The 280,439-nt window shown below is 38.8% G+C and overlaps 2 protein-coding genes across 2 annotated transcripts; both read left to right on the top strand.

Annotated features, from left to right (window-relative positions):
• Positions 1-42,135: 42,135 nt before the first annotated feature.
• LOC149289327 (uncharacterized) lies at positions 42,136-237,549 on the top strand. Its single transcript, XM_089490723.1, has 33 exons — positions 42,136-42,435; positions 44,391-44,460; positions 152,295-152,339; positions 154,445-154,452; positions 165,417-165,434; positions 172,767-172,793; positions 172,983-173,009; positions 179,283-179,342; positions 181,656-181,772; positions 182,527-182,562; positions 187,191-187,217; positions 189,704-189,748; positions 196,179-196,232; positions 196,502-196,528; positions 197,937-197,981; positions 200,327-200,359; positions 201,099-201,134; positions 203,038-203,082; positions 213,897-213,959; positions 215,321-215,389; positions 221,490-221,534; positions 222,345-222,422; positions 224,703-224,747; positions 226,244-226,288; positions 227,713-227,793; positions 228,095-228,157; positions 228,728-228,778; positions 229,353-229,379; positions 230,498-230,578; positions 231,610-231,645; positions 232,826-232,879; positions 236,573-236,626; positions 237,469-237,549. Exons 1-33 carry the CDS (start codon positions 42,136-42,138, stop codon positions 237,547-237,549), a joined length of 1,893 nt encoding a protein of 630 aa, XP_089346849.1.
• A 15,539-nt stretch (positions 237,550-253,088) lies between these two features.
• On the top strand, positions 253,089-267,598 carry LOC149289326 (ethanolamine-phosphate phospho-lyase-like). Its single transcript, XM_089490722.1, has 13 exons — positions 253,089-253,144; positions 256,335-256,453; positions 256,629-256,788; positions 257,422-257,496; positions 258,265-258,358; positions 258,795-258,911; positions 261,508-261,590; positions 262,009-262,234; positions 262,604-262,758; positions 263,481-263,570; positions 264,848-264,978; positions 267,273-267,340; positions 267,467-267,598. The coding sequence occupies exons 1-13, from the start codon at positions 253,089-253,091 to the stop codon at positions 267,596-267,598; spliced, it is 1,506 nt and encodes a 501-aa protein (XP_089346848.1).
• Positions 267,599-280,439: the final 12,841 nt, after the last annotated feature.

Raw genomic sequence — 280,439 nt, 5'->3', positions numbered from 1 at the left:
CCTAGAAACATCCTGGTAAAACCAGGATATGTGCCAGTTGTAAGGGATAAAGCTATCCTGCGTCAGGCTCCTCTAAAGGGGTAGCAAGTAAAAGCAGGACATGGAGTTCCCAGCAGAACCATTTGTAGTCTCTTTCAAGGTCCTACGCACACAGTTGCACACAAACGATGCTCTTAACAAGGTTGGTATATCATGCACTCCTTTGCCACCATTGGAAGGCATGACTGTGAGCTTTACTCTGCTCTGTTTATTTTGGAGCCCCAGATGAATGTGAAAGCTGTCCTGGTGATGGCTCGATTGACCGTGGCCAGGGGGGCCATGTCTGAGCCATATACTGAAGCACAGGAAGAATCTCGTTGCACAATATCAGAACTTTCCCCTTGATAGTAAGGCTTCTGAGGCTCCATTGTTCAATTCACTCCATTGTTCAATTCACTGTCCCTAAGATCTTGAAGTCTGTAGCAAAGGTGAACGGCATCGGCTCAGAAGAAAGGTTCCAATGTCTGAAGAGTATGGTCTCTGACTTTACTCAGCTGACCTTTGTGTCTGAAGCTTTACCAAAGTATTTACTTGGCCTACAGGTTTGATTGTGTTGGCGACCCCTGCCAAAAATCTGTCTTGAACTTTTGGATCTGTAGCTTTAGCAGAACAGAGGTACTAGTAGTTATTATGGCAGGAGTGACACCTGTGGTTGAGGAGATCAGATGAACAGTAGTATGAAGCATAGTCTTCCTCTTTGAGACTGCCAACGATAGACTAGTCTTTAAGCAAGCTGTGAATCAACCTGCAACAGCTTTGGACAGCTTCTAGCAAACCACACAGAGTCCTTAAGACAGCACATTAGGTGTGATGCTTGTTCAATGACACCCTCTGTGTGTTCCTAGAAACCTCCTCTCCACACAGCAAAGTCTGTGCAGAAGGATACTGCCATAACAAATGTAGGCTCCTCATCTACAAATCTCTCATCGCATGCACTGTGGGCAGTATATATATCTGCCTAGTCCCGTAGCATGCATGAATGTCCTTAAGTGGAGGCCTTCCTGGATGACCATCAATGCAATATCCTTGTGTCTATTAGTCAACCTGCTTGATGCCTTTAATACCCTTTGAATATATGTACTGAAAGAAGTGCTGTGTAAATTGTTGGTGCTGTATAAATGAAATATAACAATAATAATAAAATAATATATAAATGTAAAATTTTAATGCAGAAGATATCATTAAATTAATACACAACTGTAACCACTAGATGGTGGTATTGCTTTGCATGTAATAATACAGGTAAAGCCAATTTGAAACATTAAGGACAGTGGGGGCATGGCCACTAGACATGTGCAAATGGGCCAAAAATGATTTGGACCACTTTTTTTGTTAGTTTTTGACCCAAGAATATGCAAGACACGGAAGCGAAGATGCGAGACATGGGAGCAGAAGTGGTCGGCAGAGAAGGCAGAGACATTAAGAGAACATGAGAGAGTGGTAGTGAAAGGGCTTTGAATTTCTAATGAAAATTGCTGAGCAAGTCCTATGGATGCTGGGCAGTCCTGTGGATGCAATCTTCATACTGGGTCAAGTCTTATGTGTGCCATCTGGGTGCTGGGCAAGTCCTATGTGTGCAATATGGGTGCCAAGCCTGCGACCAGTTATCTATGTCTGCAACATAGGAGTCATCAAGGGCAGGGCCGGCCCGACAATGGAGCCGAGTGGGGCAACCGCTCCAGGTGGCACTTTTGAAGGGGCGGCACTTTGCGGCCCCAAGCCCTTCTTTTTTTTTTTTGTAAAGCGAAAGAGAGAGAAAGGGGCGCTGAGTGGTTTTCGCTTACCAAGCTGTCAGTACCCGCTCGGCGCCCCTCTCTCTCTCCTCTGCGGCGAGTCTCCCTGTTCGGTCTCGGTGCCGGCTTGTAATGCTGAGTGCCGGAATGAATTATTTTATTTATAGTGTGCTAATAGGCATTTCATTCCAGTACGCTAATTCAATCCAGGGCACAGAATGAAAGTTACAGTAAGTGCCGCAGACTTTCATCCACATTAGTTGCACAATAAGAGCAACATCGATACATGCAATAGGTGTGAAGACCCCCTTCCGAAAGAGATTGCAGCCTAAATGAATGCTGTAATGACAGTTCCAAAATAACTGTGTAAAAAATCTCTTGGAACTGAATGTTTTGTTGCTAGTGGTAAGACGCTGAACGGTAAGCAGTTCCTTGTATTTTTACGTTGTTTTTAAAGATGCAGCTGTCAGTAGACAGAAGTGTTCACACTCCAGCGACCTCACACACAGGGCCGGACTGGCCCACCGGGATACCGGGAAATTTCCCGGTGGGCCGGCAGATTCGTAGGCCGGGCTGCTGCCCGAAATCTAATCTAAACGGCCGGCGCTACTTCAATTCTTTTTTTATTAAAGTATTAAAGCAGTGCCGGCCGGCGGCATCAGCACTCAGCGGCCGTGTGCGATGGCCACCTACTGATGGGAGGAGCGTGAGGGGTGAAAGCTCCGCCCCCTCGCACTCAGACTGCTGGAGCACCGGATGTCCTGTCACTGACATCCTGTCCACATAGAAAACGGCGGCCTGCAGCTACCAGAGGACGGAGGCCAGGATGAAAAAGCCCCAAAGTGGAAGAAGTAGAAGGTAAATAATTTTTTTTTTTTTTTTAACAAACTGTATAATATTTTTTTATATAAAAGCCTTATACCCCCCCATATGCCACTCTGCCTCCCTGATATGCCTTATGCCCCTTATATGCCACTCTCCTTCCAGAAATGCCTTATACCCCTATATGCCACTCTGTTCCATGATATGCCTTTTAACCCCCTAAATGCCAGAGTGGCATATAGGGGTATAAGGCATTTCTGGAGTCAGAGTGGCATATAGGGGCTACAAGGCATTTCTGGAGGCAAAGTGGCATATAGGAGGTTAAAATGCATATCATGGGGCAGAGTGGCATATAGGAGGGTATAAGGCTTTTCTGGAGTGCCCCATGGTATGCCTTTTAACCCCCTATATGCCACTCTGCCTCTATAAATGCCTTTTAACCCCCTATATGGCAGAGTGGCATATAGGGGGTATAAGGCATTTCTGGAGGCAGAGGGGCATATAGGGAGTTAAAAGGGGGCAGAGTGGCAAGCCTGGGGCAGATGTCTGGCACTCCACCAGAATTGATCTGTGTTTGTTTTCTGGATGTACCCTGCAATACGAAAAGACATCAGATTCTACTAACTTAATCAGGTTCTATTAACTTAAGTAATTGAAAGCTCCTTGACATGGGGCTCTGTGCAAAAGAAAACAAAAAGGGGGTAGAAGGGGCTGATGGCAGGTTGGCAAATAAAAGGAAATAAAAACAAAAACAAAAAATGTCTCAATCTAAAAATTTTTGCAGTAGTAAATGTTTTGACTCCATTATGTGTAATATATTTCATTTATTAGGGCCTTTTAACAGTTTTGCTTTCTGGTATTTTAATACAAATAATATGATAAAAAGAATGTTTTATAGTTATTTGTACGGCAAATAGTGTCACTCGGGTATGTATAAGGGGTGCGTGTGGGTATAAGAGCTCAATCGCGAGATAAACTATATGGGGCTGCTCTCCAAATGTTTCCAGGGCTGCTTTTCAGTCCCAGTCCGGCCCTGCTCACACAGCCCCTAAACATTTGAAATTTGAGCATTTGACAAAATGTAGTGTACAAATATGCAGTGAAATAATAGATATCCATTCTAATTCCCTAGATGGATTTTTCTTTCAAATATTCATATCTGAGATGTAGAAAACAGCAATGTTCTCAAAATTTCCAAATACCAGTAGCTGGAACATAATCATACCAGAAAATATACATAGCCTTTTAATAGCTCAACAATAAACTTGTGGGTAGGGAGATCAAAATATTGCTTTGTTTAGTTCCTTATAATAGATTCATGCGGGAATTATGTATTGTAACTGCTACTGATCATATACATTTATGGATAGGCAACAAAATCATAGATTATTGTAAACAGACAAATGTTAAGCGCAGAAATTGATTTTATTGCCAATAGAGTATTTAGGTCATGATCAAAGGGTTATTTTTTGTTTTCTTTGTCACCTAACTTGGAGTTCTCACATTTTTTTATGCTAGGGATATCTTTTATAAAGACAATGGACCTCAAAGACCACCTACCTGTGTGTGCCTCTTAAATAAAATATAACCTAAAGATCAATTAAACCTTAAAACGGTATCCTAATACTTGTGATAAGTCCGCTTACTTGCAGAGGTACTTGAAGTATCCCACTAAATCAAGAATGTAAATTACATTACAATACATTGTAAGTACTTTAATATGAATTATTCAACCTGTGGGAAAAAAATAAGTACTTACCCTGTGGAGAAGTATGGTCACCGTTACTCACCACTTCTGGCTGCTTGAAGCAGGCAATCAGTGACAGGAATGTGGTCCCATTTTTGCACATGTCTGCAAGGGGTTTTAGTAGACCCATTGGCACTCTTTGCAAGCCAGCTCCAAACACGTCTCCAACAAGTATTTGCCACTGTTTAGACCCCACTTTCCACTAGTTTCAATGGGAACACTTTCCTTCCACTGATTGGCTGCCTCGGCATAAATAGTAATGCTCCCGTTGATTACATTTTAAGTACATTACTTCTACTGATTGACAGCTTAAGCAGCCAATCAGTGGCAAGAAATTTCAGGTAAGGATTTTTTTTGGGGGGGGTTGGATGAATAGATATTAACAGGTTAAAGCACTCACAAAGGGTTCGGGTTACTCACAGAGTACTTTAGTATGTATTCTTCTATAGTAGGACATTGTTTTTAGTATTTTTCTCAATTCTCTGTTTATTGCACGTTTGGTAAAATAAACACGGTACAAAATATCAGACACATAGGCACATTACCCAACCAAAGTGTAAATACAGCACAGGTAAAAACATCATACGAGCGAAATGTAGGTCCGGTAAGAAGCGCGCGGAGCAGCTACAGCAAATAAAGTGGGAGAAACAGTAACATTGTGGAAACCGCAATGTCACAGCGCTAGCCCATGAGGAACGACCACCAATAGAGACAGTACGGACGGGGCAGCATGAGGAAATAACCAGCACCGAAATTGGGTGCGTTAGAGCGAAACGGTCCTTACGGCGGAAAAACATGAGACATTGAGAGCTAATGAGTAAGAAACCAGGTACATCATGAGAACAAGGATATCCCCCCAGGGGGAGGGCAACCGAGTAGTAGCAAGGGTACTCAGTATGATGGCATCATAATAACTATGTGAAACAAAAAATATAAAAAAACGAACATAACAGAATAAAGCATGTCCGCCCCAGGGTCCAGCAGATGGCATTGCCATAGAATCGACGAGCCAGAGACCTTAACATTGAAGTGAATACAGAGAGATGTGAGAACAGAACCATCTCAAGGGTCAAATAACCAATAAGCTACGTACCCCACAAGCCTAAATGGAAACTGGCAAAGGGCGTTGCTCGAGAGATGTGACATAGGACCTCCAGTGAAACCATTTAAGTTCCACTTTATGACCAAAACTTCCATCTGGTAAATGAATTCGACCTGGTTGACTCAAGCCATAAAAGGGGGGGTTGGCTGATTTCCAGTGGCGGGGGAGGACCGTGTTAGCCGCATTGATCAGGTGGAATGTCAAGGACCGTTTGTAGCTAGTGAAGGAGGTGTGTGTGGTGGAGCAGAAAGGCCTCAGGAGAAGCCTCGAAGTCAGGATTGGCCACCTCTCGGATTGCTGCCGTCACAGAATCCCAGAAGGGTCTAATATCTGGGCAGGACCACCAGATATGCAACAGGGAGCCAGGATGAACACCGCACCTCCAGCAGGTAGGGGACACTTGAGGAGCAAACCTGTGAATGTCCAGGGGGACTCTGTACCATCTCGTGAGTATCTTGAAAGATGTCTCCTGCATCCGGCTAGACACTGAGCCCTTATGAATTACAGTAAGAATTTTGGACCAGTCTTCCAGGGCGAACGAGCACTCCAAATCTCTCTCCCAAAGGCTAAAATAATACGGCTTGGCCACCGGTTCCGGCGACATAAAGTGCGTATAATTTAGATAAGAGGTGGGGGGCAGCACCTCTCCAGTTGCGTAAGCGGTCTATCCATGTGCGGAAGGATCGCTAAAGAGAGCACAAAATGCCTAAGCTGATGGTATAGAAACTGGAGGGAAAAAGGATAGGGTCCCGGACCTAACAGGGACCCTAGGGGTTTTAAAGCCGTCCCACTAACCGCATGGCAGATCAGATAGGCTGCCTAATCAGATAGGGAAACGCAGGAAGGCTCTCCGGCATCTCCGAAAGAAAGACCTCGGAAGAGCAATGGGTAGCGTCTGAAAGAGGTAAAGGAATCTGGGTAAAAGATTCATCTTTATGACCCCCACCCTCCCAAACCAAGATATGTGGGGGTAAGCCCATTTACGTAAGTCCGATTCCAACATGGACAGTAAGGGCTCAAAATTAAGGACCCCGAAAAGAAAGGACCAAGACACCCAGTCAAACGCCTTCTCGGTGTCCATCGAGGCCACGACCATCGGAAGTCTACGAGACTGGGCATGGGCAATGATGTTGACTACTTTGATAGTATTATCCCTGGCCTCGTGCCCGGGAACGAACCCCACCTGGTCAGAATGTATAAGATGGGATAAAAAGGGTTGCAGACGGTTAGCTAAAATTTTGGAGAATAACTTCAAATCAACATTGATCAAGGAAATGGGGCGAAAACTACTGCACAAATCTAGATTCTTGTCAGGCTTAGGGATGACCACAATATGCGCGGTCAGAGCCTGCGGGGCAAACGGAGCGCCCTGGGCGACTGCATTAAAAAACGAGACCAAGTGGGGGCCAAGAATGGGGAGGAATTTTTTATAATACAAAATGGTGAAACCATCCGGACCAGGGCTTTTGCCAGCGGGAGAGGTTTTGACGGCCTCGGCAACCTCTGCTAGCGAAATCAGTTGGTCAAGCATAGCCCTGGCATCTGGTGGCAGAGTTTTGGTAATGAATTCTGAGCCAGAGAGGGGAGTCCCCGGGCACGGTAGGTTATATAAGGAGGTGTAGTATTGTCGAAAGCAATCAGCAATCTTGTCCGAGCGGAAATGGAGCCGATTGGCAGGGTCTCTAATACGGGATATAAAGCTCTGTGCCCTCAGCGCCCGAGCCAGGAGCCTGCCAGGTTTGTCGCCGAATTCGTAAAACTGGCGCCTCACCAAAAGATAATTACGTCTAGTTCTATCATCAAGGAGGGCTGCCAACCGCGTGCGGAGGGCCGATAGTTCCACTAGAGTAGAAGGAAGTAGGGTTAATTTGTGGCGAGCCTCCAGACGGGCTATTTGTTGCGTAAGGTCTGAAATAGTGGACTTTATCAGGTGACCGCGCATAACAGCCTTATGGGCTTCCATATAACCGGCAACGAAACGTCGGGGGTAACATTCTCCTCAAAATAATGTTTAATATCCGAGGACAGTTGGGATACATAATGGGGGTTGCTCAACAGGTTTTCATTAAGACGCCAATGCCAATTAGTCCTAGGGAGATCAGAGAGATAGAGCGTCATAAAGACCGGAGCGTGGTCACTAAGAGAAGCCACCCCAATTCTAGCAGAACGCAGGAGCGGCAGATGGAAATGCGAGAGAAAGAAAGTGTCAATGCGTGAGTATTTACCATGACTAGGGGAAAAATAGGTATAGTCCCTCTCATGTGGATGGAGGGCCCTCCACGCATCCATCAGCTGCTTTAATCGCAATTGGTGAATCACCTTGCGTATCATTGAAAAGGGAACATGAGAGCTCCCTGAGGAAGTATCAATTTTAGGGTCCAACACCATATTAAAGTCGCCCTCCTGGAAATCAGCCAGTTTGGATAGGATCGAGGAAACAAAGCGGGCTTGGTCACTATTGGGGGCATAGAGATTAGCCACAGTGATTTTGTGAGAGCCCACGTAGCCCTTAACAAATATAGCCCTACCCTCGTCATCCTTCCATGACTCCGAGGGGCGAAATTGTAAATTCTTATGTATGAGGATAGCTACCCCCTTGGTCCTGGAGGAGGGGGAGCTGGAAAGAAACGAGTGCGTGAAATACTTATTCAGAAGAGGGAATTCCCTGTTAGCAGAATAGTGCGTTTCTTGCACGAAGGCAATGTGTGTCTTAAAGGAGCGGAGAAATGCCAGGAGTTTAGAACGTTGCTGAGGTTTATTAAGGCCTCTAATATTCAAAGAGACCAGATTAAGAGACCTAGATGCCATTTAAAGAGGTAGAGGAGCCCTGTGGGGGTAGCTGCCGATACACTGGACCTCTGGGACATGCAAAAGAAATAATAAAACAGAATAACAAAAACCAGACTGTGTTTAGTGTGTGCAATTTGTGGTGGAAGAAAAGGGACAACATCCCTAGTAGCATTGCAGTAGCAATGTGCAGGGTGAGCACGGGGACTGAGAGCAGGCCCAAATCTACTGTCCAAGCGTAGACAGGAAGGCTCTGGGGGGGGTTGCCAAGGAGGGCAAAAAAGGGAACGAATGGAACGATCCCGAGACGGGAAAGTGAAGGGACAGAACAATATGTCCCCATCTACGGAACTAGAACGAAGCATAGGTGCCGCGTAGGGGAATGAAAATATGGAGGCCGACATAACGGCCAAGGAGGGTGAACACCCTGCGTGGTTGCAACATCAATATGGTGCAGGAAAAAGATGTGTATGGAGTGGCCAAAAGTAATACATAAGCGGGAGAGAGCCAGTCCACCGCCGACACGGCAGAAGGACCCGACCCACCGGGGGGCCCTAGTAGTACACGGGAAAATCATCAACAGTGCTGGAGCGCGTCAGGTGCGGTAGGTGTAGTGTAGTGTACGAGGAACGACGCGTGAACGACGAAATACCGGGCGACCGAGCGAATAACACAAAATACATAAAGAACGTAAAAAAAGTGCCGAAGTCCGAAAAGTTCTATAGACGTAGTCCATGCCACCGTGCCCACAAGGTGTGAGATACACGGGCGTAGAGACAGGAAAGGATACAGCACTCACTGTCGAAGCAGGCGAAGACCGTCGACAGCTAACCAGGAGGTAGGGCTCGTCGCAGGGACTCAGCGAAGTATGAGGAGTCGGAAACAAAGACTGTCTCTCAGGGGCATCCCTCTGCCTGTGCCACTGCGGTCGTTGCAATCCTCTTCCTGCGGTGCACCGGAGTCGTCCAGGACGTGGCAGGTTCGGTGAGATGCTTCGGGGCAGCAATAGAAAGTTCCCAGTCCGGAAGATTAATAACAGGTAGGTCAAGATGAGTGAGGAAAGACTCCAAATCGCTGTGGTGGCGGAGGGTAAGGACATCTTTGTCTCTCCGGGCGATGAGGACAAACGGGAAACCCCACTGGTAGGGTATTTTCGCTTCTCGTAACGCAGCTGTAATGGGTTTGAGAGCCCGGCGTTTCTGTAGAGTGATTGGGGAAAGATCCTGGAAGATCCTAATCTGTTCCCCCTCAAATTCCATGTCGCCCGAAAGACGACACGCTTTCAATACCGCCTCCTTAACAATGTATTCATGCAGGCAACATACCACGTCTATGGGCCTTGTCGAACTGGATCGGGGTGCCTTCATGTTGCTGGAGGAATTTGTTAAACAGGGCTTGCGAACGTCGGCAGCCGAAACTGATTCGGGTAGGCCTCTGATGCGCAAATTGTTGCGTCTTCCTCAGTTGTTTAAGTCCTCCAATTGTCTATGGAGAGCAGAAAAAAGTTCTGAGTGATCGCGGTGCATGTCCGACAAGGCATCAACAGCTTCACAAGTCTTGATTTGGTCTTCCTCCAGCATAGCAACACGGTCGCCTATATGCTGGACGTCTTGTTTAATCGAGGTAAGGTCAGCTCGAACCCCATGTAAGGCCTGATCCAGAGCGGCATCAATCACCGAGAACCAGGTCCGCTTTTGTAGGTAGCTGTTTCAGGGCTTCCTGCCAGGTAGGTGCCACTGCCGGGGGACCCGGCAACGGCGATTCCTGGTCCAGCGAGGTATCATCGGAGCATTCACTGGCCCGACTCGAGGGAGACGGCGCCATCTTGGACGCATGGCCTCGAGCATCAGAGTCCTGGGAGCCTCGAAAAAACTGCCGAACTGAGGGCACCTGGGGTTTCTCCTGCGTGCCGGAGTGTTTGGGAGTACCAGCAGAGCGGTTGGACTTCCCCATGATCGCGGCAAAGTAGTTTAAAAGTGTTTAGTTCCGAGACGGTGGACGGAGCTGCGGTCTTATGCAGCCATCTTGGATCGGCGTCGGCCCCGCCCCCCCTCTTTTTAGTATTTTTCATTGTTCTTTAGTCAAGGCAGTTAAATAATGCTTCCATTTCCATAAAAAAATGATTACCTTTTTTTATCAATGCTGATATCATCTCCATATGTAAAGCTAATGATATATTTTCCCTTCCGTGCTTTAAACTTAAATTGGATTCATCTACGCAGCTGTGAGATACAGTTTTAATTGGTGTCAGAGCCAGAAAGTCTGGCAGTTTCATTTGATTTGTGGGTAAGGAAATATCTTTGTCCATAATTCCAAGGATGAAGGTTTTTCCCTTGTCAGAATAAGTTTCATGTTAAAAATGTTAATTTAGCATTTAACGTTTTCCTAAAATACATTCTCTATGCTGCAATTATCTGAAGTATGTAAGTTCTGCGTCCGGAGACTTATATTAACAGCTATCGGTTCACGAGAATGTTTGTGACATGACATACGTGTTGTGTAAAGGCCTGTAGAGCCTGATGGAAGTAGATAATATCTGAGATTTGCGTTTCCTTTGAAATGGAGGCAATATTTTGAGTAGGGCTGTCTGCAAGGAAATGCTCTGTACGCAGTTTAGCCCATTACAATGGAAATATTTTTATATATTAAGGAGGCTAAAGATTGTGTATTTATGTCATGAAATTGAGTAATGGCATAACATTTCTTGACAAATTGTTGCTGTGTTGACATATTTATCTTGCAATGTGATGTGATTTGTGCTCAGGTCCTACCAAGTTTATATGCATGGAGGTTCATTTCTCAAACTTGTGATATGATGAAGCTTTGATGCATAAGAGCACCTAGATGTGAATCACAGTCCACGAAAGTCTAATTAGGGATTATTAACTAGGATTTAGAAAGCCTTGCCTACAATCCAAGTTTGGACTGCTCATTATTTTCATATATTATAATATAATTTATATAGAGCAAGTTCTTGTGTTACATAAGACTATAGATCACAATCCAAAGTATAGTAAATTGGTCCCTGTTCTTTAAACAGTTTCTTGGTTTAGGATTCTTTTACTTCAAATGTTAACTGTGTGTAACCAGAGATGTAGCTAGGTGGAGGGGGACTCCATCTCTGCGCCTGATTCCTGCCATAGCCCCGGTTTCAATTCTTGTCCCAACAGTGGTTAGAAGATGTAGCTCAGAGATCTAAGCCACCAGTGGAAAGAAGAGGCGTGTAGATGTAGAGTTGCTCCTAGTGTGACAGATCCCATCGTTTAGTGTCCTGCCACCAGCTAGTGTAAGAACGTAGCATGTGTCCATGTGTATCAAGCAGGTGGCTGGATTGATTTAAAGCCTTGGTATGGCTCTGACATGACAGATGTAAAAGTGAATAGTGAATAAAAACCACCAAAAAATATGGGTTTGAAAAGGTCCAGAGCCATTTTATTTAACACTCGCAGTAATTGTCCTGTAAAACCTGAAATAGTAAACATAAATGGGTTAACCAAGACAATTTCTACCAACATACTAAGGTAAGTATTACTGTATATACACACAGCAAAACCGCTTGCCAATTTATCCAGGTACTATGCCACACACCAATTTGAGGAAGAGACTTACCCAGATGCCCCAAACAAGACCTAAAGTTCCAAGCACCATATCCCACAAGGAACCTTCCACCAGTCCTTGGAAACCTGGCAAGCTACCCCCCACAACTGTGATAAACACAGTAACGCTCACCCAAAATTCAAGCACATAAGGGAAGGCTGGGACAAACAACACAGGCACGGTTATACAAAAGTGGCTCCCTAACCCTGTGACCACCAACTTTAAATAAACCGCCTCCAAAACCCACTCTAGCCCATTCTGGCCCCTGTCATTACTATAACTGGGTAAGTTCCCAAGTATGGTACTAAGCCAGTAACTATTAATATGGAAATATTTCTATTAAATTACTTTTATTTGTCAATGGATAGTTATGTTTCTGTGTGTTCCAGGTGACCAAAAACTTGTTCCACACAAAAGAATATCTTGGTGAACAACTATGCACAAAAAAATATACAGAAAGGAGAGTACAAAAGTACTAAAGTAATAATGACCAATAAGTACACAAAACAGTGCATACCCAACAAAAACCACATATGTAAGGCATAATTATTAGAGATTATGTCACACTATATTGCCATATATTGCTTAGCCCACCACCATGTGACTAACCGCAATCATACATGTGCAGGACAACACACACATACTAACCCAGCAGAATAGTTGGTCATATAGGTCATAGGCGCATATCACTACCATACCAAAACCTGGGAAGACCCCGACTGAGTGCGCTAATTATAGGCCTATTTCGCTTCTGAATACCGACACGAAACTCTATGCTAAGATTCTGGCTGAACGCTTGAACCGTTTATTACCAACCTTAATTCGAAATGATCAAGTAGGTTTCATCAGAGGCCCTCAGCCATCAGACAATACTCGGCAAATTGTTAATATCATACATCTCCCCTCCTCTCAGCGGCGACCCTGCCTCCTCCTTTTATTGGACGCCGAGAAGGCCTTTGATCGTCTTCACTGGGGCTTCTTATCAGCTAGTTTAACCTCCCAGACGCTTTCATCAGAGCAGTCGCCCGCCTCTATGTGCACCCGCATGCTAAAGTTCGTGTTGCTGAATTCCTTTCTAGACCTTTTCAGATATCTAATGGCACACGGCAGGGCTGTCCACTTTCTCTGCTGCTGTTCACATTAGCAATGGAACCCCTTGCGATAGCAATTCGCTCGAATGCGGATATCAGGTTTTGTTTGCCGTTCTATTGAAAGGAAAATTGCGTTGTACACCGATGACGTTCTGCTTACTGTCACGGACCCTGCAATGTCTCTGCCGTCCCTACATTCCGTCCTTGAAGATTTTAGCAACATCTCCTTCTATAAGATCAATTGGAGTAAATCCCAAGCGCTGAATTTGGGCTTTCCTGCGGATACGATTGAGCACCTGTCGTCTGCATTCCCATATGAATGGAGGTCTGATTACCTTACATATTTAGGTATTAGACTCACAAAATCTAGCCATAATTTAGCTACGACGAACTATCATCACATCTGGCAGTCAATTAAAGGGGATCTCATGCGCTGGTCCAAACTGGAGCTGTCATGGACTGGTAGGATTGCCTCGTTTAAAATGAACTCTCTGCCGATACTGCTCTATCTGTTCCGCACATTACCGGTGTCTGTTTCACCCGCTTTCTTAAGGGACATCCAGTCAAGGTTATCGTCTTATATTTGGGTGGATAAAAAGACGAGGCTATCTATTTGACTTCTGCAGCGCCCTAGGATGTTGGGGGGCCTCGGGGTTCCGGATGTTACGAAATACTATCTTGCTGCCATCCTCGCTCAAACTCTCCTGTTATTCTCGGACTCGGCACAAGTGGCCTGGGTGGATCTTGAAAATGTTTTTGTTTCTCCGTGGGAGATGAGAGACTTGCACTGGCTTCCAAAATCCGCTCGCCCAGCCCTTCCAAATCTCCTACCTACTACGAAATTATCATTCACATTGTGGGACAGACACCGCTCACTACTTGGTTTCCCTTCTATGCTACCTTCGTGTGCTCCTATCACGGCCCTGCGTTCCCTCCTACCCCACGTTTCTTTCGACTCTTGGAGAGAAGCTGGACTTCGATCTATTAGCCATCTCATCTCTACGGATCATGTCCACTCCTTTCAACACTTAAAGACTGCGTACTCTCTATCAACAAAGACTTTTTTAAATTCTTGAAACTCCGCAGCGCCATTCAAAAGCATTGGAAACCAGCTCCTCCTTCAACTCCTATGCCCCGGATTGTTAACTTGTGCGCCGCTGCCCCTGTGGTACCTCAAGCCATCTCCACTTGTTACCTGGCACTGTTAGATCGTAAAACGGATCTTAAACTTCCCTACATGCTAGCGTGGGAACGGGAGCTCAACTGCTCCTTTGAAGTTCAGGAATGGTATGCTGCCCTTGAAGCAATCAGAGGAGTATCGAAGAACGCCACTCATTTTGAGACGGACCGTAAAGTCCTTTTTCGCTGGTATTATGTCCCTTCCAAACTATCGAGGATTTTTCCATCTGCTTCTCCGCTATGTTGGAGGCTCTGTGGTCAAATAGGCACGATCGCCCATATTTGGTGGGAGTGTCCCCAGTTATTACATTTTTGGTCGGAAGTCTTCTCTCTTATCAATACATTACTTTCAGTCCCGATTTACAGGTCCGTTTCGGTCGCCCTCTTAGACATGCTCCCTCCCGACTTAGACGCTCCATGCCGTAAACTTCTGATTCACGTTTTATTGGGAGCTAAAAGCTGCATCGCTAGGATACGGAAAAACTCGATGCCTCCTTTATTACAGGAGGTCCTCTACTCTTTAGCTAGTACTCGTACATATGAACGCATGGCGCATTCGGCGCTGGGCATCTCACATATTTTTCAATCGACCTGGGACAGAAGGGATCAGTTTTACCTCGACACATTTCAAGGTCTCCCCTCTGGTTTCCTGCTTCCCAATATGCGTACTCCTTGGGGTCTGAGAGCCGTTCGTACGTTGTAATGTGTTTGTCTGCTCTTTCTTCTTACACTCCCCCCATTTTTTTTTTCTTTTTCTTTCTGAGCCCAACCCCCCCCTTCCTTACCAGAACACCTACTGTTCTTCTTTTGCACTGAGTGTGATTTGTGCTTCATTTATGTCAACGTAGGTACTGCTACCCCTTTATCTAATATGCCTGGTACGTTCTGTCAATTGATGTTGTCACTTGGTATGTTACCTCTGATTATTTCTGCGTACTTCATGTTCTTCTGCATGTTGGATTCGGCCTTACGTACCTATTCGTGTGTACGCGGTGCTGCTTTATGACACTGATGATTAAGCTTTGTATTCTTTTATCTCATCGTGTGTAATTCTGTTGTTTCAATAAAAATTCAAGTGGTAAAAAAAAAAAGAATAGTTGGTACAAATATATTATACACAGCATTGTATATACCGAGACCAGCACAATTAATTAAGCACTAAAAGATTAGCATTGGCTTAACGTCCAGGTCAAATATCTCACAGCATTACACTAAAGGATCCCAAAACATGAGCTGTGGGCTGTCACATACAGTTAATGCAACAAGCCAAACCTGGACAGACTGCCAGTTTTGTAAAGCTGCCAAATTGGCTTAATTTAGCTAATATTGCATTTTTCTGTGGAATAAGCAAATTGTACGCCCTGATCATGAAACAGACTGCATTCTATTCTACGCAATTGATGGTAGGGTAAAGTCTTTTTCCTTACACTAAATTGTTTTTCTGAAAATCTAATATGCGTTTTATTAAATGTCTATGATGTAGGTTATTCTGCAAGCCTATTCTCTGTTATTTCTAGATCGCCTGCATGATAATACCCCCGACTTCGTGAAGATTTTGCTTGTCTAGCAAATTCAAATTTGTAAACCAGAAATTGGAATAACAATACTTGAAAATTGTGCACTGCTCTATATAAGATACATTGAATATATCCAGACACAGATCACTATTTCTGAAAAGTACATGTATAGCTTGTTGGAGAGAAGAGAGAGGGGTGATGTAATAAAAACATTTAAATACCAAAATGATATAACAAAGATACAGAAGGGAGAAATGATAGAACAAGAAGCCATAGTCTAAAACTAGAGGGTCAGAGATTTAGACGTAATGTAAAAAAGTTTAATTTTCCTGAGTGGATGGTAAATAAATGGAACAGCCTCCTATCAGATGTGGCAGAGGCTTATATAGTGAGGGACAGTCATAGAAACGTAGAAAGTGACGGCAGATAAGAACCATTCTGCCCATCTCGTCTGCCCATCAAGTTATAGGGCTGGCCTGCATCTAAGACAAGACCGAGGAATAATTAAGGTCTGAGTCTCTTCGTCTCGGAATGATTCTTATCTCCCGTCAAATTCTATTAATCTATGTATGTTTACTACAAGGCCACTAGGGGGCGCTCCTGTGTCAACATTACTATGCATCAACACAATTTCCATCTGTGGATGACGCATGTAAACTAATATGCTATAATGGTACAGTATCTTTTTTTGCAAACAATAATATGTCACTTTTGCTTAATTGTTTCCCCAAGACAACTGAGCCTTGGCTGATGTGATCTCCATAAAAGATGATGTTGGATCTGAGTCCTGTGCTTCTGTCTACTAAATTATGAAACAAAATTAGTTACGAGTAATTGAAGACCGTTCAGTACAGTAGCTCCAAGAGGCAAGCAATCATTCACCCATTAAATTGAGGCATTCCTTCATGGGAAATGTAGAGTTTTTGTACTGGAGGAGATTGTCCGTGGCCTTGATCCAAGTCTGCTTGGCTAGATGACATGAGTTGAACTTTGCGTTAATGGTTAAGGATCTTTGTGGTGTCATTTCCTTTATTTTAATGAATAAGATTGCTCTTGTGGCTCAGTTTTGATTTTATTTCACAGCGAGTCCAGCAAACTAGATTTCCTGCTGGTTTTATACAGTATATTTCCATTAACTATTTCATATATGCTCATGAGCGGATAATTCTGCAGCATTTTAAGGTGTTCACAGTTTTTGGACTTGACAAAACTTTAGCTCTGTATGTCACTAAACTAAAATCTTTTTATAGAGATCTTTATAGCAATTCAATGTTTTCTTTTAGTTCCATCTACCTTTTTAATAGAGAGATAATAATGGGAGATGCCTGCAGGGATAAAATGTGTCAACCCAGACCTGAGTACATCTATTGATTCAGTCATTTCAGTCTAGAACATTTTTTTCCTTCCGATAATATGTCAATGTTTATTTCTAAAAAAGGCTCAGTACTGAGGTTGCAGAAGGGACCAGAGGCATCTTTAATGATAATGGGGCCCTGGACAACCTCCACCTCCAGATCAGTCGTAGCAGCTGCCGGCAGTCCACTATCATGATCACCCGGCCACCAGGCACACCAGAAGAATACCATAAAAATTACAGAGCATCTGTTGATGGGTAAAGACTAGAGCTGCCACCCATCATGAAATGTGCAATAAAGTTCCAAATTTAGGGAGTCTGTTTCGCTTCCCACATTTTCAGATGTCCCCATCACAACAATATATACACTGACTAAATGAAAGAAGAGGCAAGAGATATATGTGTATGTGTGTGCTGCACAGTACTCTCAGCCACAAAAATCACACTCTACCATTAACACCACCATCAGCCATACAAACCATACTCGACCATGCTCGCCACTCTTAGCCGCGCATATCATACTCAACCAAACACCACTCTTGGCCACACAAATCACAATCAGTCACAATCAGTCATACAGACCACTCACATCTACACACACACCTCTGAGTCACACAAACCACAAATCATATTCAGTGACATAGACACTACTCAGACACCCTTCTCAGCCTCAAAGATCCCAAAACTACACACTGTACATAGCCACACATATCACAATCCGCCACACAGATAAAATTCAGCCACACATATTTAACTCTTTGGGGTTTTTTTTTGTAGAAAATGTTTTAAATACAAAACATTATATTATACATACATACATGTATAAAAAGGATTGTAGAAATTTGGTACAAATTCACTCTCTCTGATGACCATCTGACCATCCAGATGGTATAAAGTAGAAAAAATGTCTATAATTTGCTCCCTCTCTTAGCTGCACTGGGCAGAACCATGGATATGCCATCATGTCCTGGTGCACAGAACTGGCTACCCACCAAAAGGAGCGGAGAGGTTACAAACTCACAAGGAAACCAATGTAAATTAGAGCGACCTTACATACTTTGAAGTGAAGAGTGTTTTTTGGAAGGTTGGGTGTTGCTCTTGGTCCCCCTATTTGAAGTCATACCTTGTTTGCAGATCTAAATTCGTTCTTGCCTTGAGGTTAAGAAGGTACTATTACTACTAGATCTCCAGCACAGATCTAGGTCATACCTAAGGATCTTACTTTGAGCTAAACTACCTTTTCCTTTTTTTGTGGCATTATTAACAACAATCTGACATATTCTGCAGAGCCATGGGTAAAGAAGTAGATGTGGACAACTGACTATGTGTTCTGACAACTGACTACTGGAATTTTCCTAATTTAAAATAAGCTATGGAGCTTTGGTTTGGGGATCATTGACCTTGTGATGTCACCAGTGTTTGATGGTTCTCCTTTTACACTAACTACTCCACGCTGGCCCTCACTATAATGAATAGAATACAATAATATTCATAAAGTTACCAAGCTAGACATTGTTCCAAAACCCCCTTTTGAGATGGCTGAGTAAGCAAAACCTCTCTTATAGTAATCTTAGTGTATTCCCCAAACAATAAAGAAATTTCAGTTCAGTGGCTATATTTGTAGGGAACTCTCGAATGTAGTCAGCAACATATGTTCAGAAGCACATATAAATGTGCAGTAAGGCAAAACTGGTCTACAGTTAAAGCTCAAGCTAAAGCTTTGTGCAAACTCTACCAGGGAAACACAGGGTAACCACTACCAATGTCTAGACATAGATAAGTTTCTCTGCTTCTAAAATCACTGCGTTGAGTTCCAAAAATTAGAAAACGAATTGCTTTATATTTGTCTAGGTAACATCTATTACTCCGCTGTCACTACACATTAAATTTAAGAGGAGATTATGGCATTGTTTACTACTACTACCAGAAAGACTTCAGATACCACTCAACGTGACATAATCTGGTTGCTGTTACCAGCTAGAGTGCAACAGAAGTTAGTTGTCATTCACACTTGGTTGAGCCAACCAGACAGATATATGGTTTATATCTTAATGTTTCCTGCTTATTTTTGTCTTCGCTTCCAGAGACACCTCTGGTTAATTTCTACATGTCCTTGCTTATTGTAGCTGACGCTTTCAGTTTATTTGTAGATTACCTTTGATTGGCTGCCACGAGGTAATGATGACTTTAGGGGGTCCTTTGGGTGTGTGCAGCAGTTACTTCTAAAAAGGGGGGATGAGCAGACTGGAGCTGATGAACTTTCAATTTTTTATCTAAGCATCTAGAAAATTGCCTTATAAGGTCACACTCTGGACAAACAGGCAAAATGTATAAGCGCAGTGTCATGCCACAACCGAGCTGAGAATAATTCACCTTTAAATTTACCCATAAGCCCCCCTTACTTTTTGTTTCTATAGGTCCAAACAGTTATGCATTACCTATTATGCCCTGTGTACCAATTGTATCATGCTGTAGAATATGATAAATAAACCAATAAGTAATAATTCAAGTCAACATAGGGTGTTTGGAGAGGACTACTCACATTTTTCCTTCAAGACCCTAAAAACACGTGTGTACAGTATATCTTACACTCATAATCTAGCAAGACACATTTTCTTGCTTGAGCCAATCGCAGAGGAAAAAAATGTATGCAAGATAGGATTTTACTGATGTCATCTCGACTTTAGATTTCTCGCGTAACTGTTTTGCTTGCAGGCACTTGCACTGGTATGATGTATATTTCAGCCTGTCAGTAAATAACATATTTTATCCTGGGTTTTTTTTTTAGAACACTTTTGGGGAAGCTATAACACCTATTTTTAGAAATGCAATGTGTTCTTTTATTAAGTGAGTGTTTGGCTTCACACTCTGAACTATAAGTGCTCTGTATATCCCCCTTATGGGAACATGCTACTAATACTTGTACAGTTTATATACTTAGTCTAATATAATACAGACTTTCTCTGGAAAATAAGTCCGAAAAATGACCACGCTCTGTTTCAAGTTTCAAAAAGTAATCTGCTGTCCGGAATATAGCTTTTAATCGAAAAGCTTTCGTATATGTCCATTACTAAGCCTTCATTTGCAGCCTGGAAGACCCTTCATCTTCAGCCTCCCCTAGTTGCATAGAGGCCAACGCTGCCTAGTTCGTCAAGAAAGGATAAACATTTAAAAGACAGATATATGTCTTATAGTAGTTACTTTTAAATATCGTTATTTTGCATCATTCGAAAACACACGTGCCTGTCCAAACTGATCATCAAAGTACAAATTTTGGATTAATGCCTAGAATTCTGTTGGAATTAGTTTAATTAAATATACATTTCGGTGTCTGCTACATGGGATTAAAAACATTAAAAGCTAGTAATTGTGTGTACTATGTCTATGCTTATGTTTAAACAGGTGTGAAAAGGGACATGTATATTTTTAAGTTGTCTGGCCCCAGACGTTCTGGTTTAGATCGAAATGCCATATCATTGTGTATGCCATTTGTTAGTATTGTGGGCATCTTTCAAAGAACTCTGTGGTTTGCTGCTTGGCTCCCATCCAAAATTAATGTAAATGTAGAATTCCCTACCTGAGGATTCAAAGCATGATGTTAGCTCTCCGTCCACATCGCTCAGTTCTATGATACTATTCTGGCTTTGTGGCTAGAGAATCTGATCACACATACCGTCACATGCGTCTTTGTAAACTATCTCACATCTCAGTTCATTATCCCTTCTGCACCTGCCCTGGAGCCCATTACTCACTTTTTGTACAGTGAAGAGATTACGGAACAGGTGCAAATTAAACACATTCGTGCGATCCTGACATTTTAATCACACTGGAGTTTTATTTAGATGTGCGTTCATCCCAGTTAGCAGTTCAGTTTCATTTTAAAAAAAAATGTTTTTGTATTATAATATTATCTAATAATCCATAATAACCCTAACAAAATGGCATGTGTTATAAATGAACAAACCCCCAAAACATGTCTCACAAACAGTGATCCAGCTCTGCTCTGGATAACCATTGTTGGGTAGCTGGTAGGAATTTCATTCTATTTCCCCAAACTGTGTTTTTATTTTTTAATGCAAGTTGGAGTTGATTTTGTATACGAACTTTCATGTATTGTAATGAAATTACAGTTCACAATTGAGTAATTTGAGTTAGGCTGATTCAATGGAAACCAGGAATTATTAGTATGTTATCTTCTTGCACATGCTCAGTAGCACTGAAGTCACAGAACAATCAGCCAATCACACAAATGCTAGCAAAAGACCAGCATGCAGATTGTATACATGTGATTGACTGCCGCAGCTCGCGTTGATTTTCACTTGACTACAATGGATGTGCTACTGAGCGTCTGCAAAAAGCATACCTTCCCGCTTTCAATGTAGGCAGCTGGATGAGGAGTCAAAGCAGAAAGTCTCGTATTTTAACTCCAATGGCTGAAGAGGGCCTGCACCAATGTGTGTAAGTGCCTTGCTAGCTTTTACGAAGGCAAGGTCAAATTTGCCTTTGGTAACACTGTAGCAAGTGTTACTTTAACAAGCGTTTAACAATAATTCCATTGTCTTGGGGGCAAAAGTGTATTTGTGTCCGGCACAACTAGGCACAACAGAACTGCCATCTGACTGGTACCTATGTGATCAGGATGTAGAGGCAGGTCTTCACCAGGGTGACCACATTTCCTAATTGCCATTCAAAGACTTTCTTACTTTGACACGTGCATTGCATTAAAGTTATTCATCCATCTTGGAAATTGTTAGCATCAGTTGTGTGATTCAGGTTGCAGACGCGTGATCCTATGGTTCTGATAGGACAACCAGTTTGTATCTGCCATTTCTGCCCCAAGCAGCTTGTCACTTGCCAATGCCATCATGGGCTACAAACAGCTTATCAGTGCCATCTTTACACCCATGCAGCCTTTCAGTGCCATCATTGTCCAAAAAAACAGCTTGCCTCTTCCATCTTTGTCCCCAAACAGCTTAACAGTGCCATCTTTGTCCCCAGCTTCCCAGTGCCATATTTGTCTCTAAACAGTGTCCCATCGTCAACTTTGTACCCAGTTTCCCATTGCTAACCTTGGCCTAAACAGTGTTTAGCAGAGTTACATAACATCATGTTACGTGACCCTGTGGTAGTAGTAAAGCTGCTCTCACTCTGTGCAAGCTGCATTGAAGAGAAGCTTCATGCAGGGTGAGTGAGTGAGTGAGTGAGTGTCTGGGTGTGTGTGGATATATGTGAGTGTCAGTGTGTGTGTAAGTGACTGTGTGTGTGTATGTATTAATGTGAGTGTCTTTGTGTTATTGTGTGTGTTAGTATGAGTGTCTGTGTCTCACTTGTCTCTCCCCTCCTGTCATTTTTCTCTATTCTGTCTTTTTCTCTTCCCTTCTTTCTTCTTTTCTCCCATTCCATCCATCTCCGTTTTATCTTCTTTCTTTATCTCATGTCCCCTTCTTTTTTTGCTTGTTTGTGTCTCTTTAATTTCATCCCATTTCTTCTTACTCTCATTCTCTTCACTTGTCCCTCTCTTCTTTCTTTTCTTTCTTTTCCATCTCATCTTCTTTATTTTTTGTAAGTATTTTTTTCTTTTACTGTCTCTTTTCTCTCCAATAAACAAAATGCATTTTTTGTTCTTAATTACAAAACCACTCTCTTGACCACACCCAACCACACCATGACCACACCCCTGACTGCACCCTGGTCACTTTCCTGGGAGCAACCCTTAAACAATGTCTATGAAATGGCTCAGTAAAGGTTGGCAACCCTACTCAGGATGGATCCCTTCCTAGCTCCTTCCAAAAAGGACTCCCAAATATATATATATTTTATCTCTGGCTTCTAAGTTCTGCATAGAATTGCCCTGCGCTGGCATAAAACTTAAAAGTACAGAACTAATGGACTGGTGCAAGTTATTAATTTGGACCTGGAAAATTGATGTGTTTCTGAGGTCCTCCTCCAGGCGTGATAGATGTAAAAAAAAAACAAAAAAAACACTCATGGTGGTCAGGTAGGGGCCATCAGCCACCGGCCAACTGGGTATGACCAGTCCATAGAATACATTTTCATGATCAGTAATGATCATTTACTGACATCTATGCATTTTTAAAATATTATATTGTCCATTTAAATTTCAAAGAAGCCACATTATTTTGTTGCAGACAGATAAATTGGAAATATGATGGTGTTATGCGTAAGATGAGTAACTTCTGTTGTCGATTAACAATACCTAGTAAATAAAGAATACATTACCACAGCTGCTGCCTTTGTATTGTGGTTTGAATTCCAACCACAAAACATTTGCATCAAGTCCATTAGATGTTGCATTCTGGAGTAAGTCCAGTTAATTCCATTTTTACAGCTCTAGTTTCCAAGAGCAGGCAAGATTTTGCAGTAGGAGACTGACAAGAGAGACAGGTGTATTAGCTCTGACATAGTGACAAGTTTGTAGGCTTAGTTATACTTTGACAGTGGCAATACAACAACTGGCAGCTAAAGGACTGTTTCAAAGAAAGACAAGTCACATGCTGGTGTAGCCATAATAGTTTCTAAGTGCTTCATGGGTGAAAAAGGTGAAATTTATTTAACCACTAGCATATGTGTCTGTCATTAAAATTATGTGCCAAAAGAACAACTTTTCCTGTTAAATGTTTCCTCTCTTACCCACTATTCCCTAGGATGTGTGTCTGTTTTTTTCTCTATCATTATAAACTGACCCCTCCCCTTATCCTCTCTTGTTACACACTCTCCATATCTCCATTACAAACTTTCCATACCTCCCATGATACCACCTTTTCCGTTGACCATGAACCAGCTTCATTGAGTGGGAACTGAAATGATGAGCGGGACACTGTCAATCAAGGGCAACAGTTGCACAATGAGCGGACAATGACCTAAAGGTCTATCCTTCCTGACCATTCCCATGTTCTCAACTTTTATATGCATAGAGGTGTGCAGAAATATACAATGGCAGACTGATCTAGTTTTGAGGCCCTAACTTAAAATGTTCTCTTTAAGTCATGAAGCAGTCATATTGGATTGTGTTAGGAACATCAGTAACTTTACCAACCAATCAGTTCTAGATGATTGATAGATCCTGACATACACTTAAGTGATGCTACACTATGGGCAGGCAGCAGATGACTTCCTATCAATCTGTTGACTGCATTTGAGTGACCTGGGATGTTTTTTTAGGTCATTTAATCATTTATGCTTATGTATTTGAACATATACTGTATTAATTATCTTTTTAAAAAGTTTGCTTCCTAGCAAAAGAGCAATATACATGGCATTTAATTATTGGGGTGAAAATTGAAGTTCAAAAACTAAACATAAGAGAGGTTATCATCACGCATCTTGGTAAAGACTGAAAAATAACTTAATGTGTTGCTTACAAAGAAGCTATTATAAAAATAATAAAGACAGTGTATGGAAACACAGACTGCCTTATTCAGAGAGGTGTTTAATGTTAGACAGACAAAAAATCATAAGTGCTAACTCAAAACAAAATAGCCCAGTGTATAGAAAAAAGAAATAAAACTTCTTTTAGTTCTAGCACTTAAAAGGCAAAATGGCACACGTCCACATAGGTACGTTTATAGAGGTCCAATTATACTGTATATTTTTTGCTGCGCTGTTGCTTTTTTAAAATGGAAATTAAGATTTATATTTGGAAAAAGAATAAATAAAGAGGTGATGTAATTATTTTAGGTTTTAATACCTCATATGTGGGTGGGCCAGATAGAGTGTGGTACAAACAAGACCAGACCTCCAGCCTGGTTCACTAAGCTTTTAGATAAATTGAAATGGACTAACACACATTCTTTAGGAGTCCTTCCAGATACCCGAAGATGGAAAAGGAGGATGCATTTTAGCCAGCTCAACTCCAGCTCACAATCCTCATGAATGGGTTCTTGAACCACACCAGCAGAGACACACTGGGCTCTATTAAATGGACCTGACTAGTCGAAGTCAGAAAATACAGAACACGCATTCTATACACAGTATGAAGGTAACAATTTAATGTCCCTGACTAAAAGTAAATGAACGCCAAAATGCATGTAAGCAATAAGTGGCCATATGACATAATCACACCACAAAGTGTGCCTTGAGAACGGCCTTAACCACCAATTAGATAAAATAAACATAAAAAAAATATGGAGTGTGCTATTGCCACAGTAAATTCTGATTACAGCCAATTGAGATGGAAAATTAACATCAGTCTTTCCAAATAACCTTTATAAACTCCTGCAAAACTGGACGTTGAGTTGAGTTAAGGAGTGGAGGATATGTAGTGAAAGTGAAAGTAAGACAGAGTGAGTTGACACCAGAGGTATTTGAGAGTGGTTATAGGAGGAGAGGGTTGCACAGTAAATTACACATAATACATCTTTGCACGTATCACCATACTTGGGAACTCTCCGGCTTGACCCAGAGAATGCCGGGTGAGCACTGCTTCTCCGGTTCTCCGGGTCAAGACCCGATTCCTCCGGGTCGTGGGAGCGGGGTCTTGACACGCCCTGTTTCCCCGCCCATTTTCCCTTTAAATGGGGGTGTTTCCCGCTGCTGTCAGCAGGAACGCCCCTAATGTCAGGGGGACCGCCCACTGACTTCAGCGGGACCACCCTCCGACGTCAGCGGGACCATCCAGAAGTTCCCAGGTGTGCATATCACAAACAATGCATCTATAAAAAAAAAACCAATTTTTTCGCTTAACATATTCTACATTTTAAACTGTAATTTGAACAGTGTTACTCGTGGTGTGATATGTATGTAGCACTGCATTTGACAGACATAATGAAAATGAGGTTTGAGCATGCTTAGTAATGCGTAAGTAGGGCAGGAATAGTGGTGTGGTTGATATCGTATGGTACAAAACGTGTCCACATTAAAAGAGTTAAACATCCTTGGTAAGGTTTATTTTTGGTTGACTGCACATGTGCAGTGTGTGGTTCCTGTATAGTGTCTACATTTAGTCTACACCTAGTCAGGTCTAGTGGAGGCTAGATAAAATATTTGATGGTCAACACTGACATTCTAACACTATACAGTAACACACACTAACACCATAAAATAACACATAAACACGATAGTATCATATGCTGACATACACTCTAATAACATGCATTTAAATACACACCAGAAGCACACTCTAAGACCATACACTAATACACATGCACACAGGGTCACTCCATCATACACTTATACATACATACTCAAACACTATACACTTACATATACATACACACATACATACATACTCAGTAAAGCTCCCCTTCTACTCCTCTCCCATTATCTGTGCAACTCAAAACAGCTCTCTCCCTGTCCTTCCCTCCTCACCTTCTAGAGCCAGAAATTTCCTGGTAGGCCACCTGCCATGGGGCAAGCAATTTCCCCCTGGCCACTTCAAAATTCTTTAAAAAAGGGCTTGCACATCTTGGAGGTGAAAGCGTGGTGGGGTCACATAACCCTCCAGTGAAAGGAGCAAGCAGCAGAAAGAAGCCTCTGGGAAGGTCGGGAGTCGAGAGACAGAGGGAGTATGTATGTATGCATGTTAGAGTGAATGTCTAAGTGTTAGTGTATATGTGTTAGCTTGAGTGTGTAAGTGTGTGTTAGCATGAGGAAGTGTGTGTTAGGGGGAGTTTGTGTTAGCATGATTGTGTATGTATAAGTGTGTCTGTTAGCATGAGGAAGTATGTGTTATCATGGGTGTGTATGCATAAGTTTGTCTGCTGAGTGTGTGTTAGAGGGATTGTGTGTAAACATGAGTGTATACAATATGTAAAAATGTGTAAGTTTGTTTTAGTGCACGAGTGTTTATGTAAATATGTGTGCCATAGGTGGTACGATATGTGCTGATAATGGTAGGGGATGGAAATGATGGTGGTGTGGGGTGGGAATTAATTATGATATGGGTGGGTATGATGATGGTCAGGGGAAGCTCTACACTTACACAAACATACACACACTCTAACAGAATACACTTTCACATACATGGATACACACACTTTAGCACCATACACTTACCCTTATATACTGTACGTACATCCACATACACCTACTCTCTGTTATCACCCATGCAGCTCTCACACTCAACCTTCCTCTTACATTTTTATCTCTAATTTCTTTAGGAGAGCTACAAGTGTATTTGCTGTGTTCATCTACTATGAAAGTTATTTCTGTGGTTTAAATAACTTTGTTTTCACATATGTGTCATATCACAATATTGGCACGTATTGGCATGCAATATGGGGCTGCTATTCAATTATTTCTGGGGCTGATATTCAATATTTTTTTTTCCCATTTAATGCATTTTTATTTGTTTTTAATCTTTAAAATGGATGATGTCATTTTACAACAGTGGCCATAACCATATTTATCTCTGGTGGCACTGATTTCTCTTAACTTTGCTAGGGATCCAGGCATCATTTACAAGTCCAGATCTTTATGTCTCTAGCAAGGCGCACAGTGCTAGAAGGTAGGTTGCCACTAATGCCCTCCCTCTACATCTCTATTAGACAACCGCTCCCCTTCCAGGCAACACACTGTCCAGCAGCTACTAACCCACCAAGCAACACATTATCCAGCAGCTGCTCATCCCCGTGCAACATACTATCCAGCTGCCGCTCACAATCCCTGGTGCAACCCACTATCCAGCAGCTGTTAACCCCTAATGCAACACACTATCCAGTAGCCACTCACTGCCACACAACACGCCATCCACCAACAGCTCACCCCTTGCACAACAACACACTACCCAACAGCTACTCACCGGCAATGCAACACACTATCCAGGAGCCTTTCACGCCCTCAAACAACACAGCATCCAACAACTGCTCCCCCAAACAACACAGCATGTACCATCCAAACAACACAGCTGCTCAACCCTTGCACTACACAATATCCAACAGCCACTCACCCCCATGCAACACACTATCCAGCAGACGCTCACACCCTGTACAACACACTATCCAGCAGATGCTCACACCCTGTACAACACACTATCCAGCAGATATTCACCCCCCGACACACACACCACAACACATTAATCAAAGAAAAGAGGAAGAGAGTCCTAAATAGGACTCACCAACATTGGGGTATGGTATTTCATTTGTGTCAAAAACAGCTATTAATTAAGAGTAAATTCTATGATTAAAATGTGTAGCCAAGAACAATAAAAATGCAAATCTTTCAAATGAACTAGGTCATTAATATTAAATATGTGGTTAAAATGCTGAAAATTAATTTCGCCTTTACCTGGAGCAACTCCTGTTAATGTGTCTCTAGAGACACAATTCACATGTCCCATTCTTCATAATAAATTCCCTCGAGCTATGTACAATCCTGCAAATAGATTTGGGACTGCAAATGTTTTGGCGACGAGCTAATGTCTCTTTGGAGACTGCTTCATGCCCTGGGAAAAATAAAATATCACCATATAAATTTACAGGTTAACTTGCATCGTGAGAAAAAGCTACTTCCTCCTTTCAAAGCTGCCTGAAAATATATTCACATATAAAGCATAATCTCCAGGTTAGCTATATTTACTACGTTATTTTTTTCAGGTGATTCTAGTAACAGCTGCAGCTACAGACCACTACTTTCTCATTGGACCACCTGAAAAAGTCTCGTCCCCCAAGTAAGTGTTTGAGCTGGCAAGGAGTGAGTAGCTTTTTTCTTACATGTGACCAATTAATTTTAAAGTACCTACAAAGTTAGATGCAATCTTCTTTTATAGGACTGTATGTAACACTAGGCTGTCACCTTAACCACCAGTAAGCAGGTACCACCTGTCCTGCAAGACTACGTACCTATCGAGATGCTCCAATCCCAACAAGGTAATTCCTAGCAACATAACTTTCTGAAACTCAAATGCATACAGTTCAGAGGACCCACTAATGGGGCCATGAGAAAACAAAAAGCACTTGGTTTGTTTCTGGCCACTTCTACTTCTTCCTTTGACACAGCCGCAATAATCTCAGTTAAGGTTTCAACTTCCAAAATATAAGGATTAGTAGGATCAGGAAAAGCTAAAACATGTGCAGTTTAAAGCTCCTTTTACAGAATACTTAGATTATCCTTACCCTGGAGCATTCCATACACAGACCTATATTCTATAATATTAGTAGAAAGTGTGTAATACTTGGGGGGGTAACACTTTGAGTGCAGGGCTTCGGGAAGCTTTTTCTCTGTTGGAGGCTGGGACAACGCTCATAGTTTTGCTTTTGTTAGATGACAATCTTATAAAGAGCTCATACTTTACCTACACAAAACCTTTATATTTTTCTTTTCCGGACAACTTAAATTATTTTGTAACCATACCCCATAAAATGTCACCAATCAAAATATCAAAACTAACAGAAACTTAATGTTTTTATTCTTTGGTCTTCACAATGGACCACTTCCACCACACACCACGACAGACACCAAATTCTCCTGGTCTTCTTTTATCTGTACTGTCTCCCATTTCTGAAATAACCACTTTTGATCACCACCTTCTAACCTCCAGCTTTGTCTTTACTCCACCTCAAAGGCCTTCACAAACCTACATGGCCTGCTACATCTGACTAATGCACTTCTACCTCTTTGTTCCATCTTCCTTTTGCCACAGTGTTGCCAAGGCACAGTACAACCATATGCTAGCCGTCATAGATGAGGTTGCTCCTTTTTTATACAACCCCCTACTCCTTCTACCCCAGTCATGGAGCTCCAAACAGACCAGGTACGTTCATAGGTGCTCCTGTACTGTTAAGCACCTGTGGAGGAAATTATGATTACCCAAAAACTTTTTAGACTGCAAATGGTTCCACACATCTGTTTACTTGATCCTATTCCCTCGCCTCTCCTATCTTCTCTTTCCAGGGTGATTACACCTATCCTAACTCATTGTCAGGACTCGGGTGATCAGGTCAGGTAGGAGCCCATGCGCAGGGGATACTTGGGGTTCAGTATGTAACCCACGGTGCATGATTATGCAAACAAAGACACCACAAACAGAAATCCAGGTAATGCAGTGTATTTCATGTATATAACAGAACCAGCAAATAGGGGTGATATAGTCTAAGCAAGTAACCGAACGTATGGCAAAATAAATACCGGTAATAAGTCTTTTGACAGGGAGCCCGCTTGGAAGGGCAGGGAAAGGCACACAGCCCACTTGGAAGGGCACAATAGCAGGGAGTCCACTTGGAAGGACACAATAGCAGGGAGTCCACTTGGAAGGACACAATAGCAGGGAGTCCACTTGGAAGGACACAATAGCAGGGAGTCCACTTGGAAGGACACAATAGCAGGGAGTCCACTTGGAAGGACACAATAGCAGGGAACCAGGAACGGTGCAGAGCCAAAGCAGGAAGGTCCATAGACTTCAATACAAAGGCCCTGACTGAAGGGCAGGGCAGGTTCATGAAGGCAGGGTAATCCAGGTAACAAGGCCCAGCTGGATGTAGACTAGGGCTCAACCCAGGTAACAAGGCACACCTGAGTTCTGAGTGCTCCAGAGGGCGGAGGGTGGCCACTAGTGGTCGCAGATGTAAACGCCACAGGTATAAAAAAGCCATGGTTCAGGCAGCGAAAAATTGGTTCCTGACACTCATCTCTTCAACCACTTTCCACTGGCATGTTCCTATTCTTCTTCTTAAATGCTCTCACCTGTCTGATTTTAAAGAAACCTTGCCACATCACTGACTCCCTCCTCCTGGCCTCTAAACTACAGTTGCCAAACCCGCTATTCTTCCTCTAACTTTCTGCTTGACCCTTTCCAATGCAGTTTGTGTCCATAACAGTCTACTAGTCAACCCTAAAGAAAATGTTTCTTCTCCTTACTTATCCTGTTAGATCTTCCTACAGCCTTTGACACTGTAGAACATCTACTTCTCCTTCAAAATCTTTATTCTTATGACATCTATGATAGACTTATGCATTCAGATTCATACATTGTTATTTTAACGAATTTTGGCAAATTCACGCATTTGTAGGGATCTCTGAAAAGGAGAAGGAGTGCTAAGCGAAAAATGAAAACGAAAGAGAAAGCTCCAAATTTTCATTGTAAATTTGTTCATTTGTTTGTAAGTTGTGCGTGTATTTTTGAATTTTTTGGTGTATAGGGTAGTCTAAGGCAAGTATTTTAGGTCGACGAGGAAACAAATGTCAGCTCTGCTGCACATCATGTGTGATGTGTTGAAATGAGAAAGTGATAGATTTTTGCAAAGCTGGAAGTTGGTGCTGCAGACAAATAAAGCATGATGACAGACAAAAAGCAGATCCAAAAGGTAGAACACGACAGTATAGAGCCAGGGATTATGCTAAAAGTAACAGTTCAGCGGACAAACTCACAACCAAAGGCTTATTTTAATCAGAGATCCCAAAACCTGAGTGACCACCAGAGGCTGTAAGTGCACATAGCAATAACTGGTATAAGGTCCGACAGAGTCCCATCATGCAGGGTGGAACAGTGACAGTCTCTCCTATGTGATATTTTGTCAGGCCTACTGTTGGCTATTTTGCTATTGGCTGGTTTGTGTCAGTTGACATTGTGTCAGTGATTGCATTGCCTTTCAGGGGAGGGTGAACAAGATTGTTGGGAATGGGAGTGTCGGTGGAGAAATTGTGGGGAGATGAAGTGAGTGTAGTATTGGCTGTTGAGAATATCAGTGTGGAAAGTGAATCTGCAGTAGGGGGAGCCTGCCATACTTCATTTCCTGGTACATAAGAGGTGATCATCAACTGACCACTTCCATGTTGATGACATCATCTTATTATGCTATCAGTATAGTATTTGTATTTGTATTGTATTTGTATTGTATTTTTTACAAATTGACATGTTAATATTGATTTTATTAATTTATATTCTTGTAACATAAACCAGAGATTAAAATGTAATGTGGAACCTCTCATTGTCTCAAAGCTGAGCAATACTAATTTCAACATGAGATGGCATGCAGGAGACAACATTTTCCACAATTCCAATAAATTCCAATAAGTTTTTTGGACTCCTAATGTAACAATTTTAACTGTGTTTAATTATTTCATTAAAAAAAGATTTTGACATTGTCTGCTTCTTACTACTCTGGAGACAGGATTTGGCAGATTATCACAGTGTATTATTCTCCAAAATATTCAGTTCCTATGTGGATTAGTACATTCATTTTGTTGCTAGATCTAATATAAGGACTTTTTACTTTATTGAGAAGGTGGTAAATATTTTTTTTTTGCTTTCAGATGTAGTATAAGGAAGTTTTACTTTACTTAGAGGATGGTAGATAAATGGAACAGCCTCCCATCGTGAGTGGTAGAGGCTAACACAGGAAAGGAAATGTAAACATGCGTGGGATAGCTTACTTCTTGACTGTCCTGCATTTCCATAAATGGGGGTAACAAGAAAGGGGGGATATAAGAGAAATATGAAAAGATAAAAGTGAATAAGAGAGATAAAGAAAAAGGGGTGTGTGTATTTTAAAAGTGCATGTATGTTAGGGCACATAACTGTTTACAAGGGTAAGTTTGTGGCTGCAAGGGCAAGTCTAAGCCAGTATGTTTGTGTGTAACGGCAAGCGTGAATGTGTATGGGTAGGTGTTTGTAAGTGCAGTGTACATGGGCAGTATATACAGTCGTGTATACAAATTCTATGGTTTTACATATCAGGGCATTATAACAGTCACCTTAGCAGGTACCTTTAGCGGAAAGAGACTTTCTCCTGGCAACCATACCAAACAAACCATACTTGTTCAGACTTTTTTGCTAATTGTACTGTCATGGCTTTTCCATTTTGGCTTTATTTTTATGGAATAAATAATGACATGGTATAATATGTCATGTGTTGTTCATCTGAGGTTGTAGTTACCTATTTTTTAGACCTGCTAAGGAACAGATGATTGTTATTATGTTATGATATGTAAATCCAAGAATTCAAAGAGGGTGTACTAAATTGTGTTGGGTGTTAGAATGAGTGCTTGTCATTGTACAGTGTGTCAGTGTGCAGGTTTTGGGTTTTTAGGGAGAGCAGCTTTAAAGGGGTGGATAGAGATAAAGCTACAGTTAAGTTAAGGGCATGCAAGAGAGTATGTATTTATGTATGTATGCTAGAATGAGAATGTATGCTTAAGTGTGTATGTTAAAATGAATGTGTAAGTGTATGTGAACATACATTTGTATGTGTACTTGTGTAGGCGTTTGGGCAGGCACACAGGCAGCTATTTGGGGACACTGACTAGCTGTTTTGGTCACAAAGATGGCACTGGCAAGCTGTTTGGTGAAAAAGCCGGCACTGCTGCTTGTGAAGTTGGGGGCTTTCTAGTTATGCCCCTGTTATATTTTATGAATTAATTAACATTATTGTTGAATATAGTATGAATATGAAGGGGGGTATGCTAAGGGAAGGGTATAGAAATGATGAGATTAGATGATGGTGAAATATTGGGGGATAATGATTGGGGATGGAAATGGTGATGGGGAGGAATGTGTTTTGAAAATGGTGGTTGGGTATTGAAATCAATTAAGATGTCGGGGTATGATGATGGTCAGGGGCAGCTCTACACTAACACATGCATACACCCAGCCACTCTAAAACCGTGCACTTAAACATACATGCACACAAAATCCATAACCATAATAATTATTAATGTCTGTTTTACATAACTTTGTTACAAACTATACAGGTGCTCTCTGAGTTGTATGATGGCTTGGGCCACATTGATATCACAAACTATGTGTTCTCATATGTACCTTAATAAGACTAATGTGTTTTTCAAATTTAATTTGAAATACAAGGTTTGTCGCTATTCCAAACACAATATGGGGCCAGTGTACTCAAAGATAGCAATATTAAAGATGGGGATGATATTTAATTATTTCGCTGGTTGGGCTGGTTTTCATTCCCACTCCGGCTCTGGTGCCATGACAGGTCCTGTGGGTGCCATGGCAGGTCCTGTGGGTGCCATGGCAGGTCCTGTGGGTGTGCAATACCAAGTAACTAGGTGCAGGGGCAAGTCCAGCAGGTGCAATGGCAAGTCATTTTGTGAACTTGGTTATATAATCTGCACCATAAAAACTAGGTTGAGCTAAATTATTCTAATTATGTGGGTTGGGCAGAGTGGGTAGAGCTTTGGGGCAGCAAAGTGTCTCTGGAATTAAGATCTGAGACTGACTTCCTCCTGGACCTGTCACTCTAGGTCTAGTCAGCCTAAGAAAAGATACGTCAATGCTTAGATGAGTCTTTAGAGAACACAGCTCCACCATATGTAGCATCATCTTATAGATTGAAAAAAAGCAATTTTGGTAAAGATGATGATGGCCTAATTAACTGAAAAAAGTATGAGCCACACCCAGGGCCGGCCCGACAATGGAGCCGAGTGGGGCAACCGCTCCAGGTGGCACTTTTTAAGGGGCGGCACTTTGCCGCCCCAAGCCCTTTTTTTTTTTTTTTAAGTGAAAGAGAGAGAAAGGGGCGCTGAGTGGTTTTCGCTTACCAAGCTGTCAGTACCCGCTCGGCGCCCCTCTCTCTCTCTTCTCTGCGGCGAGTCTTCCTGTTCGGTCTCGGTGCCGGCTTGTAATGCTGACTGCCGCAAGTACAAGGGGGGGGGGGGGCGGCAGGGACGGAGGGGGAGGAAGGGTAGATAAGGGGGGGGGCGGCATTTTAAAATTCGCCCCAGGCGGCATTTTGCCTTGGGCCGGCCCTGGCCCACACCACTATTCTTGTACTTGATTACTTGATGTACACACTGCAATAGTGTGGAAGTGAACATGACCCTTGTGATGCCATTTTTGTATAGATGGAAAACTTAAAGTAGTTTCAAATAATTGTGTCTTTTTTTTTGCAACATTAACATTAACAAGTGTATCTAGAATGAGATATAGCACCCTCATTTAAGTACCCTGCTCCCCTACTTTTCTTATCACTGTATAGTCTTAATCACTCACTAGGATCTTGACGTCCACTACTCCAACAGCTGCAGACTTACAGAAATTTCATTTTTCTGTGTGATGTCAGCTTACAACAGCTGCTTCTAAAATTGGGCAGCCCCTAATAACATATATTGAACAAAGGAATGTATATGCGGAAGTTATTTGGAGTGTTTGTGTAAAAGAAGGGTACATGTAATAGCAAAAAATGGTATGTTGCGCTGGCACAAGTTTGTTCTTTTGGATGATTTTAGAAATCAACCAGCAGGGGGAGCCCTGTTAACAGAAAAAAAATATATTTTCATACAACAAAAAACATAGGTACTTAGATCAGGAAAGGCTCAGATGTTGAAATACATATAGCTAGCTTTCTTTATTCATAGCAATGTATTTATTGCATTAAAGTGATGAAGATGACTTTAAGAGTATTAATGGAAATAAGGGAAACAAGTGTGTATGTTTTATATGTGCATATGATTACTGCATATGTTCATGGCTTATGGAAAGTAAGAGAGCTTAGCTGAAGATGGCGTATAGGCCACGGGTGGCTGTAGGTTTTTGGTGGCCATAAGCAAAAACATATAAGGGTGCCCCATCTGTTAATGACATAATGGACATAATAAGTGTATATAAACAAAGACTTTCAAAACTTTTGCTCTGAAGTTTGTTTTGCTAAACATGCATCACAATGAGTGTTCTATCTCCTATCCCCTCTATATAGTCTGTGGAGCCCCTTAGACCATTCTGGGCTATATGCGCCACATATGACAGCGCCATATCTCTGTTAGACTCCTCAGATTCTTGATGAGTCTAGCCATGCATCTGGTGACACCAAATAAAAGTATGTAGATTTAAACCACAGCCGAGTCTCTTGTTAGATAGCTGTCCCTAATTGTGGTCAGTTATTTATAACTTGTTACATTTACACTACGAATGCAAAATGACAAAAAAAGCTAAGAAATAGAAATTAAAATTCAAAACCAATACCTGCTGAACACTCACATAGATTTTTCTGCAATGTAAGTCTGGTAAAAAGCTACATACTGACAGTCTATCTTTATCTTAATTTGTAACGTGACTCTTTTCCTACTTTAACTCAATATTTTAAGTGAGCAAGACAACAAAGGGAGTCTATGAATACATCCATTATTTGCTCAATTTGATTTAGTTATGCAGCAATATACATCTACTTATTCTCTAAAGATATATGCTTTATATTCTATTACTCACAGTACAAATGGGATAATTCTGAGTAAAATCACATAAATATTTGTAAGCCTGAAAGGCTAAACTCAGTAAATGCTAAATCTGCTTTTTCTAAACTATGTCTTGTAACTATAGCATGCCATGCTTTGTATAGAAATAATGATTTTATTAATAGCGAAAAGATCTTACGTCACTCATGCTTCTATCTGGAAAAATAGAGAATAAAACAATGGATTTCTTTTTTGGAAGAATTTTTTTAACACAAATGTTTTTTTATATTCTTTACTGTTTTATATTATGACAATAGGCATACAGTACATGAGAGACACTGTCAGAAGTCTTGTCGTCAACATGCCACTTTAGGATTTCAATACATTAAATTTTAAAGACAATGTAACATTGTTATTACTATTATTCATATTTTGGTATAAATATAATAATTTAATGTAGTAATAATAATAATAATAATATAGGGAACTGTAGGAAATATACCACAAGGGAATATTTATACATGGCGCAAATGTTTTTAGAATGATAGTAATGCCAGCCCTGTATTTCCTATCTTCAATGGAAGGGAAAAGATAAACATTTTTTGCATGATGCCTGTGAGGTCCAAATGCATATAAACATTTTTTACAATCCGCATGTCTTTTAGGCAAACTCCATTGTCTACTATTTGTTGAACTGAAATGTATCTAATAGGTTTGAGACTTTAAAATGGTACTATGCACAGCCTATCTCACAAGCCTTAAATGTTTTGAAACAGTTATATAGCAGTAAACCATATCCCAAAAATGGATCTGGTTCCTCGAAGCTGTTTTAATGAGCATTCCATTGACTTGTCTCATTCTCTCATTTCCCTCTGACCTTTATAGGACAAAGGGACAGCCATGGGACTCTCGGAATGGCTATACTCTAGGAGGATTTCCCTTTTAGCCAGTGGCAAATGCAAATTTAACAAAAGGTGTTTTTTCACAGTAAGAAAAGGTTTTGTCCACACTAATATGTGTAAAAAGAGCAAAAAAATGCATTGCAGTAGAAGTGAAACAAGCAGGACATGCTTGAGGATTTCTCTCTTTTTTGCTCTGTAATTGCTCTTTATTTGTAATCTGTCATACCTGGACAATATCTCATACCCCCCCCTGAAGCTTAAAGTATACTGTATATGCAATTGGTCTATTGCTAATAAAAATAAAATTAATAATATAAATATAAGTTGCCTCTGACAGACAGTAACAACTACAAATATAACTGTTCCTTGCCTCAGCACTGACACTGAATTGATTAATGCCTTCCAGCCACATGGGGTTAATAATCTATGAAAGGAATTTATAAACTGGAAGGCATCAGCTGTTTACATATCATATGAGTCCATACAACTGCTATATATACAGGATCTTATTAATTAATGTCCACCTGCTCTATGACTCTGCTGGACAGTCTTATCATGAAGAGTTTTCAAAGTTAGCAGATATACCATGATGTTGGTACAAAAAGGAAATATTTTCAAAAATAAAGAAAATACAAAAGTTGCAGACTCAGCAGAAAGATATTGAATAGCACTACATTCAGATCAATGTAAGCCAGTAAGGAATTTGGCTTCATCCAAGCTGTCTTTGGCATTATGTGTCAGACTGATTTATAGCACCCTGGTCTAAAGTCGAGCCTGCAGAATCTCTGCCATCCCAGTCTGTTGCTATTCCCGTTTTTCATGAGCAATTTACTTGTTGTTTACCATGAAAGCATAGTTATCCTGGCATTAGTGATGTATTTTTTGTGTGATGATCAACAGGAACCCCACCTTTCTGCAAGGACCCCCCCATTCCTACTATCCTTCTGTATCTTTTTAATGTGGAGGGGGCTCCTCCATGTTAACTCGACTGGGTGGAAGCTGGAGCACTCCCTTAGGACCAAGGATCTTGTAGACGACCTGCTGCCCCTTCTAACTGTGCTGTCCCATTCCTAATCTAGATACTTCTATACCTGGCATATTGAAGGTTGTTAATACAAAGCTGCATGTGAGCAACATCTATTAACCTTTTATTAGGCCAACATTAATGCATTAATTACTATATATAGCTTTTACAAGGAATTACAAGACACAGATGACACTTTTGCCCACATTATTGGTTTCTAGTTTGGCTTCTTTGACATGGGCCATGAACATGTTCTCCTCAAATCAAAGTACATATCTCACCTAAGGTTGCAGTTGGCTTTGGACACTGATCATAAACGTGTGTGACAAAGAAAGACTTGGAATTATAAAGGGCATTTTACTACCATATTGTTTGCTGGAACAGTGCCTAAATGCTCAACTACTGTGCCCGGTAATATTTGTATCTGGAATAGGGGCCAAATCCTGAAGAGAAGAGAACACCTGGCAACCGTACATCCTCTGCATTGACAAAGCTGGTGTGACTAAAGTTCCATTTTCTTCACAGCCCATTGCTGTAATCATCTTCAGGAACAACTTTCTTCAGTCTTATGACTAAAATGAGTGTAAATGAACAATTAGAGTGTATCATCATTCTTTCTCTTTACAAAATTGAACTGAGCATCTATATTGGGGAAATAAACTTCTTATAACAAAATTTAGGCAACAAGTGTCACAAGTTCTTCCATGACATCTTTACTTTAAGATGATGAACAGTGGGAATATTTATCATTATATTTTCAGGGACGGCCATAGGTTTTCCCATACAGATGCCATCTTGACTTCGCTAATGACACAGAACCAAAGGCTACTAACTGAGCTATGGAGACACTGTTCCATGGATCACAGCGTTCACAGACAGCAGTCTAATTAAGCCTATGAAGCGTGGCCCCACAATACAGGATTGGTGACAGCTTATCCAAGAAAACTATTTTGCATTTTCTCGGTGACTGGCTTTCTAGATAAAATTATGATTGGCTCTCCTATACAAGAACATATTATGGGAACAACAAAAACACACAAAAAAAGAACCTGGTCGCTGCCTAGCCAATATTAAAAAAAATACAAAATCATAGTTATTGGATAAATAACATCATGTGTTAGTAAGAAGAATATTGTAATCACTTTTGGTAATAAAATCTGAATTGTAATGGCTCCATAGTATTAACTTTAATGACTGCACCCTTCCCATATAACGGAAAGGCTGTAATAACAAGTGTAAGCTTTGGTACTAAAGCCTGGCTAAGGATACTAAAAGGATTATTTACATAATTTTCCGAAAATGAAAATTATAAAAATGCCGTGAGCAAGGAAGCTTTTCTAATAGCAGCTGCATATTGAGGAATCATATTTGTCTAAAAAAAAATATTAAAAAATCCCAAATGAGTGCTAGACAAGTTCAGTGGATGAATTTCAGGTGAATGTGCAAGTTTTTTTTAATGCAGATTCTAATTGGATTAACAATATTATTCAGAAAATGTGTTTCTAAAGTAAACGTAAATACATATTGTCTCGTAAATACCATAGTCAGCTGCATAAATAACTTAATAGCTCACACGACAGCTTTGGTAAAGCCCCTCCATAACCACACCTGGTAGGTATTTGCATTAGGACATAAACTTGAAGCAGTACTGGTGGCCAGAACTAAGACCACCAGGGTTGCCAAGAGTTTTGTACTTGTAGGGGGCTCCTTGAAGTTTTTTTTCTTATGTTAGTAAGCAACTGCATGCAAGACATCAGTGTTGAATACTGAAGTTCTAGGACTGTAGAATACATAGGTCCTGCCCTAAATAAGCACTAGTGGCCACAGCAAAGCCACTTTCCTTCCACAGTGCTATAATACTATATAATACTGTATTAATTTAAAAGGATCATCTCTAGGTACAGTTTTCAGCAGCACTCCATTTTCCTGGGTCCCAGGGCATTTTACTGTATGCATATTAGTGGAGGAGCTCCTTAGTTATTGGAGTTACAAAATGGGTATTCTGGTGTGTTAAAGTCCGCCCCCTGCTCTCTCCTCTGAAACAGCGGGCATATCGCGGTATGCTTCTAGCCCGTGCATGGTAGAGCTTCCATTCTAGTTGATGGGAGCAGAGAGATTCACATTCATTCACAGCTTATTCATTGCTGCCTGACTGCCGTTTAGAGAGTTTAGTCACTATTGTAATAATGTATTAGTCTCAGGGTAACAAACCCCCAAATCCCCAAATGTCTTGTAGTTAGTTCAAATAAAATGTATTTTAATTAATGCATACATAATATCACAAATTAGCAGCATGTGTTCATTCTCTTCGCAATTTAACTCTTCATAGAAGCTGTTCTTCTGTATTACATGACATCCCATACCAAATCGGGGGGGGGGGGGGGGGGGCTGGTAAGGGTGGCAGGGTGGCAATTAACTCAATCTGTCACTCAGATTTCAAAACTTGCAGAGCATTGTGAGGTGGGTATGTGGGGGATGCAATGGAGCTGAAACAGCACACATCTTCATCAATTTTACAGCTACCTGGGGCAGTCAATAGAGATCAGAGGGTCTGCCATAACTTGCTCATGATCCCCACTGCCAAAAGCAGGACAGTGGGACAGCACCTGAAAATCAGGACTGTCCTGCAGAGAATGAAACAGTTAGGAGGTGTGGTATAGCAGGGTGTCCTACAAGAGTACATTTAACTTTTCCTCAAATAATATGATAAAAAAATAAAACAAATTAAAAATTCTTTATATAGCGCCTTCATATTCCACAGTGCTGTATTATGTGCAAAGGGTGAAGTGGCTTCTGCTGTAATAAGCTGACAATCTACTAGATGAATACAGTAGTAGCCCTTCCTAAAGTTGATGAACTGCAAATCTCATGACCCTCAGCACAGAATAATGGCACATCAGTAGCTGAAAATATACAGGTTTCATAAACTAATCTCCATCATAACAGTCTAATAAGCCATAACTAGCCAGGCAATAAGGCTCCCCCAGGGGTAACATTCCATGGGAGTGGGAGCTCTGCTGGTGGAGCATCAGTTCTGCTGATGTCCCCGGTCGGTGGCTGGTTTATTCTAATGAGGTTGGGGTGTCGGTGCCCCGGCTGGGGAGGCGCTATCTGCACACACTGGGCAATGCTCTCCGCTGCTGCAACTGACAGATCGGATATTTAAAGCACACGAGGGGGCAGGAAAACACACACTTCAACGGAGCTGCTGCTACAGACACGTTTCCAGCCTCTCTCCCTTTCACCGCCCGGGCTGTGTGTGCAATTCCATCCAAGGGGAAAGCAAGATTAAAGGACGGAGTTCAAGAGCAGAGAAAGTAAGAGCAACAAGTCCTTCTGAGTGCAGAGCCCAGCATTACAGAGACCAGGCAGGGTGGACTCCAGAACCAGCACATTGACCAGTCAGTCTGGAACTCAGAACCAGCACATTGACCAGTCAGTCTGGAACTCAGAACCAGCACATTGACCAGTCAGTCTGGAACTCAGAACCAGCACATTGACCAGTCTGGAACTCAGAACCAGCACATTGACCAGTCAGTTTGGAACTCAGAACCAGCACATTGACCAGTGAGGGTGGACTTCAGAACTAGCACATTGAACAGTCAGTCTGGAATTCAAAACCAGCACATTGACCAGTGAGGGTGGACTTCAGAACCAGCACATTGACCAGTGAGGGTGGACTTCAGAACCAGCACATTGACCAGTCAGTCTGGAATTCAAAACCAGCACATTGACCAGTGTGTGGACTTCAGAACCAGCACGTTGATCAGTCAGGGTGGTCCTCAGAACTAGCACATTGACCAGTGAGTCTGGAAGGCAGAACCAGCACATTGACCAGTGTGGACTTCCCAGCCAGCACATTGACCTGCCATTGTGGACTTCAGAACCAGCATATACACTGGACAGCAGAACCAGCACGATACACTATCTGCTCCGAATTCAGAATTAGAATGTTGCATACTGTTCTTTAAAACACATTTGACTAATTCACATTAGGTACAGGATACATTTTACATCTTTATTGTGCTGTACGATCTCTTCTTCAGGAGTCTGATATCACCAGGTGAATTATCCTGCTGGAGTCTATCAATAAACATTTGGATCTGCAAGAAGATAAAGGATTGATAACAAGAAAAGGAGAATAAGAACACAGACGAGATGTCGCCTAAAGAAGACAACAGGAGCGCGATGAACACCTTTCAGAAGTATGATGGGGACAGATCAAAAGATAGAGCCAGCTGCTGGAGCAGGACCTTGCCTAGCATGCTGGCCTTGGTGATGTCCACCTTATCTTTGGCATCTTGTCTGTATCTGAATGTGAAGAGCAGCGATTTACAGGGCAGGATGTGGGCTGTAGAGCATGCCAAGTCTGGAGATCTTCCTTACCATGTGCCAGGATTATCTGTGGACCAACTTAACTCTATCGTCCAGGAGAAAGTGGATCGTCTGCTGTCCCAGGTGTGAACAATGTGCCATTCTACAGTTAAATATCTATATATATTATATATATATTACTAATAATACTACTATTATATATTGAATAATAATTATTATTATATTGTATTATAATATTATTATATCATTATATTATATATTATTATAATAATAATTTATATATATTTCAGTATACCATGCAACCTTTCCATCTATCACATATTTAACCATTAAGACAGCTGGGGCAGTGGTCCGCTAATTTTAACTTTTTATAAATAATATATTGATAATTCATATTTCCACTTATGTATATAGAGCCTGCTTGCTCTGTTGTAGGTTGAATCTTTTATAATCCTCAGTCTTTTGCAGGTAGCCGGTTTATATTGCCAAAGGGTTTGAGGAACATTGAACTGTTACAGTGTGGTAGCACCCTACATGACAGTTTCATAAGGGATGATGGGCATTGTAGTGCCATAATGTGGATGCTGGCATGCTACAAAAAAAACAATGTCTCATTTGCCTGCTTGTTCCAATTTTTCCATCCAGTAAATAATGTCTGACCCCAAAGGGCACATCAGTAAAATTAGCGCTATGGGGCCATAAACTGGACACCTTAATCACCTAGCAGCAGATACTACTCTCAGTATCTAACACTTGGTCTGTTTACTCGTTAAACCCAAGTGATCATGTAACAGTTTTCTTTAAAAATATTAACTGGGAGGTAATAGGGTATTTAACACTGAAGGAGGCATGTGTGGAAGGGGCAATAGTTTATTTCTCTCTTCTGTCTATATTGTGTGTCATCTACTCCATGCACTGAACCAGGTATATGAATTAGTTTTTTTTATCGCCCTTCAGCTTTTACCCTAAAAAATAATTATCCTGCAATCCCTGATGTTCCTATTATTATTATTATTGGTTTGTTATTTTTATTATTATTTATTGTTTCATATAGCACCTTCGTATTCCGTAGTGGTCACTATACACAAATGTGTATATAATATATTATTTATTGAAGCGTATATAAGCAATATATATATATATATATAAATCACTGTGCCATTCTGGGGTCTTATGGCTCCTGAACACTCAAATTAATGTTCAGGAATTATATAACTGTTCACATACACAGAATTTTTTTTAAACCAAAATTAAAGAAAAATTTGTTTTTCCTTAGTTGAAAAGTGAAAAGAAAAAAAAAAAGATGTTTTATTGATAGTTTTAAGCCACGGATTGCCACATTAACAAATGAGTTTAGTGGTCATAGAATTCCCTAACCCTGTATATTAGAGATTATTATTAGAGATAATCTAGCATTTAGTAGAATGTTGCCATCTTGCATAGATCCCATGCTGAGTGCTTTGATAAGGGCATGATTTCCTATTGCTGTGTTTGTAGCATTAAAAATGTAGTGTGGAGGTCAGGGGTCCAGTGATGGTGGCTTAAGGCTGAGAAGCCTTTGGCTAATAGTGGGCAAAACAATACCTCCAAATGTATTATATTATATATATATATATATATATATATATATACACACTATATATATATATATATATATATAAATATACACTATATATATATATATATATATACACTAATATATATATATATATATATATATATATATATAGGATTCCTAGTAAATGTGGCACATGTCATTTGCACTACCACACTTCATTTCTTTCCATAATGTGGAACTCATTGAATTTTCACTGTTACTGTGTCTATTGCGAAGGCAGGAAAGGGTATTGAGCACTTTTTACACTAATATATCCCTTGTGGCTTTTTCGCCCTATCATGTTACCTTATACTTTCCTCCCAGAAGTATGGCTATGGGATTTTAACGTTTATGTATTGTTGTAGCCCCTGTCTGAAAATTTGTTCAGGTTGAACCTCTGTGAAATCCATCAAGCGGTAGTTTCATGCATTAAGTGCCTGACTGTCTGTCTTTCTGTCTTTCTTTTTGTTTTTTTAAACAGAGGTCATACGAACACATGGCAAAAATCCGAATCTCAAGAGATGCGCCGGCAGAATGCAACTGTCCAGCAGGTAAATTTCATCAGATGATTGACAGCTCTGCTCCCTTAGGGTCCTAAGAAGGCAAATACAGAATAGAACATAGCTGTTTGCGGGACCAAGCAAGGTCACGGCAGCAGATTGATATTTAGGCATGTACGATAGGGTGAGAATAAGTAGCACGTCACTATTTGTGACCTAGAAGTGTGAAGAAGACTTCCAGCAATGTCTATTCACAGCGAGGAGATACAGTTAGCATTACCTTAGCCGCTGCGCCTTGTGATTGAATTTGGTTTCTATCCATCGCGGAACACTTACATGATAAGAACGTGTCGAATAACCTGTATTTATCGTTTCTCTACATGCTGATCTGAGTATGATGTATGTAGCCCTGTTTGGGCCAGTGACTCGTGAAGCGCGTGCTAATACTTTTTGGACAGCCCTCGGTACTTAAACTCTCGTCTGTCCTGTCATCCCTTATTATTTGACGATTTGGCTTCAGTATTAAAGTAACAGTCTCAGCTCGGGTGTTATGATCCTGTGTATCAGTGTGGGTTATATATAAAAGCAGTGCAAAGTTTTTAAAAGTGGTCTTGTTACCATAGAAACCAGTGAAACGCTTAATACCGCATAAACAGGGCTGACTACTTTTCAAACTGTGGACCAGAATAATTTACTATAACTAATGTCCTAATGTCCTAGATTTTGCGGTTGCAGTTATATAGATGCAGAAGCTCTACTTATTATCTATAATCATGCAGATCTATAATAATTTTTTTCTTAAAGTGAGGACTCCTTGGTCTTGTCATAGATTCCAGAAGTCCATATGCCTATCCCATGCAAATTTTCTTTACTATTTTAGCCTCTACCGCTTCTGCTGGGAGGCCGTTCCACTTATCTCGTACATTCTCAGTAAATCAACACTTCATTACATTACATCTAAGCCGCCGATTCTCTAGTTTTTAGACTATAAGATCTCGTTCTCCTCCTTGTACCAAGCCTTCGGTAGGTATTAACCCCCTGGTATGCGCGTAATGTTCCAAGAGCTAAAGGAAAATGTCGGCATGTTCCCCGATCACCTTTGACAGAGGCAAGTACTCCATACACAGCAGCATTGTGCGGAAAGGATTGATGAATGACAGCCCAGGGTCCTTGTGTAAGATGAAAGGCTATGTTTAGAGCTGGAATTCCGGATTGGGTCTCTCTTCTCCTCCGAGTGCATGCGGCGGAGGGGCTGATTAGTGACAAACCCTGCTTGTATGACAGAGTACCGGCCCCGAGGAATGAAGCGCTCTGTGACAGTTGGCGCTCGGTGTACAATGCCCCAGGCCCTGCTCTTCCGTGCTGCCTCGCTGGGAAATGTAATACATTGTATTAGTGAGGCCGGATCAGTCCAACCTCGCTTTGGTAATTTCATACGTACTGACGCAGGGCTCTGGTATCTGAGTTATCTTCAATAATATGCTCTACGGCCCCTCTACTTGCTTGCTGCCATAGGGATTACGTTTTACCTGTTCTCTCCCATTATAATGGAATGATGCAGTGTCAGCATATCGTAAACGACAACTCTCAACACCCTTAGCCAACCAAAAACTGTATGAAGACAATAGATTCTAGATTGTGAGCTCGTTTGAGCAGGGCCAAATTGTATAGAGCTACTGAATATGATAGCACTATATTAAAGAATAAATAATAATAATAATAAATAATAGTGTATCACAGCTGGCATGTTAGAGGTTGGGTGTTATTATCCCTAACCATATTTAGTGTTGTTGGATACATCATATATACAAAAATATATAACTACAGTATAAGTGCTCGTGGTTAGATTGATTTGTGGCCAGGCTTATAGTAGATCAAGCTGATAATACGTGTATATTACCCCTGCGTGTGAATATGTATAGTGTATGGATGCTTTTCTGCCTTCCTGCCACTAGAGTTTAACATTACATCACATTACTGGGCTGCAAGAAAGGCAATTTTCCACCTGCATTAGGAGGCACGCTGATTTAATGCTGTTTTGCAAGCTCTAACCAGACAGGCGGGATGATTCGGGTCTTATACTATATAATGACGAGCTACTTTTGGGAAAATGCATGGGTTCATTCACCTATCTCTAGTAAACGGGCAATCACTGAAATTCCCATTGTTCTTGGCTGTTCCCTCCAGGATTTACATTTAGGAAGTAATTACCGCTGTTATAGAAAGGCAATTCCATGTATCCACACACCATTCTGTAAAGCAGTATATATCCTTACAGTTCTACGGAGCCATCTTTGGTTTAATATGATACAGTCCTGCTTATCTAATAAAGTCCTCTTCCTCTATAACATTCATGAGTCACAGGTCCCCTGGGCGATTAAGACTGAGGACTACAATTAAAATGTTTAGATCATCTTATTCTTGGTATATACAAGGGTGCCTTTATAATTATCTTGTTAACAAAGACATTTTAATATGTGATATATGTTAACATTCGACTAATTAATCAGTTGAAATGGTTCAAAAATACCGTAGTTGAAATCATCCGTACATTCCTCAATTGATTTGCCGATAACACTGATTTAATTCGGCATGTTAGTCTGCGAAAACGAATTGCCATGAGCTTATCATTTTTATTTTTTAATACAAACCATCTGCAAGGCACAGGGCTGCTGAGGGACTTTTTAGATTCAAGTATGTAAAATATGCTGGCTGCTGCTTTAAATGGCTCAGGGTTGAAATGCATAAAGACTGGTTTATGTTGCGTCTAATTCACTAGGAAGTCGAGTGATGAGTCAAGTTAACGATAAGCTCAAAGTGACCAAGATCGACGTCACTTACATGCCCCTCAACAATAAAGTCTGCATAACAATTCTATTCACGAATATGCAGCTTAAAGTTCTGTCCCCATTCATGTCAATGTTTCCCCAACAACTTGGGGCCACCGATGCAGGGGGGTATATATATATATATATATATATATATACATGCCTGTCCAATCAGCAGGCAGTTTAAAGTCTGTTGCCATCGGGCGCTGAATTAGCGTATTTCTTTTGCATCTGGTTTTTATTTTTAAGAGGCGAATAGATCTGAGACGGCACCCATGCAGTCATTTTCTCCACAGGTAAGAGCCTGATGTTGGAGCAATCACAAATTCTTCAAAAGAGTTTGAATGTGACTGCTCCAGCTACTAGAAGTACTTCTCTCCTTTCACTTCATATCCTTCTTCATCTGGCTTTCCATCATGTTCTGCAAAACATGTAAAAATAACCCATGATCTTTTAAGCCGCAGCACTCTTCTCTCTATGTCCATGCTTTCATTTGCCATGGCATCTCCATTCACCTCTTACATATGGCTTGATTATGCCTACCATTCACACAATTCACGCAATTAAAGGACCCTAATGACAGACATACGTGGCATTGATTGAGATGTGGAGATTTGGCTTTAGCCACCGTTGATGTGCATTGTAGGGCAATTCACGCTTGAGCCGTTAGCTATGGGTTCCATTTTATGTCAAGATGTTTTGGTTTTTGTCATGTACCATAAACACATAGCCAGAACCCAATTTTTACATCCACTAAGCCTTTTGCATGTCTCAGGAAAAGCACACTTGACAGTCTCCACGTTTATGAGCAAAGGTCCTAGCGTCTGAGAAAAAACGAGCCGGTGATATACACCCCGTCCAGGCCTACCACCTCCACAGAAAATATGGCTCCTTTTTGTGTACGAATACACAGCATGGAGATCTTTTTCTCTATGGGGGGGTATCCGACACAATATTTACTCTTTTTTTGTCTTCCATTAGCATGTTAACTCATCATAGATGTTAAAATCTCTGTAAAGAATACCAGTCCTCAAGTCAGAACTAAAATGTATTTTATTGAGTGATAAGCATTTTGAAGTATGGCAAACTGAAAAAGTTGGAAGTTTTGTATCTTAACAAATGAAGGAGCTGACTTTAGAGTTAGTGGTTTAGTGACTTTAGAGATTTGGCCACCCAGTCACCTATGGACCATAAGTGTGGAGTAAAATCCCTCAGACTGAGGGTCAAACCCTTAGGACTTTATCTGGTAGGCATAGCATGTTCTTAATACATGATAATGCTTAGCTGGCAGTAAGTATAGAATATTTTCGAATTCCTAGAAGGACTGTGTCTCTTTTTTGCAGAAACACTCTCTTCGTGTAGTTGGCCTGCAAATGTGTTTTCCCATTAACTGTGTGATGACCTAAACGTGTATCCTCACTTCCAGCTTATGTTCTATGGTATGAGCATTCATATCTTATCCCATCACATAGGACATGGGCTCAGGCATCGTGTCAGTATCATTGGGCTTCAGCCAAAAGCTTCTATGGGTCTTTGTGATGTCAGAATGTGGATTGATGGTTTTGTCTGGATTAGTTTTAAATAGGATTAGAACTAAAACGAGTGAAAAAAACATTGCACATGTGGATAGCGTTTACTTTAATGTACGCTTAAGGAAGCAAGAGGAATAAACAGAAGACGATTTTTAGACATGTTTCATAGCACAGATTAAAAGCACATCAGTGATCACCATAACTCTCCATGCATGTTGCCTGAAATCTCGGCATATTCACAGCACAGTGTAACGTGATGCAGTCATAGGAGATTATTCCCAAAGCTTGAGTTAGTGGTTAGACTGATGGCAAGTCCACTGAACTTAAAAGCTAAATTTACTCTGTAAAATATCCTGTGGACCTGGAACATTCTGGCCTCTGGACCTGCTCCCTGAGGTCAGTTAATGGAGTTAGTAGAGCGTGTCACAGCTGGCTGGATGGAATCTGGCTGTGATAGTGGAAATGTTCTGCTCCAGGCCTGACAACGGTGCAATGGCTGGTAGCCTTTATCCCTGTAATTGTTCCACGATATTACTATCTTTAACGTTAGGCTTGATGGAACACTGACAGGTTGCTCTATTAAAAGCATCTTCTAAGTTGCCGAAATGTCCAGAGCCTTTTCTAATAAAAAAAAAACCTAATAACCATAATTATTGAAGCAAAAAAGTGTGCTTCCCGTACAAAAAAAACCTGGTTTCCATCAAAAATCGCAATGTGACATAGAAATATAATCATCTAAAAGTAATGGCACTAGGTTACTAAGAGTGAATGGTAGCTTTATAGATATGACCAACGTCTACCACATTGCTGATTGAAATGACATACCTAGCAACATCTGGTAGACAGACACAAACCGTGAAACTCTTGTACTTCAGTAACAAGTAGCAAATCTAAGATGGTAAATTTTTATAACACCCCACTGCGGACCTAACGACATGGTACCTGCCTAGTAAGCCCCTCCACTAGTTGTAGATGATCACACATGAAACCTATTTATGGCTGAATAGCACCTGTAGATAACCTGAATAAGAAGACCATTTGGACAGAATCACATGATCTGTGCAGAATGTGCTCTGGAATTGTCATGAATATCTTTTGCCGCAGACAAAATACAAGTACTTCCTGAAAGGAAAGTATGTGAAAGTTGACATCACCTCTAGAAAAAAGGAAGTATTGAGGCGAGGGAGCCATTCAGGGACAGCTGTTTACTAGATCTGTGTATAGTTGGTGATTGTTTGTCAATTTCTCAATATATATATTGCATATGTTCTGTTTTACCTTCACTACTTGATTCATAAAGTCAGTCGCTTGATGTAGACAAGGTACCAGCCATCGTACAATCTACTCAGATGGGAAAGTCAAGATTTGCGACTTCAGACCTTATGTACGTGAGGTTCTTGGTTTGCAAGCGTCTGCCAGATGTTGCTATATGTTACGTCAAGCAGAAGCATGCTAGACAATGGTCACGGACATATATACAGAGCTAGCAGTCGCTTTTAGTAATCTACTGCCTTACCTTTAAATGACTTCGCTCCTTTATAGATGATATTTAATTGTTCGGAATAAAGCGATATTAATATTTATCTGTAAAATCTCAGATATATGCATTTATATAAAACTAAGGGTGTAGCAGGTAAAAAAAAACCACAACATTTTTATCCCTATATATCCTGCTTTGCTAAATAAAACATCCAGACCATTTTTGAAGGTACCACTTGAAAACCTGATAACACAACCTTCGTTGGTAAAAATTCCTTTCACAAAACATCCATACATGGCCCATGCGGGATCCAGACATTTAAAAAACTGTCAGGACCTAAATGGAAGGCATAATCGGGATTGCATTAGATTTAACAAAGTAGCATTGTGTGAAAAGACATTTCCCAATTAATTCTGCCCTGCATGCAAAGGTGTTACATAATGGAGCTACAGAGAGTAGTTGCAATGGACATTGTAATCCCGTTAATTGTTTTGTTGCCTGCTTAATTATCACTTAATAACATGCATTGTTTAACAAAGCAGAAGATCTATTTAACATTGTAAGAAAGAGTAATTAGCTGTAGTCCCGAATACATGTGGGCCATTTGTTATCTGCTGAGACGTTACATTTACCTAAATTTGACCCTACTTCTTGTCCGCCTTAAAACCATACGCGACCTTAACAGTCAATAATGATCTAGAGTAGGTATCGGAAAATACACAAATAATTATTTTCACGAAGCTGTGTGTTTTAGACACTAAACTATTGTAGGTATTTCCCATTTTTATATTATACATCATTATCGTTAGGTCTATCTGACACTGGTATGTCTGGACACAGCATGGATTTTGGATTTTATGTCGTATGTAAAGAACGCCATAATCCATTCTGGAGACTTCCAAGGTGAGTGCTGGGTAAATCATTGACAGCTAAACCAGGTTTCTAGCAAACCAGCCTTGAATTACACTGACCCTTGTAATGCAGAATGATGTTTTTTTTTATTTTTACCTGAAATAAAGTTGTTTACAGCACCGAAGACAGATAATCTGAATCATTTCCCAGGCTGCATTTCCCTCTTTGATTTTAACTAAAGTAGAGCAACAAATCTTCTGTGTTCTTCTATAAGCGACGTCAGTACATGTTGCATGTTTGGCAAGTCAGGTTACTTAGTATTATATATCCATTGTAATTGTGTTTTACTTTTTTCTTTCACTTTTTGTGATTGTGGTAATGACTATACGAGACTATACAGAAAATGTGGCAATGTCCTATCTAAATAGTTCTGTTATACCGTCTCAGTTAATAGGAGCGACATGTATGAACCAACCCTTACGCTGGCGTTTTCAATAACAATTTATTATTAAGTGCATTGACGGACATCTTGTACTTTACTGCATCATTCCCAAAAGAGCTTTAGTGCTTTCTGAAAGATGGAATTGGTCCGTCGGAGTTATAGGTCCTTCAATTATATTTCAAAGCACCTCATCATGCCTAGTTTTTAACGTAGGTTACTGGAGCAGGTGACTGGCCCAGGCTGAGAATATGTTTCCTAATGTATTGTCGTCTGGACTTGTGGCGGAAAATGTTTCATCTCTCTGAGGAGCCCGAGCTGCAGAGATGTAAGCATTTTCTCTTTAATGATTTCATTTGTCTGAGCTGATACCTGTTGTCAGAGTCAGCCAGGCAGCTATCCATTTAATCAAAGCATGGCACTAAGGAATCACCCTACTGAGGCCTATACTACTCACATCAATAAATACTCATATAGAGAAAGTGACAGAAGAAGAACTCAATTCCCCCTGTTTGGTTTGTAATTGTCACGCTAACTTACATTTAAAGGGACACTACAGACAAATGACAACATTATATGTGATTTTACACATATAAGATGTAAAGATATTTCAAATTAGAGAGGGGCAATGCAAACACAGACTAAATGCCTCCTTGTTAGCCTGTGATAATGAATGAAGTGAGAGTATGAATGATATGCATGTGGACATGTGAAATATTAAATTGTGATTTAAGCCAGGCCGAGACCCAGCCTGCAGAGTCACCATACAAGCCAAGCTGACTCCTCCTCCGCAAGGACCCAGTACTAGACAGAGAGGTAAAGGTCAGAGATGGTGGCCAACTTTGAGAACTGGCATAAGCCACCAGGAAGTTTGGAAATAAAAATAATCATGCGTCAAGTGTCCGTTTCATTTGAAGCTGACTCCTCCTCCGCAAGGACCCAGTACTAGACAGAGAGGTAAAGGTCAGAGATGGTGGCCAACTTTGAGAACTGGCATAAGCCACCAGGAAGTTTGGAAATAAAAATAATCATGCGCCAAGTGTCCGTTTCATTTGAAGAGGGACATTGATCATGTACAAGATGGGATACGTTTACATGAATGGTACCTTCAAACTTATTATCAACGCTTAGTTATCACAATTGCTAAGTGTTTATAGCTTCGTAGATGAGAATTATCAATCATTGTGATGCCATGCCAGAGCTAGCTGAGACCCTAAGAGTAAGACACTTAGAAACACATACTCGGGTTTCTCTTCTAGTGCAGATCAGAAAGATTAGAATCACAATGTTGATATTGTGTTTGATGGCAACACTGTACACCAACAATTTACCAATACATCTGTACTTGTCCCATTCAGAAAACGGGTACTTCCTGTATGTTAAAAACAATTAAGATATAAAGTGAAGAAGCACTTTAGATAGCTTAGATTAAAATTAAATACATAAATATATATTTTTTATAACTTGCAGCGGTGAAGCCTTTTCATCCCTAGTTATCCATACAATCTTAGATTTGTTTATTTTCTCCTTAAATTGTTAAGGTAAGTGAACCCTCTGATGTTTAGTGAGAAGCTGTTTGAAGTTTCATGACTCATAGTTTTGAAGAAAACCAGCTCTCTTCCCGTTATGTCATAGTCGTGAGCAGCTGGATTGCACATGCATGGTCAGTACAGGCTGCACTCCTTCAATGTTCTGCTCAACCTATTGTCTGTAGTCCATTCTCATAAGTCAAGCAGGTCCTTAAAGTCCCATTGAAAAATAAATATTTTTCTTTGAGCTTAAAATACAGTACCGCCTGTTGTTTGTTGTAAAGAAATTTGGATATTATTTCAATTTGTTCCAATAAACATCCTTTATCTGCAGACCTGGTCAGTGACATTTAAGACCATAATGTGATATTGTGGGTGGCTTTCCCCAACTCATCTCAAAAACCAAACTGAGATAATTTACAACGCCAATGCTGATGAAGGCCATTCTTCTAAAAGCTTTCATTAGAGTGTCCGGTCTGGACAGTTAACACTGAGCTTACCACAGGCACTATGATAAGGAGTCAGGGTGTTTGTCTAGAAGATAGAACTAAAATAACAGATCTAGAACAGCGCAAAAGTAGCTAATATGAAGATGTATGAAAATATTATATTATCTAAAAAACTGTAACCAATTTAAAACAGAAACAGTACAATAATTTTGAAAACTCATTTTAATGGGATACTTGTAAAAAAAACTTTGGAGGGAGTTCACCTTTTATTAGGGAGGTGCCTATCTATCTATCTAGCTAGCTATCTAGCTAGCTATCTATCACAATATGTCAAATATGTTAAACATCTGGCTTTCCAAATATGTCTTCTGATCAAAGCAAAACCTTTCTTTTGACTTTACTTGAAACACAGCGGAGTAACACAAAATCCTGTGTCCTCATCTGTAATATGTGGGTCACTTATCCCTCTATGTATCCCGTTTTGGATCTAAATGGCTGTGTCTTGGAACATGTTACTGAACATGTGAAATTTGTGCACATTTATGTGCAGTTACACTATATTGTAGAACAAATAAATGCAGTTTTTCCCAATATGAGCCATTGGTATGTTGAAAAGTAGGTAGTCTGAGAAAGCAACCTAAAGTGCAAAATACTTTCTAAAAAACTTCAAAAGAAGGGCCAGTGATATGTTGTAAACGTGTCTGGATTCGAGGATCATTTGTTCCACATTACCTATTGACAGACATTGCATTGTTTGCATATTAATTAACGAAACCTCAAAGATGATTAACAACTTAATCTGATTTGGGATTTGCTTTTTATTATCATATATTTATGTTTCTACAACATATTTACTTGAAAGCACCCTTCTTGTGACTTGAAAAATTGACAGCATTCTCCAGTTTTGGAGATACACTGTGACGATTTCTTGATTGCATACAAATGAGAGAAATCCTAAAATAATTACGACACTCCTGCCAGAGATATTAGATTTTAATTACTCTGGTTTTCTTTGTAAAGCTGCTTCAAAACTGAGTTAACCTCAAAAATGTCAATCACTTTAATTCTGTTTTTTAGGAAGCAGTTTCATAAAAAAAAAGGAATTCAGTTGTAAAAGCATATTCCATAAACTGTGCATAGTCTGTAAAGAAATAAATGTTAGTCTAACTGAGGGAATGTTTGTATCCGGTTGTTTTGTGAGCCCGAAGACATGCCGCATTGCGTTTAGGCAGTTTGTGTTAAGGTGCCATGTTCTCAGAGTTTTCGTGATATGTAAAATTTGTGAAGTGTCTGTCGAAAGAACGGCTTAGCATGTCACTCTTATCAACCACAGAGAACAGTAGAGTTATGAAGATGACTTGTAGACACTGTTATGCTAAATGTTAATCACCAGATGTAATGCGGACACTTACTAATAATAGACTTGACATGGAGGGTGAAGGGAACTCTAGTTATTCATTCTTGGGAATCTTAACTTCTTTATTAAAGAACACTTGTCTCTGTCAAACAGCAGATATCCCCTCAAATCATCTGGGGTTTTTTTTCTACATCTTTTGGCGCCTAAGTTGTCTCGTTGACAAGACTGTAGTGTTCTCTTAACTGTTACAAGAAGCCACAAAAGGGTTACTCATTTCTCTGTGTTTCATTGTGTTCAGACACACTAATCTTTTTGTTGGCTTATGGTTGGTCACCTCTGTGAAACCTCTATGAGAAAAGTGGTGTGAGAGGAACTTTTTGTGATAGACAACCCCCAGTTCAAAGCACGTTAAGTACTTGAAGGGAACCAAAGTGGACTGGGAGGAAGAACTCCTAGGAGGTCCTTTTCAGGGCAAATGGTCAGACAGCGTTCCCTTCACTTAAGGCCATTACACACAATAGGTCCAGCTCCTGCATCTTTTTTCTGTGTTGGTCGGCAATGCTGCTACATGATGGGAACACAAATACTTTTATTCACAGGCTCAGCAGGAAGGCATTTACTCTTCCCCTCTTCCTTTCATGGTTTGAGATGGTGGGAGGTTAAGGCAGCCTTTTTTTGTAAAGTGCACTCAACCCTTACGAAAAAATTACTGCAGTTTTTCTGAAGTAATACTGCAGTTTTTTGGACATGAAAAAACTGCAATACTGCACTTTTACTGCAGTATTACTGCACATTTACTGCATTTGTACTTCACTGTACTGCACCCTTTACTGCAGTTATTTTTGTACGGAAGTACAAATGCAATAAAGCTGCAGTACATTGAAGTACAACTGTAGGTTTGCAGTATAAAAAAAAGTGCAGTAAATGTGCAGTAAAAGTGCAGTACAGTGAAGTACAAATGCAGTAAAACTGCAGTAAATGTGCAGTAATACTGCAGTAAAAGTGCAGTATTGCAGTTTTTTCATGTCCAAAAAACTGCAGTATTACTTCAGAAAAACTGCAGTATTTTTTTTGTAAGGGAAGGTTTTAGTAAAACATCTATAGCTACATCAACTGCATCTTTGTAATCTTCTGGCCTTCTTCTACAGAAAATTACTTGAAAGATGATGAAGGTAGCTCAAAGTACATCTACCCAATTCACTTCAGAGATGTGTTCTGAGATGTACATTTAGCAATGAAGGCCTATTCAGAAATAGTTATCCGTGGACATTAGGTATATAATTAAATTACGAGCCGATTTTTGGAATCTCTCAAAGACAAACTTGAGTTTTTGTGAATATATATATATATATATATATATATATATATATAAATACACACCATGCTTTTGTGGTGTTGTCATTCTCGAAAAAGGAATGGTTATTTTCTTTTTCAGGAAACCCATAATTTGGAAACAGAATTGTATGCAATTATAGGTCATGATGATGCTGCTGTTACATCAAAACTTTCAGCAGTGCTATAAAGTGATGCTGTCACTTAATCAAAACGCACATCGTTATTGAATAACATCAGTAAATCAAAACCACTGTTTTGTTTTGAGATGATGCTGTCACTAAATCAAAACTGATGTCATGAGCTGATATTGTGTCTACATCAAACTTGACAGTATTATTTATATGCAGCAAAATAAACTATATTTATATTTCTAGTTTACAAGACCATGATGAGCGAATGGTGTCACTTTATCCAGATAGTGAACATCATAGTAAAGTAACACCATCTCCACACCCTGATATTATGTATAACGCATTCTGCAACAAAATTTGGACGATGACAAAAAATAAATCTGGGAACCAAAATGTGTCAAATTATGCCGTATAACCATGTATAAACGCTTGGCAGGGATATGAGTTGGCATATCTGTAACAAAAATATCAAGGCTGGTAATTCCATTTATATATTTTATTTTGCAGGAATTATAATTTTATATACTGCACTTAATTTCACACCACTTTCATAAAGCAACCCTACTGCTAAATAGGTATACCTGTATTAAATCAGCCAGTCAGTGGAAATATTGGCCAGACCATGGAGAAGGATGGCAGCTGCTGCCAAAGGGCTGCATCTTCTGTGTCATGGAAGGCATGACCCAAAAATGAATTCTATAGTTGGGGAGAGCAGGGACGTTAAAATGCCCTTTTGCGAACACAGTCATTTTCTATGATGGTTTTATTTAAAATGCTTATTTTCTATGAAGCAACCCAAAATTGCTGTTTATTATGGGACTAGCAGAACAGCTGAAAAATACTAACATTTTATGCGTGCTGCTATGTCCATCAGTGTCACCTCTAATTTGTTTTCCATGTCCAGCCATTTTAAGCAATGTTTTATCGGAAAGACGTTTCTGAAAACACCAGAGCAAGGCTTAGTACTCTTCCCCGCAGAAACGTTGACACGTCATCACCAGGGTATCACCTAAATTGCCTTAATGCCTTCCAGTTGAGCAATATATGAAACAGGACTTGTCTACTGGAGCAACTAGTGGGTTATATTTAAAGCAAACTGCGGCACCAAGGCATGCTATAGATGTGTATAAAATGCATATTTGTGCAGAATGCACAAACCTTTATGTAAAGGGGGAACTCCCACCAATTTTATTTTACTATAGAATGGCTCATTGTTAATCACCCTAGCTGACACTTTGACTTATAAAAGTCTATGGAGGAGCAGACTTCATCAGCATTGCCATAAAGAAATAGCTCAGTGTGGTGTTTAAGCAGGGAATGCCTTATACCTCCCTATATGCCACTCTGCCTCATAATATGCATTTTAACCCCCTAAATGCCAGAATGGGATATAGGGGTATAAGGCATTTCTGGAGGCAGAGTGGCACATAGGGGGTCAAAAGGCATACCATGGGGCACAGTGGCATATAGAGGGTTAAAAGGCATATCATGGGCCACAGTGCCATATTGGTGTGGCAAGCCTGGGGGCAGATGTGCGTAACTGGGGGACAGGTTGGAAAATACAAGGAAATAAAAACAAAATCAGGGTCGTCTTATAATCGAGCAAATATGGTATATAGTTGAATCTGAAGTTATCACGCAAGAATTATTAGTGAATAAGAAGAGTCACTCAGCCGACAGAGACAATGAATGCATATAGCAAAGAAAGCCTTTATAGCAAGAGTACCTAGAATGTGAATGTGATGGCAGATAAGAACCATTCAGCCAATCTGCGTGGTTTTCCTACTCTAATGACTCAAACCTCAGTCCTCGGTATTGTCGTATATTCAGGATAGCTTAATGCCTATACCGTACATGCTTACATTCTGTTTAACCTCTACCACTTCTGCTGGAAGGCTTTTCTGCTTCTCTACCAACCTCTCAGTGAAGTAAAAGTCAATTGTGAATATCATAGAGTTTTTCAAATTGTTATCTTACATCTCAAACACAGTGGAGTATTATTTCCAGTGGTTAACGAGCTGCGATTTCAAGCAAATAATGCTTATTATAATAATAAATGGGCATAAGATGTGTCTTCTGAGTTCCCACCATATGGGATAGTAGTCCGGAGATCTCATCATTTGTTATTTTAGACAAAAAGGGGTTGTGATGAGGTAGTATAGTGAATCTGACAGATATTTAGAGGATAAGTAGCAGATGTACCCTGTATAGTGCATTAGGTATTATGAACACAAGAATTCTTTGGTAGTGATGTCATTATTTTCTTTTCTGTACTTTATACAGTCACCGATGTTTCCTTTTAGTGCTTTGTCAAAACATCACCTGTTCAATAACCAGATCAGGAAACGTAGTATAGTATAATTAATAGTTTTAACTTGGGATGTATCAACTCTTGGAGGATTTCACTTCGAGGCTGGAGCGTGACTATTGTAAAATTACGTTAATTGCTTCAGATGCAAACTGGATTTTGGATTCACTTCGTCTTAAGTGCTGCTTGGAGACACCAAAGCTGCCTTTAGGTTTTTTTTTAGAGGAATTTTGAGAAATCAGCGCGTATTCTTCAAGTTGCAATCTCATTGAACTCCCAGCAACAGCACACATGAGAAATGTTACTTGACAGAAAGTAGTAGATACCTCGAGTAGACGTCCGGTGAAGGGAATTCTAGAATGCTGCCTATGCATGGCCACTCACTGGTGAGCATAAAAACCTAGAATGCGGCCTCACATAGCCCAAAGTCGGGTATATATATATATATATATATATATATATATACACACACAAAAGTTTAGAATTAGAAGTGTCCTTGTTTTTGAAAGAAACTGTGTCCATTAAAATAACATCAAATGGATCAGAAATACAGTCCACGTTGTTAATGTTGTAAATGACTGGAAATGGCTGATTTTAATGGAATATCTTCATAGCCGTACAGAAACCGTTTATCAGCAACCATTTAAATTTAAAAGACTAATTGATCATTAGAAAATTATTTTTCGATTTTGTTACACAGCTTGAAATCTCCATGAAAACAGCTACATGACCCCAAACATTTGTACGGTTGTATATTCTATCCCTATCTGGACTGGATAAAGGATAATTGTAGAAAATAGAAATACTAGAGGAAACGGACATGATTGGTTCTCACACTCAAAAATTAAATCAGCCAGACTGAAAAGCGGCTAATAATAGGGGAAACCACAATAGTATGATAGATGTTTCCATTTTACTATAATTATCTAGACAATATATTGTGTTTTTCTATTTACAGAGCTCCCATAGGTCCCAAATTACATTTTACGGTTTCATCTTTTTCTTTAGCCAGGTCCTTTAATTGAAAAATTCAATTTTGGGTAATAAGAAAGCCTCTAGCCCTAGGGTCAGGCAGGGACCATGGGAGATGGCAACACCATGGCCGCCAATGGTGAAAATTGATTATAGAGATACACAGAAACAGGCACAAGTAAAGCAAACATTTTTTTTCAGAAAGCAGAGTAATCCTGGATCATTTATATTACTTCTGATCTTTGTATTAAAATCAAGAATTATTAATAATACACCAATTGCATTAAGCACACGATCAGTGTATTACTGCTTACAACTAATTTTTCAGACTACTGGCTTATGAACTGTTTGCTTCAACAGGCACTAATAAAACAATTATTTGTGTTCTTCACTAAATTGCTAGTTTAATGACTTTGGCGACGGCATCCTAGGAGTCTTAGAAAAGTGTGTACTGGAGCTGAAGTGCTCCCAGTGCATTACCAGTTGCAGCAGGGTCCCTTGGCTTCAGTATGGAAGTCTGCTAGGCACGGCGTGGTGCTGAATTCAACAAGGTGGAAGGACTTAATTGTACATGTTTTGTATAGAACAATATGCTTTGTTACAAGGGAATTTTTTATTATTCAGATTTTATTAAATTAATATGACAAATAAACGCACAGCTGTTTCATTCTTACTATACAGAGACATGAACAATGTAGCATTGCAATGGAAAGCAAATCAATTACCTTGTTGAGAGATTTTCACCGAAAAGTTTGAAATGTCAGAAATATTCCACTGATTTTGTTTCCCATAAAATACAGCTGGTATATTTTTACATTGACTGCTTTAATACACGGTGAACATGTTTATTCATTAAAAAGCTATATGGGTTGGTATATAAATATACTGTTTCGAAATAATTGATCAATTTGATCAGTCTATCAAACCCCCAAGAGGTGGGAAAATGCTATAAGGAACCTGTAGGTGATGTATGACACTGACATGCACTTAATTAAATGTGTGACATATACAAGGATATTTTAAAGGGAAATGCAGCTAAAAACACCATGCTTTGGCCAACATTTACATTCAAAAAGTTGAGAAGTAGAAAGAAAACTTGATCTCTCACAAAACACAGAAGGGGTGCTTTACATGTCAACATTAGAGGTACATAATTAATGGTGTTGCAAACTAGTTACAATAAATACATTAAATTGCACTTTATCTCGTCTGATAACCGAGGGGAAGGTGCCTGCTCCCTCCATTTCTTCTAATTGTAATGGCGCTCCATGGGAGCAGCATTATATTGTATCTGTCGCTGAGGAGCCAGCTGCAACTGTCAGACCATGTACTTAGACAGCAGCCTAAACTGTCTCTTTATAGAGACTGTCAGGGTACCCTTCTAGCAACTGGCTAATGATCAAATCCCAGAATGGATCCCCTCTGTCGCCATAATAGATCCTACCAGTTAACAAGGAATCTGTCCGTTGTTGTCTCTGATCAGCAGAGGACGTTTAATTAGCCGTGTGCCTGTTTGAGATTTAATTCACTACAATATTAAAAACCCATATTTAAACAAAGCAAAGTTGTGTATGTGACGTTCATTCCCTCTTACATCTATGATCAAACGAACAAAGGGGATATTCAAGTCACAACGTTTCAATTGTTAATTTAGACAAACTAATGATTCAAGCCTTCGTTCAGGAATATAAAAAAAAAGACTTTTATGGTAATTGAATGCAAAAAAGGGCTCCAAGAAATAAAATGTCCCACTTCTGCTTTTTTTTTTTTTTTTTTTAAATTATACATGTTTTATTTATTTCCAACTTTTATTTCATGAGTGATTGATGTCTATGGTTCTGCTAGAGGTAGCTTTATTTGTGAGAGTTCTGGTCATATAATTATCTATGAATCTTCTGGGTTTTATGCAATGACAACAGCACGGTCCAAATAAATTATGTCTGAAATCCAGCCAATCTCAATAATGATCTGTGGTTGGTGAAAAATGTGAGCTCTCCTCTGATGCTGGAAATATTTGGCTTAGTTGTTTTCTGAAGCGTAAAACCAAACTTGCGATTGATGGATTGTGCAGACCAGTAAAGTAAGGGGTCTGGAGACACAGGTCTGCTTTGGGCAACGGGAGCCTCCAACAATCAACTAAAACAGATCACCAGGGTGAAGTGCAATAAAATCTAGAATTGGGTAACTCGATAAATGCCACATTGTTTTTTTTCAGATAACATTGATCAATAAAAAAGTCAAATTGCAACAAAAATGTCAGAAAAGTGGGAGTTCTTCGTGCTATTCATACCATCCACACATAATGTTATATGCACATTTTATAAAGATAAAGATTAAAAAGGTTACATACTTAACTCTAGGAGTAACATAGACACGAGTGTGCCCTATAGCTGCCCAAAGTACCATACATACATACATACATACATACATATATGTACAAGTGCTGGTTCTTCCTGCCTGCTGTTCTGGGTCAAGAGTCTCCAGCCTTTAATTTTATTTAAGATTAATTAACACTTTGGGACACTTCAAAAATGGGTTGCATTTTAGGGACTGAGCATATAATTTAAACATTTTTCTCATTTATAGCTTCATTTTTCCAGTGTATTCATTTTTGTGTTTCCAAGATTTAGTTGTTCTAAAATTGATACAAATACCATCCCCTCCAGCAGACACTGAGTTTGCCGATCTCCTACATAGCAGTATCCAGAGTGCTGTCAGTAGCTTGCAAGCTACCTGTTGAAGACCACTGGTCGAGGTGAATAATTTCAGAGGAATAAATCTAAACTTTGCTCCTTCGGTATTCAAACGTCTCACAAAAGACACAATGGTTGGGGTGAGCAGGATGCAGAATACTGCAGCATAATGAATCATTACTTGATGGCATTGACACAAAGGCAAGATTTGTGTTGGGTAATAATATAGTGCAGAAATATTGTGCCAAGGCAGTGTTGGATGAAATTGTGATAAATAAGAATAATATAAGGGAAAAAACAATAAAATTGCTTGCTGATTGATGGATGGTTTTGTATTTTAAGTCCCCTCGAGGGCTTTGCTCTCTGTAGTTGTAAATTGAAAGAACAGCTCTCATGGTAAATTACCTTTCCCATTAATATTAAGTTTTGAGACCAACGCCATGTCCAAGGGCATGGGACAAAAATTGACAGGAGTTCATATTCAGCATCATGCCCAGTATAAGCCCTAGCAGAACTAGTGTCATTGCAAGCACACAAGACAATTGTATTTAAATATCTTAATTTATCAATAAATGAGGAATGATTTTCTAAAACCAAAAGTGCCAGTTCACATAGTTTGCTTGAACAGTTCTATTGTATGCTGAGGAGCACATATACGTCTCTATTAGGGTTTCTTCAAAATGATCTGTCATCTTGGCAGGCCCCTATGAAATACCCATCATGGATTAAAGCAGCGTTTTAACATAGTATAACCCAATAAGCAATATATAACATATAGTAGGATTTATACATAAAAAGTTACCACTATAAGAGCCAGTCGAGTGTTTTTGCTGACGGGACGATTCCTTCAACTACACTGGTGGTAAGGCTAGTCTTCATAAAAGCACCATTAAGTTTTATGACTGCAACAAGAAGTTACTTACCACAAATGTCTTGAGTGTAGTACGGCAGCGGCAACATAATTTAACTTTAGTAATCGCCATCCAGATTCCAGTTGTACCCATTATTATGTTTTATTAGTCTTTCTGGTAACTCAATTTGAGGCGGTTAACTAAAGAATTCACCTAGTTTTGTAGTACATTTTGCTGATGACTTGGTATCAGATATGGTGGACTAGGTCTTTTAATGTCACCAAGTATGTGGCTATATAATGGAGGCTATGACCAGAGTTCTTCAAAAAGCAACCAGTCTTTGTGCACTTCTTGTCTAAACAATAATGCTTAATCCATATCCACAATTACTTTTTTAGACCAGGGCTAAAGCTCATTTAGAAAATGAAAATGAAGAATCTTTCCAACTTGTCGTTAGGCCTAATCATTTCCTGAAACGCATGTAAGAGCTTTTGAAGAGGCCTGTTTGGAATGAGTGTGTAGCAAAATTTTGTAATCATTCAAAGGAAATATTTTCACAGTCAGCAAAAGGGTCATTGTTACTTCTCAAGGTGAATAGGAATAGGAACTATTAGCAATAAACTTTACAAGTGAAGAAGTCATTAACTGGTACTTGTAAATCCAAAATAAAGAAAAATGAGTTTCTTTCTTAAGCAGAGGTTTTAATTCATGTTTAGAAACACCTATTTGCCAGTAAGAAAAAAACAATTGGTTATTTGGCTCAACAGGCAAACTGGCCAGGTACCTGGGTTGATTGAAAGATACGCAACAAAAAGCAGAGTACTCATTCGCAAAGCTGTATGTAGCAAAAAAAATATAAAAATATAAAACAGACAAGCAGAAGTGCTTTTCGTGACTACTGCTTCCATAAAAACATGCCAGACCGAGCTGCTTACTGGTGCACACTGCAAGGTTAATTGGGTCTCTATTGAATCAGTGTTCCTGTGGGTAATAAATTGCGATTCTAGCCATCCAGGAATGGTGAGCATTTTTGTTAAACACAATTACCCAGAGATATTTGTAGTAAAGCCTTTGTATTCATGATTCTGGTTTTCCAAGAATTGGACCAATGTTTCCATGCTTTTGTGACTGTTATTCGCACACATTTGTGGATTTGGGTAAGCAGAATTGTTTTTAGTTGGAAAATGCAGAATTTTCAATACCTTGCCACCTAATGCAGAACAGCCACTTCCATTTATGTATTGCTTAAAGATGTTTTCATTGTGTTCTCTCCTCTTATACTTTTAAGGAAGCCTCTAAGTAGGGTCCCATACCGTTGTGGGAGATTGCAGCAACACATACGATGTTACATATGAATTATGCTAATAACATCTGTTTTGAACCCCTGTCCACATCTCAAAGTTCTACAGGCATGGTCCGATCTGATTATCCCAATAAAGTAAATACCCATGGGTCCCATTTCCCATGCAGCCTCACCAATTAACAATGTACATAAAAGTACTTTGTAACCTGTAGTAGAAAAAAGGCACTTACTTTATACGTCTCCTGGAAGCTTACAAGCTGGAAAGAGGCAGATGTGCTGGGAGGATATGCAGAATTCACCATGTATTTGCAAAGGTGGGGAAAACCATAATTAAGGGGGGCATACCTATCATTTATTAAAGTGCAAATGATGGCTAGAGTGTCCCTTTAAGGACTGAATCAATTTCTGTGTAGTATATTGACTCTTTAATAAAAATGTCCTCGAATTTGATTATACGTGGACCCTTCTGGCTTGGTATTGAAATTAAAAATAAACCAGATGTGTTCCTTTTTTTGCTTATATCCAGGCAATGTGAAATGAAGTGGATGGATTTATTGGCGAGTTGGCGTAATCTGTTCTTAGATAGGATTCTAGTTGATCAGGTTAATGAGCTGGAATTGCATAGATCTGAGGGAAAGGAAATACTAATTAGAGTAAGTTTGGAATTGCTGATGATTGCCAACAGTCTCCTTCAGTTAAAGTTTTGTAAAAAATATGAGTTTTTACCAGTAAGTTTTGAAAGTATATAGATGTATTTAAGCTATGAAAAGGATTTGCTCCTATTCTGGACAAAACAAAGCAAAAAAACCCCCAAAAAACAAAAACCTGTCTGTTACATTGCTTCTATAGGGTTATTAATAACTGCAAATTGTTTTTCTTACTGGGGTGCTGGTAATCCAGGCCATCTTGGTGGCTCTGTGTGGCATGAGCCTGTATTCTTGGTGCTGTAATATGGAAGAAAATACTGAAATATATGCCAAAGGTCTGTCTTTCCCATCTGGTCCTCAAGAGTTGGCTGATGATGTTCAGTTATGATATCGTATCTCTGGACTTACTGTTAGCCATACTGCGGGGCCACCAGGGATGACTGGTGACTTGCAGCTTAGGAAGCGAGTCCAGCCAAGCAGCCCAGTCAAAACATTTTTAACACGTTCAATGGACATTACCCAAAGACTATACAAAAAGAAAAATTGTGTAAATACTGCCAAGACAGTTAGTTAGCTTTATGTAGAATTGCAAGTAAAAAATATTATGGTGGTGACCCAAGAGCCCAGAGGGCATTTGCCCAACTTGCCAGTCATTTTCTGAGGGACACACAAGGACTCACACAATGACAAATTACGGCTCTCTCATACTAGAACATCTGTGGTTGGTTCCATGGGTGCCTATCACAGAGTCTACAGCAAGGTGCAGAAAATGATGACGATGATACTTGTTTTTTTTTAAAGGTGATTTGTTTTTATTCCATGCACCATAAATGCAATATCCAAAAATTAAATCTCTCAGCATAATTCTGTAATATGTCTGCCAGGTAGTTTGTTTTAATCACTGAACAGCTTTTTTTTTTACATAACTCTTCACAGATGGAATCCTTTATCATCGTGTTATTAATTAAACAATTAAGATAAAACAAAGTTTTTTGTTAAAGCCAGCAAATAGATAAAACACAGACATAGGCCTGTTTCTAGTTACACAGGATATGGCCTGTAAGTAGAATAATGATCCAGATACCCCTCATATCCACAGAAGTGTTTTCAAACTATTTCTAGCCAAAATGTTTTAATATTAGAGTTTGTCATAACAAGAACTGTTTCCTGCCAATACCAATTACATTAAATTAAGACATTGAAGTACTCCCATTCCAGCTGCAAGTTCCAAATTGCGCAGAGTATTAGAATCAAATGGACATAAAACAAGACGGAGCTTATTTATAAAGATGCAATTTAGGTGCATGCAATTCAAGTTTGAAAAGTGGTTCTTATTACCATACCTGGAAACTTCCTGAGGTAGACCACCTGGAGCACTCCCTCCGCTTGTAGCTTCATGTAAGGATGGGGCTAGCTTAAAATTAGGGGTATGAGGAGGGGATGTGGGAGATAAAGTGGACTGGGTGTCGGTGCGGTCAAATGCACTTCACCAGTTTGAAGAAAAAGTAGGGTAACTTGGAGACAAAGGGGAAGGCGTTCTCAGCAGAACACCCAAGACTGTTTAGTATGCCAAAGAGTTCCTGCATTTATGTGCTTGATTTTTAGGGTTAAAAGTCAACCCGTAGACCTGTGTTCCAGGTATTGCTCAGGTGTGTCTAAGGTGTTTAAGGTGTTTTCATATGTTAATTATGCAACACACCTGAGTATTACCTAAATTCTGAACTGTTATGTGTGCCTTGATGAGAGGGTTGAGAAGTACTGTCTATGAAGGACTTTGCTGGTAGATTCAGGTCCTTTTGGAATGCTTCTTTAAGTTAAGTTTTGGAAACAATTGTGCATCAATGCTACCTGTTACTGCTTCAGCTTTTAATCATGATGTTGGAAATCAGTACAAATTTGGTTTTAATTTTTTGTTCTGTGCTTCCATTGAAACATTAGCACATAATCCTACTCATTACATATGCACTGTCTGTGCTCTTATATGGTTGTATATAATATTTTGATGAGGTAACATCTGTTGTGATGTACAAATTGAGCCGATGATCTCTTGTGGAAGAATTTCTGTTGGCTTTAAACTAGGTTGTATTATGGCCACCAGGCGACGAGCGGACATGTGACTTCCTGGAATTTGGTTTTTACATACTGGCAACTATATTGTTGCTATATCGGTCTCAGAGAAAATAGTTTCCTTTGTTGGTTTGTGAAACCTACCAGTGGACCAATGTTACTCTTTTATCCAAGTTATTGAGTTGCAGCCTTTTCAGATTCTTCATTTCTGAAGATGGTGCCTTTTGTAGTCCTGGAAGCTAATATAATGTCCAGCTCAATGCAGCTAAAATGATGCTTCGCTACAATGTATTTCAAGCATATAAAGACTTTAATCAGTTTAAGTCTTCTGCTGGCTGTTCCACCCATCTGTCACCCTCTGCAACTAGTCTGCTTTGTAAGTATTGTTTATTTAAAAATAATGAATGCTATCTTAATTGTTCCATAAAGAAAACCTGGTGTCTGGTTTAAGGATTTCTCCAAGAGGTCGATGCACCTAAAAACTCCCAGAAGAATTGTGAGCCCCTTGTATTTAGCACATATAGGGCCATATTTATAAAGAACAAGTACTAGTGCAGGAACATTCCTTTGGTGATTAGGAGTTTGCCCCTCTGTAGCTTTTTTTTAATATAGCCCTTGGAATCTTTATATATGGCATATATTTTTCTACCTACATAAATAAAGAAGTGCTGTAATTAAGTTACTGGCAGATGTTTTTAGTATCTCTGTGTCCAATCAAGGATTACAGAAATACAGACATAGAGCAATACCCAAGTGAATAGCCATGTTGTGGTATAGAGTGTCAGCATAATCTACTGCTGTCAGCCTTCATTACTCATTAGCCCAGGATGAAGCATGATTTTTCAGCTGGGGTTGAAGCTATCGCCTGTTAATTGCTTGACTCATACATTAATTCTTCTCGTTGCCAAATTAAACACCAGTTAGGGGACGGTCAGTATCTTAGTTGGTATTAAAGGCATGTTATCCTGTGTCCATCATGCAGATGTACAGTATGGATAATTCTCTCTAATGACTTTTCATCGCTTCAAGTAAAGGGAAATATATATGGGTGCTAACGAGTAAGATTTCACATGCTAAACCTAAAAATTTCAAATATAAGTAATATTAACACAAGACAAGACATTTTCCCAAAAAATCATGAAGCGATATGGGTTATTGGCCACTAGATTTAAAGTAGGGTGATAGGGAACAATGCCCCTGAATAATACCCCTGTCCAGTTACTTTAAATTCTATACCTATCCAACGTGGTCTTTGGCTTTAATGCCATAATATTTACCTACCATACGCAATATCTTTATATAAAATCCTCCCAGATATTACTCTTTATTAAAAATGTTACTAGAGCAACATATAGAGACTGAGACAAATTACATTTTAACGCATAGTTACGTGGCTAGAGTGGACAACTCATCCACAGAACACATCGCCATTACTTCACTACAGGCCTATAAATGTATACTAATTATAATAACAATGCGGCTTTGTATAAATCTGCTAGCCAAATTATAGATCAGATGGTAAGGCCTGTGACATAGCTAAATGTGTAAATAGTGATGATAAAGGTCATACACACTAGCCCAAAATGAAAGAGTGTTTTCCCTATTGTCAGTATTGTAATAAATGCATGCCCCCTGTGCCCTGGCATCCAGTTGTACATTTTCTACCATACTTTACTAAGCCTGTTTGATGAAATCTCTAGAGGACATTAGCCTCGCGTTTTTGTTTGTGGAGTTATAGTAATACTCCTACTGTATAATTTTTTATATTTCATGCTATTAGCTCAGCATTCCAAAACAGTTTCACAGTCTAGATGCAAAATACATAATTGGCAAAATGTTGTAGAGACCTGAAGAGACATTTCCCCAGTGTGTGAATGCAAAAAATTTTTGAAGGAGTAGTATTCACAAAACAAATTACAAACGTTCGTACAATCCGTTACCTACTTCTTTGTAAACAATAAGTGTTTTTTAGCATTGTGCAATCTTCGCACAAAGCTTTCATGTGTTCTGGAGAACATGTATGTGTTTAGACCCATAGCAAGGATGTGGGATTCCCTACATAGCACCAATGAAAGCGGCAAGTACTGCTGGCTTGGTGACATCAAAGGTCAGCGAATGTCTCAGGACCATGTGATATTATATGACCTGGTCCAAAATAAAGCAGAGGCTACAGCAGAAGACTCGGCCTCCAAACAAGAAAACAATGTGTGTAGTGCCTGTAGCGATTAAAGTTTCCTCCGTCTGGGATCTCCATTTTCCTATCATATTGTAAGTTACTCAACATTCCCTGGTATATTACTTGTGTGTGTTAAATTTCAAGGAAGTCTGAAATACATAGGGTCATGTAATGACAGATAGATAGATAGTTGGATAGATTGATAATGCACACCCATTCTATAAGCATCCTAAAATAAGGACTATTATACTGGCAAGCCTTTTGTATGGCTACTCCATCAGCCATCTTCTACTAGGCTACAAATGAGAACAACCACAATACTACAACCACAAGATGTCTAAAGGTAACCAGATCCAGAAGTAAGCTTTTACAATTATTGTAGCAGTTTTCCAGTTATTTTTGGGTAAGGTTTTGTGCTAGTGCCACAGCCCTCATGTTTAAAGCTAAATTTATAATATCATAGTGTACTTTTACCAGACAAAACCATTTTAAATCCTAAAAGATGGAAAAGTGACTCCCTTCTATTTGATGGTGGTTTCTCTGGTAGTTTCTTGTGGCAGAATGGCTACCATTAAAATATATTTCTGGGTGGCTCTGCGGAATAGGCCGGTTACATTCAAACTGGCTTAATTATACAGTTTGTCCAATATGCACAGTGACAGCTTTAAATGCTTTATGGGAATCTATCATTAGCTTTTTGTACCACATTTATGCCTGAAGACTAGGCTAAGCCATGTGGCTGCAGAACAGTTGCCCAGTGAAGAGAAGATTTTAGATTTAGGTTCTCACTCTATGTCTTGGATGCTTTGTTACTGGCAAGTAAATTGATGTGCTTTGAACAGCATATGCATTATATGTTTTACTCTTTTGGTTGTTTATACATTTGTTTCAATGCACAGAGATATGATAACTGTATTCATAATGTTGACACAGCTAGTATATTTCAGTTATATTTCGTGTTGGAAAAAGGAAAACGCCCTGGAAGTCTACGATAACTTGGTGGAATTCCTATAAACTATACATAATTCTGAATATTTTACATTCACACCAAATGGTTTCTTCCAATGAATTCATTCTGGTACCTGGTAAAATAAATGTTAATTCTTTGGATATTTTAACAGGTCAGTGGTAGCTTAGATTAGATTTTGAAATAGATGTATTTGTGACAAGTGCCATTGACATCACTAAACAATTTAGCAGTTTCTTCCAAGACACTTTGGCAGTTTTGTTTTATGAACTTGGCTGTTAGTTCATATTTTAAAATCAATCTTCTGAAACAGGGTACTGGATCTTGGCAAACTGATACATGCAATTCAGTGAGTAACTCACACCAGGAAATCTACCCTTTAAAAGTATACTAAATACTTCCATTTACTTTCAATGTCCCAGTTATCGAAAATGATTTTTTTCAATAGCTGTAATCAGGCTGGAAGTTCCAAGTCTCTCGAAAGTCCCTAGATCGGCAGATAAAGAACTCTGAACCTCGTTACATGAACTTCCTGCAAGTGTGTGCCTTAAACAAACAGAGCTGTCCCTACCTGGGCATATCAAAGCAAATCTTAGTTAAACTTCCCATAATTAATCATCGAGTTCTTTGTCTGTACATATTAAGCACAGATATTACTGTTTTAGACTCATGCATTGTTGTTGAGCATGGAGGAGAGGGTCTGCCGTATGCAAGGAGGAGACTCCTGCATGCAATAATCCTTCCACTCATATTATTGTTTGTGTATATATATGTTATATATGTTTGTGTATATATATGTTTGTGTGTATATGTGTTATGTCGTACACACACCTTGGGTCCTGGTTCTATACTGAAACATACTCTAAACATCCTTATTGGTTTTATATACATTTTATAATGTTTGTGTGGGAGTCACTTGAGCCAAGCATGAGTATGGACAGGCTACAGCTGGTGTCAATCATTAACCCCACCATTAGCGGATAATGCACTGGAAGCATGCACAGAAGATTTGGTGGTGCTGAAACTGGTTTAGATGTATACTGCTTCTCTGATATCGGAAAAATGCATGGTGCTTCCTTTGATTCAAGTATAACTTGTTTTACTATTTGGTAAAATATATAACTATTAATTGCAAGGTTAGTGAAGACTCTTATCAAGTCGCAGCCAAGCTCTGGTGACACACCATGGAAGGAGGTGAATCTGAACTGTACAAGAAAGCACAGATTCGTGTTGTTTCTTTGGATGATATATGAAATACAACCTTTTTAGTTTTTCTAAAAATGTGGACAGTGTATTCTTTCTGTTTATGTTATAAATATGAGGAACTGTGACAACATGTTTTCGACACAAAGATGATAGACCCTTGAGCATTGGTTTGATGAAGAATATGGACAATGAGCACACTGACCTTTTTGACCCACTTCTCATTCACTTCATCATTTGTGCATAAACTGTGTCCACTACGCTCTCTTTATAACATAATAAAGGGAAGTAGAGAGGGTTGATATATGGGTATGGTTGTCCTTAGATTATGTTTATCTGTACAGTACCTTGAGGGCTTTCCTCCCATTTAACAAGCATCAACTGGGTTAGCTAAATAAGACATTCCGGCAGATGAAGTAACAACCATGGAACAAAGTGACAAATAAAACAATGCTTTGGTTGTAGAGGACACATTTTTTTAGGATATCCGGGAGGACCAGATTCAAAGAGTTATAAGTCGGCGTTATAAAACAATAAAGAAATAATCAAGTATTCTGTGTGTTTATGAAGAAGCACTAGTTGCTTAGGGGCAGCAGAAACATCAAAGGTGGACTACATGACAGATGAGAGGCCAAGGAACCATGGGTTTATTATAGGCCTATTTTAAGAAGTGAAACACATTTGGGATAAGCAGACTCAGGAGAGTTTTTAAAACTGTGATAAATACTATGTTAATTAAAGGTGACATTTTTCTGAAACCGCCACTATTTCACAGCTCCCCACTTAATAGCCATTTGTAAAACAAAGAATAGGTTATTTAGTAGGTATAATGATATGTTTTGTTAAAATTTCAAAAATTATTCAGCCATTTAAAATTAAATAATAATATTAATAATAAAATCCCACTTGCATGACAAGTAAGAGAACATTCCAGCAGAGGATAGAGTGAAGGAGAGATGAGGAGAGAGAAAGGAGAGGAGAGGTAAAACAAAAAGGGAAGAGAGAGGGAAAGAGAGAAAAAAGGGAGAAATAAAGAGAGGGATAGTGAAAAAAAGGAAATGCAAAAAGTAGAAAAAAGACAGAAAAAGTGCATGTCATTTTAATCAGACACAATATTACAAATGTGATTTTTATTATAATCAGAGGAGATTTTGAGTTGGGTTAATCAAGCATTAGTTAATCAACAACTAATGCCAAAAAAACCATTAGAAGTTTAGGTTTACTACGTGAAATTATATATGAGTCTAGAAGGAAAGTGGAATTTCAGATGGTTTTCTCGTACCTTACATCTAAGAGTTCACCAAAGGTACTGTTGATGATGTAATGCGTAACCAAAATTAATTAAATCTGACATACCTTGCTGGAAGTTTATGCAAAACCCCCTCTACAGAATAACTCGTTCTCTCTTTGCAATGTATGTCACAAAGTATGCCAGTAATAATTATGGCGACGTGATATGCAGTATAAAACTGTACAGCCGGCTCCTGCAAGCTAGACAGCCTTTCCCTGCATAACACCAATCTATCCAATTAAAATGTATGAGGCTACCAAAGCTACTTTATATTAATCAGCAAATTCATAAAAAAACTGTCTTAATGTTGTGTTTTTCTAACACCGGCCTTGGGGCTGTTAAAGCTACTTTCTTCACATCTCATTACCTGTATGCACCGCAGCTACTTGAATGATTGCTCACTTCTTTCGCAGTGAACTTATAACGGTTACAGGGCTCGATTAGGCAGTATTTGCCGTTAAAATAATGAATCGATCCTTTATTGTTTTTATATTGCTTCTTTTTTTAACATTGGCAACTATGTTAAAATAAAAACTGGTATCCTAATTGTATTAATTATTCCGACTATCTAACTGGAAAGAACTGCCAATATTTTGAATTTCTATTATTTCTTGTGGCGTTGTTGACAGACAGTTCACTTATCCTATTAGGCACTTTATTTCATGAAAAAAACAGCTGAATCATGTGAGATAAATTCAGTTGCAAACATTAGGAATGCGATAAACTTGATCTCATTGCATCCCATTAAGGGAAATATAAAAATCTTTAATGCTCTAACAAATTCTAGGGAACTCATATACATAACTGGATTGTGGAATTGTAAAAAAGACATGCTTAGCTTCAAATAAAACGTAAAAGGGTGAGCATTCTAAAAAGGTATAGAATACATGTAATAAAAACATATTGGTAGTGGCTTCAGGAAAACACAGTTAAGTCTTGTTATTTACCTTTCACTACAACAACTACTACTACTACTAATAATAATAATAATACAATAATATATTCAATAATATATGTGTTAAAAGTCACTATTTGGATGCAAAAAAATCTTTTTTTGAGATCACAAAGTGGCCTTTACAAGCGCAGACTACTATATTGCTACATGTCACATATGCATACCTGGGAATTTCTGGGCTCTGGCTACCCGGAGCCTTCTTTTGTGGGACACAGCCAGGACTGCACACTGACGTCAGCGGGCGGTCCCGTGACGTTGGTGGGTGGTCCCGCTGACATCAGTGGGAGGTCCCCTTGACGTTGAGGCGTTCCCTCTGACATCAGTGAAAAATGGGCAGGGAGCGGGCGTGTCAAGTCCCCGCTCCCGCAACCCGGAGGATTCGGGTCTTGACCCAGAAAACCGGTGCTTCACCCGGCAATCTCCGGGTCAAACCCAGAGAGTTCCCAGGTATGCACATATGGAAGTATTAGGATTGCATCAGTCTCATTCTCAGCTAGAAACATTCTGAAAAATTGCACATTTAATAGCTGGACTGGATAAAATGTAGATGGGCACCCCTTCTGCCTTCTCCTCCAAGGTTACAAAAGACCTTTTTGATGACTGTGGCCTTTACTTTTAAGACGTGCTCTTTTTTCAAAAAAGCAACCCAACACATGAGAGCTAGAAACAACTGTGCTAGAGAAGTTATAATGTAAAGCTCTTTATACAGCACAGAGCTGCTCAGCTTGGTCATCATGGCCTATTATTCTCCAAGAAGAACCAACAAAGCGCAAGGGTGGCATGTTTATAGAGATACTGAGTGCACAACTGAAATAGACACTTTTTATGATATAAAAAAAGAACACTGTTGTTGTCTGATGACATCAGACACCTTTTATTTTTAACATAACAAACTATGAGGCTAAGATCTATATGCATTATATGCATGCTTACCCTGGTATAGGTGTTTTGTGATCCAAAGTAGTAAGTCTGGAATGTTGCCATGTTTAGCCGTGTTCACACTTCTGTAACACCACTGCTATTATCATTTGGTTATAAACTCTGGGTAATTTGGGAAAAGTTCAGTTTGACAAATCACTGAGAACACGGACATAGCGTAATTCCTGCCGCCACTTCCAGAAAAGTTTGTGTATTATAATATAAATACCGCATTGACCTTATAATAGCCAGTTTTCATTAGGCTACACTGAAAAATGTACAAAATAAACAGGCTACTTAACACTTTTTAAATGTGGGGTTTTTTTTACATTTTATTGTACATTTTGAAAAACGCCATTACAGGAGTGAAGATTGATTAGTGTGGGAATACAACCCTATCCATCATCTATATGCAGAAGTATGTTGTGTATGTTGTGTATGAAAGGTCTGGAATTATGTTTGCAATGGTACATTTAGCTAGAAAAGTTCTAAATTAGATGGAACAGCGGCTTTAAAGAGGTGTCTTTCAATTAAAGTGGATATTTTTGGTGCTTCAGTTCATTGCAGAAGTATATATATATTGTAGATACAGCTCTTATATCCACTATGTAGGGTCATGTCAATTAACTGATTGTAGCTAAGTAGGATTTTTTTCAATGAGTACAAATCATTTACTGAAAAATAATATCCACCAACAAGTAATGTCCTTCCGTATATACTAGATTATCCTACAAATTTAGCTGCTATAGTGTCCACAGAGCTATGGACAGATAAACGACTTTTTATTAGATACTTATAGATACCTGTGTCATTTTCACTTAGCTGGCCTAGCGCAGTAGAATTTGAACACTGTAAGTGCTTCCAGTATAGTATAATTTTTAATACCCGCTGTAATATATCGCCACGGCGGGTGGTAGCGGTATATATTGTCAACGAAAGCTTTGAGTTTATTCCCCGTGCTCTGTGTTTGGAAGGAGATGAAAAAGTTGATGAAAACTTAATGAAACTATAAGTTCTGCCAGAACATTTTTCTGGCTTTCAGTTCCGTCTACAAAAATGTCCGATCACTTTTAATACCAAACTATTTGGGGAATACTAAACATTGATGGAAAGTTTCATCAATGTGGCTTTGTTAATGAACATGATATAAGAGAAAACTGTTCAAATAACAGAGCTCCAATGAAACTGTTGTGATTAGGGCCAGGCTGGTGATGGCCAGACGGCCCTGGCACATCAGCGGATGACGTCAGTGCAGGCAACAGCTGGGTATGTGTGTCTGCACACTACCTTTTTCTGCTCACGTTGCGCGTGGACAGCGTATCCATCCACAAGCCACACACTGCAGTACCCAAGATTCCACTCCAGTATGTGATGATGTCCGTCCACGGCCCATCGAGCATTTGCCCAGTGTACCAGATGGCCAGCCTAGGCCTGGCTGTGATACAACAATACACTGGTGTGTGTGTGTTAATAACCATCAATATCAGGTGATACTATCTTTATACAATGCAAGTGTACTTATGGGCTAATATCTGATCTGGAGGCATCTGGTTTTATCTATATGCCACTAATATTTCAGATTATATATGGACAGCCGTTTAAACAAGCGATGACCGTCTCCCAACTGCTCTTGTTAGGCAGTGGTTTACAATGGTAGACAATGTGTTATAAACAATCACATATAGCTGTTGTGTTTCTAATAATCATCTTGAACTAAATACTGGTCAAGGGTGAACAGTCAACTCGTTCTTTGGCTTTATAGGCCTGGGTTTCAGGGTTGGGAAGCCTATTTTTGGTACCTAGGGCAATTAAATTCATGGTGACTGCACAGTTTATACCACTTTGTATCATTGCTTTTAATACATACCCCCAATATTTCATAATATAGTATTTACAAGGACATATGTAAATGTTTCCTGTGATTAGCAGAACGTCTCAAATGCAAATGCCTTCCCTATAATCATATTAACCATGTTTAATGCATTCTGCAAATGCACCATGTCGATGAACATCTTAAGCTGACGTGTTTTCACCCGTAACCAAATGCTGTAGATCCTGGTTATTCGTACTTTAACAGATTTTCCAAGGCAACTAATATATTAGCGATGCTTACGTGAACACGTTTTATGGATTTTTAATTGGGTATAAAGCATTTCTTTTTTTTCAGAGAGTACTGCACATTCACTGAAGTCATACTCTGTGACCATTCATTAATGTTTTAAGGAGAATATATTTGGGTTTCTTTAACTAATGTAAACAAAATGATATGTCTGCTTAATAAAACTTAAATATGTCTCTTAATTTCATACTTATTTTACCAGCATTACATCACATTTTGAATGTTACTTTCTTTTATAATGAAACAAGCTCTGCTTTTAGACTATTGTAGAATAACCATAAATCAATGTACATTCCATCCTGGTAATGTGTGAAACATCAGATATTCCAACATAATTTACCAAGAAGCAGCATGTCTTGTACACATTTCACAAGAGAATGAAATATTTGGTTCTAAATTAATTTTGGCTCAGTATATGTGAGTTTTTAATTAAAAACCACAGTATTTTAATGCTGAAGGGTTAATCCCACAAATGGGAAACACATACAGGACCACATAAATTTTTCAATTAGGCTTTCGCCTCCTAACTGCTGACAGCAAACAAGGTGAACGTTAGGACAGGGTCTTCCTTGAGAGCATCGTTACCAATTAATACATAGTAAAAACTACATTAAGTATTATATTTAGCAGAAGAAATGTGGCCCCTCCAGAGCTAGTATTCTCAAAAGCTATTTCATTTTGTCAGAATTATAGTTATTCCATGAAACAATGAGGCTTCAGGAACTGGAAATAAATGACTCCTGCCTTCTCCAGGGTGCTCGAGAAAAATATCTATCAAATCAACTTCAGCACACCTAAATAAACACACTGGATCTTGACCCATCTCATTCAACCTCTTCGTACTTTATGAGCAAAAACTCTAGAATCAATGCTACCAACAAATCATTGTTAGCAAATAAAGAGTTGGACCACTGTACAAGTAAATTACCTGGTTTCTCCTGAGGGATGTGCTGTCCTAAAAGCAGTTACAAAGCCAGGAATGTTTCATCACCTTCTGGCAATAACCATTTACTTTAGATGTGAGCTACCTGAATTCCCACAGATGCTGAATAAAGAGGTATTTTATACAAGCAGAACCATTAACGGGGGATGATTTTATTACAGAACCTGGCTTTCTTACTAACGCTCGTACACGCTGGGACTTGTGATTTTTTTTCTGTTTTTCTTTCACTGTTCCTTATAAGATATTATACTACAGTTCAGGCTGGCTTTAGTGCTGGCTGTAAGACCTGGTCCTAAGCAGAAAGACGAAAGGGAATAGGAGTAGTGAATGTCAGGCATCAGTTACTGGTTTTAGCGAAATTAACTGGCCAACACTCAACTGTCAGCTCCATAGGCCTTGTTTTGTTGGGGTCTTCCACAGACGTGGCTTGTAGGGCAACACGCATCAAGTATGTAATACTAATGATGATGAAACAATCAAGAGTACATTAACACTGCATAGGCACCAGTTCCATAACCAGGGATCTTGTCATCTGGGGCAAGGTTAGAGGTCATGCCACCCACTAATGTCACATTAATTTATCAAAGCAGAGGGAAACAAATAAAGGCTCTAGGACATTGCCTCCAGGTGGTTCAAGTGCACCACTTACCTTGTGGCACCAGGGGCAGCTGCTCATATTGCCTCAACCCTGATAGGCACAAACTTGCAACCCCCCAACAAAGAAAAACAAAAAATACACTCAGGGAAGAAGACATGCAATGTCTTCTGCAAAGAAGAGAAAAGTGCTAGGGATTGGGGATAGATTGTTATAATGGCCAGGGTATAGGTAGAATTGTGAAGAGCATCAACTAAGACCCTCCTAGAAGGCATGCAAAAATGAACGTTTTCGGAAAAATCTAATATATGCAATAATGATATTCTTTGCAGCATTTAGTAATCTAAATTCACTCTGCAACATACAAATATTTATTAGCTGTACATTAGTTTGGTAATGATGCTTGGAATTCTGTTTACCTTTAAATGTGTAGTTTATTCAGACAACTACAAATGTACTAATTACATTTATTTTAAAATGTTATTTTGTTGTAAATTAAGCTACAGTGGTCATATACATCATTGACTTTCTCATGATCATTTGTTTTTCATTCAGCGTAAAAAGGTTGGATTAAATCATTTTAATATCATTTTCTCATGTAATTAAGTGAAGTCCAGATCTTCAACTGTGGCAAGAAAGCCTGTTAATTGGTAAAGGCACAAAAACCAGACACTTTTAATCTGAATCAAGGAGCTGGGTGAATGAAACTTTATGCAGATGTAGTTAATACATTTTTTATTTAATTTTTACATTTGGTTGCCAGGTAATTTCATTAAATAGAAAACCAAAACACACTAATGCCATTGTGCCCTCTTCCATAACTTCCCAGGGTAATTTCATGTAAAATTAGATCATTGTAAATAAATTAGAAGAAAAACATACTTTCTTGAACTTGATGGTGCTTGCAAGCAATGCTTCCTTGTTGAAACAGTCTGTTAAGCGAGGTAAAAAAAAAAGACTTGGTTCTAACACGATTATTACAAGATTGTTCAAAAATAATTGTTGAAAAACTGTTAGAGGAGACAAAAAAATAATGCATTTTGTGTTAAAAGGTGCCTAATCACAGGAGATGCCATAACTCATTTAAATGACCATTTGAAATGCAATAGCCAGTGCTTTTAATGACCATATGTAGGACCTTCCGAGGGTAGTTTACCTGGAACGCTCCCTCATGTGGGGGAATGGCTTCATGGGGGGGGGGGGGTAGCTACATGTGAAGTCTGGGCTAGCCTCAGGCAACCTTAAGTGAGCTAGCAGTAGGAATGGAGGTAACACAGAGACAGAGACCTGAGAATCAGGTCACACTTGAAGAGTTCCGAGGTATTCCGATGACTGCCATCAGTCTTCCTCGCTCTCTACAGTCACATCAACTTTAAATCTGAACAGTACTGCAAAAAGTAGATAAAGGATATGTGTATATTAAGCGGTACTGCACAGCCGCTGCAGTGTGGTCTTTTGTTTCTTTAAACAAAGTTTAAGAAGCAGTTCTTCCAGGCTATGCAGGTCTGTTCAGTGCCAATACTAACTCATGAATTCAAACATACTGACTGACGGGTATGTGTATTTTGCCCTAATCCCTAACCTGGAAATCTGTTTCTCTAATGGGTCCTAAACTCTCAGGTTACAATTAAAGGCTAAGCATGGTTTGTAGTGACTTTTACAAGTGTGTTAGTAACTGTATACCAAAACATGCATTACAGCACATATGGTGCCGGATTGTCAGTAATCTAAGCAAAGAATACGTAATGCTATATGTTTTAGTATAATAGGTACAGAAGGCTTATGTGTTATGATGTTACCATTGCCAATCTATCAAGATTCTCTGCTACGCGTGTTTCTTGCCATTAAATATTACAGCTTATCATTATTATTTATATGCATAATAAAAGTGTATAAACACAATACTAAGATTATGCACTACAAAGAGTTAAAGGAAAATGCCCTGTACCTATTCACCCCCTCCTTAACAACCTTGTGAATGACGAAAAGAAACATGAATGAAGAAGAATGAAGAAGAAACAAGTGAATGAAGAATAAAAAAATGTAAGCAACTCCAGCCACACCGTTATTTTTATATGGCATGTCATCGCGCGTGGCTCTGTCACCGGTAAAGTTTGCAGCATCCTGAGTGCCTTGGATGTTGGCTCAGTTTGCCACTTAACTTTGTCTTCAGGAAGTTGTTAGGACATATGTTTCCAGAGACATTCCTCAGGATCCCCCTTAAGTGCTGGTGCTATCAGGGATATCTTACATTGAGTACGTTGAGATATTTGTGAATGACGCAGCCACCTGTGCTTGCCGTACGTAAAGAAATAAAAGCAGTTTGAACAACGAGTGCAGGAAGCACTGCAGTATACAGTAGGTTAGATCTAGGTACTAAGTGCATTGTGGATTCATGTTAACAGCGAGGTAATGTCACTTCTAGATTGCATACATGGTTGATCTCATACTCATGTGTTATAAGATTCAAAATTAAGCAACCTCTTTAGTGCCAACACTGGTAAAAGGGTTATTAAGCATTGGAGTTTCGTCCGAGTGTAGCGCAGCAATGTATCTTTTGCGCCGCCCTAGGCCTTTTGTAATGTATTACACAACATGATGTCACAAACATGGACTAGCCAAGTGACAAACCAGGCAAATGCCCGGTGAGGCGTTGGCCAACATTAGTCCATACACAGCCGATGTGCTGCTCCAGCGTGCAGTCACTGGCTGGATATGACTGGCTGCATGCCGCCGGCAGCACTTCATTGGTGGCCGCTGGCCTTAAAGTGCCAGATTTACTATTTTGCTCTATTCACTAAGAGCCGTTTTGACAGGAGAGATGTGGTTTTAGGTTCTTATAATGCATAGTTAAATCAGTGACATTTTTTTTAGCAATACAGGCCAGCTTAACCTTTGCTGCTGGAGAAACCTGCCAAAGTTGACTCTTTACCATGAATAGTGAAGCAGGTTTAATGAATAAATCCCTAAAATGTTGTATGGCATGCACCACATGCCAAGTTGCAGAAAAGCAAGGTAAAGGCATGGTATCCAGTTAACCAGCCTGTCTGTGAACTGCCTCAGGCATATTTCAGATGCAATAAAACAGAAGGCAGCGGCGGTGGTGGATAAATGAATGAACAGCCATGTCTCTTTAGACTCTCACTACAAATGTGCGAAGATGACCTCTGACTTACTCTTGGAACTCGCCTAGGATCCTGAAAGCCACCCACTTAATACAGTGTGTAGTATTATTTACATGAGTGTCACTAATATTCTGCAGGGAAGGTGCCAGCATTTCAAAGCTTCTGTGTTTTTTGTTTTTTTTCTTTGCCAGCTAATTGATGATATGATACGGGATGCTAGGGCTTGACGATATCAGATGGACAAACTGTGAGATACAAGGGCAGCTGGCAAGCTCAGTTCTAAATTTTCTATCTGGCAACTTCCGAAACAAGCAGAGGGCATACTTAAGAGCTTGGCACATAACCAAGGAGATGCGGTGATGTCTTCCAGCTAAGCCAGCGAGTAGAGGGAGGGTGAACAGGATGTTAGCCAGTGTCAATCAGGAGGTGTTGGATATCAAAGTAAAAGGATATGGAATTATTCTTTGTTATAGATGCAGTGTTTGGTTTAACAAAGGTGATTACTAAGAGACTTAAACTGTTGTCTTGTTTTAGCCCATCGCACAGTGATATAGGATATGATGAGATTTAATAATAATAATATAATCCTCATAAACTACTTATATCCTGCTCCACATAGGATGGAATTAAGGGGAACATTTTGGATATAAGTAAGGAGGAATGGAGAAAGCATGGATTTGGATGAAAACTGCGAAGGTGAAAACTAAAGAGTTAAATAAAAAGATGAAATCACAATGATTTATCTTAATTGTACCATGTATAATAGATTATTACCCCGTTTTTGGGGGTACATTTACACATTTTAATGTATACATTATAAATTGTATTATTTTTAGGCATGCAATATATAATAATAGAAATAACATTAAAATACATTTGCCTTATTCAGACACGCACGTGGAATTTAGGTTAATATTACGTCATTCAGATTTATTGGAGTTGCTTAGGGTGTAAGAATATGGTAACAATCATAGTATCGGTGTCAAATGTTTTAAAATATAATACTGCATCTATGCATTTGTTAGCAATTTGTCTAGTACAATGTATAAAACTTTCTTCCAGTTATTGGATGTGGCATCTCTCCATGCTCCAGATTCACTGATATATTATACAGTATACTTCTATAGATAGAAGGGATGCAAAAGAACACCACCTGCACATTTCTTGTAACATCTTTTTGGGGTTTTACATGTTTAATGGTATTATAAAGTTCTTCTTCGTTTTCTTGAGATATGGAAATAAAGAAAAGGATGATATAGCCGTTTTTAACTTCTCTGTGCAATTTCAATCTTTTGACTGCTGCAATTGAAATAAGTCATTCCGTTTCTAAGGTGAATGCTTAATGTTATTCTATCCCTTTAATATCATTTTAGTTATATCTGTGGGATTATTCGAATGATATCCCTTGATATAAAAAAAATCACTGAGCACAATAATTTGTTTTTCCCCTTTGGGCTCAAAATAATGTTTGATCTGGGTTAAAATGAAAGGCTTTGATTTTGCTACTTCAGTCATAGGTACCAAGTACAGTATCAAAATACAAAGGGCTAGTTTAGGTAAAAGCTTAATAGGTACAAACAACCAGAACAATGGTCAGAATGGTCAGGAGAAAATGTAATGAAATTCAATATTGTAAGCTTGCGAGCAGGGCTTTCTCCACCTAATGTATCGGTTTGTCTTAGTCTGTCAATTCTAGTCTTGTCATACCCTTTGAATATATTTATTGTAAGAAGCGCTTCGTAAATTGTTGGGCTATATAAATAAAAGATAATAATCTGACTTGGAGTCCCAAAGAATTATCACTTACTTCACCCGGAGACTTGGGGTCAAACCCAGGCCCTAGGTATGGTCTAAATCCAGGTATCGGCTGACATCCATGTATTTACACAGACACTATTAGGACATGTCCACTTGCTCACAATGCATTTCCCTTTCACCACAAGTCAGCAATTAACCTAATGTTGCTCTGCATGTGCCATCAGCATAGTGGCCTGATAGACAAGCTAGGATTTTGTTGATTTCACAGGGGATAGGGCATAATCAGTATGTTTAAATTTGAGGCACGACTGTCTCATAATGTTTACATAAATAAATTGGAGAAAATGGATGTTTACAATGCCTCACCGAACATAGTCATAAAATATTAACCCTTAAAAACTAGTCACAAAAGTTGAATGTAGTAACTAAGGTTTCCTCATTATCAGGGCCGGCCCAAGGCAAAATGCCGCCTGGGGCGAATTTTAAAATGCCGCCCCCCCCCTTATCTACCCTTCCTCTCCCTCCGTCCCTGCCGCCCCCCCCCCTTGTACTTGCCTCTCAGCAGTCCTGCGGCGAGTCTCCCTGTTCCGTCTCGGTGCCGGCTTGTAATGCTGAGCGCCGGAAATCTTCCGGCACTCAGCATTACAAGCCGGCACCGAGACCGAACAGGAAGACTCGCCGCAGAGGAGAGAGGGGCGCCGAGCGCCCCTTTCTCTCTCTTTCGCTTAAAAAAAAAAAAAAAAAAAAAAAGGGCTTGGGGCGCCCTTCAAAAGTGCCGCCTGGAGCGGTTGCCCCACTCGGCTCCATTGTCGGGCCGGCCCTGCTCATTATATACCCTTACACAAGCTGCCCTTCACTTAGAAGCACAATTAGCATTTAATCATTGTACAATATAAAGAAGACAGCTCCAGACTAGGTGACTATAAAAATGTCCCCATAGGGAGAAAATCTAGTAATTCAGGGACATTATCCTAACATTGGGAGTCCCCAAGTATAATAATGTTCTCTGGTTTTGAGCTTAAAGAGTATACATTATGTTAGATATATAAGTTGTAAAGTATAACATGGGTTGTTTACTTTTATGTCATAAATGATGACGCTGGGTTATTTGATTTCTTATCGGAGATCAGTTCAAAAGCATATAAAATGTATGACTTATTTTATCCAAGTATAAACTGATAACAGCAGCCCGGTCTTCAAAGCATATATGTCTTTGAAGTGCCTCCCTTCTCAGCTGCCCAAAAGTTAAATTAATATGCATCATAGACTATGTTTCAGGAATAGATACTGTCCCTGTGATGGCCCGCTGAGGTGAAGGAATCCTTATTTAGCACTGAGTTGCTACTCAAGAACGCTTTTATGTTGTTTTTGATGTTTTATATGTTGTTTGTGTCATATGTTGATTCTTAAAATCAATTTTCATTTTAGTGAAGATGATCTGTTGAGTTAAATAAATTGTCTTTTGGAGTTTTAGAACAGAATACTTTATGGTGTTCTTTTCTGAAAGCATGAACTGACACTTGCATGAGCCAGTGTGTATAATGCTGATGAACTCAGTACATTTTCAGTACAAATGTATCTGCAATAAAAATATAAATCATAGAAAGACACTTCCACTTAAATGAAAATGAGAAATGTCATACCATTTTCAAGGTGAGCTAGAAAGGCAACTTTAGAGATAGTGGAACGTTTCGCTCTACACTGTAATGTCTTTGCAAAGTTGGGCCATCAACGTCCTCAAAGAAAATGAACAGTGGCATACGCATTCAAGAGCATGGAGGTTTATTTAAGATGTGTCATTAAAACTACTGCTGATAAACAGGCTTCATAGCTTCCATAACTATGTAGTCCAACAACAACAAGTTACAATGTGTTTCTCAAATCTGACATCATTTTGAATCTAAAACTACTTAGGCTATATTTCGAATGGAACATAAATAATACAGGTAGTATCCTTTTAAAATGACTTTAGGATGACATACAAATAAAGGACCGGTAGTTACCAGTCATTTTAATGCATACACTTGATTACAGCAGAGAAATGAGCTGAGAAGACTTTGACCCATTTTATGAGATGTTGTAACCTTCGTAAAAAGTTTGTTTCCAGCACCTCTGTTCAAGCAATTACCTTGGTGGAAGATCCTAGTGCTGGAGACATGGAATGTGAACATTTACAATGGAAATCACAATGTTCATTCATAGCACTTCACTATTAAGAGGTTTATGTATATTGGAAACATGTGCACTGACTTTTTGGAGCAGAACGGCCCCAGATACTGAATACAGATCTGTATTTTAAACAGGCTTGCGGGGGCTTGTAGAAATATCCCCTGTGTGTGACCCAGTAAAACATGGTTTCTGTTTTTTCCCCTTGGCTCCTGGGGTCTATGATGACAGGTTGTGGGAAAATGTAAATAAAATCGGGTCCTTCTACACAACCCAACTCATTTAGCTCTTCAGAGGGAAGAAAGCAAGTCTGAGTTGTTTTTAACGTGTTTTGAAACCAAGAATCGTCTTGTCTGACACGGGAAAACAGGAAAAAGTGTAATATTTGTAAAGGGTCTAAAATGAGAAATGCAGGTGTTTTAGATAAAAAGGGTATTATATTAAACCTCTCTATTCTGAATATATCATATCATATCATATTATGTCATTTCTATGCATGATTACCATATTTATTGCATACAGGGACCAATGTAAATCCTAGACCCACTCCCTAATGGCATAAACGCATGAACCTAAAGTTTTCTTGGTCTAGGGACCTTGCTGATAACCTAAATGTCAACATTTTAAAAGAAAGCATAGTTAAGGAGATTCAAATTTACCTTTATATGTTTTTTTCTTGGAGTTGATTAACGATTTTAGAAATAGCCGTGTGGCGTGCCAACTTGTTTTACATCGAGAATGAGCTTGCAATGGTCATAAAGATGATGTATTATGAGGTACTGAAAAGCGCTTCATTAAAGTGCCAATAAACTTTAAAAATAACTACAAAAGAAGTCAGCTATTTTTGCAGTGCCCCCAAAAGTTCGAGAAAACAACTTGTACTTTACAAACTGGAAGCTGCCGTCTCAGGGCAGCTGGTTTGCCGACAGGTCACTCACAGTTCCTGTAGTGAGCAACATGTCTTTTACCAAGATTGGAGGGGGGCTTGACTACCATGGATGGTTTGTGAATTTAAAAAAAACAATCCTCAGTAACAGAAGATGGCTCTATGAGCACCCACCCATAGTCAAACATCTATAGAAAATGATATTAATCTTAGTAGGTACACCTAATGTTCTGAAAATTCCAGCTAGAGATAAATAAAAAAGGTTTATTGGCTAATTAAGAAATCATATATATATCTGGTCAGTGGCGCAACATTTTTTTAAACATTTTTGCAAAGGATCTTGTTGGTGTTAAATCAAAGCTAATTAAATGAACCCAGGAGGTGGGGAAATGTATGGCTTTGCTTTCTTGAGCAATGTGTAAGAAAGAAACCCCTTCCATCTCCATTGGCTCTTTTAGTTCCTCCATACTTTACCTATTCTCCATGGACAAAGACCTTGAGTGCTGTCTGTGTATACTAAGGCACATGTCCACGATGTCTACTATCCCCAGGTGGGAAAACAAGACCAAAAACTGGAACGGTATCTAGAGCCTTCTCACACACTGACCCAATTCAATCTAAGATAGCATATGAATATTTTTTCCGGTTTTAGTATGGGATGCACTTAATTATCCACTATATCACTATATTATTTTAATAAATTATGTTATCTTATATAATTTAATTATGTCTTTCAGTTTAAAATTGAACATAAACATTTGAAGAATGGCTTTCAGAGTTTTCCTTTATGACTGCTTAAAAGCAGTTTCATCTTTCAGTGTTTCGTAGCTGTTTGTAGATGTAAGGCAGGAAAGAGAGAGTACTAAACAGAGACGCTGGGGGTCTAATCAAGTCAGCTGTTAGAATGTGTCACCAGGTTAGATAACTAGGATTCTCATGCTTAGTTCTCTAAAGGCTATGGAGATTCCCACAGTTGTGTCCTTCCTACCATAGGACAAGGTCAAGTCTATAAGTCACTCTTATCATCTTAGGTATTAGAAGCTGTAGCAAGATTTGTAGCTTAATTTTCATTACAGTTATTGCTATATAATATTGAACACAGCTCCTCGAGGATGTGATTTAATCTTCCTTAGGTTCACAGTCATTACATTTACATAGTCATTACAATGAGACATTTTGAGGGACCTGTTTAATTTTAGAATATGCTATTGTAAACGACAACACGATCTTTGCTAACCAAGAGACTTTCTCTGGACATAAATGGCCAAAAATAAAAAAAGAATATTGCCTTGATTGAAGTTACAGGACAACTTGGTCCAGTCTTGTTGTTGATATCAGTTTGGTATTTGCAGCCTTAAAAATATCCCTTAGGTTATGTGATTATTAAATAAAATATCATATGCATAGATGTAATGGTTCCATGGACTGCTTCACCAATTTTTGCAAACAACAAGAAATTATTTTATCCTTTTGGCCAGAATTAAGACTGTTCAGGATGCTGAGATCTGCCAATTATAGCGGTGCTGGTGATGGCGATGCAGTGTTTACCCTGATAACAGCGAATGCTCAGAAGCTTAAAACAACTGACAATGTTTTCTTCCTGGCAATACAAAGTTTTCTTTGACAACAAATCCTTATAGTGACAGATATTTACACCAACAATATCCAATTACAGGTCGGGTTTCATATTTTTAAGAAGTGAACTGCTACTTGAATAGCAAAATGCTTGGGTAAGAGGCAAGGGTCATACAATAATGTAGCATTGGGTTTTTTAGTAAACTGCCTTCTTTAATTAGAGGTCACATAACAAGATGGGGTATATCTTGGCCCAGAATGCCAAATGCGAGAGCTCAGCAATGCAGTCAGCACTCATAAAGTGCTTCAAAGCTTGGCAAAAATGTGAGTTGAGATGCTCAGCCCTGTGTTGAAAGAGAAGGCTGTGCGGATTACTATGTAACTGACCTAGTCATCCTCAACTAAGTTAGAGGCGAGTGTATGAATTAGCATCCTACGTGCGAAAAGCACTCAATGGGCTTTCTTTTTTTCCTCCTCTGTCTTTCTGTCTTTGACAGTAATTGGCAATTTTTTTCTTTTTATTAGGCAACCAGCCAAGTGGGAAAGACATAGAAATATATGATCATGTCTTAGGCCTGACCTAGGGCAGCACCACAGCCCACCCCCTTAAATCTTACCTGAAACAGTGATTCTTTACGGAGATGACATCATATCCCAATGTTGCATCTCTGAAGGATGTATGATGTGAGGAAAGAGATACTAAACTATTTTCTTAATGACAGAGCTTATCATAAAAATTTCTCCCATAGATAGCTAAATGATAGCCCAGATCAAACATTTTAATTTAGCTTTAATTTGAACATGTGAGCTCAGTCGACATTGACATGATTGAGTAACCTGAAAGTTTCCACCAACGATGGACGGAAAATGGTGAAATTACTGAACGCTTGCCCCCTCACAAATTTTCAGAAGTTTAAAATGAGTCATTTCTTGCATTTTTCATAAAAACAAAAAAAAAACAGAAAGCCTTCTATATAAAACCCAGTGTCAAGGTATGCTCGCAGTGCTGCTAGCCAAACAGTTAAACACTGGTCATAGGAAGATAGATTGGTTTCTCTTAAATAAATATTATGAGAGGAATAGAAATGAGTTATAATTGGTAGATAAGTGTTTGAATGTTTAAAAAACACATGTGCATAAAAACAAAATAAGAAAAGCCCTTTCAATGAGAGCCATAATATGAGGTGATGGAATGAAGACATAAACACGGGTTCCGCACACACACAAATTGTGGCATCTCCGGCAGCTGCCTGATCTTCTCAGCGGGGTCTCCCTTTCATGGTGCCCCTGGGCATATGCCCTCATTGGCCACTGGATAAAAAGGGCCTGACTATAATCTACATGAGACACCAAACAACTGGCCTGGGTATCAAGTGAACGGCATAAGGCACTTGTGAGTGGAAATCGGACGGGAACGAGAGGAAGTTGCTAGTCAAGTGCTACACATATCAACATTGCAACTGCTGTTTGCACCTCTAGTGACAGTGACATAATAGAAGGGGCATGAATTGAGCCGATACAACAAAAAGCCGTACGGAGACAGAAATCAGCAGGGAGAGTTTTAAATTACATAATGGAAGTTTTTGTGAGTTCTAGTATTTCTAAGAAAACAGGATTTTTTAATTAAGCGGCATTCTCATTTAAGGCGTATATCTTCACCCTGTGAATACCAGGCTGGTGGGCATTTCATAGATGCTGTGAAGTGTTCCATTCCCCTCTTAGTGCTTAAAGGAAAGAAATATTTCAAAGTAACTCTCTTGGAGTGTGTTGTTTAAAGTAAACATGCAATGCATTGCTTTATATCTGGTATCTAGTATAATAGAAGCAATTAAGTAGTCAATCCAATAACAATAAAATGAGTCCACATTGCTGTATTGACATAATTGAAGCATACATTTCTCCAATGTTTGCCATGAGATGTTCTTATCATGTTATGTGTCCAACAAGAAACCTCTGAATGACATGAAAGGCACTCTGATGCTTCTTTCCTTAAACAACCAATTTTAGTTGAGTAAAGTTTGGAAGATCTTATGAAAAGCCAGGGTAAGACATACGTACTGTACATCCCATCCACACCGACTCTTGTTCTCGTCCACAGTACATTTGAAACTGAGAGGCCAGAAATATTTTAACCTGATTTGAAAATACATATATGCGTGAGTTTGATGATGGATTTAGTTTCTGAAGTCCCAATGAGTTGAAGCAAATGTTTGGGATCGTAACAACATATCAGAGGTCTCGGGTGACCATGGTAGAACTCGGATGAGACTGGGCTACATAGTTTAACCGTACAGGGCTTTGAAAGCATAAGGAGCGATCAACATCGTCCAAAACAGTTGTCGTGTCAGGTGCAGTTGGGGCCACTCAAGACAGGTTGTTTGGAAAGCCATCTCAAACATACTAAAGGCTGTCATTCCATTGCTAGCTTGGAGGAATTCCAAAATCATCAGGGCAGGACATTAATTTAGTAGGACACAGGTGGGTACTGTCAACTTCTAGTGGGTTTTCAACCATGTGAGGGCGAACTTCTAACTACTACAGACTGCTAACAAGGGTTTGACACGTGACATTCTTCCATTTGGGTGGCAGAAAACATTCTGCAGATACCAACCACCAACCTCCAATGTGTCTCATTCTAATCAATTTATATAGAGGCTAGGATAGGTGGGATTCATTCACAAAATGACTTTTATTTGTGATGACACAGCACAACACATAGTTTCTTGCCAGTGCGTTTATTTTTTAAACATTCTGACATTTGAAATTACTTTTTAAATAAAAAAAAAACAATTGCATGTCATTGTAAAGTAGAAATGTATCATTTTGAGTATAGACTTGTAAAAATTGTCTTTTCCCCCTTTGCAGTGAAATGTAAAAATGTAACAAAGCAAAAAAGATTAGCAGTAATGATTTTTAGATGAGGCTTTTAGAGGCTATTATTACTTCCTATGACAATGCTGATTTTGTAGAAGCACTGCTGAACAACATTGTTTTCAAGACTGAGCTCAGTCCTGCTAATGGTCAAATTATAAGGCTTTAGTAAGAAACAGATATTTTTCTTAATTTGTTTTTGGTACATAGAAAATTGTGTTATTCTTATGTGACTCAAATATTTTCTATTCTGTGAACTTAAGTAAAAAAAAATATATGCTTTTAGTGACAGACATTGTAGAGGAGGACACCTGGTTGTGATATGATTCCCAATGCCTTGAGCCATGTCTACCTGTAAAGTTCCAGTTCAATTTCTGGAATCTCTCTCTCCATATATATATTTACAGATAGCCAGTTAGCCACAGAAATGGGATTAGTGAATCGCCTATGCAGAATATTTATTAACATTCAAAAATGATCAATAGAAGAACAATGTGGAACATCGAATTAAATTTAATTTGACTTACGTTCAGTGAGCTGCTATTTCTTTGTGTCATTTTACAGGTGTGGCTATGGGCATTTTTTTTATATAACATGTTTTTGTAGATTATTTGGTAGCTTTATATATACATTTAATTTCTAAACACGTTTTCTTTGCTGCTTCTATATACATTATTGTGAACACAAGGAGTAGACGTACCGAGAAGTTCCTAAAAAAAGAGACATCAGGGAAGGAAAGAGGAATTAGGGTGCAAAAGTGGGACTGTCTTTCTTGAAGATTAGCATTTGGTAGGTATGATTATACTTTGGAATAGTTATTTTATTTACAGAATATAGTAAAAAAAAAACACACACACAAATTTATTCTCTAGCAAATATATGTTGGATTTTTAAAGATCTAAAATTATGCCAGTTTGCAACAAAAAAACTGTTTTTCCGCATGAGAAAATGGAATCTGCAGTATCATTATTAAACAAAGCTTCCCGGTATTTGGCACGTTAGACACTTAAAGTCTTAAATAATTCAGAAAATGTTTTTGTTGTGAGCTGAGGAACCAACTCATTAGCATGGATCCGGCCAGCCAAGCTGAATCAGTCATGTGAACAAAATTCATGAACTGCTAAGCTTGTCATCTTCTGTTAGCTCAAAAGATAAAAACCTGGCCTCAAACAGATCTAGACTAGGAAGCGTGCGGACAGTATTGATAGCAGATGGTACCCACTAGGTTTGGCCTAGGGCAAATACGCACAGAGGCAAATGTGTCTTTAGAAACTTGATGTCTACGTCCTCTCATTTGTGTGGACACGGGAGAGTTCATCTGTATTAAAATCTGTGCTAGGGTGACTGACTTCTTAAAGACATCCCGGACCTTTACGAAAGACTTAAAAGCCATGACAAACCTGCTCAGTAAACTATAGGTTAATAAAGCTTTTAGTGACATAATATTTAATGCAGGGCTGGCAACATAGCTTTTCAGCTTTTGTAGAGCTCTGACTTCCCTTCTCAGTTTGATTCAACAGCAGCTTGGAACATACAGCTAATAAAATACCTACATACTGATAAAAACCATGACTGCTATTGTTATTTTAATTCTAATAATTATTTCTCAGTTAATATCTCAGAATTTCCACGTTTTTCCATCCCGCAAATGAAGTCTTAATAGTTTTCTCAGACAAGGGTATACTTAGCTCCAATCAGGGTCAGTACTAGATCTTGTTCTGTCAGATCTTCAGCTATCTCAGATGCCTCCAAAGTACCTTAAACTTTTTCTGCCTGCCATCTTAGTATACGTGATTTATGTCCTTCTATTATTTAATTAAAAATGATCTGCTTCTGCCTAACAAGGTACAATACATGACATTGAGTTAGACGTGTGACATATGTCACCTGCATCCTGCAAAGTATATACTCTGTTGGGTTATCCAAGACTTCAAGGGTCTCTTGGCTTCAATGAGTGGTTCTTAATATGTACTGCATACAATTTTACATACACTATCTGTCCGTACAATTCTGCTGCTTGCTAGCAAGGGTGCAAATGTAATTTTGGTTTTCTGTAATGAATAAAACATCAGGAAAATGTATACAGAGTACTTGTTTAATTTCCTCCTCACCTGCTTTCCCGTCTCCAAAGAAATATGAAGTGCTGTCTCTAGGTTCTATGAAATTTATAGTCCAGAATTTTAATTGATGACACCCTTCCCCTGTTCTTTGAAAACAAAATAACCCTGTGTAAATGAACTTTTTATTTCCTATGGATTTATTTAACACTTTAACATATGCATTTCATTTACAGGTATTGAAGAGCAAATTAATGTCCAAGTAATTAAAATAAGTGAGACTCACTGAATAACCTTTTTTTTCTCCCTAGCCTTCGTAGTTTTGTGGCTGGAATAGTTTATAGAGGTGTTAGGCCCGAAACATGCTCCATTTAGATTTTATGTGAAAGGCTAATCACACACACCTATCTTTTTATGAAACGCACGTATTAAGTGTTGATGAGACTTTGCAGGTGAACACATCAGTGCAGTCAGACATTTTGGTGTCACTTAGAAGTAATTTATATTGCGCAGAGATGTGTTTTCCATAGCCCAAAAGGGGATGACTGGTCAGGGTCTACCGAGTTTCATCAGAAGTAATATACAGTATGGAGTAAAGTGGCAAGCCTTGAAATACATTAGCAGCACCTTGTACTGGTGCTCTTTGTGCCGGTTCTTATTAGCTATTATGATACAAGGGTTGTAGTGTGGCTGCCTCATTCCTAGCTACGAAGCTCTGTCTTGGGCACTCCACCAGACCCACTCAGAAAGTGTTCACTATATTCTTCATCACACTTCTTATGTCACGTATACATTTTATTTTGTCATTATAGCTTGTCATCTGGGTGTATTTCCTAAAAAAATCAAGTGGCCCGTCAAATTTAGAGTTAAATGGCCAACTTCAACTCGTATATTCGCTGATACGCAATCTGTGTGCAAGTACATGCAAGTGTGAGTACATGCAAGTCAAAGATTTCCACCAAGGAAGTCTTTATTGTAGGATTTTTTTTTCATGTTGAACACTTAACCCCCTCATTCAAGATCTTGGGATGGGTCTGTACCTCTGCAAAGTGTTAAGTTCACTTTAAACGCCCAACTCAAATAGGAGTGGTTTGGAAGTGAGGTGGCATAGATGGGTTCTATGCACCCCAAGGCTGTCATTTTACTTTTCTTAAATACCCTTTCTCCCCATTTCCATTAGGCATTGGGTAAGCATGGGATATGTTCCATACCTGTTATTTTATTATATTTTAACCACCCATCCTACTGGTGACATTATGGAAGGGAGGAGGGTACATGGTAAGCTCTGGGTTTATGTACACGATTTTAAAAAGATTGCAATTTTGATCTAGCTTGCCCTTCTCTTTTGTCTCTAGAGTTACTTTACTGCATTGCAGTGGTGTATATATCTTAAAGGAAAGTTTCTAAGTAATAGGATTGAATGCCAATAACATATTTTTTATAACAATCTGCTATAATGCGAGACTGAATGCCAGTGCCATACTTCTAGACGTATAGAATAGTGTATAAATATTTTCGTTATAAATTCCCTTAAAAGTTTAAGGGAACTGTACACCCAATGAAAAGGGCTCCTTCAAAAATGTAGACGTATACCATAAATGTTGGATTAGATGTCTGATTCATGGTATGTATAATCTAAATAAACATACTGCCCAATTTGTCAGTAAAGCCTTTTACTCAACGCTTTTGTAAACCAGAGCCAATAATAATTATTATTTTAAGCCAAGATTGTGCTCCCAAATTTGATAGAAGGTAAATTTAACGGCATTTGAAAATATTGCTTAGTCCTTTAGCGAAGAAAGCTAAAGTGTAATAAGTGCATGTAGTCATGCTGGCAATGAAATAATTTGTTACTAAGACATGCATTTACAAGCAAATATTTTAGTTTTTTTTAACATAAATAATTCTGAGTGAAGCTTGTGACAATTAATACCCCATTTGTGCCAAGTGAAACATATTTTCTCTTTGACAGGGATAGAGTTCATGCTACCGAATCCATTTAGAAAGGTTCAGATTGTTTTAAAGGTAGTATTTAGATAAGTTCTAGAACCTTCCTTGGAAGAGTTTTCCTGGCAAACAAGGTCATCTGTAATTAGATGAAGTTTAGCAAAACAAACTATGGAAGTATTTTACTAACATTTAGTCAGGTGGTTATAAATCTGTGAAAATAACCTGTCATCTGCCTTTCAAAAATCCTCTAAAATTATTTCGGTTTTAGAAGCAGTAATCTTAACCAAAAATATGTAGTGAAAAAAACACAATTGTTTTTTTTTTTAGATTTTTCTCATTTTCCCGAATGTTTCTCTAAGTTGAGATGTGGCATTGACCTTCAATTAAAAAAATAATGATTCTTGCTGCCTTTTACATTACTACTTAGACCTTGATAGGAATGGAAATTACTGATATATAAATTCAAATAAAATGAGCCTAAAATAGCTCACAGGGTGACCACCAGTAATGTCAACACTCTGGAAGTCTAGAAGTGACAGGAGAACAACTGAGTAGATGAAATCCTTATGTCCTATGCCACTCTTGGCTTGAGCAATGTGATGTTTCCATCTTGTTGTTGTATGTCTCCTGGTTGGCTATCGAGGTCAAACACAGACTGTGCCTCCGTCCATGTTTTTCATATAGTAGAAGCCTACCTGCAGCTGCATCCCCTACAAGCATACTTATGCGAATGATATGTATCCATACAATATGAACTTTTTTCTTCTAATAGTGTAACGTACCACTCTTCTGTCCAGTCTGTGCTTTGAAACAGTTATCTCAAACAATAGACAACCAAATCGAGCATGCTACAAAATAAAAGAGAGCATTTATTCCGTTAATTCCTTTTAATGTATCCCATAGTTCTGAAATCGTATTGCTCTGTTGCTCCGCTTCTAGGTCGAGCTAGCAACGTTTAGGCACATTATTTTATAGCAATATAGCAATGTGCATTTTTTTATTTGATCCTGTTTTAATAGAATGACTACTGTTTCAGTCTTATTTTAGATTGTGCTTCTAGCGCACAGCTGTAGCTTTCCTGTAGTTCCTCTATTGCTGTTTTCATTATCACTCCAGCCTGTAATAATGATTACTTCCTACATGACAAATTTACAGCTACTGATTGCATGGTTTCACACAATCAGTGGTTTTGTAAGCAGTTACCCTCTTGAGGTTTCTTCATTAGATGGATAAAAAGTCAAAAAGTAGCTTGAACGGAATGTTTACCTAACCAGCTTTTTCAATATGCAGCAATCTGTATTTTAACCTATGCCTATTAATTGATTCTTTTCCCTGCCCATTCTCATCGTACAGTGAGGTCATCGCCATCAACGTTTTCCCATTGTGAGTTTGCAATAAGTTTTGCTTCATTCTTTCGAATATTATATTTATAAGAGAGAAAACACAGCTTGCGTAGGTACACAGTACTAGAATGTAAATTTGCTTTTGTTCCTGTTACAATTCTATAAATTATGTGTGCCTGGCTTTAACTGGGACAGCAGGCAGCATAAACCCTATTGTTGGGACTACCCCAGCAAACTCAGCTATGTAATAAAAAAACAAGCATCAGTATGTATTTTTTTAACATTTATTTGTACCGTACTATCATGTAGATCTTAAAATACACGTAAAACGTAGCTGTAGTTAAGGGATCATTTTTTGGTGATATAAACCAGGGAAAGACCATTCTTCTATAAGTTGGCTATTGGCAAGCTCAGAAATAAAATACAGGTGTCAGGATCTTACCCCTGGCTGTCCCGCTATCTTCGTGGCATGATGAGGTTCTGTCTTGTTCCCTGCCTCCCTTAGTCTTCGCGCATCAGTGTATGTATCGGGCGTATTTTATGGTGCCTTGATGTGTCATTCTGGGCGGGTTGCAGTGTCTCACCATTGCGGTCATGTCTGGTGTTTCGCATCCAGAGAACTATTTTAACCGGAGGTAAAATTTGTATCTCCGTCTATTCAGCTCGACTTTTGTTTATTATTATTTTCTTTCTATAGCACCATCATATCCTGTAGCGCTGTATAATGGGTAAATAGGACATAACAAGCAGAGCATAACATAATAATTTTGACTTACAGAAATGAAAGGAGGGCTTATTGATTTACTGGTGTTATTGACCTCAGTGTAAGATACGTGAATGTAAATGAACCCTCAGTGCAGAACAGAATAGGAGCAGGAACCAACAAGAGCAAGAGGCCAACAGAACCACCAGACAGGCCTAGGTCAGATACCAGATGGCATACACCAAACACATAAATCAAAGTCGGGAACAAGGAAGGTCATGATTTTTTCTGTAGCTGCTCATTTTTTCTGGTGGCTTTGAAGCGCTGGAGGCATCTGACTGGGGGCTGTAGCATCAGAGGTCCCCACAATGCATTTCAGGAAAGCAGGTAAGTTAGAGGGACCTTAACCGATTGTGAGGAACCTGATTAGCAGCCCCTGTTATCGCACAAGGGGGGCAGCTGGCAGTTCAGATGACACTCAGATTTCTCTGTGACGTTTGATATTGTCACAACAGCCCCACAAAATGAACTCAATGAACATATAAACCTATAAAATTAAATCACGGCTACAAGCACTGCTTGAATAATACTACTAGAGCACAGTATATTTCTCGATTACCGAACCCATGTCTTGAGTTACACTATATATTTTCTTAAATGAATGAAAACACTGTGTAGTTTCTATTTAATAAAAAAAATTGTATTCCCATATTCTAACACAATGAATGTTATTGTAATTCCCGGTATCAAAGTTTGATCTGTTATGTTTGTGAACATATGGGAGATCTTGACCCTTCCTCGGTTCACAGACATAGCGAATTGCCCAGACTCTGAAAATATTTTCTCTCAGAGTATTTCTTTTATTTACAACTTCATTCGTACGTAAAGAATGCAGCAAAACAATAGGGCTTTTCTGTCCAGCCTTCGGAATGCCTATCTCATTAATTGCAATATTACTGGAGTGTTTACATTTCTATAGCCGAGTGATTGGCAGAACACCAAAATCACAACAAACCGTTAAACGATATTTAAATATATACTTCCTGTTCAAGATGAAATAACATACATCCCCTTGCATATATATATAAATATACATTGTTATCTCACATTCAGAAAACGCTGGGAAAATTATATAAAAGAGTGTAACTATGTTTATTCAAACACCTAATGCAGCAAAAGAGCCTCACATCCTCCGAATGTGAAGATGGTGCCAACATGTGACTATAGTGATTATACAAATAAGGCTTGTGTTGACACCATCATGAATATAAATATAATTAAAGTAAGGCTCTAAATGACTGCTAGTGGAATGCCTACTTTGGTATGATCAGGAGGAGAACTTCAGCCAGGCCATCAAAAGGTTTCTGTGGGACCGTTCATGGCCAACCTGTACATGTAAATTAAACTACTTCTGGTGGAAGTAATCGGGGTAGTCCAGCTCATGTGCACAAATAATTAATCAAATTCATTATTAAATCAAATATGCATATAACAAATCAAGTAATACTAAAAAAGAAATATAGTAGGCAAGAATTAGTCATTAATGTTTGATTTTGTTATACCTAACCTGATCCACACCCTTGAAGATTCACTGAAACACTTGCTTTTTTACGGGCCGTTGAGATGGATCTATGAACTGAATGAGGTGTTCTAACTTTTTTTTTTTTTAAGAAGTAATTTATTGAATTTTATAATATAAGAGAACAGAAAAAGAAACACATAACAGGTTTTCCATGAAAGCCAGAGCCAAAAGTAAAACATCGACATGGCATATACACACAGGTCAAAGCACAGAATCATGGAGTAAACATGGGCATAGCCAATCCTATAACAAACAAATGACAATGGGATGCCAAACACAGTATCATAGCGTATGCGAAACCGGGCATAAACTGAAAGGCCCGGAGTATACCAGACGCAGCTGGAACCAGAGCCAAGCTCAGCAGGAAAACGGAATCTCAGTAATATCCGAGGGAAGAAAGCAAGAAAGCAAGAGAAAGACAAGAGAGAAAGAGGTAGAAGAAGGTAAGGAGGGGAGAGGGAGGGGAGGGGGAGGGGAGGAGGCACAACAGCTCTCACAGCCAGGGCGCCACGGCGGTAGATGGGGCGAATTTCTCCAGCCACGGGTCCCACGTGAGGTAGAAAAGGTGAGAGGTGCCATGCAGATATGCGGTAATCTTTTCCAACTTAATAATGTCCCAGATTTTAGCGTCAATAGCCGGGATAGTAGGGGCACCTGACTTCCAAACCTTAGCGATGGACAAGCGAACCGCCGTACAGACACGAAAAATCAAACGTTGGGCCGATGAGGAGAGAGTGTCCAGCTGATAATTTCTGCAGAGAAGGGCCGTCCAGGGATCCGGGACCAAACAAACTCCAAGGGCTGCACTCAAGCAATCAAAGAAATGGGACCAGAGAGACAGGACCAGAGGGCAGGTCCACCAGGTGTGCATAAAGGACCCCTCCTCGTCACAACCGCGAAAACAAAGAGACGAGTGTGCCGGGAACATGCGATGAAGCCTGGAAGGGGTAAGGTGCCAACGTGAGAGGACTTTATAACAGTTCTCCTGAACCAGAGTACACGCCGTCACCTTCCAAACATTAACATAGATCTCGCCCCACTCCGTAGGATCAAGGGATTGCCCCAAATCCAGCTCCCAGCGCTGCGTGAACAGGGGAGGTAACGGGAATTTAATGTCCAGCATATGGCGATACAAACTAGAAATCACTCCTCTAGGTTTGTGCGGGAGGCGGACGAGCTGTTCGAAAAACGTCGGGTCACAAGTTGGATGGCGTCTAAGAAAGGCACGGACAAAATGGGAGAGTTGATGGAATCGAAAAAGTTCTGTAGCTGGGAGTCCATGGCGAGTAAGGAGGTGTTGATAGGAGCATGGTACATTGTGCATAAGCAGATCCCCCACCGTGACGACTCCCTTAGTGACCCACCATCGGAAGGGGTGAAGGTGACACCCAGCGGGAAAATCCGGGTTCTGAAAAAGCGGCGTCAATCGAGAGCTCGGGCTCGTAAGGCGCAGTCTAAGCCGCACACGATACCACAGGCGAAGAGAATGCAGTAGAGTGGGGCTAGCGGAAAGCAATGCCGTGTCGAGAGATGAATGCCACATAAGCCAGCCCAGATCAATCCCAGAGCAGAGGTCCGACTCCAGTTGGACCCAACGGGGAGGAGAGTGGACCACGGAGAAGGAAAGGAGCATCGCCAGCTGTGCAGCAACATAGTACTCATGGATCAGAGGAGCCGAGAGCCCACCCGCAGATTTTGATTTGTAAACAGTGGCCTTAGCGAGGCGACTCCTACGGCCCTGCCAGATAAATAAATCGATCGCCCTTTGAAGGCTATTGACGTCAGCTCTCCGGATAGGTAGTGAAATGGAACGGAATAAATAGAGAAGTCTGGGCAAAAGCGTCATCTTAACAGCGTAAATACGTCCCATGAAGGACAGGGCACAGGACGACCATGTCACCAGATCACGCTTCAGGCGCAAGAGGAGAGGGGGGTAGTTAGCAGCATACATCTGCGAGAGCGAGGGAGTTATATATATGCCAAGGGAACGGAGAGAAATCGGTTGCCACTTAAAATCAAAATGAAGAGATAAAAGCTTCACCACAGGAGCAGCCAGAGTAACATTCAAAGCCTCACACTTATCAGAATTAATTTTGTAACCGGACAGGTCCCCAAATCTCGTCAGGAGCTGGTACAGATTGGGCAGAGAAGTGAGAGGGGACGTCAGGGACAAAAGGACATCATCAGCAAATAAGCTAAGCTTATAAACCTTACCCCCTACCGGGATCCCCCTAATGTCAGGATGCAGACGAATAGCTTGGGCCAGGGGTTCGATGGCCAAAGCAAATAAAAGGGGCGATAAAGGACAACCTTGACGGGTGCCTCCAAGGATCTGAAAGGGCCGTGACCGAAAAGTACCGATGTCAACTACCGCAGAAGGGTGGGAGTAGAGGGCTTGCACTCCCCGCAGAAAGGCGCCAGCGAAACCGAAGGCCTGCATAGTGGACCACAGGTATCCCCAGTCCACCCTGTCGAAGGCCTTTTCGGCATCAAGGGACAGAAGCATTAACGGGGTGCCAGACCCACGGCACGAGTGGAGCAGGTTTAGCGTCCTGCGGATATTATCAGGGGCCTCCCGACCAGGGACAAAGCCCACCTGATCCGGGTGAACCAAGCTAGGGAGAAGGGCATTCAGCCGAAGGGCAAGGATTTTGGCAAAAAGTTTCAAATCGACATTAATAAGGGAAATTGGCCTATAGCTAGTGCAAAGGGAAGGATCCTTCCCTTCTTTAGGGATCATCACAATCTTGGCCCTCTGCATGTCCGGGGATGGTCGCCCCGTGCCCAGGAGGAAGGAGTTAAACAGGGACGTCATGTGAGGAAGGAGTGACGGTGCAAAGGACTTATAATATTTGGCCGTGAGACCATCAGGGCCCGGAGCTTTCGGATTTTTAAATAGCTTAAGAGCAGCCGAGACCTCATCCATGGCGATGGGCGTATTAATGGATTCAAGCTTCCCAGTGGAGAGGGAGGGAAGTTCACAGGAGGCCAAAAAGGTTTGAGTGGCGGACGAGAGAGATGGGGAGCCAGATGTCTTCTTACCATCATAGAGATATGAGTAATATTCCGCAAACCGATCAGCTATTACGGCTGGGTCGGAGGACAGGAAGCCTGCCCTAGTTTTAATAGCTCTTATAGTCCTGGAACAGGTAAGGTCCCGAAGTCTACGCGCCAACATGGTATCCGGCTTGTTCGCCTTTTCAAAGAACTTCTAGTTCGGAGGGTCGCTCGGATGGAGTCAGTAGTTAACAACAGATTCAGTTGGCCCTGGATGGCAACAATATCGCGAAGGAGACTGCGATCACCGGTACGCTTATGGGTTGCTTGTAAGGTAGTCAGCGAGGTCGTGAGGGCCGTAATCTGAGAGAGACGCTGTTTCCGCCGGGCGGACGCAAGCGCTATAAATTGTCCTCGAAGGACTGCTTTGTGAGCGTCCCAAACAGTGCCCAGGGAGACATCAGGGGTCAAATTGACTTGAAAGTAATCCGAGAGAGATTGTGAAATGGTCCCCCGCGTCTCAGGATCGAGGAGGAGGGCATCATTCAAACGCCAAAGGGGCCGCAGGTTAGGTGGGTGAAGAGCCGAAAGGGTGATGTCAATCATAGCATGGTCGGACCAGGAGATTTCATGAATGGAGGAGCTCAGAAGCGATGGGAGCAGGCGTTGATTCAGAAAAAAATAATCGAGTCTTGAGTACATTGCATGTGGATGAGAGTAAAAAGAGTAGTCTCTGTCAGAAGGGTGTAGAAGGCGCCACGCATCGAACAGTCCCATCGACTTGGTGAAACGTTGCAGAGGCTTAAAAAGATTCTTCGGACAGGTACGAGCGACTGACAGGGTGCGGTCTAAATACGGATCCATCACTGAGTTGCAGTCCCCACCAACAATAACGCTCCCTGGAGGCGCCGTCAGGAGCGAACGGGCCAGTTCATCGAAAAACAGAGGCGTCGGCGGGGTCGGGGCGTATTTATTCACGATCGTGACGGGTTGGTCATGAATCAAACAGTCCAGGCGGAGAAAGCGGCCCTCTGAGTCCGAGGATGAGCGAAGGGCTTGGAAGTGGAGACGTTTATGTATCAGGATGGACACCCCATTGTGTTTGTCCGGAGCGGCAGAGTGGAAATGCATGGGAAACCGTGGATCCCAGAATTTGGGAATGCTTGCTTTACGAAAATGAGTCTCTTGCAGAAGGACAATATCAGCTTTGGATCGAAGGTAGTGCCGAAGCGCCATCCTACGTTTCTGCGGAGAAAGCAGGCCCTTGACATTATGGGAGACAATCTTCAAGGTGGAAGAGGCCGGAGTCGCCATAGGGCCAGAGTAGGAGACAAACGAGGGGAGAAAACAGAAGGGTAAGAGAGAACAAGAGGAGAGGGAGGAAGTGAAAGGAAAAGAGAAGAGAAGAAGAGGGAAAGAAAAGACAAGAACACTGGAGGGACAGACCTCCAGGAGAAGTCAAAAAACAAATATAAAGATAATGGACGGAACCACCACGTCCACAATAGAACACCACAGGGGTTACTGGGCGGTGAGACGGACCAAGCCCACCCCCGGCAGCAAACATACAGTGCAGGAGAAATACCCCTTGGAAACTGGCACGAGAACAAAAAACAGGTATAAATGTCAGCGAGTGAGTGTAGTTCACAGGTATAAATGTCAGCGAGTGTGTTCATAAGCCGCGTCTGAAGCGCAAGAAAGAAAGAAAAAAGGAAAAAAGAAAAAAAAAAAAGAAAAAAAAACCCTGACTGTGTCGAGTGTGTGCATAATAAGGCGCGAACAAGTTAGCACAGTGCAACAGAAGGACAAATTACCCCCCGCACCATAGAGGGAAGCCGGAGACGAGGCTGGAATGGGGTAGGGGGGGAAGGGGGAAAGGGGGGAAGGGGGGGGGAAGGGGGAAAGGGGGGAAGGGGAGGGGAAGGGGGGGGCAAGGTGGGGGGATAGGGGAGGGGGGCAGATAGGGGAGGGGGGAGGAGCGGGAAGGAATACGGATGCTTTAGAAGGCGTACAACCCGAAGGGCAGAGTAGGTAACACTCGCAGGCGTATGAAGGGACCCAGAGATCCCGAAAGGAGCGTTCAGTACGGCCCCCGGACAGAGGAAGAACCCTCAAGAAACGCCGCAAACGTGGGCATCATATATGTATAAAATAATAATAAAAGAGAAAATGAAATGAACAAATCAATCTGTGTCCCCATGCGTCTTGTACCTTCTCACTAAAGTAAAACAAAAATCCAGAAACGCACGTATAAAAGGGAGAATACATGTGAATAAGGCCGCGCTACCCGGATGAGTAGGCGCCGAGGCCACGGAGAAGGCAATAGGAACATAAAGCAATAACAAAAACAAAGTCGACCGAAAAAACGCGCAAAATAATAGTCCAAAATAAAACCGGACGAAAAGAAGGCACTTATCTGTCCCGTGAGCAGAGCACAGAGACCGGCGTAACGGGAGCGGCCATGAGCACGGGAGACAAACTGCTGATAGCAAGAGTCACCAAAGGCAGCCCGCTCAGGTCGAGTCCGGAGACGGCGCAGGGTCGACCCCCGCCCGGGGCGATGATCCAGGGGAGGCTCGGCAAAGTGGAGATCTGTCGCGACGGCCCGGTTGAGGAAGAGTGTCACGAGACGGTAGGTCCAGGGACCGTGGAGCCCGCAGTCCCAGGCGCCGCAGGAATGACACGGCTCCATCCAAGCCGTGGAGCGTCAGGAGGGAGCCCCCGTCCTGAACAAGCAGCCTGAAGGGAAATCCCCAGCGATAGGAGATCCCCTTCTCGCGTAGAAGATCCGTCACCGGCTTCATGGCCCGTCGTTTGCGGAGAGTGGTCGGTGCGATATCGGCATACCAGACAGGAGTAATGCCGTCCATAGCGGGAGATGCATTCCGCGTGACCCGCAGGATAGCTTCCTTTGTGGTGAAGAAATGGCACTTCATAATAACATCCCGCGGGGGAGCACCGTTGCCCGGCCTCGGTCGCAGGGCTCTGTGGACCCTCTCGAGATGGAGTTCGGCCTCAGGTAAGTCCGGTAGCAATTGCCGAAGATATCGGTGAAAAAAAGATCGTAAGTCCACCACGGACTCCGGTACCTCTCGGACCCTCAAGTTGGAGCGCCGGGAGCGGTTATCGAGATCCTCCACCGCATCCTGAAGAGCCGCGCACGTGGCCTCCAGCCGCGCCATGTCGCCATCTCTAGCCCGATCAGCCACCTTAAGATCTTCCACTGCCTGTTCCAGGTGAACGGTTCTGGATGCCAAGGCTGAAAGATCCGCCGAGATCGCGGAGAGACCTGACTTGAGGTCGGATTGGAGTTCCTGCTTCACTGAGAGGATACAAGCCTTGAGATCGGCAATATCCCCCCGCGTACAGGGCCCCGCGTCGTCCGCTCCATCTAGGCCCTCACCACGTGGAGCGTCTTTCTTCTTGAAATAATCGGGCACCTCAGAGGTAAGACCCGGCTTGGCGCCTCGACGTGTGGACATCCCGCCGGCCGGCTGGAAAACGCCAGGTAAGTGTAGACAGTATGGCTATGAAAGCTAAAGGTGCCGGGGATGGAGCACGAGCTAACTCACAGTGCGTCCATCTTCACCAAGCGCCAGGCCACGCCCCCCCGCCAGGCCACGCCCCCCGAGGTGTTCTAACTTTGAATATAATGAGAAACCGAGCAGAGTTGCCTGGTTTCTCCATGAAGAACTTTGCTAATATTTTGCATTTGTGTATTGAATGTGTCTACACATATAGTACTGTATCCAGTCGTAGCTGGACATAAGGGTAAAAACTAAGCATTTTTTGTAGCAAAAGTGCCTTTTAGTGAACCTGATGGCTGCTGCTATACGAGATGGATGGCACACATTTGTTCTACTCTTGCCGACCATGACATACCAGCCTATAACCTTTGTATGAGGTTTACCGTGTGTTGTATGTATGTTACTATGGTGTGGTTGCCAGATAACATTCATGTTGTTTTCTCACCTTGATCCATAGCTTGTACACAGCCTTCCGTTATACTCACTATGTCCTCCTGAGACATAAGACTGTGTTTTGATTGTTTTTCTGTTTTTCGATGTAGCAAAATACATACATCCTGGTTGATAATCACATGGGCTTTTCTGTTTAAGATTATTTCTTTCTGGTATACACAGATTTTGTGCGTTTTAGCAATTATTTTTACATTGTATATTAATATTGCTTATTGCTTTGTCTTATATAAATCATAAACATGAAAAATTAACTAACGTCCAACTGGTCTGAAAAACAAAAATACTAATTTTAAGGGACACTGCAGTACAATCTCACGAACAAAGAATGCATATTATAGTAATTTCTAATAAAAATTTAAAAAAATGCTGTGATTTTTAGAGCTCCTTCCCTATCTGCATTTGGCACCAGTCGTACTTTTCTGCGCATGCCTCGGGGTCTAAGTAGATGTACTTTTTTTGTATGAATACGTTTTTATGGCTTACAAAATCCTATGTGGTAGATTTTCAGAAAACATGCCCTCATCAACCTCAATATTGTACCATGGCCAGATTCTTAAGAACAAAAAAAACTAATTTATCTTGTATACCTAGCATTTTACGTCAGAAAATAAAGACGTTTTTTGTAAGTCAGACGATATATTTCTTTCACCACGCATGGAAAAAAAGAAAATGAAGAGTAAATTTTTCCACATCCCCTTCGTTTTAGATATCTGCTTGCTCACATTCAACTGCAAACACACTTATCAAAATGACAATTCAAAATGTCAACGCAATCTAATCTTCCTTACGATGAACTTTGCTACAAGTAAGTGCAAATAATGTGTCCAATTCCTAAAGGCTGCCTTCACTGTATTGCAGACAGCCAGTGTTCTTGCCCTATGACTCTATTTTAAATCAGGGCACCCTGCATTGTGAAGACTTTATTGCCGAAAAAGTTTCACAGCCTGAGTCAGCATCTAGCAAAGCATTTATCAATGTCAAACTGAAATCATTGCTTAGGTTTTTAGGTTGTTTTTTTTCTGCAGGGAAACAAAACTTTTCTGTGGACTATGAAAGGTAGAACTGTACAAATGGACTAAGGCATGTTCACCTAAAACAGCAGTTCTCAACCTGTAGGTCGCGACCCCTTTGGTGGTCGAACGACCCTTTCACAGGGGTCGCCTGAGACCATCGGAAAACACATATTTCACAATATATGATTACATAATTTTATGGTTGGGGGTCACCACAACATGAGGAACTGTATTAAAGGGTCGCGGCATTAGGAAGGTTGAGAACCACTGACCTAAAAGATTACCGTTTGGGGGCCACAGTATGACAACGTTATTTCATACCATAATCTGCCTATACCATACTTATTCACAATATAAGTAGCATAAAAATGATTCTCTTGAAATATTCTTTGAGAAACAGAATATCAATGGAAAAACCCTAATAGCACAGCTCTAAGTAGGTGCCCATTACTAAAGGACTTGATAGAATATCTTCAAATCTTCACCTCGTGCGAACAATAAAAGAGAGTCATTCTTAAGTTTTCTTACAGTACATACTCCCAGTATTCAGTGTAGCCAGGAGTTGTTTGTCACCAAAATAGCCTGACCCTGTCCTTTAAAATGTGCCGCTTATAACCATGGGAAAAGTCTGTGCATTGAGCTATGGAAAGCAGAGGTTGTAGAAGACATCAATCTACCAAGCATTGCCTCCATTTGTGTCTGATAAAAACATGCAAGCAGCGATTACGAACTAATGCCATTGAAATTTTAGTGTCACCAAGAGGATGATGGGCAGTCATAAATCTTTGGTTAGATGTGTCTGGAAAAAGGCTATTTCTTCTATTGAATCTACGCTGTCTTATTATCCTTACACTATAATTTAACTTACTTTTTCATTTCGAAATGCCAGCATATTAGCATCTTGTAAAAGGTTTCCTAACTGCTGTGCTTAGAATGAGGACTCTAATACAAACCTTAAAATTACAGTTATAGCTTCGGATTGAAGTTTCACGGACCGATCGCATTTTAAAGTCTAACGTAATGTGTAGTTGCATTGCGTAGCTTTGTACAAATTGCTCCTACAAGCTTTCATCAGCACTGAACGCGGCACTACTGCTAAACTGCTTTCATAGTACATTTGCAGATCCATCACAACAATTAGTGAATGGGGTTTTAAAAGAAAAATAAATACAAGAAGATTTATTTCAGATGGTTTAAAGTTTCGTAAATCATTCCTATATTCTTAAAGTAAAGGCACACAATCAAATCATGTACAACATTTTTAAACATTTATTATCCATCCTCTACAGTGACAAGAAAAAGTAAATTAACCATTTGGAATTACCAGCATCTATGTATAAATTTGTCTTAAAATATAATAATATCTGCACCTAAGTTACAATAATGAACAAACCAATAACACAAAAATTATTGTATTGGTCTTGTCCATATTGAATACATGATTCAAACATTCACAGTGTGGGTTGGAAAGAGTATGTGAACCCCTAGGCTAACCACTTCAACAAAAGCTAATTTGAGTCAGGAGTTAGCAAACCTGGAGTCCAATCAATGAAACAGAATTGGAGGTGTGTTTTAGAGCTACTTTAACATAAAGAAACACTCAAACATTTTGAGTTTGCTATTCTCAAGAAGCAGCTGCTGATGTGAACCATACCTCACAAAAAATAAATCTCAGAAGACATGTGATCAAGAATTGTTGATTTGCATAAATATGGAGAGCTTACTTTGTGGTGTCCAGTCATGGACTCCAAGCCTCTTCATGTTCTGCATATGGTAGACTCATGGACTGAGATGCTAACCAGTTTCAAGCCTTTAGAGTTTACTGTGGGGTACATTTTACCTTCTGGAGCATGGGGTTGATAGACGGACATCACAGAGGAAGCCGCTACTCTATAATTTAACATCACTGCTCGCCTTGCACACTCCACAACGCAACTGGGAATATATTGTGTGGACTGAAACTAAGGTTGAATTGTTCAGGAAGAGCACACAACACTATGTATGAAGTCAAAAGAGCACCACATACACACTTGAAACCACCATTGTGAATGTTTAATAAAGAGATGAAACATTATTATTGTTTGCGTGTTATTAGATTAAGCAAATTGTGTTTGTCTATACTTGTGCTTTAGCTGTAGATCGTATCACATTTTATAAACAATTAATGCAGAAAAACAGGTAATTCCAAGTGGGTCCTAATATATTAGGCAAACTTTCAAACATAAGGCCATTGCACATATATATACAGTATTGGACCCATAATGTGACCACACCAGTGAATATGTATGGATCTTGTAAAATAATAAAAAAAGATATATAATTATCTATGTTATGTCCATTAAAATATTTGCAATCCCAGTATACCCGCTTCCCAAAGTGTTTCCCTGTGATTATTTTGTGATTGTTTCATCCAGTTAGAAGAGCTTTGCCATGTTTACATACAGATAGCAAGTGTTTTTTGTGTATACAGGGTTTGGCACTAGACAATACTCAGAGATCATTGTACTTCAAGCTTGGAGTAAGGAATGGACTGACAAGGACATGCCGTCATGGAGCTTTGCGTGAGAACGACAGGTGGCTTGTCAGCATAGCTGTAACATCATATGTAGGCATTTCAAAGCTTTGGTGACACAGACGCTGGCATTTTAGTTATTCTGGAGCCTTTGATACTAGTTCACTGCTAGGAATGGTATGACCCTCTTAAAACCAAATGTGTGTAATAATGTCGGCTACATTGGGACACTGCTCAGCTCAACCGCAATGTCTCCTCGCGGCTATGATACAGCTGTGTGGCTTCTCTGATTTCAAGATCACAGATCCAGGAACGCACATTGGGGATGTGATCCTACACTCTCAGAATCACAAGCTGGTAAACCATACGGGATAAGGACAGGAACGCATGGATTACCAGTATACACAATCACCTACTTGTATGACAAATGATACAGTTTTGCACAGAACTTAAATAGGTTCATAAAAGACACACACCAACCTTTAACATTGTTGATGTAGAACTGACCTGCAAATCACTGACCTGCAAATCACTGACCTGTTTTTATAATGTGTCCAACGCATACCGTCAATTACACAGTGTAACATGTTGAGGTGTAAGTTCCAAAACTTCCGCCTCCTGCAAAAAGGTATAAAACCTTTAAAACTTTATTTTTAATGAAAATTGTCTGTTCTGTGTGTTCAAACGTATCAACAAAAATGAGGGCGATCTCCGATGAAACTAACGAAAGCGCTTTGTAAAAGTGTCAGATATTCGTTCGGATTCCTTAGACTTGTTAACACGTAAAGTCATTTTTTAAGCAATTACAAGCCGTTTTAGTGCCATTACAAGCGGTTTTGGCGCTCCTTAATGAGGTAAGGTGGGAAGGACGGTGTATAGGAGAGTACATATCAATAACTGATAGGTAGGAGTAGCCAAAACATGGGGGTGGTCTGATTGATAGTTATGGCTGTGATTGATGGGTCCAACAACCTGTCGGAGTTTTTCCTTACTTTTTAACTCTGGCCAATCGGAATTTACAGGGGGGAGGGACAAGCATAGCTATAAAAGTGTTGTGGCGCCATTTTAACTTGTCAGTAGCAGCAGTTACACACTGATGGGAGTTGGAATGTGACACAGTGTCAGTGAGAGTTATCTTAGCAGAGGCTGAGATTATATACACATACGTAGATGTGTGTTGTGTTTAAATACTCTCTGGTTGTAAATGATCTTGCAAATGTGGTAGCTCCTCTCACAGGTCTCAGAAACGTTGTTATTTTAGCTTTGACTATATCAAAGATAATGTGGTAGAATGCGTAAATTTAAGCCGAGAGCCAGGAGTGATACATGAACAAACAAGAAAACATTTCAGGGTACGCAAGGGCTTAGTCTTACAAGACAAATGTTGTGCCAGGGAGGTCATGGCAGGTGGTGCACAATGAGTAGCCCCAGATACAGAAGCAGATACACACAGCACAAGGTGGAGAACCACAAGATAAAGGTTTCCAAAAGAAACCTTTGAAGTATATGACTCCGTTAATTGCCTGCTTATAAAACTAAGGGAAATTGTCCGGAAGAAGGTAGTATCATCAGATTCTCTGAGCTAGCCTTAGTATAATTCTGAAAGAGAACCACATTGCTGTTTATTTCCATATTTTTCTACTTTTAAATTGTGCCTATTTGTATTCCTAAAAATCCTTGAATGCAGTACCGTCTAATGAATCACATCGTATGTGGGTGGAAAACACCGTTTTAGGAGGAGCAAATACTAGTCTGTTTGAAGTGCCAAGATATAGACTTGCGTAGGGAGAAGAAAAAAGCTAATACTATATAGATGAGGTGGAACGGGAGACATGCTTGCCTCTGTACTCAAACACTCCCCACGGATAGAAATACATTTTATCTTCCACTGTCTTTGACTTTGATACAGATGATTTATAAAGTCTGAAAATATGACGGTAATTCACATGTTTACCCAGCTTTGAATTGATGTAATACAAATAATACTTTTCATTTTCAACAAAGCACACTCATATGCTGTTCTTTGGCTATCTATGGGCTTAATTGCGAGGCCAAAAATTTAAAGAAGCACCTGCTTATAAAGTATAGAACACATATGATCTTCGCTTTCCTAACGGATGTACAGCTCTTTTAAGCCCATAAACTTTTCTGAAGTTTATCCTTGGATAAAACAGACACTAACTGACTAATGTTGGAACCGTCTACAATAAACATAGCTACTCAAAGAATAACCATGCATCCTACAGAATGAGTTCTTAGACTATCCGCATTCTGTATCATGGTAAGGAGTCCAGCAGCAGGATGTGGGTTTACAGTAGCCCTGTGGTCATGTTACATTTTAAGAAGGGTATGTGAGGTTAATTCAATATTTCATATTACCGTATAATTCTTTTTGATGGTTAATTGTCCCTGAATAGATACATATACCAACATCTGCTCTTAAAAACAAAGTGTGCCTCTTGTGTGCTACCAACTCGGTAAGCTTATGGACTACCTTTAGCTTATGACCTACCTGTTGGAAGAAAAAAACATGAAGAACAGCGGCAAATCTTGAACTAAAGTAGGTAGAGCATAGAAGCCAGTATATTACCTGTATTGAACAAACACAATAGCATAATAGACAGGTCAGGCACAGCAGTAGAAGGTTGGAAAGAAGGGTAAAACAAAGACTGAATGCATCCTTCAACAGCTAGGCAGTCAACATATGCTGAAAAAGAGCCGTGACCCTGAACGTAGCCAAGAGTTATTAAAAACCAAACAAAATGCATTGTTTTCAATGGGTTTAGGGACCGCCCATTGTCCTTAAGGGGTTAAAAAACTACAGGTAGCATCTAAAGCTCAGTTCATGTATGAAGAACAAAGGTGAACATGCCCTGCTGAATTTAAAACTGAATGATAACTAATTGTCAGAATTATATTACCGTTCTCTATAATAAAGTGTCCTTAATAATCACCCTGTTGTTATAGATGGATCCTTGACCAGCTTTAGAAGTTCATTCCGAGAGTGAGGCATTGGGATCGTGGCTATTATGCTACTAAAGTAAATCATTTTCATAAAGGCGTAAAATATTTTTCTCCATAATATAAAAATGTTCATATACTTTCCCCCCTAGAATTTAGATGTTTATCTTCCAGAATGTGCAGGTTCTTTAATAATAATATATTTGCTGTTTCCCACTTCAACAAAGCTGAAATAATCATTCATACCAGCCAATACAATAAAAAAACAAAAACCTAGTTTGTGATAGAAATAGTATTGCTGATTTTGCATATTCATGCTGTTTGTATAACATAGTTCAACATCTTTAAGATCATTGATGTTTTTCTGTATAAAACATATATTATAGAATTTTACGAACCTAAATTAGACACTGACAGCTGGTTGGTGACATACATAAATTATTATGGGACTGTTTATAGCGTCATTCAGTGCGGGATTATACTGATGGACCGTGCAATAAATGTCAGACACACTAAAGTACACATCAGGAGCACTAATTAGACCTTAACTATGCAGACCCCGTAGTGTCCTTTCCCTGTCGCTCAGTTTAAATCCTCACAAATTGCAGATGAACAGTGGAGATTATTAACCCAGCTACACACTCCTTCTCCATGTTCTACAAATCGGCGATCTGAGCAGATCTACGTAGTGTCCCCCCATTTCATACACACGTCCACAGGTCACGAATAGTTTGAAAGGTATCTTGTGTAGTAAATATTTTCGAAAATAAACCCGCTACATTGTGATGGCCTATGATGAGGCCATTAACCCAGAGACAGGTGGGACATCTTGTTAAAAAACTAGAGTCATGATTGATGTTCATGTGCCATTTTGGCCTCTTTGTGTTTTAGTTTACATCTTGTTATCCCTACATACAACTCAAGGATCAACTCCATATGCACTTAGGAGTAAGCAGCTAGAAGTAATCAGCAAAGCTAGTTTGTGATGGTATCTGCCGCACATCTTGTTGTGTACGTGGCGTTCTACCTTAAACCACCCCGTCCACGTCTGAATGATGATGCCGCATTATCTTTGTTGATCCTGCAAACCGTCGGAGTATTAGATGAATTTCCGAATATGGGATTTTAAAAACTTTACTCAAACCACTTCTAGAGAGTAATGAGCCAGAACAGTCAAACCGCACCGCTATAAAAACAGCAAATGTTTTTTTTTTTTCCTAAGGCTGAGCACTTATTGTGTTTGGCCATTTATTATGATATATGCAGATTAGCTGACATTACACAGCGCTAGGCAGGCACTCTGATTACTTAGGCTCCCCATTATGGATGACGCAGTAAGTAAGAGCTAATTTGTGTGCTTTAAGTGCATTCCAGACCGCTTTCCAGTGCACTGCATGACTGCAATGTTTCATCCCTTAAACCTGATCGATGCTTTTTGTTGGCAATTACAATATATATATGAATATGGCTTGCAGTGGGGTAAAAACCACAAAAAGTGCAACTTACTTTGCACACATTTACTTGAGTTTATTTATTAAGGAAATCTGAAATCACAAATTTTTGGTTTGTTTACTTAAATGTATGGCGGTGGTGAAATGCAATTCATTGTTATGGCAAATATATTTCTTTGCTTTCATAGTTTTATTGTTTGGTCTACATTCTAGCTTTTGTTTAATCAAGGCACTTGATTTTATTTACTAAGAAAAGGAATAGCTCGTGAGTTGCAAGTATGTCTAATGTGCATGTACGTCAGTAAGAAAAGATTTTGTTTTCAAGTAGTAATAACACTTTTAAATATTTGGGCAATTCATTAATAATCACTTCTTAGATTTAATGTAATGCAGTTTTACTTTACTCAGAGGGTGGTCGATAAATGGAAGAGCCTCCAATCAGAAGTGGTAGATAATACAGAGAGGGAATTTAAACATGCATGGGATAAGCATAAAGCTCCCCTGAATCTAAGACAAGAGCAAGGACTGATTAAGGTCCGAGTCTTAAATCGGGAAAAATGGGCAGACTAGGTGGGTCAGATCTGCCATCTGTTTCTATGTTTCCTGGGCAATCCTTACCATTCTTACATTATAGGGGCAGGCCAGGGGCCGGATGGCATATTAATTGATCTTATATATTTCTTTTACTTTATTGTTTTCATTGGGTTATTAAGCATGGACATATGGTAATGCAGTGTCTGGGCTCCAGTGGATGTTTGAGTAACAAATATTACAAAATTGCAAATTTCTAATAAAATGTATTTATTTGAAATATTAACTCTCTCTCTCATTTGGTACTCTGTACTTGATACACGGTCCATATATTTATATAAAAATTATCTAATGCAAAAACATTTGTAAATGTCTTCACCGTGCACATAAAAAATGTAACCTATTACCATGGGTAGAAAAATAAAATTTCAAATGCTTTTGTGCTGCGGCGAGTCTTATTCACGGCTTCTTTTTTAATGATTTTGTTTTCTGCTGCACTTTAAGTACATGTCTCCCATAGTGTGTGAAGCGATTACAATACAAATGTAAAGCCATATGATGAAATACATAGATATAGGTTTTCCACTTGTCATGGAAAGTTTGGCATCTGTTGAAAAATGCAGTGCACACAGTTTGGTGGATCTTTCTCTTGCCATGTGTTTTAATTCTTTTTGTAATTAATTTCATGAAGGTTTTTGCCCTCAAATTTATTCTGCACTATTACACATGAGAACTTACTCATACTAACTTGGGCAATAAAAGCAGAAAACTTAATGAATAATAATAAAAGCATACAAGAGTTTCCATAACTTTACATTAATCCGCGTGGAAGGGATTGGCGTTCCGTTCTTTCTTATAGGTATTAATGTAGCTTCCTTTTCTTCAGAGGAGGAAAGGCAAAGAGAAATTGATTTCACAAACTACCATACCTCCCAATGATTATTATGGAGTTCTGTCCCCCTGTCCCAGGTGACCATACTGTCCTGTTTTGGTGGGCAGTAGGGAGCATGGGCTGGTTGAAGAAGTCCTCTTTCATAGGCCTAGGGTGGTGAAAAACCAAAGAAGGTCTGTGCTGTTGTAGTGCGGATCTCCATTAAAGCTTCCATGTGGCCTCCTTGTAATTCTAGCGTCACAAGGTGGCTATTCAGGTAAGCCAAGTGGTTGACCATGTCTTCTTCTCTGCTCACCTCTGGGGCTGCCTTAGAGCCTCTTGCTTCAACACCGATTTGGACACCTGAAGCATTGGAGAGTTATGAGCTACTGAAAACAGTACAGATAATTGATATAATTAACAGTTTTTCTCCTGGAAATGTTTTTTTTTTTTTTGTTTATTTAAGAATATATTTTCCCTTTAAATAATTTCAACGCAAAAACACTTGTAATTGGAAATGACCCAGTTGCAGAAATGAATTGTTTCAATCAAGGTGATTTTCCTTCTCATTAAAACGTGCCACATTTGCGCGTGCTTTGATAGCTGTTGAAATGCCTATAAGTTGAGCATTGCGATTATCCCTGCAGAACATGATGCGTGGGAAGGTCTCTGAATAAACAGCAAGCCTCATGAATTTTCCTCTAGTTCATTATTGTGATTACTTCTAAATTAAAGGTCATTGCCGCATAACTAGATTTGTTGTTTGTAATGGGAATTATAAACACTGGTTTGAAGAATGTTTTTCCTTGCAAATTTTACACACTTAGATGGATGTTCATTACAGCTTTGGATGTAGAATGTTAATGTTACATAAACAAGACCGTGTCACAGTGCGGATTTTAAGTACACTATATCACTGGTTAGTGTTCATAGTGAACTCTGTGTCTCCTTAAAGGACGCCGACATGAAAAAAAATCTTTTTCTTCTTGGTAAAAAAAAAGTCATCCATTTTTATTGTATAATTAAGGTCACTGTGTGCATTGGCTTCCTGTTTTAGTTAAAACTATATGTCGAGCTGGCCAGAAGCCACCTTAGTTTTTTGGCAGACAAGCAGTAAAGTTTTTATTTGCTCTGCATAAATACATGATAATAATAATAATAATAAAGACCATTCGTTGATGTTGAGGAAAGCACATTGTGTATATAAATATTCCCTGAAGCTTGGCATAGCTGTCTGGAAAGCATCCAAAAATGGACTCGAGTACAGATTTCATTTTTCTTACTTACTATTACAGGTTGTGTTACTGTAATGTTGTTGGAACGATCTAATAGTGGGATACAATGAGCATGTTGCTGGTTGTACAGATTGGGTGCCCCAAATTAATATTTCACAAATTATGAGAAAGTTGTGTGTGCCCTGGGCACATCAGTATTAATGTGAGAATTGTTGTTTATGCCGCTGTACACTATTGTTTTAATGATATTGGCTAATTGTGATACACACAACATATACACATTACATTCTGCCCTTCCAAATGGCTCAGGAATGGAATTTTCTTTGAAAAGTATGAATTATTTACACATTCCTTTGATCTGTATATTATTCTGCTTTACATTTAAAAGAAAAACTTGCCCTACAGGCGTTATTACCCAATACCTTGACTCCTACCTAGTGTTTTCCACCAAAATAATCAGAGATCTGTCAACTCTCTGGAAAATTGTTAGCAGATCTTAAATACAGAGTAAATTAAATAAAGCTTAGGTTAAAAAAAAGGAAAACAAAAGTGCCAAAAAAAGATAGGAATGGCCCAGGCACAATGGACAGAGAACTAAGTTCAGCAAATCAGAAGGAACATTTCATTTGTTGCCATTGTGATAGCCACACTAAACTAATTTCTAGCAGAATTGCTCTTATATATAACTCCTTTTGTTTTGGGGCTCTGTCTACTTACCGACGTAGAAGCTTTTAACCACTCAGGGCCTAGAAGTAGCATATATCGCACAGTTTACTATAACAGAATAGTTTGACTAAACAGATGACGTGTAATGGCATGTAACCTTGTTTCTGCTGCCAATGCCTTGCTCTTAATAAGGTGTAATCTGGCATCACCATTCATTTTTTAATTCATAAAGACGAGTGCTGGCTCCCAGCTTCCGTTCATGGCAAACGCACTTGACATGATATCATCAGGCCTTGTAAAATAAAGTTGGTGCTGTCATTGCGTGGATAAGCGTGAACTTAAGAGAAATGCAAGTCTTTCCTGAAGCGTAAATCAATGCAACTATCCGACGAGCTGACCGGTGCTACAGCACCAATTAAATGCTTGTTCTGTTGAAGCTAAATAGATTTGACTAGCAAAGCCTCTGAATAGCATTTAAGGAATAAAGGAAAAAAGAAGGAAGTCTTAATTGGCAAATTACTCCTTGTTATTTAGCTTGGCTTCCAAGTTGAAAATGACGATAATGAGGATCTTTGAGGGACGTGCCCTTGAGGGAAACCGGGAGGCTTTTTGTGTTCAATTACCCTTAATGTGAAGATATTCAAGGAACATATTGTAGCATTTAAGCCATCACTTTTTATTGCACAAATATTTTAATTTAATGGTGTTTAAATCTCACCCCACGGATGCTTATGTATTTAGAAACGTCTTGTTGAGCTATATGCTGCCAGCCCAAGCTGAATGGATTCTCTTGTTCGCTAACGTTCCTGCTGTTTGATTCACAACAGTGACAAAAATGTTATCCGTATTGTCCATTCAACACTCGCGCATAAATAATTATACTTATCCTCGTGGTAACGGACAGTTTTGGATAAGATTTACTATTTTGTGGTTGTGCAATGAATGAGATTAATGACACTAACAGCTATATAGCCTTCATTAACAGTACAAGGGTCTATGACACAGTGTACAGTGTAGCTTTAGGGCATTTGATGCCTGTTCTATAGGTACAGCATGACTCATACAGTATAGATAGATTACATGGTTACTCAATTACTTCCTTTTCTCTGCTAGAAAGTAGTTATGCATTATTTTGTTCCACACTACTGCTACCACTGAATGATGATAAAGCTACAAGTAGGAATGACCACGGAGAGACAGGAGGCCTCAGTTTGCCATATCATGACCCAGATTTATAGTTTATGTTTGGTTACATTGAGGTGGTAAACATAGTAGGCATATATATATATATATATATTTGCAAAATAATAATTTTCGAAAAAAATTCCATGCATTTCATGATCTTAAAATAATGCACTTTTTCTACTAAGTAACATCTTTAAATAGGTGGCTATGAAAAAATGTGACTTAAGAGACATATCTGAAAAAGACATATGATGTTCTATTTCACTACAAGAGTCTTTTTTTTAAGCTCTAACTGAATTTACTTTGCCAACAATCCTGATTTCTACAGTATGAAGCAAATTGATGTAACCAGTCATGTGTAAATTTGAGGTCATTGAAAGAATCCATGATAGAAGCAAACACCTTAGAGGCTTAACCTGTATCACATTAATTGACAACTTTGCACACTTGAGAGATGTTCTCTTTTAAAAATACAACAACAGAACTTAAAAGTGTTGTAACCCTTTGACAAAGTCAAAGGTTTTGTGATTTGTTCCAGAACGATCTCAACATATCATTTCTCTATTGCCTTATTTTGCGCACTGGAGATGTCATTCTTATACAGGAAAGGGCCTTCTCCAACCTGTTGCCACAAAGTTGGAACCATACTGCATGTGGTTGACTGATTATGTCCCTTTGCTGGAATTAAGGGGGCTCAGTCTGAGTCATGAAATATAGCGTAACCATTATTCCTTTTCCATCAGTCTTTACAGTCGGCACTAAGCAGTCAGGTAACTTTCCCCTTGAATGTTTCAAACCTAGTGTCATCCATTAGACCACCAGATGGTAAACCACAACTCAACATTCTAAAGCATGTGTTCCCACTGCTCCTTAATTTAAAGGCGAGCTTTACACCACTCTAGCCTTGTCTTTGAGTGCTTGAGATTACTTCTTTAGCTGACATTGCTTCCAAGGGCAGTTTGGATGACAGTAGTGTGACAGTAGAGTGTTCCAACTGCGAAACCGTTTTACAAGCTACACTTGGTGGTTTACTAAGTTTTTATGCCCTAAAGTTTTTCAGTTGAGCTGTTCCTAGATGTTTCTACATCACAATAACAGCACTTACAATCAAGCAGAGTAGCTTGAGTAGAGGACAGACATTTGACACACTGACAATGTTGAAAGCTTCTAAGATCTAGATTTTTAGTCATTCAAATGTCAATATTTGTCAATGGAGCTTGCATGGCCGGATGCTTGATTTTATACACCCACTGGCAATGTGGGTGGCTCAAATAGTCAAATCCACGAATTAGGGGAATCCATACATTTGGACACTGTATCCGAATTTTTGTATGAGGTATGATTGGGGCTTTATGGATCTTGTGTTATACTGACAAATCATTGACACTTGTTCCACAGATCTCTATTTTGTTGGACTATAATTTAAAAAATCCATTTAGAAGATTGTGGGAGCTGTAGCCAGCTCATACTTGAACATCAGCTGTGCATTTTTTACCTTTCAAATGTGAAATACAGTGATTTTCAAACTAATTATGTGATTTAAGTTATGGGGGGGTTCTCCCATAGCCACCACTAATATTTGTAGCTAGTTGATAAAACACATCACGTTGCTTTTGTAAAAGTTTAGAATGATTTATTCACTTTAAAATGCTTCTAAAGTAATTTTCACCCAAATTGAACCCATTTGTGTTGAAATTTGCATTGGAATTTGTAGGTACTGCTGCTCACAAAATCATTTCAGTGTTAGCTTTGAGATGGTAATGTGCTTGAATTTCTCTACATTGTAATTTGTTGTATCCAGATGACCTGTCTCTCTTTCTCTACTGTTACCAGTGCAGAATAAGTGGTACTGATGTATCCAGCCCTGTAATAGGAAGGCAATACTTAATCATCTAAAAAAAAAAAAAGAACCTGGGCAGATAAGCAAAAAATAATAATATAAATTTACCTTCGGAAGACGCTGCAGCTGTGCAACTTAAGAATACCTTCACCCCACAAACTCTGCGGGGTGTGTGCCAGTTTTGGTTGGTATAAGCAGCTAATCACTGGCAGGAAAGCACTGCTGTTAGAATGAATGGGAATGGTTTATGCACTTACATGAAAAAATCTATAGCACTATAACTGGCGGGCGGCGAGTGTCTGCGCATATGCACTGCTGAGCAGGAGGTACATCTGATGGAACACAACTCATGCCAGCAAAGAGCAAGGGAGCAAGGAAACAAGAATTGAAAAAATAGGTGAATTATAAGGTGACACAAGTTATCATGCTTATCATTGATCGTAGCCTTCTGCTCATTGAGAAAGAAAATGTTTCAGAAAGAGAATGTTTTAGTAAAAAAAAACAACCCATCAATGCATGTTGGCTACTCACTGTCTGAAAGGCCAAGCTGCAGAGGGATACTGATTATGTGCTACTGTCGGGCAGCTGTCATCACATTCCCAAATTAATTCTTTAAGGGAAAGGCATGAATAAAAAGCTAGGCTTGTTTTAGAAACGAGGGCAAAACACAATGTGAAAACCAGAGTGTTTTATTTTAACAAAACACCAGCACACAGCATAAATAATCAGAACCGCTAATGCATGCGGTGTGCAGGCATAATAATTCACATATGGTTCCTGCCTTCCTCTTGAATGCCTCGATCACAATTGTACCTTGAGATCAGTAGGCTGATGAACTATACTGCTTGTTTGTCTATGTAGACATCTTCATACGTGTGTTAAAGGAATTTAATTCACAGACAAATATAGGAAAGCCGGGGTATGCAAAGTGTCTGTAAAAGGAACCTGTTTTCCAAGATGAGGCTTATGGAAGTCATTTATGCTTATATGGCTGTTCAGGCCCAGGCTGGGACAAGAAATAGGCCCGGGCATTTAAGACTGAGCAGCCCATTTTTATTTATTTATTTATTGTTAAAGCCCACCCTTCATGTACCATCTTTGCATTTCCCCAAATCACTTAAACATTCATGATAGACACAATCACTTACAGTTACTCACTCATTCGCACAAATCATTAACACATATTCATTAATGCGGCCGCACACCCCTAAGGCCGGTCCTGGTGGGGGCTGCCCGGCCCCCTAGAGTGGCAGACCCGGTCGCAGTTGCTGCGGCTTTAAGGGGCAGGTCAGTCCGGTCCTGACTGGGCCTATTTTAAGGTAGGGGCCTGGAGCTGCAGCTCCATCAGCCCCTACGTCAATCCGGCCCTGGGCCGCCCGATGGCCAGTCCAGGCCTGTGGCTGTTAATAAATTGTCTGCCTCAAAGCTTTTTGCTGTTTACTCCTGCAAGAAAAGCAAGGTAGACAAAAGTTGCTTCAACCTGTTCTGCTCTATGTAGGCAAACAAATGTAACGTTCTGAACATGAAAAACGTTATCCCCACTAATGGAATATCAAGTGGGTGTCTATGTGGTATTTAGTGTAGAGGCATTTGTCTCCCCTTAAAAAGTTCTCTGAGGCCCTCCACTGTTCCACAACATCCCAAATTAAGCATAGCCCAGGGGGTAATTGTCCCCTGACCAATGACACCAGGTTGGCAAATTGCCATTTTAGGGCATTGCCATACCCGGTAACTTCCTAAGCTGTCTGACTCAGATCTCTCCTCTGCTTGCTCCATGAGGCAGAACTTGGTTGGGAGGGCAATTTGAGCCATTACTACATGAGAAACCCAGAGAGTCCTCATTATTGAGAACTACATTTTTAACTAGAGTCTAAAAGAGTTGCTGTTTCCCCAATTCCTAAGTTATGATGTTATTAGCAGGACTGGTGTAACTGATTTTATAACTGGCAGTCAGAACTAAATACTATATTCATTAATTATAGTGTTAACCTCCAGAATCCCATCACTCAGTGATGAGCATTGTATTACCGAGCCTTCAATAGACCAGGATCATTACACATCCCTACATCAGCAACACCTCTTCAGGACATAATATATAGTATATCATGGCTGTTCCTTATCAACTCAAAGAACAACTAACATGTGCATACATATATATTGCAAAAAAAAAAAAGAAAAATAATGGCAATTCCTAAAAATACCACCTAATCTGTGTAATTGATTATCATCAATCAAACCAACAAATGTTTCCAGAGACATGGACATTTTATCCCAGACATACATCAGTCTTCATTAGCAGTAAATTTGTTTTGTTCCAGGTGTTGGTTTGGTTAAATGTTTAACCATTTAGGTATCTCATACTTGGCTGACTTTTGTCGCATGGAACCCATGGCCAGGTGTGATAATAGAATAATGTCAAATTCCATGAAACATTTGCACATTTCAAATTGTTTGAATAATGTCCTGAGAAAGCATGATATTGGTTGTTTTAAGACATTAAGCAAAAAGACAAATGCAGAAATGTTAATAACACAAAATCCACATATGTAAATATATTTTTTTGGAAAACATTGTATTAAATGTGCCATAATATTACATTTGGGTATACATAACACAAGTGATAAATGAACAATTGGAATGCCTTCTCTTTTCTTTTGCATTTCCCCTTTTTTCTCTTGGTTTAAATATTTTTTCAGCAAATTAGTTTTACAAATCACTGTTTCACGTCTCAGCCTTTTACCTAGTGATTAACTCTGAGTGAGGGAAAGCCTTGTCCTAAGGGCAGTGTCAGTGGGGTCTGTTCACTGACTACCTAAGATAAGTGTGCCAAAGTGATACCTTGGATCCATCAACCTGCACTTTAATATGTCCTTGCCTGGTGGGTAAAGGAAGATATTTTTAATGGGCTGGGGCCAATACGGCATAAATCTTGTGTTTTATTGGCATTTTTTAGTTGTTTTGTGCACATGTGGGTTTTATATATGGATTCACAGTGGAGTTGGAGCCCTGAAGATGTTGGACAGACTGTGTGTTTTTGTTGAAACCAGTCCCTTCGAAGGGTCCTAGAAGATCTTGCCATCCTTTTGTTTTGGCCAGGGAGGGGGGGAAGAGGCTGCGAATCCTCATGTGAGGAAGATTGAGGTATCTGGTTTCCACTGTGGCTTAACCAGCAGAGCAGCACAGTGTCCAATGAAGAAACTCTAAAAAATGGTTCATCAGACTTGAGTTTCCAACATGTATTAGGGAATTATGGCAGGAACTGACAGCTGTATAGACTACCGATAGCACTTTGATGACTCTCTTAGAAAGTCTTGTGCCAAGTTAGTGAGAATTTGTTTTTTAGAAGTCAATTTTGGCAGAGTTAAAATCCACATATTTTGTGTACTAGGTAGCGACACACGGTACTTCCACTGCTTAGACTTTGCTAAAGACTTGTCCTGGTACTGCCCTAAATTCACTATTATCTGAACACGCTGGATTATCTGAATTATCTGTTCTGGAAATCTATGTCATATTAGGGAAGTAAAACCTGTTTTGCACATTTTCTCCTCAGTTGGAAAAACAATTCATAGCTGTCATTGACTGGAACAAAAGTTTTTCTCTTGTTTAAACAGATTACGTGTGTGCATTCTTATTAATATTTTTTTCTTGAGAGCAAGGCTTCCAGATAATGTTATTGTGGAGTGCTGCCGAGCTATATTTAAAGAGATTTATCATTTATTCACACCAAGACACGCAATGCTGCTTTGGACTAAAGTTTGTAACAAAACAAAATGTAAAATTGAAAACTTGGGTTTGATTAACATCAATTATGAAACTTATTTACAGCTCCAAATGTGATAATTGTCCGTATTCCCCAATCTAAACACACCAAATCAGGCTACCGAATTGAGCATCATGTTTATATAAAGTAACTGATTGTTCTTTCCTTAATGACTGTTTTTCCACTTTTCCAAATTGTTACCATTTTGTTTATTTTCAGGAAGTAATAGATGTGTTCACCCTCATTGGTGGAAAATTGCCATGACCAGCATAGATCAGTGAGGTTAAATACATTTGAACAGTAATATGTAAAAAGCAAGCTTTAAACTACATCAGTGGTGAGAGAAACACTCCAGCTGCAAATTATTCTAGTGTGGGGGGGGGGGGTAAAATAAAAAGCCATAAAATAACCTGGAAGTATTTTTTTTTTCTCTTACAAAATTTCCTCACTGCCAATTTTAGGGGAAATCTAGAGGAAAAAAACGCGCAGCCTCACAAATTTTGGCTGAAGCAAGTACAACGTGTGCTGTGTAAGAAGATTTGTTGCGATTTATTGAGTCAGGCACAAGTCATGCAAAACTATTTCCTTATTTCTCTTGTTAAATCAAGCAAGTAGATCGGATTAGGATGGTCTGGTTCAGATTATGAAGGTGGGGGTGTTCTGTTATATTGGCTTCTAGTTGTAATCCATAGTAATTTACATTGGTCACTGGATGCCTGTTCAGGATGTTAGTGGAGTACAAGTGGACTTCTACAATACATAAGTGGGCGTATTAACCTCACTGAGAATGGCAGTGATCAGCGAAACCTATAATGGAACAAAAGCTGTAGCTACTAGCCATGGCTATTTGTATGACTAGATAGACTTATTGAAAGAGACTTGTGCTCACATCCCACTTGCAGTGTATTCAAAAAAGTACTTCTTATCTGACATAAAAGCAGACATATTAACTTACGTGAAACCCCTTCTACTGAAATGTTGTGATTACCAGAAACCTTACTAAGTTCCCACCCTTTAAGTATTTTTTCATACACTCTGACATCTATCTTTATAACAGTTTTAGCTTGACATTTCGCACTGTACCTTAACGCCCATTTGCCACCTCACAGCTTCCATGCTTTTAGTCCACCATCACTTAACCTTACATAGCTTTTTATGTTGTAAAAGAAATTAGATACTTTTCAACATTGCTGGCCTTTTAACTCACCTACTCAGTTGGAATGAAATAGAAAAACACACCATGTGTGTAGATGATGTAAACAGCAGCTCAGCAGGGGCTGGAGTCGGACAGCAAGTAGGATATGAAGGAAGCACCTTGAAGGACCTTAATAGAAAATAATAAATAATCAGATGCAGAAATAGTCACCAACATTGCTCATGGGGGACATTTACTGTGGTCTGTGGTGGACAATTTAATGATGCCCTATGGACCTTCACCAACCTTGCCACGGATGCTGGTCTCCTTATACAGACACTTTGCCTATCCCAGATTAGAAGTGGTGATTTCACATAGGAAAGCCCTTACTATACTTTTGCTAGGTTTTATTGTAATGTACAGTGAGTTAATTGAGTAATGTTCATTTTTTAGCTCCAGTATAAACCAGAAGAGATCAAAACCAACCTTTATACTTATCCTAGATACTAGAAAGTTAGAACTGGCATGCCCTTTATCCTAGGGAAACTGTCTAGTGGAGATACTGAAACCATTTACTGATTTGGTATGATCATTTCCTTTTTAATATACACATTCCTAATATAAACACCTTTGTCTGTGTTCTGTTTGATACATCCAGAGCCATTTCTGAGCAAATGTCTACAGTAAGGCACAGAAGGAAGTGATAAATGCAAAGGGAAAAATTACTTTCCCCCCACAGAAAATGAGAAACAGTCCTTTTTCTGTCATGGTATGGAAACATTTAGTCTTATTTTGAGGAATATTACAAAATGCTCTTTCATATAGAAAGTGTTTATATTCCATCCATCTTTTCCCTCGTTATGTGTTTTTGTAGAGCTTTTATAGAGCAGAGACAAAAATCCCTCCAAAACCTGGTGTAGCAGCAAGAAAGTTAGCTACAACTGTTGAGTAGTTTTGCAATTGTTTTTCTTTTGTATGTTTGTGTGATGCATGGGGAGCTGGTGACAGACTTATAATACATGGCTGTTATGCTCTAATGTTTAGAGGTCATTTTAGCTGCTGTCAAAGCCGACTTTAGGAAGTGTTGGCCGGCAGCTTTGAGACTATATACATACACTTTCCCTCAAAGGCATGTATATACATTCTTCTCAGGATCCAAGGCCCCAGCCTATTTTATTTCTCACAGCACAATGGGTTTTGTTAGGTGACGGCATCTTTTAGGCTGTTAAAATGTCATGTAGTCTCCCCACTTTTCTGAATAAATGGAAAAGTTATAATTCTTATTACTTGGCAGGTAATGCTTTTTATTTGTTTGTACTTACTGTGTTTTTTCTTTTCCTGTACGTTCATTTCAGAAGCCGCAGTTTATTAATTAGAATGCCAGTATATCTGATTAAATCATCATTTGAAATGGAAAGCATTGTGAAGAAGGTTTACAACATTTAATTGGCTGTATTATTCTTAATGTAAAATGTATAAGAAGGAAAAAAGACTAAGCTATTTTCATATCCATAGTTGGAGATATTTTTTAAAATATTAAGACAGATATTTGTTGTAAATATTGTGTTTATATTTATATCATATCACTATGTAGATTTTATATTTCTATTATACCATAGTGCAGTTTTATTGTATGCAAGTGTGTGAATGCTCTAATTACATTACTTTGTCAGATTTAATTTTCTGATAATATATGTATGTGCTTGTTATTTTGCAGATTATTTCTCTGTTTTTTTGTTCTTTGTTGAAAATAAATAGGACATGGGTAAAAAAAAAATAAAAAAACACTTTCACCTCTTAACCTGATTGTGGTTTTAGCAGGTACAAATTATACAGGCGTTGATGAAGTATCTGCATTTGACTCCCATAAATGCTAAAATTGAACATAACTATTGGTAATAGATTAAAATGTGTTGACTGTAAGGCATTTTCTTTAACCTTTGTACCCTTTTATACATAGAGCAATGTCAACTTCTGGAGCCTCTGGTAGTGATTAAAGCTCGTCTTTTTTTCTTTTAAGAAAGAATATTGAAAGGGAGCCTTTGTAAACATGAAACACATCTGTCTTTAGAATTTTCTTGCAGGCTGTAAAATTCCATTGTTTCCAGGACCACTCAAGATGTGGCGGGTTTTATATAGTTTTTTCACAACAATGCTTTACAAAAAAGGCTCACAATGTGTCCCTTATGCCATCCGATATATCAGAGTAATGGCACTTCTATTAATATGCTGTTTAAACAGGATCTCACAGTGAGGTATGCAGGCTATTAGATGGGGACGGCATTAACGGCAGTTAACGTCCTATGTATCCGTCTGAAAACCAACAGGAAAGCGTGTGAAGCTATATTTTAGGCAGAACAAATACCCCCATTCTCCTAGAGACCCCCGAGGAGTCAGCAGCGGTTTACAGAGTTTTCTGTATTATTGGTCACTAATGTGCTAATAAATCCACAGTTTCCTACTTGGATCAGTAGGTGTTTTCATGGATTATATTAGCATAGTGAAAGAACAATAGGACCTAAACTAGTCACTATGAAACATCCATAGCTGCTGTTTAATATAAAATGAGACACCGTTTCGTATCTTTTCAATAATCTTAATCTAGAAAGTATGAAAAGTCAAGAGACTGAATGGACTTGTCATTGTTCTAACACAGAGCAGCCAAAGGGTGATCAGCATGCCAGAAATGGTTTCCCATTGACTACATATAGTTTGCAGATGTCCTTAGTACTTTGCATTTGTAGATTGTGGGACGTATTGTTATTTTTTAACACAGGGGCTTACTCACTAAACAGTAAGTTCTGGGTGAGCTCAGGTCAGATCAGATATTTCAGTTCATCAGCTTCCCTCTGAATTATGAAGGGCTTACATAGGCAAATTCCAGGTATTGCAGATTGTATCATTTAGGAACATAGTAATTTAGATTTAAAAAGGCACATATCCGTCAACATTGCTGTTGATCCAGAAGAAGGCAAAAAAAAAGCAATTGAAGCATTTCCAATAGCGCCCCAAAAATGAGAAACATTCTTTCTTGCCTCCAAAATGCCATTCTTTCTCATTGGATCAACAAGCTATAAGTAATCCTGTTCTTATTACCATTTATACCCCAGTATATAAAATAAATAAATAATACATCCCGTATTCTATTGAATTTGATGGCACAAATGTTTCACCTCACCTTATATACAAATCGTCAATGTACTGTGCAACTGAAAATGATGGCGCTACAATAATTTAGCGAATAATTCCCAAACTTAGGGCTGTTCCCTGAGTCCCATTTACTGCAAGACCATTCCCAGAACTTCAGTCAGGGAATGAAACCTGATGTACTCTCGGTTATTGCAGCTGTTCGGTCTCCGCTGCCCTTTTTAAGGTCACCCTTAACCCCCATCTAAACTTCAGTAGGAGCTGTGTGTCCCTGGGGAAATATTCAATCATTATAGGCTAATGAGAATATGAGGATGTGTTTGGCACAGAATTCTATCAAACCATTTATATCATCTAATTTAATTTTAAGTTGTAGCTTAACCTTTTAAATAATACTTTGGTGTCAAGAAAACCATGGAGAATTGCATGTAGAGAAATTGAAAAGATTTCTACAAAATCTCATCATGCATAATATATGATATCCCCTGCAGCTCAGGGCTTTGGTGATTGTAGAGAGCAGACAAAGCATATGTTTGCTTTGTGAACACGGACATAGTGTGGGATCAGGGGTCTGCATCCCCTGCTAGTCATCACGTTCCTTTGCGAATCCCTTCTGGCACAGGGAATGAAGGGTTTCAAGAAGCGGTCAGTCTTATGATGTCATAACCCTGCAATCCCTGGGCCTCATATGCTTACACATTATATATGTTTCTATACTTACTAAGTGCAATACCATGCTGTTATGTTGTAGCCCCCGACTCTCCATAATGGCAATAGCGGGCTTATAGTCATGGGGGTAGGAACCCCTAAAAATCTGGGGGGGGCAGCATTTCCCCCCATCAAATCCCCACTTTATCCCCATCTCTCAGACTAGGAGTCACACTCCTATCATACCCATGCAGCCAGTACATGCTGGTACAGGGTGGCTGTAAGTGATGTGCAGACCCCATATTGCTGGCAGCATCAATACACAAGGGGGGCAGCTAGCTAGGTTTCAGCATGTACTGGCTGACTTGGCATGATAGGAGTGTGATTGCTAACAGCAATCACAGTCCCATCATGCCTAGGTTCCAGCACTTACACATCCAACCAGTAAATGCTGGAACCTAGGCATGATGGGACTGTGATTGCTGTTAGCAATCACACTCCTATCATGCCAAGTCAGCCAGTACATGCTGGTACAGGGTGGCTGTAAGTGATGTGCAGACCCCATACTGCTGGCAGCTTCAATACACAAGGGGGGCAGCTAGCTAGGTTTCAGCATGTACTGGCTGACTTGGCATGATAGGAGTGTGATTGCTAACAGCAATCATAGTCCCATCATGCCTAGGTTCCAGCACTTACACATCCATGCTATCACACACACATTCATATACTCATTCCTTCACAGATTCATTCCCTCAATCACACATACTCATTCAAACATCCTCCCCACCCCCTTACCTGCACTGCAGCTCCTCGATGCTGCTCACAGACTTCAGCAGGGGGCGTGGCCTCCCTCTGCGTTCTCTGGTACTGCACAGAGGAAGCAGGATGTGATGCGATGTCACGTGAAATCTGCTGGGTTCCGCTTCCTCTGTGCGGTACAGAAGACCCTCCCACAGGTAAGTAGCAGGGCTCGAGGTGCGGACCTCTGCGGAAATCTGTTGCTCTGGCTGCCGATCTTACGCGGCATTTGCGGCGTTTCTATTGGGGGGGTTCCTACGGCCCTGGGGGGGATTTCTTCATTATCGGTCCCCCCCGCATGAGTTACTGGGGGGGATCTGTCCTCCCTGGTTCCTACGCCCATGCTTAGAGTAGCCTCTATGTCTGCTACCAGCCTACGTAGGAGCCACAACAACCACTGCCCCACTCTTGTTAGTTTACCCTTGCTTATTCTAATTGATTCCTCTGCTTGCATACAATTTAATATGATTGTGCCCTTGGAGACCCACATTTAGTTACCACAACTGGAAATTCGCTACTCTGATTAATATTATAAAAAGACTACATATTCGGAAGTGTTGTATCCTAAGAGAAATCTCAGGTAAAAACATAATATATTATTGTAGTAATAATAATTAATAGCATCCCTTATAACATTTCAAATGTCTTAAGGATTTGATTTTAGGGTGTATCGTTAGAGGTCTAACTAGACTAGGTGGTTTATTGCGAACTGTGTGACCCACTGATAATGTATTATTTATTATATGCATTTCTGCAAGGTTTTATGCTGAAGTTAAAGGTATTTTCCTTTGTTAATGAATACTTTTGGTCTAGCACTCTAGCTGGTCCTTTTGATTACATTGTCCTCTGATCTGCCCCGTGTTCCTAGACTTCTTCATACGATACATAGCATTGCCAATAGAGCAGGTGCTTCTGGTGTTATCACAGCCCTATTATTTATGGCATCCTTTTTGCTATTAATGTAAGACACCTGGAACTATAATACTAGTTATCTCTCTATCTGTAGGGCATTGAGAATTAATGTAGTTCAGCTCCAGGGCTCTTGCTTTGAAATATAAATTGGATCATTTGGCAAAGTCATCTTATTTACAAGAAATACTTAATATTTTATGAGCAGAGTTTTATGTGGACTATAATATCGAGCAATGGACGCCCATCAGATTATAAACTCTTTTATGGAGCATTTCCCCTTTTCTTATCTGCTCTCTGTTATCTTGAGTTGTAAATGCGTAGATCACCCGGTCCAGAAATAAAATAATACAGTATGTCGAGCACTGGCTGGATCCCTGCTAGCGGACCCAAATCCATTGGTTGTGCTTCGCTGTGACCCTTTCATGCCCACTACAGCCTCGTTTGGATCCTAATAAGAGGGCATAGATCCCCTTCACTTATGATTTGTTGCGTGGCAGTCTGTAGGAGAAGATGTAATATATATCCATGTGCATATTTATGATGTCTCCTGACCTAGCAGGCTTCCACAAGCCTTGATATGGAAGTCAATATGCTGGCACATGCCTATAACATAAAACTAAATTGTTTATAGGTAAATGTGTGTTAGGCATTATAGCTGTTGTGGTCTATAACTCCTATGATAGCTGAATCCAGATAGGAGAAGGTCAGGAGGATTGGTCCGACCCCTGTCCTTCAGGTGTTCTTCCAATATTATTGCAATTCTTGGTTCATTTTACACTCCCATGATGCTCGCCCAGTTGCAATGTACTGAGCTAAGCAGCCTCTCGGGTTAGATTCTTTTGAATATCACAAGTTTGGAATTCTCCAAAAATAATTTAAGATGGTAAACCATTGTAGAACAATGCAAATGAGTCCTGTTGAGGTGAGCGAGGCATGATTTTTAAACCCCCCCCCCCTGCTCCGCCACTCTATACATGCTTCTTTTCCAGACAGGTAGCTTGAAGACTTGTAAACCAGATATCAGAACGAGTTATTTCAAACTGCCATGTCTGCCCAAAGAACGCTTCAGTCCATAAATTGTGAGGTTCACAGGAAGCAAGTGAATACGCAAAGTGTTGTCTGGATTCACTGAAAAATTCACATCCACAACGTAGATGCGGTCTGAGCATTATCCAAAAAACATCTGTCTTCCAGCGGATGCCGGTGCCTCATAATTTCAAATAAACGCCATCCTCTTTGCTTTAAGAAATGCACTGAATTGTTTACATAGGGCAATCAGCATGGCTTATATTTCAATGACTACAAGGTTTCTCAAGCAGCAGTGGAAGGCCTTTCTTTTCAGTGTATAATATGTTTTGCTTTCAGAACTCGAATAGCACTGTGGTTTCAGTGGAGACTGGAAGGATAATCTTTCACGGTAGTCCTTGGCTTTTTCGGCACGTACAGTTGGGTTGATATCATAGATTATATAATCACGTTACAGAAGCATGCATAAATCCATAGGTCTCTGGGAATAAGTCATACCGAAGTCACTATATATAGATTGTAAGCTCTTAAGGGAACCACAGACGTCTCTGTCTATATTAACATTAGCCATATGTCAGCTATAAATGTATTTCAACTGCAAAACGCTGGTGACTCTGGGGTAACATACATAAAAAAGGAGTGAAAATATTTTAGAAAAATTAATAAAAAATTGATGATTTAATGTTTATAACCTTATTCATGATGTCAAGAATGTACGTCATAATATTATATTTGCGTGAGGACACTCCTAAATTTCATCACATTTTGGTGTCCTAAGAATTGATATGAAGTTATAGTGAAAGTATTTTTTGTACAAACGAAAGGGCATTCAACATTTTTTTCGGTTGAAGAAATAAAGCCATTATTTATTGATAAATACAGTCAATATTTAATCCAACCCTTGTAGCATTTATGTAACGCAATTATTGTGACGGTGTAAAACAATATATTTATTCTAAAAAAACAGAGGCAAGTTGATGGTTGAGAAAACTGGGTGGTATTCATGACATATACATCTTCTGGGTTAACAGTTGTTGGAACGCAGTAGGATCTTAAAAAGTAGTGACTGTTCAAAAAAAACAATGAGCATGAAGAGCAGTGTTGGCAGTTGTGTCGTATCAAAGCGCGAAGCTGGCGATTGGTAATTTTTTTGGATGATCAGATTATTGTTTTTTTTTTAAAGTTTTTATTTTTTTGGAACCATTGTAAAAAAATGGACTCATGCACCCTCTGAAGGCGCTCTGGGTTTTCTTCACATAAATCGTTACACATGCAAGGGCAGACAACAAATATCACAAATGATCTAACTGTAGAGTGTTAGAATATTCAATCAAAAATTGAAAATCTAATCAATTTCCATGTTGGGCCCTTGGCAGGGATTCCTGAAATCTCAAACCCAGTTCTATGACCCTGGCTTGCTGCATGTTTTAAAATACCTTCCCTATGCAATAAGATTTATAGAAGACTAAAGAACACTGCTGCACTAATTTCAGATTATTCTTTATTGTATATCAACCTTTCTCATCTGTAGGTGGTTTGAATTTACTTGGTTTTGGCCAAGTGAATATGGCCCGAGTCCAAGGCTTCTTTCCACAAGCCATTAGGAAGTTGCCATATCTAACAAGATATTTTTTTTTATATTTAAATCCATTTGGGATAAACTTTTATTTTTCTTTAATTTTAACCACATATAAAAATGTTCATGGGGCCTAAGAGTTTCATTGACAACCCCAAAGGAATCCCTTACCTCCACCACTATTAAAAGTAATTAAAATAGAGTACCGGTGCTTTTTTATGGTAATTAGGATTTTAACTAGCATTTCAGTTCAATTTGTGCACATGGTACTTTACTGCCCATATCTTAATGCATAGGAACTTCTAAATCCCACCAAAAGGCTCTAAATGTGCACGTAATTTACCAAAGGTCTGGGCACACAGCCAGTATTCACTAGACCTCAGACAATTGCACTTTATAGAAGAAAATATAAAAAAAAGAATAGTTTTTTTTTTATGTTTGACGTATTACTATATATTTTATTTATTGTAGTTTTTATTTTTGAATGCATCCAACAACATGTTCATTTATTAGCCAGTCTTTTTCTATTCATTGTGCACTTAATTTTAATTAAAAAACCTAGGTAATGGTTTACTAGATGAGTTTTCACTGCTGCTTTATCATTAAAAATCTAATAATATTTTAAAGTATCTCTTCTACAAATACCTATATAATGGACCTAGACTTTAATATTTTTTATTTTTACTGAACAGTAATGTGCAAATATACACATTATACGTATAAATCAGATATTAAAGCAAGTAATAAAATAGTCAAGGTAGGAAAATGAATAGCCAATAACTTAAATTTTATAAACTATATAAATATAGGTGTTAAGCACTACCTAAAGATTTACAAGTACCTCTGAAAAACATTATGATGGAGGCTGAAACAGTAACCCATACATTCAGCTTATGGTTAGTGCAGAATAATATTTCCTATTCATTTTGCTGGTATGATAGTTTGCCAAGAAACTGTGAGGAATGGATGTGTAAGGGATGGAAATGGAATTCCTTGTCTGTTGTCGTGGAACCTGGAGGTCTCTGGCTTGTTCTCAATGAGAACCTTGTAAAAATGAGCGGTGTTAAGGACAAGCAGGCATGATTTGGAGGGTGGAAAACTGGGATTTAAGATATTTTACTGTAAGAGTTGTAAATACCTAGAACAGCCTTCCAACCAAAGATTGGGGAACTCAATGGTTCCTTTTGTTGGGACACCAAAGGAAGCGTGATGGCACATTTGGGACAATTCAATCCCGGTAATCAGAATACCCATCTATGATCACACACACATATAATGCTATGATTACCGGGATTGATTTGTGTGTGTCATCATGCTTCCTTTGGTGTCCCATTGAGTCAAATCCGAATACACTGTAATATATTATAGAGATTACTTCCCTGTTGATTTTGTCCTGTTTTTCTTGCAAACTTATAGTTAACATGCCGTGATACCAAGAAACATTATTTTAAAGTTGTCTGGATGTTTTGGAAACCGCTGCAAGTTAAACACTGTTAAACATCTCTGAGCGGATGAAAGGATTTTTTTATATACATGTGTTTTTCTGTAAGTCACATTTTTCTTGTGAAATGTTCTCCGTAGTCTCTACTTCAGACTCCATTACCATCAACTATGTTTTTTTATTTACCTTGACTGTATTTACCTTTTATTCAAACTCTGGTTTCAAGAAGCATGTCTGAAGTCATTTACTAGTGAAATATAGTTTGGCACATTGCAGTGTCGGAATAAAAGCTAAACTACCTACAATTTAACGCTATAAATGCCACGATAACAATAAAAGGCAAGGATGAGACCAGCTGTGTTTATTTAGTAACCAAATTTATCAATGCATTGTTAAATAGGAGCAAAACTATTATTGTTTCAGAAGAAGGTAAAGGTCCCATTTGTAATTTCACAAACACTCCAGAAGTAGGTAACATTTTAAGAAGAATAACACTACTCAATAATATGCTGTGTTGAACTAATGTTCAGTAGTTGAAGGATATCTTGACTTCCATAGTACCTGCGTAACTTACATTGCAATGCAAAATAATTTAAGCATTGATACTCTTGAGTGTTTTTTTTTTGCTATTTAATGGATATTAATAACTTCTTTCTACTTTACTGCTAGAAGGCACCAAACACAATGATCTGTTTGGAGGATGAGTATGGCTGAAAAAAACCTATTTTAGCTGCTTCTGGTTGTTACACTGCCTGTGCCAAGTCTTTACGGTTATAAAACACTATAATGTGATGACTAGAACCTAACTTTATTGCATTTCTATATTTAACATTCCTTAGAACCCTTAACAGCTAATTTCCTCCATTGCACCTCTCTTGTTACATAGCTTATTACAGAAGATTTCCTTGGTTTAGTGTTCTTTCTATTGTTAATCCAAAGTGTGGATACAAACTCCATTTCCTGTGCTGTGACCGATACTCACACTGACCAATTTTCTCTGAAGGATATACTTTCTCGGTGCAGTCCTTGATTTTTTATTCTTTTACACTTTTAATTGGACATCCTTCCCTTGGGTTACTTCTCAGGGATGGCTGTAATCATGTGGGCACTCAACAAAAGTCTTGCTGGACCACCCCTATTTCTTATAACACACTGAAAGTTCCTCAAAGCTGTCTGTGGAATATATAACATATTGGAGGGCTTTTTAAATCTTGCCTAAAGAGTATTTTTTCATAGTGGATTAAGGTGGTAATTCACCTTCTTCGGCAAAACCATAGCGTAACTGTTGGCCCTGGAGGCCGGTGAGGTCCAATGTGGCTGCTTGGTTGGAAACGTTATTTATAAAAGTTGTCTTATCCCCAAGGCAACCAACTGAATGTTTCTGTTCCTTTGAACATTCTGTTGGTTCTAATCCTGATCACGTTTCAAACATTGTGCCCAAATCGATCTTTAGAAATGCGTATACTTTTTTTTTTTTTGTAGAAAAAGTATTGAAGTAGGTGGATAGATGGTAAGAGATGGGCAGTACATTTAGACTGCTGGCAATGATGTTCTTTTTCAGAATCCATTTTGCTTAGGGAAACATTTCACAAATTTAGGAACTATTAATATATCAATGAATTTTGACATGTATATATTTACGGTGCATAAGAAATAACAACAATAATAATCTATTAAGTGTTAATTCTTGGTCTTCCCAAGGAACAGGGAAGCACTGAATCTGGCAGGGATAGTAGTAAAAATGAAGTACTTATCTTGTAGAATAAGTCCCATGTACCACAACTCTTTGTAGCGATATAATCTAGCATGTCACTCTTATTTCTGAGTGAAATCCATTTTGTCACTATCTGATTCTCATTCATTTACCACACAGACACTGCGGTAGAATTAGTTTTACAGGTCTGAAAAAAATGCTTTATATATGTTTAGTTAAGCATTGAATGAAAGATAATACCAAAGCATGAACTGGGAAAAAATTATTGCATTACCATTCTATTTTAACTGGCTGTGTGAATAACTTTGAGATACACAGCTAGCTTTTTCTTTTATTCGTGTATGTGGTTATCATTTATCCAGAGCCAGTATACTGTAGGAAATACACTAAGCTAGAGTGTTTTGATGATCATAATGTTAGAGTGTGGCCAACCGAGGTGGACTGGTAAGGGAGGCAATGAGCATCCCCTTCTACATGCAGCATCACTAATTATTCCCCAATGTTCTGAACAGGGTTGGGCCCCTGGGTTTTTGACATCCCTTCCTGGGTTTCTAATATAGGAGAGGACCTTGTGACTATGCTCACCAGCTTTAAGGCCTAGTGGACCTGTGAAGGTTGCCTGCATGGTAATAGTATGGTGCACTCGGGAAATATTTGCGTGCTATGGACTATTCCTGGTTCCCTTTCCATGATCTCCATGCTTTGTATGTGCTACCCCAGTGTGTGTTATATTTGTTTGGAAATATGCGCGCCTGTTGTGTTAACGGACCACAACATTACTAAGCAATTAGGTTGGATATACCTCATAAGCCGGAGTACAAGTGCATTTGCTGTTACCTTGATTCTGCAACTCGGAAAACAGCAGTTTTTATAGTTATATTTGTACAGATATCCACAAAACGGGAAATAATAATTGAAAGCATCCCCGTTTATAATTACATATTTGATAGCTCGATCCTGGTTTGCCAGAAGCTTATATATTGTTTATATATACAATTTATATATTTTTCCATATGGTAAAAACTATAATAAAAATTAAACCCCTGTGAAATCACAGGCATAATATGGAATTACTGTATGTACCATATAATACCATTGTAACCTTTATACGCAGTTCTGTGCTCAGCATCTAGTTGTCCTAAAATACAGAATGGTTTTTTTTATATATATATATATTCAAATCTTATTGAATTTTCTGCAGGTTGAATATAATAACATGCATTGAACTGGCTTTTGTACAAAAGGATAATGAGAAAGAATAAAAAAGATAAACCAATCCCAAGCCATAGAAAAAATATAATTTAGTAGTAGAAGTATAGAAGTAGAAATATATATATATATGCATGGGGTACCATATTTAGGCAAATTATTATAAAAATTCAGATTTCCTTTGAGAGCTTCTAGCTGCCTGGTAACGTCTGGGATATTTCACCTAATTCCCTAAACTAATGTGTTTTTGGGGGTTATATTTCTACAAAGTGTAAAGTGAAATGGAAGTTAAGTCAGCATTCCTGCAGATCATTGCTTCCTGCGGTCTGGAGACATCTGAGACCAAAGGCTTTCTCCTTGACCTCTCTTTTAACAATGTCGGGTGGTTTCTTTGCGCCAATCATGCACTAGGTAGCCAGATGAATGATTATACAATAATGTTAGTGGTTCAGCTTGTGTCTCTGAAGTTTTTTTTTTTGTGCTAAAGCAATCTAGCAGTCTGAAGAGCATGAGAAATAATGGGATGCTTGATGCATGACTCTGTTAGGGCTTGACTATGCACCGTATTACAAATTAACCTGTTAGTAATATAGAATGTAGGATCAGCTTTGTTTTCTTTTTTCTTTTAGACAAATGCATTTTCTCATCTGTTGTTGGCTGTCTGCCGAGGTCAGCATTCTTAGATTGCAATACTCTGGGCTGAAGAAGCTACATTATTGCAGGGATCAAGACAGGATTCACTATACTTTAGATGAATCTCAACAGTCTGGAAACTAACAGCTTCCTTCTGGCAGTAATATTTCCTAAATTTGTGAAATATTTCCCTAAGCTAAATGTATTCTGAAAAAGGACATTATTGCCAGCAGTCTAAATACGGGATAAAAAAAGCTATTGAGAAAGTAAAAGAGGGTAAGCTTACCTACCAATGCACTGTTAATAAAACATGTAATACATGGATACAGAGTATGAAATTATTGGCTCTATCAGTTGCCCTAAGAAAGGATCTTAGAAGAAATATTTCTTCTTCTTGTACTAATGAATGAATTTAAAGTTAATGTAGGTCTTCTGGAGGGATGCATTATCACAATCAGTTCCTTTCGTGGGATCCTTAACGCTATACACAGTTAGAAATGAAGACTGAATACTTGGTGTGAGATGGTGGAAGAAGAGGTCTATAAACAGCCAAATATGATACTGGTTTAAGATACACAATCAGTTTCAGCTTTGTGGGGATTATGTATTAAAATACCTCCCAATACCTCCTTGTTTTTGCAGGACAGTCTCGGTTTTTGGGCACTTTCCCACTATCCATATAGCTGCACCACTGTCCTTTATTATTTTGTTGCTCCCCCATTAACTGTAGATCCTAGATTAACTTTCCATTGCTTACCATAGTGCATTGCTCAGTCTACTAACATAATCTACATACACCTACCACGAGTATACATTACAGACAATACCTATCATAGCTATATGGGGAAAGGGATTATGCCGTAACATATATATATTTCAGTATCTCATCCTTTATAACAATATTCTCCATTGCCACAACATTTCAAGTTTGTGAAAGAACCAACTTTCTTTAACCCAAAATATGGAAACTATATCAAAAATATTTTCAGTGTACCATTATATTACATTATGCTATTATTTCAACTCGGCTGCAAAGAAGCTTATTAATGGTTCATTAGTTTTTATCATTTCAGCTTAGTAATGATAGCCAAAAGTTTGCAGAGTAATGAATTCCATTAAAACTAAAAATGCGCCTTGATGGCAGAATCTTTATAAACAAAGTATTAACCATTAATTTGTTGATGAAAGCCATTGTAATGTCATTTTCTGAACATTCAATTTATAATTAAATTTGTGGTTTTGAATTGTTAAAGTAATTGTCGCACATCAAGATGATCCCATCAGTTACTTAAATAGATAATGTATCATTATTGGCTTGGATTTCCATTATAAGTACCAATCTCAGCAAAACTGTGAACATTACTGCATGTGGTATGGTAAAACCACAAAATATATTAGATATAATTACATTAACTGTGGGATATGCATACAGAGACTTACACTATATCATGCCATTACGGAATGTATATATTAAAAGCAATGGGGGCTGGCAAGGGAGAAAAGGGGCTCTTTGTCCCTTGGACTGCCCTTATACAAAGTTTTTGGACCGGTAACTTTTCTTTTTTGTGTGCTTTACTCTAGTTTCCTCTAGTATCAGGAGCAAGAATTAGCAAGATAGCATGCTTTGCAACACATTGCCAACAGTACTAAATTTGCCATGGCCAGTCCTGACAACCAGACTCATATCATATTGAATAAGACTACATATCATTTTGAAGATCATCCAGGTTTCAAATAATACTATGTAAAACACACATAACACTTTTCTTGTTATGTTTCTCATAGTACAGCCAGTGTCATGCTTTTCTTTGCATTTTACCTGTTACGTCTTCACGGTAATACCAGAAGGTAAAATGCTTTATGTCATTTGAGGTCTACTCGCCTCATTAGCTCCTAAGCTCTTAAGATAGTAAAGTTAGACCGTGATGAATTGTCCACAAAAAGCCAACAAAACAAATTAAAATATAGCTTTTAAGATGCTTTGACCCCTAGCCATAGCATGTTTGGGCCCCTATACTTGAATCATTATACTATTTGTATAACACAGGAGGTGCAGTGATCAAACCCAGTAATGCTTGTGTGGCACTCAGCAGGTAAGCCCATACCTCCCAACATTTCATCTGTCCAAAGCTGTTGTGGGGCAAGATCGAGGTGTGTCTGTGGGTATCTTTTGGGTATGTTTTGCGTAAGGCCTGCGGTACCCTTCCAGCCACCTAGTGATGCACAGCTGTAATGCGTTGCAAGGAGGTCACATAGTCACTGTGATAGAGATACAGCGCAGACCTCTATAGATTTTACAGCATGGTGGGCCAGTCAGAGCATCTCCCAAACCACCTTTCAATTCCCCCTGCCTAGAAGCCAAGAGCAGTGGGACAATGCAACCCTACAAGGTCTGTTTAGTCCTTATGCCAAGAAGACTCGTTAAGACTGTTCCTTCATACTACACAGTGAAGTAAGTGAGCTGAAACAACAACCTTTATGCAGACTCTTCCGCAAAACAGATCAGCCAGCCTCGGGTTGGCTAATTCTGATTCTAATGTACTCTGTTGTGAATTTGTGTTCAGGGCAAACATGATATGGTTCTGGTTATCATCTTCCTAAATGCAAGTGGTCCCCCAGCATTAGAAAAAGTGTCAATAAAAATGCGGAAATGGTATTCCCAAGCTGTACTTTAAGTTTCGTTCCTTCCGCATCCAACATTATGACAGTGCAGTGTGTCATGGAGATAAATGCCGTTCCCCAATGTTTCAGCCGAGTAACTGCGTGCTGTTGGGAAACACATCTCAAGTGATGGACACGTCTATATTTGTTCACCAGTATTAGCCACATGCTGGCACTGTCAATAATGTGAAACGGCTCAGCGTGATGGCAGAGCTGCCTGCAGGTGATAGCTAGCATCCTGCCACCCCATTACTCATCTGCAAATGACACATTGCTCTGTTTCGTGTCATGGCAGTACAATGCCTGGCATAGTTCTGTTCTGCTGTATCATTACACGCATGGTACTTATTCTGACAATGGGATTGCAGGGAAAGCATCTGAGTCGAAAAAAAACCTTTTTGTTGGGGGGCTAGTGCAAGAGTATGTCATTTAGTACAGTACGGTCATATATATATATATATATATATATATAGTTATATGTTTGTTATATGGCAGAATATAGCACATCATATATAAATGCTTGCAAATACAGGACTATATATATATATATATATATATCTTAATGAAAAGCTTTCATCACAAGTACATGCTGATTTGGCAACATTTGATTGCAATATATTCATTTTTGAGTAAGAAAACTATTAATCCTCTTCCAATTTTACTCGCTGTGGAAGAAAAAACAAAACACTTTTGTATCCAACAAGATAAATCAGTAAGATAGGAGAAAACATTAGCCAATGCCAGGAGATTTAAACCGACATATGCTGTTCGTTTACCATGTCAGGCTTCGTGCCAAACTACAGCTGGGCCGTTTTTATAACTTGGGATAGGGATCCTGGCATGCTGCTTTTGACACAGCCTTGATTATAGCAGAAGACACTGGCACAAGTCATGAGAAATTCAGTTTCCACTGACTGCTCTGCACTCTCCTTGCAAAGAATTAAAGCATATGATATGGAAGTAAATAAATCCAGAGACATCTGGGCCACAGATACTGACCTTGCCATTTAGACGTGTCCGCTTTTATCTCATGTGGGGAAAGAGCCTGGTTGAGAAGGAGTACTTGACAATATCCAGTTTTGAGAATGTCACATTGTAAGAGTGCAGTGTATTGAGAAACAGTCTACAAGGAAGAGTTGAGCTCCATTTGTCAAGATTTTTACAATTAGGCATTTTTCCCCTACATACGTGTGTGTGTATGTAAAGACTCATTAGTAGATCTAGATCATCGATAAAATACTGATTTCCTTTGCAGACAATCACATAATTTGATCAGTAAAAAAAATAAAAAATATATATATATATATATACACACACACACACACATACATATATGCACCTCACACTGCCTACAACCCTGGGTGGTAATGGAGTGTGGGACGTATCGATCCAACCGTAAAATAGCTAAGATCCTTGAAATTCATCTAGTGCAACATTTTGTGGAACAATGAACATGTGCAACCAACAGATCAATAGATTTAATAGAAACTATTTATAGACAGTAAAAAGCTAATGACAGGTTAGAGAATGCTTTTCTTTTATGAAGCCTTTCTTTATTGTTATTTTTTTAAATGCATTTGTTATGGCAATAGAAACATATTATTTTGCACTTTAATAAATGTTTATCTGTATCTAGAATCTTTTTTAAGAGGACATGAAATGACATTGGGCAACTTTTATTATTACTATTATTATTTTATATAGTACCATATTCCACAGTGCCAGGGGCATAACTAGAAACCACAGAGCCCTGGTGGGAAGATTGCCCCAGGGGCCCTTAACTTCAACAGCTGGTCTGTGCAATTATTGCCCCCAAACAACTTGTCTGTGCCATCTTTGCTCCTCCAACATACACTCTGGCACACATATGTAAATGCACTTACACACATTCATCTCACACACACACAATTATACAACCATGCTCACGCACACAATTACACATCCATGCTCACATACACACAAATACACATCCATGCTCACGCACACAATTACACATCCATGCTCACGCACACAATTACACATCCATGCTCACATACACACAAATACACATCCATGCTCACGCACACAATTACACATCCATGCTCACTCACACAATTACACATCCATGCTCACATACACACAAATACACATCCATGTTCACACACACACAATTACACACCCATGCTCACATACATACATATATACAAACACATATATATATACATCCCGCCCCCGCTTATCTCTCCAGTAGCTTTATCTCCAGCTGCCTGCACACTGTTATATATATATAATAACACTTTTTTAATATCTAAAATAAGGAGATTTTTATAAATGACTATTGTGCTTAGAAGTATGGATTTTCATTTTATGAGTCACACAGGGGGCACTTAAGTTAGGTGCAATGCAGTTGAAGTATAACTCCTGGTAATGTCAAAGGGAATCGTCATTAAGGGTTACTTAAGGGTATCTTAAACTTAATAACCTGTTCATTAGTTGAAGAGAGACCAATTTAAACTCCTGAAACATTTCAAATTCTTTACCACATAATGTGCCCTGCAACCTTGAAGACAATCATCTGCTCATAACTTTGGTTATCTTTGACCTAAAGGTAAATGAGGGAGTATATTTTATATCGTTCTTAGACAGGGGCAGCAAAGTTACTGCTGCAATTAAAGAGACATTTTTAGTAACTTTTTCAACTCTACTTGAATAAGCACTGCCCTTATTTCTATGAAAGTGTCAAAGGACAAATATCCAGCGTTACAACTGAAATGCAAATACCGGTATGTTTATAACCTGAATTAAAACGTGGATGTTTTATTCTACAAATAAAAGCAAAAATGAAAATGCCCTATACTAATCAACAACTCAATGTATTGCGTCTCCGGGTCAACACCTAAATCCTCCAGGTCGTGGGAGTGGGGTCTTCACACACCCCGCTCCCTATCCATTTGCCCTTCAAATTCCTGACATCAGTGGGAATGCCCCCGACGTCAGAGGGAACTCCCACAGACGTCAGCAGGACCACCCACCGACATCATGGGATCGCCCGCCGATGGTCCCGCTGACATCAGTGGGAAGCCCTGGCCCCGTCCCGCAAGGGAAGGCTCTGGGTAGCCAGAGTGAAGAAGTTCCCAGGTATGACTACAGGGGCCTACATTATGCCTATACTTAGACCCTGTTCTATATTCTAATATTTTGCCGTGATATTTAATCATTTCTGTTCTGATTTACAATAGTACACATCAAATCAACATACTTTAGTCTCTTTATAACACGCAATATGGATGTGCCCTATTCAGTTCTAGCTTTATCTCAGTTCCTCCATTAGAAACCTTGTAGAATTAAGCCTGCACACGAATATCCATTAAGGTTCTTCACTTGATGAAGGTTAAATGGTTATTGAGTTGTTTAAGAATTCCACTTGGTATTTTTTCCTTCAAGCTACAAATAACAAAGACTGAATATATTGAAAGAAAATTGTATGGTTCAAGCAAATATCACTTGTCTAGTTTAGAGCTGGATATAATGCAAATGGAAATCGTCTCAAGTCTAATCTGATCAGTGTAGGTGAAAGCAAAGGTCAATAAAACGTAATAAAACTTCTCTGTTTCCCATGGCGCTGATATTATGGAATAACAATATTATTTGTATTATCATTCAGTTTCAGAGTATTATTCAATTTCTTGGTACCGATTATTGTATCCCAAGGTGATGTCTGAGACAAAAGCCTACCAACAAATGAGGTATTGTTTTTTAAGACCTCTGTACTACATCTTGGAGGCCAGCATTTATCCCATCTTAATATAATATAATATAACAATGGAGATGGATTTATTAATCTAGTGCTTTAGATGTACTGGGAAAATGCACTTTTCTCTCTTATATATGGCACTTTGGAGTGGTTTGCACAATAGGTTTTAATAGCCAAAGGCTAGCCCTTACTTCTCACGTGTCTCCCTGAAGGAGGGTCAGTACCTCTTTAGGACCCAAATCTGTTCCTCTTTGCTCTGTTCCTCTTTGCTCCTCGGATGCCCCTTTTCTAGAAGTGCAGAATGTTTGCTGAGTAAGAGTGTGTTGAGTGTGTTCTACAGCCCTAAAGTTGCAATAATGCGTTTATTAACAGAAATTGTGTTTAGATTTTAAATTGTGTGAATAAAATGTGGACGTGTATCAGTTTGATGTTAATATTATCACAGGGTCTTGGGTCAGACTTGATTTGTGGCTTAAATAACACATACAGCTGGAGACTGAATATGGACTCTAATGGGCACCACAGACAATTCCAGTTTGATTATATTACATTGTAAATCTTTTTAATAGCATATCAACATACACCAAACATTTTGTTTGTCCATATTTGTGAGGGGGCAGAAGTTCTCGCAACATCAGGTAGTCACATAGTAGGTACAATAAAGCTCTGTGCTGCACAGACCTCCAGTGATTATACAGCTCCCAGAGCCAGTCAAGGATGATTGTTGGATCTCCCCAAATGGCTCATGGTCCCCACTGCCCACATGGGACAATGGGGCAGTGTCTAAAAATCTAGAGTAACCCGTTGAGAGGTATGTATTAACATGCAGTTTAGTGGCAGCATCCTCAGTCCCATCCTTGCATATGTCCCTTCCTTACTGTTTTTGATGCATTAGTCCTATTGTTTTTTTATTATTATTGGCAGCTGTAAACGGTTGAACATGTCCATGCCACACACTATCATAGAAAAAATGATTTCCACCTCCACTTAATCTCTTGGTGCACCTGTCACCAGGGTCCTCTTGATATGATATATTTGTTGTTTTAGAGCAACATCTGACAAGACTTTGAACCAAATACACTCAACTAAGGAAGGGTCTTATGTGTAAAGATATGAGAGGCATGTGTCGCTAAAGCAGATTATAGAGCGGGCAGGCTTTCTTGACTTGTAATGTGCCGCTCTTAATCTGCCAGTATTGCATTTCCTTCTCGCTCGCTCAATGCCGTCACAACTGAAATGCAAAACCTTGGAGGCCAATGAATACTTTCATCTGTCATCGTAATCACGAAGGCCTGACAGGGCTGTCGGAGGAGTTAAGTGTGCGGATCATCTCTCCGGGGCGGAAATGACACTTATACCAGTAGATTTCCTCTTCTCTGTTATTAATTTTATTCACACGTAGATCTGCCAGTATATTAGACACTGTGGCAACATAACATTAGGTTGACTACGTGAACAACACCATTGTGAGAATTTGTTTGATTAGAGTACACTGAAACACATACACAATGGGGTCCATAAAGAGTAGCTCTGTTCCAAAGTGGTACGCATTGTGCAGTCACTAAAGCAACCGGTATAACGTTCATCTAAATCCCTCTATAAACATAAATCTCAGGATAGATTATAGAGTACAGAGTATTTTATGAGGATCGCTCATGTTTACAGTTTTCAAAATAAGAATATGTATTCATTAAAACTACCTATAGATTGTATTTTTTTGTTTGCCACTCAGTATAACTTAAAAGTCCTCCTCATGGAGCTGCGATCGGTGTCTCTGGGTAGCAGAGTCACAAATCAGTTACCATTTCTAATGTCGTCTCCCTTCTCCTTACCTCATTCTTATAAAGGCTGAGTCAAACAACAACAATCAGCAACTTAACAGGATGGAGATCACAGGGAATAATAAATTAATATGACTGCCCCCACAGTGTGTGTATATTATATATTATATAATGTGCAGAATAAAATCATGCAGGAAAATATTAATGATAATGTTTCCAGGTAATTTTTAAGTAGCAAAGGACAAAATAAGATGTGTGTTGGAATACCTAGTTGAGTATATCTATCTATCTATCTATCTATCTATCTATCTATCTATCTATCTATCTAGCTATCTTTGTCCTTCAGTCTATCTATCTGTATGTCTGTCTGTTTCTATCATAATATATTCCTCTCTCTATATATATATTTTATATATATATATATATATATATATATATATTATATATTTTATCATTTATATTTTCATATACATATATATTACTGAGTGGCATTGCAGATAGTTTATACTAAACTAAAGGTTTAAATCAATTGAACTATTTCAAGTAAATGCATGTTAACTCATAAAGACATTTTCGCACTGCTTTAACTCACCACCGCTGATGTATGTACCTTTAAGGCACGTTTCCTGCTGTGTTTTAATGCATTGCAAGATGATTTATCGGCTAGTAGGTGCTACCGCTTGCACACAATGGAGTTTGAAAAGAACCAACTACTGTTTCATGTCTTTCAGGATGTGCTCAGCCTAATGTACAAAACAGAGATTATAAACTATCCTTTGGGGGGAAGAATTTTCTTTTCCCTTCTCCTTTTTTTTCACTTAACTCACTGAACATTTTGTTGTAAATTCATTCTGTGAATTTCAAAGACCAGCCCTTTACTCTGATGTAGGAAACCTATGTTGACAGATCAGCATAGTAAGTTTGAAAATGTGAGAGATTCGAGCATACGGACACAATTAGCGAGCTGATATCCTGAGTGATTAAGAACGGCGTGTTCGCTAAAGCAAGGCAAGGCTCGGTTATGTTTATTGCTGCTGTCTGTCTACCAACTCACTGTAGCAATGGCTCTGCGGTTGATTTGCACTACAATTCTCATCACGCTGTGCCAATACCTTGCTAAACATGATAGGCTTTGTAGCCCTTAACAGCTAATTCGATTTGTACATTCTGATCTATAAAATCTATGAGACTGCACATGATACATGTTGAAGCACATGTCTATATTGCTGGATGTTGCTTGTCTTACAACTAAACAATCACTGATCTTTAAAACACATTTGTCTTCAACCCACGTTCATCAGACATCCTCCCCTATCTGTCCAGTAGAATAAAACTACACCACCATCTGTCCAGTAGAATAAAACTACACCACTGTACGGTTATTGTCTTTAGCAGCAACTACCATGAAAATCCCACCAACTTGTCAGGTGGCCAACTCAAAGTATAACCAGAAGCTTTGAAAGTAGACATGGGGTAACATGACCCTCTTTGGCCTCATGTACACTCAAACATGATCCCCCAGTTCCATATCAAAAATCATTACATGTTAACCTTTAATCTGCCCTGGGCTTGGTATGACCTATAAGCATGCTTTGTACTGGCAGGACTTTCATCATGTAACCAGTGTTGATTTTGTTTGATCCCTAGATACTGACACCCCCACTGAGATTTGACTAGCTAACTAAGCCACGCCGACTTCTGACATTTTAACAATTTTGACTTTAAAAGCAAGGTGCATTCTATCATACCCACTGACATTGGTCTGATCTTTGACTTCTCTGATCTTACAAAAAATAATGTGGCTAAGTAATTTATTGGTCAGATCATGAATCTTTCCAGTTTACAGATGTCTGTGGCGTGTGTAGAGAAATACATATATATAAGTATCAAGCACCACAGGCAGCACCCCACCACACAGATTTCTAACAGAGACAGCTATATAAAATACATATTATTTGTTCATATCCAAGCCAGATAAAAACCTATTGTAAATAGCATCTCCTCCACAGGGTGTTCAGTTTTTACAGAAGGAGGTATTATCCCTTATTGTTATTTTATTTTTATTATTTTTTATAATTACTATGATAAATATTACTATTCTTGTGAACACAGAGCACATTCTATATATGCATTGATATATTTTTTATATAGCGCCAACAATTTATGCGGCGATTTTTACAGTACAAACATTCAAAGTTTATGACGCCAATACATTAGGTAAACAGATCCTCCTCCCAGGCTTATAATCGTATACATACCTATAGATAGAAAACAAGAATAGCTATACTGTCTATCGATATTTTACTCCCAGGATTCTGGATCTTTATTTTCAAAAGGTTTAATTCTATCAAATACATCCTTTCTTGATCATTTACCAAAGGGCCAGAGTCTGCATCACCATCAACCAACTGTGAGAGTGTTGTAGAAGTAAGTGAGTTGAGGGACAGCTAAGGAAGGCAAACACTGCTCCAGATGGGTACAACATAGACCTGTTTGCTTGAGTGAGAAGAAGAGATGGAGCCTTACAAACAAACCCACTGTGACATGAAGACTGATAATGTATTACAAACAATCCCCAGCATCTTGTAATGTGCTCCTGAAACAGCAGATTAATAGTGAACATCAGGAACTTTTTCTTTCGCACAGCCGTCCTTTTCTTTCCTTATTAGCCTGCAGTCTCACACTTGACATCTGGCAGAAAAATACACTTTTTCCTCTAGTGTTTAAAGCCCCTACATTTATTTGAAATACTTGTACGCAGAAAATAAAGTCTACTGCTTTTGATTATTCGTTTTATACACATGCCGTTTTACATCTTATATCTTGTACCTAATGACATTTTATTTTAATGTTACGTTTTTTTCAAACTATTTTTAAACTGTTCCTATCATATTTTCTGGCAATGCTAGTCGAACATTCTGGGGCAAAAAGTAAGCCATAGTATAAGGTAATTCCCTAGTTGTCCATAATATAACATGCAATCATCAATCTTTATTGAAACAGCCGATTCCCCTAGGGGTTCCTTTTTTCTTTAATATGGAAGCTTGAAAATTAAAGTAGACACCCAAAGAAGAAACTATTTTGTACTAAAATATAAGATTGTAATATGAGATGCCCAAGTCGAAATCCTTTTCCTAAGCGACACATTGAAAAAGAAGTGAAATGACATAAACTGTATTTATACTTTCGTTTCGTGATAATGATCTTTCTGCACATTGTTGGACTAGCACAGGTTTCCAGCGATGGAATCAATGAACAGTAACACAGTTGGTTAAAGTAAATTAAAGTTCATGTAAATTCTCCCAGCAGAGGTTAATTCGTGAAGGGGATTTAAACATGCATTATGCACGAGGCTATCCTCAATCTAAGACGAGACCCAGGAGTGACTAAGGTTTGAATCTTTATTTCAGGAATAACTGGGAGTAGATGAACGGAATGGTTCTCATCTGCCATCAAATTCTATGTACCTATAGTCATACCTGGAAACTCTGAAGACGAGAATCACAGCTGAGTACCAGGGCTCTAGGGCAACTCTTTATTTTATTGGAAAGCTCACATTTGAATGACGGGATAGACGATGGCAAGAATAAAAAAACAGAATAAGATCAAAACAGAATAAGATCAGTGTCATTCTATTTGGTTATTGTGTCCCAATTGAAATCACTGACAATATGGAAAAGCACATTCTCAGATATGTACATCATCTTTGCTGTATCTAACACATTATATCCCTCAATGCCTGAAGTGTAAGCTTATTGGCTGATCCTACTGCATGACAAGTTGACTCTGACATCACCGATGCCTAGAATGGATTCTGTCGGTGTCTCTACAAATACCCCTGCTGCAAGAGAGGGGCTTCGTCCACCAAGTGGTCCCAAACTGGGCGCCCACATCACCCAGCACACGAAGTACTGTGCAGATGCTATGCAGATACATAGCTAAATTACACTACAGCAACTAAGCAGCTAGTGGGGGCCCCTCGCCACCAGTGGCCCTGGGGTAATTGCCCTATTTGCTTCATTGTTAATCTGCCCCTGCCCATGGTATAGCGTTTGGGGGCAGATCTATTTTAAAGTTAGTGAATACTGAAAAGGGTAAAACATGGACAGAAATGTGCATAGAACAGGCAGCCCTTTAATGTAGTTTCATTTCTCATGGGTAGGTACATGGATACATTTTACAGTGCCTGCCTTGGAGCCCCATGAGACTAATTTGTCAATGTTCTGGTGACACAGTGACACTATGCCTTATAATCCTGGCGGTTCGCCAAGAAATACCAACACTACAATGAGCCATTGTCAAACCAGGCTGCCACTCAAACTTTTTTTTCCTTCGCCTTTTGCTCGACCTCTTTACATTTCTGTACAAATAGAAAAATGATAACTGAACAATTTGCAGCTAGCACATGTATGACATCTAAACGCATTAGGGAAATAACCAGCAAAATAGAATCCATTTTACTGAAAGAACAAAAAAACGCAAATAGCAGGCAGCTCCTGCAAGAAATCCTGACATTTTCAAGAACACTTGTGCATGTTGTCATTACGAAACAGTGTCAACATTGATGAGAGAGATCCTCAATTCAGCTGTCCTTTCGTGGGCTCACTGCTGCTTTTCTTCGAGAAGTAATCCTTTGATTGCCAGAGACAGACTTCATTAGCCCACACACAAACGCCAATTTTCTTTCTTTCGATGACATTTTAGGACCTTTGACAGTTTTTTTTTGTAGACTTAAGTTATATCTGCTCAGTTCCCTTAGATGCAAGCAGAAGTAGTCTAATCTTTTCAGCGGTGAATGCCAAAACTCCTAGTCTCCATCTATTCCAACCAGGTGCCCCGTTGTTCCTTTTCAATACATTTCTTCCTGCAGACTGTGATAAATGAATGTCAAAATGAAAGAGAAGTTAAAAAATACCATCAGTGAGATAAAAGGGAATGTAAAAGTCCTTTTCCCATAAAAAAATATTTCAAATTCTTATAAAAAAAGCATCATATATATACTCTTTCAATGTAATCATATTAGGCGCTACATATATTAATATATATATATGTATATAGAGTATTTATGCTTTATGTGAACTACTTTTTATTTTTAAAGGGGAAGATTTAAAGCATACCATTAAATAATAATGATAATAATGTAAAATTTAATGCAGCAATCTTAATATATTCCTTGTGTAGCAGCATTTTATTTTTTGCTATTTTTTAAGGGCACTCTACTCATTATCATTAATGATAGAGTATATTAATCACAATTGTGTTGGAGGACATGTATTGTAATACATGTATTGATATTTCAAAACAATATACCCCTTCCCTTCGCCTATCTACCCAAAAATGCCCTATACCTTTGTATTGGTATGTAAAACATGTATAGAGTTGCTAACCAATGAGAGCCACAACTTGCAACACCCATAGAACCCGTGACATACCAATTGTTTTTACAAAAATCTTGGAAAGCTGTACCTAGCCATATGATGCCAATTGGAAACCTATCACCTAAGCCATTGCCACTTTTGGATATCCCAGCTAATGCATGGAGGAGTAGAGTTGTCATCCCTGAATTTAAACTGTGAAATTACCTTTTAGCGCATACAAGTATTTAAACTTTGGGCCTTTTGGGAAATATTATACTGTCTTAAAGGGACACCCATGAACGGTAATTTCTGATCACATTTAATGCTCTGCTCAAATCTATTTGTAAAGTAGTATAAGTATATTGTTTTCACAATTTAGAATAAGTAAATTAGTCTTCTTCAGTCGTTATTGCTCTCAAGTACATTATACTCCTCCACCTCCTCTATATAGGTTATTCACCATGATTACTGCCTTGGGTGTTGTGCTGGTGGGACTAAGGCTTTTCTTGTGTGAGCGAGGAAATACATATTGTGCATAACAAGCTCTATAACAAGTTATATAATTCACACTTGTAATGTTTGTTGTGTTTATTGAAATCTCTTGTTGATGTGTACCATGCCATATTCAGGAAACCCAAGGAGTTTTGTAGCCTGCTATATCCGGTTCATAGAGTTTGAGGTTTCTAGGTTTTCTGTCTTTTTCCACGGCCAGACTTTAATAAATTATACTCATAGTTCCTAAGCAGACTTCAATCTGCATTTCATTCACAATGAATAATGCAATGAGTAATTGCTTGTCATTACCGCTAATAGGAGGTTCATGGAAGTAGCTCAGATATAATTTCCAAGGCTCCAGCTTTTAGAATTGCTACATTCGGAGGGGGGCGCTGATTTAAACTCATCCAAGGTCAATGCAGCAGTTAAGCCTCTGAGGAAGTAAAAAAAAAAAAGCCAATTAAAATACAATTTCATTCAGGTCTTCAGTGGGAAACAATCTAAATCTCAGGATGAAATGTGTGTTTTGTGTCTACACAGGCAAAAATAAATTAATGAAAAATTGTAATGAACAAAAAAACGGTTGCATGTTCTTTGTTAGCAAATGAATCACCTATGCGTAATGGCCAAAATAAACAGTTTATTGTTCTTTTCCTAGGACCTCCAGGACAACGAGGAAAAAGGGGCAGAAGAGGTGAACCTGGTAAGTCTTTCTTAATGATTTCTATATTTATCAACAGTTGAAAGGGAATCCATCACTTTATTTCATATAATGCAAATCTACATGCCAAATGTGCATAATCTGCATAAAAAATCCATAACGTGTATTGTCAGCATTGACGAATTTTTGTGTTGTTGGCTACTTTGGCAAAAATAAAACTTTGACATTAAATCCTGAATCAAAATCTTTAGAGGAAAATGTGTGTTGCCAAAGTTCTAATCCCTGACATCAATAAATTCTAATGTGTTAAATGTATTTTTTTGATGACCACTGTGGATTAAGTAGTAGTGTGAACATGTGGTTTTCCACTTTTAGTAACCCTCCTCAGAAAAACAGGGTTAGACTTTTACACTAGATTTCTTTTCTCCAAAATGGTTTGTTTCCAGCTTTTGAAGTCACGCCTGCCATTTGGTGAGAAATAAAGGTGTCATACAATATATCTCACAACTAATGCTGTACTGATGAAATACTAAGGTCTCCTGCTAACATCATTGAAAACACAGATCGGATGTTTCCAGTTGGCCAAACAACCTTGATTTTGATTGGCAAATCATTTCTTTCATTGCCATCTAGCGATGGGCCTTTTTGAAAGCATGTAGGGTGCGCTAATCAGTGCAAGGTGAGAGTATCATGTAACAAAATGTGACACTTTAATAGCTACTTTTTTATTATATTCATGGTGAGGCAGGTGATGAAAGGAAAGCTCCAGAGGGCTATGTGAAAACATTTCCAGAAAACTGGTAGAGACTGGAAAATTAATCTCACTCAAATTAAATCCAGACGTGGGACTTTCGCCAGGTCTGAAGGCGTTGTCCAAATAGGTCTACCATCTTCAAGAGATCCATGACAGAGGAGAGGATGTGTTTGAGTTAAGGCCCATATTCAGACTTTTCTCTCCCTCTTTTGTCGCTGTCTGTACTGGTAGTGAAGCTTATTGACCTTGCCTTCTGGTGGTCTTTGGCATTCTTGGACTTGCTGTGAATCCATGAAATGGGAATGTATTGCAGGATGTGATACACAGAGCATTCACAGCATGATCTAGAATAATAAGAATCTAATACCAGACTTTACCACACATGGAGACATGTGTTCACAAAATATGGGCCTCTCAGATAGTTTGGCCACTTTGATGCCTATTTACTCCTGATGTCCATAATATTGTATCATTATTTGATAAATTAAACATGAATGAGCGGTGACAAGTAAACTATACTTTAATTAGAAATAAAAACTGGTTGGTTGAAGTAAATAAGCATGACATGCATTAGACAAGCTAAAAAATCATTAAATGTTTACGTGGACATTTTGACTTATGTAGGTCTGTATATTCTCCCCTAGTTATTCCACTGACTTTCATCATAATCACTAAGGACTATGATGGATGCATTAGCATCAGTCAACATGATATTACCAGTTCTGCACAACTAAGTTTATCTTCTTACTTAGTTCCCATCTTTTAAGAGAAAGATGTAAATCGGAGGGAATAGGCCACTGCAAGGGATTAATTAATCATAAAACAATCAAGAATACTGTTGTAAGCAGAGCATGCAGAGGGGTGAACCAACTTTTGTTCATTGGGTTCAGTTTAGTTTCAGATTTTGAATTAGTTATTTTAAAAGTGCTTTTGAGTTTTCCACTTGAGTTGTCCTGATTACATTTGCAATGTGGTGCCCTGCTGGCTTATTTCATATGTCCTGTACTTTGCAATAAAGTGGTCTGGATGCTCAACAGAACTATATAGTGTTTTATATTATACATTGCATAGCCTGTATATTATGTCTACTTTTATTAACTACCAGCTTAGTACACACGTTTTGTATTGAAAAGTAAGTGAAACCTTTGTGGAAAAAATAAATTACAATGTTACAGGTTTGACTTTAGCCATTATTTTAATCTGTTTAAGCCTTTAGGCTTAAAACAAATGGATAAAAAAAATTCTAGGGCAAAATCCCTGCTTTTGTGTCATGTAAGGAATAAGTGTCATAAAACACATGATCAAAGAATGTTTTCTGGGAAGGGTTTTAGCATTTGATTTACTTTTGATTTTTGCCCTAACATTAATTTCTTTTTCTTTTGTCTTTTCACAGGACCCCCTGTAAGTATTTCAAACCTTTTCAGACTGGTTAAACTAAAAATATTTGAAGATGTGAAAATGATCACCTGTTTGACCTGTTAAAATCGTAAGTGACTTTGTACTGTGCCTTACCCGACTTTAATCAGCATCTATTGTCTGTACACTACACCACATGAGTATGATTAATTTAACCCTGGCACAATTTAAAACCACGGAGTGTTTTGTTTGATTCCAGGGTCTTAAAATCATAAGTATTTATGCCCATCCACATGCAAAGGGAAGTAGCCACAAGGTAGGCTTTGTGGTGAACTTTTCAATAACTGTCCCTTATGCAACCATTAGCTTTCACAAGCCTTTGCCATGGACACATATGGGTTTATTTCACTAAAGGCAGGTATTAAAGGAGGGTTCTGATTTTAACTCCAATGTGAAGGGCTTTGATGGCCCTGTATAATGCATAATGCAGTGGGTGAGGAGACTGAATAAATCCCACTGACTTGACGATGCACTATACACATACCTGAAAACGTTTAAGCTCTGGCTACCTGGGTGTAAATTGGCGGACCGGATGGCTTTGTGGGACACACACCCATTTAAGGGGGAAATAGGCAGGGAGCGGGGCGTGTCAGGACCCTGCTCCTGCGACCTGGCAGATTTGGGTTTTCGCCCAGAGAACCGGAGAAGTGGTGAAAAAACCCCAGAGAGTTCCCAGGTATGACTATACAGGCCCAACCAAGCTTTTCTTGCCACAGAAGCCTATTGCGGTTGAGACTTCATAATGTGTGGTGAAGTCAAGAAGTTGAAACCACAACTCTCATGCAAAGTCTCCTGAGAACTCTTCTGTAGTGGATAAACCCCCATTTCATATGTATAGCAATGGCTGAACATTTAAAAAGCTGAGAATTGACTATTGACCCTTAGTATCAAAGGTATGTCTGACCTTCTTGTCAACCTACTTCTGGCAGTCTAGGTTCTGTGATTCATTATGAAGGTAATGGGTTTTTTGGGATTCTTTTTCTACTAGCAAAGCACATGAAAAGGGAACACTTGATGGCTTTCACTGCTTGGAGATATAGTTTAAGAGCAGATAAAGAACCAAGCCTCCCTAACCTTTCACCACAGCACATGAATGTCCTCATATATTTACTCCCAACAGGGTGATGTGGTGATCTTTTGATTCCACCATTTACATCGCACTCTCCCCTCTTAATCCACCTAGTTCCTGGAATTAGAACATAAATCTTGATGTCAATTGAACTGGAGAGCTTTTTTTACCCCATTTAAGTTGTTAGAGTGATGTTGTCAATGACAGGCCATTTTGAGGATTTGAGTCTTATTCTTGGCTCTTTTTTCCAGGTTGAAATGGCAATTGTCATATTTCACACTAATTTTGTGGTACTTGACCCTCCAAATAGATGATTTTCCTCTCATATGTTATAATTGATATCTGGGGTTAGTTAGGATACTCTGTAAATAATCTACAAATAATATAGTATATATCAGTTAAAAGAAGCTAAAAACTGTTAAACCAACTAACTTGATCTTTCCCTACCATTTTAAATGGTTGGTAACATGGTTTCTTTTTGTTGTCATAAACTTCAACATCTTCAAAAGAAACATCAAAAGAAGTTGCAAAAAACACATCCATTTGAAACATGTTCACCTAAGCCAATGAAGCAAGCACTTCATAAACCAGTTTCAAAATAGTGCAGTTGTTTAAAAAAAATCCTGCATCTTAAGAAGGCACCTTTACTGGAGCTTCATGTATGCTACAATCACCTTTGAAATCTACAATTGGCCAATTACAGAGCCCTGGATATTTAATATGTTAGCTTCCTAGATATAGGCATGTATAATACTTGGAATTTCACTTGTACTATTATTGGTCCTGGAGCATTTGACACTAATAGCAAATGTGACTGAAAAGACATGTCAAAATCAGTGGGAATACAGCATGACTTGTTGTGACCCCCCCACCCTGTTTTAGTCGATCAAACATTTCAAAAACTAAAACAAGTCAAGATGCAGTGATGAGTTTACAATTTGATTGAATAAACAGAAGATGTTATTTATTATTATTATTATTATTATCCTTTATTTATATAGCGCCAACAGTTTACGCAGCGCTTAATACAATACATAAATTCAAGGGATATGACAAGACAAGAATTGACAGACAAAGACAAACCGATACATTAGGTGGAGAGAGCCCTGCTCGCAAGCTTACAATCTAGAGGGAAATGGGGTGACAAACATAAGGCATAGAGAAAGGGTGAGAGGTATTGTGGGGGTTGTATCGATGACAAGGAAGTTCTAGCAGCTAAGATGGTATGCTTCTCTGAAGAAGTGGGTTTTTAGATGTTTCTTGAAAGTTGGGAGGGAGGGAGAATGCTGAAGGTTCCTTGGGAGTAGATTCCAGAGATATTTGACATTTTGTGGTAGTTGATTAGTACTGTGATTATAAACCAGTGGAGATTTAATGGCCCAATCCATATCACTATGTTTAACAGAATTCTAAGCAGAAATAAATCACTTTATTTGTGACCTTTTCAAAGGTTAGAGGGAAGACTGACCTTATACCTCCCAATTTTGCAATGTACCCTTGTAATGAACTACCAAAAGTCAGGCCACCATTTTTTCACTCCGGGTCTCTATTTAGGGCTTAGACCACAACGTTGTTTCAGAACATCATGTTTATTCCCAAATACGTCCTCCACATTAAAAAGGTCTAGATCTCTTACCCCAGATCCACCCTTGTTAAAAAGTACAGCTTCCACTGGCCCTATGTTATAAGACCCTACATTGAAAGCAACCCATCAGTATTTAAGGAAAGTATGTGGCAGAGTACACCAGTATGGGACTGTGGGGTCCTTGAGCCACTCCAGAGGCTGGACCCCATTAAAATATACTGGCTGTACCCCTCTAATGGCAGTGATAACAAAAGTGCTCCATACAGTAGGAATGTCCCTACATATGGCTCTGTATACAGATCTACCATTTACAGTACATGTAGGTAAAGAAAGTGGTCTAATTAACACATATGGTTGCATATTGGTTCAAGTGTAAATGTTATAATGACTTCTGTCTTTCACCTGACATTGGTTATCAGGTCCATCTAAGTGGTCTACATCCTGTTGGGTTCAGTGTTGATGTGCTGGAATTCTGAAACCCTTTATGACCATGTTTTGCTAAAAAAATTAAGCCACAGTATAATTTTCTTGAAGATTTTACATTTATTTCTTCATCTAAGACAAGCAGTATATTTTCCCCATAAACAAGGGAGTACAACCAAACTCACTGTTTGAAGAGCCTCCATTTTGACAATCCTATATAAGAATAGCACTTTATTGTATGTAAAATAAATTGTTTGGGAAAATTGTGGTACTCCATAGAGCACATATTCTTCATGTTTTTTTAATTATCTCTATTTAAATTATGGTATGCAAATGTTTATTTTTCATGCATCAAGGAATGCATGTGCATTCACTGGAGTAGAAGGTAACCCAGTGTAGGTCTTAATCATTTTTAAATACAGATCATGCAGAGGTGTTAAAATGTGTCCTATGGGACCTCTAGTATAACAGGCTAAAGAGCTGTGCTTTAAAGTGAACATGTAAATGAAAAGGATTTATGAAACACCTGGCTGACTGCAGATTTAATCAATGTTTGCATGCCTGCTTACAGAACCGTCGAGATTTACATACACATTATTGGTAGTGAAGTTCTTATATTAATTTAAAAAAAATTTGTACACAACAAAAAATGTTGATAACATTAAGCAATAGAAGAAGTGGGGATATGCCCCTTGGGTTTCTCGTTGGGCCACTACCCAAAACAATGTGCGCCGGATCCGACACTTCCCCTTTAAGAAGGCCACAGCCAGGTCCTCCTCCCGGACAACGTGGGTGCAAGTGATGTCACCGACGCCAATTTATGGGCCTATAACCTCTGGTGAACCCAGAAATGCCATATAAAGGCATTTTGTCCACTCTCATGCTTGCCCTTGATTGCTGTAGCCATCATGTGTTTGTGTTCCAGTGATTGTTTGGTGTATTTGACCCAGCTTGTCCTTGCTCTTGCTTCTGACTCCTGTTCCTGTTTGGCTTGACTTGGCTAGACCTCCTTCTACAACTTGTTTTACGATTTTGGCTCAGTCGCCCTTGTTCTGGTTCTGTGGTTGTGGTCCAGTTTCTGATATTGGATTCTAGTCCTCATGTCATAAACGTTATAGTGCTTTAGCTCCCTTTTACCTGAGGCCAGAGTGTGTTGAGTAAGGCAATTTTTTAGAGGGCTATGTTACTTGGTCAGATGTTTTTTTTGCAGACGGGTTTTAGAAGACAAACCTCTTTCACAGAACTACTTTATATATATATATAAAAAATAAATATATATATATATATATATATAAAAAAGTGTTATCTAAAATTCAAAAGGTGCCAGGGACCCGTACAAGCATAGTGCCCTGGGCCAGCCTGGCCTTGTTGGTTCTAATTACTATAGACATTCAATCAAGCTGCATTATAAATCACTGGCATCTAATTGTCACTTATGTTGTTGCTGTAAATCACTTCCTAAAGGGAAAGTATCTAATCCATGTCCTAAAGTGCCATAATCCTAAAAGTTTCAGAATTTTTCTAATTCATAAGTAATCAAACAATAATATAAAATTTCAATGCCAAACTAAAATATAAATAAAATTAGGGCTGAAACAACGAATCGATAAAATCGATAATAATCGATAACGGAAATCGTTGTCGCCGATTTCCGTTATCGATTAATCGAGTGATCGATTAGTTGTTGGAGAACTTGGCTCGTTTTACCTCCTCCGCGAGCGTTTCCCGGCTTCTGCTACGCGCGCTGCAGTCTCCGCCTTCTTTGAGCTACGTGACGCGCTTCAATGTTGGCCTGCCGTTCGAATAAAGTTTTCAACTTCTTGAAGCTTGGAAGTGGAACGAGTCCATAGCTGAGGTAAGTGATTCTCTATGTGAGAGTGTCAGAGTGGGAGACTGGGTGCAGGGCTGGGTGTGAGTGGGGATGCAGGGCAGGGCAGAGTGTAAGTGTGGGTGCAGGGCAGAGTGGGGGTGGCGGTGCAGGGCAGAGTGGGGGTGCAGGGCAGAGTGGGGGTGGGGGTGCAGGGCAGAGTGTGGGTTCAGGGCAGAGTGGGAGACTGGGTTCAGGGCAGAGTGGGAGACTGGGTGCAGGGTGGGGGTGTGGGTGCAGGGCAGGGTGTGAGTGTGGGTGCAGGGCAGGGTGCAGAGCAGAGTGGGAGACTGGGTGCAGGGCAGGGTGTGAGTGTGGGTGCAGGGCAGGGTGTGAGTGTGGGTGCAGGGTGGGGGTGGAGGGCAGAGTTTGGGTGCAGGGCAGAGTGGGAGACTGGGTGCAAAGTGCTGGGTGCAGGGTGCAAAGTGCTGGGTGCAAAGTGTTGGGTGCTGGGTGCAAAGTGTTGGGTGCTGGGTGCAGGGTGCAAAGTGTTGGGTGCTGGGTGCAAAGTGCTGGGTGCAAAGTGTTGGGTGCAAAGTGCTGGGTGCTGGGTGCAAAGTGCTGGGTGCAGGGTGCAAAGTGCCGGGGCAAAGTGAGTGGTTTAGGTATTAAAACTAGTTTGATAAATATTGTGTTTGGGTTCTCGTAACAAAATAAGAATGTTAATGTAAATTTTAAGTTGTTTTTTAACATCCAGTTCATTACATTTTAAATAAACGAAAAGTTTGCATATTGGTTTTTTTTTTTGTTATCCGATTAATCGATAAATCGAAAAAATAATCGGCCAACTAATCGATTATTAAAATAATCATAAGTTGCAGCCCTACATAAAATAAAATTAACTAAATATATAAATAAATAATTCTGGATTAGCAACACATGTGATGTATTTAATGACTTTAAGGAATATTTCTATCAAGAAAATTATTAATTCATGAGAGTATTTAAAAGTCAGATTTTATAAGCTTTGGCTATGGATTTACAACTTGTTTTTGTAATGAAGAATACAGGGAGCAAACACACTTAGTTGTTCCATAACATGGTACAAGTGCATTTCCATTGAAAGTCTCTTTTTTAATGTGTTTATCATATGTAGGAGTAGACTCAGCATAAACAGGCGGACAGAACAATAACTTCCTTGTAGGGTTCCATAGTTGCATTTAGCTGTCTATTAAAGTTTATTAGACCGCATGGAAATTCCTGTAGAATGATTCTTGGAAAATAAAATCTTGAGAAGAGTATATTATAGGAGAACTCCAGACTTGACCTTACATATATTTATTGGCAGGCTGTGATAGTCAGAACCAGTGCTGGAGGCTTTTAAGATCATTTGAAGAGAGTCTACAAAGCATACAGTCCAGCGCCACATAGGTTTTATTCTTATAACCATGCTATGATTGCCTCCTGTAGGGTTAAATGTACATTTTAATCAAGCAATAAATAACATAGGATCAAACTAAATTATACCATGCATCTCTACCATCTTAGATGTAGACTATCTAATCCCATACTCTCTCCTATTTTGAGTGGTTGCAGGCACGAAGCCACAGACACCGTAATAATAATAGGTCATTATAACGGGATACTATTATTATTGTGCTTTGTGGAATTTTCTTAACAATAATATTAGTGGAGAGGTGTCGGTAAGAGAGCATCCCTCATCACCAGTGTTCAAATGTGCTACAGTTTAGGTTTTCAATATTTACTTGCGTTGACATAAGCAGTTTCTTCCATCACTAGCAGAGACGCAAACTAAAATCTGTGAGAATGTAAAAAGAACCAAGTCCAGGGAACCTCTGCTCCGAGGAATAAAACAACGATAAAATAAGTAGAACCATAGAAATATAGAAAGTGAAGACATATAAGAACCATTCAGCCCATCCAGTCTGCCCAACCTCTGAATACTTTCCTCAGTCTGTGGCTACGTAAGTACACACAATAGTTTTCGCTAGGTGTGAGTCTTCTCCTTTATTTCAATACGTAGTATGAAGGGCCGATCGTAGCCAGTTTTTTCCTACTAGAAGGCTGAGTTGGCCCATATAATATAGAATAGATTCCAGGTAGAGTACTTGAATGTGACCTTACCTGTACAGAACTGGATCATTTTTTTGTTGAAGGAGAAACATTCTACAGGGATGGAACTCTAAAATGAATAGTGAGAAGTACAAGTACAAATGTTCCAGCGTAGGTGATCCACTAACTTGCAAAGTCATGGTATAGTGAATAAACATTATATTGATCACTGTTATTCACTACAAAATAAACAGTCCTATGGTTTTTTTTTTAAATAAAATAATTTATTTTATGAACTGCCTTTAAGATATTTCAGGCTGCTTTTACTGAGCCAAGAAACTATCACAGGCCATTTAAAAAAAAAATAAAAAAAAAAATTCCGACAATAGAAACTACTGCATGATTTCAAAGCTAGCTGCTAACAATTTTAATCAAAAGGTTTTGAAGATGTTGAACAAATCAGCTGCCAGTTGGGATTTAAAATTAGATGCGCTGTGTGATTTACCAGTCATTTTTATATCATGGCTCTCAGGATACAACGTTCTCCCAGCTGTGTGAGACCATCAAAGTTTTTGACACATCTTGAACTAATTTCATATTTTCTTGTATTTTTTTACAGTTACGAAAAGATACTAGGAAATTAAGTATCATGGAAGAAATTAGTAGACACCTTACTTATAACAAGTAGTTTTGGGGCAAATTGAGGAATCAGCAGGAATATCCCTTTGGTGTCTATGGGGATTTTGCCCTTTTAGAACTCCCCAGTACCCTAGAATTATAAAAATACCCACAATTCCTCCTTCCAGTCTCAGCGGCAGATTCAGCTACAAGATTTTATACATGCAGTGGTGCCATCATCCCATCATTATCTGCATAATGCCAGGACATGAGATAATATCAATATTATGCATTTAACCTTAAGTGGGGAAATATGGGGAAGTGGGGCAATTTGTGTTTTAATCTTTTTCTTTTGTCTTCAGTTATGTTGCAAATATTAGACGTAAATAAAATATTAGGTGATACAATAGTAGCAAATATACTATGTATTACAGATATTATTTGTGTATGAAATGCTACTAGGCACATAATATAAAGCACTCAGTCTCTTCCAATGTGGAGTCACACTAAGTCTCATTGGAGTTCTAGTAAGAATTAAGCCCCCACTTATTGTTCCTTAATAAAGTGTAAGTCTTTTCCTCCTTTAGTTTTCATGCCTCTCAAGTTTCCCAGGGACAGTCCAGTTTTTGGGTACTATCCTACTGTCCTGGGAGCAATAGGGATGATGGGCTTCCTTTGATCTCCCCTGACCACCCCAGATTGCTGTAAAATCAATGGCAATCTGTGCTGTTGCAGAACAGATCTCCATTGCAGTTCCCTCATGGCCACCTTGCGATGCTCTGCAGCTCAGTCCGACAAGGCGGTTCTTTGTGTAAGGTGCTGGGCGATCCCATCCCGGCCTGGCCTTTGCTGATGTCAGTTCCACTCCCTCCTCTAGCTTCACTTCCTAACACAAGTGTGCCAATTCGGACACCTGAAGTGTTGGGAGTTGTGTGTTTTCTTTTAGCGTTTCTGTGTGTCAACGGGAAATGCCTATTAGATATAGAGGGAACCTTTGGGGGGTTTTCCCCAATGATCTCTAACTGGACACTGACAGATTCTTATAGCTTGGATGTAGCAGTGTCTACTGGTAGTCATCTATGGTGCCTGATCCCAGGAAGCTGCCAAAGCCCTCTACAACACATTTTAAACTGTGACTAGGATAATTTAAAAGACTTGATATAAGATCAGAAAGTAACATTTACTAAAATCAAAGCTGAGACGCAAAATGTATTTTAACCATTACATTATTTATAAAATAAAAAACCTGAGCATCATTCCCTCTTGGACTAGAACATTATAAATGTAGAATGTTTGTGCTGAAAGGCTTTCCATGCTACTATAGCAATTATAGACATATCTAATGTCTTCTCTTGCATGTTCAGCACCTGTCTAAGATATATTCTGTAATCTCTTGATTAAAAACATTAAAACCAGTCCATACAACACGCCAACCAATCACTTCTGACCTGTGATCCAGAAAAACATTCGCCAGTAAAGGCTCAGTAACACTTTGATCTTCAATAGCTTTAGATTACTTCAACTGTTTCTATATACCATTGATATATGCGACTTGGCTCCCTTTCTCTGTCTACTGTTAATACTCCAAGAAATTCCATTTATGTATCCTCTAACTTATATATTATGTACGTTGACCTAGGAATTCTATTTGCAGTTGTATGTCCAGAGCAATGATTTAAGAGTGTAAGCACGTGCAATAAATAAACTCGGAACTAGGATCTCTTATTCCCAAAACGTGGACAGCTTTGGTCTGTGCTAAGCAATTTGTCACTTTTTCCCATGGTCAGTCACACTGATTTCACAGACAATTCCTGTGTCGTACAAAATACAGTTATCAACCATGAGAGAGATAAATGCAAGGGGGGGGGTGATTCATGCTTTGGCATAATCTCTTTGATCAAGAAAGGTTTTTATTTTTTCAATATTTGAGAGAAAGAGGCAACTTCAAGAGGACCTGGTAAAGTGAAACAACGAGAAGAGCATACATATGTCTGTAATTGATACAATATGATAAAAGTTAATACAAATTACCTAAAAATACAATAACTCACAAGTTACCTTGGAAAGAATTGAATGTTGCCCTTAATATCTCTGAAAATCAATATAAAATTGTCCCCTCCCTTCCAAGGTAAATTGAGATATCACAATATAAAATATAAATTAAAAATAACTTCAAGTGATAAATAAAAAGACTGAATAACAAGAGCCTCTGCACAGACTGAGCTTTGGCTATACTGTAGAAAGACTGAGTCTTATATGCTCTGCAGAGACCTAATCGTGTGTGCTCTGTACAGACTGAGTTTCCTGTATAGTATAGCTTTAAGCTCATGTAGCGTGCCGACTACCACAGCATTGAATCTGCCTCTGGAGTGGCAGATCGGCTCACTGGGCATTTGCCAAATGGCCAGTCCATGCCTGTCTGTGTATATAAGATATATATATATATATATATATATATATATATATATATAAATACAGCCTCCTCTTATGCTCTACACAGCCCCAACATCCTATGTCTTCTATATATATATATATATATATATATATATACCCAGCCTCATGAATGTTCTGCATCTACTGTGCCTTTCATGTTTTTTTTGCTCCAGGAGAGAAAAGCCACATTTGGCAGATGTGCATTTACTAAACAATTACTAACAAGAAGTGAACGCATCCTCTTAAACCTCTGTTACTTTGGCAGGACTAGAAGCTCTACTTCTCCTACCAGCAAGAATTTTGTGGTGCAGTTCCCAGATAATGCATTCTGCCCAGTGACCTCTAATGGATGGTTTGCCCTTGAGGTCTTTATCTTTAGCTGTGTAACCATCTTCCTCACATCTCTAAATCCTTTCTAGTACACACACTACAGTCAGGACTATCACAGCAAACTGGGACTCTTGGCAGTATATATATATATATATATACTATCTACATATGTAGTCCACAATTTTATGTTGATCGAAATAGCATGGGGTAATATCTATTTGAAATCATCATTTTATGACAGGTGCCTACAGGTGTTCCTGCAAAATGAAATAATAATGCTGTAGTAATACTGTGATTTATAGTTATACTTTTTTATGGTTTTGAGCTGCTGGAGTAATGTGCAAATCTAATGTATAAAACATATAATGTACTATGACAATAGTTGCTTAAGAAACACAGAACCCCCTCCCCAAAAAAACTCTATCAGTTGTGTGTGTCTCTATTTTTATACATCTCACAATATTCTTGTAATCACTGATCGAACCTTATTAGAATCTCTAGTTGTTTTAGGCTTAAATGTATTTATTGTAAGAGCTGTGTAAATTATTGGTGCTATATAAATAAAATATAATAGAAATAATGTTCTTAATGTTATCTTTATTATTTTACAGGGACAGCCTGGACCTCAAGTAAGTAGGACGTTTCTTGTTTTGTGATGCACTGTTGACAAATTCATAATATTTTACTGGTTTTGATCACCTTAGTTCCAGTCTAGAGTGTCTTGGACACTACAATGTCAAACATTGCATGATACTCATATACTGAAATCACGGTTACCTTCATGACGTGTCCAGTGGCTCTTTGAATCATTTAGGATCCGCAATGCTTCTATTGACCAACAAAACTAGTCTTCATTTAGAATTACATCCTTGCTAATCATAATTATGTGTAACAAACCCAATGTGTAACAAACCAAACAACTCTGATATTTGGGTTTGTTACACATTGTTTCTGTGATACTGGTTCATCACATCACGGATGCCAAATGGCCAGTGAAGGAGTTCTTTTCAACCCCAAGTGTTGAAGGCAGCAAAAACCAACACTAAAGAGATTTCCAATTTTACCTCAAAAGGAGAAAAAACCCTTCCTGACTCCAAAATGTTATTTCTCGCTGGATCGTTAATTAATGAATCATGGCCTTAATAACTATTATATTGCCAAGGCTGTGTCCTTGTGTAAAGCTGTATATTAGGAGTACATGCAAACTCACTGATAGTTCAATGTCGCCAAAGGCTGGATTCACAACACCAGATGTTCAATTGGTTCTGGATGTAAATCAGAGAAAGTGGAATCTTTACTTAAAGTTGAAACCTTCTATCAGGCCAACATAGCAAAGGTGTCTTCTTCAAATGACTATCTTCCCTGACAAAGCTAGGCCCTGTGTACCACAAAGAATAGTAAAAGCTATGTATTTTGTCACACCTTAATTCCCTTCATATTTTTAATATATAAAAATGTTGGTTTATATATTTTGGGTGCATGAACATATTGTGCAATATTTTAGATATTCTGTCAAAAATATTCATGGCTACACAAGAAAACTTAATGCAGAAGCCAACACCTGTAGCTAACTTAGTTAAAAATAGTCCTTGTTTTCTGTTACTTTCCAGTGCTAATAATCCAGCAGTATTCCATTTTATATGTAGTTTGTTTGTACATTCTTCTTCTTTTTAGTTATCCATCTTCGGGTAAGAGTTTACATGTGGTATATTAATCATGTCCTCAATATCATAATAATCTTGTGTTGTCTGTGTTCTACTTAGAGCTGAAACTGCCCCTCATTTTTAAGTACACTTAAAATGGCTAAACATACTCTAAACATGACAGCAAGCACAGATTGCACTGTTTAGCTAATTTCTGCTTATCTTTCATACTGTAAATATGCTATCAGAGCTAAGGCTAAATCTAGTTTTTTGCTTATTTTCTTTCCTTTGTGACATCACATACATCTGGAAACTATAACCTAAGACTGGAGATCCTGTGCGTGGGGACAGAAACATATTTACAGTGTCCTGGTGAAAACCAGACACGTAAGAAGACTGAAGTGTGGCAAAACCATACCAAAACTGCTCCCATAAATGGCAATTTACTACTATTATTGTTGAACTACCATGTTTCCACTTGTGAATCACAGGAAACAATGGGAATCATGGAAGAGACATAGGGGTAGAGCAGAAACATTTCACTTGTTATGGTTCCTGAACCACTTTTACTATTCTTCACCAGAACTCCATTTGTACTTTATCCACACAAAACAAAGTAGCAGGTCACACTCAAGATGCTATGTATGTTCAGCAAAACCAACTCACAAAGGCAATCCACAAAAGAGTTAGAATAAATGTGTGTAAGTGTGTCCTGGGTCCAACAGTCCCACAATTGTGTACTCCATAGGTGTGCCTTAAATAGTGATACATTGTTTTCAAGGAAGGGACTTGTTACATAGGGGTCGGGGGGGGGGAGAGAATTTAAAAACATACGACCTATGTTCAGCCAAATTCAACAATTCTTAGAAAAATTCATCAAGGAGAGAAACATTTCCATTAACCAAGGCCTTGACAGCATATGCAAGCTCTGTCATACTTTATATCTATTCCAGAATCTCCCTCTTCAGATAAATATGAAGGAGCTGAGAAGCTCTGCAAAAGTCATACAAACACCACCTGAAAGAACAGAAACAAAAGATGGTTAGTTTTATTAACAGCAGAAAATACAATTTGACAGCAGAGAGGAACCAAATGGCCTATCTAATGTGAGATGGTAAAGAATATAGAGAACGGACAGACCTATTAAATCACAGGCATGTCTACACTTCAGCACTGTTCTCATGTGAAACATAGAACATCCCTAAACCAAACACACAAATGACAAATGTTGACACTAAAAGGGAAATTAAGCACAACAATTTGCTTGGGAATCACCAAAAACAGGAAAGCAGATGGTGTCCATATCACGTGTAGATCTTCAATGAGAGATTACTTTATTCACCATTGATTCTCTGTGGCTTGTGACTTGGCACCTAAATCCTATGTCCTGGTGTGACATTATAGAATTCCTAATTTTACATCTGTTAACCCAAAATATATGAATAATCACAAAACTGTGGCTCCAAGCAAGCTGCTAAGTACACAAGACATTGTTTTAAAGGACACGTTACTAAAAATAAATCAAAGCACATATTCTCTGTTTTTCTGTTTGTTTTTTTGTTTAAACATACTCATATGCAGTGTTACACATGATCCAGAGCAGACCTTTTGTAGCTTCTTTCCTTTTTTCTGATTTAACAAACTAATCAAAGTATTATTATAAAGATTTTACTATACAAAATTGTAATATTAAATGTCCATTGTTTACACAATGAACAAATGATCTATGGGTTTTTTTGGAGTATTAAGTTGCACTTGAACCAGAGATAGGGCAGTATAGGGGTAAAAAAAAAATATACTATGAATTCTTCTTCTTCACTAAGTGGAAATTCTGGATGTATACTGTACCCTATATACTGCAAAGCAATGGAATTATCAATGTGATCCGATGACACCCCACCAATATTAATAATAATGACTTTAAAGAACAAGTTCACTCCTGTATTTTGGAATAATACAGCCAATAGCATGTATGCCATGTTTGGCTAACGCTACCCCTATTGATTTGAATGAAAGTACAGCTCCCATTGACTTCAGTGTTATCATTACAGCCATATGCAGGAAATGTACTTAAGTATGCATCTTGGGTTCAACATAGGCAAAGAAACTGAGACAAAATTCTAACGCCAACAGTAAAGATGGAAAATGTGCTCCAATATGCATTAAAAACCATTTGATGACTAGATTGGTCCCAATCCAGATACAGGATACATGTGTCATTTTGCAGCAGTGGAGCAGTTTTATGAAATTGGTAACAAAAATGACTTTTAATTTACTAGATTAAACCGTCTACTTAGGGATTTATATGACAAACATACTTCAGTATGTTATGTATTATTAGATATTTAATATAGTGTTTTGCGATCATTTACCATCAACGTCCGTAAAGGTCAAAGTGTTTATTGTTTAACTTCTCAAGCACTTTGTATGTGTTACACTTCTACATATACACAGTAAAAAAAAATGGTTTATTGCTCTTTAGGATCAAAGCCAATAAAAGGTCATTGAACAATGTTTCAAATTCTATGGAAAACATTGTTATAAGAAGCATCTCCGTGGTGTTCTTTCAGATTGTGTTCTGGAACTCTTTGTGGCTGTAAGAACACACTATATTCACATGTCTCTGTTGAACAACGATGGGGTATGAGTTACATGTGTAATCCTGAGCGACAATAAAAGTCAATTTGTAGACTCCAACAGCCATTTCCTGTGGTACTCGCTGATCTCCAAAGGTATTAACACAGTTGTGCTACGTTTCCATTCATTTTACATGTGAAAAGAACAAGTTCTTAAACCGATGTATTGAATCGGCATTCTGATTCTTTTAGGAAACAATAAGCCCAAGTGAAATGCCTTTTTGTTTCTTTCTTTTGGTGCCTACTGTAATACTCCTCAGCCACTATATAGGACCATGTCTTAGCATGATGACAATCATTCTGTATTCAAGCAGTCATATTAGCTAAGACATGCCAATAAGAAAGAAAAGAAAACGAGAAATCAATGTCACCATTATCATTCCAATGTGGAATACAAAGAGATCATAAACTGTCTATTGCCAAGAATCACCCTAATGACAAAAATACTGAGACTTAAATCAGACCTTCATAGTTCCCAGATAGAAGCTTTAATTGTTTGTGTCCAACGCCAGTTTTTGAGAATCACAACTGGTGGAATCCTAAAATGGGCCAAAATCTTGCTTGACTTCAAAGATATTAACACAGTTGTGTTACGTTTCCGTTAATTTTCAATTTACGTCAAAGGAATAAGTTGTGTGTTAAGAACAGCTCTGATTCTGTTGGGGATCAGTAAAAGCCGAAGTGAAATGGCTTTTTGTGGATGGATTAGTGCTAGCTTATTGGTACTTACCTTAATACCCCCCAAATCAGACCCACAACAGGTGAAATCCTAAAATGGACCTGAAGATGCAGAATATGAATTGGTGAGGACCTGAGGCAACAGTCACTAGGAACCTTTCCAATATACACAGTACAGGGTATCTCAGTCAACAGCAGTATTCACCGTCAAAGCCCAGGTATGATGTAAGTTCACAGAGGTGGTGTGAAACTATCAAGTGTGCAGCTGTTTGCTGTATGAACACAACTTCATACATAAAATGTACCTTCTGACTGCCCTCTCTTATATTAATTTATTTATACAGCAACCACAGTGTATGCAGTGCTTTCTTGGCAGACTGTACTTATAATGTCTAACCAACCAGTGCTACAGAAAGAGTAGCTTCTTTTGGAATGGTCACACACCACAAAAGTTCATTCCATCTCCTCTTCTACATTGCACTAAACACAGTCCTAATTACTGTTTCCCAGTTCCTATGTTCCCCATGTCCTTTATTTTGCTACCTCATCTACCCTAACTCACTCTCATCACCTCACATTCCCCCCTTTACTTCCTCCCCATCAGCCCCCCCTCATTTATTTAACTCTCAAGCACTCCTAGTAATACAGATGAGAGACCTTGCTCTAAGGTGCCCTCTGAAGTGCAGAATGGATTGTAATAACAGCAGTTGGCCTGCAAGAGGATGAAGTCACCACCAGCAGTTGCTGCTAATGCATGTGTAGGGTCACCTGCATTGGCACTGTTTTAAGTTACTGTTTATTGGCAGTAATCTGTTCTGTCCAATCACCGTCAAAACTATTCCAGCCACCCTACTAGTGGCCATGTTTCAAGTAAATTAGTGTCATGCTTACTTGCCGCCACATCACTGCAGCGGCCAGGAGCTACCACCCGCACTGACAAAAGAGCAGAAGGTGCTGATCAATAGCAGTGCTGATCCATAAGCACCAGTATGGGGAGGAAGAAGATTGCACCATCCTCCCTCCTTTCCTGGGATCCACGTGCAAAAGGTGTGAAACAGGTACGGGTCTTAGATTTCCTTTCTTTTATACCTGGCATTACAATCAACATACGTTTAAAAATAGTTTTGAATGGATGTACACTAATGCTATTTAAACGTTTGCTGATTCACTACACAAATTCTTTAGATATGAGGAGACCTCATCTGAATACAGGGAGGCTCCATCTGAACTAGGAGATACGCCCTGCATGGTGACACCATCAGGAAAAACCCTGATAAGTATGTACCTAGGTCTTTCTGGAAAAGCACTGGGATTCAGTAATCAGCGTAATATTTATTTGAATACTTATTTTACTTACTGTCGGCAGAAACCTATAATATATTATGACTGTCAAGCAGAAGAGGACTACCAACTTTCATACTATGGCAAACACATCCAAAAAATAATAATTATAATAATTAACTTGGAAGACAGCCTGATTTATGTGCACCAATCAGGCCTCTGAATCACACGTGCATAGATAGCCTATAAGTAGTACATCCAATGAGTGTGTGAATAATGAGCTGCTCTCAGTAGACACCCTGGAAGCTATATGTGGAATGGCAATAAAACAAAATGAGTGTACCGAAATTCCACGGGTGATCCAAAGTAGCCCAAGGACAATAGTTCCAACGGCTTCCATTACTGTCTCCCCCGTTGTCTAGAGCTTTTTGTTTTTGCCCATATATCAGAGAAAAGCCAATTATCAGATGTCCCCTAGTCAAGCTGAGATTAAGAAAGGAATACTCCAGAAAATAAACAGGACAGTGCCCCCTACTAAATCTGTGCATCAGTACCTTACATTTTTTTTTAAATATGTGTATTTTAGAAATAATCATAAAGGGATGAGTGAAAATGCAGGAACAAGACAGGGAATGTGAGTGGGAGGTGGAGAGAACATCAAGATGAGAAACAGACAATGCAATTTTTTTTTGAGAAAAAGCTCTTCTGGCTTATGAAAAGGGATTCAGAGGGATCATTTTTGGTATTGGAGGCCAGGTGAACTAGCTTCATTTATCTGATATAAGCCAAAATAACTCAAAATACACAATGATATTCCAAAAACAGACAACATACAAAAAATTTCATTATACATCCATGGTAACCGCACTAACCATCTTCTAAGCTTATTTCTCATGATTGCCTTAGTGCCAGCATTGTGACATCTTGATAATATCGTTGGCAAGCACATATTGCCCAGGAAAGCTAGTTTCTGATCTTATAACTGTAGCAACCAATGGAATATTTCTTTCATGGATTGCTATGGTTCTAAAAATTATGTTTCAGAGCTGGTGTAAAAGCCCCATTGTTTATCCTTCCTACTATAAATCATCCATATATTGAAGGAATATGTCATAACTCAGACATATGAAATGTTTCTGCCCTACGTTGCTTTACCTCGTTTTCTTGATGTTTTTGTGATCCGATTATAAAATCAAATTAGGCGAGAGTTTGGGATTTTCTTATGCCTTCCATATGTCAAAGGAATTGTAAACTAAACTCGTAAGAAAGCAATCTACGCTCGGCACATAAAATAGTAAAAGAGTATTTTCATCTGCTCTAGTCTTCAAACTTTCCTATAGCGATGGCATGCATCCTTACATTCTTATGGTATGGGCAGTTAAGGTACAAGTAAAGGTTCTGTTGTGTTCTAAAATCACTGGTGAGCTTGCACTTTTTGCTTGTTCTAAGTTAGCGGGTTCTCTGTCCACATGTGTTTTAGAAGAGGACAAATGCAAACCGTGCATTCTGCTTGTAAGTAGTTATGTTCGGTATCTCTCTCTCTCAATAGATTCCAGACCTGGATCTCGTTGTGTGCTTGCTTGGGCTCATCTTGGGCTCTCCAAGCAACATCGCAAGCCCACCATGATTTTAATGATGGGTACATCAGCAAGTTTATATATATATATATAATATGCATTATGTATTCCACCCTATAAATAACAACTGTCGTTTTCATTTTTAGGGTCCTCCTGGTCCAAAGGGTGAAAAGGTCAGTAGCGTCACAATAAATATCAATCTTTTATGCTGACGGTTATTTCCAATCCATGCTGATGTTCAACTGGAGCATATCATGAATGCCTAATAAAGTTTGTTCTATGCAGTGAGACATTGTAAAAGAGTCGCAGGGTAGCTCAAGGAGTCCTTGTTAAAACTATCATCTTATCTTTCCCCTTTGCAGGGAGATCAAGGTGATCAGGGCCCTCGGGTAAGCACTTTCAAAACTGTTACGCTGCTAAACACAATAATTACAATTTTCTTTTAGTACTCTCTAGAACTAACACAGTAGCTCCGCTGTGTATTTATGTTAGATGGCTGCATTTTCTCTGCATGCTCCAGTCGCTAACTCAGCAGAATCGGTGTATTATACATCTGTTATGCTTATAACAAACTAACGCTTTGATTATTTCTAAACAATAAACCGGGTGGGGGGGGGGGATGCGGTTGTCGCATTCTGCTCTAAAAGGATGTATAGGTTCAATGATCAATAGCAATACCAACACCTAACTTGGACCCTTCTTTAACTTATGGACATCTTTAAAAAATACATTCTTTATAACTGCCCAGAGAGATCAGGAGTCCTCCATTGTAAGTGATAAAGCCCATAGTCCCAAGTGATTCAAAAACATCATGATTTTAGTGTTTCATGCCTCTTAAAGTCCCTTAAAGTGACCGGAAATGTAAAGTAGTGTGATTACAAAAGTACACCTTAGATGACATCATACATCTAAAGAGGAGATCTTGTCGCTTCTGTAGATGCTAATGTACTGCTGTGCCTTCCACCCCCTCCTGGCATATAATGGGTTAACAAGACCTCTTCCTTTCTGGCAACCCCCCCCCCCCCCAGGCCTGTCAAAAGAAAATAAATAAACGGAAGGCCCACTTTATAAATATTTTGGGATTTCGGCCTTAATTTAGCCACATTTTTAAACAATCAAGGCTTTAGTAGATAGGGACCACATGTGTGTTAATTACATGACTTAATTTGCAGAAACTCACCTAAACAAATGGTCAGCCTGCATTCCTTAAATATACCGGTATTTACTGCATATTATTACCAATCTGTTTTATACCTGTAGTGATTTCATCTTTTTTACAAAATCACTATGTTTATGTTATATCAGAAAAGAATGCCCCAAATCTACAAATAATATTCGTAGTTAACATGTAGTTAACATTGCGTAAATCTAATCAGCGTATTGCCTTGAAAGCTCAATTTAAATGTGGATTCAATGGATGGATTTGGTACAGCCCTGGTACAAGGCCATTTACGCATGAAAAATACTCTGGCTGTACCGGACCAGTGCTGTCCCGTTAGTTGGTGTGTTACGTACTGGGAAGCCCACTTTGATGGTTAATCCCCAGACAATGCATTGCTCAGTATGTGTTGTGTGTGTATTAACTCTGTGGTGCAATGTTAAAATTATGTGTTGTTTGTGTATAGATGTATGCTTTGTTTAATATTTATACCATAAGCGTGAACTTATATGGCTTACGTCATACAATCGTTTTCAGCTTTTGGAATACCAGGGGTTTTACACTGCTGTAGAAGAACACTTTGGACACAAAAAAAGTACAAAACTCTGCAGTGTAATGACTGGTATTATTTTAATAATATTTGTTTAATTGTAACGCGGCTTTACTATAGCAGCACTATAAGCCACACAGAGCATAACTATATGAATAAGAACAGTCCCATTGGCTTTATATTGGCGACCGAGATACCAAAACTGGCGGCACATAAAGAACCATTAATGAATGAACATTTATCATATAATTGTTTAATAGGGTCACCCGCACTTATGCCTCTCAATGATCGTGAAATGACAGATAGCACTGAATTAGAATCAAGTGCCTCTATGGAGCATATCTGTTCTTGGTTAAAAACACCTAGATGGCAGACGATTAATCAACCGCAGATATAATCTCGTCTAGCTGCTAAAAACGCCCAAACAACTGATTCTTTTATTAAGAGGGACTTAGGCAGCGTTGCTTCTACATACAAACATTTTTGTGCAATCTGCATACAAGCTCCATTAGCTGTAGCCAGGTGCTGGCTAAGCGTGATATGAGTGGTATTTCCTCTTGAGAGAGGGCTGCCCAGAAGCTAGAAAAACTATTATTGTATTTAGAATAATGCGCTCTGCATAATCAGCAAGTGCACCCTTATGGTATAAATAATATATGTGATGTCGTGAAGTGTAATGTGGATTTTAGTATTCACGCTGTGAAGGCAGTTGGGAATAATCCCCTCATTAGATACAAACTCAGCAGCAATATTCAAATCCAAATTGCATAGTGTGTGTATTATAATATGTTTGCATATCACTGATGAGTGTGTGTTTATTCCTACTAGTTCCTTTATTTTTAATATAGTAACTTTAATTTCTGTATGTCTGGTTTTCTACCACTACTATTTGCTTTCTGCCATTGATTTGGCTCCAGAGCTTTCCATCTATACATTCATGGATTAACTAGTTCTTTTCACAGTAATGCATACTGAGAGCACTTAACCGGAATATTCCAGTGATCGCCATGGTGACTGCACCACTTTTTAATACTTTGGACCAGAGTAAAAAAAATTAAATTATATATATATAATTAACTGCAAAACATGGATCACACCTCTATGGTTCGCTTTTTTATGCCACTGGTTGGCTGCTTAAAGTACCCAATCAGTGGCATGAAATTGCTCCCAATGTAGACACCCCCCAGATGACTTGCTGAGCCAGTGCTGGACCGATGGTAAGCATCCTCTACGGCAAGTGCCTGGGGGGCTTTTGAAAAATAGGCAAATGTTGCATTAAAGTGCATACGATGGAGTGTCCCTTTAATGAAGGCAATCATTTTCTTGATTCAAAGAGGCAGCTTGATCAACAATATCTATGATTAAATTCATTACATGTATATGTTTAAAGAATATTCACCCCATATCTCTCCATCATTTATTGGGGAGCGTACAGCAGTTTCCTAATCTTCCGATATGGTATCCCGGCTTGTGATTGCAAGCCAACAGCTGGCATTTCATTAGCTCAAGTGTCATGTTACTGCAATGAAAAGCCACCTAGGACATCACTTAGCATATTTCCAACATTCTTTTTCTCCTTGTGATGCCTAAAAGAAAAGTTTTCGAACAGCTGGATCTGCACAACCCCCCCCCCCAAAATTATCTAAAAATCTTCCTGTCTAAAATTTTTCATCCACCCTCCTCAAAAATGGAAATCACCCAGAGGTTTATTGAATTTACTTTGATTTTTATGATGTAATTATTTAAGCAGATATCTGTACTCTGCTAATATAGTTAAATTATCTTGGGCCAAAATCCATTTTCTTAACCTTATTTCTTCCTCGATTTTTATATGTGTATGAACAATGCATGGGATTTTTTGGGAAACAAATAATATCCAGTACAGAGACATTATTGGGGGTTATAACTGTGCCAGTGCCACATGTTCCACTATTTAAAGCCACGTGGCATTGGGCGGAATTAAATTATGGATTATTAACGGGCCAGTTGGAGATATCAGTGATCTCCCTTTTAACTGGCCCATTGGGCAATGGCGCTGATCGTCCAAGAGACGTCTTGAGTATAAGGATCTTTGTTTACTTTACTCTCTGCTGATCGGTGGTGGCCTCTCGATTAGTTTCCAGTAAATTTGCCCTTATGGCTGCTTTCTAAAAACTTACATTAAGTGACATTATTGTGATGTGTAGGGCTGTAAAAGACATTTATGAAAGAAAGAAAGAAAGAAAGAAAGAAGAAAAATAAGGATTTGGTTGCTAAAGAGGGACTGTCCCTTCTGAAAAGGGATATTGGAGAGGTATGTTTAGGGCTATAGTTGATTAAACCTGCCAAAAATCAAGTTAAATTTAAATTTGCTTGTGATAAACTGCTATGGGGGCGACACAAGTATGAAAATCAGTGGAACAAAAAAGGAATTCTATAAGAAGATTTTTCCGTAGTAGCCAATGAGAAACAGCATTTCTATGCTCTGCCTTCATTTAAAACTATTATACAGACACAAGGCACTGTCTTTTAGGATGTCTTGTTAAAGACATCAGCAGTCTTTTGATATGAATCACATATAATCTAAATATTTCAGAATAAAATGTTTCTGCCCAAAAGTGACAGATATTTACTACGCACAATGAGGCCAGACTTCAGCTCAAAGTTCACATTCCATTATCAATAATAAGTAGCGTGTAATTCAATTTGTATCTGCTGTTACTAATTTGATTTTCTACATCCATCTATTTAAAACAAAAAAGTTTCATCTGCTAAATTTATGTTGCACTGACCTTAAAACAGTCCATGTATTAATCAAGCGCTGCAGATAACCCTTCACCTTGTGTACATAAAGGCATGTGTTTTAAACTAGGAGCCTGCAATAATTCAAACAGCAGACATCTGCATAGGGATGATTTGTAACAGAAGCTGAAGGTGTGCGTCCGCCAGACCCTATGGAGTCTTCTACAGGGCACAGACGTTAGCATGGTTTATTTACCATTACATGGAGAAACTTGCCATTATTCCCCCATTATAATGTATAGTCAGTGAGATGGAATGTTATATCTCACCGAAGTTCATGGTTTAGTGAATATGCCCAATGTAATTTCAAACATAGAGATGCCTCTTATTTCTAGATTGGCCTTCAAAGGCAAGTTGTTTTGGTAATTTTTATTAAATGCCCAATGTTTTATTCAGTTTGATGTATAAACTATATGAGCAGTAGCTAAATTTAAAAGCAACTCATCTTTATGAATTTAAATGTTATGATATACGTATATGCAAGTGCCAGCTATTCCAAGTAATAAAATAAGGGGGACAGAGGGATTTAGGTCCCAAAAAAGCAGTAGGATAGTAAAGGAGACATTTCGGAGCTATTAGTAAGGATAAGGTATCTTATTTAATGAAAAATAAATGCAAAGGGATCCGATGTAAGACTATATCTATACATCCCCAGTGTTCTGGTTTTCATGTCCCCTGTAGCTGCCCCAATGAACTTCTTTTTGCGGAGAGTTGAGCGATATATGTAAATAAAATGAATATTGGGGTCCATTTTGCATGGACCCCAATGCATTTTACTGCATGCACACTGTTCTATGCAATGGTTTGTTATTTAAGCCTATGGGAGTTTAACTTGGATGAGTGGCTGCCAAACACATATATGCTGCGTTCTTAACCCAACCAATAGAATGCACTGAGAACATTCACAGATGGCCAACGCTATTGCCTGCTTGACATTTCTAAAGGAAATCCTGATTGATTTGCTCAAAGGGCAGTGATCCGCGAAATAAACATAATTTGCTACACATATCCCTGAACAAAATGTAGGCATTGACCTCTAAAAGTAAGTTCAGTGGTACTGGATGGCAAAACCTACATAACTAGTTGCTTCCTTGTCCTGAATTCCTAGTATCTTCTCCTCGCTCTCTTCTACTAAATATGAGGAACTTGGAGTGTTTCAGAGCTGACAAGTAAAGAGATTTTTATATGCAGAAATGTTAACTAACCTACCGGAAATTATGTGTCCTGACCTAGGCAGAGGTGGGCATGCAGGCTGTTGCACGGCACAAGCCAAGCCTGACTCCTCGTTTAACTGTGCCCATAGCCATCAGAAGGATAAGGAACGTGGATAGCTTGGGCTTATATTACTCCTCTCTTCATGAGTTGAGCCAAGCTTAGCTTTAACCAAAGATGGCTCACACTATACGGACCTACGGCAGCACTTCCAGTCCCTCCATTGCATTTACCATGTGGAAGAGGCAGGGGAGAGCATGCACATTTTGGCCCTGGGGGCAGGTAAAGCTAAGCCCCCGGCCCCTTGCCTCCTAGTAACTAAGGTACGCTAGCACACACACTCACGCTCTGACACGCACACTGATTTTAACACACGCTTTCACACATAGTTACATACATACATACTCTCTAACACACTCACATCTCACTCCATCACACCTAACTGCATCATACCTCGCATACTTCCATGGCCTGGACCTTTTGCTTATGGGTGCTCATATACTGGACTCCCACCCCTGTGAGTGTGCCAGTCAAAAGTCCAACCCGGACAGACCCTGTTCAAAGAATTTGGACGAGCTGGGGGGAATAAAACTGTTCTGCAAACCATCAATATCAAACTCTAATCTAGAATGTGGTGCTTTGCTGTATTTATTTGAATGTACTATTTAATTACACCATAAAACCAAAGAATGGAGAAGGAAGATACACAGCACAACCTCATTTCCTATTCAATCAAATCATTAAATCAAATCTCAAATGCATTCTAATTATTAAAAAGACAAACAAGTTTGCTAAACAAGAATCCGTTTACAGTACAGCATGCTGTCAATCATACTAACCCTGCTATTAACCTTAAATCAATAGCGTAAAGACACAATTTGTTGTCCCTGGTGCCCTGTATATTGTCTTTGTGGTGTCTGTGTTGGTCTGTTTTGGTGCTATGTTATGTTATGTCCCTAGGGTTTGCCAGGCTACCCCACAATGGCCGCTCTCCATAGTAATCAGATCCTCACCGTCAAGGTTTGTTAACGATGTACCTATATTAAGTCAGGGGTCCAGAAGCATGAGTGAAATCTACATGTGGCAATAAATCTAAAAACAATTTATTCCAATTTAGCAAACATCAACTATAATAATACATCAACTTTATCGTTTTCAAACTGCTGATGAAATTAACTATTAGTCACAAAATCACAATTATTTTCCAAAGCGCAATGTAGTATTTCACATGACTTAATGCTGGCTGGACACTGATTATACAGTACTACTGGTGCTTTGTCTTGGAAATCTGTCTACAAATGAAGAATATATATATCTTAGTTCTTTGTAAAATAAGCTCCGCTATCACCATTTATGTTATTTTCCATACATAATATTATGACAGACTTTATTAAAAAAGACCTCTCTTTGCAATACAGTTTCCTATCTTATAATATGCTGAATATATTCTTCAGTAAATAACAGATTTACTTGCCAAAGCCTATCAGTCAGTACTCTGCTTGTTGTTGTATATCTAATGCTTATGTCTTTATTTCTTTCTTTTGGGCCTTCTGATGTCTGTCCTTCAACTTTCTCATCTTTGACCTCCAACTTTTGACCTCATCTTACTGATCAGATGGTGTTTCCTAAGATCAATCATGGCTTTCTCTCTGCTGATCAGCAGCTCATAAAACGCCGCCTGATTAAGGTAGTGCTTAACATTTTAGGAGTCTTCATTTTCTCCTCCAAGATTTTTTGGTATGATTTGATAATTTTTGTAAATAAGAAAATCATTGAATTGTTTACATAAAATATTATTGATTTTCATATTAAAAGATAATTTATGTATTATCTTTATTATTATTATTAATATTATTATATTATTTTGTAGAAAAAGAGACAAGGAACATATCTATGCCTACAGGGATATATTCCTACTAAAAATAATATAATGTATACTATGGATTAGTGTGTTTTACCTTAAATTGTGTATGTTATTAACAGATATGATTTTAAATTTGGTGTTAATACACGCAATATAAGTGCAAGTTCACAGTAGTAGAAATACTCTACTGTGCTACAATGTAGGTAATTCTTTGCTTCCTAATTCTGCAAAATTTCAAACCTGTCCTATTCCATTCTTGCGCAATGCATGCTCAAACAAGTATTTTAAGCCAGAAAATATGTTATTATTCTGCAAGGATGATTTATTTTTCCATTTTTCTGCATTACATCTTGTTCTCCAAAATACTGTTACCAATATAGCTAAATATCGAAGTCAATAAAATTGACAAACTTGGTGTATTACATACTCAATATTCTGTTCCATCAAAATAAATCCAGATACTTAAAACACATATATAATACATATAAAAAGAGCTGTTTAAAATGTTGGTGCTATATAAATACGATATATAATAATTATATTAGTTTAAATCAGTTGATTTATTTTTATTCCAATTAACGGGAATTTAATTAACATAACGTTATGTTAATACAAGACTTTGTGCTTTGCATGATTTTACTTATGGAAACTTCCATAATTCTAGAAAGTCATTCTGAAATTGATATTTATATGATTGGGTAAGCCACCTTGAACTTCCTTGAATGTTCCATTGTCATAAAGCATTTTGAAGCAAGAACATGCATAAAATAATAATCTATATCTATCTAATAAGACAAATGCAATCAGTCAATCAGATTTAAAAAAAAACAAAACACATTTGTATAATAGAAAATGTGTTGGGTTCTCTGTCTTTGTTGGCACAGAAACCTATCCATTAACTTTACCAAGAGAGTGTAAAACCCATTATTACTTTGTTGAGCCTCAGATGGATAGGCTTTGGAATATAAGATTATTTTTTGTCATTCCCACCTATGAAAATACCACCATGTTTTTGATGCATTTTTTTCAACAATATGTAATGCCGATAAAATGGTACCTTATTAAAGATATGCTATACTTCTGGATTGCTGCAAATGGATAGTAAAGCCAGTCCTTGGTTTTTCTTGAGCACAGGGGTAACAATTCCATTCTCACACTAAAGTGGTGGACACATAGTGTTACCACATCAGCAGTACTATCTACACGTGATGCCCATATTGCTTTCTGTAATGCAATAATAATTGCAATCTCTCTATTTTATCAGTGGAGGTAACAAAACAGTATCTAAACGAAAATTTTAAAGCATAATTCATTTTCTCACCCATATTTTGATCCTCCAGAAGTTAAGCCCATTGCTAAACATTAGAGGCCTGGCATTGTTGTGGTACCTGTAAGGATTCCATATATTTGAACCCCCTCCACCTCCTCATGAACCCTTGTGACAGATTTTTTTTTTGCTCATTACCAAGGGTGATCAAGGACAAGCAGGACCACCTGGTCCACCAGGTCCTCCTGGCCCACCAGGGCCCAGAGGTCCTCCCGGCGATACTGGTAAAGATGGCCCAAGAGGACTATCAGGGATGCCAGTAAGTATACTTTGAAGAGTGATGAGGACTCTGGGGGAACCATGAAAAATTGCACATATGCGAGAGAGCTGACTACAGCCTTGCGTCCTTCAAGTTGCTGTGCTATGGAAAGCAAACAAACCTTTGCAGAGCTGCCATTTTTTTCAATTTTTAAGGAAACAACCTAACATTATCTGCTTTTGTATCACATGATGAGTGTTGAAGGTAAAAATATGAAGGAAATCAAATTTTATGTGAATAAAGGTTTCTTTGTAGGAGGTTTTAGGGCATTAAACAGTACTAGGAATAATGTTGCTTATTCATTTGATTATAAAAGAAATAAGTAGAGTAAGTAGAACAACACCTGTCATATTAATTGTGAAGAAAACGGTAAAATATTTATAGTGGCTGAGCACAAATATGTGAAATCCAAAATGTGGATAGCCATGAAAGGTCCAAAAGGACACAGATGGTAAGTTCTCCAAAGAAAGAGTAATCATTTGTGAACAGTAACTATATCAAAGAAACCCATTCACCATAGCACCTGAGGGGTTAATTGCTCCTTATTTAAGTCCCAGCACATGGCTTGTAGACCTCACAGGTAGCTTACTCCACTTTTTTAAAAGTGGAAATATGAAATTTATACAAACCTGCTGAACCCATAAAATGTCTGGAGAGAGACTTTGCCAATTCTCTCTGACCAGTAAATTAACTGTGTTAACATTTCACATAAAGCGAACATGTTACTAACTTTCTTTTTACTTTTGATATAAAGGGAGAGCCAGGAAAACCAGGCGAACAGGGCTTAATGGTAAGTTGTCTTTTAACGGTCTTTTTTGACAGAACATAAGGTATCTACAGAAAATATGGGGGAAAAAGGTAAGTATTAAGCCATTTTTTAAGATGGCTAATTTTCCAGCTAATCTTCGCAGTATATATATATATAAAGTATATATATATAAAGATAAACATACAGAAATACAACATACAGAAATATAACATACAGAAATATATATATATATATATATATATATAAAGATAAACATACAGAAATATATATATATATATATATATATATATATATAAAGATAAACATACAGAAAAAGAAAAACTTACATCCCAAACTTATACCCCTCCCAAAAACTGATTAGTGTTTTAATCCACCTCTTTTTCTTTATTTATAAATGCGTCTACATGTACAGTACTGTGCAACAGTGTGTTTTGGGCAGATGTGAAAAAGCTGTAAAGTAAAAACGCTTTATTTTTAAGAGAACAGAACAAAAATCTAAATCAAATCAATATATGGTGTGACCACCCTTTGCCTCCAAAACAACATCAATTATTCTAGGTACACTAGCACAAAGCCAGATTTCTAGGTATATAGTTAGGTGTATGATTAAAAATTACACCAACCAGGTGCTAATGATCAGCAATTTAATATGTTGGTTGAAACACAATAATTCACTGAAACAGAAACAGCTGTGTAAGAGGAATAAAACTGGATGAGGAGCAGCCGAACTCACTAAAAAGATGAGGTTGCTGAAGACAGATTAATGCCAAAAGTGATACACAATGTCAAGACTGGGCACAGCAACAAGAAACAATGTAGTTTTACTGCATCAACAAGGTCTCTCCCAGACAAAAATTTCAAAGCAGAAACCGATTTCCAGGTGTTCAGCGTTCTGCTCTTTTGAAGAAGCACAAAGAAACAGGCAATGTTGAGGACAGTAGATGCTGTGGTCGACCAAGGAAACTTAGTGCAGCAGATCATGCTTACTTCCCTTTGCAATCAGAAGATGTCCAGCGGTGTCATCAGCTCAGGACTGGCAAACATTGGGTCCCTGGCACATTCATCTACTGTCCAGAGAAGTCTTGTCAGAAGTGGTCTGCATGCAAGACTTCCGGCCTAAAAGCCATACCTCTGACGTGCAAACAATGCCAAGCGACGCAACAATTCATGAAAACACAGAATCTAGGGTGCAGAAAAATGGCAGCAGGTGCTCTAGACCGATCAGTCCAAATCTAAAATATTCGGTTGTAGCAGCAGGCAGTTTGTTCACTGAAGGGTTGGAAAGTGGTACAAGAATAAATGTTTACAGGCAACAGTAAAGCATGGTGGAGGTTCCTTTAACGTTTGTGGCTGCATTTCTGCAAATGAAGTTGAGGATTTTGTCAGAATTAATCAATTTGGAAAAGTACAGTTAGGTACCTATCCATCTTGCAATACAATCAGGGAGGTATCTGGTTGTCCCCAAATTTATCCTGCAGCATGACAGTGCCCCCAAACACAGCCAAAGTCATTAAAAACTTCATCTAAGTCAACTAAATCTTCCACGTAAAGAAGAACAAAGAGTCCTGGAAGTGATGGAATGGTCGAAAAGAGCCCTAATCTCAGCAGCTACTGAGGCTGCCTATATCCACTGAAGATGTTTGGAACAACCTACCTGCTGAGTTTATTAAAATACTGTGTACAGGTATACCTAGAAGAATTGATGCTGTTTTGAAGGCAATAGGTGGTCACACCAAATATTTATTTGATTTACATTTTTCTTCTGTTCATTCACTTTGCATTTTGTTAAATGATAAAAATTAAGTATTAACATGTCTATTTTGGGAATGTATTCTTACTCCACAGCATTTTTTCACACATGCATAAAACCTTTGCACAGTAGTATACATATACAGTAAATGTAAAAGCATATGTAAATAAAGGAAAAGAGGTGGATTAAAACATAGATCACTTTTATTTGGTGGGATATAAGAATCCTAAATTCGTTTTCAATATTTTTATATATAAATAAATATGTACATACAAATATAAATATAGGCCACAAAGGTTAGCTGAAATATTAGTCATCTTAAAATGTCTTAACCCCCTTTTTTATACAGAAAACTTTTAATGTGGTATATAAACCTAAAATGAGAGGATAATGTCATAACTGTTCATTGAAAAGAAAAATATGAATGGGCGGGGTACCTACTTCATGTTTGTAACAAAGAACTCTCATATAAGCTATAAGTATTTCGCATTATACTTTTCTGTCTGTCAAGTCTAGACAGTCCATAAGGGAAGGAATAACTACAGTATGTAGACTAGCACACAGAGCCAAGTCACCTGAAATTTCCCTCTGTTAATGTCTCCCTACCTTCACTGCAGAACGATTCCGTGTCCCAGTCTCCTTTCTTGCAACTCAGTGTTTTCTTTCTTCATCCACTTCTACTCAGTATCAGCTCCGTTGACCAGGCCTCCGGGAGTACTGCTGCAAAAGGGCGCACACCACGTGGACATACTCCCTCCTGTTCCAATCCGTGGGGCCTGGTCAATGGAGGTGATAACGGAGAGGAGCAGACAAAAAAAAGAAGACAGAAGAAGAAGAAGCAAGAGAAGAAGTGGAGCTGTGGGAAAGTAGACAGGGACACAGAAGCGGTCAGGGGAGAAGGTAGGAAGACATTGAGAGAGAGTGTGAGAGAGCATGAGAGACTGAGTGAGCAAGAGTGTGAAAGAGCATGAGTAAGAGTGCGTGAGAGCATGGGTGTTTTTACATTTTAACATGTGGGGGGTGGAAAATATAGGATCTGGGGACCAAATACTCTAGGTATGCCGCTGATTACAGATCAGGCATAATTTAGCTTACCCACTTATACATCTTCTTCCCTATAATGTTATTGCCCTTGTAATATTTGAATTTGGCTGCGATGCTCATTTGTTTACAGAGGTTGATAACCAAGCCAGTCTTTTAATTGTGTAAATTTGTAAATTATATAGACTTTAGAGGAAAGCATAAGGAATAATCTATCAGAAATTGTGAAACCAGATTTAGCTTTCTGTTCCATAAAATAAAATGTGTGCTTTTATTATTAAAAAGCCCTTCAGGCATTTTACTGGCATGGTGAAAAAAAAACCATAATTCTTGTTAATACTGTAGCTTATCCGAAGACTTGGTAGAGTGCCAAACTACTTTTACAAATCCTCATTCGTGTAACCATTTCACGTCACAGGGGTAAGCTTCTCTTGCAACACAACGGTTAATTTGCATTATTTTACAGTTACATTCATTGGGTTGCCTCAAACATCTCTACAATCCTTTGCCTAGTGCTTGTGGGGAGACAAACTGCCCTCTTTTTGGCATCCATGGCTTTTGGAGTTACCCCATACCCTATGTTCTGATGGGTTTTTTTTTGCACACTTTATCACATTTCCAAAGCAAGGTAGCTGCACTGAATTAGACCATAATGAACATATTGGTGTCTACCTCCATCACTTTGCTTGTGTAGGTGTGGATAATACTTGATAACATATACAGTGGATATAAAAAGTCTACCCGCCCCTGTTAAAATGCCAGATTCTTGTGATGTTAAAGAATGAGACAAGAGGGTGTGCACACTTATGCAACCAGGTTTTATTTGTTTTGTTTTTCCCCCTCAAAGATTTCAGGTCACATTACAGGTGGAAAAAGTTCTGACATGATTTATCTTTGTCTTATTCTTTAACATCACAAGAACCTAGCATTTTAACAGGGGTGTGTAGACTTTTTATATCCACTGTATTGTGTGATTTATTTCTGTGTTCTGATATAGTATAGTAATGTTTTCAGAGGTCTTAAGCTACTCCAAGATCTGGGCATTCCTTACAGACTTGCATATAACACTGGGGCTTCCACCCTCCACCAAAACCCCCAAACTTTTACATTTATTATTTTAATGGCTTTATTTATTGTGTGCTCTGCTTACGTTTTATAACTGCTGAACATTAAAACCCATCTTCTTGGCAGAAGGGTAGGTTTTCTAGCGTTTACTCAATAATGTATTTTCCTTGCTGTGCGAGTTAATATTATCAAACCTCAGCTCCCGCTGTACAAAAGGTTAAAAGCAGATAAATCTCAAAATATTGTCTTATTAAATAACTTTAAATAGTAAGAGTTGCACTACGCCGTTTTACAGGTCTGACACTTTTGCTTAACAGTTTCTTGTTCATTATACACATGGTTTGTATATAATTTAATAAAAGACATAGACCATGTATGTCCATGTATCGGTCAATGCTACCAGTAAGACCAAGGCTTGGCAAAACATTATTGTATTATTTGTCTGTTGGAGTAAAGTAAAGTGGCACTTTAAGGCAAGTATAGACTCAAGCGTTGGATATTGTATGATAATAGCAACACCCCTGACATCTAGGTTTTTAGACAATCAATAAAGCTGACAACATCAAAACCGCTGATACGTCATTTTTTATAAGCCTATCAAGTTCTCTAATCACATATATGTTAAACTTTATTTCTTTAGAAATGTACGTTTTAGTGTAGGCTCTTCTCTCAAGCTCTGTTACCTTGTTCTATTAATGTGTGAAGTATTAAAAATACTACTGTTGCATCGAAAATGGGACCTTTGATAATTTGTAATAAAAGTAGTTTAACTTTTTTTCTTTTGTCTTTACAGGGTCCAATGGGGCCTCCTGGACCAAAGGTATGGCAATGAAACAAAAATGCTGTAAAAGTCATTATTTCGGTTGCAGCCAAACTGCAAACAATGAAGGTGAACGGGAATGGCTACTGTAAACCACAATGAAGCTATTAGTTTAGTCTGTAGAGTGTACTTCCCCAGAATGCTGCTGTATAACGCGAGCCATAAGATTTCTAATTTCCTCCATTATGAAAAACGTAAGCGACTCAGAGCAGAATGTTTTCAGTCTGTCTGCTGAGCTAGAGGTTAAAAGGTTCTTCGAGTTTTCCACTGAGGCTACCGGCAAGGCAAACTTGAAACTTTTCAGCATTAAGATAACATTTTTAATTGAATGTGTAACTTTCAAGTACAGTAGCTCAGTGTAATTTTTACTTGTGTGTATGTGTGTGTGTGCGTGTATATCACTGATAAATGGTGGGTAGTTGCTTTGAGGTGGTCTGCCACTTTCTTCTTATATCTAAGGAAATGTGACATCACATTTTCCAACAGTGCTGTCTGTATTGCCTTTCATTATGTGTATTAACCATTTCACTCTCATTGAGGAAGCCCATTTAGTGTATGCCATAGATCTCATGTTGGTTTTTTTTAGGATATTTTTATGGTTCCTAGCCCTTAACTACCAAAAACCAGTGCCATGGCTTTTGGATCTCCCCAGGCAAAAATGTAAAAAAATATCAAGTTACCTGCTAGGCACGTGGCTCTACTTGTCCTCAAAGATGCTGCTTCTGTAGTAGTAGTCCTCTTCACATGACCATGCTGAGTGTCCACTTTCTGGAACAACACCTATCTGTGCCTGCTTTTGAGATACATGTTTTCCTCGCAAAAAAATTGGAATGAGACAAAAACTCCCCCCAAAATTGGGGCATTTGGAACAGCACCTTACATTAGGCTATGAAAATTTGTTATATAGAGATTACTATTTAGTTCAGCCCTCATAAATGTATTTTATCTAGTGAGTAAAACAAACCGATAGATAGATCCCTATATGCAATAATTAATACACAATAGTTGATGCCTATTGAAATGCACAGTAGTGCATTTTTAAAATATCCGAAAGAAAAAATAGATTTGACACTTCCATAACATTTTCACACTGCCGTATGCCGAAATGTGACTAAAAAGGTGAGAGGAACTTTAACTCCTGTCACCATGGCTGCAATTTATAGGCTACTTACAATGTGCTACTGTGGTATCGGCCTGCCAGACATGGTATTCCTGCCAACACTCCGGTAACTAACATCACATTATACATGTATCTCTTAATGTCGGTGACATAGGCTTAGGCTTTCAAATGCTTTCAAATTCTTCGCAAAATGAATGCATTTTTTGCTATAGCTTTTACAACCTTTTACAAAATATGTTTTATTACCAGGCTTGAAAATCTATCAGTAGTAAACAGTACACGCTTCTATTCCAGTGGTGTGAGCAAGTCTTTTCCAGCTATCTTTATGATTTAAGAGTATTATTCTTCATCCCCTGAAGATAAGAACCATAATAAATAGCATTGCTCATTTGGATGACACCCAACAATAACATATTGTGTATATTGTGGCAGAAGAAGCACGCCATATCTTTTAAATGTTTATAGCTTTAGAAGTGAAAGGCAAGTTAAACCCCACAATAACTGAAGATTAATTCTTAAAACTTCTAATAGGTGCTTCATCTCCCTTTTATATGTGTATGTATACTGTTGCAATCTTGTGATACATTAGCAACCTATTCTTAAAATGTAGAAAGGGAAAGAGAATGTCCCATCCGCTCCCACCAGCGAAGAATGCATTTCTTAAATATGCATTGCTTACCTGTGGGATAGAAGAAAATAAAACACACTAACCTACCACCCCCTATACTGTCTACAGTCAGTGTAAGTCTTGGTTACTTGAAGGAGCCAATTACCGACAGGAAAGCAATGCCATCAAAATCATTGGGAGTGCTTTCTGTGAATGCGTGTTGGAGGTCTCGTTTGAAACCCGAATGCTTCTCCTGAAAACTGAAAAAAGAGTGGCAATGGGAAAATGAATGTGATGATTCTCTCCCTGGAAAATAATGTTAATTTAAAGGTGACAGCTATTGTATGCATAGGATGACAAGATTGTCCCTTTTAAGAGATCAGCAATGTTGACATGCTAGTGGATTTCCACATGGCAGGATTTCTTTATAGAATTGGAATCTAAGGATGGAGATCACTTACTTCCCTAAGTCTACAACCTTACATGAAAGCACTAGTCAACCAGTAGCTTTCAACAAATGCATGACAGCGACCAGCAACTCATTAGATATCTATGGGCACAAAGACCACTGGTGACCCCTCCGGTGCTAAAAAAAATACTTAAAAAGTTATGTAAGCTACGCAGTTGGTTGGGCATGACAAAACAGGGCAAGAAATCATTGAACGTGGGTTGGTGGTGGGCTGAGGCTCTACAAATTAATTAGCTTCTTGATCCTTTGATGTGAGGTTGTTTATTTCATATTTGTTAACTTACTTTTAGGGTTCCACTGGTGTACCTGGGGTTCCAGGGCTAGACGGACAAAAGGTAAGAAGACTTTTTTATATTTTAAATGAATGGGATGCAGTTTTGATATATGATGTATATGTATGTATGTATATTTTTGTTATTTGAGACTCTTGCTATCTTTAGGCAGGCTGTATACTGCTTTGTATATCCACTCCACAAAGAAATCTATTTGTCATCAGTGTTTTATGACTTGTGTTGCCTTATTTTTTTAACTATGCATGAGATTTTGTAGAGCTGCAGACCTTATGTGAAGTCAGATAAAATGGAAACCAGATGTCTGCCTTTTTCATCAGCGGTGACTGAAAAGACATTTGTGTTGCTTTTAATATCTGTCAACTGAACATTCACTAAAATCCGACATCTCCTACAGTGCGTGCTGTTGGATGCCAAGTTTACTTCGGAACCTGATTCCACAAGCAATCCGCTCCCTTTAGTTACATGATGAGTAGGGACTAGGGAGCCGATTTCATGTTCGAAACCTAAGAACTAGCCAGGTTTAATGGCTGCTGCTTAACCACATGGGAATATCAAGCTAGGATTTAAAGAAGTCTTGCTAATCGATTAAACACAGTGGGAACATTTCTGGAAGTATTCTTTCAATTCTGTCAGTAGGTCCCAAAGTCACATGAAAGGGCTCATCAAAAGCCCTGCTCCGCAGCCACACGTCTAACCACCCTCATTTCAAATGTTGGGAAGGATGAAATAATGATATTTTCTTGTTCATTGCTTTACTTTTCACACTTTTCACCAAAATTCATCTTTATACATTAAATATGATTTTAGCTTGATTGGGAGCCCTTCCTTTCAGTGTAGGTGTACTGTCCATTAGCTAATCTCTTTTTGATATTATGTGATCAACCACATCTTATATTATAACGTGAATATTTATGAAGTGCTGCATTAAATAACTGTTATACATAATAAATATTCAGTTGATGAATTAGGCCTCCAAATACAATGATCATTACATTATCTTGCAGGTCTGTTCCCAAATCACCACGTAAAGCAGTCTTTTTAGTGAAGAATAGATGTAGACCTTGTATTTTCATCTTTAGTAAAGAAGACTAGTGAAGGTATTACAAGCATGGGATTTCATCCTTAAATGGCGACAAATGCTGGCAAATTAATGGACTGGCTGACTTATTTTACATTTAGAGCCATACGACCTTGACAGTGTTCAGTCCTGCCATATATGCCTCTGATCATAGACGGAGACACCAGCTATTACCTAGCTTTTTTTTGCACTTCTGTGTCTTAATGCATAATTGGGTAATCCTTAACTTTGTAGGGATCAAGTCGGTCAAGAACTCACCCTTTTTTTAATTTAGAAAATATTGGCCCCTATTCTGAATGTAAATATTGAATATCTCACCCCTGCACCACATAAAATTTGTGCAGGACATTTCAAATGATTGCTACCATTTGTTAAAAAAAAAGAAAAAAAGAAAAAAGTAAACTGTACAATATAGTATGCTGAAAGAATACTGCAGTTTTTGATTAAATAGGGACTGCTGCTTTAATACACATTAACGAAAGTCCCTGCAGTTTACAGTATAATCTGAAGTTTTATTGCCGGATTTATTCAAAGAGCATTATACGCTTGTATGAATGACGAGATAACATCCTACGCACTAATCACTGGGTCTGAAATGCTGTGCTCAGCAAAATATGTCAGGCCTGACATTCCGGTTAACTAATATGTAAGGTAATTAATTATAAAGCTTTCATCTACAGAAAAAGACCTTTCGCAAATTATTTACGCCAAATATGTCAGCACTATACGAATGATTTTGATATTCAAAAGCACATCCAATGGAACATTATAAAAGACACTTAGTTGAAACGAAGATTTAATCAGCATTCTAATAAAAGTTCAGTGTTACTGTTCAATATGTAGCCGGAAGACGAAGACAATTTGAATATTCCTGTTTAATTAGAATAAATAATTACACCATAGATGATCCGTACAGTATAATATTTGAATATTTTAGCTGTCATAGAGAAAACACATTTTGGGTTTCGTCGGATCTGGCTCGCCAAGCTGAAGGCTCACAGGCTCCCACTGCTGGTTCTGGGGCCAGAATATTGTGCAGCTTTCCCTCGTGTCAACACAGAATACGTGGGAGAGTTCATGGGAAATGATCAGCGTGATAATATAAAATAGTACAGATAATCAAGAGCCCCACTCTTTGTCCCCAGTGTACAGATTGCTTGTCTACGACTTGGTTTCTTACAGCTAATCATAATGTATATTACATTTCATGGTTCTCAAGATAACGGCATACATTATATTCATTCGGAGACCTCCTGGCCAGACAGTGTTTGCATTTTCCTAGCACTAGTATAAGATAAGGGGCACTAGTGTCAACTATTGTGGGATAGGGGGCATCTGACTGGTCACCCACTGGACATACTGTAATCCATCAGTGAATTGGTCCCATTCATGCATACTGTATGTATAGACAGTGCTAAGAATATGCAAGATTGAAATATGAATCTTGATTTTGTGTATGAGAATTTAACCCCTTAATGACAAAACCCGTCCATGTACGGGCTCAAAATGCATTGTTTTCAATGGGTTTAGGGACCGCCCATTGTCTTTAAGGGGTTAATCCTCAGATATCTGACTCACCATTTTTTGTGTTTTGTATTAAAAATGGTTACTTTATATTTTCCATTAATAGAGCTGCTTTTACACTGGATGTTTAACGCAATGAAATTACAGATCTTTTAATGGAGTATAACCTTTTCACCATTTTTTAGTCTGGGTTTCAGAATAATGTAGTTTTTCAATGTTCATTTTTTTGCTGTTTGACAGTTTAATAACAAAGCTCCGCGAACCAGTAAAGAACGATTATGTATATGAACATAAATAATTCTTTGTAGTTAAAATTCGACTAGATACACAATACTACTTTGAACAAAACAATACAAGCAGCTTCTAATATAGTACAAAGCAACATCATTGTTGGTGTTATAAAGATATACAACGGTGAGTTCTGCATAATACTAAAATCTGTTGGCATCAAAGAAAAATATGACAACTGTAGTGAATTATTTGTTGTTTGGTACAGCACCCGTCGTCTGTCATACTGTATTCTAGACGACTAGGCTGATGACTAAAGGCTCTGACTGTTTTCATGGATGCCCAACCCTGTTTTAAAGAGAAAATGTCACATTACAAGAATATAACCAAATCCAACACTGAAAACCTTGTATCACTTATCTTTTTATTATTTAAATTAACACGTATTCCGTTTTTTTCCCCCCGGATATGATATCCAATTTTCCTCGACATAAAATAGTAAGGGCATGACAAGGCCTCTCTTGTTTTAATAAAACCTCAAGTTTACTTATAATACAGTAAATCTGTATCCAGATATGTGCATATTTTTATTATTTTTACTCTTTTTTTTTAAATCTACTATCTGAGAATGTTCTTTGCTTAAATAAGAAAATAACTCCAGAGATCAGATTTTCTCTCGATCATTATTGCTTATGCTCAATATTCAGTAAATGTTTCAACAACCTACATGGGATTCCTTTACATAGTTAAAGGAATTCTAATTGAATCAGTTAAAATTTTAGCATGTTACCTTGTACACTTTGTATATTTTCCCTCTAATTCAAACATGTTGAATCGTTGAAGCAGTTTGTTCTTGCGTTCTGTGTATGTATGTATATTATATTATATTATTATTATTATATTATTATATTATATTATTATTATTATAATATAATTATTATTATATATATTATTATTACATTTATATATATATTTTATGTATAATATGTTATTATATTACTGCTACAAGGCAATATTTTATTGAACGGTAGAAGCAATCACTGAAATAAAATCCTTTATAATGTCTCTTGGCTAGCAGGCCAAGGAAAGTGAGTAGTACTTTTTTTTAAAAAAATATTGAATATTTTACAGAGGGGGTGAAGAGTGACCTAGCAGAGGCATGAATAAACGCCGTAGATCTTGTATCATACTACCACATGTGTTGCAAGTTCAACGTTAGGCTTTCCAGAACACTAGAGTCTTGTGTTTCATCTTCTGAGAATGAATCATTAGCAGCGTCTGAACAATATGACAAACTTTAATCATCAAGAAGCTGGGGGAAAATACAAGTCTGAGCTATCATTTGCAATGCTTTATTAAAAGTATATTCTCAGCCCTGAATAGCTGTAAATCCTCAGAAAAACACCTCATCTTTATCGGAATAATGACAAATGCATAATCAGGAGTTCAGCAACTATGTTAATGCCACCTTGGCTAATTATATAACTGCTGCAGAGTATAACATCTCTGCGTCATTCTACCCTCTTAAATCTAATGGTAGCATGATTTCATCTTCAGCTATTTACCGAGTAGATTGGAACGGAGTGTTAGAAACATGAGAAATCGATCTTTACAAAATGGCGGCCTTTTGTGCAGGAAATGTCTAGCAACGTAAATAGTAAAAAGTAGAAAATATGGTTCAGTCTTATTATACCAAACAAATGGTGTGTGGCCCAATTAATTCTTAATTAATTATTAATTCTTATAAATATATAAAGAATGTGGAATTTACATGCATGAATGTTTGGGTTGATACGTTGAATGCATTCATTCAAATAGATTTCTTCTATGAAGATGTATCTATGTCTTACGCTGGCCTAGCTCAGTCCTTTGCAGGAGAATCTCATTGGTGTTAATACATAATTCAGTCAGTAAAATGAAAGATTCATCTGACCTTAACTCATGGTTTAGTGAATAAACCCCAGTATATTGTAAACTCGAAACATTTGGTGAAAGTGTGGCAGTGAAATGAAATGCGGCCGACATAACGCAAACCCTAAGGTTATGGAATCAGGGAAAACAGTGTAACCAGCTGGTGTCCATTTTGTAAGTATAGTATCACCAGGTATACTGAGAGGTCCACTGAAAAATACCCTTGTAGCATTAGGACTAAAAGTGGAGCAAGGTATCAGAGGTTTTGAGTTGACCTAAAAAATAATTTGATTTCATGGATGATTTGCAAAATAAACCCCCAAAAACAATATGTCCAAGGACACCACGCAAAGGCAATGATTGGAACCAAATAGCATTCAGAAAAGTGCATTTCTGGGATCAGTGATGTTTTGTTCAAAAGGTAAAGACATACTACTCTCATAATTAGTGATTCCTTCCCTTTATTAGCTTAAAGGTGATGATGTTCCAATTAGTAAAAAAAGCAAAGGTGTGTGTATGTGTGGTAATCGTAGGCAAGAAATTTCTGAAGTAGTAAGTGAGTAAATGATCCCCTCCTCTTACTTCTTTCCACCCAATATTTTATGGTGAGAGCCAAGGGAATGTGGTGGGATCTTGGTGGTATCAGCTAACACAACATATCAGTATTTAAAACAACCCTGGGTCGGCGTAATAAATGTTGCTTCCACGCGATGGTTTACAGTTTCTGTATAAATGAAATTTCCCAGGCTTTGCTAATTAAAAGAAATACAATAACAGCATAAATGGGGGAGTCGTTATAAAAAGTAATGACAAATTGCGGATGTTTCATAAGACTATTTTCAAATGTTGATGTTTTATAGTATTGGAACCGTAGGTTTCCAGACACATTAGAATTCCTGACAATTATTCTAATAAAATTAACCAGTCTATAAAGCACTGTGTGATATGGGTTACTGTGGTATTTGTGTGACTGCCAGATTGTCAGCAGTTGCTGTGGAATTGCGAGTATTAAACCAAGTCATTCTCCAGCTGTGTTACTGCACTGCGGTAATAACTTATACCTAGATATAAGGAATCTGGGAATTTCTCAGCTCAAGAAAATAATAAAGTAATTGCCTTGCCAGAAAGGCGGATGTCCCTAGTATAAATTTTACCTTGCGGTACAATCTTGGTGATAAAAATTTGTTAGAAAGAAAATGTAATGTGTAGTCTCCAAACATTAAGAAATTCATCACTTCCTGTGCACAGGGGGGTCCTCTTCCTTAAACTTTGCGTCTTCTTTGCATGGAACACTTGATTATGGCGTTATATTCTGGTTTGTCTGTTTCAATAGAAATAGTCCTTATAATATTTAAGTCAAGACGTTGGGGTTTTTTTTAATCTAAGGGCCAAAATGCCCAAACTAAATGGGACATTTCTGCTGCTTTTTAGTAACTGTGTAGAAAGGAGTTTGTACATAGGCATAGTTTGTGGGGTCTTCTGTGCTAATTTTCACCAGGGTCACCGCAAGCTGGCAGTTGGGTTCATTTTACGGAAAACCAGACAAGGGCTATAGTTGATAGACCTAAGTGGACTTCCATGTACTTCACTAGAGTGTGCTCCATGTTGTTTTAGAAAAAAAAATTATCGAGTGATGGCACAGATATGTCAAAAGATATAATGCTCCAATGTTGAAAAACATCATGTGAGATGACTGAAAAATAAATGTAAATGTTCATGCTTTCATTTCAGGGAGATCAAGGAGAAGTTGGAGCCCCTGGTTTATATGGTGACCCTGGCATGAAGGTGAGGAGCAAGCTGTTCTAATGACTAAAATGCTGTGTGGTTTATTGTGCTGCATTCAGTGCTGTTTATACTAGCAATCTGTTTTCACATGACCTATAGTAACAATTAAAATATACGCTAAATGAGTGTGCTGGTTTGGTTTTTTAAACATGAAGGCTTCCTTAACAAGTAAATATATTTTTTTGAGTTTCCAACATTATCACTCACAATGGTTTTTTGTCCTAGACATGTAATGCAATGAGTCTGATTTTTTTCTTTGTTTTAATCAGGGTGAACCTGGAGAACACGGAGAGAAGGTTTGACTTTAATTTTACATATTTGGTTATTCAGAGATTAATATTTTGCAGAACTGCTCTGTAACAAAATTGTATGTTGTATGAATGATGTGGCATCTCCTGACAAAATAATATCAAAGATTGGGCTAACTTTAGGAGTTAAACAGTGAAGTGCAAAAGTATAATCAATAGTTGCATACCTGTTCCATCTAGACAGCCAGCGTTGTCTACTTTGGTAATTGCTTGCATATAACATGTTATGTTTTATACTGTAAAATATGGGTGCTCTTCCCGATATAGATGGTAATGTATCGGGATATTCTGAAAATGAATGTAACCACTCAACCAGAAACCAAAGTGTTTATATTTGGGACCTGATGTAGAACCCCTTCACCACTAGGCATGTGGACAGGCAGAGCAGCAATATTGTTCAAAAATGTTTGTTAGTCCAAGAGCAGATGGAACTTGGGTAACCTCACCCCATCCTTCCAATGGTACCCTTGCTCATAGCGGCTTGCGCAGTGGGAATTCATCTCTGATCACCTTTTTAAAATGATTATAAGCTAACACTTCATAATGCTGTATGCGTAGGATGCAAATAAGTAAGGAAAAAAACCTCCCCCATGCTTGCATTTCTAGTTTAATGGAAGTAACAGCTAACACCAGGTATATCAGTGGTGACAATAATAGTAAATGTATGAAACTAAGCAGCATGCAGGGGAAATACATATTTTAAAGAGGATTGAATATCATTATCAAAATGTCTTAGCAGTCATACCATTCACTTGAGATCAGTTGGTGGCTGGTTGCATAGGATACTTTTCTTATGCTTGTGACCTTTCATTAGCTCAGCCATGTGGTAACCACAACCGCAGTTACGGAACAATGGTTCCATTCTTAATATCTTCTGATAATTCATAAATCATGTTTGGACTGGAACTTAACTGTAATTCATATGTAAAGGAAATGTATGTATGGAATGGCTCTTGAAGATTACCGATTGATTGATTGCAGCTGAAAACAATAATAAAATTGAGAACACATCCAGCACGACAGTCATCAGAACTGGTTAATATCTTATTTTCATTTTGTGACTTCTAAAAAAAAACCGCTTAGAACATTGATCAGTGATACATGAGAAAACCTAATGTGCAACTTGGGAATAAAGAGTAAATTACTACTTTCCGTCTCTGTGGGAACCCTGTAGTTCACACTGCGGGATAATAGGGCAACGGATGACGAGATTAGTAGACATGGCTGCTGCTCTAGTAGGCTACGAGCAGCGGTGTGATGATCTGCAGGTGAAGAAACATTAAACTCTTTTACAAAGTGCTTTGCATTGCTGTTTTTCTTGATAATAGTAGAAGTGCAAATTGTTATTATCTGTGATATGCAATTATATTCACAAATATCCATGTTTACTCCTAAGGGTGATACTGGTGAAGGTGGCCCAAAAGGTGAACCAGGAAGCAAGGTAATATGCATTGGGTATATACTGAGTGTTCTCAGTTTTGGTGACTCATGCCAGGTAGCAGGAGTGTTACAAAAACTGTCTGCGTTGGTGGAGATGTCAAGAAATGAACTTACTAAATGTTAATTGGAGTGATCCACGACGTTCACTGTTAAGGCTGATATGGCGAGTTGCTGCTGAAAGCCGATCTTAATAGAAAATAGAACTACCCAACGGAACATAATTCATGAAAGTAGCAGCTCTGTCCATGGCAAAAGACAATATATTTTAGCAGAATTGGACACTAAATGTTAATTGATGTGTAACTGTTGGATCTGGCTTGCATGGCCCACAGAGAAACACGTGGCATTGCCGGCACAGGTCACACATCAACAAACCCACAATTTAAAGTTTTGGGGCCACAAGAGATTCATATATATGTCTTTGCAGGGAATAAAACCAATTGTAAAGGCAAATGCCCCATCATCATTGCAAGTGCCACACAGTCACTGGTCCTGTGGTTTTTGTTCATATAGATGGCTTTCTTTAGAAAGTGGAATTTTCCCTTATTTTTTTTCTAGTTTGTAGGTTGTAATTCTATTTTCCACAAATTAATCTTGAAAGTAATTAAGCAACACGCAGATTAGATTTTCCAACAGCCTGATTCCACACAACAGTTTCAAAGTTCAAACCATTATGTTTATAGAAGGGAAAAATGTGCAGCCTTGTCGAAGACATTTGTGGATAATCCTTGGTGTTTGTCATAAATCCACATAAAATAAGCAGAGCTGCCGCCAGTAAAGAATACTTTAACTTTTCCACTATCTGCAACACAGCCATTGTCCAGACACCAAATTATTTTTTCTAGATCAGATTTTTGCCTTATCGGAGCAGACCCTTTCTGTACATCTTAAACTTCAACACAAGCCACAGGAAGCATACACTCTTCAAAATTAACTCTTTATTGTCCCATGTTGTTGTTTCATCTAATCCTCCAGCCTGCCAACAATTTGTCCAGACTCTTGTGGCCAAAATATTATGATATGGCACGGAAATTAAAAAAATATTTAACACAGTCTACCCCTCCATCCCAGACCACAGCACCCATGACATCAACTTGTAAAACCTAAAGTCTGAGGATCAATGTATGTCTACAGTTGAATGAGAGGGACGGTAGTGAATTACAGTCGCACCTGCTGGACTAGCCACTGACATTTATTGGTAGAATGTGACAACTTTGTGTCCAACACACGTTACCCTGTAGCTCACATGCTCTCCAACTAGTTCCAACTTGGGGGTTATCTCTAACAGTGCAAGGGAGTTCTGCTAGTAATAGCAGAAGACTCCGCTATGTTTTATACATATATTTTCACGTCAGTTCGCGAGATACGCACAAGTTACTCCCTACTGTGAGGAAGCAGGGAGCATTATCACTGTGTTTGTGACATTAGCAGTTGGCAGCCTCTGTAATGATTTTTACAAGCACAGCTTTCTTTAATATGTTATGGTTTATGTAATAAACAATTTTATGTTCAGGCATTTCTCTTTCCTTTAAGATGTTGTTTTCAACCATGAACTGGCATTTGAACAATATGAATATTTCACTAGCATATGCTAATAAAATAATAGCCTCACTACTTGTATGGTTCATATATTTATATATATATATATATATATATTTCATATACATACAGTATATATATGGAACAATTATTGTTTAGCAAGAATTTTTATCCTTTCCTGTGCTACATTTATCATGATCATTTTTACCTACTATCTCATACTTTCTGAAGAAAGACTACACAGGGTTAAGAATGACATGCCGAGAATGTTTTCATATGAATTCATTTAGTACTCTTGTGCCAGTGGAAGCCGTATCGGCTATAGTGATTATAAAGAAATGGACTGTGGGGCTTTGATAGATCATTGCTTTTCATCTGCAAGCAAACATTAATCTGTGTGGTGCCACTGAAGCAGATACAAAAATACTGTTATGGTCTTCTCTAGAATACAAATGGCCCATGTACGACGTCTAAACCTTAAAATGGATTACCACATTGTATGTATTTGTTAACTCATTTATCAGAAAGCTTCAGTGGTGTGGACATCTAGTTACTATTAATCTATAACAAGTTAGAATTGAAGTTTGCAGATATGTATGGATTTGCAGCATTAGTTATTTTTTTACTGCAGCATCTGATCCATGTTTTTCCAAAATATTTATGGCAACAATAACCCAGGAAGATGTAGACCAGCAATTAAATAAGGCCATTTTTGTACCTTCTTAAGATCTATGGTACCAAGCTTGTTTTGTTAAGCATTTCTCAAGCCACTTAAATTCCATTAATTCATATTATTTTTTTTGATAGGGTGATCCAGGATCTTCTGCTGCTGGGATCAAGGTAATATAATTCAAGATGCCCCTTTATGAAGACAATTTACAGTGTGCTGAAAGGTCCTTATTTTGTCAGGTTCCAAAGGTTAGCAAAGAAATATAGATGAAGGTGAAACAAGGACATAGTGTCACTAGTTCTGTGCTCTCATCTATGAATCCGCTCCATATTCTCCTTTACGATATAAAAACAGATTTCATTGACATTTACATTATATGTACTATTATATGTGCTTCCAGGGGATGCTACCAGAATCTCTCCCTCTTCGGTGAGAGTGGCTTTACAAAAGGGGTGGGGCTATCATCAGAAGCCTTTAGTGGGTGGGGAAGTAGACAGGAAGTAGGCATGTCCAAAAAAAATCCCTCCAATGAATGGAGAGAGAAAAATGGACCTGGAGAGCCGTGGATTCCCAAGACTTACCTGGAGACTCCAGGCCAAACTTAAAGAGTTTCAAAGTATAGAAGTGTTTTAGTGATTATTAATAACATAACATATGACTAGTGGCTAGTAAAAGGGTGGATTATAAACATGAGGGATGTATTTCAGATATAGCTACTTGGCCATAGTTTAAAGTCTTTACTATCTATAGTACTTGGGTAGTAACATAGGTACAATGCTTGCCATTTGGTTTTTTTAGACTTCTGTGCCCTTTTGTGTATTTTTTGAGCTTTTCCTACTGCTAGGTATATTGTGATCTATGAAGTCATTCATCTCCCTACAACCTGGCTTTTTCTACATTATGTTTCAGGGAGAACCTGGAGAGTCAGGTCGACCAGGACAGAAGGTAACATTTGCATATACCTATATCAATTGATATGAAGTCTGTATGTTCATCTATATTGAAATGATTGAAAGATGATTAGATCATCACAATGCCTCAGGTGAGAAGGAATATCCATGGGCTGTGAAAGTACATGAACACAGAGGATAGATAGATAGATAGACTGGTTGATAATGAACCAATATCATAAACTGTTTTTAAGCATGCTAGTCAAAAGTGCAGGTAAAAAGAAAAAATATTATGTATGTGTTTCTGTTTTCTTAATTATTTGTGGGACTTAATGATTATATACACTAACAGCAAATGGCTTGATAAGCCTAAACGTTGTTCTAGTTTTGTGATCTTCAACTTTTAAAACAACTAACAATTGCCTCCCTCTGATTAACTCGCCATGCATTTTGACTTTGCATGCAATACTAAAATGCACCCATTTAACACTTTTACACAATCCTTTTTTTGTTTTTGTTTTTTTTTGTAAATGTAGCACCTGACATCAAAATAACAACACGTGTTTGATAATGTTAAAAAAACAAACCTGGAAACGTGTAAACTATAGCTTGCATCACAAACAGATTTTGATAATTTTTATGGATCTAAGGAAAAAAGAACTATTAATGCAATGGTTGTATTGCTGTAAAAATGGGCAGGAGCTTTTATTGTCTCAAAAGTAGTAAATGGTCTTTGTAACAATGCTGGTGAATTTATTTGTGTTTTATTTAGAATTTTATTTTGTTATTAATTGCTCCACTTGCTTATTTGTTATGTCAGTTTTCAACATGGCATTTCAGCAAGGTCAGCGGGTACTGAGTTGCTTTTAATACTTAGTACGTAAAAAAAACGCAGGTTTATGCCATTAGTTTTTCTTGCTAAAGATCATTTGGGATACAAGGCTGAGAAGTGTGAATAGAAACATCAGTTGGTATCATATCATGTGTATTCACTAAAGTAGGTGTTTGCAGGTGAGTTACACATTTCAGCTTTCTAATATCTATGTATTATGAAGGTCAGACCCCTCCTGCAAGAAGACCCCTGCTGACCCTGCATAATGCATAATTACTGTGGGGAGATTACTTGAAAGACACCATAACTATGTATTATAAAGGGACAGTTCACTCATCTTGCTGGCTTTGTTCACTGGAACTGGCACTTCATAATATATATATAGTGAAGTCCATGAAATGTACATTTCAGGTCTTGTGCAAACTCCTACTTTAGTGAATATGCCTTAAATTGTCTTTAGTGATGTGGTATAGAGATGTGGAGGTCTGAGTACTGTTTGCGGAGTTTGTTCCCTATATAAACATGATTTTTTAAAGCTTGTAACACTAGCGTAGTCAGTAGCTTGTTAATTAGTCAATTATATGATTTAACTGATTAGTAAGCAAGTAACGAAATGCATCCTTCTTTTTGGTTATACTGTATGTTTGTATGTATGTGGTATAATACATATACAGTCCAGTATGTATTTGTATTTTGTTTAGTGATGCATAAGGAACATCATTTATGGAACATCCTGAATGTAATAAATGTGTTAAACAGGAACCCAGCAGTTGTCTTAACTTCCAGTTCTCAGGATTCGCTTGATTATGCCTCCTTGTTACGTTTTTTTTTTCTTTCATTTTGTTAAGTTAATGTCACTATTTGGTAGCAGTCCAATTGTTCTTGCTGTCCAAGACATCAGGAGAGTTGTTGATTTTTTAGTTCTGCCACCTTTTGCCACAGATTTCAGTATAGTGTAATAGTATGTATGTGTACCTGAGTGAATGTGGGGTGGCTAAGAGTCTGTTGTTCTTTCTATACATTGTTATCGGCGATTTTTAACTACACGTGCCTCATGAGTGTATCTTACAAGCAACTGTTATTTGTATCTTTCTTTTCTGTGATGTGATATAATTTTCCTGTGTAGGGTGAACCAGGGCTACCTGGGCTTCCTGGACTACCTGGAATAAAGGTAAATATCCTACTCTATCTAAAAAGTAATTTACGACATCTATAGCCGTTGTGTTTAGTGAACCCGCCATTGTATATTGTTGTGTCTTTTTCATCATACTGATCACAGTTTTTTAAGTAAGCCCCTAGAGAACCCCCAAAAAGGCTTCTTGGTGCACCTTTGTTGCGCACAATAATCCGCTAATTATTTTTTTATTATTTTATTTTATTACCAGGCATGTGGTAGATATTTTTTATCACACATTCCCACATTGATTTTTTTTTTTGTATTTTTGACAAAATGTCATACTTTGTACATAGCATTTTTTGAGAAGCCATATCATAGTCCCGAGTTTAAAATTGTCCATTCTTTTATAGGGCAAACAACATTGGATAGTTCTCAACTGAGTAAAATTTAGCATCTTTGTAACCATTCTTAATAATCTTTGAAATTGCTGCGTAAAGCAATAAACTTATCTGGGCAAGGAGCTTCTGGAGCTGGCGAGGGGTGCTGATGGTTCTTGTCATTCACTATTCAGGGAAGCGTGCAGCTTTTGTCACTTTTCTGAGAGAGGAGATCATTATATTATGGTGCCCCTCCTGTGTCTCACCCCACGCTTTGTGTTTCATTATCAGCTTTATTTACTTGATGAAGTAGACATTTCATCCTCTCAGGCTTGGCAGAAATGTCCTGTGAGCCATTCTTTGCAGTTAAATTGCTTGTAAGTGTAAATAAAACTAGCAAATTACTGAGTACACAGAGGGTACTGTTATTAATCATGCCTGCCATATCACTCTGTTTTACCGTAGTCATGGTTGATTAGAATAATAATGTTGCTTCCGCACAAAGGAACACAGCATGTTTTGGTGTTCAGGTTTTGTGGAAAGGGTAGAGGTGACAGGACATGGGTCAAACTGGGCTAAGCAACAACCTGGCCTGGTGTGCCCAAGCTGATTCACCATCATCACTCATATACAATCCCATGCTGTTACTGGCTCAGCTAAGGCTTGTACTTCTCTCCTCCTTATGCAGAAGTTAGAGCATTGGCTGTAGGCTGAAACCCACAAAGCCTTCACCCAAGCATCACGAGGATCGCTGCTACAGGGATCTGTAGCTGAGGTCCCCTGGCCATTGTTGCCAATATCCTCAGGCCCTCCAAGAAGTGTCTTCTGAGCTCCTTCCTAACCAAATCAGTTCTGTGAATCATTGGTGAAAGGCAGCGTTTCCTCTAAAGCCTGAATTGTCTGTAAACGCTTTTAAAAAGTGGCTTCACATGAAACTTAACATTAATAAAATCAGTACGGAGATTGTATGTTGTGTTCATATTGTCTAACACACATAGTTTTCTTCTAAGAGACTTCAGACAACCCACTATGCAAAAGAACCTCTTCTCTTTTAGTGAAGTATTGTCAGTACTATGTGTTTCTAATGAGCGCCCTCTAGTGTTACCCGAATAAACTTCCACGGGACGGATCACCCGTCAGACAGAAATGCTATCTGTTTATCTAGGATTAGGCGCCTGGAGAAAATGAAGATTGCGTATCGATTGTACTCGGGGAATGCAAGCCATTTTAAAACTAAGTACAAGTAAATAAAATCTAACATTCAATCACTTGAGAACTAAGAACAGCTATAAATAAAACATGAATTATGGATGCAATCTTTATTTCCTAGCTTGATTGTGCATTTCGTATGAAATGCACACTGTTTCTGTTTCTCTCTCTCATCTACATTCTTTCATCCCTTGCCTCCTCCATCTGTCACTTTCTTTTATACTCTTTAATAAATAATTTCAAAACTTTAAATACTGGACATAGTTTTTATATTTAAAAAAAACACCAAAAAAACAAACAAGCACTATTTTAAGTATATAGTTCTATAGGTCTAAAAATATAAGGATCATTAGATTATAAGAAATCAATCTGCAAATGAGACCATTTATAAAGCACTTTGTGACCAATATTTGTTTTTTGCTTGTTGTTTTGCACTATAAAATGCATATAAATCCCCATTTAACTTCAAAGAAATTCTAAATCTTTTAATAGGTACAAACTGAAATTGGGAGGCGATCTTAGCTATCTAAGCTAAACGTGCATTGTTGGGTTCCATAAGACTAAGAGTTGTGTAAGGTTAAGCAACATTTTAATTTTGTGATGTGCTTAATAGTAGCAAAAACTTTGTATTTATTAAAAGTTGTCATAGACTTGTTTTGTAATGTGGGGATTTAAGAACACATTTTATGTATTTCAGGTATAAAACTTTATTTTTTTCCCAATACAATGAATAATTCAATTTATACTATGTCAGCACATGCTAGAGCTCTGTAAGAAAACTGAATAATATTCTATATTTTATTAGCAAAGCCATTAACCATTTATGTGATGGCTAAAGCGCAGGCCAGATATATTATAGTATTACATTTCTACCAAAAAAAAAAAAGTCTCTGAAAACAGCTCACAACATTTCAATGTAAAACGCAAGGAAACAAGATACTTTCTTTAAAATCATTCAAACCCACCGCAAAACATAGAGCCGTCTTTCTTTTTAAATGAAGAGCTACTGAATTGCACTTAATTGCAGCCTTATTTTAGTGCCGCCAAAAATATGCTTCCATTTAGATTAAATACCAGTTGGAGAAGATTTATGTAAATGAATCAACTTTGTAGACACCCTTCAAGTTCCTATCCCAAAATATTCCAAGCGAGGTCATTTTTAAGCTGTTTTTGTATCGCAAATGGAATACGTGTGGCCGAGTGGCTTAGTTAATCCTTTGTAACAGGTATTAATGTGGGATGTTAACAGCCCAACTCTTGCAATAGAAAATAATAATGTATGTGGAGTAACGGAGCATTCATCAGGATCTTTACCCAAACAAGTCGCAAAGAGATTATCTTGTGGGTTTTTTTAATTTATACATGATCCATACCAGGGCAGCAAATGTCACAGAAATCATTAATTTCAGTTCTGCATTCCTGAGCTTGGGATCAAGCCATGTGCTATTGCGCTGCAATTATACCCCTGACTACTTAATAATACCCCACAATGGTTACAAGCGATTCCTATTTTAGTATGTATTTGAGATTACTTATTCTTTCTAAATGAAGCTGTTTGCAAAAACTATGCATTAAAACAGGGCTGCATTTTCTAGTCTTCAAGGGTTGCAAACAGGGCAGGGATTTTGCTTATCCCTGCCTGAAAACAAGGTTAAATTAATGTTTAATTGAGATCCCTGTGCTAGGATATCGAAAAATTGTGGTCTGTTAGTCCTCACCAGTCTGTTCATGGATCGGTAAAGTCCCCTTCACAATGGTTTTATTTGGGCTACAGTAAGAGGGACAATATAATTTGTATAATTGTTATACTACATGCAGGAAAGTTTCAACTCCTTGATAACCCAATGCATGATGACCGCTAACCCCAGTGAGTGTCTCCTGCAAGAGGATCTGAAGTGGTCATGTATAATACATAGTTCAATAGGTGAGGAAACTTTGAAGAAATCTTACTAGGGCCAAACGAGTTCTTCCTGCAGAACACCCTCACTGGATTGGCCCTTCATAATGTATAGAGAATCCAAGGAGCTGAATTGTCCTGCTATCTGCTGCTTTAGTGAATTGTCTCCACCAATTATGGTGTAGGACCGCAGTGTATCACTCAGATACGAATCAGTCTGTTTAGTCTGGTAGTATTTTTTTAGTCATCAGTACATATACTTTTCAGTGCTGGCCACACACAGCTGTAGTAGGTTATTTATTTATTCTTCCCAGTTTCTCTTTGCATTAGTCAACACAAATAGAATGGTTTTCATACACACCACCATATATATATATATATATATATATTTACATATGAGTTTTTGTATACATATATATGTGTGTGTTTAAATATAAAATGCAATGTGCGTGACTATGAATATAGAAAAGCCATTAATAATAAGTCCCTGCTTTTAGTATAGCCTAGGTGAAGATCCCCATAAGTATCAATCATAAGAACTAATGTGCTACAAATAATCAGAGCTTTACAAGATCTACTGTTTACCCGCATCGCCGCAGCCGGTGACCGTCCGCACGATGCGTTTTACCTCTACCCCCAAGACTTACCAGGGGAGACTCCCGGGTGTCTTGCGGGGCCGGCGGGGGACATCTACGCAATACGCGTACACAACTTCCGGTGCCGGCACATCAGCTGAGTGCCGGCACCGGAAGTTGTGTACGCGTATTGCGTAGATGTCCCCCGCCAGCCCCGCAAGACACCCGGGAGTCTCCTCTGGTAAGTCGGGGGGGGCAGAGTGGCAGCATATCTCGGGGGGGGGGAGGAGGACAGTGGCAGCATATCTCGAGGGGGGAGGAGGACAGTGGCAGCATATCTCGGGGGAGAGGACAGTGGCAGCATATCTCGGGGGGGGAGACAGAGTGGCAGCATATCTCGGGGGGGGGAGACAGAGTGGCAGCATGTTTTTTTGGTGCTTTTTTAAAGAAAAAAACTTTCTTTAAAAAAGCACCAAACTTTTAGGGTTTGGTAATCTCTATGGAAGAGCTATATTGGCTTTAGAAGAGGTTAAGCCAATGCCCTCGATCTTCAATGTTAATCTTGCTTTAGACCTATTGGAAAGTGCATCAAAGTGTTACATTTTGAAAGAATAAACCTATATGATAATGGTATGGTAGTGGAGCGTGAACTAGTTGATGAAGTCTATAGCTCAAGTCCACTTGACTTGGCCAAGTATGATACACAGTCAATATAGAGAGGTGTCTGTAAAATAATTTCACAACAAAGAGTAAGCTTTCACCTTGCTGGAGAATCTCCCCAAGGTTTACCCTCCATAATCAGCTTCAAACGTGCAGTTTAGTGAATAATCTCAATATATCCCTAGGGCACCGGGGTGTGATGTCATATCCATATACCCCAGCACTAAGCATCAACAGGATATAATATTGTAGCGGATGTGGTTGAGGACCAAAGTCTGATTGCAGCTGAAGCCTTTAGAAATGCTAATTATGCCCCTAATTATCATTATTATTTTATATCCTGAACTCATATATAGGTTACCTAATGTCAGATGGTTCTGTTGTTAATGAGTACAAGACTTTTAAGTATACACGTGAATGTGAATTGCAGAGAATCCAAGGGTAGTGGTTTCCATTAGGAGGACATATGGAGTTTAATTTACCTGAAAATTGTTAGTACAAGTTGAGAGATTGCTCGGTTCTCTGCAAATACCATAGCTAATGCTCTAATAAAGTACAATCAGATATGTCTGACACATTTAATAATATTAGGGAGTAGAAGTTCCGTAGCTCATAAAATTACTTCCTGCAGATACCAGTTGGTTGAAAGTTTAATTGTGAAAGTATCTTGTTAGATACCTATTTTCTGAAACATTATAAACAGGTGTTTTCAGAAGTGAGGATTTGTGGCAATAAAGTTCCTTCTAAGTTGTCTAAAGTTGGATGACAGATTGTAAGGCTAATGTAGATGTTGGCATTGATTTTCGTCTTGCACCTTAATGAGAAGTTGTGTTCAATGCGGAACATTAAAAACAGATGTCAGACATCCATAAGCCCGTTTTAACAAAGTTCTTTTTGCCCTGTAGCTGCAGTCCCGTAGCCTACAAGACTCAAGCTTTTGTAGTCTTAAATTCCAGATTTAGTTGGGCTATTTATAACCATCTTTAAAGACGTGAAGCGCTAAATATATGCTGTCCTGAGTACTAGATCCGTGTCTGTCATAGGTAATCACAAGAAGAGCTTGTGACTGCTGCCAAAACATAAAAAAGCATTCAAGGTAATAAAGAAAACTAAATGCAAGAGTATTAAAGAAAACATCCTTGATATTTATTGTATAGGTTTATTTTCCACAGTACAATCAGGCATTGGGTAGTTATATACTTTTATACTTTTAGTTTATATTAGTAAACAAGTCTCATAGCTGCCAGTTCTAACTTTCACCTCCATATCTTTCTTTTCTCGCATTCATTTTTCTTCATTATCACAATAGTGAATCTCCAGGACCAGACATACATTCCAGGTGCCCCTAGGCACAAAGACAACCTTTAAGGAAGGCTTTGTTGGATATTGGGTCTAAATACTAGGGGGAAGAGAAAAGGCAGGAATTGACAGGGCATAAAGAAGAATGGTGGGAGCCAACCAGGGGCATAACTAAAAACTACCATGCCCGCCAACTTCAACAGTCTGTCCCATCATTGCCCCTTGCCCCCCCCTTCCAACAAGCAACATATGTAAAAACACAAATTATACACACTCATACCCACGAACACACACTCCATGTCACCCCACCAGGGGAGGGCTGGCAGCCTAAGGCCTGGGGGGCAAGTCAAGTGAAGTGGCTCCACCCCCTCGCACTCACCTTTCACCCCTCACGCTGCTCCCATCACTATGCGGCCATCAGACTGCTGGAAAACTTATCTAAACGGCCACTGGGTGCTTATGCCACCGGCCGGAGCTACTTTAATCCTTTTTTTTATTTATTTAATATGCCAGATCAGCTTGCCATATTAAAAATAAATAAATAAAGTATTAAAGTAGCGCCGGCCGGCAGCATCAGCACCCAGCGGCCGTTTAGATTCGATTTCCAACAATCTGATGGCCGCATAGTGATGGGAGCAGCGTGAGGGGTGAAAGGTGAGTGCGAGGGGGCGGAGCTTTCCCCCCTCACGCTGCTCCCATCACTTGGCGGCCATCGCATACGGCCGCTGGGTGCTGATGCCGCCGGCCGGCGCTGCTTTAATACTATTTTTTTTTCCATTTAATAGCCGATCCGGCTTGCCATATTAAATTTTAAAAAAAAGTATTAAAGTAGCGCCGGCTGGCGGCATCAACACCCAGCGGCCGTTTAGATTAGATTTCGGGCGGCCTGGGGGGCAATTGCCCGCCGGCCCAGCCCGCCCCTGCACCCCACTTACACATCCATGCTCACACACACACAAACACAAGTACACATCCATGCTCACACACACACACAAACACAAGTACACATCCATACTCACACACACACAAACGCAAGTACACATCCATGCTCACACACACACAAACACAAGTACACATCCATGCTCACACACACACAAACACAAGTACACATCCATACTCACACACACACAAACACAAGTACACATCCATGCTCACACACACACACAAACACAAGTACACATCCATGCTCACACACTCACACAAACACAAGTACACATCCATACTCACACACACACAAACACAAGTACACATCCATGCTCACACACACACACACATATATACATCCATGCTCACACACACACATACACATAAGTACACATCCAGGCTCACACACACACACAAGTACACATCGGTGTGGTCCAGATCGGAAAGGTCCTTTCTAAACAATTTTGAACCAGAACGAAGAGCCAGGAAGAAGGAGTCGCAGAGGTCGCACCGGGCCCCCAAGAGGCTTGGGCCGCTGCAACCCCTGTATTTACGCCAGTGGAGCCACCATTAAGCCCCTCATGCCTAGTCTATATACAAATAAAAATGCAATAACTTGGGCTAGGCTGTTAAATAACACTGTTAATAACTACATCACACACATATAATAAAATAAATAAAGCAATTCTGAATATTGTTATAGTTGCTCTAATCTGGGAAATGCAAAGCTCTTAGCAATCTTAGGGGAATGCTGTGAGCTTGCAGCAGCATGAAATGCTTAAATGTCAATTTGCAGAATGGTACTTCCTCCATAATTACGTATATCAAATTGAACGACAGCATAAATAAGCCAATGTTATTTTACCATCCAGTGGCACATTAAAGCTTCCATATTAAAGTAGTATAAGATCACTGCTTTTTAACAGTAAGGTATCTGTCGTTAGATATAAAAACAAATTGACACAAAATGTTAATGTACGTTTATACTTGCGATCATCTATAATATTTGGACACAAAGTCAAAACACATACATGCATATTCATATCTATGTCACGAAAATGTAAGATTTGTTGGTATCTTATAAAGAAATAGACAGAATGCAAACAAAATAATAAGTTAAATAGGTATATATAGATATAGATCTTCGGTTAGTTACAGGCAGGTAGTAAGAGGTTAACTCTCCCAGTATATAGGCTGGAGGGTAATGGGGTGTATTATTTATGTATTTAGCAGATTCTATCCTTGTGTGCATATCTACCAGTCCAGACAGATTGTCTGATGACCAGAATCCCACGCCTCCTGTTTCTAATTACATTTGTCATTGTCGGTATGATCAAGTATATGGTGCTGCGGAATCTGCTGATGACATATAAATGAAAGATAATAATAATAGATCTTGCACAAAGTTTTGTTTTTTTTGAAATTTAAATTTTCTTTATTTTCATAATTTTTTGTTGTTTCCAATACATTTTACAAGTGTAAGAGAACATGCTTTCACAACAAAGCGGACGTTAAGAACAATACAGTAGAAATTAGAAAGTGTCCGAGGTAACAGTGCGTGTACATAGATAGATAAAATAAACACAATGAATGACATCAAGTACACATAAAACCCAGCAGCTTGCTAGGAGAAGCCGATAAGAAAATAAAAATGTCAGAGGACACATATGGCAACATCTCAAAGCATAAGACGCTCGGCAATCTTCGCAGTGCTAGAAAGCGCTGATGATGGAAAACAACAGTGGCATCGAAGCACCTTGTAACAAGAACCAACAGTCAAGAACTTATATGGATCAAGTCAGGCATAGTGGTACAACAAAAACAGCTATGACCAGGTATAATAGAAAGCCGTCAAGTAACCCCAAATGAAAAAAGAGAATACAATGAAAGGTAAGTAGAGACCGGGCGCGTCACATCAATATTCACCTATCCCGTCACGCCTGCCATAAAGGCGAGAGACGAAGTTGGGACCAGGGAGCCCAAATTTTTGTGAACAAAGGGAGCATTTGATCATTGATCTTGCACATAGTTTAAACTCTTCTACTTCAGTGCAAGATTAGAAGCCGTGAAACATGGCCGTCTTTAGTTCGACTAGCTTTTGAGTCCTCTGTTTTTATGTTTTAAGACTCTGGTTGCCTCTCAGTATACAATTCAACAATTTTGCTTGATTTAACCTTACCAGAGCAGAGGTTTTCACTTCTGCCGGTGGATCTACTCAACTACAAATTCTCGGCTAATAAATTACACTCCTGGTAAGAAAAAAAGGTGGCAAAAAGTCTCCACTGTTTTCTCACGTGAAGGCATCTCGTTAAAGTGTTGGAACGGTAGTAGTTTGCGTGAGAGACAGCTGAACTTTCAAATACCTGTGATTTCATTACAGTTACTGTGGCTTTCAGCAGTACTGTGCGTGATCCCTAAATATTAAGTTTTCAAGTTTTTCATCAGGCCTTTTTCATGAAAACAAAATGAAAGAGCCACCGAGTGTCCTGTGCTGACACAAGGATCCTCTGCAAGTCTTCTAGGGGAGCCAAGTTTGAGATCCCCTGCATTATATGTTTATTGGTTTGCAGCAGAATGTTATTGAACGGGTTATTGCAGATGGATTGGGGGGGGGATAAGATTTGTAAACACCACCACACGGAGATCATTATTCCATGGACACAGCAGTCACATGAAGCAGCGTGCACGTCTCATATCTAAACAGTCCCTTTAAGCAGATGTATTTTATTTTACTAACAGATTTGAACCACGTGTGTGCTGTTTCTCTGAGTCCTCCGCAGGCTGTCTGCCTGCTTTGTTCAGAATCATTCATGTTATAACTTTAGAACCACAGTGTGTTAACCTATTATATTCCAGACAACACTCTTATCCCCCATCTGTTTTAGTATATGTTTTGGATTGTGCATGATTTCTGTTCTTAAGGATTTGACATATGCTGCTATTGCTTGCTTCTCCATTGGCTGTTGATGTTACACAATTTATGTGCCTCTAAACAAAGTATGAACATATTCACGTTTAACTTAGAGAACAAAAGGAACATTTAAATTGTTGACACAAGTGGACTTAATGTTGCTATTGTTGTTTTTTCTGTTTTCTTTTTCCATCTCTTTTGCCTTCCCTATATATATATCCTTGCTCCTTTATAGTTCTTTATGGATACACAATTTTCTTCACGACTTTCTGCCTCCATTCCTCTCTGGAATTTTACTCCATTTTACCTCTTTGGAGAAACATCATCCCATGTCATGTTCTTACTTATGCTTTGTTCCTGTGTTTCTAGCTCCCATTAGCTCTCATTATTTACTCTGATTCAGATAACTGTGTTCTGTCCTGTCATCCCATCTCATTCTCTCTCACTCTTCACTCTCACTCATGCTTCCTTCCTCTGGAGCGAATATCTTTACTAAAAAAGCTTAGTTGCATGTTAAGGAGAATCATCTTAGGAGTTCAGCTTGGGCGATGCTTACCAAACCTGAAAAATAAGGGTGTTTTGCCCAATTTAAGAAAGTTGGGAAAACATGCATATCCAGGTTTCTCATTTAGTTAGGCTGGTAGTCCTTTAACAGGCTTTGAATATGGCCCAAGCCTTTGTGTTTACTCCGAGGATCCCAAATTCCTACCAATTTCTTGTTTGCCTCCTTGTGGTAGATACACCTAATAAAGCACCTGAATAATGTACTCATTTCATTTTAGAACATTCACATTTTATTGAGTAAATGTCACTGTGTTTTTTGGTTATTTAATCTAAATTTACTGATTTGGTTAAATTGATTAGTTCATAAACCGTAATGGATAATTTGTCTGAATTGTCTCCTCTACCCGCTAAAATGTTCTAAAGCGGTAAAACAATGATAGCGTCCACAAAATGTATTTAACTTTATATTTTTCTTAAACAAAGTCTTATAATCTCTGATTTATTTCTCTAAGGGAGAGCCTGGCTTTTTGGGACCTCAGGGAGAACCTGGTTTACCAGGATTACCAGGAACTAAGGTAAGAAGTCATGCAACATATAATAAAATGTTTGTTCAACTGGGCTGAATTTTAAAAGACAACATTTTAAAGAAATTGGTTTGATCTGATGATACCGTCATACCTTATTTATCTAAAACAGGAGGCAATGTACTTTATGCCTAAAAAAAGCTAAGCGGATAATTCATCTCTCCAATCCTTAATATGTAAACCTACTGCTACATTATGTTCTCTTCACTGGATTATTTGTACGGTGTGGGTTCCTTATTTCCATAAAGAGTGTTTTAAAAATATAATTTGAGATTGATGAACCTGTGTTACCTAGGTTACGCTGAAATAAAAAAGAGCAAGTGGAATCTACAACAATGTCCCTTTGTCTTTATGATGAGAAGGTTATTAATGGCATGTGGGAACAGGGCATTTTTATGTTTTTAGGTTTTTTTTATAAAAAAAAAAGTCCTTCAGTTCCCATCCTTCAAAAAACCCCCAAAAAACTGCAGTATATAAATGTAAAATATATTATAAAAATAATAGAAAAATGTAAAGTTGTAGGAAAAAAAACACCCTGACGGCTTCCATTATTTAGACAAAATCAATGGTTTGGGGGGGGATATGGAATTTATTGAAAGGACATTTAATTTTAACAAAAAGTCCATAAAGAAAAAGGGCCATGATATCATATCAATATTTCCAAATGTTATTAAGAGTATTGGCAAAAGGATTTCTCAACGTGGGAAAAGCCAAGTGCTAAGCTTGCAGTTTAATGAGATAACATTTGATCTTATAAAAATATTCCAGATACAATGTTTGAAATAGTTTGAAAAATCATTTAAAAGGTCAATGATGAGTGTTTTGGGAAAAAGTCGAAACAACAACATTTAGATCATTATCATGTTAAATTAGTTTAAGGCCAAATGTCAAAAGAACATTTATTTTCTCAGATTTTTATTATTATTCTATTCTACTTTGTTGTTTATTCTTGTAAAATGATTTTCCTGTTTAGTTTTTTTTTTGCTGTTCATTTTCTTTGCACTTATTGGATGTCTAAGTTGCCCATGACAAGTGATAATAATAAATATGGAAATAATCAAAAAAGTAAAATAAACTATTTTTGTGCAAGGCTCTTTAATTAGACGTGACTATTTATTTAACCACAGGCATTTCTCTTGGGCAGTATTATTAGAAACGACTGTTACACGTACAGAAGCTTTATTTACATTCTTGTACACAGACCACTATACATGTAACGTAGAGAGACATTTTGCTGACTTCTTAAGACAGTCTGAAATGTTTTTGAAGATAGCCATGTTAGTCTAGAGTATAAGTTCAGGCAATGAGTATCACTTCAATTATTATATTAAGTTTTTTTTCCTATTTTATAGGGGGAGCGAGGAGAAATAGGACCCCCTGGAAGAGGTGAGAGAGGTGTTCCTGGATCACCTGGTCAAAAGGTGAGTGTTGCAGACTTTCACATGAAGAATTTAAGTTTTTTTTTTAATTGAAACATAGAATTTGACAGCAGATAAGAACCATTTAGCCCATCTAGGTTTTTCTGCCCATTTTCCTAATGTAGGGACTGGAACCTTAATCAGCCTCTTGTCTTAGATTAGGGGTAGCTTTATGCCTATACTACGCATCTTGAAAACATCCTGGCATAACTCCATGAGCAGGATTTGTATCTACTACCAAAAATAGATATTAATTAATAGAGAAGCAAAACTTCTGTGAAACACATTGCTTGCCTCCAAATCTACATTTAAATAGACGAGACCAACAGCTGTATATCAGAACGATAAAAAATGTATGGTAGGGTCATTGCCGGTCTTTATTCTGTATCTCTGACTCTGCATTATAGAATAGATGTGCTATGTCATGACTTGATTGAGATGTCTATAGAGACTGATCAAAAGGTCACCTCCTTCCAATTGAATTCCTCGGATTATCACTGAAAACTGATGCAGAATTTCCCTTGAACCCCCAACATAAACTTCAGCTTTGAATGAATTCCAGAACAAGTTATTTTCTTTATCCAAGTCTATATATTTTACATAAACCATGTGCTTATGTATAGTCAGTATAGGTTTCACACAGCATTATGTTGATCTACTGCATCCCTCAACAGTTAGTAAATTTGCATGTTCTGGCTTAATACCAATGCAGAACATAGCTATGACTATTGAAATTATTGGATATCTGGTATTCCTTTTTTGTTTTTTCGTTTTACAACCAGCAGGGCAAATTCTTATTTGTGATAATGTGTCAGGGCACACGGTGCTGGATCAGGTAGGAGTCTCAATGCAGGGGCAGGTTCAAAACATGGATGTAGGCCGGCTGATGTGTCCAGTTCAGGGCTGTGCGCTACTTTAGCTTTAGATTTTCTATTAGGCGCCATCTTTAGGTGTTCAGAGAGAGCAGAAGAAAACAGGCAGGAAACTGGAAGCCCACGGGCAGGGCAGGCGGCTAGGAAGCCCACTGGCAGGGGAGACGGCTAGGAAGCCCACGGGTAGGGCAGACGGCTAGGAAGCCCACTGGCAGGGCAGACGGCTAGGAAGCCCACTGGCAGGGCAGACGGCTAGGAAGCCCACTGGCAGGGCAGACGGCTAGGAAGCCCTCAGGCAGGGCACGCGGCTAGGAAGCTCTCAGGCAGGGCACAAGGCTTGGAAGCAGCTGGACAGGTAGGTACGTCTGGAACACGCCGGGGTCTGGTACACAAAACTGGATCGTTGACATAGCCAAGAGTCATACACAGGAGACAGATTAAATGCAGCAAAGCAGTAGCTCAGTATACAGGGCCAGGAACACAATGCTGATGCCTGGTTTATATTAAGCCTTAATTGACCAAACGAGGGGCAGGTGTTTCAAGAGCATTAGGGAACAGCATGGTCCAAGGAGAGGCAGAAGGACACTGCAGTCCAAGATCCACCTGGTGGAGTAGTGGATAGGTGATAAACCCAGAGTCCGCAGGGTTGCAGGTTTGAATCCCGGTGGTGCCTGACATAATGTTGTATACCACTTCATGCCAATCTGTCTCTATCCTTCTACAGTTCCCATGATCTTCCATCCAGACTTGAGAGCTCCTATTTCCTGCTCTGTTAGTTTATAATGGGGTATTCTCAATGGCCTTTATTACATGAATTTGCTAAAGTGGCAAGTGGGCCCTTTTGGCCATGACTATGTGTTCTCTGTGGCACCGATTTGGTAGCTGAGTTAAGGAGGCTTCAACAGTTCAGCAGAAAAGAATAAGCAACTCTCTAGATAAAAAAAACTGGGCCGTTTGGGTGTTTTGTTAATTAATAATAAGTACAGTAACTTTATTGAAAAAGTCTACTAAAAGAAGAACAAATTGACACTGGGTTCTAAGATAATAGGTAGAGATCCATTTTTTTGTCTTGGGTATATAAGTAACTTTGAAGTTATACATATATAATCACGTTGATGTTTTGCCTGACTATATTGTACTGAATAGTACAGGACACTGTAGACTAAGGCTTTCACTACAAGAAGAACTTTTCTGAGAGCCTTTTATGGTATAGAATAAAAGTAAATTAAGCCAAAGGATGTATTGGCAAAAGCCTGGGAAACTACAAAGAGAGAGAAAATTAATTTATATAAAGAACACAATGCCATGCATGCAGATTCCACAATACTGAAGTGACATCTACAGAAATTACATTATGCTGCTTAATCATGGGTTTAAACATGACTATTATGGTGCAAAATGTTGAGAATAAAGGGTTTTCAAATACTTTTTTTTCACAAATATGTATTTTACATTATCAACAAAGCATAATAAAAATGACATGGGGAAAAAATGCAATTATGGCCTTGAAATGTTGTTTCAAGCATCTTTCTTGACACATGTAGTACTCCTGTCAAAGCCTTTCATTGCTTAGCTTCATGGTATGATACAGGAAAGTTGTTTGTTTTTTTGTTTTTAAGAGGGTACAGGAATACTAAGCCACATTGGGAGCTTGATAACTAGATTGCTATCACTCAACACAAACAGTATGAAATGTAATAAGACTTGAGGCCAAGTGGATTATCTACTTTTACAACCCATCCTGTTGATGGGCTTTTTACGGATTCCGAGAACCCAGACATATTAGTGTATCTGACTCATGGTATTTCTTAGTATTGCAAATAGCTCTATACATTTGCTTTGTATTATAGAAATGTTTGCGTGTCCCAACTAATTTCATTATGCAAGGTTTATGGAAATTGTTATGTATTTATTTAAACATGTTCTTTTCGCTGTGGAGACAGGGTTTCTAAATGCCTTTACTGTGCTACAACTAACCTCACCGCTTCTATTTCTGTCACTCTTTTGCCTTCTTTTTCTGAAATGGATAAATAACAGGGGGAACCAGGTGAATCTGGAACCAGGGGCTCAAAAGGGTCAAAGGTCAGTAGCACCACCTCCCTGTATCCTTATGCTTTCCGGAAATAGTAACTAATGGTCCTTTTGCACAAGCATTTTAATATAACACTCATGGCTTCTTTCTGCAAGTTATGTTAACAAAAAATAAAAAACCACCATATCTCAACTAGCTTACTAACGTCTTTAAACTGCTGCTCTGGCTCCATCTAGTGGAAGAAACACCTAACTGTAATCAGATATGCCAGCTAATAAAATCTCGGGACATATTTAGTATTATGTAATCTCGGAAATTGTATTAATACACCTGTATACACGATGCATTTGTTAGACTGACACACCTGCAGTTCAACCAACATGAATATAGATTTGTGATTTCAGCTACTAGTGAGTATGATAACCCCTAACAAGACAAACTTACAGCGTTCACCTCATACTTGTAGGCCATTACCAGACAATACCATTACCCAACTGTCAGCCTCACTTGAACCTCTCTTACCTTCCATGTTAACCCTTTCCTGCCCAGACACAGCAGCCTCTTTTTATAACAACACACTTGCTTCATCCCTCGACACCATAGCTCCAATTACTACAAGTTACCCCCGACTAGTTAAACGTCAACCATGGCATACCAAAACCACAAGGTTTCTTCAGAAGTGCTGCCGCACGGCTGAGCGTTATTTCAGAAAATCCAAATCCAGCGAAGACTTTACTCATTATAAATTCATGCTCCACACCTACAACTCTGCCCTCTCTCTCACCAAACAGCTCTACTTCTCCACTCTCATATCCTCTCTTTCTTCCAACCCACGACGCCTTTTTTCTACTTTCAACTCCCTTCTCTGTCCCTCCACACCCACACCACAAACCTCTCTCACTGCCCAAGATCTTGCTGCCCACTTCAAAGAGAAGATCGAGACTATTAGAAAAGACCTCTCTTCCTTACATCTCCCTCCTACACCACTCAACACCACTCTCTCCACTCCTACTATACTAACTGCCTTTTCCCCTACAACCGAAGAAGAGATAGCCACTCTTCTTTCTTCCTCTCACCCAACAACCTGTCCCCTTGACCCCATCCCTTCACACCTTACAAAGTCTCTATATCCATCCCTTGGTCCATCACTTACCCACCTATTTAATCTTTCTCTATCATCTGGAACTGTACCATCTGCCTTCAAGCATGCGCTAATCACACCAATTCTAAAGAATCCTTCCTCAGATCCCGTCTGTTTGTCTAACTACCGCCCTATCTCTCTGCTTCCTTTTACCTCTAAGCTGCTTGAACGGATTGTGTACAACCGCCTCATTAACTTCCTCTCCTCTAATTCCCTCCTTGACCCTCTACAGTCTGGTTTCAAACCCCTTCACTCTACTGAAACAGCTCTAACAAAAGTCTCCAATGACTTGCTCTCTGCCAAAGCAAAAGGTCACTACTCTATTCTAATTCTACTGGATCTCTCTGCTGCTTTCGATACTGTTGATCACCACCTTCTTCTAGACTCACTTGCTTCTATAGGCATTCGAGATACAGCTCTCTCCTGGATCTCCTCATATCTGTCTAACCGTTCCTTCTCTGTCAACTTCTCTGGCAAGACATCATCGCCCCTTCCACTTTCGGTTGGTGTCCCCCAAGGTTCAGTCCTTGGCCCTCTGCTGTTCTCTCTTTATACTTCATCTCTTGGCAAACTAATCAACTCATTTGGCCTCCAGTATCACCTATATGCAGATGATACCCAAATCTACCTGTCTTCTCCTGATCTCTCTCCATCTCTCCTGTCCCGTATTACCAATTGCTTGTCTGTTATTTCTTCATGGATGTCACAACACTACCTGAAACTTAATCTTTCTAAAACTGAACTCATTATCTTCCCTCCCTCCATCTCCACTCCACTACCTGAATTCTCTATCACCATTAACAACACGACTATCTCTCCTACTAACCAGGCCCGATGCCTTGGGGTCATCCTTGATTCAAACCTCTCCTTCATCCCTCACATTCAGTCCCTCGCCAGATCCTGCCGCTTGCACCTAAAAAACATCTCTCGTATCCGCCCATTCCTCACCCAAGAATCCACAAAAACCCTGGTTCATTCCCTTATCATTTCCCGTCTTGACTACTGCAACACTCTTCTGGTTGGCACTCCACTGTCTCGACTCTCTCCTCTACAGTCTATCCTTAATGCGGCTGCTAGGCTCATCTTCCTTGCACGTCGCTCCTCTTCTGCTTCCCCCCTCTGTGAAACCCTCCACTGGCTCCCAATTACCTTTAGAATTAAATTTAAGATCCTGGTACTGACATATAAGGCCATCCATAATACTGCTCCTCCGTACATTTCTGACCTCATTAGCAAATACTCTCCTACTCGATCCCTACGTTCCTCCCATGGGCTAAGGCTCTCCTCCTCACTCATCACCTCTTCCTTTTCCCGTCTACAAGATTTCACTCGAGCTGCCCCATATCTCTGGAATCTTCTCCCAAGGAACCTTCAGCATTCTCCCTCCCTCCCAACATTCAAGAAACATCTAAAAACCCACTTCTTCAGAGAAGCCGCACCATCTTAGCTGCTAGAACTTCCTTGTCATCGATACAACCCCCACAATACCTCTCACCCTTTCTCTATGCCTTATGTTTGTCACCCCATTTCCCTCTAGATTGTAAGCTTGCGAGCAGGGCTCTCTCCACCAAATGTATCGGTTTGTCTTAGTCTGTCAATTCTTGTCTTGTCATATCCCTTGAATTTATGTATTGTATTAAGCGCTGCGTAAACTGTTGGCGCTATATAAATAAAGGATAATAATAATAATAATGATAAATATCGGCAAAATATGTTTGCTGATGGGTTAACATCCCAGGAGGTTACAATGTGTGCATGGGACGTGTATGTGTATGGAAAACATCTTTAAAAGTGGAAGTCCCATATTTTTAAACTTCCTTTATCTGCAGGCCTGGGGGATCCCATTGTTATCAGTCTAGTATTAAATAAAAATGTCTGCCTCTTCTCGAGTGTAACTGAGTGTTTTGTGCATCACAAATGCAAGTGGCAAGCTACTTTGTTAGAGAACCCTGTTTCAGACTATACATTTTCCTTTAACACTCATCAATGCATAATCATTTGCTTTGGCATTTAAAGAGTACTTCAAAGTGTCACTTTATATACTTTATACCATTTTAGGGAGATTCTGGAAGCAAAGGAGAAGCTGGTCCCATTGGTCCTCGAGTAAGTAATCTAAACAGAATTTATCACATGCAACACAGTCATGCCTGGCCTGAAGGCGGACGTCCGATCGACCGTTCTGATGTAAATCGTTCAAATTCTGGCACGCTGTGCTTGGAATGGCAGTGCCTAATTTTAGTTCCTGGAGAGCCCCGAAGATACTTTTAATGCATATTTAAACAGTTGATACTGTATTGTTACAATGTGTCCAAACTGGCAATTACAGTCCGGTGCCATGTTTTAAAGGTATACTCCAGCCGTCGTATACACTTTACCACATATGACAGCTGGGTGTCACCTTATATTTATCCCCATTTTCTCCCCCAACCCACATCTATTAGCCTTACAGGCTTTCATTGACTTGATCTCCTGCTCAGCAGGGCTCTAATGCACAGATACTCCAGCTCTGGCTCATGGTAGATATCCAGGTAGATATCCCCCGAACACATGCGCAGAAAGTGCTCCCATTGATTTCAACGGACGGGCTTTCCTGACAGGTGTTTTTCTTTATGCTAAGTCCCCGCAGCTTACTAAGTACTTTAATATACATTCATTGTTGGCGAGTCTGTTTCTTTAATATCTCCCGTGCGTATCCATGTTATCCTGCTATTCAGTGGGTCGGACTGTATATCATTTATGGTAAATCATGGACGGTTAGTATTAAAACAAACATACTACAGGTCTGGTGCTTTTCAATGGGCTCATGGGGGTTTAGACAACCTTGTCGATCCCTAAGTATTATTTAACAAGGTAACACTCCTGGTCTGTAAACTTTGTGACTGTGTAACATAATTTCCTTTTGTTTCCTTAAAGGGACCCCCAGGACAAAAGGGTGATCAAGGGGCAACAGAGATAATCGATTACAATGGAAATATTCAAGAAGCTTTGCAGGTAGGGGAAATAAACCTCTTGTTGTAAAACGGCAGGGAAATGCATTGTTTCGAAGTTTATGACCACAGCTGGACTGCTCCATTCAGTATCTTTAACTCATCTGCTTTGTCAAGGACATTAATCACAATGACTCTTTCAGCGGTCTCTAAGCCTTTCTCTCTCTTAACGTCTGTCTCAATGCTTTTGGCCGGCTGAAATATCCCGATATTCTCCAGCCTGCTGTTTGACATTGCCTATTGAGAATAGACAACGATTTATTGCCAGATCTGTACGTTAGGAAGTCCAGGTAGCAGTAAGCATTTCATATATATGACATACACATATTTCCTCCTGGATCTTCTGGGATGGATGTCAGCTGAGTGTCCGAATTAAATTCTCCGTTAAAACTGTTTTTTAATTTAGTAAGTCACCACTGGGAGTTGGAATTCTATCCAACGTACATTCATCATTCTTTCCAAATCCTTTTTTTGTGTGTAAATGATCAGGTTTTATTGAGAGATATAAAAAAAAAAAATGAATGGTTTGTTCTGGAAGAAGTACTTTGGCTCTGCAGAATAATGTAATAATAAGTACAATCTTATTTCTTGTTGCTATGCCTTGTCATCAGAGGATTACCGCCATTACTGTTACGGTAACACAACATGCATGGTGTGCTGTGTGCTGTTGTGTGTGGCCCCCCGCTGTGTCCCCCCCTGTGCATGACTGCAACCCACCTGTCCATTGTAATAGAATTGTTCTAACACCTCTTGACATGACATTGTCACAGTAAAGTGCACCTGTCACCTAATTGCTTGGCAATCGATCTCTATTCCAAGTTCTCTATTCCATGTCGCATTAAGACATTTAAGTGCTTTTCTTTATATCTTTTGCATATCTTTTTAATAATCTGTTTCAACAAACTGACCTTGGCACTCGTTATTGTGGTAATGCTCCCCTTCTCTGGAATGGCCTCCTCACTTATAAAGCAAGTTAGATCTGAAAACATATTTAAAGTTTGGCAACAAGACAAGGGGGATAGAAGTCTGGCAACTTTTTTTGGCACATGGGTTTTAACGTACAATATGCCTATAACTGGCCAACAATCCTCCTATTGTGTAGTATTTGGGTCCCCATGGTTATTAATTGCGTGGATCTGCACACGCCGGTCGATTAACCAACCTGGTGCCGCTTAACCAGCCAGCTTACCCCAACTAGAGAAAAATATCAAATACACATATATATATATATATATATATATATATATATACACTATATGTATAGTGCTACAGGCATATGATAATCATACAAGCCTACCCGGCAAGCTCTGCTTATAGTTGAGGGGGTCACACCGAGATCAGTGCCGTACTAATTATGATTACAGAAACTTTCTGGGTGTTACGGAACCCGAATACCATTCTAAAGAATGTCCTGGTGATCTAGAATAATGGAACACTTTCTCCGTAGACTCAGTTACAAGAAAATATTCTGGACATTAAAAGAATTGGAATATCGTCCAGCCGTGTTATATACTGAGTGTATGCTGATACGCTGCTTGAAAAGAACATTTATGTGCATGGTTACAAAGGCTTATGAATTGCCCTGCATGCGTTAAATGCATTTGTATGATGTTGATGTTGTCACCATATTTGAATAAAAACAAGACATCAAGCATAAAAAATACACAGTCATGAAAACATCGGTGATTGCCTTAAAGCAACATTGTTTTCAGGCGAAGATTGAAGTCAAATGTGAGCCATAAAAAAACCCTTAAAATACTGAAAACACGTAGAACAAAACTGAGTTGAGAAAACCACATTCTTATCTTTTACCTGTTTTGTTCGAGATTAACCTTATAATCACCACCTGCGATGGCTTACAAAATATTTGTGACTTTTTTAAGCAAAAACAATATGTGGCCTTCTATATTGTATGTTCTAGTTTTCCAGTATTGTCATCTTTGAAACAAAGTCTACTCAACCTCATTATAGAGGTGGTACTAAATACATCAATAAATAATAATAATAAAGGATGCTCTTACGTGTTTCTGATCATTTGATAGGACGTTAAAAAAGAGAAAACATTTCCTACAGAAAATATTGAAAAGTTAAATTAATATAGGGTACTTTAAACATATGTTTCAGAGCTGGCATGGTTTGTATAAATGTCCCAGACTGTTTAAACATCCCATTCTCTGTACTGTGTTAATGTTTAACCAAGTCGCACGCACCACTAAATATATCATTGTGTGTCATTGGTAGAAATTCCTGTTTGTTGCAACTAAATTAATTTTTGTTTTAACAGGGACCACCTGGACCACCCGGCCTACCAGGATTACCAGGACCAAAGGTGTTTTTTTTATTTTATTTGTATTTAATTCATTTATACTAAAAATTTCATTATGAATTATGGTGACATAGATCAAGGTCCCGATCTATATGTTTACTACTAGACAACCAGATGTAGGTAGTGGGAGAACATTTGATGATGCCTCCTGAATTTATAATTCATTCTTTTTAAACCTGCAACTTAATAGTTAATGTCGATGGTATTCTGCTGCCACCTGCAGGTGACATTTGGTTTTCCGTTTATTAAGTGGAAAATGACTTCATAAATGTCACCAATATCTTTCAATTTATCAAGTGGAGACAAAAAATAAATAAATCAGATGATGTTGGTAATTACCTCTGTAAACACTGTGACATGGACATATAGTTTAAATACGCTACCTTTATGGCGAACGCATTAAGCATGTTTTTCTTAGTTCTTATTCTAATTTTGAGTTGACTTACATACTTGTACAATTAGGGAGCAGCACAAATGTGTTGAACTCAAATGCTTATGACATCTACAGTGCATAAAGTGGAAACATATATTTTAGAAGCACAAATCCACCCAATATTTTACACTTGCATTATTTCAAAGGTAAAAACTCAACTATAATTTTTTTAAAGTTGCATACAATTTTGTTATCCCACTATTACTATAAAATGACTTTGTGTGTGCATGTTTTGATTAAATTCATACTTCCAAGCGCCCAGGTGGGAAATCCCTTTTTTCCTTTCCCATAATCCCTTTTTACTAGGAATGTGGGTAGGAGTGTATCACGGGTTTCCAGAAGTCACAAAAATTTGTGTATAAACAGCTGAATATATGTTTTGTAAATCAAAAACGTTCTTCTTTTTCTAAAAATGTCTAAATTACTGAACAGCTCGTGTAAATGATCTCGGTAAATCCCTTCTCCTTATCACATTTCCATCCACATCCCCTAAATCAAAAGTATGCATCTTTGACCAGCTAACTTTTTGGAAGCAAGTAGCTGTGTCAGCATTTTAAAAGAAAAGTGCTTGGCATTACACATTCTCACTTTCATCTCTTCACTTGATACATTCGGAAAGATTTTTACTGCAGTTTGCCTCTCTTGATAAATATAGGATTAGATCTTTCTGAAAGTCGGTGGTTGTAGAATGGCTTGGTGTATGTCGACTTCTGTGCGCTTCATCATTGTGTGGTTTGTGGACATGCATGATGGTTAAAGGGCTAGCGCGCTTCTGATAAATGTAGCCCAAAGCATTTTGCATCAAGATCTCTCCTATATGCTTTACTGATGCTTACTAACTTGTAATCCAAGGTACTTCGAATTAGTAAACTTGTAAGTTGTTTTAGTGTTATGGAGATATAGAAACATTATATGACACATATAATAACAGAATTAAATATTCAAGAAGATAATATGAAATAATGTTATTATCTATATGGCGCCTGTGATTTTTATAGCCTGGACCCGTAAAATTATCCAATAACAAGCTAAAAGCAGCTCGTAGTAATCCACATTGTTTCTACAGGGTGAGCTAGGCCCTGTTGGTCCTCCAGGAATTGATGGGGAGCAGGTAAAGTGTCCAATACATTATAGTACTCATTGGGGATGGGAATGTTGTTATCTAAAAGTAGCATTACTGTCTGGATTTGTTCGTTACCAGCCACATGCGCCATGGTGCCTAAAAACAATTTTTTTCTTCTTTACGTTTATATCTTCTGCATGAATTGAGCAATCTGTTGTATATTCAGACTATGGACATTGTGCTAATGCTCATTTGGTGATTGGTTGCTAGGCAGCAGCAAGGCAACCAATCATAAAATGATTTCCAAAATGGGAATATCTTTTTTTCCAATATGAAAACATTGCTCTGGAAGTATTATATTTTTCCGGACAGTAATGATGCTTTTATGACTATGTGAATGTCTTGGACATATTCACACCTATTCTGTTTTAACTGAAGCACCATTGGTGAACTATTCTTCTTTGGTATGATCGCCATACCTCCCATTTAAAACACCTTGTGTTCATGAGATGATATAGATATATACTTTTAAATACACATGCGTAGTGGCATAACATTTCAAGTGATACATGTATGTAGTAATGATATAACAACAAAATTGTTTACAAAATAAAACATTTTATTATAAGGAAATTGCAAGGCAGCAGGAGATGAGGTTTGACAGATCTATAAAGCTTAATATGCCGTACAGATATTAATTATGCATTTTATTTTAAGTTCTGCTAACTCCCTTGTGCATCCCGTCGTCACTTAGCTCTGCTTTTGCTTGAGAACATTTTCTCCGGCAGTATCTGTGTCGTGCATGCCGCTGTGCTAAAGGAATGGGGCATGTTACCGGCTCTTCATGACCACAGATGTGCGGCCCTGTTCTAAAGCAACTCTGCATATGAATATGTGGAGTGTGAGTGATACTATGTGCTCAAATGCCATAACAATCCCATAACTAAACAAAGCAGATCAACACTCAAACCGACATGGATATATGTTGGAACGGAGCGCTTTGGTACTTTGAGGACCAACCAAAATAATGACCACTTCCAAATTTCAAGCCAATTCCAGTCTAATCACAAACATAGTCATCTATAACCCATGTGTATACAGGGATTTCATACAAATTTTGGATGCAGTGACAGATAGAGACTGGGGTACCAGAGTAATGGGGTCATAGGAGGTAAAATGTTTGTCATAATAATGTTAATGTTACTGTATAGACATCTACTATTTTATGATGGTATTCGTGCATCACGGTTCTAGTATCCTACAGTACCATCTTATTACCACTGTACATAACCAAGACTAAAGGATAAACCTGCATCTTTAGTTTTCAATAAACTACAGTTTGCCTTGAGACTGGACACTCCATCTTAAATCCTTTCTAGTTTTCTACCACTCTGGTAGGCTGTACCATGGTGTCTGTACATATTTTACTAAGTATCCCTTAGGGTTATTAAAGTATGATAATTGCCTCACAGGGTCCTAAAGGTTCAAAAGGAGATCACGGTAATGCTGGCATGTCCGGAGAGAAAGGAGGGATTGGCCTTCCTGGTTTGCCTGTAAGTATAAAATGAAAGAAGTGTTATAAGGTATATATACTTCTGCTACATTATACGTCTCTACTAACAGAACTATTTTCTGTTCTAATATGTACTTTGTATGCAGGTTCATCCGTTCAGTATATTAATAGAAGAGATATGGCATTGGTCAATTAAGAAAATCATAGCTAGTCATTATGTTCCATGGCTACTTGAGGGCATCTATAGTTGATGTTTTGTAGCTGAAATGGAGAGAAAAGCATATTCGATTGAAAGGAAAGCACAGAATAAGATAAATAATCGGACTGTTTTTGTTTTCCAGGGTGCAAATGGGATGAAAGGAGAAAAGGGAGAGCATGGGTCACCTGGACCACACGGAGCTTCTGTGAGTGGACATGTTAATGCACAGGATCAGCTCCTTTTTGTTACTTCACTCCCTGTTGGCCCATAGATGGCACATGAACGTCCTGAAAAATGGAGAAATACCTTCACTTCTAATTGCATGGTTTAGCTTGCCAATTCCAATTTACATGAATGTTCAATCAAAATTCACAAGAGGGTAGTATGGGTGAAATTCAGAAAACAAAGACTGATTTGATTGTTAAAAATGTATTTTAAGTTCTTTATAAACCATAATTAGTTCATTTCTTTTCAGTTTATGTTTACAACCAGAAATTATGATAACATTTTTCCATGACGGCTTCCCTGTATACTAGGAAATTTCAAACTTGCGTGACAGCTAAGTGTTTAAGACATTATCCACATTTTATAAATGAAACCCTCTGTGCGATGGGAAATTACATACAATGGTGATTACATAAGCGGAATCATACCGACCGAAAAGCTTTGTGATGACCGTAACTAGGCAGGGAAGCTGTTGTACTTTGTCTTTCATTTGTATTTTTTTAAAACTATTTTCCCTAATCTTTGGGGATTTTTTTTTTTTTTTTTACAGATTATAGGACCTCCAGGTCCAGCAGGGCCTCATGGTCCTCCAGGCCCCATGGTAAGTCACCAATAATTTTATTTTTCATTAATGAAATAAGAGAGCACTTTGGATAAATAGTTCAATAATGCTAACATTTGCAGCAACATAAGGACACAAGGACCTTCTTGACTGAGAGTTAGACTGATATCATATAATGGCCAACGCCATTTTCAACATTGCCTTGTTAGTGCATAATTTAGTACATGTACATGCAGTTGATTTGATGAAGGAATTCTGTTGCTCTAAAATATGTCAAAGTAACAGTTCCATTTTTTAAATACCTAACATGTGGACCTTTACATTTCGAGCCAGTAAGATTTTTGCCTGAAACCCCAGGCTTTGAATATCTCCTTCATGTTGTTACTCTTTAACCCAATGATAGACAGCCTCTGGTCTGCTTGCCACTCTTGAAATACTGTACATCTGTGTAGATAACAAAAAAAAACTCTTTACATCGGAGTCCCCATGTAGACCAGTTGCAGTTGAATAATCAACAGAATTGTTAATTTGGATACACCTTGTACCTCTTATAATTTTTTCTCTATGTCTACCTATTATAAAAAATAATAATTTTTGGTCTCTTAATTTCCAGGGACCGCATGGACCATCTGGATCAAAGGTAAGTACACACCTTGTCATTTTCATGTAAGGAATGTGTGCAAAATAGCATGTTTTTGTGTTAATTCTAGAGGTGCATGCATATATGTTTTGTGGCACATACAGTAAATGTGTTTTTTTGATGTGGTATTTGCGCATAAACCTTTAAGCTCTTACTACAAAATCATGAAATTTGGGGATAAATGTAAAAAATATTCACAAGTATTCAATTTCAAATATTAACTTCATTTCAGAAGAATTTCCAATTTTGAATTATAATACTGACAGTTAAACTCACTAGAAGCGGTAAAAGTAACGATCTTAAAGGTTTTTCTTGAATGTGCTGCATATTCTAGTCTGCAAAACGACAAAATACACAAAACAAAAGTACTACTGGATTGGTGTATCCCTAGCCAAAGCTCTAGAACCGTCATAATAATACATGTTTCCTGTGGTCTTCCTATCTGCTCTAGAACACTGATGTCATCAGTAGGTAACATAACCTAGGGAATGATAGTTACTGTTATAGATACATTTTTAAAATGTCAAACTACATAAGTTATATCTGATTGGCTTCATCAAATTATGCATTTAGTTTATTCAGTCAGAGTCAAGTTGAAGTAGTATTTGAGATTTGCATTCAAATTAAACCAAATCAAATTCACACATACAAATGTAATTCAAGACATTACAGTTTTGGGATAGTTGTTCTAAAACAAACCATACAATTCTGTGCTACAACTAAGAGACACGACCCCCTCCTAAAAAAAATTCTAAGCAAGAGTCCTATCTGATGAAGGTAACATGAAGTATTTCCAAAATAGAACATCAGATCTCTTACTCCTGAACTGGAATTATGTGGCATATTTGAGAACCTCCCCTATGCTGATATGGAATCAAAAGTCCTAGCTCCTTCCAAACTAGAATATTAAATTGTAACATCTCAGTAGGTGTCTTTCGGAAAGTTGACTCTTAGGTGGCCCATGTTTATTTTAACCCTGAAGTATGTGCCATTTTTTTTAATTTCATGTACTTTGTTTTGTGTACTTGTTAAATTTGCAGCAGTGTCTGCAACTTGAACCTCTTCTGTCCCAGCTTACACGGCCGGCAAACAAAATTGGCATCTACTTTTACATTTAGGGTGAACCAGGGTTAAATGGTCTTAAAGGATTGAGGGGTGAGCCAGGTCAAAAGGGTGACAGAGGACCACTGGGTCTTCCAGTAAGTAAAATTCTATTCAATTTCACCTCAATCCATATGCTTCTTTTTCTTTTTCCATTTCCAAACCAATGATTACATGGAACAGCATATGATCTTTTATACATATTAGAACAGTGCTGGAGCAGACAGGATAAAAAAAACAATCCTTGTTTGTTTTCCATAGATAGTCCATGTTTACTTATGTTGTAATCATTTCCCCCTACACTTTCAATGCAAGCATAATCGTACCCGTCATCTTTGTATGTATTTGTACACTTATGTCCAAGTCGTATTCTAAACAAACATGTTAATGGCGTCTTAGTCTGAGTTCATGTTTGTTTTGCAGATGTGCTATAATTTTATGAGATTACTCACAGAATTAATGGTGTGGATTTGCTGTTTGCTTGCTCTTATCGACTGACATTATGATATTGCTAATGGTTTGTTGCCCATGTACTAATGGTTCTGGGAACTCCCTCCTTTAAAAGTTCATGATCTTGTTTTGATCTGATGTTTTGATTCATCTATGGTGAGCTAAGCCCAACCATTATTTCAACTCATAACTAGTTTATTTCTGCCCTTCATTGGTTTAAATATTGTTAAAATTCATCCAGCTATAAGAACAGTTCAGATTTTTGTCCATTAGAGGGCACAGAAGACAGTCATGTACCATAATTGCCATTTCTTATTTCTTTTTATGTATTTCTATAGTTATTTAAATGGTCCGATTAATGAATTATAGTATAATATATAACAGTATAGTATAGTATATATAATCTATATATTATTACCAGACACTCATGCTTCCTTTTTTGAAAAAAAATATCTTCGATAATGGGAGCGGGTATGGTTTCCCAGGTTTTGTGTTTTTAACTTACACTTGTAAATGTCATGTCCAGTAGAGAGTGCTTCTTGTTAATGCCATTCCACAGTCTTTGTCACCACTTGTATTGTGTTACTCGGTTCCATGTGCTCATCAACATCACATACTAATGTCACATTCTTGTCATCTATGTTATCCCCATCGTGTGTATTTCCATCTAATCATACAGGGAGCATCTGGCTTAGACGGAAAGCCAGGACCCAGGGTGAGTCCATTGTCTTTGTGTCTCCTGCTTGGCACCCCACAGCTTCAAGCTGAGGGGAGTAGGGAACCCCAAACCTGGGGAGTCCAATTGATATAATGAATCAACAGAGAGATTCAGGATCTGTAGCCATAAGCTATTCATTCTTCTAGCTGAGCATCCAGTTCAGCAATCTGAGCAATGATAGGGGCCTATGGATTAACTCCACAGTTCCTCAATAACACAAGAGTGCTTACTCATTAACAGAAGTTTATTCTCTACAACATGGACCATCAGTTGCTTGGATTCAATAGTTATATATTAAAATAGTTTCTCAGCATGGGATATTTGTCAAAAAAACTAAACAAAAAAAACTAGAATGTATTAAATAATAGCAATGCATATGGACACATAAGTATTCTCTCAATAGTACAATTTAAGAAATATGAAGTAATGTACTAAATCATAAACCTCCCACTTTGTCTTGCAAGAAATACTATTTGACAGTGGCCATTTAAATTGTAAGATATATAGTTATGAGGCTTTACTGTCACTTTAAGATGAAGCAGATGGGTGTGGAGATCTTTGAGTAAATGGACTAAAGGAATAAGTGCAATGTTTGTCACATTCAAGGATAGGGTTAACCATTTGCGTGTCCAATAGTGACAAAATGTGATCTAACATACATAAAGTAAAACATATTCCTTGGTGCCTGTTAATTCAGCAGTGAAGCTTATTTCTTTCTCCTCTTCTTTATTTCTGGGACATTTATGAAAAGTCTCTTACTTAAAGCATGAATACTCCTTGAAGGCATGTCTGCCTGTCCTTGGTCACTAGGCCACAGCATTTATAGAAAGTCTTCCAGTTGAATCCTGTTCTTCACAATACTTATTGATTATCTGATTTGTTTACTCTGCACGTTGCTTCCAGTAAATGAGTAGCAGCCATATTATACATGTTTATATTACGGGGACATACTCATCTATTGCACACATTTGTTATTTTGGTCTGCTCTTTCATGGTAATGTGTAACCGATTGTTTGTCATTTAATATATCACCTTTGCATGTTGCCTTCTAACACTATTTTTCACTCTTTTCAATTCCTTGTATTCCTACAGAACAAAGTTTTAGGAAAGGTTTCCTGGGACCATTATTTACAGAGATAAATCTGAGTTTGAAATACTTTTCTAATTTTCCTTCTAGGGAACAGATGGCCCAATAGGTCCTCCTGGTCCAGCAGGTCCCAAAGGAGACAGAGTAAGTCTAAAAGTAATGTTATGTAATGTCAGGTATAGTTTTGCTTATTTAATTGTACTAGACAGGTGCCAACAGAAATTGTGCCATCAAACTCCTTAGAATTAAAATCTTTCTAGACAAAGTAAGTGTGTGCGTGTGGGGGGGCAAATGCATGCGGAAGGATTATGAAAAGAATTTGTTCTTGTAATTATATCTACATTCGTACGAATGTCCTTCAATTATTTACACACAAAAGACCTTGTGATATATCTATCCCTGCAAAACATTCATGCACTGTAGGTTAATAAACTCTCTCAAATTAGAACCTGTGTCACTAGTTTAGCATTAGCTACATTGGTTACAGCAGTAAGATAGTATACAATGTATGTTTATCAAACTGTTTTCTAAAGAATGTCTATAAGCAAGTTAAGCTATACCAAAAAATAAAAGAGTCTCATAAGACATATCTATGTGTTATCTAAAACAATACGTTATGATCTAATTCATAAAAGAGTTATATGTATCTGTGAACTGTGAAAAATACAGAGACAAAACTCGGAAAATTATATGTATATATTTGTTGTCTACTATGAGAATTTCATGGTTTATTCAACACACAAATTATTAAATGCTCAGTTGTAAAGTGCATTGTAGAAGTTGTAACCATTAGGAGACTGCTCTATAACACAGGTTACATAGCTATGCTGCAATTTATATATATTTATAAATTAGACTAGTGCATTAGGATTCCGGTGAATTTTAGTTTCACTCTTTCTCAGGCTCTCTCATCCTCAATGTCTCCCTACCTTTTCCACCAACTTCCCCATCTCGTTTTTCGCTGCTCAGCAAAGACGGAATAGGGGAGAGGCTGTCCCTGTAGTTCATGCCATGGCTCCGCTATTTTGTGGAAGTACCCCAAGAGGCCAGAATAATGCAAACAAATTCACGGAGAAAAATGTTCAGAAATGCTTCTCTTTCTCCGTGGATCTGTCCTTTTCCGGATGTGCTCTGGAAGGCCTGCATAATGCAGCAGATAGTGGGGAGAAGTGGACCAACAAAGAATACAGAAGAACAACAAGCAGAGCTGTGGAAAAAGAGACATGAACACGGAAGCAGCTGTCTGAGCAGATAGGGAGACATTGAGAGAGAGCCTAAGAGAGAGAGCGTGAGAGAGATTGAGTGAGAGAATGTAAGAGAGTGAATTAGGGTAAGTGACAACAAATTATGTTTCTGAATGGAAAAAGCCCTCAGAAATTAATCCAAACCGAAACATCAGCAAACAAAGTTTGCCTGAAAATGAATGGACCAAAAATGAAATTAAAAGGTCTCCGTATTTTTTTTTTCGGTCCATGTGCACAAGTCTTATATAAATATATTAAACTATATAGAACTTTTAGTACTTTCTCCAGTGTAAACAACCAACAACAAAGCAATGTCCATGTAGAAGTAACAGCCTTAATAAATTGCTACTAAAAAACTAGTAACATATTTAGAACTCCATAAAAAAAAACATTTTTGCACAATTTGCTACAATGTGTTACAGTAAAGTTCAAGGTGTCTTCCTCGGTGCAGCCCTGACAAGTAAATCTTCCTAATTGGTAACATCCCACTTGTACCTTGCACTGATACATTGTACGAAGTTACGAGCAAAATGTCCCAGAAAACAATTAACAGAGGGGAGGTAAAAGTAAGTTTGCTTTGAGCTGTCCAGCCAAGCAGTGGTCATTCTAAAGCCACGGCATACTAAAGATGGCTGAACAGATTCAAATACATTTGATTGACGTGTCTTTTTTTAAGATACTATAAAATATCTATGAATGGTTCTGTATCCTCTCAAAAATGCACAAGTGAGTGTGCGTATGTGTGTGTGTATATTAAATGTAAATTTAATATGATAATAGGGAAAATATGGCTGAAATGAATGTGTCTTATGTGTTAAGACATGGTGAATAGCAATTTGGAGGAACTTTCCCAGTATTGAATGTAGAATATGCTGGGAAAGTACATGCCAGCAATTAACACAATACCGTATTTGCTCGATTATAAGACGACCCTGATTATAAGACGACCCCCCAAATCTGAATATTAATTTAGGAAAAAAAGAAAAAGCCTGAATATAAGACGACCCTATAGGAAAAAAGTTTTACCAGTAAATGTTAAGTCATGTAAGCTATTTTTTTAATAAAAGCTATGATTGAGAAAAATATTTTGGTTTTATTTCCTTCTATTTTCCAACCTGCCCCCCCACTTATGCACATCTGCACCAGAAATGCCTTATACCCCCTATATGCCACTGTGCCCCATGATATGCCTTTTAACCCCCTATGTGCCACTCTGGCTCCAGAAATGCCTTATACCACTATATGCCACTCTGGCATTAAAGGGGTTAAAAGGCATATAGGAAGGTGTAAGGCATTTCAGGAGGCAGAGTTGCATATAGAGAGTTAAAAAGGCATTTCTGGAGGCAAAGTGGCATTAAGGGGGTTAAAAGGCATTTCATAGAGCACTCTGCCTCCAGAAATGCCTTATGCCCCCCATTTAACACTCCCCCGCCCCCACAAACTTACCGGTGCTTCTGACTCCCCTGTCATGTAGCCGGGGCAGCCGGAAGGAGGTGCGGCTAGCAGCGGGGGTTGTCTGCGTCCATCGCGCAGACCTTCCCCGACTGTCAGAGAGAATTCCCCGCACCGGGACGCAGACAACCCCCACTGCTAGCCACACCTCCTTCCGGCTGCAGCGTAAGTTGTCTACGCTGCCCCGGCTGCACACCGGGCTCAGAAGCACCGGTAAGTGGGGCGGGGGACAGGAGGATCCAGGTCCCCTGCAGCTGCGGGGAATCTGGATCTGAGTCGTCTCATAGTCAGACCTATTTGCTCTGAAAAAAAACTCGTCTTATAATCGAGCAAATACGGTATACCATTGTACATGGTGCCCTGTAGGTTTCTGACAGTCTGTTGGAACACGGCATTGGCATAGTGCCGTCTGCATTTATCCACGGTTCACAGTGGGTGGGTTTGGACAGAGGGATATGAAGTTACTGTTCCCTACATAGCGATTAATTAGTGCTATCAGCTGTTCCAAATACCGTAGCAATTAATATGATCTTTGGATGAGCCTAGTATGTAATGGAAATATTATTGCCCGTCATATGAGTCAGTGTTTCACCATGGCAATGCTACTAATAAATACATCTATGCCTTTTTTGGACCAAGCTTTGACTATGCTTCAAAAGATCTACCACACCTGGTTGTGCAGATATTGTTATAGCTTGTAAGGCAGAATGTACAAACTTTGCTTGTCAGACACTCCTTACACGTGCATGATTCAGGATCTCTTCTGAGGATCCCAGGTCGACTGATGTCTGCTTTTCAGACCGTTGACAAGTAAAGATCCACCTGTACTTATGCACTGGTGGCATACATTGAGGAGGGCAGAGGCCTCGCCCTTACAAAAAATGACTGCAGTTTTTTCTGAAGTAATACTGCAGTTTCTTTGTAGAAAACTGCAATTTTTTGGACATGAAAAAACTGCAATACTGCAGTATTACTGCACATTTACTGCACATTTACAGTAAAACTGCAGTAAAATTGCAGTATTGCAGTTTTTTCATGTCCAAAAAACTGCAGTAATACTTCAGAAAAAAACTGCAGTAATTTTTCGTAAGGGAGAGACTTGATGCTATAAATGAAGTTAATACAAATGTTTATCTTGCAGGGTGAGAAAGGAACCGTTGGTGATCCAGGACCAAGAGGCCCTTATGGTTTACCTGTAAGTCACCATTGACAATGTAATGCATAGCTAGTACTGATACAATTTCCCTGATATTACCACTGTAAATAAAGCTTGTAACCAATATGTTGGAACATAGTTTTGTAACATGGATTACACTTCTACAAAGTGTTTACGTTACAGCATACTAATACATAGCTCTTTGGGATTGAAGGTACACTACAGCTGGCATCAAATAGAATGTTTTAATCTGACCACAGATACATGTGTGCATTACAATGCCAGATAAATATTTGTGATCTTTTTACAGGGCAAAGATGGCGAGCCTGGGCTAGATGTAAGTCACCTGGCTTTGTGAAAATGTATAAATGTGTATATATATATTTATACAGTATATATATGTACTGTATATATATATATATATATATACTGTATATATAAATATATATATATATATATATATACAGTATATATATATATATATGTGTGTGTGCATATTTCGTGTCCATTCATTTTTCATATTTTATTTCTCATGCCTTAAATTATCATGTTTAATAAAATTTGAACCCACACGAATATAAAGATATACTATATTTAAGTAGTCCTTGCATACCTCAGCATTGGATGAGACAGTGCCTCTGGATTGAGGAATTCTTAGAGCCTCCAAACTGCTTAGAATTCCCTTTGTCAAGCAAGTTCCTTTTGCAGTAGGATCAAGAATTTTTTTGTCAAAAAAGTAGTAAGACTGAGACCTTCACCAACTTCCTTGGTGATATAGTACTAATTAGTAATTACTGATATGTACTGATTTTTTAAACACCTTCCCTTTTAATGCATGAATGGTAGACAGTCAGACAAAGTATTCTTATATATTGTTTCAGGGTTTTCCAGGTCCTCGAGGAGAGAAAGGTGACCCCGGAGAAAGGGGAGAAAAGGTGACTGATGTTTTAAGTAAACACTAATTTTATAAACTAATCCTTGAGTCGTCTCAACCTTATCATAGGTTACGAAAGCAATCATAGTCTTATGTGCCAAGTGATAAGATGGGCTGTAAGCTCTGTACTTAGACCTTTTCAGTAAACCAAGGTATATGTTACCTAATTTGCTTGCCTTTCATAATTTCTTATAGGCATTCTTGCTACAATGGTCTAACTATTAGTTCTTGAATCAGTGATCATCATTAATAAATTATATGGTAAATTTATCCTAGAACATACAATCCTTTTTACCAAACAGGAATATGCACATGTTAAAAAATGTAGCATACTATTTCAGTTATTTGAGGTGTCTAGCCAGTCTAGAATAGTAGCCATGTAGATAATAGTGAACTGGCCACACAAACATTATCTTGTCCTCAGGCAAACCAGTACCAAAGCATTTGGGAATTGCTTGATTGCTTCCCTGCCGCATATAATTTCTCTACTAGAAGGTTATTCCACATTTCCACTACTTACATAGAAATATAGAATTTGATGGCATATAAGAATGATTTGGCACACCTGGTCTACCCCAATACATTCACAACAGTTAGCGATATTACCATAGAGGGGTATGAACATGAACATTAAATACAAAATTCACATTAAGACACATTAGTGCTAATGGCGAATGGGTCCTTGCTCTTGCAAGCTTACAATCTATTAGGTGGTTAAGGGGGAATGAGACAAAAGATGAGGCCCTGCTTTGGTAAGAATTATTTGATTCTAGTTATGATCATGTAAAGAAGTCAGTGAGATTTGTAGAAGAGTGGTATGACAGCTAAACAGAGCCATAGGTTAGTCCTCCATGTAGTTGATGCCCTAATTGATAATATGTAATGTATATGTTAGCTTATCAGTTATCCTTTGGATTAATAGCCAGAATATTAGGGTGAAATGATTTATTACCTATGGAAATTGGCATTGATGACACAGAAAGTTAAGTAATGTATAGGACAAGTGTCAAGAATACCCTGGACAAATATATTCTCCGTTCCAGGTATACAGCAATCCATCTTACAGATATTTGGAATTCTTTGAAACTGTTGGCACACATGAAGTCTTTAGCTTGCGCAATGTTTTAATTAGCCGTCTAACACAAATATACATTATTCTTGAAATGTTGTTTTTTTCCATTCCACTCTTTGATTGCTTTTATTTTGCATTGTTATGCCATATATCACCTTCCACTGACTGATCATGCTGATGTGATTTCTGACAATTGCTAAATGTTGATTCCTTATCCAGAGGTGCATACCCTTCTCCTCCTTCAACCTGTGTCCTTTCCTGCAACTTCTCCTCCTGTACTTTGTAACCTTAAAACCATTCCTCCCTAATTCAGCGTAGTGAGCTTACTTGGGCGATGACTGCTGGTTTAACCACCCAGGAGTTAGGGAATACTAAATGCAATCAATTCATTTCCCATAGTGATGAGCATAAATATTATTCCTGAGTATTGCAGTCATCACTAAATAAGCCTGCAAAAACCGACCTTGTCTGTTTATTCATTTTTTAACTAATACTATGGCTTTCATAATATCTCACTCGTTCAAGTTATTCTAGCCATACACTGACCAAACTTCATTTAAAAGGCCGTTTGCTGGGTGTGATGGACATTTACCTTTGTCACAAACATCAGTTAATATCTGGATTCCCAGAACAGAACTGAAAACATTGAAAGCCAGTGACATATTAATTGCAGCAACAATCTACTAATGTCATATCTGCAATCACAAAGTGCAGTCCCTGCGAGATGCACTGAACTTTTTCTAAAGTAAGTTCATTACAAATAATGTATAAAGCCTTAATAACACAACCTCTCCTATCTAATTTTTGTCCTATTTTTCTCTTTCGTGATCACCTTTGTGTCGAAGTTCATGATGTGTATCACGCTTTTAACCCTTACAGGATTACTAATATTTCACTTTTCCAGTCTGTCTCTGATATCCAGCACCCAGAGATACTTACACAAGTCAACCAACATGGTTAAATGTCCTCCCCAAAACCCTTCTCTTGTTGAGGTTTTTGATAAAATACGTTTGTTCTGTCCAAACCATTGTATCCACAGGGGGAAAAGGGAAAGAAAGGCAAAAAAGGGCCTAAAGGGGAGAAAGGAGAACAGGGTGCCCCTGGATTAGATGCACCCTGTCCATTGGTATGTCTCAATCAGAAAACGCCATCTTGTAATGAACGCTAACGTAATAGGATGTGAGCAGACATTCAGCCCTTAGCCAGCTGATCTTATCAACGGTAAATAAGTGTAGAATTATCGTAATACTATTATTCTAGCTGGGTTGGACCAGGCTTTCCATATTATTGTCTTCTAGCAGAAGAATTGGCGGACCACTTTACAGAAACTCAACCTTCCAGCTTTCATGTAGATTGATGGTGGCTAAACTGTGATGTTTGCTCTATTCCTAAGTTTTTTTCCCTTTTGTTTTTTGGTTTCATATAGGCGAGACAATATTTAAGCTTTATCAATGTCAGTAACATTGCGAGTTAATCTTTACAAACAGGGTTTCCGTGGATTAAAGGGGGAAAAAGGGGAACCAGGTCAACCTGGCCTGGATGGGCTGGATGCCCCTTGCCAATTGGTACAGTATTTCTCTTTCCTATGTTCCCTGCTTGTACGTCCTTGTCTCAATAACCAATGCAAAGGCCGGATCTGGCACCTTTTGCATTGCCGAGAATATGCATGCTCCTGCATGAAAGAAGCTTACGGGATCTAATAAGTCATGAGATACTTCCTGTCCAAATTCTAACCCCTCCAGCTATTCACACATTTTGTCTTTCCTCTATATTTTTCCTCAGAATGCCTTACACACACATATTAGCGTGTTTGCCTACATACACACGCATAACCTTGTAGTGACAAGCGTATAAGCTTACCTGTCTATTACCTGTCTTCGATTTAGGTTGAACTTTACAAGAGATCAGTGGGTAATATACTACCTAGTGATATAATAGCCTGCAGCCCTATCCTTTTCACACACACACACACCCTATAAAATGGTGTTTGAGTTTAATAGTCCCCCCCTCAAATTTCCTTACCCATAGCCATGGTCACAGCTTCCTATCCTTGCCTCAGCATGAATCTTAAATCCTCTCCATACTAAAAGTATACTAGAAATCCTCTTCCTTGTACCAATATGGCAAACACAGACCTTTCTCATTAAAAAGGTTACGGTAATGTGTCCAGACAGTGGTCACATAATCACCAAGATCGTATGTGAAAATATTTAAAGGTGCTGTTCCACCTACTCTGCTAATTTCATATGTTTGTAACTAAATGCCATAGGAGATGAAAATGCTGCATTAATATAATTAAACATTAAGAGGAAATGTCACACATCTACTAAAGTTTGACTAAGTGGAACAGCAGCTTTAAAGGATCTCAGCACACCTGTTTTATTGCAGTTGAAATAATTCAGCAGGGAGTAACAATTTCATTGAAGGTGTTTTATTTTAAGATTTCACATTTGCTGGGGAAAAATGGAGCATGCTTACTGCACACAACATATGTGTTTTGTATGTCTGTATGACGCACATGTCATTTATATCTGGAGAATGCTGGACACGCAGTATATGAACGTGCCGACCGAAAGCAGCACTTGGCACACTCTCTATAGCGGCTATAACTCTCTAGGCAGTAAATGTGTCAAGCAGCATAAAAAAAGTGCTGTTCATGGGTTCTCACAGATGTCATAAGTCCAACGTGACGCTAATAATTATCTGATCAGGCCAATGGAAACTCAGTTATAAGGACCAACCCAAATATTGATAATATACTTGGCAGTACACTGTAGTGTTGCTGACAGGCATAATTAAAGTGTACTTCCCTGTTCAGGAAAACGAGATTTCTTTTAAATATTTGTCACTTAGAGCAGTGATCTCACAAGGCAAGCTCCAGAAAGAAATGACCGTGTCACATCATTGCTAGTCACAATTCATAAAAGCAGCCAGGCTAATTAGGAAAAATGACAACTGGCGTAGCGTGAATGTAAGACCGTACTGAAGTTTTAAGGATGCATGGAATCATCATGCGTGATCTAGTACAGAATGTATTTTCCTACATGATTGTGATAACTTGGTTGATGTGCAATGTTGTTACTTTTTTGTGTATCATAAAAAAGATTAACGGGCAATTAAACGCCAAAAACGTTTTGTAAGAAGATCAGTAAGCTTCAACCAATAGTCCCATCATGTGGCCCGAATTAGATCAGATGCCCTAACTGGTGACAAAAGTATGGGTCCTCCTTAGATCTTTAACTCCTCTTGGCTTCATACCAAAGAAAAAAGTTGGGCATTTGCTTTGCTAAATATTGCGCAATCAAATTTTGTATCACTTAATAATTTGGACATTGCCCCAGGGTACCCCAAAATTACAAAGGTAAGTGAGCCCCTCTATAACAACAGGGAGAAATGTATCAAGTATGGCTCAGTTGACATTGTCTGTTGTATTTTTTTGTTTAAAACAGGGACCAGATGGACTTCCGATGCCTGGTTGTTGGCAAAAGGTGAGAACTGACTAATTGAAGTCACAGCTAAAAGATAGGTAATCACGCTTCAAATTAACATTAACTCCCTTCCAAATAATAAATGCAGCTGATTTGAAGGATAGATGCTTGTTAATAAGAATGCCATGCATGCAATCTGCACAGAATTGTATTATGAAGCATAACATATATTGAACTCATTAAGCATGATGTACGTTGCAGCGGTAAAAACATGACTGGAGGTGGTTATGTATCGTATATATCTGTAGAGTAGTACAGGCTATCTAGGTTATGCGACTACAGAAGAAGGCTAATACTTAAGTAATTGCTTCGTAGGCATATAATTCACATACACATGAGCAGCTCTAAAGGGATGGTGCTCTTTAGATTTATAACTCGTAGCCACAATCCTGAAGGCAAAGGCACAGAAAAGAGCAGTAATGTAATAGGTTAATGTGTACAAGTGCACTGTTCTTTTACACTATTACTGTTATTCCGCGTATATTTAATACGCGTACATACACTGTTTTATTATACGCTGGGCCATGCCGGGCTATTAACCACTATGTTTTTTTGCTTCTGTTTTGCAGTGATGAATCTAATCATACAAGCATGAAGTTGTAAATACTTATCCACATTTTGTATTTATGGTAGAGAACTGAAAAGAATGATTTGAACAAAAATGTTTACACGTAACGTCTACTTGTTTATGAATATACCTTTCATTCGCTTGCACAAGCAGTTATCAACGCTGCTGCTGAAACCTGCAAAACTATGGGAACAACCTTTCATACCTTTAACACGACTGCTTTGTGTAAAGACTATTATGCAAAGCCCCCAATTACACGGACTAGTTACATTTACAACCAAATACGGCTATACCAATACTGACTATTTTTGGAGCCTACTCCAAGCTAACTTCCATTTGTGTGCCAAATCTCAGATTCGCTGATTTGTGTCATCATAGCTGTTTGTACAGACTAATGATATGCATGACTTGTGTCTCGCCGCTTGCCGTGTGATTTTAAAATCACGTGTGATATGCTTGCTGTTGCTACTTACCCCACCTTCTCCTTATTATGCTCCTTTTGTTCCTTCCAAGGGAGTGACACCATGGCTTGTGGCCAAAAAGAGATAGAACGGAATTAACAGAGAATCAACAAATGCTGTTACAGTTTTGAGACATATGGCCAAAGTTGTTGGTCTTTAGTCTCCTGCTTGATAAGCCATTCTGCAGATGAGGCTTATTGGTCTTGATTGCCTTCAGCATTTTTTTGGTGGTACGCAAGGCCACCAGGAAGTGGAAGATGGACATGTTTTGAATATACAATATGTCAGAGATACAGTAACGTTTGGAGGTGCCTAATGAAAAATATATGTACTGTGAACATGCAGATGGTTCCAGCATCCACTGATGAACATCTGAAACTAATGTGCGGAGCAGTGGCTTCTTATTTCTAATTCTAATTTTAAAGAAACTATGGGTTCTCCCTGAAAAAAATACTCCTCACAGAATAGGAAAAGCAAAAGTAGGACATTTCTTTTATGTATGTTTTACAACAACAAGAAAAAAGAAAAAAAAGCACCAGTTTCTGATCGTACCCAGCACGGTCTTGGTAAACATTGTACTTATTCCTTTTAATATGTTATTGTTCTAAGGTGTTTTGTAATAGTCTTGAAGAACTGTGTAACAATTGTTTGAAAGCCTAACCGCAGTAATCTAGCAGAATGCCAAAGTGTTGTGTTCTTTTCTATTGCGTAACAAGTTGACGAGGTTGGTCATAAGGCCCTTTCCACCTTTTTAACAGGCCTTTCAACAAAAAATACCACAGCATGCAACAGTCCACGCAAGCGGGAAAACTTCCTCATAGCTCTCAGCTTACATGGTGCACCTGTGCTTTTTTCCTCATTTAATATTAATTTTAAATCCTTGAGTACCGTGAGCTGTTAAACTTCACAGCTGCTGTTCTTGAAGTCCTCTTTGTGCAGGAATACCAAAACACACCGTTCTAGCTGTTTGGTTAGTGTTTGAGGTCTTGTTGATTTTCCTTATTTTTTATATTTACCTTTGTATAAACCATTTAGGAGACTGAAAGGCCACTCAAAAAACCCGGGAGAATGTTTTCTGGTTATGATGACACATTTTTTCCTTAAAGCACCCATTCCTTGAGTTGCCGCAGGTATCACGCATTACAGCGTTGGCGATATAGTCATAGGTCCTTTTAATAGAACGCTGGATCTCCTGATCCATCTTGGTAGACAGCTTGGCTTCTGTTCACTTAAAAAGCACAGCTGGTTTCAATAGAAAACAGATGTGTAGCAAAACCTTAAGCCAGAGTCTAAAATTCTATAAAGGCTTCTCAATAAAATTGCAGCTAATGTTGGAATAAAAAAAACATGCCAGACTCGGCCGCACCCGCTTCATACTTCCCTCACGGTGTGTTTGTCTCCAGCCGGGGACGGGATCTGTATGAAGAGCGTACTCTGGAGTTATAAAAACAAGGCACATCTGGTTAGGAGATTTCCTGTGGTCGGCCTAAATCATATTAAACTTCAGACCGAACAGATGTGCTTCAACTAGAAGTATATATAGATATAGATATATACACGGGCAGAAAAAAGTGAAATGTTTAAAAGTTTACAAAAATAAATTAGAAAAAATCGTGCTGAATATTAATTGTAAATTTCCCAATATTTGTTCACACTTTGGCCAACGACTGGTGTCTATTGAAAAAAGAAAAAAATATATAATGGGCGGCCATCCGTTTTTATACAAAAAAAAATATATATATACTGTGTATTATTTAATCACCCTGGAAAATGAATGGTTCTGTAATGCATGGCATGCAAAAACACACACATACATACGAATGCAAGTTTAATTCCACACAAAGGAATTAACTTTGTGCGACTTATACAAAGGTTCTACCTGCTACTTTTATATCCACGTTCCTTTTGGTGCTAATATGTACTATATGTGTTTCTGATGTAAAAATGCGGCATATATTATTGATTTTACTTCCATTCCTTTTATCATGTTTTCATATATATATATTTACGTTTTTATGTGCTATAACACCCATCATGTCTAGGCTAAGTGTGCCTGATGGGATTTGAAGTCCACAGCAGTTGAACCAGCCGGTCCCTAGATTGATACACAGGCCAAAAATTGCTTTTTGATTTTGTCTATATTTTCAATGATGTTGGAACTTGCAAACTAGTGTATGTGCACTGATTTCCTGCAAAAACCATACATTTAATGACGCATGTTGTCAAATTTCATTATTTTTCCTTTAACTACATTTTAATTTTGATTAACTATTTTGAGTGTCAGGGAGTGGCAGAATTCAGCAGACCAATGCATTGCTCACAAAACTGGCACTCACGGGGTTAAGGAGTGAGATGTATTTAGGAAAAAATGACTAACATTTTTTGAAGTTATATTTGTAAATGGATGGAAAACATGAAAGTTGTTTCAGCTTGGTTTATCAAAGTTTAATCTCCCAAAAATAGAAATATAGTTTTATATTCATTTATATTTTTATTACAAAATCTAATATTTTGTTTTAACTTATAAAAAAATCATTTTTTATTTGGCAACATTTCTAATCTGGCTTTACAATTCACCAGCTTTCAGTATGAGAGCAAAACTTTGATAAACAGAGCGAAGTAGTATACTCGTGTGTTTTACTTCTTGATTCAAGGAAATATTATTCTTTTTTTTTTTTTAATACATTTCTGATCTGAATCACTGGAGGATTCATATGTTGAAAATCAATTACTTTGTGGGGGGGTTTTTTGTGAATTGCAATGCTTTTAATAGGGCAACATGCACTAAAGTCTAGTGTCTGGTATTTAATCCCAGTGAGGTCATATATACTTTGGAGTTAAATGACATTTTACCCCAGATTGGGATGGGAGGCCAACAACAAGTCCAACTATCTGTGTCTTTCATGCCTTCCAGAGAAGAGTACTTCAGAATCGTGATGATTATTTCTGGAGATTTTAGGTACTGCCATCTTTCTGTTACTAGAAAGGGTCATTTTAAAAAAAAACACCACAGTATCATTTATTTCACCTAATATTCAGTTTACACCAGAGACTAGCAGCTTCTTATCTCAGTTAGATTGAAAATATTTAGAATGCCACAAATATATACATCGTGGGGCTGTAAAAAGTAGAGGTGCATTCACTATACTGGGCGGTTGGATGTAATGATTACATAGGGCAAGTTAAGCCACTTTTAGACTTGGGTTCATCTTCGCTTGCCCAATGCATCCACAAATATTCTATAGTTCTAGTTTATTTTCTGATACTGAATTGGCTTCCTTTTAATCCTTCCTTCTTTTTGAGTTAATTTATAGCATGCAGTCACCAATACTATACTTCTGCTGTGTATTAATTTAAACACACCAGGCTCAGAGACATATTCTGTCCTAGTCCAACTAGGCCGAGGGCGTATGGTCCAGGAGGGCAACAGTCCCCTGCCTCCAAACCCCGAAAGCACCAAGAGCGTTTTAAATACCCAGTCCCACTTGATTGTATTAAAAAGCCATTATGTAACAGAATGCCAATAAGTATAACAATTCATTGCTACCTTTGGCAGTTCTGTATCTGCTATTGATGCAGGGAAGGACATTTTTTATTAATGGTATTTAATGGTATTCCATTTCAGATGGGTTGGTACATTGCTGCTTTGTGGAGCACTGAGCGCTCATCTGGTAACACAGAAGGAAAATGTTTGCACACATCGCTGGTTCAGCCTGATTAAAGCTAGATGTTCACAGATTTAAAGCTAGATTCACAATATAAAATATTGTATGCTACACACATTTGAATCACTGTGTACGGGATTTTAAAATAGGATTTAACATATTCATATTTATCCTGGTCACACACAGGGGTGCAGTGGAAAAGTTAAGTGATCCATATATTATATTTTAAGGATGTAGTTATTTTTCTCCTTGTACATGTGTCTTGGTATATATATATATATATATATATATATATATATATATCAAGTATATATTTTTTCAGTCTTTAACATTGTGTGTATTATAACTGTGGCAATTGTACAGTTGTGTTTTTACTGCAGAATGCAAAAGGACTCTTTTTAAAGAATGATGGGTTCTTGTAGGCATTATGCTGCTATTGGTAAGGCACAAGGGTCAATGTTCTGATCAGTCATATGTAATAAGGACCTTATCTACACATGGAAGTGAATCGATGGGGCATTTTTCGGTGTCCCACCTGTTTTTGCTAACCAGAAATTGCCTTATGGCTTAGTATTGGTCATTTAATATGGTCTGAAGTGTCTTGTCATTGTAAATATTTTGTTTTTGTTGCCAGAGAGTTGCAAAATTGTATTTTTCTTCCATTTTTTTTAATTATGTCACTTGTCACAATTTTTTTCTTCTATGCATTGCTTTGAATAAGTTAAGAACAAGGATTTCTTTTTCTTTTTTTTATTGCTCACCAGGTTTCAAACACATCTTTTTAAATTTTGTATGTTAATTTTGATTTGTTATTTCATGGTGAGAAGTTGATCTTCAGAAGTTATTTTTTACACTATGTATGACATATTTTCATAATGTAAAAAGTGTGTGATTAAAATATTAATCCCCTTGAAAAGTTGATGAGTCTTTATTTTTGTGTTCTTTTAAAGAAATGTATTAAGAATATTATGGTTTCTCAGTTCATAATAAACTTCCCAAAAAAGAACGGGGGAGTCAGCCCTTGCCAAACTAAGATGGATAAATAAAGTTGTTATAGGTGACAAAGACCCGAGATACCAGATATCATCTATGTCTATGAGGATGGGAGAGAAGTAACTTTACCCAGCCTTCACCCTAGCCGTTTTTTTTTACATATGTGATATGGTAGTTATTGGAAGACGTGTACATTCAAAACTCACTTAAAGTCTAGTAGGTCTACATATAAACTTGGCTCTATTATTGTAGGTGTGAGAGTTCTTCTGGGCTGGTAGCTGGTTTTGGTAGCAATCAAAAAGGACGTCAATATGCATATGAGAGAGAAAATGAGTTAACTCATTATACTGATACTATTAGTTGGTTGATCAAGTAACAGATCAGATTCCATTTTGGAGTCAAGAAGGAATATTTACCCTTTTGGGACATAATTGGAAATCGCTTCAATGTTTGTTTTTTGCCTTCTTCTGCATCAACGGCTGGGTTGAACTTGATTCACTTGTGTCTTTTTGTCAGCCTATGTTACTATGTAACTATATACATAAGCAGGAAGTCACTTCAGGTGTGTCAGGATATAGCCATAGTTCACAGATGGGCTACTAAAATGCAACGTAGGATAACAGTTGTGCTCAAAAGTTTGCATACCCTTGGAGAAGTGTTAATAATTAATATATGTGCCATTGTTAAGGAAAACATGAGTGAGCTCGCAAAACACATTTCTTTACGTTCTTATGAGATTCATATTCAACTGTAGGTTATAGCAGAATGGCACAATTATAAAACAAAACATGGCAGCAAGGAAAAAAATGAATAGTTCTTAATACTGTGTATTCTGTATCGCATCAATGACAGCATGCAGTCTTTTGTAATAATCGTCTATGAGGCCCAAATTCTTGCACGTGGCATAGCTGCCCATTCGTCAAGGCAAAATGCCTCCAGGTCATGCAAAGTCTTTGGTCATCTTGCATGAACCTCACGTTTGAGATCAATGATATTAAAGTAAGGAGACTGTGATGGTCACTCCAGAACCTTCACCTTTTTCTGCTGTAACCACTGGAGAGTCAACTTGGCCTAGTGCTTAGTAAAGACTTCTTTCTGGCAACTTGACCTTGCAGTTCATTTTCGTGGTAATGTGCCCTTTAAAACAACCACAACTTATTTTTACAGAGCAGCCTGTATTTCTCCTGAGATTACCTGTGGGTATCCCGAACAATTCTTCTGGCAGTTGTGGCTGAAATCTTTCTTGGTCTAACTGACCTTTGCTTGGTATCCAGAGATCTCCAAATTTTCCACTTCTTAATAAGTAGCTTAATAAAGCTTTGGATATCTTTTATTATGCTTTTCCATCTTTATAAAGTTCCATTACCTTGTTTTACAGGTTTTTTTACAGTTCTTTTCTGATCCTCATGGGTCAGTATCTAGCCCAGGGGCGTCCAAATGCGGCCCGCCGGACTTTGAGGTGCGGCTCGCGTGAGTAAGTAGGACTAGACTGAAAATAACTGATAACAGCAATCACACTCCTATCATGCCTAGGCAGCCAGTACATGCTGGAATCTGGGCATGATAAGAAAGTGATTACATCCTCCTTATGCCATGCTATCCCCCTACACTTACACATCCATGCTATCTGAAACCCTCATTCACAAACATTCAGCATAAACTATAGCATAACACCCATCACTCTCACACACTTACTAATCAGCTATTTTCCTACCTTTCCTCTGTCACTGTCACTTTTCCTCCTCCTCTTCGTTCTTCCTCTTCTTCTTCTTCTGTGTCCTGTCCTTCCGGTGAAGAGGGCGTGGAAAGCAGTGGGCGTGGCTTCAGTGTTGTGAGCCGGGATTTGACATCAAGTCCCGACGCACAGCCACAGTTGCCGCACGCATCGTTTTTGCAGGCGTGCCAGCACCCCTCAGTGAGCCCCCCCCCCACGGGCCGCCCCTCGCCAGGTACGACGGCCAGTCCCGCTCACAGCCGCTTAGTTTTTAACTTTGCGGCTGCTTTGAATGTTCGTCTGCTGGCCGTCCGGCGGGCCCGCCGGCCCAGCCTGCCCCTGCATTTGGGTGATATCTGTTATCATTATGATTTAAAAACAACTATTTGATAAAAAATGGCTTCATATGATCACTAGTCTTGAATAAAAGACAGCTTTTTGCATGATCAGTCCTATTTTCAAAATCAACGCCAACATTTCACAATTTCTGCCAGGGTATGAAAACCTTTTGAGCACAATTGTATATTTACACGTATAGATAAGGGAAGGGAATATGATATAACAGGCCTGGTATGGCCATCATGCCTATATGGTATATATGATCCTTTAGTGTGGGGATCCAGGTTTACATATGCAATGAGAGTGTTGCAGAGTTCTTTAGTCAGTAGGATATTTAGTAATATGTGCTAAGCAAGTATAGCAGTTTTGCATGGATTTTTCAACAATAAGCAGTTTGCCGATGGCACATCGAATGTAAGCTCGTTTGAGCAGGGCCCTCCTCACCTGTTGTCTCTGTAAGTCAATTAATTATGTTACATACTACTTGTTATGTCCTCTCTACCCATTGTACATCACTACGGAATTTGATGGCGCTATATAAACAGCAGGGCCGGCCCGACAATGGAGCCGAGTGGGGCAACCGCTCCAGGCGGCACTTTTGAAGGGGCGGCACTTCGCCGCCCCAAGCCCTTTTTTTTTTTTTTTTTAAAGCGAAAGAGAGAGAAAGGGGCTCTCTCTCTACTCTGCGGCGAGTCTTCTGGCACTCAGCATTACAAGCCGGCACCGAGACCGAACAGGGAGACTCGCCGCAGGACTGCTGAAAGGTAAGTACAAGGGGGGGGGAGGGTAGATAAGGGGGGGGAGAGGAAGGGTAGATAGGGGGGGCGATAGGGGGGGGCGGCAGGGGGGGGAGGAAGGGTAGAAAAGGGGGGGGGCGGCATTTTAAAATTTGCCCCAGGCGGCATTTTGCCTTGGGCCGGCCCTGATAAACAGTCCCTAACAGTCCCACTAAATAAAAAAGCATATTAACATACTCTGTGAGCACTTTCATATGCCTTTTTCAAACATGAAATAAACTGTCTTGCCTGAGTTTGAAGCTGTAGCTCTGAAGATGCATCTGCACTTCTCTTCCATGGTCCAATAATTGGGGTCACTAATTGGCTACTCTTTTCAAGGGGAGCACTTTCGTGCAGGTGAATGTGGGTCTGAATAGACCCCTGCCCCCAGTGTTCGCTCGAACTGGCAGATGATAAGTGTGTCATTTGCCAGGAGATGTGTTCAGCATTTCTCCATGGAAAATAGCTGTGATTTCGCAGAATCCTCCATGCATTTGGAATAGGGACAAATGGAAATTCAGCCACCTTATGCATTAAAGTGCATTTGATAGATGGATTGTCTCTTGAACGGAAGTGAAAATGTAATAATTATGGGGCTTAGCATTGTTCAGGTTTTCCTTCATACTTAATTCTTTACTAAAAAAAAATGTTGGACAGGATGATGTGAGTTAAACAAATTAAAGGATTAGAGAGAGGAAAATGTTAAGAGGTCAATCTAAAATTAGAAGATCAAATGCTTAGACGTAATAGTAGAAGTTCACTTGGGCGGGGGCCAATACGTGGAATATCCTGCTGCCAGTGAATTCATGCATTAATTTTAGAATGCATCTGATAGGCAAAAGCTATAATGGACATAAGATATAGACAACAGCCAAGTAGGATTTGAGGTCTTTCTGTAGTCTATAATACTAGAAAGCCATATGGGCTTCCCTTCAATAATTAGAAACTCCCAGACATGATGAGATGGATGCTAAAGCTTATAGTGGAAATATACTCCTAATAACGAGGACATAGTGTGCTTTGTATATTTTAAGTTCAGACATCCAGATGCCCCTTTTCTAGGTTTAGAGTACCCAGGAGGCATGTATATTAATTTTTTTAGGTGTGCCTTAGGAGGCAGTTGGGAATGGATAAAAGCTACTTCTAAAAACTGTAGGTCTAAAATAGATATTATTAATTGCCATATCCATAAAAGAGATACCAAATTCACTCCCCTATGCAGTAATGCATTTCTGCTGAAGAAACTTGTAACAAACTCACTGTGCCTGCAATAGAAAATCAAATTACTGCATAAAAATGTTCATATGTCCAGTTATAATATATAAGATGTTTGCTGGTTCCTTTCTTATCCAGCATTGTGTCAACATAGCAATGGGTTACTAATTACAAATTGTAGTTCTTCAAGTATGTAACGTGTCCAGTTTTGCTCATGATCTGCCTAGTGATATACCTCAAAGTCAACACACTGTGTCAGTATTTCAGCAACACTCAGTGATTCCCGAATGCCTGTGGTTTGTATTTTTCCTTTCCTTTGTGCACATTTTATGCCTACTGGTTGGCCAGCTGTTAGAAAATGGGTACCAGAACATTCAGGATATGTCTAAGGTTGGGTTTTTTGCCTTAAAAAAAAAGATTTTAGGGCTCCCTAGCAGATCCTGTTACAGAAGCATTGATTGAAGAACACCATAGGAGAACAATTTCAAGTTCAAGTGCAACCTCTTGTCTTGTCCAATGGACACCCATGAGTGGGGTTATATTTAAGGACTGTTTGTCATTCTTTCAAGAAAGTATACTAAGAAAAATGCCCTTTTGTCCTTACTAGATACAGTTTGCCCACAGGACTGTTAACCAATCCTTAAATACTAACTAAAGACTCTAAAGTGTGAACATCAAGGAGTTCATTGGCACAGTCACTGTAGTTGAAGGGGAGAAAAAAACAAAAACAAACAGTGATGTGTATTTTCCATGATGAGCCATTTATTATTCCAAATAAACCTCAGTTCCCACAGCTTGCATTGGAACATACTCTGCAGACCTAGAATGACTCCCAGATGTTTGCTCAGAGTCTTGCCAATTTATTATAGCTAATATCGAGGGGAAAGTCACGAGAATATGAAACAATTCTGAGAAAAAAATATATATTCCAAAGGTTGTTGATATCAAATGAAGTTTCTTAACACAGTTACTAGCAGGAAGCCAGTCACATTTCCGCAGAGCATTAGAACAAACCACACTGGGTTAACCATTTACAGGCGTAAAATAGAACAGCTGTACAGAGCTGTTGGTTCTCACTGGGTGCATGGGTTAATAATGTGAGGAGGTGTGGAACAGGGAGGGAAGGAGGCAGTGTCCTTAGAAAGCATAGCTAGCTTATATAAATAGCTAAAGGGAATGAGTGTGCAGAGCAGCAGGTTACAGCTCAACGTCAGATAAGTGCTGGAAGAACAGCTGATCCAGAGACAAGTACCAAGACCGCTTGCCAGCCATAAACATGTGTGAGCCATACTCCAAGGAGAAGACCATTGAGCTTAGGAAAAAACACATTGGGTAAGAGATGCTACATTCCAACATAGACAGTCTACTATTGTTAAGTGTTTTTTTATAAGTGTTATTTGTCTTTATGAATTTAGTTAATGTACAGAAATACCGCTTTGTTTCACTAAATGATACTGATGTACTGTAGGGATGAGAAAAAAATCAATATTTTAAATGCCATTTTTACCTTAGACACTACATATATAGAAATAGGCATTACTCTACCAAAAATAATTCACTAACTAGCAGGTCAGAAAGGAGATCTAAACCATGTATGTTAGAGTTCCAAAAGCCGATCATGACTGTAGTTCCTTTATATCCCAGAGATTATATTTATAACTATTTCTTGTGAAGTAGGGGAAACTCATCTTACATTTTCTGAGTTTTCCAGAATGGTCCTAATATTAGGGACAGCGCAGCTATCTACAATAATGTGTCAGCAGTTTTCGTCATCAGCTGATGAAGTGGTTTGCCAAGAGCAGGGAAACCTTTACAGAGTGGAAAAATACATCACCTTTTAAAGTTATTTATTTGGATCAGGGCAGCCATAAGAAATAGATCATTTTCATCCAACACCTTGTTCTTATGTGGTGAAGTAGGACACGTAGACAGTTACTCTTGGTACCATGGCCTGGTTACCTGGTTCTTCCAGGCTGATGTACATCCATCCAGAGGGCACCCCATATCCAGGGGCAACAGATCCTGAAAGTCCCATATTGTTAGCAGATACACAGAACTAGCGACAATACCAAGCATAGTTAGTGAAAGAGCAAACACAAAGCCACACCTGATGGCTATAGGATTTTTATCTTGCCACATTACAAGGTATCACATTTTTGGAGAATCTTAACACTAAACTAGTCTCAAAGCACAAATTTAACTGGATTGGTGAAACTGGACAAACAGAGCTACTGGATTGGGCAGTTTACATTCAGGAGGATCGAATACAGATGAAGAGCAGGGCAAGAGCAAGCATAGTGAATTGTGTGCAAACTATTGTAGCAGCATACACTGTAGCAAGGGCTAAAGCCTGATGTGCAAATAATTATTATTCCTTCCATTGGATGTTTTAAAGCAAAAACCTATTAGCCATGAAAATTCCATTCACTGCAAAGAGGAAGACGTTTCAGTTCTTCTGTGTTTAATTCACAAATCCTTAGTGTTTAGACAGAGTTACACAAGACATATGGTGTTTTCTACACATCAGCATATAGGAGCTAACCAGTCTCAGGCCTCTCCCTTTGCCCTCAACCAAAGAAGTTCTTGCAGTTCATTTTTAAGGCTTCGGTTCACTGGGTTCATGTAAGAGCCTTCTAAAAAGTTAAACGCTACATTAAGTTCATATGTAAGACAAGTTTATGCTAACAGAATGACAAAGGTGAAAATTCCTACAGAATGACTTAAAGAAACCAACAGATATGCATCAAAAACTCAACAACAAATTACAACAGGAACAAAAATGTCATATTTTGCGGTATTAATTTCGGAACATATACTTTTTTCTTAATATCTTTGTTTACAACCATCTCACACAAAGGCATTTAAATCATTGCATGTAGTCAGTCGATGTACTGTAGCCTATTATGGTAGCTGGATTTAGGAGTGAGCAGCGAGCCTATAAATATTAGACGCAGTCATAATATTTCATGGTTGTTCCAGGAAGGGATTGTTCTAGGAAGAGATGCGTTCATTTTATAGATGTCACAACAAATGTTTTCTAAAATGTGCAGATTTACTGACTGCTAGAGAGGAGGAATTCTACAGTAACTACACGCTTCCCAATTTTCTGCCACGTAGCATTCAACACAGTGCAAAGGAATGTGTTTCTGGCTCATTTCTCAGCCATGGGGTGAAAGAGCATCCACATATAAATGTTCATTTAAACATAAGCTAGCATCTGGTATATTAAAATGAATTACAAGGCATCTTGTGGTTTTAATTTTAGTACATTATTAAAGAGAGACTGCCAGCTGGAAAGCATCAAGGAGCCTGGTTTTAAGGATCTTGGGGCTCTAGAGAAACTGTGGCTTGTGGTGCCTGAGACCCCTAGGCATCATTATTAAAACACTTATATGTCGCCTGGCCCGGGTGTTCTCTGGTTTGAAAACATAGCAACAGCCCTGTGTGTCTGTGGTGAGGCTGGCTTTGGAGTCATCCAGGGTCATGCGTTAGAAAGAGAAGACCAATTTCTGGATGTACTGATGTATTAATAATAATTCACCAATCGGCTGGTCTTTTATGATTTATAATTCTTGCAACATCTCATCTTCCTCTAACACAGGTTACAACTCCATAGATAGTCATGTTCATTTTGTTTTGGTGCACTGCACAATTAGTATAATGAAGCCATTGTGCTGACCTGAAGAAGGACCACATCCCATAAAATCCTGAGGGGTTAATTATGTAGTTTTGGCATTCTTGCTTTGCCTTGTTATCAGAAAAAAAAAAAGTAAAGTCCTGCAAGTAATTTTCATACCATTTGTATTGCATTTGCTTAGACAATTGTGTGTTGCAGTAGAGTAGATGTCTGGTTTTATTGCCAGGATACTTGTTTACAGTTGAGAGATACCGTACGTTCTGTGTACTTCTCTGAAGATGACTCAGTCTTCTGTTTCTATTTTTCCTGTTTATTAATGTAATTTTGTTCCAGGACTCTAGGCTATTATGCCATTGTAATTATTCACGGTGTCAAGTAAGGAGTGATTTACTTTTTTAAACCGTTCTGTTCTAGTTTTACTTATAAACACTGAAATATTGTTCTATTTTGATTATATGATAGAGCAAACTTCCTAGAACTAATCATTTTGGTGCTAGAGTTGAATGGCATTGTTATCTTTTGAATTTGAATTTCTCCACTTCCCAAAATGCCAATTAGAGGTTTGGAAACAATTCAAACGCTAATGGCAGAACTTCAGAGATAAGAACGTAAGGGAAAAGAGGGCTATTTGTGCTAGAAAGTTCTTCTCTTAAGTCTTAGTTTAACAGATTCATGAATTATCTACACTTTTACATCATAAAATATGGGCTTGTGGCCAAGTTCTAATCACCATGAAATCCAGTTCACAACAGTTGAAAACCTAATTTTTGACCAAGCTGAAGAAACAAAAAAAGCTATCCATAAATATTCTAATGTATTTTGGCCAGGTGGAGACATTTGAGTTTCTGGAACACTCAAAAAATACAATGTTTTCCCTTGTTTCAGGCCATCATGCAAGGTGTTTTTTGCTAAAGACCCAATAAAGATTGTGCGGGCAAAGGGACAGTATATGTTTGATGAAAAAGGACAGCGTTACTTGGACTGTATCAACAATGTTGCTCATGGTAAGTAGATCAATAATATCTAACAAGGAATACATTAGTCTGCACCACAGATTATATCATGTGCGGTGTGCTCTTCCTTAATTGCCTGGGGTCTTTGTCATATGATCTCATTAAGTTGATATGTTCTTTTGGCAGCGTCAGCCTGTGAATAATGCATTACTCCTTTATTCTGCAGTTGGACATAGCCATCCCGAGGTGACAAAGGCTGCTTTGAAACAGATGGAGTTACTAAACACAAACTCTAGATTTCTACATGACAATCTCGTTCAGTATGCAGAACGTTTAACTGCCACCCTCCCAGAAAAACTTTCCGTGTGCTACTTTGTGAACTCTGGGTATGTTTTCCTATTGCCGTAACCTAGATTGATTTTTAATGTTCTGATATGTTCCTAGTTTCTGGAACGATTATTTTTATTACAGAGAAATAAGAACAGTGAAGCAAAGTTAGTTTGCTTCACAGTACCCAGAAAAGAAGATGCAGTGCATGTCCACAGAACCAAAAACTATGGACTTCTTCTATGGATAATATTTAAAATCAGTTGCATATATGTGATTTCTGAAATGAGGTCATTCAAGTTATATCAATTTAAAAGTCAAAAATCAAGTTGCAAGGAACGACAGAACGGTATTTTTGTGTAAATTTTGGTCTCTTCCCCATTCTTCGGGCTTTATGGCTACATATTTTCCTATGTGCTATTAAAAAAATTACTCTGACCATGCCCAGTGTAGTCAATCGCTAACTAGCACAATAAAAAAAAAAAACATGACTCCTCCATAGAACAGTTCTGTGGTGTATATGAATTCAGCACTTCACAGTCCAATTCTGCAATATTATAACATTCTTTTTGTTAAACATTCTTATAGATAGCAGATTCATTCACACAGCAGTTTTTCTGTTTGTTCGAAGAACAATTAAGGACAGGGATTACACTCTAAGCTTTATATCCATGCTGTACTTTCCCTTGTAGGTCAGAGGCTAATGACCTTGCACTGAGGTTGGCTCGACAATACAGCGGTCATCAGGATGTGATCACCCTTGAAAAGTAAGTTTGGGTATTGAAATGCTATCAGAGCCACCAGTATCCGAGAAATACCTTGAATAAGCTTTTTAGTTTTTAAAATCTATTAACTCCAATTATAAATGGAAAGCTGGAGTAGTAGTAGTAGTAGTAGTTTCTAGGGTAAATAGTGGTTTGATGTCGTAAACAGAGTGAGGTCTGATTGACATTGAGGAACAACTAGCTTCTACAAAGAGACAATGATATATTTGAACCCTGGTCAGGTTGTCTTTGAAAGAAACATGTTTGTGAAGCATGCGTGGAGCTGCTAAAAATGGCCTGAAGATGTACTCCTACTTCACACAGACAATGAGGAGCATGCCATGGAGTGCTGAACTCACTGTTATGACTATTTGTGATACTCCAGTCCAAAGGCGTTTATCTGTAGCCTTGTTTTTGAAGCGGTATCCGGCTGTGGAGCGCAGAACTAGACCAAAGGCTTTTAAAACATAATGCTGATAAAACTGTACTAGACATTAACACCTTGTGTTTAAAAAAAAATAGAATAATGTAGCAGCTATAAGTGCTGACATTGACATTCGTGTAAGGACAGAACTCAGATGTCTACAGTTTTCTGAAGCTTAAGATCTGATTTCTGTCACTTCCACAGCTGGGAAGGAGTTCAAAGTACTGCTCATTATAGAACTCGTTAAGGAGTACCTATTGCTTTTCAAATTGAAAATACCCAAATTATTAAATTCTTTATTTGCTCGAAACTAAATGTTAGCATTCCTGTTTTCTTTGTTATTTTAGTGCATACCATGGACACGTCACCTCTCTGATTGACATAAGTCCGTATAAATTTCTTCAGCTGGGAAGTGATGCCAAAAAGGAATATGTGCATGTGGTGAGTGCCCACTGCTCGTATATGTATGCTTACTTCATCGAACTTGTCTGTCATTTGCTTACCTGGTTCCAAATTTGGTCCAAATTGACTGCCTTACTTAAGTTACTGATGTCTGCAAATATTCAGTAGAAAAGATATTAGTTCATTAATTAGAAACAGACTAAAATACACATTGTCAAACTGGAAAAGAATCTGATTTATTTCATTAATTTCAAATTTATATAAATAATTGACACAATATTTAGATCATGTCACGGGCAACACTGCAATCAAAATTTCCTGTTGGAACGCCACATGATGTCTTTGGTATCATCATTGAACTTGAATCACCTACTAATGATGATAATTAATATTGTGCTTTAATTACCCACCGTTTGTCTGATACAGATGACGGGTATATATGTCTGCTTTCACCGACTATTTCTTCCTATTTCAGGCTCCTTCCCCTGACACATATAGAGGTATATACAGGGAAGATCACCCAGACCCAGCAACAGCATATGCAGAAGAAGTAAACAAGATCATTACAGAAGCTCACCAAAGCAATCGCCAGGTGAGCAAAGAAATAGAATGCTAAACAACAAGTGAGCAGTACCAAAATCTGCTTGCAAAATGCCATTGAAGTATTTTTGCACCTCTTTTGTTTGTCTAATATTTGCCTAAACATGGATTTCATTATAAGCCTTTCCGTATTTATTCAGATACATGCCCATCTGCCTGCAGTTTATTGACAGTTTCCTTCAGCTGACTTCATAATAGTGTATTTAAAGTCTTAGCAATTGTCGACATTGTTATATTTATACATTGGAATATTTGGAATATTTATACACCCAGTCACATAGGAGCAAAACATTATTCTGTGATTCTGTTTTATGTTGTATACACTGTACAGTCATAAGGTGGGAAATTGCCACCTTCCTGGTGGGCTGCTGACCAACAGCGCCACGCACTCACCATATAGCGTATGTTGGGGCATAGTCATCCATCGGTCGCACTGACGTCAGCAGGCAGCCACTGGCCTTAAAGTGCCAAAGCCGCCTCATCACTGCCGGTCTCGCCCTGTGTGCACTAAATCATGCCAAGCTCATTTGGTATACAGCAGGGGCTGCCAAGACACTGCTTCTCAGCTGGTGCTGAACAAAACAGTGGTTCTGTTTGTTCCTTAGCACAGCCAAAGTCTGACTATGAATTGCTGGCATTGTTTTCTGCTTGAGTGATGTCTCTTGGCCCCTCTTTGATCAGAAAATAAAATACCATAATAACTGGAGATTTAATTATCCTTTGTATCCCACTCGAGCAGGGCTATCATCTGGTGATAAAGCCAGTATGGAGTCCAGCCTCTGGAGGACCCTTGGCTCCCCATGTTTCCATACTTTCCTAAACCACATCCGTACCTTGAATACCAGTGCAGTGTTTCCAAGGTGGGGACTTTTAACATCAGGCAAGGTGGAGGGGCTGTAATTCATTAACATAGGGGCCCTGGTTGAAATTGGACATTGGGAGGTTGTGACAGGAAAGTGCCTCAGGCCTGATGTTAATATTGGGCCCAAATGGCAGCCCTGCACTAAAGTGTCCACTGTCTCAACCATACTTTTCTTTTGTGGTGCTTTCTAAGTTACAGCAGAGAGACAGTGTGGCTTATAGCTGCAGGAAAGTACTTAGAGCATGAAAGATATAGTATTGTATTTTGTTTATAATAATTTGTGGAGTTTGTGGATGACATGTACACAAAGAACCTTCCAAGAAATATTCCAGAAGGTTTTAAAAATATCCTGCGATCAGAGTCCAGTAATGACAACCACTGACGTTGCCAGGGACTTTGCATTTACAAAATGTAAAATATAGTAAAATGTAGTAAAGTAAGTAGTTTTATGTATGTGCTTAAGCATGCATAATTTCTACTCTCTATCTTTTATACAGCAATACATTTTACTTTAAACTCTTTTTCTTGCAGGTTTTCTTTTAACGATTGATCTTTTTTTACCATTTCAGCGTAATTATAAAGTATGTAGATGTTTTTGAAAATATGCAATCCGAAAAGCAAATTAAAAGACATGCAAAAATACTTGTGTGATGGCTTAACACAAAATAAAATTGCTTCCTTCATCATTACATTTATTTTTCTTTATGTTACATTGCAATGAAGTCTAATCTTTTGAGACAGCCTTTGTGGTATGAAAAAAGACCTTCTTTTAGTCCAAAGGATTAGATGGATCAATGACCTGTATTTCAGAAGATTTACAAAAAAAAAACCTTTTTACTAATGGTCAGTTTTCTTTTTTTTCCCTTTTCTTTCTTCCTTTTTTGCATATTATAGGTTTTGATGACGTTTCCCAGTTGCAGAACAAGCTGTGCTAAAGACTAATGTCTCATCTACTTTGGAAAGCCCCATGCTGTTCCACTCTATGCGTCTCTTCGACTATAGTGTACATACTTCTTTATTCAGACTTCATAGATCAATAACCTGGTGTTTCCAAAAAATATGGTGGGGCTGGTTGTGCTCCAGCCTTATGGGAGCTCATCGAAGACATACACAGTCAAAACATAATAGTTAATAAGTACCTGATGTAGAAATAGTCACAATTCACAAACAAACACAGCTACTTGGCCTTGTTTCCTTTGCAGCTAATTTCACATTTTCGGTCAACGGTCTAAGTTGGCACAATAGTTAATATTATATATGTTAATTATTTTGAATTTGCTGACACTATAAAGTGACCACAAAGCAGAGTGTGACTATTTCTACTCAATCTTGTTTTTTGATCATGATTGTTAGATGTAATTGTTAAGTATGTTTGTGTTCAGGGTTGATGACAGTAATAATGCCTCTTTACTTAGGAACCCCTCCTTCTCCATAACCATTGTTTTCCCTTCCCAGAAAACATAAAAATGTGTTATTCAGTTTTGAACATAATAATGGTCAATAAGTGTGTGACATCTATCAGGAAACGGACACCTCTTGATGGTCGTGTACAATATTTCCAATTCCTAAAGCACAGAGAATGTTGATCCATTACTGGTTGATCCATTTTTTCTAATGTCTCCCAAAATCCACTGGATTTATTGATTACAGCAATATGGGATCAATACAGATTTCTACAGGGAGTAGAAGGAAGGACTCTGCTCTGATGTCATCTTCTTTTATGTAGATTGCTGCGTTTATTGCTGAATCGATGCAAAGTTGTGGAGGTCAAATTATCCCACCACCAGGCTACTTCCAGAAAGTGGCAGAGTATGTACACAACCTCATAATACAGTATTTTTTATATTTAAACGGGTTCACCCTATATACACCTAACACCTAGAACCATAAGGAAAAAATACCATATAGAAACAGAAATCAGAATAGTCGGTTATCCACAATAATTCTTCTGATTGGTACTATGCAGTGTAAAGTTCAGTAACTTTATACTCGATCCTTTTTATACATTATATATTTTCTTACATGTTATAAAACTAGATAAAGGGGTTGATACTTAACTTTAAATAAATAGCTGACAATATCATATACCCCTTTCTATTTACATAGTACAATATTAAAAGCACCTCTCTATTTAGCCATTCATGTCAATGGCAATAGTATTTTTTTTTAAATTGTACTTTTCTGGGACCTTGTATGTATATGTGTTGGAGAATGTTTTTGTTTTCAGATTTGTGCACAAAGCAGGCGGTGTATTCATAGCAGATGAAGTCCAGGTTGGATTTGGACGAATTGGAACACATTTCTGGAGTTTCCAACTGCAAGGAGATGACTTTGTACCAGATATTGTCACTATGGGAAAACCAATTGGAAATGGGCACCCAATGTCATGTGTTGTAACCACTAAAGAGATTGCAGAAGCATTTGGAGCCACTGGACTGGAATATTTTAACACGGTGAGTTGCAGCAAAGAGATTATATTACATTTATTTATTTAGTGCCAGCAGATTCTCGTTAAAATGCTACTGGTATAGAAGGAGAAGAGGGCCCTGAACATTCAGCCTTGGAAGTTTGGCCCCATGCGTTTGTATACTTCAAAAAGTGCCAGTGTTTGACATATGCCACTTATTTCTTCATACATCATTTTATTCTTCCTGATATTCACACTAAAAAGTGCATATAAGTGCAGTGATACTGCATGTTTCTGAAGAGGGTTGATAACTGCACATAATAAAAAAAAAGATTAGGCTATGGGTAGCATAACTTTAGATATTAAGAAAGAGAAAAGTGCTTACTATAATAATTATCTTGTTTGTTGTATTTAGTTTGGTGGAAACCCAGTGTCGTGTGCTATTGGTTTGGCCGTGCTGGACATTATCGAGAAGGAAGACCTAACAGGAAATGCCATCAAAGTGGGAAACTATCTAGTGGAACTTCTGAATAAATTAAAGGAAAAGCACCAAATGATTGGAGATGTCAGGTAAAATACATATCTAGAAGGCATCAGTAATACACAAAAACCTTGGAGTACAGAAGGTTTTCTACTCCTAGATAGATTACTTTAGAATAATTATTATCAATTATGTATAACGTATAAATATCGTGTCCTGTTCTAAAAAAAATGCCAGGAATTGTTGTATTGTTTTTCAATCAGGCTCAGTAAAAGGCAGCTTTTAGGCTAATATTGCTCGTAAAGTGATGTGGAAGCTCAGAAATCATTGTAATCACATTTACAACCAAGGGCAATTGGTTTATTTGTAGTGATAAATCTTTTCCAGATAACAAGCATTAACGGACGAATGAAATAACCATTGTATTAAGATGGACTTCCAAAATCAATCCATTTTCAATAGCTTAATATGTGAGGGGGATCTTGGAATTATTTACTTGGGCTTTGTTGGCTTTGGTCCTTCAATACCTTGCTGCTCTAGGTTTCTGAAGAATGATCGTACTCATAGGAGGTTGTTCATGAAGAAGACCTCTGTTACATTGCTAGGGTTCTGGCAGATTAAATGCTGACACTTGAAGATGAATCCTGTTTGCAGTAGATAGGAGGACTATGTGCACTCGTGCCAAGTTTTGGTGAAAGGGCATAACATTCAGACTCCGGGTGCCTGATAAAGACGCTGACTCACTAGTGCGCTACTTTGTTGAAACGATAGAAAATCCTGATATATAATTTCTCTTCTGTTTTTTTTGCAGAGGTGTTGGCCTGTTTGTTGGTGTGGATCTGGTTAAAGACAGGCATCTCAGGACTCCTGCAGTAGCAGAAGCCCAGCACATCATATACAAGTAAATTCTGTAACTAATTACACCGGTAGAATGTATTGAATTGCACAAATATTAGCACTCATATTTACTTGACTATCAATGATTTATCAACAAGGAATATCAAGTTGTAAACTGTCATTAAAAAAGACCTATTTTCTCCATCTATTTTGTGCACTTTATAGAAACTGGAATATTTTTTTCTACATAGCATTAAATTAAAATTTTAAGAAAATATTCCAAAATTGTGCACAAAAAAATAAAGCAGCAGTTGGTATAATCCTATAGTGCATAAACACGGGATTTACTAAAAGAAGTAATAGTGTTATACTGTGATATGCTCTATCCACACAACTCTCTTTTTTTATCTATTATGTTACAGTAATCTATGCACTTGACGGTTTTTATATTTCAGTTTTACTTGATGTTTCTGCTTGTTTACAACTTGTTGGGCTTCCTTTAGCCTTTAGGCAGGCAGATAGACAACAGGTGGAAATGTCTAAGCAGGGTATGAGTGACAGTATGCAATGTGACAGCTGTTGTATGTGAGATAGAAGCCATATGGTCTGTGTCCTAAGCCCTGTTAAAGAATGTGTCCTGCTTTCCATCACAGGCTCCATAGGAACACCAAGTGTATATATATAGAGAGAATGTATGTGTTCATCCGTACACAAAGTAAATAGTATATCGGGTAAACTAAAGCCTTTAAATCACCCTTCAAAGCTCTTGTTGGTGACTCAGCATCCATCGTTGAAATATTAAACACATTCCAGCTACAGAACTACAGAAGGAAGCTCACGGGTTTCTTCGGTGTTTTACCGTTAGGGGAATACATTAATCTAAATCTAAGATTTTGGTGATAATTTTGTTACTACACAGAAACATTCTTACCAGACTTTATACATCTAAATATAAAGGTCTGTAAAACCACATGACTATCGGCTATTTTTAGGTTATGTTTCTTCTCGAGGTGCTTCAGAAAATATTCCCCTCCACCTCCTCTTGAAAATGATATCCATGTTGCTGCTAAAAAGCTGACAGATGCTTTTGCCATAAATGTCATGGAGTGTATGTATACACTAACGTAGTCTATCATTGAAGGAAATTGTGGTGGCTGGAAAGATTACAGAACCATCCATGGAGTTTTAGAAGCTTTCAGATGCAGCAGTGCCTCTGAATTTTATGGAACCATGTGCGGGAGCATAGCTAAAAGATCCCACCAAAATCATGTGATTAATAAATGCAGCTGAACATTTATTTCATTTTCAGGCAAGCCTAACGTTTGTCATGCTTCTCTTTAGGCTAAAAGAAAAACGAATCCTTCTTAGTGCGGATGGCCCTCATAGAAACATTCTTAAATTCAAACCCCCTATGTGCTTTACGATGGAAGACGCTAAAATGGTGGTTGAGGCAATTGATGAGTTTCTCACAGGTATGACTGAGATATTTGTGTTGCGGGTACATCTAGTATAACCATATGGGTACATATATTAATTTACACCTTTACCTTGCAAACTATACTGTATTAGTGTCTCCAGCTTGTTAATGTATGTACAATTTCTAGATGAGCCTGGTTCTAGACCATGGGGCCTTAAGGGAAAAGTCTGGCACAAAGCATGTTGCCCATACCTTCTCTAGACCATAAATCTGAGAGAGAGTCTCAAGCCTTTTTCTCTCCTTCCTACATCTATAGACACAAAATCACACTTATGGCCACTGCATATGCTACAAACTCCATGGCTGGGTCCAGGGCCGGCCCAAGACATAATGCCGCCTGGGGGTGAAGTTTGAAATGCCGCCCCCCCCGCTCATTATCTACCCTTCCTCTCCCTACCTTCTCATTATCTACCCCCCTCCCTCCCTATTATCTACCCTACCCCCCCCTCCCCTTTGTACTTCACTTACCTTTCAGCAGTCCTGCGGCGACTGTCCCTGCTCTGTCACGGTGCACGCTGCTTTACTGCTGAGCGGCGGAAATGACATCATATTCCGGCGCTCAACATTACAAGCCGCCACAGAGCTAGAGGGCTCGCAGAGGAGAGAGAGGGGCGCCGAGCGGGTACTGAAAACCACTCAGCGCCCCTCTCTCTCCCCTCCGCTTAAAAAAAAAAGGCGCTTGGGGCGGCAAAGTGCCGCCTCTTCAAAAGTGCCGCCTGGGGCAATTGCCCCACTCTGCTCCATGGTAGGGCTGGCCCTGGCTGGGTCTGATTAGTATGAGCATATACCCACATAAATCAAAGATCACACTAATGTTATATCTCCCAACCATTCCAGCCCAACTAAAGTGTCCTTTTTTGGACACCTGAAATGCTAAGGGGTATGGTTATGTACTAAAATCTAAATACTAAGTCCATAGATGGCTATGATTAAGATGACTTTTTATTCCCCTAACAATTTTAAATCACCAATAAATGGTGTATAAATTTAGCAATATATCCATTCTGGCTCAACTTGACATATCCAACTTCACAAAAAGATTCAATCACTTACCTTAACAAAAAAAAACAGCCCCCACTCAATGTTCCATCTAATTTTTCTTAGTTGGCGTGCGCAGAAAATGTCTCTTGTGCAAAAAGTTTCACAGAGCAAAAATTTTGTGCGCACAATATCCGCGCCGCATAAAGTTTCAAAAAAATTATTTTTTTCTTTTTTTGGGAAAAACTGTTGTGCGCACAATTTTTGGACATGTGCGCTCTCTAAAAAAGCTATATGCGTGCTCACAAGCGCACAGCTTAGAGGGAACACTGCCCCCACTCACTATGAACAGATATATATTTTATCCAGCAAGGGAGATTAATAACTAATAATGAAATAATATCGTAAGAAAACATAGCTGCATTCTCAGTGTCCCCTCGAAGATGACATATATTTCTGTCCCAGAAATGAGATGGTGTTTGTTCCCGTATGACAGGTGTGAATCAGCTGTGTCTGAAATATGAACAGCAATGACATGGAATACACGCAAATAAAGCCAAGGACTATAAAATTAGGTCTAGTGTTTGCCAAGAACGTAGGTTACTTGTAATAACGCTTATCTATTGACCCATATACTGATTATCCTCAAAGAACCCGTTAAGGAATTTTTCTGATATCTTTACATTTACTGTAAGTAAGGAAAAAAGCATACATACAATAACCTCATCTATATGGAACACTGTAAAGATAAGATCTGTTTTTATACAATAGTGCAAGGCATAGTGTTTTGCAAAGTCATTTCTTACAAACAAGTGTTGTGTATGATAACATGCAATGTGCTATCATAGATATATATATATATATCTATATATATGTGTATCTATATATTTATACAATCATAGAGTGATACTCTTTGCACCCACTTGTCTTTTACTAACCTCCCCTTTATAATTCAGAAATTAAAACATATATAATCTTTTATAATTGCTTTAATTGATCGCGTGACTTTCCCTTAAACAACTTGTCTGAACTAGTGGTTTTCATAGCATGGTACTTTTTAATTGCTTGCTGTAATAGTTTAGGCTAGGAATAATTTTGCAGCAATGTTCTAACTGTATACCAATTGTGATGGAAACCACAAAAATATTTCTGCCAATTGCTCCACAGTCACCACCGTATATATCCAATTTCATTTTTTTACATTCATGAAAATATAATAATAATTATATATAATTATATATATATATATATATATATATATATATATATATATATAGGAAAAACTCACGTTTCTTTATATTTGTCTTTTAGTCTTGGAAGAAGCTACCACAAGCAGATCAGAAGTTACCATCAATGGACATAATGGACTGAAACGTAAAGTAAGTTATGGTGTTAAATGCATCAAAAATACTATATTAAAGCAATTTTTCAGACATTACAGAACAAGTTACAAAACGTACCAAATATAACGTGAAGGCATTGATACAATGCTTTGCTTTTTGTAGGAAACTAACGATTACTGCAGTGATGGCATTATGGAGGAAACCATTAATAATATGCGCGGAAATGCCTGCAGGCAAGAGAGTGGATTCCCCCCGGTGAAGCGCTCAATCACATACAAAAGAATTAGAACCTGAAGAAGAGGACCGCTTGCGAACAAGAAACATGATGTGGATCAGAGCCGGCCTTAGGCGTTGTGGCGCCCTGTGCGGACTACTCCTCTGGCGCCCCCCTCACTGCCCCTTCAAACTACCCCCCCATGCCCCTCAAACTACCCCTCCCCTCTGCCCCTTCAAACTACCCCCCCTGTCCATTCAAACTACACCCCCCTGTCCCTTCAAACTACACCCCCCCTGCCCCTTCAAACTACACCCCCCCCTCTGCCCCTTCAAACTACACCCCCCCCCCTCTGCCCCTTCAAACTACACCCTTCAAACTACACCCCCCCCCCACTTACCTTGTTGCCGGAGTCCTGCGGTGAGAGCGGGAGGCATCCGTCTTCTCTCTCTGCCGCGGTGCCGGCATTTCATGTTGAGAGCCGGAATAGTCCGGCGCTCAACATGAGATGCCGGCACAGCGACGGAGTCACGGAGAGTAAGGGGCGCCGAGCGGTTGCCGAGAACTTCACGAGCAACCGCTCGGCGCCCCTGACCGGGACTTAGATTTAAGCATCGTTTTTTTTTTAAACTTTATTTAACATGAATGATGTTAAATAAAGTTTTAAAAAAAACACAAAAAAAACCAAAACGATGCTTTAATCTAAGTCCCAGTCAGGCGCCCCTGCAACCATGGCGCCCTGTGCGGTCGCACAGGTCGCACACCCCTAAGGCCGGCCCTGATGTGGATGATTATGTTCTAATTGATACAAAATGTTTTTTTGGGGGGTTTTTTTTGTAATTTCTTTTATATAGTCTATGTATGCTTGTGATTTCAATATATGATATTGGAATGTCAACTAGATTTCCATGTTTTAATGGCTTAGATGTATAACACGCTGACCTTTTTTTATAAGCTGTCATTAGCTTGCTAATTGACTTGTTCCTGGACATATGACATCTTTATAGCCCTGCATTTTAAGCTACAAGATGTTGTAGAATTTAGCAAATGTTCTTCTCAATGTCTCCCAGCCCTGTAATATTTAGTATTATCTTATGTTTTAGCATGCATAGCAAACAGCTGCGTGACAGAAGCAAACTGATACCTTATGCCAGTAAATGCTCACAATATATTTTATGGCTGCAATATATGACTATGTATGGCTGATAATAATATTGTTGAATCGCACTATATACGTCACATCCCCAGTTACTAGCATAAACAAAACACAGCCCTGAAAGGCCATACTTGGTTGTGTGTGTGTTATATTCTTGTATATGAAAATTATAATGCCAATTTTATAGATATTTTAATAAATACTCTTTTGGTGAATTTAATTTCTTTTGTGGAATATATATATATTGTAAAGGCGTCACAATATTGGATTAGATGAGCTGAATTCTCATGCAGCAAAAACCCTCTCACTGGGGATTTAAGCACCAAGTGGTCATATTCATACATTAAATCTCTATGCCATGAGCTAGGCGGCATAGGGATATCATCACGGAAAAATGGTCTACTACAGGTTGACTATGACGTTTCCAAGCACCATGTTACCTTTGATGGCAGGTTTGTTAATGGTTAGACGCTTTGTATACAGAGTGCAAACTACATTGGACAATTTTAACAGTGGTCATTGAAACCTTCATAACGTCATAAATACATAGAATCTTGGAGCAGTCCACAGGAACATCTTGGAACTTCTTCCTTGCAACTCCACATACATTTACAGAGGTGTCTAAAGAAATAAGGTCTATAGGCAGCATTCATGCTATGGCCTATGTGTTGTTACTTTAAGCATCCTATATAGTCCTGTTGATGAATGTGTCTTAAATAGGTTAAGATTGCGTATAGTGGGGCTGCTGTCTGCCACAAATGTTTTGGAGTGATATTTTACTGGGTCACACGGCTGTACTTGTCCATAATAGGACAGACTTTTTTCCTTATTACTGTACTACATAGTAAACAATTGTCTTACTGGTATCTGGTAGTTCTGTTTTATGGGGGGGGGTACACAGTATAATCCAATTTAACATTTTATAACATGCAAACTTTGAACTGGATGATAATGTATAAATTTTTACATAGTTGATAGACAAAGTCAGCAGTGTAGAATAGACTCGAATAAAGTGCTTTCTCTAGGATTCACTGACATAGTTGAATAACTTAACATTAAAATAATAGTTATTAATCCCTTAAAATGTTGTTGAAATGAACATCTGCCACCGGCTTGTACCTTAGATGAGGCAGGCAACAAAGACTTTATCATTTATGTATGGTGGTAGTGTTCTAGAGTAACTCACATGTTGGATAAAATCTCTTTCATCATCAATGGCACTGCAAATGCTGATTCTGAATAATCCCTGGGTACTTATCTTTTGCCTATTTATGATTCACCATGAAAATAAATACATTTATGAATACAACCCGATGAAGGATGTGTTTCAGAATGGGACACAATAATGAACAGGTGGCATCCATATATGTTCTAATGTAGTAATGTAATCTATTCATTTTGCAGTGCAACATCTAGAAAAATACAGAGATAAACTGTCTTCAAATTATCCATTAACTTGAAGATAAACTTGCTCCATATGTTAGTTTAGTAGCCCACACATTTTTCCTTGACCCAGCCATAGAGAACATAGCTTGTCTACATACAGTGTAGTATATGTCACTAAGGTACCCAAAATAATGAGCCATGGCTTTAAAACTTGTTGTTATTACAGCCCTGTACAGAATGGATTGATGAGTGAAATGGTCATCGAGCACCAGTGCCAAAAGTCCATTGTGCAAATGTTTGTTCACATAAAGTAAAATGGAGTCAGCAGATTTTCGGAGCAGACTTAATGTGAGTGCAGGTCAGGTCAAGCAGTGTGTATTCAGAGTAATCGCAGTTGCTAAATAATTGTTTAAACATTAGTGCTAAATAGTAGTATAAAATTAGCTTTCACATATTACCCTTGGGTGAACGTGAACATGTAAGATCATCGGAAATTAACAACAAAAAATAAGTAGGTCTATACCTACAAGCCCTTGAATACTTGAGTCGGAGGTAGACGCTGGAATACGTTGCTGAGCACTGTCTTTGGTGGAGGAGGTCTAATCTCCTTAATGTACTCATTCAAGCAAGCATTGCTACAGGGAGTAAGTCTTACTTAGGTATAATGTAAGATTAAGATGAGTAAAACTCAGTAACACACAGTTCCAAAATAACGGTTAAACCAGCTCTGCCATCAGTGCTGTAACTAATTTGATAAATGGAAACTGTTTAATGTGATTTGTTTGAGTCCAGTGGGTAAAAATGTTCTATAATATTTCCAGAGAAAAGCATTTCCCCTTAGGTTGCACAAAACAGTCAGGTTCCCCAGGGCACATTTGCTCAAGTGGCTGTTGTAACCAGATCAATTACACCATGGGGGTCTGTGACGATGTAGGCACAGCCTCCACTGTACATTGTACCCTACTGCACATGTCATTTTCTATGACATCATATTGGAGAAAAAGAGAGAATGGCCGCTGTGGGGGTAGGTCCTGGAGTGGGTCTCTGTTATTTAGACACAGCCTCTATTGTACATTGTACCCTGCTGCACATGTCATTTTCTATTACATCATATTGGAGCAGCAGAGAGAATGGCCGCTGTGGGGGTAGGTCCTGGAGTGGGGCTCTGTTCCCTGGACTTATCACTTTACTAATAACTTATGTACTGTTTATTTAAACCTTTATATATACCTTTAAGAATATGGCACATTCCGTTTTAAAATAATTTTTCCCCTTATCAGCATGGATAATTAAACAATTACTGAAGGAATTTAAAGAGTTATCATGACTGCATCATACTTGTCTGCAAAACTGCAAATGTTTAAATGGAAATGAGGTCCAATGGTCATTGAACTTTAGTAAACTTCAACCATGCGCTTGACACAGCAAACATTTGCTCCCTTGAGTTCATGAGCTACATTAAAAATGCTATGGAATCCTGAAAATCTTTGCTTTGCTGTGGCTATTATAGACTGGGGTGTACTAATCTGAGCAAAACTGGATCCTCAAATACTATTGCCAAGGATCACATATGTACTATATTGTTTATATACTAACCCTATAGGTTCCACAGTGGCAGTTATATAAGGCCAGGCCGACTGGAAGGAGCTGATCTCTCAGTTAGTCAAAGCGATGAATAGTTTTCAGCATTCAGCACCCATAAAGTCACCTAGAAATCCAAATGTGTACCCTTTCGTGACCAGGGTCTTTTCATAGCCTAATTATTTTTTTTGTCATTTTTACCAATAAACCATAATTCCTCTTTTCCATATCTAAAGTCCCCACATATACTGTGTACTTGTTTGCTTTTGTGGCTGCTACTTGACATTGCATGTTATAATGGAGTTTAGAGTCTTCTGGTATCCTCACATCTTTGTGCATCAAGTATTCAGTATGTTGGTTGTTTTCATATTGTCTCTGATAACTTCAGAGAAAGACCCCCACATCAATTTCCCAGGGGGGAAAAATTCTTAAATTTGCACAATATACACCAGGATTCACCAAACAAATAAATGCTTAAATATCGTATACTTTCAATGCATTCAGTGCTGCAGGGCTGTGCAACCCAGCCGGATGATCCTTTATTCTGTTTTTGCTAACTCGACACCCTGGAAATAGCAAGCAAAAATCAAGAAACAGGGGGACGCTTGGTGATTAAATAATTATTTCTCTGAAGGTTTTTGGACCAGGAGTACTTACTAGTACTAGGAGTTGTGTTTCTAAAGCATCATTTAGTTACAACATTGTTAGGTTCAACAGGGAAGTTGGAACTGAAGTCGACGTAGTAGAACTTGTCGGCGACCGCTTAACATTTTGCCGGATATACACAAAACACCTGTCATTCTTATGGTTACCGTATCAACGGGATGCACTGACGTTAGACTATATACTGTGCTCTTTTTTAAAGTGTTTGTCAACCTGCTGCCTTGACCTAATTCTTCTGCGCAGAATGTTATGTTGTCCCTGACACTATCAATGCTAGTTCTTTGACCTTTGATAAATGCTTAGAATAAACTGGTTATATCCAGTAAGGACTGCAGGTCGGTTTAACGACTACAGTTTGTTTTCTTACAGGGGAGGGCAGGTAATTTCTGGCAAACAAAGGAGATCCGAGATCCTTATTTGTACTTCATTACCCCAGAAATTCTTCGTAACTTCTTCGCAATTACTATCTAATCAATACTGGTATCTGGTAGTTCTGTTTTATGGGGGGGGGGGGTACACAGTATAATCCAATTTAACATTATATATAAAAAAATATGCTTTTGATAAATGCATGTAAAATGTGGTACAAGACAGGACATATGTTGTATATGATAGATCAGCCCTGCTATGAGTATTTTTAGAGTATGGAGGGATACAGTTATAGGTTATAGGGTCAGGGCCGGCCTTTGGGGTGTGCGACCTGTGCGACCGCCAGAGGAGTAGTCCGCCAGAACACCTAAGGCCGGCTCTGTATAGGATTATGGGGATCAACTGCAGAAAACTACTAAGGGCTGTGAGGCTCTTCAAAGCTCCATTTTCCAAATTGAATACGAAATGAAGATTCGTAGTTGATGCTCCTAAAACCATCGGAATTAGGAACAGCCAGCCATTCTAATGAGGAGTTCCTATATGAATGAAGTGCTATATGGGCACAATGTGCTGCCCAACTGAACAAAAGGAGTTAAGAAGAGTTAAGAAGGAGCCTAACTGGCTCAATCAACTACTTGCTGCTTGGCTAAAGTGCACACAATCTCAGGGGCCTTGATGAGACCACATCTTCCTCTACAATTGATATGTTATGTGCGGTAAATGTCTCCTTTCCTCATAAAAGCAGTACCACAACTTTATGGCAATTGAAATGCTGATGATGAACACATTCTTTTCTAAGAAAAAAGCAGAAATTGACTTTCTGCGAACAGAAAAAGTATGGTCTGTGCAAGTTGAAACAGAGACACTGCTTATTCCCTCTAGGCCACCCAAAATGCAGTGTGGACTTCTTGGCCCTTGCTCCAAATAACAAATGCTTCACAAATACCATGTTAACTTCTCACACAGTTTTACACAATTTCACTGCAACAGATCCTCAGATTGCAGCTATCAACATTTGTTTTGTTTCGAGGTTTTGCTAATTTTATGTTGAAGAAGAAGCAGAGGTTTTCAGGACCTGGTAAATAAAAGTTCAAGCCAAGTGCTTAAACTGCAGAAAAAGAGTAATTCGGAGGCTGTTAGCAGAATACGCCTTTCTTCCCTGGAAATACTTGCTGGCAAAGCACGTAGGGCACCTAAGGTCTTGCTGGCTTGGGTTCAGCTTCAACACATGAACAAGAACAAACGTCAAATGCCAGGAAGCCTGATTACATTTTGTTGCCAAAACAGAGCAGTTGGTATTGGAAGGTTTTCTTTTTTTTTAAGGCATATCTCTTCTTGAAATTACCCAGAAGGTACTTAGTTATTGGTGGGAAGAGCGAGTTGTTCAATTTTTTTTATTTTAAGGAGTGTTTAGATAATAAGATTTTTTTTCTCCCTGCTGTTGATTCTTGTTTTCTCAGTAAAAGAGCCTTATAAGATCTATAAAGCCAATTTCCATGGATGTAGCCTCTTTTGGATGTAAATGGTTGCATCTTGGAACATGTTTTTGAAATTAGTGAATTATTATGGGGTAAATAAACCCAATTTTGCTAAATATATATATATATATATATATATATATATATATATATATATATATATATATACACCGTATATCTATATCTGTATATATATATATATATATATATATATATACACCGTATATCTATATCTGTATATATATATCTATATCTATATCTATGAGCCAGTAGAATAAGAATGTGTCTGTTTGGTCAAGATTAGGGCCAGTTTCAGAGGACTCTGTTCTGCACCAAGAAACCTTCGAGGGTCCCCTAAAAGGACATGTGTTGTAGTCATAGACTAAAGCACAACAAAAACTCACTAAAGAGATAGAAATCACAAACTCACTACATACGTGTCTAACATGGTCACCATTTTGCTGGCTTCTTAATAGAGTATTATTTTACATGTCCTTCACCAAACAACACTTTGGCAGAATGGTAATAAAATGGAGGAGGTATGCATTCTGGAAATTCATGATGAGCACTGCCCTAGGCCTGACCCAGAGAAAAGCATTTTTGTAGAGGTTTTGCCTAATTACATCGCTTTAGAAAGAATGTTGATATAATGTATTATTTTTAACCAATAAATGCACACAAATATTAGATTTGTCTGAACTATTATTAACTAGGACATATTAATACGGTATATGGTTGTATATTTTGGGACATTGATTTCAAGTAACTGGAAGCAAAACTTAAAAGCTGACCTCTTACAATGGCTTTTGCTGATGATTGTCTTCTTGAGTGGGATGTTTTCACATAGCTTTCACTGTTTCACATGAACTCAATTTAACTGTTTGTGTGCCAGGGTTTTGAGAAATCCTTAATGCTTGAACTGTGGTATATTTTTTAGGAAAATTATTAGCATTGTCATAAAGAATCAACTCCGTATGGTGTTTGTGCAGGGAAGGTCACTCAATATATCACATGACTGATAACAATGGCAGCCTGCACGTCTGCAGATAAAGTATGTTTACTGGAACAAAATGAAATAACACTCACTTTTCTTCAATATAAACTATATTTCTGCATTCAGCACCAAAGTTAATTCTCAAAGAGAAAATATTTTCTTTCATAAGACTTACCCTTCTTAAGAAGTGACAATAGTAGACAGTATTTAAGTGCAATATTGCAATCTAGGTAGGTCCAGTGTGTATTGACACGTAGTATTATCGCTCCTTGTTGGACTACACCATGTATCATTTTATTAAGCTATTTTATGTATAAAAAAATATTCAAAATAAAGTGGTGAAAATGTTTGATTTTTCTTGCCAGTATTGATATTTTAAAAAAAAAACCTCTAGATTTAACTGTATTACCGGTATTATTCCATTTACAATGGTTGTTTTAAATTTATTTCCTAGAACGCATGTGCCCTCTTGTGGCAACATCATACATGTCATTTAATGTTTTATGCGTTGAAGAACCGCAAATGTCTTCATTTTACATACATGTAAAAACTTTTTTTTTTTCTCAATTCTCCGTTTATTGCACATAAGATAGTACATTACAATGCAGAGATCAAAGCATTCCAAGCAAAAACACAAGGCACCATCAACATTTGGGAGCATAAACGCAGAAAAACACAGCATATAAGGGTAGTGCAAAACACACTAACAGTACAGTGAGGATATAGAAAGCCACATAGAAGCTACCGAGACACGTGGGTCAACTTCGCTCCGTGACAATCCACAGAACAGCTAGTAAAACCGGCTTATCCTCAAGATAGCTCTCACAGCAAGACCACTGATGCTAGATCTCGCATAGTAGAATAGTGCAGGCGGAACTAGAGTAGAAAGATCCGAGACAACAAGACCAGACACCACGCGTGCCCTCGAATAGACCCTCCACATGGCGGGGCCAGAGAGGAAGGAGCAGAGGTACCCGGTAAATTATCGGCACGGCAATGCAAAAGTAATACAAATAAAAAGAACAAGCAAACAAAACATGTAAGTCCCAGGGTCCAAGGTAGAACTCCTACACAGGGGGGTAGAATATGAACCCCAGCAGAGGGGAGCTGGAGGACGCGTATGAAGGACCACTCGTAGCCATGTCTAGAGACACCTCAGGGAATGAATACGAAAAGCCTACAAGGAGGTAGACAAAGGGCGTACACCCAGGTTCGATACGTAAGACCTCCAATGGAACCACTGGAGCTCGATATTATGCCCATCACCTTTAGCAGACCATACCAAAACCTCCATCTGGTACACAAATTCAACCTGATTAACCCAAGCCGTGAAGGAGGGAGTGGTGGCTGACTTCCAGTGTCTAGGAATGACAGCGTTGGCAGCATTAATTAGATGGAATTGCAGGGAGCGTTTATAGCTAGTGAACGGAACGTCGTTGTGGTGAAGCAGGATAGAGTCAGGGGAAGCGGGAAAGTCAGGGTTAGCGACTTCCCGAATAGCCGATACCACGGAGTCCCAAAAGGGCCGAATATCAGGGCAGGACCACCAAATATGTAACAAGGAGCCAGGATGAGACCCGCATCTCCAACACGTAGGCGGAACCTGAGGCGCGAACCTGTGGATGTCCAGAGGGACCCTATACCACCTTGTGAGTATTTTAAAGGACGTTTCCTGCATCCGGCTAGAGACCGAGCCCTTATGTATTATATGTAGAATTTTCGACCAGGCTTCAGGGGAAAAAGAGCAATTCAAGTCCCTTTCCCAAAGGCTGAAATAGTACGGCTTTGCCAATGGTTCCGGGGCTAATAGCAGAGCGTATAACTTAGACAAAAGGTGGGGCTGTTCATTATGCTCAAGACAAAACCTCTCTAATAGCGCGAGCGGCCTGTCCGGCTGAGAGATAGCTGCCAAAGAGAGCACAAAGTGTCGAAGCTGATGGTACAAGAAATGGAGAGAGAAAGGGTGTGGTCCCGGGCCTAGCATTGTTTCCAGGGACTTCATAGTATTGTTACTAACCACGTGGCAAATACGGAGGGTACGCACTCCCTGAGGGATAAAGGCTCGCAAGCCACCCACGGACTGTCCCGGGGGGAAATCCGGGTTCCCCACCAGAGGGGTTAGAAGACCCGGAATCCTGGCGATGGAACCGACCCGGAGGAGCCCGCGAAATACACGTAAGGTAGGGATAATAAAAGGGTGAGTGTTATAAGCGACGCAACCGAGAGGATCTCGAATCCAAGGAAGCGCTCCTATAGAACACGTCAGGAAGGAGCTCTCCAGGGCAACCCATTGTTGATTTCAAGTGATAGACCATTCAACCACGCGGCGCAGATGGGCTGCCTGCCAGTATAGTTCTAGGCTCGGAAGGCCCACTCCCCCTTGCAATTTCTGTCTAATCAAGTACGAACAGGCCAAGCGGGACGGTCTACCCCTCCATATATACTTAAGAAATGCTCTCCGGCATCGCCGGAAGAAGGGTCTCGGGAGGTGTATGGGCAGGGTTTGGAACAGGTAGAGGAACCGAGGTAGAAGATTCATCTTTATGACCCCCACCCTCCCAAACCAAGAGAAATGGGGATAGGCCCACTTACGTAGGTCCGACTCAAGGGACGCCAACAAGGGCTCGTAGTTTAGAGCATGTAGCCTGGAGAGATCCGAAGGGATAAATATACCAAGGTATTTAATAAAATCCTCCTTCCACTTAAAAGGAAATCGAGTTCGGATATGCTGGCTCATGGGCAGCGGGAGGTGGAAGCCCATAATTTCTGATTTGGAGAGGTTAATCTTGTAATTAGAAAGCTCCTGAAACGTAACAAGCTCCGACAGGACAGCCGAGAGAGACCTGACCGGACTGGTCAGAGTCAGGAGAATATCGTCCGCAAACAACGAGAGGGCATGAGAGCTACCACCCACCTTAACCCCAGAGATATCCGGATGGGCCCGAACCGCATTTGCAATGGGCTCGAGGACCAAGAGAAACAAAAGCGGGGAAAGGGGACATCCCTGTCTCGTACCATTAGATAGCGTGAACGGGTCGGACAAAATGCCATTGAGGGCTACCCGCGCTGACGGGGCGTCATATAGGGCTTTAACACAAGTCAAGTAATTACGACCTATACCTATCCGTGACAAAACTTGAAAGAGAAAAGACCAAGTCACGCGATCAAACGCCTTTTCGGCGTCCATCGAGGCTATGACCATGGGGATTGTATGGCGTCGGGCATGAGCGATAATGTTAACAACTTTGATGGTGTTGTCTCTGGCCTCACGTCCGGGGACAAACCCCACCTGATCAGAATGGATGAGAAAGTGTAAAAAGGGGTTGAGACGGTTCGCCAGAATTTTGGAGAACAATTTCAAGTCAACGTTGATCAAAGAAATAGGGCGAAAGCTGCTACACAGGTCAAGGTTCTTATCAGGCTTGGGAATGACCGCAATATGCGCGAGCAAAGATTGAGGGGCAAAGGGTGAGCCCTGGGCGACGGCATTAAAGAAGGAGACTAATCGCGGCCCTAGAATGGGGAAGAATTTCTTATAGTATAAAATTGTAAAGCCATCCGGGCCAGGGCTTTTACCAGCAGGAGAGCTTTTGACGGTCGCCTCGACCTCAGCCAGTGTGATCGGGCTCTCCAAAAGGTCTATAGCATCAGGTGGTAATACTTTTGTGAGAAATTTCGATAAGTATGCTATGGTGGCCTCATCTGAGTCAGAGTGGGGAGTCCCCGGACATGGCAGATTATATAAGGAAGTGTAGTAGTGTTTGAAGCAGTCTGCAATCTGATCGGAGCGAAAGTGAAGCCGATCTTCATGGTCTCTGATACGTGTAATATAGCTCTGAGCCCTCTTCGCCCTCAGAGCCCGAGCTAGAAGCCTACCAGGTTTGTCGCCGAACTCATAAAACTGACGTCTCAACAGCAAGAAATTACGATGCGTCCTGGCATCGAGGAGGGAAGCCAACCGGGTGCGAAGGGCCGCCAGCTCTAACTGAATAGACGGAAGCAAGGTCAATTTATGGCGACTCTCCAAACGGGCGATTTGCCGAGAGAGATCCAAGACAACAGCCGAATTCATTCTCTTAACGGAGGCACCTAACTTTATCAGATGGCCCCGCATGACAGCCTTATGCGCTTCCCAAACTATCGGGAGGGAGACATCAGGGGTAACATTATCCTCAAAATAGTGGGTAATATGGGAGGACAATTGGGAGACATGATGAGGATCACTCAACAAGTTTTCATTCAGTCGCCAATGCCACTTGGGTTGAGGGAAGTCAGAAAGGCGAAGTTTTAAAAAGACCGGGGCATGATCGCTTAAAGAAGCTACACCAATTTTAGCCGAATGCAGGACCGACAAATGAAAATGAGAAATAAAAAAGGTGTCTATACGGGAGTATTTACAATGACTCGGGGAGAAATAAGTGTAATCCCTCTCGTTGGGGTGGAGGGTTCGCCACGCGTCCATCAGTTGGTTTAATCTAAGATGGTGAGAAACTTTACGTATCATGGAGAAGGGAACAGAAGAACTCCCAGAGGAGGTGTCAATTTTAGGGTCTAACACCATATTCAAGTCACCCCCCAGGATGGTAATACCCTCCTGGAAATCAGCCAGCTTAGTCAGGAGTGAAGTGAGAAAACGGGCTTGGTTACTATTGGGTGCATAAGCATTGGCTAACGTAAATTTGTGAGATCCCACGAAACCTTTAACAAATATGGCACGGCCATCTTCATCTTTCCAGGTTTCCAAGGGTTGGAAACGTAGAAGCTTATGAATGAGGATAGCTACTCCCTTGGTTTTAGAGGAGGGGGAACTGGATAAGAATGACTGCGTAAAGTGTCTGTTTAAAAGTGGAAATTCCCGAGCAACCGAGTAGTGCGTCTCCTGCACAAAGGCAACGTGAGTCTTAAAAGAGCGGAGAAACGATAAAAGTTTAGAACGTTGCTGAGGTTTATTAAGGCCTCTAATATTCAACGAGACCAGATTAATAGTGTTAGAAGTCATTTAGTGAAGGTAAACAGCAACTAGCGAATAGCAAGAGCAGTGAACACCTGGGACTTGTACAAGAAAAAACACAACAATACAACGGAAACAAATAAACAGTGTGCAGTGTGTGTAACGTGTAATGAAGAGAAAGGGAAGAGAACATCCCAAATGATGACATAGCATCAAAATACGGGGTGAGCACGGGGACTGCAAGCAGGCCCAAATCAACTGTCCAGAAAGGAACAGGAAGGCTCTGGGGGGGGTGACCAAGAAGGCACAGGGAGGGGAACCCTGTGTGGTCCTGGGAAGGGAT

Source organism: Sceloporus occidentalis, unplaced genomic scaffold (genome assembly GCF_023333645.1).
Source record: "Sceloporus occidentalis isolate IW3139 unplaced genomic scaffold, rSceOcc1.0.p SCAF_46, whole genome shotgun sequence".
In the NCBI taxonomy this organism is placed as follows: Eukaryota; Metazoa; Chordata; class Lepidosauria; order Squamata; family Phrynosomatidae; genus Sceloporus; species Sceloporus occidentalis.
This window is presented reverse-complemented; position numbering and strand designations above follow the sequence as displayed.

Coding starts and splice junctions, on each gene's coding strand:
- LOC149289327 (XM_089490723.1), top strand. CDS start 42,136: ATGTCGCCTAAAGAAGACAACAGGAGCGCGATGAACACCTTTCAGAAG. Junction 213,960..215,320: donor CAGGATTACCAGGAACTAAG/GTAAGAAGTCAT, acceptor CCTATTTTATAG/GGGGAGCGAGGAGAAATAGG. Junction 224,748..226,243: donor CAGGATTACCAGGACCAAAG/GTGTTTTTTTTA, acceptor TTGTTTCTACAG/GGTGAGCTAGGCCCTGTTGG.
- LOC149289326 (XM_089490722.1), top strand. CDS start 253,089: ATGTGTGAGCCATACTCCAAGGAGAAGACCATTGAGCTTAGGAAAAAA. Junction 261,591..262,008: donor TACTTCCAGAAAGTGGCAGA/GTATGTACACAA, acceptor TTTTGTTTTCAG/ATTTGTGCACAAAGCAGGCG. Junction 262,235..262,603: donor GACTGGAATATTTTAACACG/GTGAGTTGCAGC, acceptor TGTTGTATTTAG/TTTGGTGGAAACCCAGTGTC.